We start from the raw sequence: 288,358 nt of genomic DNA on the forward strand, positions 1-288,358 counted from the left end.
CATGAAGCACTGTCAGAGCGCTTCACACGTAACGCAGTGAATAGCACCAATGCGGGAGTTGATCATTTCTGTGAACGTAACGACCAGCCTCGTAAGCTGAAATGTGCCCTTCGTATAAACGTTTTAAAATCCAAATACTCCGTCGTCTCATTTCAAACGCGCTCTTCTGCCGTTGTGACACATAACGCAAGCATCGAGCTTCGTGTGCCATCATCACTGCAGTCGCGAGAGCGCCGCTCCGCACGGGGACACGAGCCGCTGATCCTTGCGTGCACGGTTCGCGTTGCTTATCGCGACTCGACTGCACGTGCAGATCCACTCATCCCGAACGCCTGCAGGTAAAAAAAATATCCAATATAAAAAGGGGCATTTGCTTTTGATGGATGAAAATATCCCCTCCACGTGACGGGATAAATTGCCCAGTTGTCTGCAGTTGACAAAAAATGTTCCAAGGGACGTGAGGGAGGGGGGTGGGGGGGTCTTGCAGTTGGGCTGCCACGTGGCGGACTAACGAGCAGCTTCGCCCGCGCGCCGAGTCAACGCCCTGCTTGGCACGTCTCCGTGGTGGTGGTGGTGGTGGTAATGAGTGACCTCGTATGACCTCGGCATCGCACGGAATAGGCGTTGTGAAGAAGAAGAGGAAGAAAAAGAAGGGAGAAAAAAAACCTCAAGTGCAAAGCGGAGTGGAAGTATTGCAACACAGTTAACGAGCTAAACAACCCTACCGATTGTGTAGCGGTAATGTTTGTATTGTCCCCGCATTCGTTTCGTTACGCACACTTTCCCAACTAACTTTATTTCCATTATTTTTTTTTTATTACAAAAAGTGATATTAAAAAAAGAAGTGTTAGGGTGCTTAGTTCTTATTTTAGTACACGTTTAAATCGCTCAAATGTCTCATTGAGCATAATACGCCGGGCTGATCCTTAATAGCTGCTTGGCCATGTCGACGCTTGGTGGTGTATTGCCTTTAAGGTTTCTGCACACAGCACTACTATAAGCGTGCGGATGTGCAGACGTAATATACTTCGATACTTTTACCGTATTGTTTGCAACAGTAATCACCTACAACCTTATTGCAAGAGATTGCAATATAATTTTTCGTGAGCCAGCCTAGGCAGCGTTGCATCAGACAAGGTAGATTTACAAAACAAACGACGCCTGTGCAATGTATTGTTATAACAGAAGAACGTGGTTTACATTCAAAATATGGCAGAGGTGCGAGCACATAGTCCACACCCTTTCAACCGTTAATATATTCTACGATGCTTCTCCGAAATTATTAGGTTTGACAAACTTATCAAAGTTTCTCCTTAAACAAAAATAAACGTGGCAAGAGAACTACGTCCTGGTATAAATATGGGTTAAAAAAACCCAGTCGTGGCTGTCCAGAACACTTTGACCACGGGGCTTGTTTGAAAGAAAGAAAGAAAACAGCCCATCTTTTCTCCAACATCCTGGACCAATTGTGCGAATGCAGGATACGAGTTTCACAATCAGCCATTCGATACCCACTTTACGTAGCGCTCGCCCCGACCTGAGACCATGGCTTTACATGTATGCGACACTCAGCCGGTGAGAGTCGCTTGAAGCCAGGTTTTCACGTGTGTGTGATTGCACGCGCGCCCTGTGCGTGACACCGCTAACGAGGCGCAGCTGCCCGGCCGTGCCGCCCGCCCGCCCGCCGGGCTCCGGCGAGCGCCCGGCTGCCCTTACCCGAGATTAATTTCTACAAAAAACGTCACATCTGTGTGCATTTAATGAATTTCCTGGGGGGGGGAGGGGGCTGATTTATTTATCCAGCTTGCGTGTGTGTGTGTGCCTGCGTACACCTCCGGAACGGGCAGTTTTGTTTTGTCTCCTTGCAGGCTTCGCCCAGCAGTGAGCCCACAGGCGCGTGTGCCTTCACCGTCCACAGCACAGATGCCGCGTGCAGGAGCAGGAGCTGGTGGCGGCAATGCAGAGGCGTAGCGCCAAGGTAAAGGGGCGCCAAAATGAGGCTTACAACGTTACATTATAATCTTCTTGGTTCTTTCTGTAAAGTCACGTAGAATGGAAATAATAAAATAATGGAAAAAAAACTTAGTAAAATTTTAATTGAGAATTATTTTATTATGTTGTTTTATTATTTTATTATTATAATTGAGATTTATTTTATTGTTTTATTTTTATTATTTTATTATTTCCATTCTACGTGACTTTACCGAAAGAACCAAGAAGATGAATCCCTGCAATCACGAAAGCTTTAAATCGAATGTTACATTATAACTTATTGCGGCGGGCGCGGCAGCCTGAAACTACTGCACAAATCTACACCTCAACCTAAAAGTTTATATATCCCGCCACACACAGTCTACATGTCATGTAATTACATTTTGGTATGTGATTAAACGGGGGGGGGGGGGCGCCAATTTTATAGTTCGTCCCCGGTCGCCAAATATCCTCGCTACGCCTTTGCGGCAATGTCCCGCGATGTTGAGTTCCCCGTGTCACCAGTCCGCTGGGTTTCATGGTTGTTTGTTTTTGCCCACTGGCGGCGTTTATTCGAGTGAAGAAAACGCAACGTTAATCTCAACATATTTTACCGGGAAATAAATGTGCCCTACTTCAAATAAACTCCATAATCGAGTGTTTCGGGTCAGATCGCGTAAATTTAAACGTGTCGTTAAACCCGCCACCAATTAGTAAGGGTTGTCACGTAAATAAAACATGCAAATTCGTTGCTATAGTTCAGCACACCGGTGTGTTGGAGAGTAAACCCACAACATTTACAATGCAAGTACGACGTTTCGCCAATAATAACAACTAGCATCATCAGCCGACAGCCAGGGTGGTGGCGGGTTTAACGACGCATTCATATTTACGCGATCTAACAACAAAAAACATCTATTGTGGATAATATTGGTTGCGAAAGCCTAAGTCTTAAATTGAGATAAACTACTAGATTTTTATCGTCCTACAATGTATGAATGAGGGAGATATATTTTGAACTCGTCTACGCCAAGCCATATTCCCGAATTCAAAGTGTGGCCACCCAGTGAATGTGACCCCTGGCTGGTCTGCCGTGCATGACCACAGCTCGGTGACGGCACCACCTCTATCGGCTCGCTGCGTCCGTCACCTGCGGCACTCAACGTATGCTGTACGTATGTTGAATTCCTTTACTTATTTCGCACCGTACACGTAGCCAACCGTGCTGATCGGAGGTGCGGGGAAAGGACAACAAACTAAACACAAAAAGCATTTTTTAATAAATGAGCTTTCAAACTAGATTTCTTTTTTTAAATGCATAGCCCCTGTGGTTTTCTAATATCTGAAGGAAGAACGACCCAATCCGTGAATTTCCGGTGTAGATGTTCGTCGTCTAGTGGATTTGCGCACTGCAGGTAAGGAACTCGCCGCTTCTATTTCAAGTCAGATACACAAGCCGTGCTTCAATGAAAGTCCCCTTCATCCGGCCGCTTGCTTGTGCCCTGGGAGTCTCATGAAAACTGTGGTGGCTATATCGAGTTGTGTAGAGATGCGAGACATGGGGCCGCTGATTAGTAGCTGGAATGCAATGCACAAGTAATATGCAGGTCCTCTGTTTATTCAGCGTAGATTCTTCTTTGTGGATAAAGACCGACTGTCCTACTGCTCAGATGATTTAAATAGCTTAGAAATTATCGTTAGCCGCTATGTCATTGTTTACTCGTAACCCGTAAGGGAATTTAAACACCTCCAAATCGTAGCACGCTGAGGCTCAGAGATCCAAAGAAATACATATACTCTTCCATGACACGGTGGGCAGCCTCAAGCCCTCAACTATGATTTTGTTACACGCATTTAAACAAAGTTGTGTTAACTTTGTAGCGTGTGTTGCGCTTATATTAGTCCAGCACTGATCCTGGAGGGTTTGGAAGCCACGTGCTCACATACGCGGGTCCCTCGCTGCCGCACTAAGCAAGTCACAGCATGGCCTCTAGGCAATCATTTATCCGCAGCACCAAATTAGCACGTGCGCAGTCACGGATAAAATGTGTGGTTTGATTAATAAGGGAGCGTGAGTGGGGCAAACAATGTTTGCTTTATATTTTGCACAATCGGCTGAGTTAAACGTACTCCAGGTGTACACGTCAAAACGGTAGACCAAGAAACGTTGCATTCGAATGCTTCTTTGCGCATTGTCTGGCTGTCGTGCAGCTCACTCAACTGCAGCAAGGCTGTCACGTGAACACCAAGGGCCGCGAGGTGAGCGGGCTTCCTTTGGAATGCCTCGACCCATTCCACACCAACTCTTGAGGTTGCAAAACGTGCGCTGCCTGTTCTGCGAAGATCAATTGCGCTTTCGACAGAGTGCACCTTGTCGCTGGAAGATGGCTGTGATCGCTTGCAAAACGACACGCGCAGCCAACGTTCACCTCTTTCAACATGTCCGCGTGATGGCTACACCAGTCTTAAGATGGGTCCTCGTTGAGATTTTTGGGCATTTTTTTTTATTTGCACATTTTTGCGTGCAAGAGCCCCCGCGTGTCGAGCGAAAAATCGCATCCATTATGAAGGAAATAACGCTAAAAAATGTCACAGGTAGTAGAGTCGACTACTTTATGTAATGCCTACTCCAGGCACAAGAGCCCTCCCTCCATGTGGACAAGATCGAACAATCTGCACGCGAGCTCATTAATCTCTCATGGGCGGGATTAAATAGAGGCCTGCGATCCGCACACGGTGTGGCATTTGCTGGACACTCGGGAAGGCATTGAAGGGGGGCTCAATGGCGCTCACACCCAACCTCGGCTCACTGCGTGAAACAAGTACACCCCTGGCAGCACCCGGCACTTGTCCCGTTAATCCTTCAGGAGTTTAAACAACGGGATTCGTTCATCCTTTATTTACCCCCAAAAGATCTGGTTTCCAACTCTTGTGTTTTTGTTAGCGTTAGCCGCCAGAGATGGTAGTCTAAACAGAAAGGTGCTTCGAGGAACAGCACGCTGCCACGGCTGCACTGCCGGCCCCCACACCGCCCCAAACTGCACTGTGAGCCGAGCGAGCGTCCCATGGGGGGGGGGGGGGGTGTGAGATGACCCAGTGTGAGGCCAGGAGGGGTCATGAGGTTCTCGTCCCTCGGTGCCGCCCCAATGAGCCGCCTCACCGCCCGTCTGCGTCGAGTGTTTACTTAGAAAGGGGACACGCAATGGCCTCTTGTTTTACCCACCCCATCACCCGCTGAAAAGTTACGAGATATGTCGTGCTCTCTCTCTCTCTCTTTGGTTTAACATTTCACACTGTCAGGTGACTAACTTTGAACCATGCGGCACATGTATGCATCGGGTACAAATGTGATGTAGTACGGAGTTAGAATAATGGCCTTAATCTAAGTTGTCTTGTGGTCGTTGTTGTTGTTGTTTGAATTGCATCCCACTGGGATTTTTGCACACAGCGTTGGTGTACGGTGCTTTTTCTGGAATATTTTGCTGTTTTTTCCTGGATTTTCTGTTAGCACATAGTCACATAGTCCCTTTAAAATGTTTTCTTGTTCATGTTTTTGTCTTTTGTTTGTTGCGGTTGCACTCAATTCAATAGCCGAATGGCTCACAAGGCTATTCCTAATAAATGAAAACTGAAAAAAAACGAAGCATGGTTAAAATATACAAGTGGATTTAAAAATAAATATGAAATGAGTTGAGGTTTTCGTTACTGTATCAGCAATCAGCTGATCACCTCGCTCGTGTTACAAAAAGCAAAACTGAAGTCACTAAATCGACACAGAAGGGCTCACATGTGTAGAATATATACTTTAGTACACATAACTTGATTACACTTGGCGAACCAAAAAAATAATTGCACAATGTTGCGATTCTAAAGATCTGCTTACATGATTAAATTGTGAAATATAAGAACAGATCATAGGATCACTTTATTTGATCCTAACGACGAGATCATTTAAAAAAATAAAGCAAAACTGAACACAGTGATCATAAAAACCGTATGAACAAAGTGTTGTGTTTAAATGTTTAGTCCAACTGAACTCGATTAGTTCAACATTTAAGTCATATTTTCTTAAAAACAGTCATCTCAAAAATCAAACTCCACCATGAATAAAATCGCGTACTTTTACCCCATTGGAGACATGGTTATAGAATTAGCGTCACTCACTCAACCACTCAATCAGCTCTAAGACGTGGAATAAAAATCTTGCGTCTGAGTAGTGTCAGAAACAGGGGCTGCCATCGGAGTTTGTTTAGCGAGCAAACAGAAAAAAAACGCGCGCCCCTTGGCGCGTCTGTGCGGAGCCACGCACGGCACCCAGACGGCACCCGTCTGGCCCCAAGGCGCAGTGGACAACGCGCAGGTTAAGGGGTCACGGGGTCAGCTACAGATTCCTTGCTCGCCTCAGGGACCGAGCTGCAGGGCTTATCGCTTGATTTGAGCCGAGTGCTAGGCGGCACGGGGGATGGTCATGGAGTCTGAATCTCTACCTGCCGGTCTTGTGAATCCTTGAGCTTTGATCGCGAGATGCCCCATGCGTTCGTCTTGCGATCTGGCTTGACAGTCTAAATGTCGCGATGATTACGGCACAGGTAATCAACAAAACAAAAACAGCCGTGGATCAAATTCAGACCGCATGATGCCCAGTTTGGACATATCTGGAAATTCCTGCTCATTGTGATAAGACGTCGTCCTAACTTGTTGAGCGGTTTAGGGGTTACATTTACCACAGGGGATTCAACGAATACATATAGAGATTGCAGACGTATCTCAGTGTCAGAATCGTTGCCTCGACAACTTGACGTTTGAACCTTCATATAAGTAAAATCGTAATTATTTCATGTCTTTTTGGCGACTCGGTCCCACCTCGCACATGAGCGCCACGACCCAACAGAAATCAATCCTCTCGTTCTTCACCAAGCACCCGTCGTTGCCAAAATTTCCGTAGTCATAAACAAAACTTTGAAACTTTGATTAGCGAATCGTGTCGAGCTCGTCGAGAGGAATAGACTGCCGCATCGTTCGCCTTCAACAGACACAAAATGACGTCGCAACGCAGTTTATGCGAGTGCCGGGGGCTTATGGGACCCCGGGGTCCCGCCATAAGGTTAAATTATCTAGAAGAAATAAGTGGCGTTGAGATATCCAATAGCTTCGTTGCAACGTGTTTCCCACATGTGAATGTTGGGCCTGGACATCACAATACAAAGCTGCCATATGTCTTCATTTGGGACAGGATGTAAACACACCTCCGAACAAAAAGAAACATTCGGCACAAACGGCGCAGCACTACGTATTTAACCAAACTCATTTTCTCTTCTGAAACTGACAAGCCGAGAGCGAGGCAATGGCAGACCATTAAACGAATTATCGAGCTCTTTCCCGAGAGAATGATTTCCAGGCGGCGTGAGGGGTTGCGCTCGCGCACGTGCGCCTCGTTTGCCTGTGCCCTAATTACAAACCTACAGTGCCGCCCCCCTCTCCCCCTCTCTTGAGCCTCACGATGCATGAAAACGTAATAAGCAGCGATGGAAAATGAATCCTATAATCCTTCAACTCTCACTCCCCAGCCACAGCGCGTGATTTTACTTCTTTCGCACCGTACGTAGTCAACCGTGCTAATCGGAGGTGCGGGGGGGAGAGGACAGCAAACTAAACACAAAAAAATAGTTCCAAAGAAGTGAGTTTATAATCCAGATGTAAAAGTGCATGGCACCAGTAGCTTCCTAATATCGGAAGGAAGAGCGCATTCCAGACGGCCACAGAAGCGCATCTGAAAGCGCGCGATGCAGTGACCGTCCTCGTTCGACGCTGAGGCCAAACACCGCCACGCTGCCCTGAGAATGCCCCCGGTGTCTTTGTTCGCGCGTGCTCAGCAACGACAAACGGCCACAAATCATGAGACTTTGAACAGGCGAGAGAATTATGGAGAGCCATTTAGTGGTTTGATCAATTGTAAACACGAGCGGGATTATGAATTACTGCATGGACACCCGATTATGCCGCAATTGTTAAACAGCCCACGGACGCGAACAGGAGCCGTGCAAAAGAAAGGTCACTGGGGGTCACCATTGCTTGTTATTGTTCGTGCAAACAATAGCTTTGTCTTCGTGACAGGTCATTATGTTGAAATCTAGACAGCATTCACAGTATTATGAAAACTTGCGCTCGTTCTGGGGTCTGTCAGTCGTATTCGAGTGGTGTTTTTTTTTTATCCCACAGCACTGCGGAAAGATTTGTGAACAATCGGATTCTTATACTCGAGTTCACGCGCACAGACGAGGAGACAGGCAGAGACGGTGTGGGGGGGGGGAGGTCAGGGCCAGGTTCATGGGTGAAATCATGCCATGCCGCCCGCAGGGCCCAGTGCGGGGTGAGTGGGGGAGCAGCGCTCTCTCCCTGTTCCCTGAAACCGCAGTATTTTTAGACGCAGGGGTCGGGGGGGGGGCACAGGGACAAACACAAGTTCTCTTTTTTCAAACTAATTTACAACGCAGAAGTTATCGCAGTTGGAGCCGTGCGTGCCTCAATGCGTCCCCTTGCATGCGCCCCATACCCCGCGTCACCCCCACCCACCCCCGCTCGCTGCTGCACGCTTCTCCCTCTGGGAGAATTATGGGGTGCTGCCCTCAGGTTTGTACTAAGCACCCTGGCGGACCTTAATAAGTAAAGAGGAAGGGGGAAAAAACTCCGAAGTCCATGCGTTATAGCCCAGTGTGTCACCCTTCATTACCAAACCAGCTCGCTGTTGCGGTAGCTGCGACGTTGCACGCTCAGAAGCACTCCCGTGTTGGGAAGCCGAAGGCGAAAAGTGGCAACGGTTATGCAGCATCAGTTTCAAACATGATCCCTCGATTTCAAACACATGCCTTACGTAACCGTAAACTTGTATGTATACACTTTTAATGAATCACCCCTAGGTATATCTTGTAAAACAGACTTGTCTCGATCAGTTCTGAACAAGTCTTAAAGGTTACCTGCAAGCGTATACCTAGGTAGTTCATTACGTTCAAACATAACTCCTTCCAAAGAAGTCTGGCCAGCGTGTGTGAGCAAAGCAAGATGCCCTCTGGAGAAGTCATTTATTAGTGGAGGTTCTTCTACCAGCAGTGGCATCAGCAATTCATCCCAGGCAGAGGTCGCAAACGGGTTTTAATTCCTTACCCGTACCCGGCCGCACCAGGGTCGCAAATAGGTACGCGTACCCGGCCGGGTACGGGTACCCGTTCCCTACCCGTACCCTACCCGAAATGAGTGACAAATGGTTACTCACCAGTGACTCGCGGCCTACCCGTACCCATACCCGGCCGCACCAGGGTCGCAAACGGGTACCCGTACCTGGCCGGGTACGGGTAGCCGGGTATCGGGTAGGGTACGGGTATCGGGTACCCGGTTGTGACCTCTGATCCCAGGGCAGCATTCGAGCACTGGTGACCAAAGTTGTACGTCAACATGCAACAACTTAAATTGCAAATGCTATTTTGAGAGCTAAGAAAATATTAAATATTGCACAGTTTCATGGATGATTAATGCCGCTTATAACATACCAAACTGTTGCTTCAGCAGGCTTACATAATATATAGCAAGTTCATTAAACGCAAATGGGGTTTTAGGTCAACGAGGAGAACGGAAGAGACATCAATGTTTTGACCGACCTGCCTTCACCTGAATACAAACACAGCCTCGACTGCTTTCATTTCATCCCAACAGCAAATTGACAAAGCCCTGCTCGGACATGCAATCAGACTTGAGGATGATTGCATTCAGAGTTGAGTTACAGCCAAATGAGGGGACTTCGATCTCTATTTATACATTTTAAGTCATAAAAGGATTTCTTTCATCCTCCTTAAATCTGTGCTGCTTCTCAGATCAAAGTTCATTTCAAGCCATTACCATTCTGCAGACTATTTTCCATCTCGTGACAATGCACAAAGATTGCCATTCTGCGCATGCTAATGACATCAAACGCAGCTCTGAGGGACGTTTGAGCAAGAGAGCAGTAAATGGCGTCAAGCCGTCACTGCGAGTTCCAATTTTATCTCGCAAAAAGCCACGTGAACTCCACGTTTTCCGTAACCTCATATGCATCTGCAACCTATAGATTTAATGAGAACACGTTAAACTGTCATAGCTGCCCAGTGTGCAGTTTAATAAGCCGACTGAAAATGCAGCTGCAGTTCAAGTAGAGTAAATGTGAGCTGAAGCCAAATTACATCGGCCACGTGTCATCGTGTCCATCAGCTCGCTATTACATGCAATTTGATTCCAGGGGTAGATGTAGCAATAATCAGACACAATGGAAGAAAGAGGTTGCCTGTAGACGGGACCAACATGAGAAGGGGAAAAAGAAAGTTCATGAAAGTGTTCTCTTTGTCATCTCGAGAAGCATTCGCCTATTTTTTTTACATTCATGAATTTTTAACTTGTTAAAAGTCAATTCAAACTGGTGGACAAGATGGAAACTAATCTTATCACCATATGTATGTTAATCAGAGCTATGGGGTTTTCTCCACATGTAAAACCACGTATGAATGTATTTGCAAAACCCATGCAAAATTCTCCTGAAAAAGATTCCTTGGATTTCGTGAGGTTTTCCCAGGTCATATCATTATTAATGCCCCTTACTGCAATGTCAAAGTCCAGGTTTGCGTATAACACCAAGTGTTATTACAAATCACCTTTCAACTTAAAAGTAGTTTTGTAACATATAAATACAATCCCTATTAATGTTTCAACAATAACTGCATGGAAGTAACGTATCTTACTTGTTTTTAAAAGGAACAATCAGCTGTGCAGTTGTTGACATGCTGTAACGGCCAGGTACCAAGGTAGACCATTGAAGCGAGTTCAATTTTATGCCTGCGATACAGGTGGCCAATTGAAAGGGACCACCCCACACATCCATTGATGCCAATGACGACTGGGCTGAGACTCTCAAGAGTTGGACGGCTTGCACTGCTCCTCTCGCTGTCCACTGCACGACTGACGGCAAGGGTGGAAATGGTAGAAACGCACTCCAAATGTAACAAAGTCATCAAGCACATCAAAGAACAAGATTTTAAATAGCAATTATGCATGAGTGGAAAACGGTTTAGAGATGTTTAACGTGAACACAACAGTGCATTGTTGGCACCAAAACGAATACTTCTTAGTAGAATAAACTAAAAACAAGATCAAGATGCCTTCATGGCCAAGGTAGGCGAGGCCACCAACGCCTCCCCATCACTTTCTACCCTCTGCCAGATCCCGCACCTGCTGCACAATGAACACGCGACCCCCAAGATCTACCGTCACAATATCCCACCATCTGGCCTTAAGGTCATTCCTTTGGTCTTCGGACTCGTATATAACACCCAGGCATTTGAATTATTTAATTCCCCTCAAGAGAGAGGAAATGGTCAAATATCCCATTCAGGACCCGTGTGTAACAGGTCAAGAACGAAAACCATATGGGGTGTACGCAATAAACTGGCCAAGGCATTAGCATCATGACCCTCTTTCGAAGCGTTTGTGTTGGAACAATCTTTCAACAGGTTTCCAGTAATCACAGCTGACATTCTAAGTGAACCAGTGTAGTAGGAATTGTCAGTGTTCAGGCGCCCTCTGTCGTTTATGTTGAGGCATGGTAATAACATGAAAGCCATCTGCTTGCTTCACTTTGCAAGACTGTAAATACAAAATTGCATTCGGTATATCACATAAATGAATTACCGTGTTTTACGTCCAAGTTTTGAAATAACTTCAATTTATTGGTAACTTTTATTTGAAATGATATTCATTTACGGCGTATTTTATGACATCAACAGCCATGCCTTTTATACAGAGTACATGAATGTGTATTGTGGGTAGTTGTCCAATATGCTGCAATTTTTGTAAAATCCCTACAAAGGTTTGTACTGAATTGCCGTGTTTTACGTTCAGGTTTTGAAGTATCTTCAATTTCTTGGTGACTTTTATTTGAAAATATATTAATTTAAGGCTTATTTTATGGCATTAATATTGTAGATATATATCTAACATTTTGAAAGTCTCAATATACATGGGTCCAACTGAGTCGCAGACGTTCTTCTTCAGAGGCAACACATTTATTACACATGTATATACAAAAGGGGAAGCTGCCCCTTTACCAGATACAGCCTAGGGTGGTGACCACCCAGCTAACTACACCACCATACAGGAGTTATGGCTATAACGGACTGGACCCGCACTCGGGTCCCGGGCCATGTGGTGGTGACTCTTCAGACGTAGAACGTGGAGCTTCCAGCTTGCAGAACGAAGCAACCCCGGTCCCTCCCAGGGACCCACCTTTTATCCTCCCGGGTCGGGTCCGGCTCCGCCTTTGGCCCCGCCCACCTTCGTTCTAGCTCCCTCTGATCCCTCTCGAGAGCTCTCTCCGGACACGTGATCACCCCCTAGCTCCCCCCCCCCCCCACCTGGGGGCCTCCCGATGGACCCTCCGGATCACGTGCCTACGGGGTCAACCAGAGTGCCATGGCAACCCTGTCCCTGGGCTGACACTCTCCTGCTCCCCCTTGTGGGAGCCCGCACTACACGCTATGCGTGGTGCCATTGCTATCCCAGCACTCACCAAGCCCCGCTAGGGCTGGTACTACACCCACCTGCTAGAGCCGGCATCACTCTGTAACATACAAGATGCTGTCCGCGATAGAAGTACATTGCACGCCATGGCCCTCTGGGGCCGGCACCATACAGTGACATCACCAATGTCACTACACATGTTCAAGATATTTTGACCCTTTGGATTTATAAAGCACCAGTATATGACATTTCAAGGTGATGTACAGCAGTGGCAAGCGAGAATGGTGATGACTGGATAGGGATGTTCTTCTGGTAGGAACCTCCTGGTTACACCAGCCCACAGGGGATTATTGTGTCCGTCCACACCACGCACAGCGTGGGCTCCCATTGAGAGAGCGAGAGAGTGCCAGCCAGCTAGGGTTACGTTTGGGGCATGATACTCTGGCTGACCTGGGGACATGTGACCGGATGATACTGGAGGGGGGCCACCGGTGGAGGGGGCCAATGGGTGGTCACATGGTCCGGGAAGAACTCTCGAGAGCCTTCGGGCAAGGGCGGGAGAGATCGAGAAGGTGGGCGGGGCGAGAGGTGGAGCCAGCACCAGCCCGGCCCGATATAAGGGGGGCCCTGTGCGGGGCTCTGGGTTCTGACTTTTGGAGGCAGGAGATCCACGTCAAGCTGGAAGAAGCCTCCAGCCACGCGGTCCGGAACCCAGCTTGTGGTCTTGACCAGGATAGTGGAACCGTGTCTAGTTCCGCCGTAGCATGGTTAGTTGGGTGGTCACCACCCGATAGTATGTTGTGCTAATAGCCTGGAGTATGTTGTGCTAAGACAATGTCTGCGACTCGGTTGGACTCACTAAATGATTAATAATAGTAAATTGATGTGTTTTCGGGTTTTAACGAGTGTTGCTCAGCCTTTTTGATATTTCACTCGATGCGAAGGGAGCTTATTCAGGAACCGAAAACGTGTTACAACCCAAAAACACATTCTCGAGCTAAGCAGCACAACCATGAAAACGTATGCAGTAATAGACCAGCCTGTAAGTTTGATGCCCACATACATACAAATTAAAAATACACAAATGTGAGCTTGAAAAATACATATTTGACAAATTGAAGGACAACCCCAGAATGCAATATTTAATGGATTCCACAAACACAAGTAACATGCAGTTGTAAAATAAAATTAACTCATAAAATGTAAAAAATTAAGATGTCACAACAAGGTTCTGCTCCAGTCTGATCTACATATTCTGGATAAAACGTGCCACTCTTAAATTGGACTCCACAGCCATTTCACCTGGAGTTATTTAAAGTATTTAAACACTGACAGAATGAACAATTAATGGAGCAGATGCTGAGCTGAGGCGAGGAGCACATGGATCTAGGAGCAATGAAATCAGATACAAATAGACTATTGTGAAAGGTAGGCTTGAAAAAGACACTCAAAAGGGTGACAGCTCGCAGACAAGACTGGTGACAGAATAACTGAGAGGATGTGCCGAGGAAGATGACCATCAAGAGGAAGAATGAGATAAGTTAATACCGGTAGGAACCTCCTGGTTACACTTGTGCCCGCCCTCACAGTCGGGCATATTTGCGGAATACACCACGCCGCCGTTGACCCTGGCCATTGACCGAGCAACCCAACGTTCCTACCAGCTCCCTCCGCAGGAATGTATTGTGCAGGTATGTTGTGGCATCGCAGGACTAAGAGAAATCGTGGGATATGGTGGCAGTGGTGTGGAGTGATCTTCATCCAGCATCAAATAAACAATGGCTGATGATACATTCAAATTATTACTTTTATGTACAGTACATTCCAAACATATATAGTTGTATCCATTCATCTAAAATCCAATGAAATGTAAATAACATTTAAATCTACTGTACTGTATATTCAAACTCGCAGTGTGTCACATTAGTCAGGCTGTGTTAAACTTTTTCTTTGAAGCTTTTCACCTTCAACTGTTACACTTTTCTCCAATGTGTCACAATGATCCAGGTAGCTCTGTGGCACAAGTGAAAGTTTGGATAAATACTTCAATAAAATGCACAAAAAGAATCACAATTAGATACTTTTCTAAACTTCGCATAAATCTTAATAATAGACTGTATAGTACTGATGAAGACTTGATGACGCTATCATATTTTAAATTGCTACAGTTTCAGACACCTGGCTTTAAAAACACGTTTTGGAGATTTTTCACCAAGAACAATTTGCGTAGTTTCAAGTGCTTTATCGATCACAATCCTAACCATATATACTTAACGATTATTTTACAAACTCTTTGTAAGAAACTATTTGTGGAATAAAAGTGTAATTTCACTAAACCTTCCTTCCCTAGGCAATCTTATTGACTAATTGGTTTTCTTAATGTAATAGAGATGATTATTTCATAACATTGTTTTTTTAAAGATAGAATAATCTATATTTTTTGGCTTTAATTTTCTTCAAATTAAACTGCTTCACTTTTAACGATCACTTTGACACAAAGTATTCATTTGCATAATAGGATATATAAAAAAAATCATTAACAATTTCTGGTTGAAACACATGACAAACATATGTAGTATGTCACTGCGAAATTATTAAACAATTTTTCTTCAAAATCTCACAAGTATCATACTGTTATTTGCAAATTATTTATGCATGCAATTTTTATTTTACTGGTGGCTAATTGGTCATTAATATAAAACTATTATATTTCTTACTAATTCCCGTACGTACATCTATCACAATGTCATAATCACCAGTCCTAATGTCCATACCTGAATTTTCTTCACGATCCTTTTTCGCTTCATTCGACAGTCCGAAAAATTCTCCGGCAGTTCCTGTTGGGCAATGAAAGATAAATTAAAATACATCCTCAGCCACCTCTAAAATTATCAGTCTTCATGAGGCCACCCTTGTTGATTTACTACAAAATGGTACGACTCACTGGACTCCAGAAATATAATGGTTGAATAAACCCCTGACCAGAATCGACCCCTGAAAGGAATTTGACTCATAACCCCCAAAACACAACTATTCCAGTGTTTCCTCCGTTCTATGAATCTGTGCAACCGTGGGCGATGCGGAAGCTCTAACCGTGCCGTCAGCTTGCTCCAGCAGCTTCATGCACTGTTCCGTCACTGCCTTCACACGCTTCTCCAGCTTGGTCAGTGCCTGCCCCCGCAGATTCTTCTCCAGGTAACCCTGGTGCACGCACACAGGGTTCAACGAACTTCTAATTTTACATCACAATTCAGCAAAATCCTGTACAAAATGGATCAGTTTAGTCTCATTTGTGTCCTGCGTTCCATAATGCCCACAGAATGAGTTTGAATAGCTTTATATTCCATATTGAACAACCAATATAAAAGTGGTATAACCCAATTTATGGTAAATTTCAACTATGCTGTAATTCATTACACTCTGCAAAAACACACCATCGACTCCTTGTGTTAAGATAACTTAAAGCATAACATTTAAACAACAATACAAGTTTTAATAACACTTGTAATAATACTTTCCTGATTACGGTGAAAATAAAGCAGACTTTATGTTACTGTTTATTTGAATTGCACATTTAGTTACATTGCAGTAGAGTCGGGCTGGGCACATTGTATAGAACACTCACATTTTGGATGCCTTTAAGCTCCACTTGGATTTCATTCAGCCTAAATGAGAGTTGCTCTCCAGACTTTTCCATTTCTGTCAGTCGTTGCAATGCACTTTCCTCTTCGGGGCTATTCTGCACAAAAGCAGAATCTATTAAGTTAATTGGACAGAAAAACATGCAATTTAATTCCAGTGACAATTGGCTTTAAAGCATCCAAGCACATTTTTAAACATGTGTGCCACTTAAAACGTCTCTCAGATTACTGCATTTACCTTTTTCCCAATAAGCATGATCTTGCATCCATTCTTCATCCCACATGCTGAAATCATCCGATCAGGCTCTTTTAGAGTGTTCAAGGATTTCCCTTAAGAATAAAAATACAACCAGGTAATACAAATTGTTTTCCAATAATACAAAAATGTACATTTACTGTCAAAATTACAAAATAAATGTTTGCACTCCATCTGAGATATTACATCACTGTCATGTCATATGCATCACTGAGGCACCTTTGAAAATGAGCTTCTGGTTAGCCTCAGGGACAGCAGTGGCGGCGGCGACAGCCTGCGCGAGGTCGCTCAGTGTGGGCTCCTTGCCGCCCGGAGCCCCTGGGACTTGCACACTGTGCTTGGAGGAACCTATCTCATATGCAGGGGGTTCAGAGGCACCACGGAGGTACAAGGGAGAAAAATAAACATGGTTAAGTCACTCGTGGGTGTTGGACGTCAGTGGCTTCTACACCCATGGACTTGGCCTCAATGCAGTAACATTGCACTCCAGTGTCCCGATCCTTCACTCTCTCCACTGGGTCAGCTCCTTCCCTCGTGTTTCCCGAGTGTCACCCCTCACTCAGGAAAAGTGAATTGAGATGCAACTGCATTTACATGCTGTGAAAATGCTAAAGGCTGTTGATTTTGCAAGATAATGTAATAATGCCATAGGTATAGGGTCATTGCCAGAGGATATAGAAACATTTAATAAAAAGGTTTCAACTTACTGTATAATGAACTTATTTCGCACTGTACTTAGCCAACCGTGCAAATCTGATGTTCCAATAGAAGTGATGTTGCTAATATTAAACTGATCATGACCTCTTTATCATCATAATGATCTTGATTGCTCTGGTGAAATCTATAGGGGTTATCGCTGACCTAGGCCCGAGCCTTGCCAACCCAGCCCACCTATATTCGTTACTCGGAGAAAGCCACCTGAGCGTTTCATCTCTGTGAATTAAGTCACCCGACGGCCTCACGAGACGGTTCATGTGAGATCAATAATTTTCACAATTAGTTACTCAAAAAAGTCACACTGAGCGCTCTTATTCAATACGTTCCTGTATTGAAAAGGGCTGGCTAACACCAATGTCTTTTGCCATGGGAGGAAACCAATGCAGAACAAGGGTGAGAATACAAACTCCACATAAAGGCGCCTGGGTTAGAAATCGAACCCAGGACCTTCTTTCTGTGAAGCACAAGTGTTACCACTGCGTCATCTTACTGTCAGTCAGTGACAAAGCACCGCACATACTCTGGGAAATTCGAGAGGATCGTGGTGAGGTTAGTCCTCTTTTCACCTCGTATCAATTATACAACGTCTAGGGAATTCGAACGCTGGATTCTATGCAGAGCGATCACTCGTTTCTATAGCACTGCTAAGTCCATAATAAAGCTGTTTTTGTTAGATGGCGTAAATATAAATGTATCGTTAAACGCTGTCACGTAAACAATGCGTGACGATTAGTTACTACAAGCACACCGGGCTGAGTGTTGGAGAATAAACCCACAACATTTGCAATTCGAGTAAAACGTTAATTATTATCAACGAAACGTCGTACTCGAATTGTAAAAGCTGTGGGTTTTCTAACACACCGGTGTGCTTTAGTAAGTAACTAATTGGCACGTTATGTTTACGTGACAAACCTTACGAATTGGCTGTGTCGGGTGGTGGCGGGTTTAACGACACGTTCATTTTGACGCGATCCAACTCCAAAAAAAACCTCGTATTATGGACAATATTCGTCTCTAAATCCTGCATGTTAAACAGCAACACCGTATTTCATTCACAATTAATTCACAAGTGCGACGAGTAATGCACGATAAGGTCCCACCCCTCGACTGCCATCACCGTCCACCTCATCTTCAGAATCGATTTGTGTCTCGTTTTGTTGTCTTTCCTCCGCGCCTCCGATTAGCACGGTTGGCTACGTACGGTGCGAAAGAAGTTCAACATACAGCACATACAGTCTTACCCTCACCCCTTCACCCCAGCCCCCCGTCACCCACCACCCCCTCCGTCACCTTCACACCCCTCATAACCCTCACCCCGGCCCGGGTAGCCCCGCTAGGCGAGGCCGAGGTCCCGGCGGCTCTGCCTAGGCCGCGGCGGACACAGCGAGTCGTGGAATGAGAATGAAACGGAATTGAACGAGGGCGTGAATGAAGACGTCGCACGGACGTCGCGATGTCCTCGCGGAGCCACCGGGGGCCACCACAGCGCGCTCACGCACGACGACCTCGCTCACCGTGCGTGAGGGTGACGCTCAGCATCGCCATTCGCGCCGCCGGCTTCCCTTCCTTGAGTGGGGGGGGGGGGGAAGAAGCTATGACGCGGGGGGTGACGTCACGCGTAAAACCGCACGGGGTCACGTGCAGGGTCACGTGGAGGCGAGACAAGAGCGCAGCACGTGGCGGTGGCCGTCGAGAGAAACTCGAAGTCCAGCAGAGGATCGAGAATGGCGGTGGCGTCACGAGGGGGGTGCGGGCCGCACCGGGTGACACCATCAGAGGGTTTCGATTTAAAGCTTTCGTGACTGCAGGGATTCATCTTCTTGGTTCTTTCGGTAAAGTCACGTAGAAGGAAAATAATAAAAAAATAAAACATAAAATAATTCTCACGACGTTTCGTCCACAACGCAAGCAGCCGTCTTCCTTCTACGTGACTTTACCGAAAGAATCAAGAAGACCATCAGAGGGGTTGACACCAAAATGGCTGTACACTTTTTGTGCAGTGTTTCAGCAGAAATGTCTTATTATTTTTAATTAAAATATCCCTGTGGTTAATTCTAACAACAACAAAATTTTCGTAAGCCCAGCTTATATGTAGAATATACCTACAACGCTAAAACTCTATACTAATTTACTTTTTGAACCTTCTAATGCGCTCCGGTCAGAGCTGTCATTGTTACCCAACTACAGTGACGCTTCGAGTCACGTGGTTTCGTCTGCACGCGCCGCAAGCACGCGCTGTTGTTTTCGTCGTCAAATTTTCTGGTGTTTTAGCTACAATATTGTGGTAATTAGTATTTGTGAACCTATATCAATAACTTTTTTGAGAATTACGTAGTAATGAAAGGAAATATTGTAATTTAAAGATATAATTTAACATTTTCTAGTTGTTTATGTCACTACTATTTTCATTACATTCAGTGATATACGGGATTTACGATTTAGGAGTAACATTAGTACAAAAACATTACTAAGGATTCTGTATGGTCTCTATGGGCGGAGGTCCATGAGGGGTGACACCATGAGTTACCGCACTGGGTGACACCATGAGTTACCGCACTGGGTGACACCATGAGTTACCGCACTGGGTGACACCATGAGTTACCGCACTGGGTGACACCATGAGTTACCGCACTGGGTGACACCATGAGTTACCGCACTGGGTGACACCATGAGTTACCGCACTGGGTGACACCATGAGTTACCGCACTGGGTGACACCATGAGTTACCGCACTGGGTGACACCATGAGTTACCGCACTGGGTGACACCATGAGTTGCCGCACTGGGTGACACCATGAGTTACCGCACTGGGTGACACCATGAGTTACCGCACTGGGTGACACCATGAGTTACCGCACTGGGTGACACCATGAGTTGCCGCACTGGGTGACACCATGAGTTACCGCACTGGGTGACACCATGAGTTGCCGCACTGGGTGACACCATGAGTTGCCGCACTGGGTGACACCATGAGTTACCGCACTGGATGACACCATGAGTTACCGCACTGGGTGACACCATGAGTTACCGCACTGGGTGACACCATGAGTTGCCGCACTGGGTGACACCATGAGTTACCGCACTGGGTGACACCATGAGTTGCCGCACTGGGTGACACCATGAGTTGCCGCACTGGGTGACACCAACCCCTAGTGACGCCATTGTAGAATGGAATTGTTTTCTTGTCAATAATCTTCACGGTGTCACTGGCAAATAAAAAAAAACAACCTTAAAGTTCTTAGATATTCACACATGGGCTGTGTGTACCATGCTGTACAAGAAGAGTTTAAAGCTTCGTTTATATATAAAAAAAACATCACGTGCAGAGATATGCCTTCTTATTAACGCCACTGCAGTTAGGTAGTACACGGGGACAACAGTGACGTCACAAGAGGGACATACACGACTTAACTTTAAAGTGTATTTTCTCATTAACGGATTGTATTTTACCTCTACGAAACCAATACGTGTAGTCTTATTGTTGCTAAGTTTTACCAACCCATTACAGATGATGGGGCTGACCACACTTTTCCTGCATTAGTATGTTTGGCCACTCCATTTTATGTAGGAGAAACTCAGAGTATGCAGAGAAAACCACGTATGAGGCGGGGGGGGAGAACACGAGGTCATCTTGCTTCTATAATTGAAATATTTCACGTGGATAATCCCTTGAGATGGATCATCTCGTTGTGCGAGCATGTTCACGGTGTCAATTGACCACGTATATAGCAAACACAGTCATGACATAGAAAACCCAATACAAATATCTAACGTATGCTGGATGCATTGATACCATGCACGTGACACCTGAACGTCTAAATACATTGGTGTGCAGCGCCCGTTCATAGAGAATGTACGCTAACTGAAATGTTGGACAAGTGGATTTCATACTCTTTGTTTTTGTCGGTAAAGTCACGTAGGTTAAAAAAGAAAACAAATCAATTAAATCACGACGTTTCGGAGGCAACAAAAGCTTTCGTCTTCAGGTGGAACCGTCGTGATTTAATTTATGTTTTATTTTTTAACCTACGTGACTTTACCGAAAAAAAACAAAGAGTATGGATCCTTGCTGTCACGAAAACTTCAAATCTAGAATTAAGTGGATTTCAATAAAATATTTCAATAAGTTGCACTTATGCGCGCATAAAACCACCTTGAACACCCGCGCGTTTTAAACTCTGCTTCTTTGTTACTGCAAATACTAATAGCAGGGTAAACAAGTAAAGTGGACGCAAGAGTTACTACGCCAGCTATAGTTCATTTCCAGTTCATATATTCCAGGAATCAAACTTTTTAGATTAAGTGGCAGGAAGTCCCAAATTTCAAACTTGAACAATTAATGAAAGGTAAAGCCCCTGGGCCAGATGGGGGAACTGCGGGCATCACCAAAGAAGCTGGACACGTTGTTGCATCATAATTCGCAGAATTGTTCTTAACGATATATCTTCACCATGGAATAATTCCTCAATCATTTTTTATATTCGAAAAAGGTTATACAACGAACAGATCCATTAGCCTCTCATCACACTGCACAAATAGTTACCATAGATAATTGGGAACAAAATAACGGCAAGTGCATTGGCTAACCTACCACACGACGTTACCATCAACCACGTACTGTACCAGAAATCTAATTCTGGAATAGGCCAATGAAAGTCAACTGCTGTTTCGCATATGTAGAATAAGAAAGAGATTTGAGTCGAGTGTAAATTCAAGCAATCATCCAAGCCCTCAGAAACCAAGGCTAAAATGAAATATCTTTTATAAATAATACAGACCATTTGCACAATAGAACAGCTACACTGAGAATGGCTAAAGCAAGTTAAAAAATATGTATTAGATGGGAAATCAGCCAGGGAGACACGATTTTACGAAAGTAATTTACAGCAACATTGGAAGTTTTTTTCCCCACCAAAATTGGAGTGGAGAAATAAATCCATAAACATAAATGGAGACAATATTTACCATTTCAGATAGGCTGGGAACCCATGCAGAGGCTCCATCATAACATCTTTATCAACAATGTCATTGTGCTTTGACAGAATCATCTTTCTCTGTATTCTTTGGGTCTTTCGGTAAAGTTACGTAGATAGGTTCATCTACGGGACTTTACCGAAAGACCCAAAGAATATGAATTCCTGCAGTCACGAAAGCTTTAAGTCAAGATTTCACCTTTCTCTGCATGGGATATTTTTCTCGTGGAATACCTAAAAATATGCACGGACCTAGACTCGCAGTGTATATTGCACCTGGTCAGCACACAGAAACCCCCTGGCTGCGGCTTGTGCAATGTTTGCACTGCGCATATCCAGGAGGAAACACTGACAAAGCCCAACCCCCAGGTGCCAATCCTCAGCATAAATCAGGGCAGCACAAACGCGTGGCATAGAAGCGAAACGTGAGCAGACAATCACGGACTGAGTCTCAAGTCTTGCGGCCAGTGCAGGAGAACTCCACGCTGCCACAAACACAGTTCAAGGTGAGGAAAACATCGCATGAAGTCACTTCTCCCTCTGTAGTAACAGATGTATATTGCGCGTCTGTCAGACGCTAACTGACTTGTGACGATGCAGCGTTCACATTTGGAGTCCTGAGTATGGAACCACGGGACATTTCACGTCTATATCTTAGCCTCTTTATAAAGACTCACTTGTATGTTTTTGTTAGTTGTAGCATGCTTCGTGAGAGGTGGCCTGCGGCTTGAAGCGGCCTTAATCCATCAGTGGATTGAACACGGTTGATGTTGATATTTGTAGAACGGTTCCAGACATAAAACGCTGACTTGTTCCGTCATTGCTGTTGCGTGTTTTATCATGCAGTTTGCCATGCAGTGTGTTTGAAGCACTACAAATTGTCTACAATGGTTTTTCAAGATTGTCCTGTTTAACAACAGCTGGGAACCCGATCACCATTCAACATGCTGAACCTGATATTATAGAACGCTCTCCAACACGTGAACCGTGAACTGGAGATCGTAACTGGATTTTACACAAATCATGTTGTGCAGGCACACCGCGAATGCGTCTTGAAGTCGAAGAAACTTGGTGTTTTTGTAAATTTAGAATAGTTCAACTACTTAACGATGTCACTCAACCTTCCTGTTTCTCGCATTTAAATCCGGCTTTTACATTTATTAAGCCGATTTACATATTTTCGCCAATGTACTAATAACAGAATAATACCGTCAGAAAGTGCACAATTATTTCCCCCTTGAAATTAGAAACGAAATGCTGTTTTTTTTCCTTTCAAAATACAGTATATTCGTTTTAAAATGACTTCTTTAAAGATACTAAAGTTTATTTTTGTGAAAACAATAAAAACTAATGCTTGTGGTTATTTTCCACACACAAAAAAAAGTTCATTTACGTAACCCATAATGGTGTGACGCAGAAATTATTTTGGGATCTTTTTTTTACATATATAAAGGGACGCATGGGCATAAACAAAATTCCGTAATGGTCTCTGGTGGTTTTAGGTGAGCGCCTGAGTCAACTTGCAATGAAGTCACGAGTTGCCTGAGCACCCTCCCCCCCACCACCTCCACGAGAGTGATTTTTTTCTCCTTGACTTAGCAAGCGATGGTGCCCCACAGCGAACACAAAGAGCCCTCACACAAGCACGTGACCCCCCCTTGAAACACGACCTCTGCTCTAACTTTGGGCTGTCATCATCGTGCCATTAACAGTCACTAGCGGGCAGTGTGTACAGCACACCGCATTTATTGCACACGCCAAGCAGTGTTTGTTTTAAAGTGTTTTCTCAGTTAATGTCATATTCTTCGTTTCTTAACGGCGCACACTCATAAATTCACTGAACCAAACGCACCCTGCGTGCTAGGTACAGGGCAAGTGATGGAGCGCGGGCGATTGGAGAGTAACGCACGCCGGAGTGTGTTCGTGCAATCATTCTCTATCACCGCATCTCGGATTGCGGAAGTTTCCCAGCTCGCCGTGCCGTGGGACATTTGGGCCGAAAGCCACCCCAGCCCGTGGCCTCCAGGCAACCGTCTCCCTGGCACTGTGGGCAGAAACAAATCCGTGCCCGTGTTTCAAAGCACGGGCATAACAACAAGAAATAGACTCTGTGAAGAAAAAAAACACATCAACGCCGCTCCGTCGCCTTCGTCGTCCTTGATGGGACATTGATCAGGCTAATTATCTTTGCCAGTTTTCCTACAGTGCACACCGGTGTTGTAATGTTCTTTAAATAGCACTCACTGCCTTGTGATTACCATGACTAGGCGAAAACCGTAAACGGTTTACTATTTAAAGCACACGTCATTGTTGTCCGATTCATTGCGAATGTAGAATTCACAGGGAATTCCAAAATCATTCAATCAGCGGCGCTCCTGCAGCTGCTACTGGACATTGGTCACCACCACCACAAGCTATTCCACTGCGAGGAGATGACAAGATTGGCAGAATCCTGGACAAACGTAATGCTTCTGCGCTGTGTTCTTTACACTCCCTGAAATAAGGCGAGATCTTTTTGTTATACAGAATTGTCAACACATCGATTGCACGACTTGAATAGCACAGCAATGCAATGGCTATGAATCGGAGTGAACTCAAATGCGCCGATTGTTTTCGTCCATGGCTAATGGACCAAATAACGACTCGTAAGTGGTGGTTGTCGAACGTGTTTGTGCGTTTAAGGTGCAGACATCCGCTGCACTTTGAAAGTGAAGGAGATGGACAGGGTGGAGCTGAGGTCGGCGCATGATGGACATCAAGAGAAGTCACCGCCAGGGAGGTAAGCGATCTCACGCCAGCCACTCGTCAGCACAACAAGCTTTCGAAGAACACTTCTGACTGCGGTGTAACAAACAAATCGCCCGTATGGCACATGCAGGACTTAACAGCACATCCAGTGAGGTATTGCCCTCGCTATGGCTGTGGCTATCAGTTATATGCCGACTATTCTTTACTCTCTGCGCTGGCTCCCTGTCAAGGACAGAATCGATTATTCTCTTGACGTTTAAGGGGCCGTCCATAAATGACGTCACGCAACTCGGGGGGGGGGGGGGTCAGACATTTGTGACGATGGGTGACGAGGGGGGGGATTGAGAAATGTGACGTCACATCAAAATGCGCAACTTTAAAGAAATATAGACAACACGTTGTACTTAATTGAATAGACGTTTTAATAAATGTTTTCTCCAACATCAGAGTGCAGCGGCACATTAAATACGCACTACAATGACAATAGTGTAAAGCGATTTGAAGCATGTTTTATTTTTGGGGGGGAGGGGGGCAGAGCTTTGTGACGTCATATTTGAGGGGGGGGTCTGACTTTTTGTGACGTCGTGTGACGAGGGGGGGGGGTCAAAAATCGTCCAAAATCGCGTGACGTCATTTAAGGACGGCCCCTAAGGCCTTGAATGAGTTGGCTCGTAAATATCTTACCGATCTGCTGAAGATGTATACTCCGCTGTGAAAACTTAGATCTGCTCATACTGGGTCTACTCATTATTCCAAAGACCAGACTGTGTTCTATGGGAGACAGAGATTTTTGCAGCCAAGCTCCGCGATTTTGGAATTACCTTCCACGGTCGATTAGGGAATCTCAGTCTGTTACACTTTTAAAATCGCGTCAAAAAACTCACCTGTTTTTACTGCAAGCATTCTCCGTAACTTAATCCTCATGCAAAGTGCTTTGAGGTCTTGTAATAATTGCGCTATACAAAACCTAGTTTATGATTATATTACTCTAGTCTTTCAACAACGTTAAATATATAAATTGAGAAATTAAGTCGTGGGTAAATGTTAATTTAACCAGAACAGCAACAATGTAATATGGCATCCTGCTACATTTAAAAGTCCCAAAAACTCTGATTTAGGTTGATGGCCATGTGTGCCTGCTCATAATCTGATTATTGGACTTCTGACAACCGACTTCTCTACCTTCTTGGTTCTTTCGGTAAAGTCACGTACAATGGAAATAATAAAATAATAAAACATTAAATAATTCTCACGACGTTTCGGCCACACGCAAGTAGCCGTCCTCAGGTGAAGACGCTGTCTTCCCGGACAGACCTGGTCTTCACCTGAGGACGGCTACTTGCGTTGTGGCCGAAACGTCGTGAGAATTATATTATTATGTTTTAATTTTTTTATTTTATTATTTCCATTCTACGTGACTTTACCGAAAGAACCAAGAAGATGAATCCCTGCAGTCACGAAAGCTTTAAATCGAAACTTCTCTACCGTTGTGTAACAAACAAACAAAAATCTCCTACAATTATTGTTGCCTCCATTAACAGCACTAATAGGAGCTCTGAGGCAATTGCCCACAATGTGTTTTAAGTCACCTGATCTCTGGCAATTCACCAAATTATCTTGTGCAACACGTCCCTTGGGCAGTTTCATGTGCACTCGTAAGATGTGGTCGTGGTACAGGTGTGCACAATCCACGGCTTTTGTCTTTCCTCTCTCTCTGTGCAGAGTAGGGCTTGAGCAGGAATCTAGGGGATCCGCCAGACCTGTGGCTGCTGGGGCTATGCAGAGGTCCCCCACGAACACCTCCATCTCCATCAGGGTTATGATGAGGTACGATGTTTGTCTCTGTTATTTGAAGAGGTTGTGCTCACAACCGTCGTTTAATCCGATTTTACGTTTAGAAACACAATAGTCTGTATTGAAAGACCTTTGTATTATTAAGTGTTGATGTATAACGTGCTTGTCTGGAGATCAGGTTCTCAGCATAAACAGACTTTAAAAAGATAAAAAGTTAGAGAGAGAAAAAACCCAACTCATTCCTGGTTCGTTGCCAATACAATTCCACCTGTTGACAGCTCTTTTGGCTCAGCGGCTTCAGAACGTGACCTTCAAAGAACGTTAGCATTCAAGTGAAACTTTATATGGCGTACGGTCTACTGCGCGCTGCATTGATGTAACAACACTTGCGCTTTCTGCAATCATCACGTGTGGGCAAAAAAAAACCTAAGCCCCTGCGTTAACGCCGATTGTATAGAGACCCGTGCAGCTCCAGCCTGAAGGAAGCAGAGCTCGGCTGCACGTCGGACGTGGTTGACGCTGGGAAAATGGACCTGGTATCGACACTACGGCCCCCGGATGGTCATTGCAGGAAGGCAATGCACAGCAGGCAAAGCGGAAACAAGTTCGCCTGGGAGCTGGACAACCACAAGCATCAAACAAATGCACGTGAAATGCCAACTCCGGTCACTCCTCACTCTGGGGGGCAATCTCTGCGTAAATGAGGGAATTAATGGATAGCGCCGTGTGCGTATCACGTGCACATGCACAGTGCTTGTTGTCAATGCACGTGCTGGATGAGGGCCTTTCCAGGCCATGCAGGTCATGGGGTTATATGACCATACTTCATCACGCTGGTCAGTGCAGGTTGCCGAATGTAGGGTGGTGGGAGGGGGGGGGGCATAGTACAGTACAATACATTTTACTTCACTGCCCTCTGCTGCCCCCCTTGTAGGCCCGCAGCCTGCAACAACCTCTTTGGTGGTCACCCACGCCAGACCTCCATTATAACGATACTATATTGGGAATTAACTAATTAATGAGGTCGGGGGATATTTTTAAACACGTCAGATAGTTAAACGGAAACAATCCATAATCCATTGCATATAACAACCATACACGTACATGTGTTTTTTTGTCCAATGGCAGATATAACGTTTTTACACCGCAGTGAAAACATGGTGCAAACTGGAGACCGCGTGTTTATTCCCACAGGTGTGTCTGCCACCTATTCGCAGCGCATCACTGCCATTGCCTCCCCCGCTCTCCCGATCACCGGCGGAGGGTAGCAGATCCCTTCCCACGCTGGGGCTCTCCGATCCCGGCCCGGGAAGTCGGGCGCAGCTGCCCGACGTGCCGGCGTGGCTCAGGCCTCCTTCAACGCCGAAAAAAATCTTCTCACCCCTTCCCGAAATCCATTCCAAAGCTTACGCCGAAGCTAATTCATCCGCGGTTGGCATTCGGAGATTTTGCGACACACCCGAGGACTGTGTTACTCACAAGGAGAGCGCCGATGTTGTGACTCCAAGGAAGAGCTACTTTCAGGGTGACGAAGTCAACGTCAGACGTTACAGAACATTCCCGTCTTTTTCTCAGACGCATCAACCTCGTCTGTGGTCATTCGTGCCGGCCCGTGTCCAGCACACGAGGCCCACTGTCACACGAGCATTACTGCCAGGGAGAGACTTTGGTGTTTGTGTTACAGCGCACGGAAAGAACCACCCGAAGGATTTGGAACCTCGCCATGACGACGAAGGGATGAAGACGACTCCTAAACGCGCCAACGTTGAACACCGTGTGAGTGATTACAACGGGTCTAAAACTCTTGCGAATTACGTGAAAAACCGTGGTTCTCAATTGAATCAAGATATGAGGAAAACGTGCTTAAATAGCAGCGCGGTGAACGAGTTAGTGCCGATTGTACAGGCACTCCACAGCTCAAGTAAAGCCATAACTCCAGCAACAAAACACGAAGACACAGAGACATTGTCAGAACCACGCGATCCTAGCTCAAGTGAAAATGTTCAACATCGTAAACCTAATTGTTGTCTTAAGAATGACTCCGTACCTGTGGAAGATACGAGTGAAATGTGTGAAAGCCATACAACCCTGTGTTCACGAAAACAAGAGGTGGACACTGAACCTGTGAAAACAGAGTTAAACGCAGTGGTCATACTGGGAGTGGATTCGGCTGTGTCTGCAGGGATAAAAGTGGATGAGGTGAAGAAGAGAACTTACCTGTCATCGGACACTGACGATGTGAAAGCCACTGTAATGAACAGAAGTGTGTCAGTGAGGAACAGATCCCAGTGTCAGCCTGCAGCCATTCCCCCTGACTTCATAGCAAACACAGTGGACAAAAGTAAGCCTTCGAGTTACACGGCTGCTTTTTCCGGTCATCTGTTAGCAACTACAGAACGAGCAGTGCCAAAGGAACAATTATTCGTCGGCAAAAATAAGTCAAAAGAACCGACTCTGATCACGACGACGCATGTGCCCACTCCACCGCTGCGGTGCAGCTGCCAGCATTTCTGCCAGCATTGCTGCCACCCTACAGAAGAATCAGAGACAAGACAGGAGAGAGGAGCTGGTGTTACCAGTGGAGGGAATGAAGATGGAGCCAAGGTACCCCAGAAGCCAAAGTCATGTGCAGAAGTGGTTGGGAGTGAGGCGAGGCCAGGTAAGCAGGGTGGACAAAACGGAGAGGCAATTTATCCGCCTGGAATTCCGCTCATAAGAGTGTGGAAGACAGAGATTGAAGAGTCTTTGGTGAAAAATGCGGTCGATGTAAATACTTCCTCAACGAAAAATGCTCCAATGAGGAAGGGGCTCAAAAAGACGAATAGGGCAATTTCCTCGGGTGTGACAGCTGAAAAATCTCATAAAAATATACAGTCAAGCATCTGAGAACTCCAATAAAATCTCCATGCCCATCATCACCTCAACACGGACGCATCAGCCCCAACATACTCGGCATTCCAAGGGAAGGGATATCCCAGGGCACGCAGGTGACCAAAGCTCGTTCTGCAAAGAAGCGTCTTGCTCGACACTCTGCACTGAAATTAAAGCTGCACGACGACAACACGAGGGCAGCCTTGAGCTCATTGAAACCCCACATTTTTTTGGAGAAACGTGGCCCGCCCTCCATGTCTGCCGGCGACTTTGCAAAGCTGAATTACGACGACCTGTTTTCCGAGTCTGCTCGCAAAGATGTGCAGACTCCGGCCATTTGGCAAATGTTCACAGGCGCCGTGTACGTTTCACGGCGGCAGACTCAGCCTTTGCAAGGTCCTGTTCGGCACCCCCGCTCTGTGTCTGCCGGACAACCCAAGTCACCGGCGAACGCTCGCCCACGTGGCCGAAATGTTAAGTTGCACGGCAATGAGGGCCGTGTCAAGAAGCTCAAGCCCAAGTTGGGGTTTCCTTCCAGACAAAAGGGGAGCCCAGCGCGAGCCGAGCAGAATCACGCGAGATCCAAAAGTGTAGACACCAATGGGGAGAATAGAAAATCAGGAGACGAGGGGAGAGAGGGCTCGCGAGAAAAATCACTTGTTGAGCGGGAGTTGCCTGCACAGGACAAACCACAGCCACTTGGCACTCTCAAGGAGGACACTTTAGAAAGTTGTAGAAATGATTTCACTGCACTCGCCTTACAGACGTTCAAGAGGGAACCGTTAATTGAAAAGCCAGATTGGCACACATCAGGTTCGCAAAGTGTTCCGGAGGCAGCGAGCCTCAGCGATGATGCCACACAGGATCAGACTATCACTTGGATCAAGGGAAACCGGCTGGGCAAGGGGGCCTTTGGAACTGTGAGCATCTCCATCCCCGCTACCTTTCCCTTTATTCGATACGTAAAGCTACCCAGAAAACAAATGTCTGCCTAATAGTTGGAACGTTTTACCATGCTATAAAATGTATTATTAAAAAGTAAAACTGATTGGCAAACTAAAAAGCCAAAAGGCATGAGAAACTGTGAATTTAAACAGGTTTAAAACATGAAGGATTTACTTTTACACATTATTTGTATTCCAATGACATTAGATTTAAATTAAATAAAATTACAGTCCTGTTTTATAGGCGTTTTCATTGATCTCCAACAGGTGTTCCTCGGGCTGACAAACCAGGGCAAGCTGATTGCCGTTAAGGAGCTGGAGCTCAGAGATTCCCAAAGTGCGAACGGCAACCAAGGTGGACAAAAGCAGAGCGAGCTGCAGAAGCTGCAGGATGAGGTGGAGCTGCTCACCACCCTGCGTCACCCCAATGTGGTCGAGTACCTGGGCACGGAGATGGAGGGAAACCGCTTCAGCATTTTCATGGAGTTTGTGCCAGGCGGCACGGTGGCGGAGACGGTCCGGGGGTTTGGGCCCCTCGGCGAATCCGTGTGCCGTAGCTACATCGCGCAAATGACCCGCGGGCTCGCCTACCTGCACGGCCACGGCGTGATGCACGGCGACGTCAAGGGGAGCAATGCGGTGATCACGCCCGCCGGTGTCGTGAAGCTCATCGACTTTGGCTGCGCTCAGCGGGTGGCGCTGGCACTCAGCTGCCACGAAAATGGGGGCCTGCACTCCGTGCACGGCACTGCCTATTGGATGGCTCCAGAGGTGATCAACGGCACAGGCTACGCGCGCAGGGCCGACGTCTGGAGCCTGGGCTGCACGCTGCACGAGATGGCTGTGGGTCGGCCACCCTTCGCCGACATGGCTCCCATGGCTGCTTTACTCCACATTGGCATAAGGAATGGGATTATGCCTGGTCTGCCTCAAGCTTTTTCCAAGGAGGCACAAGAATTTGTGGAGCAATGCTTCATCAGGTGAAGATGCTGTGGTTCTCAGTTCCACACTCGCATTTGTGTAATGATGGTTATGAAAGTGTAGGTAACTGCAAACTCACTGGTCTAAATACTAAATCCTGAGTAACTGCTTTGTCTTCAATCAAGTATCTCAATGGAAGGAGAACCTTCTCAATTTACCTTACCATATTAAAATCCAATCTACAGTACATAAATTATGAATTCATCAGCTCGACCGAGGCTATTTTATTATTTTGAATCAAAAGTTCCATTGCGCATGCAGGAAAATGTCATGTTGAAGGACAATGTTATGTGTTCCATTTAGCGATACAATAGGCGTTAAGTGATGAGGGTAATATCTGTGGCTGTGATTTCAGGGACAAGCTGAAGAGGCCATCCTCCCAGGAGCTTTTGAGTCACCCCTTCATCTGTGAGGAGCCGTGTGCCCGGTGAAACAATGGAACGTCAATGTATCTTCGTATCGCCTGTACTCTTCACGCAGAGCATCATTGAAGACACAACAGCGTAGTCGTCGGCATAAACTCAACTGCACTGTTACTGGTAGGAACCCTCCTGGTTACACCAGCCCACAGGGGATTATTGTGTCCGTCCGTCGTGCATCAAAAAATGGGAGGGGTGGGGCTGGGTGGAGAGGGGAGGGTGGGGAGGGGCTGGGTGGGGAGGGTGGGGCTGGGTGGGGAGTGGGAGGGGTGGGGCTGGGTGGGGAGGGGCTGGTCACCCGTGGTGCCCTTATAAAACTCAACGTTTAACCTACTCACGCCGGCTTGTGCCTGCCCTGTCGGGCATATTTGCGGAATACACCACGCCAGCGTTGACCCTGGCCATTGACCAGAGCAACCCAACGTTCCTACCAGCTCCCTCCACAGGAATGTGTTTAAACACAAAGCACCTGAAACATACAAGTGTCATTACGAAGAGGACTGCTTTTGAAAAGAACAAACATTGCAATGGACAATGCAAAATTGTTTATTTTCTTGATCACGTGCAGCAAAAAAGCAGTTTTTATGCAGTTTTCAACTATACATGCCTCCGTGAATGATTAAAATGTCAAGGTTTGTTTGTGGTTGTAAAGAGTTCAGGCCATTTGAGACCTTACTTCTTAACACTTGACAAGCGATCTTACATCTAGTTTTGCAGCGGTCCGATGCACATTTTATACAGCAATTTCATCTGAATTGTCAGGAACCCAACATTAAAATGGTTCATACGCAATGCCTTCTGAGGCATCAAGCATTTTAAATTGAACATACATGTAATGTACAGCCATGTTATGCATATCATTATTTGTACTTTATTTGTTTAAGTTGGAACTAAGTAATATCTGCAAATGTATTATGATACGTGCACTGCAAGTCCTCTCAATTGAATAAAAAAGCATTTTAAAACATAGTATGTTAAGTAGTTGATTTTGAATGCCCACATTGTGTAACTATTATTATGCTTAGCCAAAGGTTTACAGTTGCCTATAAGATGACTTAATTATCATGCACAACTGACCGCCAAATCTGTCAGCCTTGCCAACTATGATTTCCACAGGACAAACCTCGTTAATTTTGTGCTGCAGGTTCTAAACTTTAGGACTTTTTGAATCGGGAAGATCCACAACTAAATAGCGTTCGTTAATTCTGCAAAATAATTCAGTGGCGGTTATGCATGCTACAAAACAAAGGCATACCTACGTTTAATACAGATTCCAAAAGGCAGCACTCTAAATTCCAAAAATGCAAGCTGAATTTGCAAACATCTTTCCTCAACAGCACAATCTGAATTGGTTTCGACTTTTATGATTGATGTGCTTACAGGGAGGAATGTGTAAATGAGCAACCCTAACCGTTTACCATCTTTTAAGTCGACCTCAGTCATGTCCAAGGGGTCACGTCCAGCAATGCACCTTAAGCTTTTGCATCATACAGTCCAGAAAATGCAAACAAACGTATGCATGTAAACGCTGACTTTGAAATTATTCTCATCACATACAACCACCCATCAATTAAATTCAAAAGTATGCTTATGCAACATTAATTAGAATATTTTAAATTATCATTTACTCCCATTTGTAGTTTTGATTATTTAAACCAGTCTAAAATCTGAAGTATTTTCAATGAGAACAAATTGTGGTGGCATGTAACGTTTTATCAATTTAAAAAGTTACGTTGTGTATGCACTCATCAAGGAGAGTTTGCTCTACCAAATATGACGTCCAAGATTGATGTACACAAAAGAAATATACGACGGCTTCAAAAACCGAGAAGACGGTGGGATTTCACGACTCATTCTTGCATGTCGAAGTAGTCGATGGTAGGTTCATCTTTCGCCACTGCTGGGACATCCGACGCCGGCTTGTCAAGGCTAAGGGCACACAACCAGAGAGGGCCAGTTATGACTCGGCAGTCTAAATTACTCGGGCCGAATGCTCTACATAGCAAAGCATTTGGCCACATTCAAGCAAATCAAGTATTACACCAATGCACACGCATTTTAAGTGATTATGCAATAAGGCAAAAGCCTGGACCTAGAAAGATTTTGAAGTAAATTACACGCACATACATAAACCCAGTAAGGTGTTAAGAGTTTTCTGTGTACACTCACCGATTTGCGTGGTGTGGTATCGGGGGAGGAGGCTTGGGTCCCAGCTCCCTCTCTATCAGGGCGCACAGGGGTGGGCTTGGGTTGCACGACTTCCCCCTACAAAAAAAAATAATTTCAATTGCATCAAATGTTTTAAGGGAAAAAGCGGAGGAAAAATGTGAGGAGTTGGAAGGGACTCTCAATGAGAGATGTGGCAGGTCGCCAAAGGTGGAAAGCATTTGAAATGAGCACCAACTGACAGTTATGAGGATTAACCGAGTTATGGTAAATCACAGTGATGAAGGTAAACTGATAGTTGACACCAGACAGAAATTGTGTGTGCAAGCTCCATATAAATGACCAAATATTCAAAATGACCAAATAGTCCTATTTTACCCATCCTTGGGATGAGTTTTTCTCCGCATCTTATGCGGGCAATGTAAACTTAACAGAGACGCGACAAGAGATCAAAACAACTGGAAAGCGGAGGTGTGGAGAGCACAGAACATGGGGGGAGCCTCGAGTGTTGTTGGCATGTGAAAAAAAGCCCAGCCATCGTACAGGGAATGAATGGTAAGAGCAAGGGCAGCAGACCTGATGGCCGTGACGACAACGTTGCGCTTGGGCTCATTGTCGTAGCTCAGACTCTCAAGCGCGTAGCTCTCGGCCAGCTCGTGAATCACGCGCCGGTGGTCACGGTTCATGGGCGGAAAGCAGTGGCTGCGACGTGCGTGTTTGCCCTGTGCACAAAAGCAACCGAGAGGCACTTAAAACACCAGGGGGGCCCGGCAGGTGACTGTTCGTTTCCTCCAGGGCCTCAATAACAAGGTTATTCAGGTCGCACTATAAAATATACACCCGTAAAAATCATGTTATGTGTTGACAATGATTTAACATGTGAAAGTAATTTATTGGATTCAGTTTTGTCGTTTTGAAAATGTATAATACACTAGCTTAATTTGACGAAAAGAAAGATAACAGTTATTCTTTAACGTCTGCAGTTGAAAATGAAAGCGAATGAAGCCGTTCTTCCCACCCACCTTGTTCGTGGCTTCTACCAGATTGCGTATTTCGTCTTCTACTCCGTGCACAAACTTCAAATCTTTCCTGTAACGCATAACATCGCTTTTACAGCCAATACATGAGAAGGAAATATGAGAATGTGGGTCACTGTTATCAGTCCATCGTATCTTTGGTTAAACCGTCACGTGAGTTCATTTTCTAACTGCCATTATTATTGCACTGCTGTCAGAGAAATGTTGGTTTTATCATGAAGCCGCCCCACCACTACCTACTACTTTTCCTCCCCTTCCCCAGGCCCCCATTACTACCCACTCGCGTTGCATCACTAAAATCAACTTTCTTTATCCCACAGTTGCCAAAGCCTCGCAGAAAAAAAGTGGCACCGTATTTAAAAACACGTCCAAAATTATTATTTCGCATGGCTGATGTAAATGCAGAGCAACAACTACAATTTAACATTCAGGTGGTTGTGCCAAACAACCGCATCAGGAGCAGCGGAGTGTATCACTGTGATGTCGTCTTCAAATTTGTGGTTCAGGCATTGCATCGTAAGATGTTGTACAGTGAGAATTGTTTTTTAACCCTTTTATCTGGCAACAAAACTGACACCTTTTTTTACAAGGAGTCATGCTTACATTGACCACAATACCTGCGGTCGGAATGCAAACAAAAAACACAACTCTGATAATGTATGCACTGTCCTTCAAATTGATTGGTCCACACCTGAGACAGCTTTTCTTAGAGCCTAGTCTCACATGGTGTGAGACTAGGCTCTAAGACACCAAAAGGCGCCTTTTGGCGTCATCTGGTCCAACACCATGTGAGACGAGGCTCTAAGAAAAGCTGTCTCAGGTGTGGACCAATCATTTTCAAGGACAGTGCAACATTATCAGAGTTGTGTTTTTTGTTTGCATTCCGACCGCAGGTATTGTGGTCAATGTAAACATGACTCCTTGTAAAAAAAGAGGTGTCAGTTTTGTTGCCAGATAAAAGGGTAAAAAAACAATTATCATATTTTGTTACTGGCAAAGGAGGTTCCAATGATGTTGTACAGTATCTTCTGGATGACCACTGTCGCACACTGAAGAGATTTTTTTATTTTAGATTTGTGATCCATGGATGTGGTAGACACTGGCATGTAGGGCATCCCAAGACGCGAGTATCCTGGAGCGCCAGGACATCAAGTCCGTGTCTGGAGGAAGGGGCGGGACCTCAAAAAGAGGGGGTGGGGCCTCAAGATAGATGGACGAAGTCTCAAGAGGGAGGTAGGGAAAAATAAACCCAAATCTTCAAATAGAGAAGTGCATCAACCATGAACTTCCTTTGATTATTTAAGGAAATTAAAGCATGGAATAACATGTCTAGCAGGGAGCAAAAATGTAATTGCCGCAGATGTGGCTGTCGGCCAACTCGTTATTAAATGCTTAGTCCACGTGTGTCAAAGTAATTTAAAACGTAAATATTTCAATGCAACCTTTCATGCTTTGTACACTTTGTTCAGCCAGCCTTACATGATTTATAAAACGTATAGATACTTTTATACATTTCTATAAGAATATAATGAGCGATTATTACTCCTGCAGGGAAGGAAAGCACACTGGTACTATTAATAAACATAGTACCTGGCCTCTTCCTTCAAGAAGTCAGAGTATTTCATGGCAACTGCTTTGTTGAAGGGGTTGGTGGATGGATCAATGTTCAGGGCCTCTGCCAGCCGTCTGGAAAACAGAACAATGAAGAGCCATGACATATGTTCGAAAATGAACCACCAATGCACGTAACGAAACGATTACACAACTATTTTTCCATGGGTTATGTGTAGGATATAATGCGCAAATAATAAATGTATTTCACCTGTTTCTCTCCAACACAGCACACTCTTCTGTACATTCCAGTCTGTCAAAAAACAAAAAAAATCACTGCAAGAAAACAAATATGTTACAAACAATGTTACGATATTTACAACACCATACTTGTGGTAAACATTTAAAAGGAGATTTTTTTTTTCTCGAAAGCGTAACTACAACACTGTTATACACCTTGCATACCATGACATACCAGTGAATTGAATAAGATGCCTCTTGGAATTTTGCATCAAACTTCCACAAAAACTTGGCATTGTTTTCTAGGTATGCAGTGGCATACAGCACAACTTGAAACTAAGAATTATAAACCACTTGTCACTTTAAAATACATATGTAACTAAAACATGAAGAATGTGTTCATTTAATGGAAGGAATCACAATTGGGTTGTTTTTCTTTAAACGCAGATACACACACGCAATGTTAACTTTGACTTATTTGACCAAGTACTGCTGGTGAGCTTTTATGAGGCCCAGTTTAGAATTAGGAAAGGAGTTGGTGGGGGTTTGCAGGGGAAGGGTAGGCAGGAAGGGGGGTAGGCAGGGGGAGGGGGTAGCACTAAGTATGGGAGTCCTTCTATTTCCAGACACTTGCAATTAAATCAAGTGAGGGAGGGCCACGTGACATAATATCCTGTTGTTGATGTGCACATCTGGTAGTGAGATGAGAGTTGTAGGGATTCTACTGCGGTGCACTCTTTCTTTAAGTCTTTAAAAGTGTGATCAACAAAACGCGCGTGTGCACCTGGACTGCTGCGCCTCCTTCTCAGTCACCAATTTGGCGAGCTCCGTGCACTCTCCCATCTGCATGTCCGAGAGCTTGCTCACCAATGCTATTGTAGCAATTCTGCGAAGGTAGAAACACCCGCAACCACAAGTTGCACATCGTACCATGTCACAAAAGGTTCATCAACAGGTTTATGAAAATGAATAAAAACACCTTGAAGCATACTCCACATTCATTTGTTTAACAGTTCTTACAATCAAATCACAGAATACATGATGAGACATGTAAAATTCCAAAAATATGATCTAATAATGCTCGTTCAGATTGACTAGGGATTGTTTTTGATGAGCGTTACCGATTTGAAAGAGAAATATCAAGCCCCAGCTGGGTGGAGAGCCTCACCGCTGGTAGGAGGAGGAGGACTGTGAGCAGGGAAGCTTCTCCTTCCTGTGACTGCAGCTGCATAGCAGTGTCACCTGCAGGAAGGCAGACACGCACATCAGCTCGCTGCAGCAGCGACCTTGCACAGGCATCTTGTATGTATGTACGTATCATGTTGAATTTCTTTCGCGCCATGCGTAGCCAGCTGTGCTAATCGGTGGTGCGGGGGAAGGACAAGAAACTAAACACAAAAAGTAATTGTAAAGAAATTAGTTATCAATTTCGATTTGACAGTGCATAGCTCCAGTGGCTTCCTACTATTGGAAGAGTATTAGACGGCCGCAGAAGCGCATTTGAAAGCGTGCGATGCAGTGACCGTCTTTGTTTAATGGCTAGCCAAAAGCCGCTGCAAGGATGACCGAGTTTGCGTGATGGTTTATGCTCCTTTACGAAATCAGCAAGGTATTGTGGTACAATTTTGGCAAGCACTTTGTGTGTAATGAGTTCGACATTATAATCTATTACTTCAGCATTTGCGCCAGTAAATTCAAGTGGGCACACTGTACCTCGGCTTTGCACGAGGTCCTGGGGCACGGCAGCCCAGGGTGGCATACGGAGCCACAAGGGTGGGCACAGCCTGACCGAGGGATCGTGCAGGGCTGACCGCACCCCAACACGGCAGAAGGCTCTCCATCCGGCTCTGCCAGGGCTCTGGGCACACACTCTCCACGGTGGCAGGCCTTGGCACACTTGTGTTGTCCGCACGGTAAAGTCTTCTGGCAGGGCAAGCCACATGAAATCTCCCGCAGGTAGCATGGGATATTACGACGTAGCTGCAGTGTCAAACAGGAAACAAAACAAAAAAAGCATCACTCCATTTGTTACTTGGTTGCGTAAAATACAGTGCTGCCATTAGTTTAAATTGATCATTAAAGGGAGGCTCAAGAAACATGGCAACAAACCTCATGCTTGCCAAGACACCACCTCTCGACCAGGTATGTGCACGGAGGACACTTGTCATCACTGTGGCATGTGTGGTACACTGAAAAGAAAAAATAAATCACAGCTACAACGCCTTGTAGTTAAAAGACTGCCACCACCTGTAATGGGTAAATAGATTTTACTCAGAGCAAGCAGTGCCTCAGTGAGCAGAACTGTAGACTCACCTGGATGATCACAATCATGCTGGCGGGAGCAAGGCTGCTTGCACTCGGGTGGTTTTGTGCCGCATGACACTGGGGGGAATAACACCTCAGCTCCGCAGTAACACATCAGCTCCTCAAAGCCTGCAAAGCACAATAAGTACATATTCTGCTGAAAAAATGTTGCAATTTTCAACACATTACACTTTGTGTTTAGTTTGTTATCCTTTGCCCGCAACTCTGATTCTCATGGTTGGCTACGTACGCTGCGAAATAAGTTCTACATACACACTTAATGTAGTGGAATAAAAAAGTTGTTGGCTTCACCAACTTTATATTCATAATAAAGAGCAGGAAAAAAAACTTCAAGTGACACGGGTGGTAAACCAAGCAAAACATAGGTAAGAGAAACCTGCACTGTAAATTACACACTACAAACACAATAAGAATGAGGTTGACAATGATAAAGCACACAAGGACCACCAGTATTGAAGAGCATCAAGATATCTTCGTTGGTGGCCACTTTGCATTATAGTTTACATGATAAGAACACTCAGTAAAGCAGAGGAGGCAATGGAATAACATGTTACGCTATCGAGGCACTGACTTGCAACAACCAATCTGAAAACTGCTTATATGTTCACTGCTGTATGATGCATGGAGACACGCACTTGTCTGCCAGCACGACTGGCAGTCGCTGCGATGGCAGGGCTCCTCGCACTTGTGCAGCTTGCACGACAGCGTGCGACCACATATCAGAGGACACGCGTGCTCGGGATCCTGCTGGGAATGGGGGGGGGGGGGCAAAGGGAACAGGGGCTTGAGGGACGGACTTGCTTAAAATTACATCACTGCAGCCCCATGCCTCCATGGGTGTTCAAGACCATAAGACTCGGCCAGGAATAAACTTCACGTTTTAGGATATGAAACAAGTGAAATTCCTGCATTGATACTTACTTGAAAGTCAATTACCAACTACAGCGACATTTGCAAAAGTGACTTGTAACTATGCTCTAAGAACTGTAGAACTTCAATTGAAATGTAAAATGGATTCTTTGTATCATTTTTAACTATTACTGTTATGTTTTTCCATGCAATATTGTTTTAGTTTGAGTTTATGTACGATTGCTTAATTTATCTACCTATAAGAGTTCCTCTGTAATTTTCCGCCATTGCCGAAACAACTTGGGCTGGACACCTGTGATAAAGTGCTTTATAGCTCATCAGGTTCTTCAAGCTTAAATTTCTCTAATTGAAGAATAACATATTTATAACCATTTCCTGATGCAATTTATTTCATATAATTTACTTAAATGTTGAATTTCACTTGACAAATACATACACACCAACGGACCCTTTCAACAGATTTTATGCATGACAGTGATTGCACTGAGCCTCTGGGTGTCACCGACGTCTGAGCTGAAGGGATTGCTTACCACGCAGCACACTTGGTTGCACTTGTGTCGGCCACACTTTCTCTTCTTGTTGCACCGCCTGTCGCAAATGAAGCTCAGCCCTTCTGCAAAACAAGTCATCAAGTCACATGCAGCTTCTTAATAAATTTTGATTTAAAGCTTTCATGACTGCAGGGATTCATATTCTTCGTTCTTTTGGTAAAGTCACGTAGAAGGTAAACAATAAAATAATAAAACATAAAAATATAAAACAATAAAATTCTCACGACGTTTCGACTGCAACACAAGCAATTATCATCACCTGATGATGATTGCTTGTGCGTTCACCACAACCAACAAAACGATTGTGGAGACGTCCTTCAAGAATATGAAGATTTTACCATGAATAAGCCTAAAAGTCTTGTTTGGAAACTTGTAGAAGCAGGACCCTAAACTATACTTGTTTTTATCCAAGTTACATTTGTGAGTTGTGACGTAGAAAATTTAATGAAGAAGCTCAAGGCCAACTGGGAAGGTAGCCAAGACAATGGCGTTAAACATGTGAACCAATTGCTTGCTTTTGTAGTGCAGTGAAATAATCTGAGCCCAAATGTGAAGCACACACTCAAGGACTGAGTTGAGGCTACAAAGAACAAGCACATTTTGTAGCCGACATCAGTAAAAACCACAGCCTCTTTGTCCGAATGTGCTTGTTCTTTGTAGCCTCAACTCGGTCCTTGAGTGTGTGGTTCACATTCGGGCTCAGATTATTTCACTGCTACACAGCTCGTTAAAAATGCGCTACAAAAACAAGCAATTGGTTCACATGTTTAACGCCATTGTCTTGGCTACCTTCCCAGTTGGCCTTGAGCTTCTTCATTCCATTTTCTACGTCACAACTCACAAATGTAACTTTGGATAAAAACAAGTCTAGTTTAGGGTCCTGCTTCTACAAGTTTCCAAACAAGACTTTTAGGCTTGTTCATGGTAAAATCTTCATATTCTTGAAGGATGTCTTCACAATCGTTTTCATGGTTGTGGTGAATGCAGCGATCCTGCGCATATTATGCAGGCACAGGCAGCAGGTGAGAGAGGACTGTCTCATCTGATTAAACCCATCACAAATGAGGTACATTCTGCTAGAGTTATCATCACACTCGTCATCCTGTATGTCGTCTTCTTGAGATTAGATATCACCATCTCCGTGGATATTGCCTACCCATTTCTGGGACATTCAATAAAAGCTACAATGCCACTCAAGAATGTGGTGGCTGCCCTCTATGCAGCAGTCTGTCCCATATGTGCTTGTGGCAGGAAACCAGAGTTGAAGGCATGCGTTCAGACAATGAACATTGCCAAAGAATATTATTACAGCAAGCAATGTTTTTGGTTACTCATCAAAGTGTATACACTATTTCCTTCAAAGTGTAAGTTTACATTGTGCTTCATCTCCATTAACAGATGTCACTGCCCATATATGACTCCTTCTGCTCTGTGATACATATTATGTCTTTTTGGTGAATAATAACTGATAATTAATTAAATTATCATTGGTTTAAAATTACTCGTTAGGTCTTTCGGTTTAAATTTCATATTAACATTAATAATAATCAATAATAATTAACCTATAAATTTTGACTTAAAACTTTCGTGACTGCAGGAATTCATATCCTTTGGTTCCTTTGGTAAAGTCACGTAGAAAAAAAAAAATAAAGTGAATACAAATAATAAAAAACAAAAACCACTGATGTAGACTGTAGCCTGGTTATTGACCTGAGTGAGCGTACTGGCAGTCTATAACGTAGACTTATTATTGGTTCTTTCAGTAATAAAAATAAAATCAAACCACGACGTTTCGATCGCAACACCAGCGGTCATCATCAGGAAAAGGGGGGTTAGCCTCTAAAGGCAAACTGTTTATAAAGTGTGTCAGCAGCATGGGCGGGGCAGCTAATGTTAATGTAGGAGAGGACAAGCAACTACACTAATCAAAGGGCCGCCAGACAATCAATTGCACCTCGCTCCACACACCCGCACTGCTGACGGTGGAGGTTGACAAGAAAAGACAAATCAAGTCATGACCCAAAGTGGTTGAGGACATCTTTCCAATGATTGCCGAGTTTATAACCATCCTCTCGGTTTAAATTGCGTCTCTGTCTCTATATATGGATGGCTTCATGAACAAATCTTTGTTGATAGCCATTAGGCTTGCAAAGTACCATCGTCTTAGAGAAATAAATTTCGTGTGAGCCAGCTGCATTAAAATAATGATCAGCCACAGCAGAAGTATTGGTCCTACCATATATGAAATCTATCTTATGCTCACGAACACGGTCCGAGATATGTCGCTTAGTTTCCCCAATGTAACTGCTGCCGCAGATACAACTTAGTTTGTAGACGGCGGGATATTGCATGTCAGGAATCTTGTCCTTCACAGATGAGATCAGATCACACATTTTATGTACTGTATTAAATCGGACCTGGATCTTGAGTTTGTTCATGATTTTGTAAATATTTTTGGCTACCCCTGCTATGTATGGCAAGATATTGCTTTTGATTGGATCCTCAGATGGCTCCTTCCTCACGGTTGGGGTGATGGCTTTGCGGATTGTGTAGTCAGAATATACATTCGCCTTGAGAGCTTCGTGTACTGTTTTAGTTCACTGGTTAGGTGTTCATGGTCGTATATACATTGAGCTCTATGGTGCAGCGTTTTGATGAGGGAATTCTTCTGGGATGGATGGTGGTGGGAATCAGGTTTTAGGTAGGCGTCAGTATGGGTTACTTTCCTGTAGACAGAATGGCTCATTGAGCCATCTGGTCTCTTATTTATTAGGACATCCAAGAAAGGTAGCATGCCATCCTTTTCTACCTCCATGGTGAATCTGATGGATGAGTGTATGGAATTGATGTTGTTGAGGAATTGTTTCAGAGCTGGTCGGCCATGTGGCCAGATGACAAACGTGTCATTCACGTACCTCTTCCACAAGGACGGGCATAGAGTGAATGCCTGGATGGCATCAGTCTCAATTTTTTTCATGAAAATATTGGCTACAACCAGAGATAAGGGAGAACCCATTGGGATGCCTTCAGTTTGTTTGTAGATTGTTCCATTCCAGGTGATGTATTGGTGAGGCAGTGTCTAATCAGGGCTGGTACATCAGCATTCAGTCCTTGTTGGACCAAATCTTCAATTATTGCAATGGTATCAGGCACAGGAACTTTGGTGAACAAAGAAACAACATGGAAACTAACGAGCAAATCATCTGGGGACAGTGAGATGTCTTTAATTGATGATACCAGGTGAGCTGAGTTAAGTACAGAAGAGGTGGTCTTACCAGTGAATGGCGTCAAGATCTCAAACAGATATCGGGCCAGTTTGTAGGTGGGTGAGCCAATGGTGGAGACGATGGGACGAAGGGGTGTACCTTCTTTATGGATTTTTGGTAAGCCATATCATCTGGGTGGTCTAGCAGCAGAAGGTTTTAAGGAAAACCGTTTGGTCTGTTCAATTAATGAAGCTGAATCAATGATGATACTCTTCGTTTTTGTAACGAGGCTGTTGATGGGATCTCTTTTAATTGTTATATAGCTACCATCATTAAGTAGGTCCTGAATTTTGTTATTGTACACGGTTTTGTCCCTGATGACCGTGGCATTGCCCTCAATGATTAATACATGCACAGTAATTTAAGCAACCAGCTCAACTGTGAAGGCAAATTAAATTGGAAAAGGGGATTTATGCTTATGTTTAAAAACTTACAAGAACTTATACATTTTTAAATGTGCAATGTGTTTACATTAGTATCCTTTGCATATTTATTTGACACCATGATACAAGTGTGTTTGTATTTTTAAGCTTAATGAGCAAACATTTTCATTTACAAACATCAGCACACCCACAGTAAAGCAAATTATAGAAGGCCGTCTTGTATTAAGAGAACAAATATTACCCATTGTCCTTTGTATGAAGTCTTTGATCCATATTAAAAGCCCATCTAAAACTTACATTAAAATATTTTAACTCAAAGCCCAAAGCGATGCTCTGAGTATAATAATTTTTAAAAGGTAAATGTAATATTAATGAACAGTAGTTTAATGCGCAAGACATCATGCGTAATTTAAATGTGTAATAAATTACATCATGCAAAAAAATATTTTAGGACTGTTTAGACCATCAATCAAATATGTATACGCCTGCCATGCAATTTTTACTTTTGCATTGTATAAAACTTATCTTATTAATTTAGCCACCAGGCAGGAGGAAAATTAACAAAATATACTCTTGGGTTGATACAACAACCTCGATTGCATAGCATGCCAGAAGTAAAATAATACATTATATCACCATTCGCAATTGCATTTAACATGGAAAAAGAGTGACCTGGACTTGATGTAGACCTTTGTAGTCTTATGTAAAGTAATTGAAAATAAGCATACAATATTATCAAGTTAGAAATAATGCAAAGTTTTTTTTCGTATTTAAATATCAAATGTTAATTTGCAATAAGATTATCAAATGAGCTTTCACTTACCACTTTCTTGAACCTCCACACAGGGTACCTCCTACAAGTAAAAAATAGTTTAACCTCGCGTAGACAACAATTTGCCTTCTATTTATGCAAATAGAACACAATATTTTAGTGAATTTGTTGCTTTTCCTGTAAAAAACTAGACATTTTAAATGATCACATATAACTGGAAATATAACTGTAAAAATAATGTGTTGAGTTTAATCTAGCACAACAATGACATATACGGTGCAAAGCTGGCTAAACTACAAGAAACAAGTCACCATACAGCAGAGTTGCTTCCCTGCTTTCGGTTATATGCAACACATTACAATCATTCTCATGAACTCAACGTAATAACGGCAGCATGAAATGCATTTTCAAGCGAATGAAAAAAATGAAAACAATCTTGCAGCCCTAAATGTAACTTTAAAATAAAAGTTAGTTCTGAACCGGGCTAATGTTGTGAACTTGCATTTGTGGAAACTGATTAAACCTTTTTGTTAGAACAAAATGACAACTCATCACCACATGTTGGAGCATGTGAACCGTGAACAAGATTCTCATAATTTCCCTATGAACAAGAAAAAAGGTATGGCCTCATAAAAGAGGTGTAAACAAATGTTTTGACAAACAGCAGGTGCCCACCTTAGTTTTGCATCCACATCGACAAACAATGGTCGACACACCTGTGCATGGTGCACAGGGCCCTTCGTGGCATATAGCCGGGCAGGTATGAACCAGATCTATGAACAACAGCAAACATCAACCACATATGAAAGGTTACTACAATTCCATACACAAAGAATGACAACAAAGTGCCAGGTGGATTGTATGTGAACAAGCAGAAGCATCACGAAATGAGGGTTCCTAGGGAGTATATCTCCTTAATACACCAACAGGTGTGCATTTTTAGAAAATCATGCAATTTACTCAGTTTTGTATTTGATAAAGTACATGAGTGACTCAAATGGGCACTCATCCTGTTAAACAGTTTGCCCTTATGTTAAAGTGGCAGGGCAAAGTGACCGGGCATTCAACCGTTGGTGAACAAAACACTCCACGGGCACAAGCACACGCACAAAGTTAGTCCTTCTCACCATCTGAGCCACACGGCAGGGGCTTCCCGCACACATTGGTGCAAGTGGGCAGGGGGTCTGTGCAGCTCTTGCGCTCTGGGCTGCCCAGGTCGAGAAGCTTCTCCAATGATGTCTGTCCACAGGGACAGCTCCCGGCCTCCCCAGGCAGCAGGGGGCAGAGCCGGCAAACGCCTGGGTGGCACAACTCCTGGCAGCAATGGTTTCCGCAAGCCAGAGATCTGTTCAGTGGAAAAGTGGAGAAAAGAGAGTAAAATTTTGTATTCGCGAATGAGTTATAAAAAAGTAGAAAAAAGAGAGATGTCAATGCCAATATTAAACAAACGGTTGTATCTGTATTTGACTTCGATGATGCATATTAACACTGCTCTAAAATCCTTTTCATTGATGTGAAAATAACAATCGACATTTGTATATGCTTTTTCCAAGAGTGTAGGACTGACCGGTTGCACGGCTTCTCGCAAGAGAACTCTTTAAGTTCTCCCCCACAGGGCACTTCTCTTTTGGTAGCTCCACAGTGACACACTGCCAGAGGTTGAGAAATAAACACATATACAGCATGGAAATATATATTTTTCAGGCTAACAGTAATTAGAAATTATATAATGGCAACAAACATGAATAACTATTCCTGCGTATAATACTATATGCACGCTTTCAGGCCCAACTTTATATTATCACAGGCTTTATACATCAATGTAGATTTTCTTTTGTTTCAACTTAATTCACATATTGGAAATAATTTTAAGTAGGCTTCCATACACTAAAATTGTGCAAGTTAAAGAGTTTAAGAATGTTATCATATTAAGTTAGCAGTCAATTATCATCTAGACCAGCAACTAGTGAAACAGGAGTAATATAAGTTATAATTACATCTTCTGCAATTATTGTTAGAAGTCAAACTGTTTCGAAAATGTGGATTTTAAAAATGTTGAATGCCTAACTATGTATATGTCACAAAAGTGGCAGTTGAGCAACAAAAATCGAATTTGAGTTTCCAATTATGTTTCAGTTAAGATTATAGCACACACCTTGTACCAGCTTAATGGGGCATGATTCACAGTTTCCTGGATGACAGATCAGAGCACAGGTGTGCTTCCCACAGTTCAGCAAGTTGTCACAAACTTCGGAACATCGCACTACGGTCGACTGACCACAACGCACAGACTGGCTGCCAGAAAACGCACACAGTAGAATTAAAACCAAACAGTAACACAGCTTGCAATGCAAATAGGATAATACAAGTCTTCAAACAAAAAACCTATCCAGTTCTAATAGAGAAATGAAATAGCAAAGGGGTAAGTGTCATACATTTAGGTGAGGAATGTTTATAATAATATTAATTTTAGATTCATTTCTTAAAAGAAAACAGAAAAAGCTTACCTGCTTCGGCCACATTCACATTTTTTGGTGAGAAAGGCAGGGCATGATGGACATGGGCCAGGATGACAAAGGCTACAGAACATGGAAACAAGCAACATGTTCAAGTCAATTATTCGGCATTCGACAAGTATAACACCACGCCAGGGTTGCATAGAAATTATTATTTGTGTAGGAACAACGCCTGCCAACCTACATGTTGCAAGGGTGAAGGCAGTCGCTGCCCTGCCTGTGTTTCGCACACATCTCTCCGCAGCTGTGAGGGATATCCGTCCGATTCCATTCAGGGTTGAGAACTTTTCCTGAATAAAACACCACTATTTACTGTATGGAAGTAGCCTTTATTGTAGAAAATTTGCACGTAAAAGAGATAACACTTTGATATACAAAAATACATGTGTACTGACCACAGAAACAGCGGTAGTTTGATGGAACCTTGTCGGTAACATTCTGACAGGCTGGGCATCGCCAACCATCGCTCCCATCTACACATGTACAGGCCACAACAAACAAAACATTTCACTAAAAAGACATGTAAACAAATTACATGGATTAAATTGTACACGAAGTGTAGATGTGAGTTTACAATTGAAGCCTTTTCCATGAGTGGTAAGAACCATGTTTGCAAGGTGACCAAGTACCTTCAACTTTGGCAGTGGGTGAACGTGCCCACTTATTGACGCAGGGTAAGTGGAAGAGATGGTAGCAGTTCTGGCAACTCCACACAGCTGAGTGGCCACGTATCCTCTCACAACACACCATACACTCGTATGTGCTGGCCATCAGCTGCTCGATTAGCAAACCTGCATGCACACGGTGTATATAACAAACTGATGCTACAGATTTTAAAAAGTCTCCTCACATCCCGAAATGGGTATGTGGTCTTAAAATATCACATGCCATAATGGAAATGCACTTTGGAAAAAACAGATATTCACAAAAAATATAAATTTAAAATCATAAAAACGTTGAAATATATTTTAAATGTTGATATAAGCATAGTAACAAAAAATAAAATCTATCCATACACACCTGTGTGGGTCTCTTTTGACTTATACACTTCAGGTCCTGGTTTTTTGGATTTCCCAGATTTTTTCTCAACATCTGATTTTTTCTGAATGCTCTCTACAGGGTAATTGCTTCTTTTATGCACTAAATCTTTACCATGCTCTCTAGAGGGTTGATTAATTTCAATTGATTCAGCTTTGTTGGCATTATCCAAAGGTTTTATGGAAGTTTCTAATTTTAAATTATTCTTTGTTTCATCAGCTCTCTTTACACCATGGGCGATGCTTTCACTTTCATCTTCAGGTTTTCTGTTGCTTCTCCAATTTGCTTCAGAGGAACCTTTACCTCCTTTAAAGTCCCTTTCATATTTCTTTTCAGATCTGTTGTAATAATTTCCTTGCTGATGTGTATTACCTTCTGTTTCATGTACTCTCTGCTCTGACTCGTACATCTTTGACTTGGTTTTCTTGGAATACTGAGGTTTTTCCTCCTTCTGTTCCAAATTAAAAACCTTGCCTACTTCGGGGCCTGACATTCCCCTGTTTACTCTAGATCTGCCGCTATACTTATCATGATATTTTGGCCTTGTTCCACTTCCTGTACCAGTATCTCCTGCAGCCTTCTCACATGAGGCACCCCGACTGTAGCTTTCACCTGCAACTTCCCCCTTGTGGTCTGTGCTGCTCTGTGCACCGACTACTGCCGTTTGGCCAGAATTATAATTTAAACTTTGGTGTTGTGTTCTGCCCGTAATGCCACCAACTTCATAATTTCCACGGGCTTTTCCCCCATCGGACAAAGGATCACCATATTGCTTTCTATTCCTGCGAGCATTTTGAGCACCCTGTTTATTTTCTGTGGGGTTCAAACTGCTTTTACTTTCTTGTTGAACGAAGGTGTCTGTATCACGGTTTGCCTCCCTTCTGGGAAACCCATCGGCAGCGTGGCCTCCTCTAGAATAGGAATCTTGTGTGCGGCCCCTGTACAGCTCTCGCCTAGGAAAGGGCCGTCGTGGACCATCAAAGTGGGGTCTGACATCAGCGTCGTTGTCACTTGGCAAAGGTTGATCCACATGACCAGATGCACTATTGATTTGACTCCCAATGTGCTTTTCAGCAACTCTTGCGTTGTCCAAATCTCCATCAAACGTGCGAGATTTGTTGTGACGAGCTGTGTCGGAATTTTTCTGAGCTCCTGCAGGAGGGGGGCATGCTCTGCTGCTGTCAGAGTACTGGATACCCCATTGCGTTGGATGTGATGGATTGAAGGCTGCCGCTTCGGGATTTAAGGATCCCATTGCCTAAAGAAAACGTATTCAATATCAATCTTCAGTAATGTACAATGTTTACACTTGCATAATGGGCCGACGTATTAAACGTATAAAGCAAACGAATACTTTTAGAACATTTGCCGATTTTAACTAGAGAGTTAACTGTATTTGCTCACCGCACAATAAGCAATTAATTTGCATAATTTACTATAATATCTAGCAAGTCAGTTACACATCTAGACATCAGCCCCAGATAATACATCAGCTGTGAACATATATTAATAGTTGATGAACAAGTTCGTGAAGTTACATTTATATGACGTGTCGTGCTGACGTTCTTACGACATACACCCGTAGCATATGCAATTCAAAATCCCTTCCACTTCCACCTATATAAGTTTATCTTAAATGTGTTGTTTATATTTCATGATTTTGTTGTTTATAAAGTGAGGGCAGGTTGTGAGCCAGGAAATCGGGCTGAGATAAGGAGTCTAGCCTACACCGGTCAGTTGAATGAAACATCATCAAGTATACATCTTGACTTAAAGCTTTCGTGACTGCAGCAATTCATATTCTTTGGGTCTTTCGGTAAAGCCACGTAGATAATACGTGACTTTAACGAAAAACCCAAAGAATAACTTCAAATATGTAACGTTTCACTTCTCACAATAACATCAAGTGTGTAACGCTTCACTTACACGACTTTAAATGACAAAGGCAATATTTATTATCCTGAGGTGCCTTATGGAACTGTAACGTAATCTCAACTTTTAGTGCAACATACCGAACATGTCGCCGGTTCCATAAACCACTCCCAAGCGTGTTCAAATAAGATACAACTGAAGGGCAATCGCCCTTTGTCCTAAAAGCCACTTGCACAACGCACCTCGGTCAACAATTTCCTTATTACACACTGCATTTACGTGGGAACCGAAGTGAAAATCTCACTTATTTTACCATGGGAGGGTATAAAGTGTCCTACTTGAAACCGATCGAGGCTCGACACGAAGGGAGCAATGTCCGAACTAAACTCAAGACACTCGGTGAAACTCCCTCGACTCTCACGGGGACGGAGAATTACACTCACGACCGTGACACATTCACACCGAGAATAAATCATCCCCCCCCCCACTCCGATGACCCCAGCCAGCCACTCCCCGATGTTACCACGCGATACTGGGAATGAGCCTCGCCGCGTTGACACGGGGCGGGGGGGGGGCGAGAGTGGAGGCCGGGTCGACGGCGGCCGCGGCCGACAATCAGGATAGAGGCCTCGGCCTCCCTCAAGCCCAGGGCATGCGCCCCGCGACGCGCTACTCACCCCCAACGCGGGCAGAACGCGACACCGGCTCGACCCCCCTGGGCGTCTACACGGCCCGCTGGGTTCCCGTGGGTCTCCCCGGGTCTCCTGTCCACACCCCCCCACCCCCCGTGAGGCAACTCCGCGCGGGGCCCCTTCTCGCCTGGACTTCCCCTCGTGTCCCCGACGGATGAACCAGCGAGCGCGATGGCGTCACCGCGTAACGCGTTGACGTCACTTCCGTGTGCGGGCGCTTTACAGCCGACGTAATGACATCACTACCGGCGTAGTGACGTCCGCGTGTCGGTGCGACGCGATTGACGTCATAGTTCAGCACCATTGGAACCTCGTTTGCGAGTGGAAAAAAATGATAATTTTTTTTTACCCTTTTATCTGGCAACGAAATTGACACCTTTTTTACGAGGAGTCTTTTGGCGTCATCTGGTCCAACACCATGTGAGACTAGGCTCTAAGGAAAGCTGTCTCGGGTGTGGACCAATCAACCTCAAGGACAGTGCATACATTATCAGAGTTATGTTTTTTGTTTGCATTATGACTGCAGGTATTGTGGTCTATGCAAACATGACTCCTCGCAAAAAGGTGTCAGTTTTGTTGCCAGATAAAAGGGTAAAAAACCAATTGTCATAGTTCAGGTTCGAAATTGGAAGATCGTGTAGGGCAGGGGTTGGGGAACATTTTTTCTGCCAAGGGATCATTTGTATATTTATAACATCATTCACGGGCCATACAAAATTATCAACTGAAAAATTAGCCCGTCATATTTGGTCAAACATTTAATTAACTCGCCCCTTATGTGATGGCTGGAACTGCTTCTCTTTGGCGAGGCGTGTGATGTTATCTGGTATTGATGAATGTTGCAACTCGCAACTACTTTTCCAGGTTTGCTCCTAGATTTATTGAATTTCGAGTCCCGCCTGCGGTTGCCTTGGCAGGGCCACACCAAATTATTTTGCGGGTATTATACGGCCCGCGGGCCGGACGTTCCCCACCCCTCGTGTAGGGTGTTGGGTTTGTTTCACGAGAATAAATCCCGTTTAGCCAGTTGTCCGGCTATTTTACAAGGGAGATCCGTGGTGCGTGAACACAGCAGCAGCAACAACAATAAATCAAGACAAAAACAACAACAATATTGCAGAGAACAAGTGCAGGGGTCCGAAAGGATTATTGCGCAACTAACGAAGTACGTAACGGTCGTGAATGAAACTCGCGAATCTAAAACAAACATGAACGTGTGTCAACAAGAGGCGCCATAAAAAGGTAGGTGCAGGTTGCAAGCAAGCATTGTATTTTTGTCAAATATGAACATTAAGAGGGGGAGTGAAGGGTAGGAACCAAGTTTTAGATGAACGCCAAATGTATTCCAGAAACGTGGAGCAGCAACGCAGGACATTTTTTGCCAAACGAAGTTTTAACAAATCGACTTTGTACACCCACGTAATAAACGAGGGTATCCACCTCATCAGACGCGAGGTTTGCTCTTCTCTGTAAGAAACCGATGAGCTGCTGCTGCAGTAGCGTTCATCAAATTAGGCACCGAAGTCCCCGTTGCAGCCGATTGGCTGGTGGAGTGGGAGTGATGATGTAATCCATAGCAACCACTGACGCGCCGTCCATGTTTGCGGAACGGATGCCATGCGCCGAGGAACTTCGCATTTTGCACCACGCATCTTCGGTGCATACGCAAATCACTGTCTGATAGGATGTTTATGTACTCAGGCCCCCATCCAAAACCTCTAGACTTGAGAATCCGGTCTAATCGTGGGTGACTGAATCCTATATTTTAAATCCAGGATTTTATTGGTGCTAACGAACAAAGGGGGGCCCATGTGGCACTTTGGTGCCACGACCGCGGAGCAACTCCGCAAACGCTGTGATCCCCTCCCGGACCCCGCACTAAACACACAACCGCACGCAGCAAACCCACGTAGTGTCCTGACGGGGGGTTGCCTGGCACATCGGGTTTTAATCTGAAGGGCCCCTAGACGGAGAGTCCCACGGTTTCCCGGTGCCAGGAGATTGGCCGACCCTCAGGACAGGTTACATTGCGGTGTCCCTAAATTGGCTTAAAATTGTATGGGCACACAGAAACTCACCGGGCTCACCGCAATGAGAACGCTCACAGCACGGGGGGGGGGGAGGGGCCAGGGGGGAAATAGTATGCGGGTGGCGCAGACGGGGAGGGGGAGGGAAAACCCTGGACCCCTCCGCGGAGGTGTATTCGGCGGAACGGCAACACCGACCAAACTGGCTGAATCCGGAAGGGGGATGGTGGGCGCATACACAAAGGGTCTAGGCGTAACGTAAAATAATGCTCCAGGTAAGGGCGGGACATCAGTTTGCTAGGCGCATGATTGTCTGCGCAGCGCGACATCCCCATGGGCCTTTGAAGTTAAGAGAATAAAGGTGGGAGCCCCGGGAACGTTCGGTCTCTTGTCTTAAACCTCCGGGCCGTCAAGACCCTCTCCCTGCCATCCTGCCTCTTCGAGCCGCTCACAGCATCCGTGTGATGCCAGCGAGTGCTGCTGCGAGATAGTGATAGGTTAAGTCTTCTCTCGTCCTTCTCCCGACGACTCTCTCAGCGTCCGTGGGATGCCGTGAGTCCAGCTTCGATGTACGTGGTAGGACATTCGAGCGACTGGGTTCGTAGGCAGAGTTAAGCTAAGCTCTTCGCGCGAAGTATTTGCGCCGGTAATACATTTTAGTTCAGAGGATCGGTGTAGTGTGACTTGTGTGTGTGGGTGGAACCTCGGCGCGGTGCTGGTAATTTGAGCGTGTGAGGCACGCGTGTATTGAAATATACACGGCCGCCGACGCTTGCGCCTGTTTACACGCGTGTGTGTGTGAAAAACGAGTGCCTGCAGTGTGCCGCGTATACACAGCGACAATAGCATTAAAAGCGAGAGGTGCGCGCATATTCATACCGCCGCTGGTCCTTTTTGTTTAGCGCTAGCCTTTGTGTGCGAGCAGATTAGGGCTTAGTCACCCGGAGGTGCGCGTGCATATTCATACAGCCCTTTGTGTAAAACGAGCGCCTGCAGGGCGCGCGTGTGCATGCAGCCAGCCGCCTTGATATTAGTGGTGTACGTGGGCGTGTGAGAACCCCCGGGCAGTGGTGAGCCAGCCACTTGGCTATGTCCCTCAGAGAGGGCGCTGGTGCAGGGGGGCCGATCACCCGATCGGCAGGGACCCGGCGAGAGGGGTCGAACGGCGTGGTGGAGGAAGGAGTGAAGGGGGAAAACGTTGCGCTCCACCTGCCCAACGAGGGCGGTGGGGCGGACGTCGGCCCCCACAGCACTCGTGCTTAGGCATCCAGGAAGCTCTGGGCGACGGCTTTGGTTATTCACACCGTATAAACTGTCAGTTCCAAGGAAGATCTTTCCCCAATTTTGGAGATCCAACTAATTGGATACTGGTTCGCTATGCAGACCTTTGGGGGGGGGGGGGGGGGGGGCTTTACACGATCTAACCCAGAGGTCGGCAACACGTATTTATGGACTGCTTTCTTTTTACAGAATTCGAAAAAAATGGCTCTTATTTTAGTTGCCGACCCCTGATCTAACCTTAATCTTCCCCCCCTTAATTGTTTTTCTTATTGGATGCAACAGGAAAATAAAAGTAACGTGGTTATGCAAAAACATATTGAAAGGTCTTCTTGGTTCTTTCGGTAAAGTCACGTAGAAGGGAAATAATAAAATAATAAAAATAAAACCTAATAAAATACAATGTATTTTTATTACTTTATTATTTCCCTTCTACGTGACTTTACCGAAAGAACCAAGAAGATGAATCCCTGCAGTCACGAAAGCTTTAAAGCGAAATCTTGAAAGGTTTTAAGCACGATTTATTCATTAACACAATTCCTTTACAACCTTGCTCTCGTATATATGGGGAAAATATATTAACTGCCAAATATTATAGGCATGATCCTTATATTTGGGTGATACTATACATAACAAAATAATATTTCGCTTCATTGGAGACTAAGTAACAAAAATAGAAAAAGCAGACAATACGTCACCTCCGATTATCACGGTTGGCTACGTATGGTGCGAAAGAAGTTCAGTTCCATATCGCATATCAAATATTTTTTACACAACCATCCGCTCCATGGCCTTCTGGGAGTGCATAATTTCAGCAACATTGATTCAAAACAAACTGGACCAGTTTTGAGCGTCTAATCAATAATCAGGCTTGCATAAATCAATGCAGGTTAACTGCCAGATGTTATCGGCAAGGTCATCTGGCTGTAACAAGATATTATAGGCAGATGTTATAACATATGGTTGTTTATCTAGAAGGAATATTTGCGAAATGATAGCTTACTCATCTGGGGTAAGAAGTACCATGGCTAACTCAATTGTACTGTATGCATAAATGTTCTCAGAAATAATGTTACATGCAAAATTGCAACAAAATAACAAAGTTTAATCACTTTGATATCAAAATCACTCCAAAATGAATTTTCAATACAATGTATTTTAAAGTGTGCTTGCATACATGTAAATACATCATTTACTGTATACTTATTACAGCGCCGCACTCCAAAAATGTATAAATATAAATACAGCTATCACCAGTGTAGTAAAATCAAGGAGCAGATAAAGATAACACATTACACAGGTCAACAGAATTTTGGGAAAAACTAAAAGTTTACTTATGACATATAAGCATAAAAACAAACTCCAAAGCCATCCATCCTACAACACCACACCAACATTTCTCACAATGCAACACCGCCGACTGGAATTGCGCATTATTTTGTACTTCAAAATAGAATTGCTGCATATGCTAAATTGTGTCATATTTCCTCTGATTTGTCAGTCATTTCCTGCCCTGCCCTCCCTTATATTTTCTGGCGTTTGCAGTGGGGAAAAAAACCTCAATACGTTCAAGAGTTATCAGTACTGTAGTAAGATCTGAGAATGTAAACCTAAAATACTGTATTGAAATGTATGACTTTAAAGTGAAACATTTCCTCTGTGCGACTTCTGCTAGCTTTACAGCCATGATGCTCAGTCAACAGCACTCGCGTTTGACACCCTTTGTGCCGTTTCATGACCAAACCTGTTACAATGTTCATTATGGCTTTGAGACGAGCCTAATAGCAGGACTGCTTCGAGATGCTCGAACTGCTTGGTAGCAAAGTCAAGGACTTTGTTTATTGTGGGACGTGGTAAAAAGGTCCAGCTTTACCTTGTGAGCGAGTTTGATCACCAGAGCACAGCCCAGCTGTTTGATGCAGGTTAGAAACCAGCATTTAAATATTGTAATAGAATGTTCATCACACAGGACCATCTTCCTTTGTCACAAATTCTATCGAGAATTTTTTGTAGAATCATTGAAACTGTGCAAATGAATGTATTGTACATACCAACAGAATATCAGCACTGCTTAATGAGCAAAACATTGTGCTTTGATGCAACTCGTGTTGTACATAAAACAAAAGCTTCAGATAAACACCAATCCCACTGCCAGTCAGAGCTTTATATAGTGAGAGTTTGTGACGAACAATACATTTCCACAATTTTAAAACAACATTTTAAACTAAATGTACCATTAATACTTGTCAGCCAGTTAAAGGTGTATTTTTTGTATTTAGTTATCATGAACTTATTTCCAAGCCTTAGACATTTTGATTTATCAAAGAGTTTAACATTTTTCTTCTTTTACATAAAAGGCAAATTTTTAAATCAACGCTTTGGCTTTTTATAAATAACAGCCAACATAACTTTACGAGTCCACTCCACTGAAGCCTTTGTATATGTAAATTGTGATTTAGGATCACATAGAGCCAAGGTTGGTCCATAAAACCTGAGACCTTCCGATGCAACTTAACCATTCATTCTTGACAATGGAGTTACATTACATGGAACCCTGTGAGTTAGAGACCACATGTCTATAAAGACCAATTTACATGACAACTATTGGTGGTCATCATAACCGCAAATGTTATGTTATTCACATCCTATATGGTCTAAGATGTAATGATAGAATGCACAATTGTCAGAACCCAGAGTGGTACAACTGTATTTTCTCACATATTGTGTGCATGTGATTACATGGATATTCACATACATATGCAGAAGTCCAAAACACTAGACATTCTGACAAGTTCCCAGAAATGTCTTTACCACATTATACAACACAATAAGGATGATCATATTTTATCATAAGCTACAATGATTGGCATTAGTGCAAGCGACATAATGTAATTGTCACAACAGTTCAAGACATCCTGTAAAATACATCACAGCACTGGAAACGTACGACTATGTTTAACTCATAATGCAAACACAGAAGCACAAAATACAATTCTTTCTACATCTCAATTACATTGCAACCACAAACCTCTGTGGTGGCCGTTTGCGTTTAGTTCCTCCAGGGTGCTCATAGAGACCGGCGGAAAGATATATATTAGCTTTCCAAATGGCCACATCGCTGTTGTCATCAGACTGCCTGTTGAATAAAGCTGTCACCACATGGTCCACATCTCCAGTTGCTTTTCATAATTTATGAATGCTGCAGCCAGCACACCATCACGCAGCAGTGCAGATAAAAGCATGTCAAGAGCGTGCAAAAACGTAGCACAGATTTTGTTTGAGAATTTTGAGAATTTTTTTTCATCCGCAATTGCACTAAAATGTATAGAGCAAGTCAAACAATTTGTAATCATATATCACCCTTAACCGTTAATTTACATATAAACATATTGGTTACAATTTCTGCACTTTTGTAAAATGAACATATTCAACCAATGTCAAATTAACGTATTAAGTGTATTTTGGTTACAACTAATTAATTTGGTAGGGAATTCATTACATTGGTTTTATAGAATCCAGTTAACTGTAAAATAAAACCACCTGTATATTCGCTTTCAAACATGAAGCATTTCCAAAAATAAAAATTGCAAGTTTTTATTTTTTAAACTTTAAACAAATCAGTCAAAATATGCACCAATGTATTTTCAGTGCTTGCATTTATCCAGTTATACTTGGAGCAATTATTTAATCGCTCAGCTATCCAAGGGCACCATTGTGAAAAGACAGATTTCAATTCTGGCATAACCTCCACCCATGGTGTTTACACTGCATTTGGAGGGCAACCCACAAACGTTTGCCAACAGCAAACACCTTACACATTTCAATACTTGGATCCCATATTTTACAAATGATAAACGCAATTACAGTTCACAATATATGTATCTTCATGAATGCTGAAACTGTGAAGGAATCAAAATGTTAGATGTACAAAATCTAACAATAATTTCCCTAAGAAAACCGTTAACACAACATGAATTCCACCAAAATAGCTACACGCGTCAGTCCATTGGTTACTAGTTTAATGATGTGTTAGTAGCAAACTGAGTTTAGGGGGTTAATTCTTGTGCACGTAAAAAGCCCCGTTTTCATTTATTTTTTTATGAATTGCAACTTCATGTAGTCATGGCTAAAAGCATCTTATCAAGTTGTCAAGACCAACGTGTATTAGTTAAGCTACTTCTGAAGTTTGCTCTAACGGCAGCAAAAACACACACACATAGCTTGTCACCAATTGCAAGTCTAGGAAAACACAAAGCCTGAAGTAATATCTATATATGCACTCGACAGCTAGACCAGCTGGTAAATAGCATTAAATGTAATGGTAAGAGAGAAGCCTAATATACTTGAATCCATCTCACTTGGTTTGAAAATATTAAGGTGACATTGTGACAACTGTAATCATAGGATACAAACTGGAAGCTTATACAAAAACATTGAACCCTTTATTTGTTTTAATGTTTTATGTTGGTGACAGTTAAACCATCCAAATTCAGCGCTGTGTGTCATTAACATGCATAAAAGAAGCAAAAAAGGACAAATAAAGGATTCCATCACACCTGTCCGTGAATGCAAAGTGGCCGTGCCCAGTAATACTGTACGCTTGCAGTTTAACAAGTGTAAACTCAGTCTTATTGCTGGTGAGGGTAACACCATCCTGTGACACCTTCCATGAAGCAAGCACTAAGCTGTGCCACAACAGTGCATTCCAACATTTTCCCAGGGCTCCCACGCATTACACCATGTAGCTTCAAATCTTGCAGATGATGGTTATGGCCTTGTAAACTTTTTTTTATAACGCTGTTTGATTCTTTCGCAGTCGAGGCTTGTTTTCGATTCAAACCTTGTACTGTTTATGAGTTCATACACGAGATCACCTGAGATCACTATAAAGTGATCAGCTCTGGAAATGAGTATTCTCAGACCAGGAATTTGTGATTTTATTTAGGGCTCCAGAATTTATATCCAGTCCCAAGTAAGAATATCCAGCATGAAATGTCTCGAAGCCCAGCTTCAGTCCTTTTTTGACAAACTGTCCATTGGTTGCTCAATTACTAACATCGCAGTTTTGGCAACAAACACATTGAAAATAAACTACTCAAAAGCCAAGCGCAACACAAGTAAAAAAAAACGTGACAAATCAGCTGTTTGCATATGCAGAGTATATGTATGGGTCACTGCTGCATGTCAGTACAGTCCTGTTGATACTTCTTCAGACCAATTTCTGCCACCACTATTCCATCTCGGAATGCACTTCAATGACAGTAACAATTTCGTCAGGGCCTGTGCTCTCGTAACCGTATTTCTACCACAAGGAGGTAAAAAAAGGCAGCAGGAGGCACCGAGCAGTCACAGAAGAGCTAAATCTCTCTCCCATTTTGTACATTACCCCTTATGTAGGTCTGTCATCTGCAGGTGTTGGGAGGCAGTAGTCATAGGTGCGGCTGTGTTAAGGCGCACGGGTGAGGCCCATCCATCAGAGGATCACACAGCAGCGGCAGAAGCGAGCACGTGGCCCAGGGGCCACCTGAGGAGGGGTGCTGGGTGCAAAGTAGGCGTGTACCTTGATTTCTGGCAAATGAGCCTGTGGGATGAAAAAGTCATGTTGGGAATGCATAAAACAAAGAAACGAGTTTTACAATTAAAAAAGACTGCGTCATCGCATGCAATCAAATGCTGGGCAGTGGTAATTTCTGTTAGTGGTCCAGTGGGTGGAAATTAGGAATTCCTTTGGTTGAATTCATCCTGAAGCAGAGTAAAGATGATTTCATATGATGGTACACATTTTACTGACCTTGGACATATAGTCCGAGCCAACTCCACATGGCTTTTAAACTGTCAGAATATAGCCAAAAGGCATATAAAGCAATTGTGTCTAAAGTAAAACATCTCCAGTTAAACATAAACCATACCTAATACTTCCATGATGTAAAATGGCAAGAAACAGGATCAGACCAACGGTCCAAGGGTTACCCACCCGCAGGCGTTTGATGCCTGCACGCGTGATCTGCTGGCAGTCATAGAGCTCTACGCGTTGCAGGCTCTGGCAGCCCTTGAGATGCTCGAGAGAGGCGTCCGTCACCAGGGGGCAATTGTCCAGCTCTAGCACGGTGAGGCGCTCGTGTGAGCATGCCCCATTTCCCAGGTGCCGGATCCCGTCGTCTGTGATCAGCTCGCAGTGAGAGAGGCTCTGCGTGTGTAAACAAGGGTATTATTATTATTATTTACTTTGGAGTGGGGCTGGTTGTTGATAACTTCGTTTTCAACTAAAGGTGCTTTCGAGACACTAACCTTTAGGGCAATGAGGTGCCTGTAGGAGGCGGTACAGAAAAGTAGAATTCTAGCAGGCTATATGTTCTGAGTGTGAGTGTTCACCCTCACGGATGCATAGATTTTATCCAGGCATCCTAGCTTTCTTCCAAATACACAAATACTCAAGGTGTTGGCTAAACATCTTGCGCAGCGCCCTTCTGAAAAAAGTCTTGGAGAATCAGTGGAACGATCTGGGATAAAGAATTGTATATCCATAATTGTTTCATTATTCCTGTATTTGTCATTACAATTTTAAACAAATGATTTTTTATAAACCTCCACTGTACCATCACAACTCATCACCAAACACAGCAATCATGTTTCAAGACCACCAAACATGGACATTTAAATTGTCTCTACACGTGTGTTGCATTACACATACCAGCACCTGCAGTCGAGGACATTGCAGGGACAGCTGGATGAGTGTAGCATCAGTTATCTAATAAATAAAGAACACATAAGTCTCTACTCACCAGCAACACACACCTCAGCAACTTCATATACAAACATACACCTTGGCCACTCAAAACACATCATCAATACTGACGGTTTTATAGCTCCCAAAAAAGAAGTGTAACATGCATACCATATTAAGACACGTAAAAACAATGGCATATGCGATAAATAATTCTACGGTCTTACCTGTCAGTTCACAAAGAACCGTACACTTCTCGTACAAGTCTATAAAGTATGAATGAGCGAGCCTAATTTTTTGTGCTTTTCGAATAAAGGAAGAACATTTTGAATTGAAGATAAACCAGCTACAGTACATGTGGAAATAATTGGTGCCTGTAGTTCCCCCGAAGCACAAGACCAAACACTAAAAAAATGTAAGTGAGAAATTAATGAGTAAGACAAATCTAAAAATGTTGTGGAATAAAAAGAAAATAAACTTTGGTAAATACAAGTTCTGGGCAATATTATTTACTCATTTGTAGTTGATGTGTAAGTCTTATGATTACAGCTCTGGAATTTTCATCGTAAAAGCTCCAACCACACTTTTAAGAGTGTATTTCCTCTGCAGTTTGGCTATTGCAATTTCCTGTGTCAACGACTGGTTACGCATTGCCTTTTCCCAAAGGTGCAGCGCATGCATGAAACAAAACCCAGCGCTATTTAAAAATGATAGTTACGAATGTGAGGCTCTATTGTTTACAACAAAGTGGCCTTGCACAGTATTACACCAAACAATAAATTGTAACTAAAACAAATGATTTCCTTCCACTGTTGCAATGATATTAAATGCCATGAAAATAAAAATAAAAATTGAAATGTAGACTGCAAATATAAGCATCATCTCATCTATCGAGTGAGTTGCCAGGTATGGTGCAACAACAGTTAAGGAACAAAAGCCACACCTGGATGCACTCTTCCAAGTCCATCTTCTCCAGGTCATGACAGTTCTGCAGGTGAAGACATTTGAAAAATACCCCCTTTAATCTCAACATAATTTCAATTGTATGTATGCCAGTCATGTAATGGCTTTACTTTGATTTTTTTTTAATATAATAAATAACAACATTCACCTTACCCTGGCAAGCATTTGAAAGCCTGTGTCAGAAAGCTGAGAGCAGCCGGCCACCTCCAGTATCCTATTGGTAATAAACACAACAGTTATTTACTTACCATTAAAAACAAATATAAAAACTATATCTTACACGTGTGGCTGCATCTGCAGTATAAGCAAATGCAGCAAAAAATATCAAATTAAGTTCACGTAACAAGTATAATGTAAATGATGTTAAACAGCGCTCTTTGTAAGAAAGAAACACTTAAGACATGCCTCATTGGCACAACCACAGCTTAGAATGCACTCAGATCCACTCCTAGTACCCGGATGTCCACACAATCTCCAAAAACAGCCAGCACAACAACATTGTGCAAAGTGAACAAACGCACCGTAGGTGGCAGCAGTTGTGGCCAAGAGCACTGAGCAAGGCGTCGGTGAGTGCGTTGCAGCCCGACACAGAGAGAGACTGCAGCTTGTGGCAGCCACGGCAAACCGTGATGACGCCATCGTCAGTCACACGCTGCACACACAGAGGCAAGGCAGTACGCTTTTAAACAGGGTCATCTACAAGTTTTGTCTCAATAAATAAATCATTTGTAAAAACAAACCAGACTACACAAAAGGGACTAATGACGGATGATTTATCTGCCACATCGTGTACTTAGAAGAGGATCGTTTTCTTCTTGTCATTGGAAACATTCTAATGTTACAGGTTGCTAAGAAATTGTTAGTTCGTTCCTTGTGAGGGTCCCAGTGGCAGCATGTTGAGTAACTCAGTCCAGACCTCCCTTTCCCTCGCGACAGACTATCTCTTCCTGGGGAATTCCCAGGCGTTCCCAGGTCAGCCGAGCGACATAGTCCCACCAGCGTGTGTCCTGGGCCGGCCCCGGGGTCTTTGCCCAGTGGGACGTGCCCGGTAGAGTTCCAGGGGGAGTCTCTCGGGGGGCATCCTTACCAGGTGCCCGAACTATCTCAACTGGCTCCTCTCGATCCGGAGGAGCAGCGGCTCGACTTTTGAGGCTCTCCTGGATTATCGAGCTCCTCACCCGATCACGGAGAGTGAGCCCTGCAACCCTGAGGAGAAACCTCATTTCTGGCCCCTTGTACCGGCGATCTCCTTATTCGGTCATTACCCAAAGCTCATGACCATAGGTGAGGATGGAAATGTAGATAGACCAGTAAATCGTGAGCTTTGTACGAGAACTCAGCTCCCGCTTCACTACTACGGAATGGTACAGCGCCCGCAACACTGCGGACGCTGTGCCGATCCGCCAGCCGATCTCCCGCTCCCACTTACCATCACTCGCGAAAGAGACCCCTGAGGTATTTAGAATCCTCCACTAGGGGCAGCTGTTCCCCCTTCACCTGGAGAGAACAATTCACCATCTCCCGGGAGTGAACCATGACCTCAGGTTTCGAGGTGTTGATCCTCATCCCAGCCACTTCACACTTGGCATCAAATAATTCAAGTGCATGCTGGAGTTCACAAACTCACGAGGCAAAGAGGACGTTATCTGCAAAAATCAGCGATTCCCCTGTACTGGATACCCTCCATACCTTGGCTGCGTCTTGATATCCTGTCCATGAAAATCACAAACAGGAGTGGAGACAAGACGCACCCTTGGCGGAGTCCAACACCAACAATGAACAACTTTGATTTAACACCAAGAATACGGACACAGCTCTCACTCCAGAAATAGAGGGACCGGATAACGCATAAAAGCGGCACCGGTACATCATACTCTCGCAGCAGAGGTAGACTGAAGAAGCATACTCCCATGACCCCTCAAATTTCTGTGAGATAGAAAAGAGCTGGTTCATTGTTCCATGACCATGACGGAATCCACATTGTTCCTCCTGTATCTGAAGCTCGGCCACGGGGCGGAGCCTCCTCTCCAGCACTGAGGAGTGTGATTCCTCTGTAATCGGAGCACACTCTATGGTGTGCTCCAATTACGACCACAGTGTGCCAATCCTTAGGTACTATACCTGCTTTCCATGCAACACTGAAGAGGCGTGTTAACCACAACACTCCTACACTGTCCAGCACTTTCAACAACTCTGAGCGAATCTCATCCACCCCAGCAGCTTTGCCATTACGAAGGCCTTTGACCACCACAGTGACTTCGGCAGCCGTGATGGATCCGACCCCCCCCAGCTATTTCCAGAGATGCCTCCTGAGAGGAGGGCATGTCCACCGGGTTGAAGAGCTCGTCAAAGTGTTCCTTTCACCTCTCGACTATCTCCTTAGTTGATATGAATGTTACGCCACTCTTACTGAACACAGCATGGGGCACGTCCCGTCAAACCCTCCTAAGCTGTCGGATGGTTTGCCAGAACATCTTTGTGGCTGTCCGGTAGTCCCTCTCCATGGCCTCTCCAAACTCCTCCCACGCCCGGGCTTTCGTTTCAGCGACTAATGCAGCTGCCGCCCTCTTGACAAGCCGTTACCTCTCAATCGAGTCGGGAGACCTTTTTCTGAGCATATCTCAGGGGAAGCCTCCTTCTTTAACTTGACAGCTTCCCTCACCACTGATGTCCACCAGCAGGTCCTAGGGTTGCCACCATGACAGGCACCAACTGCCTTCAGGCCACAGCTTTTCGCAACTGCATCCATGATCGAGGTCCTGAACATCGTACACTCGGACTCAATGTCCACGACCTCCCCTGGAATGCAGGATAAGTTTTCCCGGAGGTGGAAGTTGAAATCTTTCTGTACTGGGTCTTCCGATAGACATTCCCAGAAAACCAGCACTATTCGTTTGGGCCTTCCATGTCTATCTGGTCAGTGACCAAAGCATCGGAGCCAACTTACCACCAGGTGGTGATCATTTGAAAGCTCTGCCCCTCTCTTCACCCGAGTGTACAGAACATAGGGACTTAGGACTGATGATACAACTATAAAGTCAATCATTGACATTCTGCCCAAGGTGCTTTGGTACCACGTACACTTATGAGCACCCTTGTGTTTGAACATGGTGTCTGTTATTGACATTCTGTGACTAGCGCAGAATTCCAATAACATCTCGGGTTCAGATCAGGGGGGCCATTCCTCCCAATCACGCCTCTCCAGGTATCTCCATCATTTCCCACGTGAGCATTCAAGTCGCATAGTAAGACTATGGAGCCAGGAAGCGGCACTTTTGTCGGGCACTGCACCCACCGCAATTCATGTTACCTACAGCACTAAGATTCTGCTTTTGTAGAATGTGGTTTACAATCAATTAAGACCACCGATTTTTTTTTAAGTGACATTTGACACTGAACAGTGCAAGAATGCTGATGCATTTTTTTTTACGAATAGGACTAAGGGCTGATTAAAAAATATTTAACACTCTACGCACACTCCCAAAATGATTTATCCTTCTAGATCAGCCTTAACAAAATAACTTAAAATGTACGTTAAACTTTGTAACTTACCAATAAAATATTAATATAAAAATACTTCGTATTGCTCAAAGCATATACTAAAATATTCAGTCACATTCTAAAGCTAATTACAACATCCAACATTACTATTCATCAAAGCAAAAAATAAATGCGCTGCTTTAGATTCATTTGGTCATTGATTTTAATTTGAGCACATTTGACCCAAGATAAATCGAGCCTTTTTAAGCAATGCATAATGTACCATTTGTCCAAAAGGGTATTTAATGGCAGGAAACTATTTTATGCCAAGAGAAGTCCCCTAAAAGAAACAAAATATCATGTGAGGAAATAGGGGATGCATAATTTAGTGGCCAAGGCAGTCTAATTTCACAGCCTGTTGAAATTTTTATGCTATTAAAATAAAGGGCATGTCGCCACAGTCGATAATTAAAGATTTTCTAATTAGGTTGTCCAAGTACATGGGGATAATGACTTATTAAGGTATGTCCTCCGAGTAAAGATCAAATAACACAACATTTACATTGGGTAATATACATATTTTTTCAAGTGAAAAATCACAACTCCCTAAATTAGAAAACAAATAAAATAATTGACAGTCCAAAAATTAGGACAATGGACTTCTGACTGCAGTGTCACATATATCAATATGAAACCTACAAATACAAGTAACATATTTCTATTTCAAATTATACAAAAAATGGTAAATAGTATAAACCCTTTTTTATCTTAATTATAAAATATAATTAACAGGTAAAGACTTGAGTACATGTATTCCAATCTGTGTTAAAGCAATAGCCCAAGACATCGTTGACGTTACATCCCCCCCCCCCCCCCCCCCCCATAATTGACTGAATTTAAAATGCTTATTTAAATAACAGACAGAGATAAGTTTGCTGTGTAATAACAGTTACTCTCCAGAACAGTAGTATTTCTCTTTTAATACTTAATCGAGGCTGCCTCGGCCACGCTCAGCTGGGAGGCAGGTCGTCTGTCAGACGTGGGCATGTGACAAGCATGACATATGAAGGCCCCGGGGCGCAGTGCTGGGGAACGTGGGGAGGTGGGAACCTCACCGAGCAGTTCTGCAGGTTGAGTGTGACCAGCTCAGGGCAGTACTTGCCTATTTGCTTCAGCGATACATCATTCACCTTTGGAATACACACGACAAAAGCAAACATTGACAGATGGTGACAAAGTAGCTTAATGAGCTCACTGCAGCATACTTTATGGTACAGACCTGCGCATTGTAATTAGCCTTTGTGAACAATGTACCTCAAAATTACAATTTACAATTTGGATTTATATAGTGCCTGAACATGTCCACATTTCAATGTGCTGCAGGAAAACAGTGAGCATATATATTTTACACAGCGGGGCAATCCCTTAATGGAAAAAAAGGAGGGTCTTGAGCCTTGATTTAAACAGAGGCGGGAAGTCAACAGCACCTATTGCTGGTGGAAGGGGCAACCTCTCACCGACCGAAGACCCAATGGCAGCTCACAAAAAGCCTTTGATGCAGCAGCAGTGTGTGTGGAGGAGAGTGAGATGGGATGAGAGAGTGAAACAGTGGAGAGTCCATGGATGATTTTGAAGATGATGTGATCTTGAAACTGATCAGGGATTGGATTTGGAGACAGTGGAGGGATTCAAGTTTTGTAGATATGATCTCATTCAGGGGCAGGGGTGAGAAATCTGGCAGCGGAATTTTGGATCATGTTGAGTTTGGAAACGAGGTATCTTGGTGGAACCGTAGAGGAAAGAGTTACAATGGTTGAGTCGGGATGTAATGAAGATATGGTGGAGTCAAGAAATGGCAGATGTTGCAAAGATGGAAGGATAAAGTTCTGCAGAGTTGCGATATGTGGAAAGAGAATGAGAGCTCAGGATCAATAACAACTCCATGTTTCACACACTCTCTGTCACTGTAATATCCGTTCAGAAGATGCACGTTAAAAGAAGTGTTTATTGAGAGCAGACTTGTTTTCTGATAAAAGTCAGAAATTATGATTGACGATAAATCTGGTGAGAAATTTTCAAAGAAAAGATATATGAAGAATAGCATGGAACCAAGAATAGCATGGAACATTGTGGGAGATTTCCACATATGGAATTATACATTGAAATGTTCAATAGGTAAGAGTGGAACCAGCGCAGTGTGCTGCGTACGCCTACATAGTTATGAAAACACTCAAGGAGGATGGAGTGGTTTATATTGTCATGGAAACTAGGACAGTGATCAGCAGTTTGCAGAAGGGGTCATTCACTGCATATAACAGAGCAGTTTCAGTCAAATGGCCTGAGAATAAACCATATTAATGGGTCATGAAGACCATGAAACCAATGCTGTTTCTTATATGTTGCACAACATATAAGATAATACTTCGACAATATCCAAAGCATTTTTCAAAAGCAAGGGTGCAGACTTCAATGTTTAACTCAAGTAAGCAAATAATTGAACTGCTGCAGCAGAAAATTGGCTCACCATGTAGCAGCCTTTGAGCAGAAGCACTTTCATAGAGTGACATTCCCTGGCCAGAGCAGTAATACCATCCTCTGTCACTTGGTCACACCACGACACGTTCAAATGCTCCAGCCCTTTGCACCCATCACTGACACAAATATGTATACAAGTGTAACATTTTTTTTATGGTATTGAATGCTTTACTACAAATAATTAATCTAAAATAAATTTTAACATTGTCTGAGATATTACTTTATAGGATGATTAGGTATTGCTGCTAAATAACACAAATATCCCAAGTATAATTGAGACTCAACATACATTATCCAGTAACACTAACACCCACCACATTCAGTCCACTAAAACCTACAAATAGACATGAATATTTGAATGCCCTTTTCTCATACCAATGGACTGCATTGGAAGCCTGTGGGCAATCCCCCATGTGTAATGGCCCAAAGGCAACGCGATGGAAGATCATGGCAACTCAAAGCCACCGCAGGTCCTCCCACGGAGACTGCGCCTGAAGTCTGCAGCTATGCATGTTGGCCATTGCCTGAGAGCCTTGAGTGAGTGGTTAGTGATGGCCGTGCAGGAAGTGAGGTCCAGCTGCTTCAGCTTGGAGCAGAACTTGCCAAGGCTGGCGCACGTGCTGCACACGCAGTCAGTCAGAGTACTCAACAGGCAAGAAATGCAACTTTTCATCCCCCCCCCCACCCCAAAATAAGTAGAGCAAATGTACAGCTCACAAAATAAACGCTGACAGATTAACAAGTTTCCCCATCATGGGACCTCCTTTGCCAGGACCAAAATATGAGAATAGGTTTTCCCCCTTTTTTCTGGCAACAAACAGCTGTGTTAAGATATTAGAACACTAAACTTAAACCTTTTACAAGGAATCATGTCTGCATTAACCACAATACTTGTGGCCAGAATGCAAACAAAAAACACACTCTGAAAATAAATGCATTGTCTTTGAAACGTATTGGTCCACACCAGAGACAGCTTTCTTTTGAGCCTAGTCTCACAACGGTGTTAGACCAGAGGACGCCAAAAGGTGTGAAACTAGGCTCAAAAGAAAGTTGTCTCTGGTGTGGACCAATCAGTTTCCAAGACAATTCATATATTATCAGAGTGTGTTTTTTGTTTGCATTCTGGCCACAAGTATTGTGGTTAATGCAGACATGACTCGTTGTAAAAGGTTTCAGTTTGGTGTTTCTAATATCTTAACACCTGTTTTTGTTGCCATAAAAAAGGGGAAAACCTATTCTCAAGTTTCCCCATTTTAGAATTTGCATGTTAATCCATGCATATGCAATATCTCTCACAAGAACTAAGAATATATGAAAAATCGACATTTTTACAAATGTTTTCATTGTAATAGAATAAATAATGTACAGCTATTTGTCAATCCAGTTATAGATGTAGTTCTCTCCCCCACATCATGTCACTGACAGGGCTTGTTTAATCATACTTCATCATGCTGGTCAGTGCAGGGGGGCACCAAGAACTGGTTCAGTTATCATTCACCACTGATGTTAGCCTTGGCCAGGAATCAAATTCACACCGCCGAGTTCATTGCAGCGCGCGAACCACTCCCATCAGTTATCATTTTATCAGTAATATTTCATTTTTAGAGTTTTTTACCACAACGGAATGGGTTACTCTCATATCTCAGAATCTTGACATGAACTTATAGCTATTGATAAACTCTGATAATGTTCTCCTAACCTGTCTACCTTCTCTTCTCACACAAGTATGTAACATTGAATACTCTTACGTGACAAATATTGTTACGAATACCTAACCTTAAAAATGTTAACCTCATTGCATACATATTTGACGCAAGTTATTTGGACAATTATACAGATATTATATTGACACATTTTAAATGTCTGAGCACCTATCTGTTACATGATGCTTGGCTGAAATTGCTCATGCTACATTGTGTACATTGTATTGTGACTAAGTTAAAGAGCAGTTGAGAAATGCAACTGTGTATTTTCGCTTCTTAGCATATGTTGAATCATTACCAATATGGAAGGTGATTACTATAGCCTGGTGATAGGTAATGGGAATACGTGCTTTTTTCGGGAAGACCAGTCAACTTACTTGTCTGTAATTTTTGTGCAGCCGTTAAGACTGAGTGTTTCTATATTTCTGCAGTTCTGAGAAAATGTCCTGCAAAAGAGCACGCCAAGAAGTTAACAAATAAACAAAGAACACTTTAGACACATCACTCTGTGCAACCAAAGCGGCAGTGGCATCAAGCATCACATTTATGAAATGCAGGCAAGCAGCAGTTTAAGTATGTATGAGAGAATTACCACGGTACAACATTTAAAATGCAGACATAAATCTGCATTTTACCCTTTTGCAAAATATTACCGTAAAGCCAAAGTTAATAACTTTAAAATTAGTTAATAAATCATTGATGGTTCTAGAAATATGGCACACCGTACGGAATTCACACGCCATCAATCCAAGATGTAGCGGCAGACATTTTAGGTCAAGAAAATATAATCCCCACATCATTAATGCAGAATGGAATGAAGCTATATGATGGATGTGACAAAGTTTAACACTTTCAATATTGAATTAGCCTAGGTATCGAATGAAATTAACAGCATCAATCACGATCTCAACCTCAAAATGCATACAGTGTTTGGGAAGATGGGGAGAGGCAGTAGAAAAACACCCCAGTCAGCAGGATGAACTTTCATGGTTATAATAAGCACATGAAGCACAATGCAATAACATATAGGAACACCGCTGTTTTAAACCAACCAAACAAATGCTCGTATAATGATTCGCGGAGGATTTAGCATACCCTGCCAAGTATCACTGCTCTCAAATTGAATGCAACCTTGAAATGCTCAGTGACACAAATGTTATTTGTTTAAAAGTACTGAACACGTTGATGTCCAACAGAAATTCAATCTGATTTTTGTACATAAGCTTACCATGCCTGTTAGGGAGAGACGGCACAGTGTGGCAAATGCACATAATGGCTAAAACAAAAAAAATGGTGTCCCAAACAAGCATTGCCAAGCAAAATGGTGAAGATTTACATGGCTGGCTGCCCTGCCACACAACTGCAGGACGTGCCCATTCCAAACCATATACACTACAGTTCCACGGCAACGTCAACTCTTAACATCAGCAAGCCCACTCTTAACCTGGCACAATCACTTGGTGTGCTCCTAACATACCAGTGTCATCCAGTTAAACATCCTGCACATTTTTTCTGCTCAGAATTCTAAGACCCGATGGGGCCAAACTCAGTGCCGTACTGTAAATCACTGCTTCGGCTGAACAGAGGAGCTCTCAAGAGGTTTGCGCTGGTTCAGTCCTTAGAGAGTGATATTGTGCTTGATGGAAGAATTGAACTTAAGCTCCATCTTCAAGGGCATGCACAGACACAGTCTACAAGCTCTGGAGGAGATACAAATATAAGATTGAGATTGACTGATCCCAGTAAGAGCTGTACAACACTTCACTCCGAAGGACAATTGTTGACAAGGGTGTGCATAGCTATGCCACAATTGAAGGATTTATTTGTGTAAACATTTAGTAAATTTGCTCTCAAACTATGATCAAACAGGTGATCTTGTTTCTTTGATGTTTGCAGTTATTCCATCTGGTCTGGGAGTTTTTTATGTATTCATATGAAGGATAGTGGTTATATTCATATTCTTTGGGTCTTTCAGTAAAGTCACATAGATAGGTTCAAAGAAAATAACAAAAAAATAAAAAAAAACTACGACGCTTCGATCGCAACACAAGCGTTCGTCATCAGGAAGAAGGGGTTAGCTTCTAAAGGTCAACTGTTTATAAAGGTTTGAAATGGGCGTAGCCCAAATGTCAGCAGCTAATGTTAATGTAAGTGGTGGGCAGCAACCGTGACGGTGGTGGGTTTTCCCACCAATCAAAGGGCTGCCCAGTAAAAATGATCATGATAATGTAAGAACGTTGAGCAGCCTCCACAGCGGGCGCCCGAGGTGGCTAAGTTAATGTGAGAGATCAGCATGTTAATGGCAGATCGCAAAGCAAAAACCTCGAGCTCGGTGAGCGAGGTGGTTGTGTTAGGGTGGTTATTTTGTCAGATGTGGAACATTCTCCTTGTCTGATTTTTTGGGATTCTTTAGGAAATATGATTTTTTGCTATATTTGCATATATTTGCTTTCACATGTTATAGATTCACCTTGCTCTGTGAGAGCTACTGTTTAAAATTGACCCATCTCCAACTTTTCTCTGCTGTCACACACCCATCTTCATTTGTGTTCTTTTCTCCAAATTCTTTCCTCATTCTTGGCAAATTATTTTACAGTTCTGCATATTCTAGATTGTTTGACATTTTCATCCCTAATCATCCTGATTCTTACCTTCAACATGCTTTATATGGTTCCAGATAACTGGATGAGGCTATTTGAGGGCAAAGGTTAACTAATTGGCTTCATTCTGCAAGTGGTGCGGTGCTGCAAGTGAATGATGCACGGTCGTAGAGGATGCTTACCGAAGAGCACTGTCCCCAACGCCTAAGCACCCTCGTAAGCTCAGCTGCCTGAGAAAACCGCCGCACCTCTTGGAAATGTTCTCGACCACGCGACCCTGTCACATGTACAATAAAGACAAAGATCGCCCCATATGACTATTGGGGCAAGTGCTGTTAGCCAGCACCTAAGAAGGTGGGCATGGTACACAAGGGGGTGTGTGGCCAACACTACACACACACACAAAACACACATGGCACAGACGAAAACCAGGGTGTATGCCGCTCACAAACTTAACAGCCTCTCCTCCAGGGAAAAATCCTCATCACTGTCTGCAAGCATCACCTCGCAAAAAAATAACACACAATACAAACATTTTCTTTTTCGTTTTCATTTTGACAATTGCAGAATTATCAGGTTGGTCAGCAACCATGCCCCAGCTTGATAATGGCTTGGCAAATGCTTGCTTTTGCAATGCCTGCAAGCTCTATCTGCTCATTTAAACTTGAAGAGTATAGGAGTGCACAAGAAGAAGAAATAAACATGTTTTTTTTGTAAGACAGCATGAGTAACATGGTTTATCAACCACATCAAAGCATACAGCAGGATACCACATTGCCTATATACAGTTGATATACATGTAAATATGCATTACAAATAACCACTACAAGCACCACATTGGATTAACCAGCTGTACAGGATATACCGGACCATTATCAAGAGCGTAATCACACCTACAGGAACAAACTATTAACCCAATTTTCTGAACTCCTCAGTTCCCCTGGAAGCTGTACTGCTGGGGGTAGTCAGTCCTCCACCTCAACCCTTCACATGCCCAACTCCCCCAATAAGCCGTGCATGCAAAAAGCAGGAGCAGCCAACAGCATTTAAGCACCCTACTTTAATTACAAACAAGATGCACAAATCACATAGGAATCAACAAAGCAAAGCAACTTGTACAACAAAGAATGTTGGAATATACATTCAGATTTCCACCTGTGAACCCCTTATCCGTGCCTACCTTATTAAAGACCTTATTGGTCACCTCGTGCCCTTATAAATCTCATCGTTCATCCTACAAAGTCCCATCAAAAGGGAGAAACACAAACAAATAGACAAAAAAAATGTACCCGTATTGAAACGGCTGTCCGCTGTATGGACCTGAAAACTCAAATTCCCTGTACAAGAAAATGGGTAAACCTTATGGGTTGACAGGTATGTTACTGATCTCGAGGAAACAGAGGCTATTACAAATGTATTAAACCATGCGGCATAAAGTTGTGAAAAAATTAAGCATTCAAGTTATTTCATTTTTTATATGGATGCTGTACGGTTTTACAGCAAATATCACATGGTGAGGAAACCGTTTCCAAAGCTGCCACAAAATTTGTATCAGACAGCACTGCTGCTCACAGCCAACGCAGTTCTTATGGAAAAAACATATCTATTTAACACATTTAGCACACTGAAATGTTAACAAATTAAATTTTGATTATATGTAACCATCTCCCTAGTTTAATAGAGTTCAAAGAATTACTTATATATCTTCTCAGTTTGGTATACCTCAGCAATTTATATTAGATGCTTTTTAGCCAAGTCATGGAGAAAACGTAAGTATAACTATACATTTGTGAACGTGCACCATTAAACTGTTAACACTTTTTAGGCATGTTATTGTGACAAGATCTTTCTGATAATCTAACATGATGTCTTCTGCATCTACATATTTAAAGATTCGTTGTATAATATTGATATCACAATCCACTCAAATATTAAACAATTCTAAGTGTAAAATGCTTTACATTTGTGGATTACATACATTACATACAGTGCCTACAAAAGTTAAAAGGTGTCGGAAAATTGTCGACCTCCCCCCCCTACAAAAATATTTTTACCCCCCCCCTACAAAAATATTTTTACCCCCCCCTCGGCATATATACCTACACACCCTACATGCAACAGAGTGAGTAGTGTCTAGTGACTGTATAGTATCTGGCTCTACAGTAGTATCTACTGACTGTATAGTTATATCTGTTGACCCAACAGTAGTTTTTTGCGCATTACGACTGCTGGTATTGTGGTCTATGCAAACATGACTCCTTGTAAAAAAGGTGTCAATTTTGTTGCCAGATAAAAGGGTAAAAAACCAATTATCATATTTTTCTACTGGCAAATGAGGTTCCAATGGTGTAAATGCTTACCCCGAGCTCTCATACTCTGATGGTGCATTGTCTTTGAGTTGTGCGCCTTTTGGCGTCATCTGGTCCAACACCATGTGAGACTAGGCTCTAAGGAAAGCTCTCTCGGGTGTGGACCAATCAACTTCAAGGACAGTGCATACATTATCAGAGTTATGTTTGTTTGCATTACGACTGCAGGTATTGTGGTCTATGCAAACATGACTCCTTGTAAAAAAAGGTGTAAGTTTTGTTGCCAAATAAAAGGGTAAAAAACCAATTATCAGTACCTACTGACTCTATATAGTCGTATCTACCGACTCTGCAGCAGTATATACTGACTATAGTGGTATCTACTGACTGTACTATTATATACTGACTCTATAGTAGTATCGACCGACTCTACGGTACTATCTACCGACTCTATATTAGTATCTACTGACTCTATAGTAGTATCTACTGACTCTATAGTAGTATCTACTGACTGTATAGGAGTGTGAACTGGCTGTAGTAGTAGCTATACTAACTCTATAGCAGTGTAGTGGCGGTAGTAGTAGCTATACTAACTGTATAATAGTGTAATGAGCGACTTCCGCGATAGGTCGTGTAGAGGGTACTTCTTCTTTATTACTCACACTGGGCACAACACAGGCTAATATTTGTTAATTCTCACACCGAGTACAACACTAGATATTAACGTCTCTACTGGCTACACACAGCCCATCACTCGGCGTGGTCCCATCGCCCTCACTCGGCTACGCCGCTGCCTGGCGGCGTGATGATGACGGCGATGGAAACCCCGCACGAGATCTTCCACGTGGCCGGACGACAGAGAGAGATATCGGCGAGCAGCGACGCAGCCAGGACCCCACACGAGCCCAGAGCCCCGCATCTACTCCCCCTTATATCCCCCCAGGCGTGGCTCGGCCCCGCCTCCGGCCACGCCCTCTCGTGGAACCTTCGAGCAGGTTCCCGGAGTTTCTCGGCTAACCTCACCTTTTACCTTAACTGCAGATACACCTCCTACTCTGATTGGTTGTTACTTAACCGTGCCCGTATCCGTGATTCCCCTTCCATGCCAGCAGCTATCAAACTGTAATTACATCAGTACTAAATTCTTGAATAAAAACTTGCGTGACTGCAGGAAATCATATTATTTGGTTATTTCGGTAAAGTCACGTAGATCGAAAAATAATAGGAATAAAGTGAATAAAAAAAAAGCAAAATTTCATAAAAAACACAAAAAAACACTGTAGGCTGGTTATTAAGTTTGGTGAGTGTACTGGCAGTCTATAATGTAGACTGTAGCAACGGATATTAAGCTGGATGAGTGTACTGGCAGTCTATAATGTAGACTGTAGCCTGGTTCTTAACCTCGGTGAGTGTACTGGCAGTCTATAATGTAGACTGTAGCCTGGTTCTTAACCTCGGTGAATGTACTGGCAGTCTATAATGTAGACTGTAGCCTGGTTCTTAACCTCGGTGAGTGTACTGGCAGTCTATCACTGACAATGATGAAATTACTTGTAATGTTAAGTTTGATAACTCTTACTTCAATGTCCCTTTGGAAGTTGAAGAGATCGATCTTCTGCCAGTTGCTTCCATCAAGGGCCAGCACATTCCATGCCTATAGGGTTCAGTGCAGAGATGTGGTCACATTAATTGACAATGAACAAAACAAATACAGCCATAACTGGCACTGTACATGAGTATGGTACTATTCTACTCAAGTCAAAACTCAACAGGGAGCTTCAAATTACATTTTATTGTGACTTGGCAATCACAGCATGTACATTTTAAGTGCCAAGGCAAATACATCTGTATTCAGTGACAAAACACACTAACAGAGAAAAAATTACAGCAAAAAAATTTCACGTGGATTTTTAGAAAATGTTTCTTTGTTAAATCGTGCTAAAATGGCCAATTAGGAGTCATATTCTGGGTTATTTCGGTAAAGTCACGTAGAAGGGAGCAATCATCATCAGGTGTGAAATCCACAGAAAGACAATTTTCTTTCTGTGGATTTCACACCTGATGATGATTGCTTGTGTTGCAGTCGAAACGTCGTGAGAATTTTTATTGTTTAATATTAATATTATTTTATTATTTCCCTTCTACGTGACTTTACCGAAAGAACCAAGAATATGAATCCCTGCAGTCACGAAAGCTTTAAATCAAAATTTAAATTAGGAGTCAGTTAAGTATTTACACCGACCGAAATGAAACAACATGACAACTCAATAAGGGCTTAAAAGAAATGCAATAATGTTTAAAATAAATTCTCCCTTGAGGTTCACTGTTCGGCAGTTCAGCTTTATTTAGATCGCGTGCACAAATAAAAAAACGATGCCTTGGCTCCTAACGATCTGCCCTCGGCCATTCCTCACATGGCATGTGAGCAGAACAAGTCACACTTTGATATTCCAGTATCAGGTAATGGCTAATAAAGTACACTGTATGAATTAAATCATTATTATGCAGCAATTAATGCTAGGATGTGATCAATTACAGCCATCATGTTGACAAATGATGAATATGTAAGAGTGTTAAAGTTGCAGACTGGGAACTTACTCTGGACACCTGCGCACAGCGGCACAAGGTAACAACATCCAGGAAGGAGAATATCCTTGGGAAATAAAAACAGATGCATGCGAAAGGTTAGGGAACATTCTGCACAAAGCAACAGCACAGTAAAGTTACACTCTAGTTTGTAGTCCGGAGGCTCCCACGTGGCTCATTTACGGCACTACAGAGAACATAGGGAATCTGTTATTCATAACATACAACCACCAGGTAGGAAATATTTTCCTGTGCTTTTTTTCATTACTTTTCTAAAACTAAAATATCTCAATTAAAATCACCAATAAGCCCAATGTTCAAGGTGATGCCTATCAGAGTGCACAACTCTATAGTGGGAATTTAAGTCCTCTCACTTACCAGAACAATTTAAGTGCTAAAAATGTAAGAAAGTTAGAAGGTGGGAGTTACCAGAACCACAAATAAACTTGCATTAAGTGTTCATCTCAGTACACTTGACTGGTTATCAAATCGTTCATTCTGTCAAGATTGAGCTATTGTTCCAGTTGAATATTCTGCTCAGAGCACACATTTATTAATTTCGAAATATATTACAACAGAGGCATCTAGCTGTGACAATATTTGCAAGAATCCGACAACTAAAATCCTGCTACTATCCGGTTATATTAAAACACAACAAAATATGGTGCCATGGTCTAAATGTGCACGTTAAATGATACATGTATAAACAACAGCTTCCTCTGAAGGTGCTGTATATATCTTTAAGGAAGTTGTACCATTTCAGTGGCTCAATCCAACATAAATAGAAATATTACAAAAGGACATTGTTCTGGGCTAAATACTCTTATATAAGCGCACACCTTTGTGATGAACGCTGCACTTTCCGTCGTTTTCATGCAGGCAGCGCTGCAAACCTACGCGTTCCCTGCATGAACGACGGAGGTGCAGGGACAGACGTTCGATTACGTTGGAATAGATCTGCAGACGGCGGTCTTCTCGCACGGCCAGCTCTATGTCGCCTTATCTCGATCCCGTAATCCCAAACAGGTGAAAGTCCGCATCGAACCGAACCCCCAGCAAGGCCATCTACTTAACGACGAGAGAAAATTCACACGAAATATCGTTTTCAATGAAGTCTTCCAAATGTAAAATTATATAAGCTTTTAATGAAGAAATAAAAGTATCTAATTCAAAACATAATACAATTCAAAGAGGTTTCATTTTTTTACTTCAAAACGGAGCATCGGGTGCTTGCGTAAATGCGTCGTTCGTGTGCAATTTTTTTTGTTACTTTCCTGGCCGAAGGCCGTAAATGGTTGTGAGGGGGCGCCGGAGGCACCCCCGAACAACCCATAGTTATGTATATGGACATGCATAGCAGAATAGCACCATGAAGCAGCCAACAAAATTACCTCAATTAAAGAGTACAAATTAAGATTCTGTGTGTGATGATTGCAGTGAAAATGACGATACTACCAGTTATACTAATAATGTATAAATTAGTGATAAATATTGATTGCCATAAAAATAGCATCATCACACAATCATAATGAACATTTTCAAAACTCCTTTGGTAAATATATTACAGTCCTTCCAAATTACATTTTCTTGGAAAGTTAATTTTCATTCAGTGGACTACAATCAGATGCTATTCATCTAAACCATGACTGACTAGAATTATGCTATTACACAGCAGGACCCCAATGATTTTGAATGACCCCTTCTCAACAGTCGATTGATTATTATTTTACTTAGTAGGCTTGTTTACTCAGGAAAGCCTCACCGAATCCCATTACTATTTTTAGGAGGATCCCACCAAGTTTTTCAAGTAGCAGACGATGATTGATATGCTTTTCAATTAAGTAATTTGTGTCATTTTCCAAATTTGTAAAATTTGGACCATGACACAGCACGCAATGGCCAACTCTTCTGAATGACATCGTCAGATCTTTAACATCCACTGTGAAGCAGACGGTGCGTATTTTTAGGATTCACGTTAAATACACCCGCAGTATTAACCAGGCGAATTGTGAACCTCTGCAACAAGCAAAAAACATACTATCGCTATGTATAGGCATCGAAATATAATCATATTTGCTTTATAATTTCTCCCTAATACCTACTATAATTACCCAGGAATGTATGTCCTTAACACTCGTGACGTCACTCCACATCGACCAGCCCCCCTAATTAATATTCATGAGCAGGTGACGTCCTCCAAATGGACACCCCCCCCCCCCCAATTCCGAATAATTAGCGGCTGACGTCACTCCACATGGGGGGCCGAGGCGCCTCCTCCCCCCTCCTCAGCATCAACTCACAACCCTCACTGCAAAGGTAGATCCCTCACGTCACACGATCTCCGTAACGCTATTGAGACATCAAAGTAAAAAGGACGTCATGATGAACAAGAGATTATAACCTTAAAATAAAATAGGTCTGTGTCACCGCGCCCTTACAAATTGCACACGCATTAATGCAATGAATATTACGTCGCGGTCTGCTTTTCGCTTGCAAGTTTCAGATTTACTGCAATACACCCGTCCTTGGACGGGCAAAAGGCTAGTCATTTATAAATAAATAGATAACCCTGTATACTTATTACAGTTTTCGTTCATAGTTTGCAACATGTGTGGAGAAGCACAGCTGATCACCTGCACACTCCTGCAGTCACACGTAAGCCTTAGTATGCGAGCTAAATGACTTAGGTATACGTATAAAGAAGCACCTTGGACAAGACATGCACACTCGTGCAAAAAGTGATACATTGTAAGTGGGATGTTTGGTTAAGAGAGAGAAAAAATGCTCAGCTCTCAGCGATCTATTTAATATTATTTTGGAAACACGATGGTTAATTGTATTACTAGTTGCTGTATAAGTATACCTTAACATTGGCCAAAAAGAGACCAGTTAATTTAATGCAGAGTACTGTAGAGAAAAGTGTCACGGTCTTAACTAATGAGTTTTTACAGGAGCAAATAACATTTTTAGCTTAATATGATTTTATTAAGCAATAGGATGATTATACACTTGAAGCAGTAAATGTCAATGAAAATAGAATGCAACACACTCACAAAGAGTGCGAATAGGATTGTAGTGACATCAGGAATGTCAGGGATGTCACTGCATGGTGCCGGCCTGAGAGGGCCAGGGCACGCGATGCACTGTCATCGCATACACCCTGTGGGCGGGTGTAAGAACCATCCCTAGCGGGGCTTGGTGAGCGCTGGATAGCGCGGGAACCACGCATAGCGTGTGGTGGGGGCTCCCATGAAGGGGAGCGGGAGAGTATCAGCCCAAGGGCAGGATTGCCCCGGGCCATGGCACTCTGGTTGACCCTGCAGACACGTGATCTTGAGTGTCCATAGAGAGGCCCCCAGGTGGGGGGACTAGGGGGTGATCACGTGTCCAGGGAGAGCTCTCGAGAGGGAGCGAGAAGGCTCCAGAAGGCGGGCGGGGCCAAGGGCGGAGGGGGGATATAAGGTGGGTCCCAGAGGGGGACCGGGGTCGCTGCATTCTACAAGCTGAAGCTCCACGTCCACCAGCTGAAGCCTACATCGCAAGCTGGAAGCTATATGTCTTCGAGGCAAACACGTGGTCGCGGACCCGACCCTTCGTGGCAGTAACTCCTCTGTATAGAGTAGTTAGCTGGGTGGTCACCACCCTAGGCTGTATCTGGTGAAGGGGCAGTAACCCCTTCATGTTACGGTGTTACAAATAAATGTGTTGCCTCTAAAGGTACAACATCTGCGACTCAGTTGGACTCACTACAGGATGAATGAACAGCTTCAGCAGTCCTATTTAATAAAGTTCACACACCCACTATCCTAAATGGTTTAGGTTAACATGACTTATTACCACATTTTCAGAACAAAAAATATTAGTGCACACACAGCTGACTACAAGACTGGGCCCTCTTAAGCCAACAGTTACTAACAAATCCCTATTCCCACGCATGTCCTGAGAAGGTTGATAGATGCCGAACACGTTATCCAAGGACCTTCTGGCCCAATTGGGATTCATGTCACCAAAGCCTGTCAGTCTGATGAACTGCTTGTGTATTTCCTTTTATTCCTTCCTCCTTAATTCTGCATTCCTCAAACTTGGCTACAGATTGTACTGTCGTACCTGTGCAGCATTCCCTCAGAATTTGAATGTGGTACGTTGCCAGGTGATACTGGGAGTCAGCAGCTCATATGGGTTGCACAGCCTGTGTGAATGAAGCCAGCAATGGCTGACCCAAAAACACACCCGTGAAAACCCTTTGATTGAATCAATATTGATCATCCTTTTAACGACACATTTTTTTTACAACCATTTCAATTAAATTTACTCACTCAAGTGGCCTGTGTGAATGAAGCCAGCAATGGCTGACCCAAAAACACACCCGTGAAAACCCTTTGATTGAATCAATATTGATCATCCTTTTAACGACACATTTTTTTTACAACCATTTCAATTAAATTTACTCACTCAAGTGGTAATGTTAAAATTGCACTTTTAAAAATAAAGAAATGTAAGCCGTTCCAAAAAAATTACCCCTATGACAACAATTTTCTGCATATACAAAAAAGACTATTGGCCTTACATTCGATATCAAACTATAAAGGCTGCCTTCCAGAACGTACTGACATAATCCACAAGCTTGAGCCAACCCACCTGCTGGGCTCGATAAAGGCCCATCACATGAAAACGCCGGTTAAAATTACTTCTGGACAGAAGCAGCAGCTAATATGCATGTATTGCTCTATTGCAATAATTAAGACATTCGTTAACTGGTAACGAGCCAAGCATTAATGACTGAAGTGAAAACTAAATTCAATAGCAGCCTCTTCCGGCTGACAAAATGGGATATATCTCCTATATAGGTCAATGTTTATGAGAAACATGAGTGCTAATATAGCTTGAGAATAACATTTAAAACAATACACTTTTCCAAGAGAAATCCATTTTATGTTGGGTGTTATGTCAATGGCAAGACAATTTCAAATCCATAAAAACCAGATCGTACTAAAAGTTGAGGATGTGACAGCATTTGTATTTCAGGTAAGTCCAGTTTCGTCACATTTTAGCTGATGGGAGCGCTCCAAAGCAAGTGTGACTGAGGCTGTCCCAATAGACTATGGTCTGAACCTTAATCTTGTTTGACTGTAAAACCAGTTCAGATAATTACCTTGAAATATGCAACAGGCATATTCCAGTTCACAAGCCACTCTCATCCTCTACAAGCAGAAATAATTTTAAACATCACAAAGTACAAGTGCCCCCCTTCCGACTACAAGCTAACATCAGGACTCAAGATAAGTGAAAATACAACTTTTCATTTTCTGTTTGTTACTTTATTTCATGTTGCATTTACTACGTAGTATTTTTTAGTGTTACATGCAAATCTACAATATTTATTCTTAATTATGAGTTTAACAATGCTTCCCTTTTTGTTGAACCGTAATACATTTCATAGCACCGACCATATGGGCATTTAAATAAGTACATTATTGTTCCAACTTATTAACCTTTGACTTTTGAACGGGTCTCGGGAACAAATTAGGTTCCTAACCCGAGGACTGCCCATATAGTAAAAGGCCACTTATGAATTCCAAAGTGGAACAAGTTTCAAGCACAAATTATGGCTAAGCAGTAAACAGTATCAAACACATCATAAAGGATTACACATTTAAACATAAACTTCTCATACTGCATAGAGTTTAGTTTAAGGCACAAAGTTAACTTTTGATTCAAAACACCACCAATGAAAAAGTCTACTTTAAAATGTCCATTTATGGAGATTAAACACGGTTTTTTTAAGCCAGTGGAACACATGCAATACAAATTTTTTAACACGGGTACTGAGCCTTCTTGGAAAATCAAAAGTCTCAGCTATGTCCATATATACTCGATACTTTATATAATTCACTGCTTTCATCTTTTCCCTTTACTTGTATGCTACATAGTAATCTTCTGATGCCACGATCTTTTCAAGAGAGAATACCTTATGGACTAAGAGCATAATGTATGGCATCAAACTAATGAACAGTAAACCATTCAACATCAAAACCATATGGTCTAGTACTGTCAGGAAAGCACTCATGTTTAAAACAGCAGGCCTAATATATAACAAATTTAGCATATTTATATATTTTCATGACATGGTCTTACAGCAACTCTTCTAAGAGCACCCAACAATATGAGATTAACTAAAGGCAACACCAGAACTGCATTTTAATCTCACTTGCCGATAACCATCAGGACACAGTACACATATTAGTCTAACTGCTGACCCTGTGTGTACATCCCAGGTCTTCATATTTGCCACGCAAAACAGTCCCAACCCCCACTGGGTGTCAATGATAAAACAGGCACTCAAGGACAAACAGCGAGGGAGGTGGCCTCTGAACATCTGCTCCTGAGGGAGAAAACAGAATTTGCCAGTTCACGCCTCTAAACTTTGGCCAACCCCAGCCATCATCATACCCATGCCATGGTTGACCTGTCTATATGTTACAATTACAGCAATACACCAATACAATTGGACTGCCACACATAAAATTAATTATGCTTGCATTTTGTGAATGTTAAATCTGAGCTTTTATATCCCTGCAAAAACTGGAAATGTGACAACTAGGAGCAGAAACAGGTGCAGTTTTGTAAGGTGGGTGCGTGCAAGTCTTTTTCATCCAAAAACTCAGCACAGACTTGGGGAGCTGGGCTATACAGCGTTAATTTGCTTTCGTATATTAAAACAAAACCCAAGATGTATTGTTCTTGGTAAAAATACAGGTGTGTTGTAAATTCTACATTACCTTAAGCTAATATATTTCCCTATGATCCACAATTATTTTCCATAGAATATCTAACCACAAAAATATACACTTACCATACTATCATGGATTAATACTTTAATATATTTAGTTGTCTAACAAAAAAAGCTATTTGTAATATTCCAGCAGATAGCAGACAGTGCAAAGCTCAAGAGCGATCAATGTTACATTTTTTAGAGAACAGAATTATTGGCTACAACACAAACCAGCACGCTTGCTGTCACAGCATGGGAAAAATTCCATGTTATATTGCTAACGTGGGCTGGACACATCACAGCCCACATCTGAATGAAAGCTCTGCAAGCTTGGCATTAATAACATGCCGATAGGCCAGTCACATGATATGTTTAGCTTCTAATGGATGTGTGTTTCACATGCAAATATCCAAAATGTGCAATGCATTTCACAGATGTGGTGCATTAAATCCAAACATTAAAACCTCTAAACCATTTTCTACACTTTGCACTGAAGTGTAACGATGCAAAATGGTAGTGTTTCCAATAGTTAGCTCGAACTTGCATGGTAAGCAGAGAAGCAATTAATGTTTTTTATATTTGCAATCAAACATTTAAGGTTAATTTGATACTGAACTGTATATGCGATTTAATTTATTTGTAATGGAGTACTGTATTAAGTCATGTTTTTCATACTACATAATTCATAAAATATATACATGTCAATTGCATAGGATATAATAGACTGCACTACTGTAGAAGTATATACAGCCTGCCTATTAGACTGAGGTCTTGACCAATTCGAACCCGTTAAATCGAGGGCGGAATCTAATTTTCAGTTCAATATAAATGATTAAGGAGTGCAGTAACAATGTATGAATGTATTATTGATATTGGTACGTGGGTAGACTTGGTTATTTCATGAACAATCAAGTACTGGCACACCGGTTGAATCGGCACAAGTTCACCTTTTTAAATCCTTTATATTAAGTTCGCTTGCGTGCTTGCTTGCTTGCTTACGACCGTGCAAATCTTTCGTTCGTTTTTTAACCCACTTCCCGTGATCCAATCGAGCTGACATTTTGCACACAGACTCGTTGTGCGAGACAATTAATGTTCGTGAAAATTTTTTCCCAAAATTTTACACTGTTTAGGGAAAACAAATTAAATATTTAATTACCAATTGCTTAATACTGGCAGACAATCATCTGACCCATAGGTGGCAGCCATCTCAAGCCAGAGGACGAGAGGACTCTAGCCGCCACGCATATAAAGGATTTATAGTGAAAAACTTAGTTTTTAAATCCTTTATTCTTCTTCCTATATTGTTGCAGATTTTTTGGAAATTATGTATTCTAGGATAGAATAACTCCCCATTTTCTCTTTATTGTTCAATACAATACTTTGCTACCTGATGCGAAACTGACAGTGCAAATGCGTTTTTATGATTACGGTATAACATTTGATTAGCTAGGAAAGCCTCAATGATCTCAAACACTATTCAGGAGGGTCCGATTATGTTTTTTTTTGTTGTAAGAAAAATAAGCGACAGTGCATGTCACCAAGCTTACCTCAGCAGCAACTCCTTAGGAAGCTTTCTGTTAATAGCGGCTTCATCACCACCATTTGAAAACATCTGCTTACAAACATAAACACAAGTACATACAAATCTCAAGTCTGATTGGTTGAGTCAACAACATGCATGTACAGTATACAAAATATAACCTGTTGCTTAAATCGTTATGGTAACCCAAAATGCCAAAACACCCAACCAAAATAAACTATTATACAGGATAAAATCTACTTTCGTATGCTCAAAGCTAAAATCTCTACAATTTCCCATAATTGGAGGGGACCCAAGGACTGAGAGGGTGCAACCATGTATACCAGTTATCGCACAAACATTTAACCACTACAGAAAAAGATTTGAGCATACGAAAGAAGCCTTGGTCCTTAAGTAACTGTAATTTTGTTGAACTTGAATTTCCATTTAATAACAGGGTATTAACAAAGTATCAACATGGGCGGATGTGCCTAACTAAACACCGTCTAGTGGATATGTATACACATGGCAAAATACTTTTAAGGCTTGTGAAAAAAATAACAAACATTACGTTTGGGAAAGTAATCTTACAATAAGGCTTATATCTACTGAGTGCAGCTAAATTCCAGATTTTAAAGCAAAATCAATGCCAGTCAAGTCCATGTTTGTTATACGACAGGATTACATTGTTATTCCACCGAGATGAATACAATGTTTAGAATTGCAAAGTGTTTGTTTCTAGTGGTTATTACTGCAGCCAGTGGGATTTTAATTTGGTTACGAAATCTTTGCACTGGCACACAATGTCCCACCCATGCCTATAATGTTGGGGGGACGATGAAAAAAGTAAAATGGCCGAGGAATGTCGAGTTTGAACCAACTATACTGATGCAGACACAAAGAAATAACCAGTTAGAACCTCCAGGCTACACCGACACCTACCCAGCGACACAGCCTGCATGTGAACACCGCCTTGAAATAAAACCAACAAGATACTATTTGCAGCTACTGTAAGATGAAGGAGAAACTCTTTCCCAACAAACTTAGACACTAGTAACATATTTACCTCTAAGTGCAATGCACACAATATCTTTTTATCATTTCAAGACAAACGACTGCCAATGCCACTTCAATGTTCAAATGATGAGGGAGAAAGAGTCAAAAGGGGTCCTACACCATCAGCTGACTGATGGTGTAAGGATGCATGGAGGCACTGTGATACACCAGTCACAAGAACAAAGACAGGGCAGATGAAATAACTGAAAAGCATCACGGGCTAAGCAGTGGACAGAAACAGAGTGGAACTGGTGGTGATTGGTTTGGGAAATTAAAACATGTACGTTCGTGAGAAATGTAATGCATGTTTATGCGGTTGCAGACATGTCTGTTTATGGTTGTGCATCTACGGCTGTGCTAGAATGGAGGTGTTTATGATTGTATATTGTGACATTGGTGGTAGTGGCAGTTGCATCAACTGCATTAATAACAGTAGTGATTAAAGAGTTGAAGATGGTGTTGGTAGTTTTGACGATAGAGGTAAGAGTCGTGCCAATGCTGCTGATGGTTGTGATGATATAAGCAGCGGTAATTACGAATGTATGGGGGTGGGGTAAATGTAATAGCAGCAATGTACAAACAATGTGGTAGTCCAGGTAGTGACAGTAGTCGTAATACTTAAAGAATGTGGTAGTTGTGCCGACAACTACAGCCGTGGCAGAAACAAAAACAGCAGCATATACTAAACAGTGATGATTATGCTGACAGGGGCTGTGAAGATGGTGATGGTCTTGCTGGTGGGGGGGGGGACAGCATGAATAAGTTGCTCTGCGAGATGTGAGTACGACCCAACGCAACGAAAGTCGCTGTCCCCCACCACCTCCACCGTTTCGACCGACCCCACCAACATCATCCCCAAAAAACCCCTCGCACCAACCACTTTCACAAATCTCACGTAACCCCACGGCGGTCCAATCAACAATTACACAACCGACAGCCCACCAAATCAATACAAAGCCCACCGCCTCCCACATCCCCATCCACCACAACTCCGCCTACAAAGTCCACCATCGCACCAAATCCACCCACCCCCTCCCCAACCATTGTCCCCACCAACTCCACCAGTCTCTCCAAAATCCATCCGCTAACACCGACGTCCTCCTCGTATCGGCTCACCTCGAACCTGCTCCGTGCCACGCCGTTGCAGGCCATCCCGCAGCAGGCCGGACCCTCGTCCCCACCACGGGGCCGGAGCCGCCCGCTCAGCGCGCACAGGACGCTCACGCACATGCGGGCCCGGCAGTCGCCAAACACCGCCTCCCTCACGCACAACGCACACAATCGCACACCAAAACACCACCAACAACAACAACATAGTCGGTGTTATTATCATCGTCGTCGTCGTCGCCGCTGTTGTTGTGGCTGAATAAGGCGAGAGGCGGGGGAGAGAGTGAGCGGAGTGGTGGTGGTGGTCGTCTCTCATGACATTCGCTATTACACCTCGTCGTCGTCGTTGTTGTTGTCGTCGTGAGGGTGAACGATGATGATTCTCCTCCTCCTCTCGTTATCGTTCTCTCCTCCTCGCAGTCGTCGTTGTTGTTGTTGCAGCCGTCGTCGTCAGCTTCGGCCAAGGCCGACGCGCCCCGCCATTGGAATCCCTAGCGCAGATGCGCTCCTCCCATTGGCCCACGCGAGCGGGCATCCGGCTGGTCCAGTGGGGGGCGGTGTTGGTTAGCGCCGTGCCAATGCGCGCTACCAAATGTGAAGGCGGGGAGGAGTCGGCCACGGGCGCCCGCGCGCGCGCGCGTTCTGATTGGACGGACGAGGTTCGGAATCGCTCGGCAATATCCGTAACGGAGGGCGGCGGGGGCGGGGCTCTGGGCTCTGGGTCACCCCCCCCCCCACTCCTCTCTCCCTCCCCCCACGTTTCGTGAATGGGCATTTAAACTTGAGTCGTCGTGTCACCTGGGCGCGTCGATTCTTACGCTCGCGATCGATAGGCTGGTCCGTAAGTGTGCTTCTCGAGATCTATTAACGCGTGCGCCGTGTGTGCAGATTGTATTTTAGGAACAATGGGACGACGGAGACGGAACATACCCGGAAAGACTAAACAAAAGCAAAGGAAAAAGTAGTGATTTGAGTCACGCAAAACGAACCGCATCGTTGTGTTCTGCATCGACAGGTGCCTATTTTGAATGTAAAAAAAATGCACAATGGCCAGAAGTGTGGGTGAGGTGGTGGGGTCCTGGGACGACTGCGGGGACGTGGTTGCTGGAGGCTTATTCGAGCGCGTGGGACACCACGGCGTGTCTGAAACTATCATTATATCATGGGGCACTGTATCTGCACTGATGATGATGAGCTTAAGCGTGACATCGAATATTGGGAGGGTATCAGGGTATTATTGTAATGATGATCCCTCGTAATGGAGAATCAGAATCGTCATCTATGGTTATATTATCAGTGGGGTTGATTAGACTATTTTTACTACAGGTGTCATGTAAAGTGTCCTGGTTAATCTCTCACCGATTGTGAATTATTACAATTACTCTTGCTTACCCATGAAATCCACACAGAGTCCCAATACTTTTATTCAGGCGGGTCACGCCATGATTTTGGCAGTCGGAGGCAATGTTGCGATATGTAATCTTAATTGAGTCATTTGCTGGTAATTTTTACAATTTGACAAATGAGAAAAATGAACTGCGCATGCCGCTAGGCGGCTCGGGGAATCTTTAATTTTAATCACGGACAGTAATAATGAGGGTGTCTGCTGGATTGGAACCGTCAACCTCTGCCAGGCCATGTCACCTTAATGATGGTGAAACCGATATAAAATATAATACCGTATTGGGCGCCTCGTTAACAGGTGGTCGTGGGTTTGATCCCCACCCTGACACCTGTATATTTGGATTTTGCATGTTCTTTTTTTCTCCGGTTCCCTCCCTTTTTGCCTCCACATTTAGAAACATGCTTTCAGAGTATTGGCTGCTATACATCTCCACATGATAAGTCACTTCGTCGAACTATCATGTGGCCAGGTCGCTTCTGAAAAAGAGCGAAATAGCTCAGTGGGTCTTTCCTGATAAAATACAAATAGTTGACATATATGTAATTTGCTGGCACAAAATGTCACATTTGCAGCGCTCTTCTTAAGGCTGGTGGAAAATTCTCAAACTTTTGACATGCCAGCATAGGTCATAGGGGATATAGTTTATCAAATGAGGCTCCGTGGCTTGAAATTATGGTTTCTTGTGTTTTCCTTTTTACAAAGCAAGGTGTAAAAGTGCATAGATATGGATGTAACCAGAGTTCAATTATAATAACTAAATACAGTAACTTCTAGATTTGAAGCTTTCGTGACTGCAAGGATTCATATTCTTAGGTTTTTTTTCGGTAAAGTCACGTGACTTTACCGAAAAAACCTAAGAATACAGTAACTTCGTAGATATCTGAGAATGCCACATCGATCACATTGATGCCATGACATAAAAGGGACTGAAATGAGAGGTTCAGTGGTCATGTCGTGGGTTTTAACGTAAAAGGGTTGAGAAGTTGTGATGCAATCCTCCAAGGAAGTACTGTCACGGCGTGCCATTTTGCTTTTGTTATGGCCACCCTGTGGGCACACGAGGACGGTGATTCATCACTGGCGATGAGTGATGATTATGTAGGACGGATCGGGTTAGAGGGAGAATGAGAAATGGAAAAAAAGAGTTTAAACTTCTCACCTCTTAACATTCCACGAGAGGTTGTGAGCAAGCCAGTCAAGTAGAGTTCACAACACTTAACATTTAAAGAGAACGCCAATACTGTAGAAATCAGGTGAAATATGTGCAACACACACATTATATACTGTAATTAGAATGATATGCTGTTAAGGAAAATAAATTGCAGATCGCTAAAAATAGATTTCTAAGGGCATTCACACAGGGGAGTGTGGTTGAGATGCCCTGTGGAGAGAGTGGAAACAGAAGGCAGACAACCCTCCCACGTACTTTCCCCACCATCCATCTGCCACGTGGACGGATTCTCAGGATGATAAACAAACCAACCTTATAGCCACCCCAGCGACCAATCATCAACCACCGCCGGCCACCAGTGTTTGACACGCATGCACAAACAATGGCAATCCAGTCACAGCTGTTGGATGGTTTCGGGAGGTGTCCTTTGCCACTTTGTGTGCATACTTTGGTCATTTAGATTTATTGCCACAAACACCACGTCACACACACACGACGACGACAGGCGACTGTTTTCATTAGTTTTGGCCATGTATTAAAAAAAATTCATAACATATACATATACAGAGAGAGACAATTGCATTGCAGTTGTCAGTGGCATGAAGCCAAAGAAATTATCAAGAGCTTTTTTTCTTTAATGCAGGACAGTCCATTAAAATGAAACGATCAAATTTCTTAAATCTCAGTTACTGCTGCTTGTATATTTACAACTCCATATAGTCGTTTACAATAGAACACCGAGCTACAGCACTTAGCTGTGATGCCTGATGTTGACAAACATCAAGAAACGTGAATGTTACAGTCTGCTGGAAGAGGGAGTTATGCTTTGTATATAATGTGGAATGTTGAGTTGCTGATGATGCTACATTGTTGTTAGCTGTCATGAGTAAAACACTTAAAAACTGTAAAGAAAAATTCTGTCGTAAGCATCCCCGTTAACATTCAGCAACAGTGTTGACATTCAAAAGGACATTCCCTTGTTTTATTCTCGGATTTTTTAAAGTGATTGTTCGTTATTTTGTGTATTCTATCAGTTTTGATCCACTTATATGTATATGATACAGCTTAATAAAATCCCTTGGTCATGATGTAATAATGGCTTGCTGTGTTTCCCTACATGTTCATTGACTGTTCGTAAAGTAGAAAATATTGAGGTATTACTTTTCTCCACTGCTTCTCTTTGCAGTAATGCTGACTCAATCCTCGTGCAAGCTTATAAGAGCAGTAGCCACATGATCTAATTGTTTCACGTTCATTTAAGAAAACATATTGACTGTAATCAGCATCTTAAGTGTAAGGCACTGACCAACAAAAACCTTATTTTGTTGCACATGCCAAACGCATCATTGCCGATAACTCAAACAGTGCATTTATAATTCAAATGTCCAAAAACAATGGTTTGAAACTTCGAAACAATGCAAAATAAAAACCATATACACAGCAGTAAATACATTTCGGTATGTAAATGATAAGATACAGTACCTGGTAACATAGAAATACGGTTTACAGTACATATACTTATAAAATTTAAGTAACGTAAAAATGCTAAACTGAAAAAATATCCTACAAAACACTGTAAAACACAACAATACAGCATAATTTACTCAGTTGTGTAATCGATAGGTATCCAAGACACTGAATAGCACTGAGCCATCTCAGTTACCTATTTACAATTTTTATGCTTTCCCTGGAAATTATTCAGGGAGAAAAACACAATGTTACATAGACCTTCATGGATGACATGCGTCTTGTTATATATTTTAACTCGCTTTACTACCCGGCTTCGTCCGGAACCTGGATTATTGTCTTGGATTAATACACAGCCTACGCGGAGGGTGGGGGGGGGTGCGTGACGTCACAGGCACACCGCGTGACGCTACCGCATGCGGGTGACATCATAGATGTGACGTCACCGCTCACTTGCCGTGCAAAATATATGCATTAATGCGCCCCCGCCCCCCCCCCCAAAGTACAAAAGTCAATTTTTATACCTTTTGCATCGTGTACAGCCTGGAAACTACCCACATGCCAAATTTCAAGTTTGTTGCATGTCCGGGAAGTATGCTAAACATTTCGAAACGACACACATATTCACAAATTTCCCTTTTATATATAGATGTACAAATATGAACACATTTTTCAAGCAGTGAGAACATTTCTGACAATCCCAGCTCTCTGCATTACTGCTTGTTCACTCATGTTTAGTGTTACTTGAAACAGTTTTTCAAACACTTAAAAAATGTTACCGAAAAAAGATAACTCCTTTCAAAGAGAAACACGAGCTCCTGTATTCCAGTACAAGCTTATAAATGCATGAAACATGATGCAAAGCATCAATGCTTTTGAGTTGTCCATTTTGAAATGCACACAACAGCTAAAATTGATTGTAAAAGTCGTATTTCATGACATCTAGTTTTGCCTTGGAATTCTTTGATTTTTATTTATCCGAGAGCTCAATAAAAATCTAAAATGGAACTTCTTCCTCCGTAAAGATGGGAGGAAAAAGTGCCTCTATTTGTTGCAACTATGTGAGCCTCAGCGGGGTGTTAAATTCAACAATTGACTACGGGCTTTTGTCCCTACATTGGAACTGAGGGTAGTGCTGAACAAATGGATCAGTTCACATTATGCGTGGTTTCTGTAGTGTGCGTTGGTTCCCACGTGCTGAGTGTGATGCTCACAGCTCCGCCAACGACAGTCTCATAAAAGCTGTCCTGAAATCATATTCAATTTAGTCATCCTAATTCCCAGCATTAAGTCGTGACAAAAAGTATCGTGTTTTTTTTTCAAACGACATCATTGCAGTAATATGTTTATTTTAACGGCTCGCAAGAAAAAAATGACAAAATAATTATTGTGCATCATGCTCTGCCTGGTTATGAATGTGCTTGGCTGGAGGTGTTGGATTTTTTTCAACAATTATCTGGGCAACATTAGACGAACAGCAAAAAAGGTTTAAATTTAAAAAGTAAACACCATCCAGCATTGCATGCCACATAATTATGCGATAGGGAGGCGTAACATTTGATGACTCACTTAGGACGAACATAGTCGCAGCTGTTTTTACTTTCAATGTATCTCAAACAGTTGGCAACAATATTGAGGTTGTCGCTTGTCAGGTACAAAAAAATAAACTCGGGGTGATTCAACTGTGTTTCAATGAAAAATAGCGTTCAACTAAATAAGATCCAACGTTCGTTGTAGGTACCAAAAGCATAGAGGCAATAAACCAATATAGTGGATTGCATCACGACGTATTTTTCACTCGCATATTTTCGAATTAAATTTTAATATGCATTTGAAAATATGCATGACAAAATACTGTATTTTCAAAAAAATTATAGCGTTAATAATATTAAACTGATCGGAAATTGGAAAGCCGATTTGATGACAAAGTGAATGGTGAACATTCAATGCATATGAAAGCTCTGTAGGTGAGGCCTTCTGATTGCTCAGGATCACTGGCAGTGACATGTGCCTGCATCGCACACGTCATGGGCACGTAAGACATACATCAGCGGCCCAGCATTCTTGTGCGACACAAGCCAAATGGGTGGAAAAGTCACACTGTTTGGAATGCTGCTTTGTAACAATTCAGGTTATACTGGGGATGGCTTGTATTTACTGCAGTCAGTATACCCTGTGTTATTAAATGAGAGTGGCAGGTACTGATGGCTGCTGTTGCTTGAAGACGAAAGAAGTACGTCTTCATTGTCTCAAACAAAATCCAATGCACCAACACGTGACCATTGTGTTACTGCTTCAAGGAATGCATATGAGAATTTTCAAGTGACCGTTGTGCACCTATATACACAGAGGAAAAACTCTTATTACATGTTTACATAATTATATAGATGTTGGCCTTCAGTTAACAAGACAATCTTCATCAAGATTTGGCATTTCACTTGAAAAAAAGTTTTCAATCAAAAAATCTGCCTAAATCTATATCCCTTGTTCGTGCCTTTTAAGCATTTAAAAATAACCTTTATTCATCTCAGATGTGCTCCTCAAGTTCCAACAGTTCTTTGAATACAGATTGTTAAGGCATCAAGGTGAGGAACTTGCTTTCCTCGGCCAACGTGGACAGCATGGAGCTCATGTCCCCGATGGCCATGTTGGACATCCCTGAGGTGACTGTTGGGAGCGGTGGGGCCACCCCGGGGAGTCCAATGAGGCCCATGCCAGCGGAGACCGTGCCCACCCGCCCTGGAGGGAGAGTGATGGAGTCGCGTGGGGTCGTGAGGCGTGACGATGCCTGGGAGAGATTCTGGAGGAGACTGGGACTCAGTGGGCCCGACACCAGGCTGAAGTGGTCACCATCATCCAAGATCATGGCCTCAAAGTCTATCTGAGAAGGCAGCGAGGCCTCCAAGCTCAACATGTCCATGGATGTGCTGCTCGTCACCTGATCAGCCCCTGGTGACAACATTTTCTCTGTGGGCTTCTGTAGGCTATCCCTTTCTGTCACGTGAGGCTGCTGCTGTGGCTGCTGATGATGATGGTGTTGGTGAGGGTTACAGCTCATCGACTGGCGATGGAAGTTGCCACCTCCCTCGACATTGCTATGCTCGCTGAAATTTGCCATTCCGCCATCGTACATTTGAATCTGCCCAGTATAGTGTGTCGCTGATCCACGGGTGAGCATCACGTTGGATTGTCCAGTTGCCTGCGTCCTCATTGCTCTGCTGGAATTGGAACCAAGTGCACTGACAGGTTGTACACAGCTTCCCGAGTGCGCCAACTGTTGAAGGTTTCCATTTGATGAGAAGGGGTTCTGTCCTCCACCTGACTTTGCATAAGCAGGAGGGCGAGGGCGCATCGTGCCCTGCAGGAGTTGGGTAGAGCTGTAGTTCTGCTGACCTAGGCCCAGTGCTGGATTCTGCGACTGAGATGGGAAAGCTGCACGGCCTGGGCTCACGCCTGTGTGGGCTGGAGAGCCGTAGCCCGAGTGGCCTCCCGCTCCCATCGTCCCACCTTGCTGCGCACTGCCTCGGTTCATCATCATCGTGGCTGGATTCTGATCGCCGCAGAGGCTACCTAGTCCCTGCTGGGGCACTATGTACCCTTGCTGGGACTGGGAAACGTTCTGGCTGGTCATTCCTTTGGCTGGGGTTGCAGACACCACCTGTGCACAGGCATGCAGGCCATTCCTAATCTGTGGATGTTGCATGCAGCTGGCCTGATGGCCGGGACTTGCTTGCGTGTTGCCACATGCGTGGGGCCGCTGGACGGAGCCTGGGCTCACCACCAGACCACTTTGACACACGTGCTGTGATTGCGCCTGCGCCGGGCTTGCCTGTGCTGGGCCTGCCTGCATTACGTAGCCCTGACTTGCACTGGCCTGCAGGCGACTGGGTCGTGAGGAATTAAACTGATTTTGCTGGTGCTGGGTGCTTCCGTTCGTCAGATTCTGTTGATAGTGGTTCTGCTGAGGACCCACAGGAGCCTGGTATTGGCTGTAAACTTCGTTTTGTCGCATTAACCCAAGGTTGGGATTTGTAATTGTTCTGCGGTGGGGCACAGCAGGGTTGCCACCAGGGCTGTTGTCCATGCTGCCTGAACTGACCTCATTCCACTGGATGGGCAAATTATTTTTGTTCGAATCCGATGGCATGATATGATTGGGGCTATGATACTGCGCCTGATTGGCAGGGCTCAGTTGGCAAGAATTCATTGCTTGGTGCGACTGAGAGAACCCATTATCCGTGACCATCGCTTGCTGATGGCTGGTCGATGCATTGAGGGTATTGTGATTGGCTTGACTGTACATGTTCATGGCGCCCTGGTAGCCGTGCTGCGGATCCCCGTACCCAATGCCTCCATCCACGGGGCCCGGGCCACCCGTCAGGCCGTTCTCCTCAGCCACAATGTACTGCATCAGATCGTCCGGAAGAACCATGTCTTCTTCTGGGATGTGGCCCTCTCCCTCCATCGCCATGGCCTCCATAATAACGTTTTCGCTGATGCTGGGTGGTCGTGGCGAGTACATGCTGCGCTGCAGGCTCCCGTCAGAGCGCGTGTAGCCGCTGGCCCTGAGTCCACCGCGTCGGCGGTCCGACAGCGGCAGGTGCGGCAGTATGTTCAAGCTGTTGTATCTCTGATACTGGTGGTGCTGATGCTGCTGCTGCTGCAGGTACTGGTGCTGATATTGCTGCTCCTGAAGGCGACTCTGATACTGATGAGTGGTATTTAGTGGTTGCCCAAGCCTCTGCGGCAGCTGACTGTGGAACAGGCCTGGATGGTTGACGTTATCACCGGGTTTGCGTACCGGGTCACTCGCTCTTCTCGTTCCGATGCCCGGGATCTCGTGTGGCAGCGGAGTGCGGCTCGTGCCGTAGCCACACACCCCTCCATCACTGCACCGCCGCTGCTGTTGCTGCTGGTGCTGCCCAGAGAAGTGCTGTCCCGAGTGTGATGCGGCGCTTGACTCCCGCATGTCGCCATCGCCGTCCAACATCAGGGCCATGCGGCTCCTCAGCCCCATTCTTTCCATGTGCAAAAGCGGCGTTGGGGGCGGCCCCCCTGTGGCAACTGCATACTTGGCCTTCAGACGATACTGCTGCAGAGGTGTGAGACCTGGCAGGCCTGGCAGGCCTGGCATGTGCCCTGCACCGCCGCCACCACCACCACCGCCGCCCTGGCTGGTCTGGCTGGAGCGGCGTGAGGCGTCAGTGGAGATCGGGTCGTAGGAATCGGCCGTGCTGAGATGGCGGCGGTATCCATTTAGGTGGCAGGGTGACACACCAGATGAGCGCCGGCTGCTCAGATAGGCCGAGCTCAGGTCACTGGTAGCGCTATCCCGACGCTCGTTGAGGCGGTTCAGTGACATCAGGTCACTGGGGTAAAGCTCAGGCCCGCGGGGGTTCACTGGGATTATGGTTGGGCAGCCATTGACGTTTTGGTGACCTGTGTGTTGTGAGATTCAACAAAAAAAGCAAAAATTACAATTGCGTAAAAAATACAAGTACGAACTGAAAACGAGTAAAAGCACGTGATCCGTTTTTGTTTACATTCTGAATTCATGAAATGCTTCATTTTGTTGACATCGTAAAAAAGGAAATATGTAAAGAAACAACATATTCAATTGGTTTACATGACAAAATCTGCAATAAATCAATAAGTTCTTAAACTGACAAGTGCTTTTCTATGCGTTCAAAACTATACAGGAGTCTCCTCGGGCCACCCAGAAAGGCCTTCATGAGTGTCCCGAGGATGTTACCATTGATGGGAGGCAGCTTGACTGTCCCGGGTCCCCCTCGCGTGCCCCCTCTGGTCTCTGCAGCCCACGAGTCGGCGGCGATGACGCCGCGCAGCCGCTCCTGCTTCATGTGCTCGAGGCGGTGGGCGGTGGAGGAAGCGGCCGACGAGCGTCGAGCGTGCAGCCCCACGCCGGGCCCATCCTCCCCAGGCTCCTCGCCACCAGCCCTCCACCTCGCAGAGGCCGGTGCCCTCGCCCAGCTCTGCCTCCTCCCCCTCCGCCACTACCGCCGTCGCCGTCGCCTCTTGGGTGCTGAATGGGGAGAGCTCGCTGCTGCATGACGACTGGCTCCCTGGCGACATCTGCGAGAGATTTCAGTGGGGTCACTCGCATGAAGCAGCCGCCCTGCTTTTATTTTGTGACGATATGGCGTGCGAAACTGAATAGGTTTTTCGCAATTGCGGGGTACAGCTCTTGGATGTGTTTTTTGGTTGTTACCGTGCTTTGGTCAGCACGATATCCAACTTCCCTGAAGAAGCTTCCAGCACGTTGAGTGAGACATCATTACAACATTATACGGTAGAATCCGAGAACCAATCAGAGAGCTACACAGCAGATGTAAATTAATTCGCTAATTTTACTCTGCTGCAGGAGAGGACACAGGATGATTGTCATTTGGGGTGTTTTAAACTCCGTTCATGAATACAGAATATATTTTTACTTGAAAATAACTGTGGCCTCGGCACATAAGGTGCTGTTTAACAAATTATTATTATGATATAATAATGGTAATAACCATATTTCCACATTCATTATGTCATAAAAAATGTCTACAATGTCTGTGTTGTTATATTCGAATATGTTGTTTGAAGTTTGAAGTACTCATCTGCATGTGATCATTGTGTGGTCACAGAGCTGCTGGCACGTGACACTATCTTTAATACATCATGGGACATTCATAAAGTTAACATTTCACTGCTGCCTGTAGGGGTCAAGTGATCTGGCAGCTAGACGGGTGGCTCGGGGTACAGACAACAGAAACAGAGAAAAAGGAACGGAGGCGTTACCCAGCCTGCAGGCCGAGGCCCGGCCTCAGAGCTCCCACGGCACGAGCGGGTGGGCACACAGCTCTCCCGGGAGAGCCCAGAACCCACTCCCAAAACGACGCTTCCACGCAGCGGGGGTTATTGAGAGGAGAGAGTCGCATGGACCGCAAGGTGCACAGGAGAGTTAGTACGCATCCATCAGCAGCACGTTAGTGACAATTGCTCAGAAACCGAGCTCTGGGAATGGCAAGAGCACACAAAAAAAAATGATGTCCAGTATGCAGACAGCTCGAAATGATGAAGTCACACGGGGAATGATTACATTGAAGAGCAGAAAAAGTTAAATATGGCCACACCGCATGCAGAAAACACAATCTTCATGCACAGTTATCATGCCACACCTACATATTTGTTGCTAGCTGCCAAGTAACGCACATTGACTCGAACGAGTCCAAAACTCTGAAGGCTCTCTCACCACCGATTTCTCTGATTTGACGGATTTTATCTCCACGTCATTGCCGTTTCCCCTTCTGTCGGAGTGCGTGGAGCCGGGGCTACCCAGGCCCATCTTGCCCCCCCCGCCAGGCATGCCCCCCACACCCCCACTGCCCGGCTGGTCCCTGGCCCCCCCGCCTGACGGCCCGCGGGGGTTGGGGGTATCTCCGCCACGCTGCTTCTTGGTGACGTGCGCTTCGGGCCCATGCACCGTCTTGACGTGCTTGCGCAGGGAGCTGGGATCCGTGTAACGCTTGGTGCAGCTGGGAATCTTGCACACGTACGGTTTCTGAGTTGGTGGCGAAGGACAAGACACAAGGACACATTTTGAAGTCACTCGGTGATGCTTTGCGTACATACGTTGGCAAATAAAGTTTTATCAACTGTGAGAGGTCGATATGACAATTGCAATTAGGAGAGATGGGATTTTAAAAAGGTACAGTAGTTGAAAAATGAATGTTACATATAGTATAATGTTGCTATAATCTGAGTATATTCCCATGTAAAACGATATATATTTTAAAACACATCCTCATTTCTTAAAGTTTTTAAAATATATTTCCCTTCTTTTGCACATATTTTTGTTTGTAAGAGATATTGTCTCATCGGGCTCTTGTGTGGTAAAATAAAGGTTGTTTATATTTGAAAAAGAGGAAAGAGACAACATGGGAATAGCAGCTGAGAACAACTTTCTTTGTATGAAAGTCAATCCTCAGCTCTCCCTGGCCCCTGTTTCCCACTGTACATCTGCACTCTGACTCTCTAGGCCAAGCTATACACACTGAGCCAAATGCAGCAGTGTGCGCACCAACACACTAGCCTCCAGCAATCACCTTGGCTCAGGACTTGCCTCACTCAAATGTGGTGCAGACAGCGTAAGCAGTCCCATTCTCTTTGGCATACTTTCAAAGAAGCCAACAATCCGTAGGTGGATGTGGCACATTCTGAATTTAAAAGGCCTCAAGCCAAGTTTTCATCCCATTCCTTTGAGGCGAGATGGTAGCAGATGGGACCACTCCTCGAGGCCAGGCGTGGGTAAGGAAACTTTTTCTTGTATTTAAAAAGTATTATAATTAATGTAATCAAGCATGAATATAAATAGTATCTCCTTCACAGATCCTTCAAAGTTTATAAGCAAATATCACAGGCTGCACAATTTATCACCGTGACAGTAAAATAGGGACTATCATACTATGGGGACCTCATTTGCCAGTAAAAATATGATAATTGGTTCTTTACCCTTCTATCTGGCAACAAAACTGACACCTTTTTGCAAGGAGTCATGTTTGCATAGACCGCAATACCTGCAGTCATAATACAAACAAAAGAACATAACTCTGATAATGTGCACTGTCCTTGAAGTTGATTGGTCCACACCCGAGACAGCTTTCCTTCGAGCCTAGTCTCATATGGGTTGGACCAGATGACGCCAAAAGGCGCCTTTTGGCGTCATCTGGTCCAACCCATATGAGACTAGGCTCGAAGGAAAGCTGTCTCGGGTGTGGACCAATCAACTTCAAGGACAGTGCACATTATCAGAGTTATGTTCTTTTGTTTGTATTATGACTGCAGGTATTGCGGTCTATGCAAACATGACTCCTTGCAAAAAGGTGTCAGTTTTGTTGCCAGATAGAAGGGTAAAGAACCAATTATCAGGGACTATCATAGTCAATGCCAGACAGCACAAGCACTGGTGATGACTGTGCAAAGCATGCCATACAGTCAGAGCTTCTCTATGATTAAAATCTTGAAATACATTCCATACTTGACGTCTTTTTCGTAACTGTGCATGTTGTAAAGTCCATAAAAGGCTTTTACTGTATCCACGATGAATTGATAACACTCCCAAGAAGAATCGGAACTTTATCAGATATTTGAATGGGAGCACGGAAATTGTTCACGATGCACAAGCGATGCTGCACACTGTCCCATTATTTGCCTTATATTGAATAGTAGTGTACGAGGCCACGTTATCTCATACACATCAGGTCCAGCAAAAACGAAAACTGAGTCTGGTACAAAAACTATTTACCAGGCCCTATCTCCATGGCTGCTTCTGGTTCCTAGAGCAGCTACCTCAGCACGCCCAGCAATAGCAAACACCATGCCCTACAGGACCTAGTTGATTGAAATTTAGAAACAATACAACCATAAAAATTAAATCCATATATTCAAGAGATGGCTCCATCCACGAGGGACTTACGTCCATACGTGACGTTACAGAAACGACATTCTGTGCACCCTCTAGGGGGCGTTTGGGGGCGATCATCGAGGGATGACACTCACCTCGTTGGAGTGCGTGCGGTTCTGGTGCTTGGCACGGTCGGACGCGTTGGAGAAGGCCTTGTTACAGCCCTCGTGCTCACACACGTACGGCTTCTCGCCCGTGTGTGAGCGCAGGTGCGTCTTGAGGTTCTCCAGCCGAGAATAGGCTTTGGCGCAGCCCTCAAACTGTGCACGATATTCATGAATGCATTGATTCACAAACGTTGCTTTATGGGACATTAACACATAACCGAGGTGTGAGACAAGCCTCACCCATGAGACATTACAAGTAACAGCGGTTGTCGCCGGCGAAGTGAAGTGGACTTTCCACCACTGGCTCAGGACCAGTGATGGGGATGAGCGACCATTTATTTTCGTACGTTTTAGATTTTTTTTTTATGTTTTAGACCAATATACACAGCATACAAATCTTGCAAACGAACTGCAACACCAGTTTACATCTACGTGCATTCTTTTTACGTATAAATTATGTGTCAGAAAAAATAGATTAAAAAAATTAACCGTCATAGAAATATGCATTGTCCTGTGTCAAAATATAAGGATAGAGGGATCAGTTCAACGCACAAAGAATAAAACGTATTTGTTACTCATATCCGTAAAACACAACAAAACCGTTAGTAATTCACCTTGATCAATTAGAAGAAATATTAAATAAACACCAGTAAGCCTAAACATGGCCTTATTAACCCTGCTGGCACACGAGCCTGCTTGAGGTGGGGACGCCGCCATATAGTGCCGTCATTGTCTCATCGAGGGATATTAATTATGATGGCCTTCAGCCCACGGCCAATTTCATGATCGAGGCCAGACAGTTACAGAGCACAACCAGTGATTGTTTCCCGGCTCTGATGAACCGAATCGGCACAGGTCTCCGACCCACTGAGGCACAGTAGGTGCTCGCCGCCCTGCTGAGGCTTCCCAGCGCCACGCGTGGCGGTGCTGCACGCCGCGTAAAGCTGCTGATGGTGAAGTGAGCGGTGCGAGATCTGAGTGTATGGGTGCAGAAGGAAGGTTTGCCACCTTTGACGGTCAAAAAACCAGGACATATCTTTGGAAGGACATCTCACAATACTAAAAAATACGTGCAAATTGCTTGTTTTAGGTGGTGCGTTGTTACGCGACAGAAAATAATCATGACTTTGAATGTCCCTGGGAAGAATGAGATATTTTCCCAGGATGGCTTCCTCAAAAAGAGTGACAATCCTGAGAAAATTGGGGCAGGGGGGGCAACCCTAGCAGAGGGGCGGCCCGGGTGAGGCTACGCCCGCTGCGAGCGAACGTACCGTGCACTTGTGGGGCTTCTCTCCCGTGTGGCGCCGCATGTGCACCACCAGCATGTACTGCGCTTTGAAGGGCTTCTTCTCCCGGCTGCAGTCACGCCAGCGGCATATAAACTCCTTGCGCTCCCCGTGGATGTGCTCGTTATTGATGTGCTGCAGGCAGAGCAGAGCAGGTCGCAGGTCAGAGACGGGCAAAGAACAAAGGTACACAATGTGAAGAATAAGAAGAGCATAAAATTTTAAATTCTGGTACGAACAGAACATTTCCCGCCAATGTTTGTGGCAAACAGCGTTACTTTTTCAAAGCTATCATCAGTCATATCTTCACTGCTGGATGGAGGCCTTCCCAAGTCATTTCCATCACTCACGGTCTCGTGACACAAGAATCTATCAAGTTCGTGCACAGAAGCTGCTTTTATCACTCCATCTCCACGGTGGCCATCCTTTCAGTTGCATTTACCACCTTTGCCTGCCACTCCATCATTTAAAATATTACGTTTTTTGTGCTGTGGTATGTGAGAACTTGGATATCGTCATACATTTGCACGGAGTTAAAGGACCTTTTCAGTCAACACTTTAGAAAATTCTGGAAAATTATTTTCAGATGCGATATAATTCTTCACAGATGTATTCAAAAAACAACTTTATCATTACAATTATTTTACCTGTCACGCCACAGTGGAGTATGTGCTACGGGATGGGTTTGTGCTGGGTGAATTCCGTATTTTCGATAGGAGTTTAAATTATACATTTGCAATGAGCCGGCATTATGAGACCAAAACTGCACAAATACCCCAAGGTGCTACATCCAGGACTCACATTGCAATACCCAGTTAATTATAGAGTTATAATATCTGATCGTTAATATTTATTGTTACCGCTGTCCATTTATTCAACACAAAAATTGTATCCAGGCATCCAGGTACACAATTAAATTTTTACGTAAACTGTTACACAAATTTGAACACCAAGATAAACAGCGTTTTCAGTTGCCATAAGTCTGCAGATACTGAAAATGTGCCAAAAATAACCCTTAAAATATATTTAATATTTTATTATGACATGTATTGTACAGTTCATTCCTGGAAATGCCTCCTCTGTGGCAGGCGCATATGTCACCTTCAAATAATGATGTACGAGAAATGAGAACTGTTAAAAATTAATGTGGCTTTGTGCAAAGGTAGCCAATTGCATACATGATTCCTCAGGGATCTCGCAGTGATTTGTTATTTTAACTTTGCTCCTGAGAAAATCGCTGCATATCTTTACAATAATGTATGCACGAGTGGACAAGCAATTTAGCGCCATCCATCAGCATCCGTATCATATAACTACACATTTGTTCAAGTAAATATCATTCTAATAAACATTTTTCTCCAGTACAGTGCTGAAAGGTTGATTCGTCTTAACGTCAATCTGCAATCACCAACTGAACTTTTTGCCCAATTGAGATAATTGTTTATTAAAGACAGCACGCCAATTAATTATACGGAACCCAAAGTAAAGACATCTCCCGCCCGCTGAGCCTACACGCCATCGCATCATCGCATGTTGGCGCTTTGCGGGGTCGACGTGCCGCTGGTAATTACACCTGGATTAATGGGGTCCCAGCATCCATTTCCTCAACCCCGCACTACAGACCTAGTCACACACTCCTGAGCCACGACCCAAAATAAATCAACGCTGGGACCATTCCTCACGGAAATATGACACCCGTGTCAAGGTCCTTCTTGGCAGCATGCCCCCCCCCCCCCCCACCGGCCAGCCGAACGCAACGCCGCTAATTCTGACGCACGACCGCCGGTGGGGGTTAATACACTGCCCCACGAGTTAACAGTGTCGCGGTGGCATTTGTCAAAAAAAAGAGAGGACCGGGACAGGGGTTGGCCACCCGCCACCGCTCATTTTCCCTGCGTTAATTATCTGGGGAAAAATTAGGGGGGGGGGGGGGGGGCAGCTGCGTGAATAACGCCTGTCGCCGAGACGGATTGCCGATGCGCAGGCACAACGTTTGTTGAACACGGAGGCGCGGGATCAAACCCCGCAATGCGCCCAGAGGTGAGGGCCCACGACGCGAGGCGTCCACTCACACATCCGAAACGAGCCGACGAGCAGCGCACGACAAAACACGGCGCTGAGTGAGACTCTCGCGGTGACCACTAGATGGTGATATGGAGACTCCACGAACATTGGTGAGTTTGACTAATCCAAGACACCCAAGTCACGAACGGGTGTAAATTTGTCTATCGTACGTGAGCACTCGTGGGTGTTTGCTTGTGGTGTGCAAGTTAAATGTGGGACGGCTGAATACATTGTCTTATCACCGACTCCACATTTCACACAGCCTCCACAAGCGAACCTGGGCATGCAGCCCAGCTCAATTATTAGGTATGGATCCTGCTCAGGAAAGTAAGACGCACTTGGAAAGTGTGCCCCGTGTCAATTAAGTTAAACTAATCTAGTGGCACACACACACGCACACGCATCCTGGATTATAACAGACACCCCTCAAACTTTTGCTTTCATATACCTTGGAAAAAATGCATCTTGCGACGCGAGGAATGCGGTCTATGTTTTATTACAGGGGCACGAGATGGCTGGCTTGCGCAACTCACGTGCACGAGCTGTTCCTGGGTGTCGAACTCGCGCAAGCACTCCTCCCAGTGGCAGTTCGTCTCGTACACAGCCTCGGGCTCCTGTTTCAGCTCGTCGCGGTCAGCATCCTCCTCGAGCTGGGTCATCTGCTCCTGCTCGCGGGACCAGCGGCGCCACGTAAGTCCAACGTGAGAGACGCCGGAGAGCCACACGCTAGACGTGGGGATTCCTTCCCTGGCCCGTGCGCCGTCTCCCTACTCTGTAGGATGGATTGCTTGGTATTGTCGTCCTTCCCCCGCACCTACGATTAGCACGGTTGGCTTCGTACGGTGTGAAAGAAGTTCAACACACATACGACCGGGTTCTTCTTTTTTTTACGATCAGTGGAAACAAGAAGATGCTCGGTGTAGTCGGCACTTTGCTTCGTTCATCATTTCGTAATTTTTTTTTAACTTTGCTTTATGTAAACCCCCGCCTCTCGCTCACTCTCTCGCTCACTCTCTCGCTCTCTCGCTCTCTCTCGTTCTGCACGCAGCCCTTCTCGCAGTCCAACGGCCTCCGACGGGTAGCTCATAACATCATCCAGTGGCTCGTGGGCCAGATGCGACCGGTGAGTGTTCTTGGGCTGGCTACGCCGAGCTATGACCCTAGTGAGAGATGGTGGCTCGCCGAGACATAAAGAGATACAGATTCGTGAGATGATGAAGAGATAGAAAAGATAAACATGAGAGCTGTAGACAAGAGATAGAGATTAGCGATACAAAGTAGAGATAAACAAGACAAGAGATACAAATACGTGGTCAAATTTACAGATGTTATAATATCACGTGACATCAAAACATGTGACATGTGACGTCATGTGGCCCACCAACATTCGCTCACGTTATAATGTGGTCCACTGGAAAATATAGTCCAACAAACCTTAGTATAGATGCTTTTGGGAATGATGTTGGTTGATGAAACCTACGTGACTTTACCGAAAGCTTCAAATCAAGATTTACAAAACTGTTCCCAACTGTCAACTGAGAGAATGAGATAAATGGGAGAATGGTTTAAAAACTTCTAAAACCCCCATAAGTATAGCATGGTGAATATATGCTACGTCTTTTTTTTACATAAGTAAAAATTCATAGTTCGTACATCACAGTTGCTTTCCAATCAAAATAAGCCCTGTCTCTACTCTCTGCAACAAGAAAAGAAAATACTCAGGTCAGTGCTGTGCCTGAAAGGTGACTTACAGGCAGGCAAATTACGTTTCTTACAATAAATATTAGTTCCATTTATGAATTAAGCCAATGTCTTTAAACACTTCTGCCAACTACCATACATAGGGCACATAACCAATTTTGGAACATTTTATATCAATAAAAAGTAATTTCAATCAATTAAATACCCACTGACCATAATAACTCCATATTTTAAAAGGGAATCCTGGTAGAAATACAATGTGAACGAATACTCTGTTCACAATCTCTATCATTCGCCGTTTGCTATTAAGGGGCCTTTTCCCTTGAAAACAGCTTTTGTCTTAATTTAAATCAGTGTTAAACTAACAAACTTTGAGCTCACGATAATAAATATCTTTTTTTGTGTTTTATTTTAAAGGTCGCGTCAAGCAGCTTCACAAGTAAGATAAACGCAGCTGTCCACATTTATTCATACACAACTCCGAAGCTGTGCGCCGTTTTCCAAGACACTAATCACAGCGCTCAGAGCCTGACCCAGAGCCAAGAGTAAACAGGAAGGCTGCCAGCGCGAGTTCACTCACAAAAAACGAGGCCACAAATCAGAACCCGAGCGTGCAGCGATGTTAATTCACCGACCGAAGGGCCACGTGTTTATGTACAACAGCTGAAACGCCTCTCGTTTGTGCCGCAAGCTTGCTGGTGCAGCGCCAAGCATGATCGTTCTGCTGCGTGCTAGTTTATGATTTCCCGTGCCTTGTAAACAGCACCTGCCGCCCGTCTCGCTGCCTCACCGAGAGACAACTGAGTTGCAGCTACAGACCCGTGTCGTCTCCTCCAGACCCGTGCCATCTTCCCACAGCCATTATCAGTTGGCCTAAGAGCTCCATGAGGAGGTGGGATGCAGTCTGGACTATTGAAAACGAGATAAACACGTAATGTCAGAGGTTGTTCACGGTTGTTTGGCAAGACCGAGTTCATGGGACACACGCCTGAAGCTAAAAATGCTTCAGAGTATTGCCATTAATAAATACTACATTGTAAAAGAACACAAAACACACGCAATATACTGTACCGTGAACTCGTAACTATAGCAAGTGGAAGGCCACGCTGGAGATTCATGCTAAGCAAGGGGGCCAAAGTGGCTGAGCAAAAGTGGTTGAGGGAGAAGGAAGGAAGCAAAGAGAATGTGGAGAAAAGTATTGAAAAACTTTGAGCAACCACAGTGATCAGCCGTCCTCTGGTGCTGGATGACATGCTGCCCGCACGGTGTGTGGCAAAGGCACCAGCTTGAGAATCGGCCTCTTTAGCCACTAATGGTGCCGCATTGTGACTTACAGTCAATGAAATCCTTCAGCGCTGACACCATCGTTTTACGAGACGGACGGATGGCATGAGACACACATGTTTGGATAATGGCCATTCTTCTTTTGGCTAAGCTAGTGTGATGTGCATTATCATGTGGTCAATACAAAATTACTGTCATGGTGGGCTGCAGATGAGGTGGAGTTGTGGGCCGCTGGTAGATGAGTCTCGTGGATGCCAGTCACACACGTGCCATTTACCCACCCGACGGTCGCTCCTCTGACATTCACCTGCGTGACGAGTGCAGCCGCCATGGCCGAGACCTCGATCTTGGCCTTGGTGCGTTTGGTGTGGGCCTGCGGGTCGCCCGTGCTGCTCACAGCCGCCTCGCCGCCCGACTTACTCTGCAGGGTGGCAAGCAGGGGGGCACGGCTTCAGCTACACGTGCCATCCGTGAAAGAAACAGCCACTGTGATGAGAAATTTATCTTCACGCAGTTGACGCCTTTCACGTTCATTTCTGTCCTCCCATGCTCACACGACACCCATTTTCTTACATGAAATGGACAGACGGATGCCATTGATGAATAATTTTGATGACTATCTGCTTTCATTGAATCAGCCCTCTTGAGAGGGAGATGCAGGGCTAACACCGCTGTGTAGGCAGCAGAGCGATGGCCCCTGTACTAGCCTGGGAGCGATGGAAGGGGCAGTACCTCCAGTGGCGTCGGTCCGGCCTGATGAGCCACCGGAGCCCAAATGATGCCGCAAGGGGGTGTGCGTGGCGGAGAGAGGCGGCAGCGGTGGCGTGTGACCGAAGGACGAGCGCTGCCTGCTCAGGATCTGCTGCAAGGCCATCGGTGTGGGGGCACTCGGGAAGCCGATGGCCGGGCTGGGTTCAGATGCAACCAGGAGGGAAGGGACAGACAGCACCCACATTTTTAGATGCCACAGTGATGGATTGATTGCACGAACGCATGATGGAAAATGGACAAGTGCGGTGATGGAATGGCAGCCAAAAGAAGGGAATACGTCCCAGAGGACGACCGACCCCGGCAGACTTGGAATAGTTGGATTGTGGGAACGTGGGCACATGAGGTGATAGTGTAAGAAGGCCTCCATCCAGCAATACATAGAAAATGTTTCACGATAAGAATCAATCCACCGGCGGTTGGTGGACTACTCATGCCACGACGGTCACGGCGTTTGATGTTGCTTCACCACGCTGGTCAGTGTGGGCTTTGGGGAAGTGGGCTAGGGGGAGGGGGGTATGAGGACCAGTTCAGATATCACTTGCCACCGATGTTAGGCATGGTCGCGAATGAAAACTCGGGTCGCAGAGTTCATGGAGCAGTGCACTAACCACTGCACCACTGCCCTCTCCCCCATCATGATGTTGATCGTGATAACTTCAATTGTTTGAAAACATCAAATGCGATTAAATGCACCTGTATTGTTTATAAATCTGTATCGTTAACACATGCGTTAAGCAATGATGTTGAATCATTAGATGAACCTGAACAGCAATTTGCCACAAATACTGACTCACTGAGATTAAATAACCACACAAGATACACTCCACAATGTGTGTGTGTGTCGCTCGAATTGTATATTTCAGCACTGCTCTTTCATTTGCATACACAAAAGTAGCCTTCGCGATATGAGATTAAATTCATATGAAAATCTCACAAAAGGAAAATGTTAGACGTGCTCACTGTGAACATTAAATATTTACTCCATAAGCGTCTTAAAAACCACGTCAGAGCTGAGTGACCTTTAATACCCAACTTCAGGTTTATTCACAATAAATTATAAACGATGTGCTGCGTCCTCGCACGGGGCCCTGTCCCTGCACCTTCTCACCCCTGCCGCTCTCCGTACCGTGTTTATGCATTAATATTGGGCAGGGCACGATAACTGTTGTAAAAATGATCCAATATGAGCAAAACTTTGCTCTAAAGTTTTTGTAGCTTTTAGGGCCGTAACCCAATTAAAAAGCAGACAAATTGATAAAAGCATCTCAGTCAAAAGGACTATTTGCAAATACGCAAACACATTTTGCTTTGACAAGAACCTGCCGGCTTAAATAATCTGATGAATATGCATTTTTTTAAATTCCCAGTTTGTTAATGTCTCAGAACTCCATTTCACCTGACAGCGCTAGCCGACAGGTGCCCGTAGGAGCCGCTGGCCGCCGAGCTGCTGCGCGAGCTGCTGAGGAAGGCGAGCAGCGAGTTGGGTGATGAGCGGATCATGGCGTGCAAGTCCAGCCCCGTCTCGGACGCCGGCGAGATAGACAGTGCCCGCTTGCGGCTCAGCCGGGCGCCCCCCACGCCGGCAAACGCCCCCGGTGGACGTGGGCTCGAGTAGCGGGAGGCGGCTATAGGGGGGTGGCAAAAGAGGCATTGACCCTGGCGTCAGCCTCATCTTCAGAAATCCTCACCGTTTTTTTTCACGACAACGTCATTGACAAATCATTGAGGTGAGGACCACGCGTACGACCGAGACAGCAAGACGTGTTTGAATGCACCAGATGTAGTTTTGATAACGATGTGCTTGGGTTGGCGACATTGCCTAGCGGTAGTGTGTTTGCCACTGGTTCGACACGAGGTTCACGGGTCGATTCCGGAGGTCGCCCCTGGGTAATACTGCACGTGTATTTAACTGTAAAAAATACAACGCGCCATCTGCTTCACTGTGGGCGTTAAAGATCCCGTGACATCATTCGCAAGAGTAGGCCCTTGTATTCTGGCGTCATGGTCCGAATTTGCCAATTTTTTTAAGTTACTGGTAAACAAATGAATTGGAATTGTATGTCGCAACCTGCTGCTGGAAAAGAGTCACGAGACTCAGTTAGGCGTTTATGGGTAAACAAGCTTATAAAAAAAAGTTTGAAATTAATAATTAGAGAGGTTATTTATTATTATTTTTTTCCATCAACCAAAAATCTGTCTATTACTTCACCACGAGGTATTAATTTAAGAGACCACATGCTGATGATGAGGCTCCGTGTAGTAAAAGCCAATGCAGGATTTTCTTTTTTTTTATTAATAATCATGGAAAACATCATCCACTGCTTGAAAAGAGTATAATTTCCGCAGGGTATTAAATTTTGGCAAAACATCCCATGTATTTATTTTGTTACACACAATCTGCTGAATAAGTACATAGATGCATGCCATGTAGTATTTTGATCCTTTTTTGTGTTCGCGGTGATTAAAACGATAAACTTTCTCGGACATTGAGACACCCACAGCAGCATGAATCACACTGTCCATTCTGCTCCAGTAAATATTGTGGGTTTTCCTCTCCTCTTCCACAGACATAAATATGTAGGATTCTTAAGATTCCAAAAAGCTCAAGGATCAAAGGCAAACTAAAGCTCCCCTGCCAAGTAAAATGGAAGAAGCTGGACGTATTACAGCGAAACAAGGCAGATGGGACAAGGGGGCCTATAACTTTAACGCTGCTCTGCTTGAGTTGAGTGCAATTTGAAGCACTGGCGTTTATCCAGTTCGCATCTCATCCTGCCTTGCGTTTTGCCACAGCATTACAAGAGCTACCATTACACAAACTTTATTTTCAGAGGTTTGTGCGTGTGTTTTGTATTGTGGATATTCGACTGGAATTCACGCTTGATCGGAGGCAAGGGACAGTGAATAAGCCTTCTGGTCCTTGTCCAGCGCACGCGAGCAGCGCTGATTAAATAATATCCGACTGTTTGTACACATGCACACCGCTTGCTGACTGTGAACCACTGAACCGGGAAGAAAATTTATCTTCTGTGAAATCACCTGTGCAGTCTGCCTCATTAATAAGGCCCGCTCGCGTATTCATAAGCCGAATCAAACCCGGAGAAAAGGGGGGATTGGAGGAGGATGAAAAAAATCCACACAGCCATTTCTCAGCGCTGCCCCGTGCATGATTTACGACGGCCTCGCTGCGTGTGAGCTCCCGCACCATTAATTTTGTGTAAACCTGCCCGCCTCGGGCCCCCCAAATAAAACCCGTGTAAGCAAGGAATCACCGCAGGCCCACGTGTAAAATGAGCAGGCGCATTCTTTATTCAGATTTAGACGTATTGCCCTGTCAGGAAGGACTGCACTGCGCATTAGGACTGTAGTATTACGCCGGGCGGTAATATCCGAGGAGAAATGGTGTGCAGTCACAAGAACAGCATCCCCTTAGAGCCAACGCTGAATGAAAGCATTCCTCCAGTGACCTTAAAGCAAAAACATCGCCGAGCTTGACAGTGGAAGTAGAAGACAGACCTCCTCTAGCCAGCTGAGAGGTAAATTCATTCCGGTCGTGACGTTAAACCACGTACGGCGATGTTGTCACTGAAAGATCACTGTTCAGGAAGCGAGCGGAAGCCACTTCAACTATCCTTCCCTCGTCTGGTTCAAGAACCCAAGTATTGTATTTAGAAAAAATGATTGCAAAAAGCCATATATTATTTATGATACCATTAAAGGCATGTTTTATGTATTTGGCCTAAATATTGATGCATCAAACACAGCACTGTGCTTCGTGTTTATTATTGCTCAGGCATCAAAATGTGAAATGTTGTTTTTTAATAGGATCAAGGATTTGGTTTCAAGGCCATAAGTCCATAACTGCCATCGTCACCTCGTGCCAAAGCCAAGAGACGTTTACCAATGGCTGAGCGCCACGTTGAAGATTTCACTGTCGGCAAGCCCGCCTAGGGACTGGCCTCATGTTATCCCAAAACGCAATGACCAATGGAAAACTGACCACCGGTTCCAGCTCCACCCATGAACCAAAATCTACAAAAAAAACACCAGCTGGATCGTGGCTGTTGGAATCTGTTGTCGGCAGCAAAATAGTCTTCCAAATGCTGAGAGATTCCTTAGGGATCGAGGAAGAGGGAGGGCCACTTGGGGAAGGTGTTATAGGGGAGGGGTAGTTTGGGGGGGGGGGGGTGTGGCAGAACAGCTGGGTGGATATCCTCTACGACAAAAATACTTTGTTAACATTCACGCCGAGGTGTCGGCCAAAATCGATTCCCTGACACTTCTGCCCATCCAGCTGTCAGCGCGAGGGCCACTCTGTGCCGATGCACCAAGAGACGACATAATCTCTATATTCTCGCAGCTGTTCACTACACCTCATTGTTTAATGGACCTTTCACCAGAGGCTTGTACTTAGCTTTTTTTCCGGCCAACTCCTGTTTTACAGGCACAGACTAGAAGGAGATCTCCAACAAATGCCAATTTAGTCTATAAAATTGGACAATTTGATGAAGTTTTTTTTTCACTTGAGGCATTAGAAACTTATACAAATCTTAATAATTTATTGTTTGTCATTTCAGATATTTTTTTAAATTAAAGGTTGATGGAAATGCCTTTAAATAAATAAGTGTAAATAAGTGACAACATATCTTGTCTTGGTAGCGCATTTCGTCAAGGGGCACCAGGGAGTCGGCGTACTTTTGCATAAAACACCGCAAGCGATAACATTGATTTAGTTTATCTTTGGTCAGCTTAAAATACCAACGGAGGTGTTTTATTCAACTAATTGCTGCCGAGGCCTACTGGTGAAAACCTGGGACCTACCGTCGAGGTGGTGCATGTAGTCAAGGGGCAGGCCGGTGGGGCCCAGGGACGGGTGGGGTGGCAGCATTCCCGTTGAGTAGGCCGGACTCCCATGGCTGGCCATGAGCGCCAGGTGCTGGTAGTACTCGGCTGAGGCGGCGCCAGGTGGCGGCGTCGGGAAGGTGAAGGCCCCCCGCTCTTTCAGGGCCTCATGGGAAGCTGAATAGGCCACGAGGGAGACAGGGCAATGGGACGACGATTTGGTGAGGTTCAGGGAAAGCCACACAACTTGACTTCCTGACATCTGAACAATAACAAAGCCCGTGGTAATTAACATGGGCCAATGTTATTAAAGAGGTATGAAACTAAAAATGTGCAAATAACATAAACACTTGTGATTTTAAATTTAAATATTAAAAAAAACATCGTTATGGGTGTGTATTAAAATAACGAAGAGATAGACCACAAATGTATCTTTAACTGGATACAGATTTACCGGATACAATTCTGTTTGACAGAGGAAAGACCTTGGCCATGTTTTTGACCAGTGTGCATGAACACAATTATGATGCCTGTATTTCAAGGTATTGGAATAAAAAGCCACTTTGCCATAAACATTGTCTTCACAGCACTTTATAAAGTTTTGTTTGCAGAATTAAGAAAAATGTGCATGTTGCAGTAATGAGACAATATTAATCTTATTTCTTTAAAATACTACAGGAAGCAACAGCAAATATCAACAATCACTTGATGCGTGGCCGAAAAACCGTGGTCATTAAATGTGTATTCAAGGCATTAATGTCGTTAAAGCTGACTGCTAAACTACTGGCATGCTTTATTTATTAAAGCATTAAGGCAGTAATGAGGTGGATTTTAATCACTGAACTTCTGGTAGTCACTTTAAGTTTTTGTAATGGTAATTTAGCAAGTTATAAAATTTAACCACAAGCGTTTATGATAAATAATTCACTGTCCTGACAATTACATGAACAGGAAAACTAAACATCCTTTCCCTTGGGAAATATACATTTTTGGGTGTGTGAAAGCACATGTTGTTATGTGTTTCCCATTTACAAATGCCAACTGTAGCAGCCAATTGCGGGGCCTGCCTAGCTCATGCACTTTATTAGGGGTCTGACAATACTGGGATTTTGTTCACCACGTCAAGAACTTTGATGAAAAGAAGTAGCAATAATACTGTGACAGGAACACATGGTCGAATGGGGCTCTGTTATTTTTTTATTTGAAAACAATACAAACTAGACCTCTCGTAAATAAAACATCCTTGCCTGATGTATATGTTGGTCGACAGGATCTTTGTGCCGGTAGTCGGCCTCCTTGTTTTCCAGCGCAATATTGAGCATTCACTGCCAACACCCAAATCGGGCCAAACATCTCGGTGACCCAGCAGCACAAGCTCAACCGAGTGGCAGGACCCATACTGCAGGATGGTGGCAGCATGGCAGGGTTGCCACCAGTCCCGGTTTTCTCCAGACGTGCTCTTCCTGAAGTAGTTGTCCTGGGAATGTTGTAAGTCTTCCTGGAACATTACAAATCCTAGTGATCAGATACCTAATGATATACCACTCAAAAGAATACATTTGCCTATAGTTATTTCCTCTTCTAGTGTCATGAGATATTCTTCTTCCCATGATATGTCCTGGTTTTGTACCCAAGAGTTGGCAATCTCAGGGCGTGCACTGCTGCGTACCTTCGGCAGGGCTGAGCCCACGGGCAGCCGAGATGACCGATAGGGAGGGGCTGCTGTGCATGGAGCGCAGGTATTGCTCCACATACGGGCTGACGAACGCGTGCGCGTGTGCGTGCGCATGCGCGTGGGCCGGGCTGAACGGGGCCTCCAGCCCCGAGACTCCGTGGTGTGGGGAGAATCGCACGTCCGAGATCGCGAGCCTTGACGAGATCATCGGAGGGCTGTGGGGCAATGCAAGGCAAGACGCACAAAGAACATGGTTAACGTTGCCCTAACCTCCAACTCTATCAGCCAGCGTGGTACAAGCAAAGGCTCTCTCGAGGAGAATGTCTGATCAAACTCGGCAAAAATTTCTGACTCCCGTAGCAGTCCCTCATAAATCCCACCTCACACTGTTCCCAACACTGTCTCGCTATGGCTCCTGCTTAGGACGACTACCTTTAGAAAGATGGAGCGGCTGGCTCGAGAGCTGCAAAATGGGGTTCCGGTTCTGTTGTCTGTCAAACCTGTGCCAAATGGTTCAGAGGGAGAGGCAAAGAATCCCAACGGTGGGCGCTGGTCCCTGGTGTCCTGGGGCAGGTCACCCTCCCTCAAAAGTGCAAGGATAAAATTGCTTGCCACTCTGACCAGCAAGATCTGCCTGGATACGAGGAGAGTTGTTTATTTAAAATTGACAGGGAAGGCATAAAGAAACAAACGCTGCCTCACAAAGGCAATCGTCAGGGGACTTAATTACTCTTACACTGCAATTCAAAAATCTGGTTCAAGTGTTGTGCAGAGAACACTCTGAGCGGAGAATTATGAAAAATGTTAACAAAACATGGCGTATAAAATGTAAATGCTCTTTATGTTTACACAGATAAAAAAAAACGTGGTAGTCTTTACAGCTCCAACACGCTGGCACACTTTGACTCAGAGCAGTCTGATGGGCCTGGTGAGTGTGCACCCAGGTATTTACAGCACAGTTGGCTCCCAACACTAAACCAGAATAAGCCCCAAGACATGCGATTGTGGGCCACATTACAGCAGCATTTCTCCCCGAACACATCCCACACAGCACGCTCGTAGTTGCTCATAGCTGACGCATATAAGCATTCACTGATGGATTACTCCGGCCGTTATTAGTCCCAGGATCAATGACCTAAAGAAACCCGTCAACGTGTGACAAAACTCTTCCCGGCGCTCTCGTCTCACGTTAGCGCCACATCCTGTAAGCTCCACTGCCTCTTTTCAGATTTCCCACAATCTTGTTTTCATAACCACCGCTTAGCGGACGTCAGCCTTGGTTTGCATTTTTGTTCCCCCCACCCCCACTTTTGCCATTTCGCGCACACACAGAAAAATATCCACGGTCTCAGGCGTCAAATAATACGAGGTGACGTTTCTGGTCACGGCTAAACTTGCTTAAGGTCCCCGAGTCAAGGCGCCTTTGTGTTGCTGTGCCATTCCCGTCCCCAACCGCCGGCCGGCCAGCCCGCCCGCCCGCCCGCCCGCTAGCCCTGGTGGCATTCCCAGCACGGGGTGAGAATGCGAACTCCACCACCGCTGTGAGCGCTCGAGCCACGGGCCCCGCTGTTGTTTTGACAGTCGCAGATTAACACGCACACAACCTGCCGCCGCCTTCGCATGGCCATACAGTGCAGCGGCCAGGAGCGACCAGCAGTTGGTGGATTACAGCAAGAACATTTTCTATTTTATTGACTGTAATTTACTTTCACCAGCCAGCCCCCTGCCCCCCTTTTAACAAAGGCAATACTTCGCACGTTCAATCCAATTAACGTGAAATATTTTCCACGCGCATATCTGTAGTTATAAACAACCTCGTCGTAACTTACGTCGAGTTGACAAATTGTGGGTTAAAAAGAGAAATAGAATGAAAAAACGTACAATTCTGCTTTTGTCCAACTTGAGGCCGGAATAAAAAGTCTGCAGGAAATTCCGTTCCCCGCTGCGCATCTCAGAATCAGAATCTTTATTTATACTGGGGGGAATCTGATGAGCTATAAAGATATTTTTCACGGATGTTTAGTAGATCTGGTGGGGTGCGAGGCTGTGGCCTTTCTCCCTCTGAGGCTGAGCACTCTCTGTGGAACTGGCGTGACCTGCAGGAGGGAAGGAAAGAATTTTAGGAATGATGTGGGCAGGGCCAGATGTTAAGGAGATAAGTCCCCTTCACTGGGAGGAGATTGCTCAAATCATCAAAATTCCAAACTTTACACTGTCCAGGAAAAAAAAAACGATAACAAAATATCAAAGCAATAAAAAGCGATATGTAGTGTAAATTTACAACTTTAATTGGATGCAATTGTGTTGTATTTTTCATACTTAAAGCTTGTTGAATCATATGGCAAATAAAAATCCGAAATTCATGAACATAGATAATGATACATTTTCTTTGACTCAAAAAAAATCGCTCTCAGAAATCTGAGAGCAGAGTGACTTGTTAACTTGCATGTCCCTACCTCTGCCAGCAGCCTTCTACTTTGAATAAAGCAGCCCTCAAAATGCCCATCTTCTTATAGGGCGATGTTTCAAAGCCCTGCGGCCCAGCCAGCGGCTGCCCCCACTCTGTGGCCTCAGGCCTTCCATGGAGTCGGATAATTCAGCCCCATCCCCCACCACTCCTCACACGGGTCCTCCAGCCCCACTCCCACCGACCATGGTAATTTGAGAAAAGAGTGACGCAGAGCTCTGATCCTTCCATCCCTCGTTCCTCATCTGCCCGTGACGAGATGCTATCTGAGGAGGGTTTTACACTCAACCCCGGTTTAGTGGGATCTCCACCAACCCTCCCCCACCACAGCTCTCCCTGCCAATGTTGTGCTCTGCCACTCCCACACTCCACTCCAACAGAAACGAAAACAAAAAGAATGTTTTTGAGTCTCTGTTTCTCGTTTGAGGGGCTCAGTGAGATACTTCCACAAAAAGAAATACTCTGAGGGGAAAATATCCTCACAAAACTATACAAAGAACCATCGTTTATTGTGGTAGAAAGGTCACCAATTTAAAATGGTATTTATTTAATAAGACGTTTGTGTTGGACAATGTTTACAACAGAATAATTTCCATATTGTCCTTCACCCATTTCTCTTGTTGATTCCAGAAGGCTATCTTTTCTCTCTTTTTTTGCATTCCGGCATATAAAATGTAACACAATACCCCCACACACACACGCGCACACGTGCACGTGTGTTTCTCTCAGGAATGTAATTCTTTAACAAGGCAAGGAGAAAAAAAACAGTGCGAGGTTGTAGGTGCATGCTCATTTTAGTCCCACATGTTAATCATTTTTCTTGCCGCCACATGGCCCACATGAGTGTCTGCGTGTCTCACCGACATCAACACCCGGGCTTTGATAATTGCAACTCCATCAGCAAACGCTATTAAAACATCCATTTTTTACTGGCTGTACAAAGATGTATGGGTGTTTACCAAACACACATTAGAAGCAAAATTCAAACTCCAATATTTTCTTGTGGAAAATCGGAAAGCGTTTACCGGCATCTTGTCACCCTGCAACTTTGCACGAGGTTGAAGACTGAGTATATTAATGGCTCACTCTTCAATTTTTTCAGGAGTCTGATTTATACGTGTGGGTATACGCCATATTGATTAAGGAGCCAATGGGGTTGTGCTCACATGCTTTTAGGGGAATGTTATTGATCACCCCGTGCCCAACAGAGGCGTTAAAACCGCGGACAGCTTGTCCAAGCCAAGCAATGGGTGGCGCACGGTGGTAGGGGCTGTATGGCATGTCCGTGCACCCACTCAGCTGCATGGCAAAGGAACAGAGGGGAGGCCACCCGCCCGCGCTGTCTGCATTATCTCCTTGAAGAGCAATGGGCGCAGGTTTGGATTAGCCGAGAATGTGTTCAGATAAACTCATTGGCACACGCTTCCTTTTATGAGACACATGAAAGAAAATGATGAAAGCAAACTGACCCGGTCTTTGGAGTGGGAGTAGAGGAGCATTGTTTCGTGTGGTTGAATTTGTATTTTTTTTTGCCGTTGAGTTTTAAGAATTTTGCTTACAAAACAAGCAAGTCACTGCAGGGATGTGAAATGTTCGTTTCCATCATTTATCACTCCCCAGACATTTTGTGCATTGCAAACGTATCATTACAATTATGATGGATGGGTGCAGAAATCTGGGAATGGCTTTGAAAGCATTTGCTATATCCATGTGCAAGTCAAGGAGAGGCTCCGGTGCAGGAAAAATCCCTACTGAGCTTATCGCTCCACGAAACCGTTTAAGTCTCTTTTTCAAGACAATATTTCCTCAATACATGACCGGCATCTTTTTAAGCCGAACCTCTTCGCCGTACAATAAATCACACATGGGCAGCGATATTCTCAATCCGTAAAAAGGTGCAAGGTGTGCAGGCAACGCTAAAACCACTTTTCCCTGCTTGCGGTCCATGTGCCGCAAATGGATCGGCGGGGCCTCACGGCGGTGCGGAGGAACCGCCCTCCCGCTATCGAAGCCGGGAAGGTGACGCGCCTGGCGTCCGGACGCCCGCCATCTCTCCACCATTTGCCGAACAATGCCTCAGCCACCGAGTCATCCCCGATCACCCTGGTCTGATTCGGTTAGCGGTGCACGGGCGGCACGTGGGATGCGAGTGGAGGCTATCGGTCCGAATGAGCGCCATTAATCACGGCACGCAGGGCTGTTAGGTGTCCCTTTGTGGGGCTGCTCTGTTCCCTGTCAAACCCCGAGGCTGTGGCGGCGGTGGCGTTATCGTACCCCCCCCCCTCCTCTCGCACACCTAAACAGCCGGCGTGATGGATGGCCGCGAGCTCCTGGCCGTGCGAGGGTGTGCGTCACTCTCCAGCACATTGCATTACTGGCACCGGCGCCGGGATGTGGGGAGGATCGCTGCCTCTAATCTTCAGAAAATTTTGAGTGCTTGGAAAAAAAAAAGGTTTTAAATGTTTTTTTATTTTTGCTGAGCTTGGAAATCGGTCAAAGGAGAACGTTATGGTAACTTTCCGCCATTCTTTTAAGCATATTGCTGAAGTTTGTTTTTGTGTCCAGCCACTTTACGTCGCAGCAGGGTTACTGGAGCTGTACGGCCATCGCCTCACGTCCGATTGGCACGGTTGGCTACATACGGTGCAAAAGAAATTCAACATACAGTCCATACATCAGGGATGGGTGCTTGGACATATTTGTGGGTGGGGTAAAAATGCTTAGTTGAAATGAAATGTTTTGTAAATGTAAATTTTCAAGATATATCCACAAGCCGGATGGGCTTTGCATTTTAGGCATCATTAAAAAAATTAAACTATAAATTGTCTACAAAATTTAGACTCCACACTTGACATTGAGTCTTAAGCAATTTTGAAGCTGCAGTTGTTTTTTCATTTAGAAAAATGTATTTGAATTAAGTGCAGATTTTAAAAGTAATACTTTATCATGCATCCTACCCTAGGGTTACACTCTATTTTAAAATGTTTTTAAGGTGGGAAAGCATATTCAATTACCCGACGCATATTTATGCAAGAATACAAATAAATTGCTGCAGCTAAAAAAATAATTATCCCAAGCATGGGGTGACAAAAAATATAGCCATTTCTAGCTCTGACGCTGATTTAAAATAAACGTCGACTCGCAGCCGCTGCCACAGAAGCAGCGCTAACGGCAGCTGCACAAACCCCAGAGCATGCTCGACGTAACGAACATCATTAAATATTTGTCCACAAAGTATGCCCACTGAGCGAATGATGCACTGCGCTGTTAATAAGGAGCTTCCCCGTGTTGACAAACGTCGGCCGAACATGCCATATCAGTGACACTACTAACACCAACACATCATTGAAAAACTGCAGTCAATATGCTGTTCGTGTAAGATGCTAATATTTTGAGAAATGGCTCTATCCTTAAACGCTCGTTTATTGTTGTACATGTTTAATGAGGTAGAGTTGGTCATTCCTGCTGTAGGACAAGCGGCTGAGCTGCATCCACTGCCACCCTTACCCGCGACACCCACAGTGGCTGTGCCCTCCCGCCCCCCCTCCGCCGTCGTGGCCCTTACCCATGCAAGGGGTGGAGATGGGGCGGCTCGAAGTAGTAGCGGCCCTCGTGGTGGCGGCTGTCCAGGGGGATCGGCGGGTGGAACGCCGGGAAGAGCGGGTGAGGAGCGGCTGCACAACAACAAGAGATGGGGGGGGGGGGGTGTCAGCGCAAAAGCTTCAAGTGCGGTTGTAGTTAATTATCACCAACGAAGCCAACGGCACATCGACCGAGTCCAAGCACAATTCAAGCCAGTAAATACACTCAGGGGGTGATGAAACAAGATGCAATGCAATACAATGTGGGTTTATAACACGTCCTCTACTTGCACCCACATCTCAAGGCACTGCACAGAAACAGTAGGACGTGGACATCCATGGGGGAATGGAGGCACGCTCGTTTGTTCCTGCAGATTTGACACATTTTGGAAGGGAACGAGCACCCACACACTTGTTACCGGTTTAACGTCAGAGTTTAGGACGTGCATGCCGAGTGTGGACTTTTTTCTGATCAGGAGCGCTTCAGCCGTAGCAATACGTCGCTGGAAATGAGGCTGCGTCAATGCACGATGTAAATGGATAACAATGTTGGGTTCATGGCGAGAGTCACTGGTGATGTAGATGTAGTGACTGTGAATGTCCCTGTGTGGTGCCGGGCTTGCGAGGCCATGGCGGATAATATGTTGTCATTATGTGCAGCCCGGTTACTGGGCGTAGTACCAGCCCTAGCGGGGCTTGGGTGAGTGCTGGTTAACGCAGAGCACCACGTACAGTGTGCGGTGCGGGCTCCCGGTGAGGGAGCGAGAGAGAGTGTCAGCCAGCCAGGGTTACGTAGGGGCATGACACACTGGTTGACCTGCCGACACGTCACCGGATGATATTGGAGGGGGGCCACCGGTGGACGGGGGCCGCTGGGTGGTCACGTGGTATAAAAGAGCTCTCGGGATCCTTCGGGAAGGGGCCAGAGAGATCGAGAAGGTGGGCGGGGCGAGAGGCGGAGCGAGCCCCAGCCCGGGCCGATATAACGGGGGCCCCGTGTGGGGCTCGGGGTTCTTGACTGATGGTGAGTAAAGATCCACATCGAGTTGAAGAAGCCTCCAGCCACGCGGTCCGGGACCCAGCTCGTGGTCTGGACCAGGATAGCGGGACCGTGTCTAGTTCTGCCGTAGCGTGGTTAGATGCTACAACTGCGGCCTGCGGGGCACGTCCAATCGGGCTGCCGGGTTCCTCGACGGCGGCCCCCGAGATGTCCGCCTTCCAATGACTCTCTGCTTCCTAAGGCGAGTCGCAGCGCACCCCACACTCGGCCCCAGGGTTCACTTCACCCATCGGGGGGGTCCGATTTGCATCGGGGTCGCGTGCGGGTTCGGGGTGAGTCGGTGTATGTTCGCAACGCGCGGCCGCTCCGACCGGATCAGTGGTCTGAGCTGGCACATCGAGTGGTTGCGGCGGCCGCGGGATCGTCGGCTGTGCTTGGGTTCATTGAGGGGTTTGAAATTTGCATGCTAGTTGTCACCAGCGCGTCTTCAACCACTATTTCCGAACTCATTTACAATATTTTGCCCCCCCGATGTCGGGATGTGGAGCCGGTGGATGCTCCATGTATCACCGCCAACGGCGGATCGTTGGGGATAATCGGTCGAATAACTGTTGAGTTGCGCATTGCCGTTGTCAAATTGTCGGGCTATGTTTTGGTTTCTACGGCCCTGGCTGTTCCGTGCTTACTGGGAACTGATTTCCTTGGCAAAATGCCCCAGATGTGTATCGACCAGGGTTGTTTGGAATTGCTGTCGGGAGGGCGTATGGCATTTCTCCCATCTCCGACCCGCATGTGTTCTGCTAACGCCACGGTGCAAGCGCTTGCGTGCCGAACGGTGCGGATTCCGCCCGGCACGCAAATATTGGTGCCCCTTTGATTGCGTAAACCGCTCAATGTGCGCGCTGAGGGGGATGGTATTGTGTTGGGTCCCTCAATTAAGCTTAGTCGGGGGATGTCACTCATAGTGGCTCAGACGCTGGTGTCCTGGGACCAGGAACCTTTCATACAAGTCCTTAATGCCGGGTCGGACACGACGGTCATTCAGGAGGGTTCCGTGATTGCGCATGCGTCTCCGGCCTGTCCGGAGAAGGATGTCGTGGGGAATGTCGGGGTCGGCGTTCAGGCTCACGGACCTCGGGAGGTAGATGAGTGCTGGATGGATGGATGGACTGTGCTCTGAATGTGGCGATTTATTCGTGGGACAAATGGGGAAGCTGAGAGCGGTCCTGTGGAAATTTTCCGACATTTTTAATAAAAGTAAATTTGATATCGGTCACATGTCCCTTTTGAGCCACCATATTGACATGGGAAATGCCGCCCCGATTAGGCAGAATCCTTACCGCCTGAGCCCGGCGAAAAGGAACATGTTCGGGCGGCGGTTGATGAGATGTTGGCCGCAGATATCATCTCGCCATCCACCAGCCCATGGGGTGCTCCGATCATACTTGTTAAAAAGCACGACGGCAGTTTGCGGTTTTGTGTTGATTTCCGCAAGCTTAACAAGGTTTCCATTGCGGATGCCTCGTATGGACGATTCGTTGGATGCTTTGGTGGGCGCGTGGTTCTTTTCCACCCTTAACCTTCTGTCGGGCTTTTGGCAGCTGCCGCTTGACGAGGTTTCAAGGCCCAAGACAGCTTATAGAACACCGCAAGGGTTGTTTGAGTTTAACCGGCTTCCGATGGGGCTCCACTCCGCGCCGGCCACCTTTCAGCATCTAATGGAGTTGGTTTTAGCGGGCCTCCAGTGGGATTCATGCCTAATATATTTGGACTACGTCATTGTTTTCGGTCGCACGTTTGATGAGCATTTGGATTGCCTGTGGGGTGTTTTCGTTAAGATGCGTGCAGCCGACCTGAAATTCAAGCCCCAGAAATGTCACCTACTCCAAAAATCGGTTCGATACTTGGGCCATATAGATAGCGAATCGGGCATCGCAACAGACCCGGAGAAAACTGCTTGCGTTGGGACGTGGCCGACCCCCACCTTGGCCAGCGAAGTACGCAGTTTTATCAGCTTTGCCATTCGTTTTGGACACGGACGCCAGTAATACCGGCATTAGTGCGGTGTTATCCCAGGTTGTCAATGGTGTGGAGCACGTGGTCGCGTATGGTAGCAGGGTGCTGTCTCCTGCCGAGCAGCGGTACTGCGTAACGCGCCGGGAACTATTGGCCATAGTGGTTTTTGCGCAACAATATCGGCCATACTTGTACGGGAGACATTTTGAGGTGCGCTCCGATCACACGGCGCTCCAGTAGACACTGTGTGTGGATCAGCCCTCAGGTCAATTGTCATGCTGGCTTGAAATCGTGCAGGATTTTTCATTCCAAGTTATTTATCGTAAGGGTTCTCGCCATACGAACGCCGACGCCCTATCGCGATTGCCCGTGGGCGGAGAGTGTGCTTGTTTTTCGGGTTCTGGTCGTTGTCGACCGGCCGGGTCGACCTCCCCCTCCCCTCTCGTTGCGTCCGCTGCGGACACGATGGGTGGAACGGGCGACGTCCCTACCGCATGGGATGCGGTTATCGGGTTGGAATACGAGGTGTGGGGACGCCTGCAGGCGCAGGATGCGTTTCTCCTTAAGTTGCGCCGGCGTGTCAGGGAGACCGCCGGTAGCATGGCTCAGCGAAGTGTCACCTCGTTTGACCTGCGGGGCGGGCTGCTCATGTATTGGGATGGAGGATTGCACCGTTATGCTATTGTTGTCCCTACTGCCCTGTGTGGCGAGGTTGTATGGGCTGTACATAAACGATTGTTGCATCTCGGAGTGCAAAAGACGCTGGCCGCTCTTAAATTGGATTTTTATTCACCGGCCATGGCCTCCGACTTCGAGGATCTGCTGAAGGGCTGCGTACAGTGTGCCCGGCGGAAGCCGCCAGCAAGATCTTGTTGCCCTCCGCTGCAATCCATCCAGGTGTCGCGTATTAACGAAATTGTTGCCTTCGATATTCTCGGGCCGTTTCCTACTTCCGCGCGTGGAAATAGGTACTTGCTCGTGGGCGTTGAGTATTTCTCACGCTGGACTATGGCCTGGCCGCTCCCGAATCAATCGGCTGTGACTCTTACTGAGGCATTCCTCAATGGCTATGTTCTGGATAAGGGTGCCCCTGAGCACCTCTTGACGGATCAAGGTAAAACATTTTCATCCAAGCTGCTGCGTGAGGTTTGCGATTTGCTGGGGACAAAACAGGTACGCACGTCACCGTACCACCCGCACACAGATGGAATGGTCCAATGCCTACACTCTGACCTCCATGTTGAGTCACTTGGTCAGCGAGTCACAGGTCGATTGGGACTTGCATATTCCTATGGATCTCGCCGCTTATAGGATGACCCCTCATACGTCCACTGGCTACTCTTCCTTCTTTTGGATGTATGGGAAGGACTATGATCATCCCATCGATGTGCAGTTACAAGCTAAGCCCGCCGCGAAAGTGTCCAAAATTTCTGATTCGGTTCGTTTCACTCTTGCCAAACTTTCCGAGCCGTGGGAACCTGCCAATGCTAACTCCCGGGCCAGACAGTTGGCCAACGATCGGCTCAAGGGAGCCCGTGTTACCCTGTGCAATTAGTCGCCAGAGGACAGGGCCTGGTTGCATTGTCCGCAGGTGCCGGTGGGCACATCTCCCAAATTGCTGCTGCAACTATGGGGAACCCAGCTCGTGGTCCGGACCGGAATAGCGGGACCATGTCTAGTTTTGCCTTAGCGTGGTTAGATTGGTGTTCAACAACCGACCGTAGGTTACGTTATGTTGTGTTGAGTTGATGTAATAAATAGTGTAGCTCCCAAGACAACGTCTGCGACTCAGTTGGACTCACTACATAGATAACGTATTGTACCAGATGAGAACCCATTGAGCAATAGTTATCTTTGTTTCCATGGAGACTTGGCATAAATATAAATACCTACAGGGTACAAAAATGTGGTAGAAACATATAATGAGCAAAAAGCTTTGAAAAATGTGCATTTATATACTGTACACATCTAAATACAACATACAACGGAAAAAGTGGTATTTATGGCTATTTATTTATTCATTTTATTGAGTGGAAAGATAAATATATCTGCACCAAATGACAATTTTCAAGCCCTCTGCCAATCTTGAATTTTTTTCTCAAACACTGTAATGTTTAAAATCAAGACTGCTGCTTAAATCGCTTGTAAAAAAATATTAACTTAGAACGATTAGTTTCTCACGTTGCTTAAATGTAAAAGGTTCAGGTAACCAGCTTTTATGCCGAGCCATATATAACTCGTACACTTTTTCCATAGAAATATGGAATTGTCGCCACTTAAACCGGGCTATCAACTGATATTAACCACTGCTCCATGATCACTCAAGTGGCGACACACTTTTTTTTACAGTCAATAGAAACTAGCTGTTTCTTAGCATCTAACTTTCCTCCTTCAAATATTACATTTAGCCACTTCTTGTGATACGCTAAGGATCCCGTAAACTGGTTGAGATCTACATTTGTTCTCTCTGGCTCCTCATGGCGTTTCACTGTTCCTCCGTTAATGTTCCTGCTGCTACCCGGCCGTGTTGAGACATCATTGGCATGTGTGAATCTCATACCCAAAGCTGCCCCATTTAGAGCCAAGCTACCCGACCAGCGACACGGAGCTACGTGGGTCTCTAAGCTGAACAGCACTCAGGTGCTCACGGAGAGGATTAAGGTACAAAATGGCGATGGGGGAAATTATTTGATCCATTACTGGTTTCTTCCCTCTAATAACTGCCATCTGTGTCAAACACATCCGTTAGCAGAATGCTGCGGTGGAGACGCACAAAGAAAACAAATCCTTCAGCCAGAGCATAAGACGTCAAGCTGCTTTAACAAAATTCAAGCATTCCTCAATTCCCGTGCGGCAGGGTGGAGTGCATCTGCAGGGCGCCCGGCACCCAACGACAGCAGGAGTGATGTTTCCTAATGGTGGAGGACTACTCTCCCGCGTGTGTAGAACACGTGTGTGCTGCTGCCACCGACGCCGCCACCGCCGCGCTTTCAAAGGTTGCCGTCATTAGTGGGCGCCTGCAAATTCGTCACTCAGACCCCACCATACTGCACCGAAAAAAAATAGTTTCCATGCTTTCACTCCAGACTCCATAACTGGGTGCTTATTCCATTTTCTTCCTCCCCCCCCCCACCCCCACTAAGGTTTTGTTCAGCTGGATTTGGAGTTTTAACACACTTGAAAAAGAATGCAGTCCAAGTTGCGTGATTGACTATGCCTTCTTCTTGGTTCTTTCGGTAAAGTCACGTAGAAGGGAAATAATAAAAAAATAATAATAAAACATCATAAAATAAAAATTCTCACGACGTTTCGGCCACACCGCAAGCAGCCGTCCTCAGGTGAAGAAACAGAGCTGTCGGAAAGACAGCGTCCCCATGAACACCGCCAAGCTTGGCAGCGTATATTTAAGCTGGGTCGGGGGAAGGAGAGCGCCTTGACAAAGGAGTTTACATATCAACACCGGAATTTTTTATTTTATTATGTTTTATTTGTATTATTTTATTATTTCCCTTCTACGTGACTTTACCGAAAGAACCAAGAAGATGAATCCCTGCAGTCACGAAAGCTTTAAATCGAAATTTGACTATGCCTTGTTTAAGGTCAAAACTGACACTGTGCATTATGAACCTCTTGTCAACGATGCCCTCCATGGCTTTGCTCAACCCATGATCACATAAGGGATTAGGACGGAGCTTGCACGCAGAAAACGTTGCCGACCTCAGTGCTAACACGAGTGTGGCGTAAACACGTGCACACGCGCACGCGTTAACGTGCCCGATCGGACTTGGTGACAGCCCACACGTTCCCACGAAAGGTCTCCAAACAGGAAGGCGTAGATTACAAATATTAACTTCTGTCCAGATAATCAACCCCCTCCTACTAGATTGCCCCCGTACGCCAACCCTCTCCACACGCACGCAAACACGCGTGCGTGCATACATGCGCACACAAACGCACCCCAAGAACAAATCCATCAGTGGCACAAGCCAAACAGAGGCAGGGGAATTGCTTCCTCTCGAACGGCTGTGCTGAGGGGCAGGGTGGGAGGCCTGCAGGGTGGGGGGGCCGGCAGGGGCTGCCATGCGGCTGGTGGCGGCTTCTGCGGCAGGAAACCGGGCCTCACGCAGACGGGAAATGCCAGCACGGAAAGCCTCCTCCTCCTCCACCGCCACGACCGCAGCCTCCACCGGCACACGGAGTGAGCCAATGCTCAGCCCTCAGCTTCTGCAGGAGGGGTGTGCGCTGAGAGTAAATGTGCAGCGGTTGAGGGGGGAGGGAGGGAGGGGGGGGCAGTGGGGGTTGTACTTCTATTAAACGAACGGGACTGCCAGCAAGATGCTCGTAACGCTGCCCAGATTAACCGGAGCCGTGCGGTTTCGGACGCTCTGAAAGCAAATGGCAAAGTCAAATTGAACATTTGCTCAATATTAAGTCAAAGCTCTAAAAAGAATATCAAATGTTAATTTAAAATAACTTTTGCATCTGTTTCGGTGAATTAGTTACTTCGAGGGTGGAATGTATTATTATTAAAAACCATGCGCATCCAAGGCCAGCACTCATGGTCCCGCAGCAGAAGGTTCCAATAAAGCCAAAGCCACAACAAAGTAAATGGGTTTTTTTTGGCTGCGCTAAACAAGGTAAGGCTATACGGTCACAGAACGCGAGTCACCATAATTACCTCTAATAACCGGGCCAGACGGGGAGCTTTTTGTTATTGGGGAAAGGGCCGGAGAGGTATTCTTTACAACAGGCGGTACAAGATTAGACGATTAGCCTTGCATTCCCATGCCACTAACGAGGCAGCACCAGGCAAAAAGGTCAGATGTCATTACTACAGTTTCGCGGGAAAGGGGACCGGCCAGGAAGGGGCGAAGAACGAGCGGGCCTCAGACGCAACCTCCCGTGGTCGGGCATAAAAGTGCACGCCGCGCTACCGCAGGGAACCACAACAGATGCCTGCTGGGCAGCCCTCACAGAGAGCAGGACGGGATTAATAATTATGTGGCCGGCATGAGAGCGGCTTGGCGGTTTTCGCGGCCGGCTGGTTCGGGAGAGATCACGAACAACGACAACACAGGAGACGAACAACAACAACAGGAGACGACGAGGCTGACGTGTGAGCTGCTTGCTTGTGGATGGCGAATGACCCATGACACTTCTCCATATTAAAAAAAAAAGGAAAACCTTTGTGTCATGGCACAGCGAAGTGAGCAATTAGTCACTCGGGAAAACAGAGGCTGTACGCACCTCGGTGGAGGTGCTAGACTGCTCAAAGAATGGCTTAGTTGAATAAATAGGCGATTAACTATATTGATTAAAATACGAAGACTGTAATTAGTATTGAGATGTGGCATTGCAGCGACTCGTGTTTTCATTCCTCCCGGTATGGAAGTGACGCACCACCCACAGTCGCTGTTTCTGGCCACTTTGAGGTTAGGTTGGTGAGCCATGCAGTGATAAAATCATCACGAGCACCAGATACCCACATGGGGTACAATAGAGTGCCTCTGGGTGTGGGAGTAAATCAAGTAGGATTCTAACAAGCAATCTGTGTGAAGTTTGGGTGTTATCCTCTTCTGTGCGTGTGTTTTCTCCGGGTATTCCTGTTTCCTCCCACATACAAAATACTCGACAACAAAAGGAAGAGAGAAATTTGCAAAGTAGGACCTTCCTGAAAGTTCATGCTGAGACTCACCATGGCTTTGCTGGGTGAACATTCCTGCATAATTTTACAAAGTTCATAAACGTATACAGAGTATAGCTGCAACTCTTATAATAGCTGCCAAAAAAGGTTAGTACCTTTTCGCTTTGTAACAGATTAAGTGTGACAATAAAAGCTCAAGACGCAGCCCAACGTGGCTAACCACACATTAAATTTCTACTGTCTGCGTTGGGATTTGTATTTATTGGTTTCACACACTCAACTCTTATTCATCATCATCTGCCATGGTCGAGCCACTGCTGGATGAAGGCCTCAGGCCATCTCTCAATGTCCATTTTTTTCTCCATTATAAACGCTTGAACGTTTGTGGAACCGACGAGTTATATATGTGCGCTGAATGTAACAAATATATCTATATACTAGCGGTAAGTACACACACATGGACTTACACACAGACATCGACCCACACACATAGAAACACATGGACTTAGACGCACACACACACACATATGGTTAAACCCAGGATGGATCGTTAGCAGGCCAGCCTAAATGTTTCTAACCGGCGAAGATGTTCCATTAGGGGGGTGCATGTTTCGCAAGCGTAGAGAAGGGAGGAATTACCGTTCTATACATATAGAATATTACACCGGTCAGTTTTACCATGCGATTGCTTTCACTGAGCAATGTGATGTTAACACGGCTCTCATTATCCGTATGAAATGTTTATCACAACAGTGCGATGTTGGAGGCCACCGTACCGGGATGCCGGCAGCCCTGAGCCATAACTCTCAGGTAACGGAGCCCGACGTTCGAAGTTCTTCCTCGCGTACCGCTCGCTCGGTTACCAAGCAGACGGCACTGGCTATTTCACAGCAGATGAGGTTTACCTAACACAGTCTTTTATATATGGTCTATATTGTACCTATTCTGCGCATATATAAATGATCATGAACTGTATACGGACATGTGGGGACCTCTACATTATTTGTAGAATATAATATTAAGAGAGTGACTGAGTGGTGGTGCAGTGGTGAGCGCATTATGCTATGAACCTGATGACCCGAATTTCATTCTATTCAAAACCAACATCACTGGTGAGTGATATATGATCCTGCCCTGGATCCCATCTCGGTCAACTCAGTCTTAAATGAGGACCTAGTGCAGTGTGTAAACATCAGCATTGGGAAGGTGTTGGCCTAATCACCCCCTTGTGTCCTATTCTGGGTACCAGGACTTGCCCTAAACAGTCAGAATGTCTATACAGAGGATCTTTGTCTTTGTTATTAACAAGCAGCAGTTGTTTAATAACACTGAAATCTATGAACTGAAACATGCAACTCCCTCCTTTTCCTGCTCTGAAGAAAATGCACTGGCCAAAATGTGAGCGAACTACTGTAGATGTCTGCAGAAGTTTTCACGACGACTTTGGGGAGGTGTTTCCAGTCTGTGCTTGCACACCACCACTGCAAACACGGAACCTTAAATTCACTTTCAACATGAACTGAAATTTAGACAAGAAGGATACCTATCATTTCTTTCATAAAGCAAAAAAAAATGATAAATATCAAACCATAAAACTTCATAGCAAAGACTTTGGGCTTAGTTTTTAGCAAAGTGGCACAATCGTGCACCTGGGACAGACTGTACTCCTGAGGCAACCTCACACGGCATGGAACGTGGGGGCCTTGGCTCAGAATGTTGGTGCTGGGCAGCAGACCCTCGACTACAACCACGCAACTAGCTGGCCACGGTGAGCTTGCATCTCTGACAAGGTGGTACCAGCGAGGCCAGTGGTTGGCATCGAACATCGTCGTCGCTCAGCGCCTGGGCCCCCCTGACCAATGGACTTCAGAGCAGTTGCACCGCCTGCACGCTCAATAGTTAAACCACTGAGTGAGACCCTGACCCAGAACAGAGCCAGAAGCTTCCATCATAAAAACAGAACTATGCTCGCATCCGTTTGGTGCAGCTTGCAAAGTTGACTTTGGAAAGTTCCCATCACTGCAGTCTCCCTCCGAGGCGAACGACGTTTTAACATCGGTGCACGTGTGCGTGCGCGTGTGTGCATATGTGTGGGTGTGGGCACGTGCCCTGGCGCTTTGCTATGAAAGAAAATTATTTATCGCGCTGCTCTGTGCAAACACTTACATAGTAAAACTGACCAGTTCGATATTTTAAATATTTACCGTACATGTATAACCCGTCAGTTCCACAAACACTCGCGTTTATAATGGAGGGAAAAAATTGAATCAGTTGCCTAAGGGGAAAATTGGACAGAGTACAGCACTGAGCTAATCCCCTGGCGACTTGGTTCTCAAGTCAGCTGTTTTCTTAATTGAATAACAAAACGTCTGGAAGATCCATATACATGCCGTGCCATACACGCCACAAGTTCCTGCAAGATATTTCATTGAGTTTTATTACTCATTGGTAAAAAAAAAATCCATTATTGCCCTTAAACGGGACCACCCACGGAATAAAGGACTGTTGCCAAATGCATTAAAACGGTGACGCCGCAGCGCCCGGCACAGGGTGGGGGGAGGCACACGGCAGCCCCTCGGCCCTGTGTCTCGAGCAGTGCCTCGTGTCCAGGGCTTTCTCAGAGTCGGCCGTGTGGAGTGAAGCAACCCGCTTTCCTCACCGCCTCATGCACATCTCAATTCAGCGCAGCGCCCCCAAAAGGGGACGGGGGTTGGTGCCTGCCAAGGAGATGGCACAACAAGTATGACTCTGATCTTGTGCGTGCGGAGGTTGTGTGCACTCCTCACGCTCGTTACATATCCTTTGGCCTGTCCAGTTTCCTCTCACATGGACAAAAACACACACACACAGGATACAAGGGCATTGGCTCAACCACGTGACAAGCTGGACCTGGCTTGCCAGGTAATATTTTCAATAAAAGATAGCTTTAAAATAAAATTAAAGCAAGTGGCTGCTCCATGCGTATTCTTAGGTTTTTTCGGTAAAGTCACGTAGGTAAAAAATTAAAATTAAAATTCATAAAAGTAAAATAAAAAATAAAATTAAAATCACGACATTTCGGAGGCAACACAAGCTTCCATGCGTGCATGTAGAATGTGCGGAGTGGTCGCATAGAACCTGCGCTCCATCCTTAATGTTCCCACCTGAGAAAACTCCTGAGTCGGCAGTTTCTTTTCAGCTGCTTACTGGGTGTGAGGGTTCTGCGCCTGTGAGTGTCTCACAAAGGGCTTCGTCACACGGATTTGATTGCGTACATTGCGCTGTCCTGCCACACCGTTCTGGCTTCGTGTTAATCACCTACCAACCTGGATGTAATCACCAACTCACGCCGATTTATGTTTGAGTGTAAAGTCACGCATGTCAGGAAACGTTGAAACTGATCGTTTGTGGAGATCGGACTTCAGCATCAGCCTGATGTCATCTGTGAAATAGTGGACATCTGTTAAAAAGAGCATTATAGCTCATCGGATTCCTCCAGTTTAAATAAATATTTGGATTCTAAACTATCCCCTTGTCAGTGCAGGTCACATTGGAATAGAGGAAATATGTTGTGAGTCTCAATTTGGTTCATTTCAACTTCTGATTAAATAAAGGATACAACATAAACTACATTTTGGTGCCCCCTTCTCAATCGCCATTGCCAAAATTGCAATCATGTTACATTCAGATTGCATCATACAGCACTGTTTGCTGACAGCAATGATGGCAAAATAATTTGAGCTAAGTTAATTGTCCCACAAATTCTGCATTAGACCCTTTTGCTACTGCACTAACCAAGGTTCCTTTCTTGGACTCGTATACAAATCAATTCTGCTCACCACTACACGATTCAATCCAGTCCATGTGATGACATTGGATGTTAAACCTGCCTCATAGTCAGTTAGTGCTTCTGTAAACATTTAAATTCAAGCAACCGCTGACATTTGCAGCATGGAAAACCGAGAACATTAGATGCGTGTAAAGCAGCTAAACGTATTCTCGCACACTTCCACCCCGACGGTGTCCTGGCCTTACCCCAGCTCACATTGATATAGCGTGGATCTTTCAGATGCACTGCATCTGAACGATCCATGTCGCCTCTTAGGCCAGAAGACGTCACAGTTTAAGGACAGCGAGAGCCATGGTGAAGCTAGCATGCCGAGACGCAGGAACAGGAGATGTCGCGGGTCACAGGAACACGAGGAAACGCTGGTGCACACACCGGCTGCCCTGACCTCACAGCCCCTTGTTCGCTAAACAAGTGAAAAGCACTCAGTCACTTTCTCCTCTGGTCCGATCAAATGAAACCAAAATATGTTAACAATTTTTGGAATTTCTTTTTTTGGCAAACCGCTATAAAACAAGCGTGTCTGGAGACTGCCCGTCACCTTTATGGGGTGTTTTGTCGTCGACGAGTATAAGCTGTCCCATAAAGTTTTTAGCGGACTCTCTCTCTCTCTTTGTCCACACTGTAGGACCTGCCCAGACTCCAGCAGCGTCCCACCAGACATCGCAACATCACGTCGCGAGCGCCCCGAGGTATCGACCACCATTGACGAGCTGTGGCAGCGTGGACGCTGAACTCTCATGGTCACAGTTAAATCTGGGCCCAAGGAGGCGGCATCAACGAATTGAGCTGAAGGAGGAGTGGTGCTGCCTTAACCACAACTTCCCCGACGCTCCTCCGCTACTCAAACAGACGCAGTCGTTTATGAGAACATTTCTCTATCAATTCTCAATCATTTACAGATTGCAATAAATCCCCTTTATATGGTTAATGCATTTGGCAGTGCTTTATAGAAATCTATAAAGTTATATTAAAAAAAATTCTCCCGGATCATAAAAAGGATACATTGCTGATGAGTCAGTAGGAAAAGTGATTAGATTTCGCTGACATTTCCGTTTGAAACACGTAAAGTAACATTTGCTGTACACGCGTCACTTTCAAAGAAGATTGGGGTTATACATCACACGTCCCGATATTAAATCCATCCTTTAAGAAATGCGTCTAAATGCGGGCCACCGCGCACCTGCACCGCACAGGTTTAAAGAATGAGAACAACAACAAAAGTGCGACTTACTGGGTCTCGCATGACATGCGGCTTGCGCGCATCAAGCCTCACTCGCTCGCGCCAACAGATCCCATCACGGGTGAAACGGAGGTAAATCCGGCAGGAGGACGGCGCGCTGGTGGCATCCGCGATTCACCGGGCGATCTGGGAATTCGCGGCGGTGGCACGCGGCGCGGACGGTCGCACCGGCACGGGAGTGCCGGCGTTGCCGTCCGAATAGAGCGCCGCCGCTACTCCGAGCCACACCACCGTGGGGCTTGGGTAGCCCCCGCCCCTGCCCCACATGTTTTCCACTTGGCTGCCGATTGCCTGCCCTTTTTCGACGTGGGTGTTCTCATTTAGGCTTTGCCTCACCCAACCCATCGCATCCCCCCCGCCCCTGCAGAGAAAAAAAATACCCCAACCCAAAAAACCCCACCACCTCCTCCCCGAGCCTCCGTCCAAACTTCCCCTTAGCCCCTGGCTCCGATCAGCCCAGCACAGCTTCTCTCCGCGTCCATCCCAGGGTGAGAAGGGAAACTGTTTGTCCCCTTCGTCTACAAGGCACGGCGGACCCTGTGCCGCCTAGCGCAGCGCCACAAAAGTCCGCACCTCGTCACATCGGCCCCTCTCTGCGACGGTGGCATATGCCACCGTCCACTCTCCTTGCAGACCTCTGTCGTTTAATCCTGCTCGGCGAACACTATTGAGGGCTGGGGGCTTAGAGGTGCTCAGGCTTGATCCCCTTAACTTTTCATATGCATAGCCAACGATTCATTTGCAGTGCTTAAAAACACAGGTTTCTTTCATGTATTTATTCCTACGTTCTTTGGGACTTAAAATTGAAATAACTAGCTCATTGCTTTTGCCATCAGGAGATGTTTCTAGTTACATTGACAGCTAGTGATAAGAATCCTTTATTGTATGCAGGAAAGCCTCGCTGGGCTTCAAATTATTTTTCCTGGAGTGTCCTGCATTGTGAAATTTGGCCGCATATTTAATGAGTGTTTGTGACATATAGGAAGATATTAAAAGTGCTCAGAATGATAAGAAATGTTCGTCAAACTTACGTAAGTAGCGAATTCTGCATTGTGATCAGCATAAAGTTTCGGTCATTATATTTGAAAACCGTTTAAGTAAAAGTGAAGAAAAAAAGCCTCAACTTGCCAAGTTACACAGAGCGTTCACTGATTTGACAGCACTATTGCAGTTAAACCAGGTGCTCTTTGTCAGTTCATTGGATCTGACCAAACCTGACATTGAAACCCACCATCAGGGCACTTGCGTGGAGGAATGCACTCCCACACAAAATACGCCCAGTGCTCGGGGGTCAGGGTTCACGACCACATGTGCCGGAGTGACGTCTTTTCAATTACGCGACATTCCTGGAGTGAGGACACAGCTTTCATCACCACAGTGACTTCCTGCGTCGAGCTGCAGGTGAGGAGTTTCCATCGATCATAATGAAGGTGCAAGCGTGGGAGACTCATCACGTGCAGCATGCTAACTCTCGCGATCTGCGGTTGCGCGCAACGGTGCAGGTGTGCTCGCAGCGTGACTTGGCCAAAACGTTTATTAGAAACATCGTAGGGCGGTTAAGTGCGAAGGACGTTAAGCCTCACCGCCGCTGACGTGTTCTGCCGAGAAGCCAAGGCATTCACGATCTTCCCTGGACCCAGAATGGAAGGGTCTTCGTATAGCTGCAACATTTGAATGTATTTTTGGAGTCATTATAAAAACAACAAAAATCCGATTTGTTCTTTACAAAGGGTTCCATTTGTACGTATGTATGTTGAACTTCTTTCGCACCATACGTAGCCGACCATTCTAATTGGAAGTGCGGGGGAAGGACAACAAACTAAACATCTGAGAATGTTTGCGTGACCAAAGAAGCCAGAAGTGACTCTGAAAGAATTCCCGCTGTAGCATCCACAAGATAAAACATGAATATATGATATGACGTCACAGCAAAGACAAACTCTGCTGTACACCCGACTCTACGTGCCATTTACATTCACCCCATCTCACCGCCACTGCCTCCGTCCCATTGCTGGGTGCCATCTCTCGATTTTCACGCCCCGTGCCCCGCTCTCGGCCTGCGCGAGCCTCCACATCACAAAGCGGGCGATTGTCTCTCCTGCTCGAGTTCTCGCGCGCGGTCAAACGAAGGCTCGCTAAACAATAACAAACAGAGCGTGACCCCACCGAGTCCCCCTGACCACCTCCCAAACCCCGCCCCCAACTGCGGCTGGACTGGCGTGGCGCGGGTGTGCCTCGCCCCAAATCCTCAGGTACCGGCGCGAGCCACTCACCGTACGGCGAGTCGATGCAGCCGTTCCTCGGGTCCAGCGGGTATCCAGGCGGGCGGAACCCGCCGAGGGATGCCCCCGGGCAGTGCAGGGTGTGGCAGGATGCAGAAGCCTTCTTGGCGGCAGCGGTGGACGAGGTGGACGAAGACGAGGCAGAGGATGATGGCACGGGCCCCTCCTCGGTGGTGGATGTGCTGGGCTCCTCGGGGATTTGACTCAGGGCTGGCTTGCTGATGCTGACGCCGCCACCGCCAGCTGTGCCGGCAGTGCTCAGGAGGTGCAGCGCGTCGCGGCGCTCTCGTACGTAGCCGGCTCCAGGGCTCTCTTCCTCTGCAAGGAAACACGGGGAAGTACAGTCCTGACTCGAGGTGTCTTCAATTAGCCTAAAATATTTCACGTTTAGAACAAAGATGGTTTCTTTGTCTCTTATTTGTGATTCTACCATCAGGATTTCCTCTAATTTTTCTTTTGCTTTCTTTGTACGTTTGTGAAATCATAGCAGAATGTTAGGGTACACACCACTGGGACATGACAAATGCAGGCAGCCTTGCCCGGGCAGAGTCCTCTATTTGGTACCTGTGCCGAGTTGCGTAAAGAAAGTCCACCCCTCTACCGACAGACACTCTGTAGGAGATGTCAAGGTGACAAGGAAGATGAGCAGACTCACTCGGCGGGTTGCCAGGTGAGAGAGGACGTTTATGGCCCCCACCATAGCATTTATTTAACAGTCAAAATGTGCTCCGTGTCAATCTGATGGCTCTGCAATTTTGCGCTGATGGCAATTGCTTTATTCGTAGGTAAACGGCCAAGCCGACTCGGTGATTCAACCGTTGTCACTGAACACAATTCGTCACAGAAAGCACTCATTGCGGGCCATCAAACTCCAGGCCTGCTCTCAATAAACACCTGTACCTACGCTGCCAAAGCTGGCATGACCAACACTGCCGACGCATCCTTGCAAAGCCAGGGCTAGCCTCCGTGCCGCTCTTGATTATTGCTCGCGCACGTTATACTGTAAATGTACGACAGACGGGACGAGACGTTCGGTGGGAAGCAAGACGGTCTTCTTTATCTGCTGCTTTGTGACGAGCGAGTCGGGTCCAAACGCTGAACTCGCGCAGCGCTTGTGAATGCTGCGTCTCTGCGATGAATGGGCCGAAGCCAATCAACATGCCTGTGGCTTCAGGCTCCCAAGCCCCATTCAGGCCTTTCAGGCCAGCATAGCTAGCTGCCCTAACGAGTGCTTTTGTTGAAAGCAGCATGTGTCAAACCGGATGCCCTCAATTTGACGACATTCTTAATTGCGGAATATCCCTCAGCAGTTTCACTTTGAAGATGCTCGCACATCAATGTTCATCGATGCAACGATGGATCGAGAAATTTTTAAACGCGGGGGGGGGGGGGGTGCAAGAAGCGGGGTGGGAGCGGTGTGACGACAACATGGTTGTAAAATTGGAACAAACGCAAAAGGAGAGACTGAGAAATGAAAGGCCCCAGAACTCTACACTGGCGTCATTAATTCAATTTCAAAGCACAGTCGGCGACAGGATGAGAAGTCCAGTTAAAACGGATTGCGAAGGCTGGTATGCTTAACCCCTACATTCCATAGTGCAGGATCCAGGCAACTGATAAAATGGCATGTATTTATTTATTAATATCCCCCCCCCACCCCCCCAATAAAAAAAAAACAGAGCGCTCTGTACAGCAGAACCCCCCACTTGATCCGCAAGCAATTTTCTATGGCCCACTCTCCGAGGCCCCCTGCAGGTGCCAGCTGACGAACCCCCCCCCCCTCCTCCAACACCGCCCACGCCTCCCGCTTGTCTCTTGGTGTTCCTGCTGCTGCTGCTCAAAGCAGCCACGCAGCAAACCCCATCCCGGGCCTCAGCAGAGCAACGATGATGGACCAGCGCTCCCACGGGGCACAGTCCCCACGCACGGTGAGACGGGGACAGACTTGCCACGTGGCCACACGTGTGTCGTCTCCTCGCACGTGCGTTAGGGGTCCAAAAAACTGCCGTGGAGGCGACAGCGAGCTCTCCACAAGAGGATGTTTGACAGTGATTTGGCATTTTACAAGGACGCAGCATCTTTATTTGGTCAGCGTTGTTCTAATTCACGGGAAATAAATCCACTCGTAGCCGGAGACTTGCAAATAACTTCAAGTGAGAAGAAATCGTGCACACTCACCAGACGAACGTTTCTGCACAACGTCACGTGCATCGTAGCAAGCGTGTGCGTGAAGGCAGTGAAATAGATGGAACTTTGCGACAATAGGCGCAAATGCGTTTGAATGTTAACCTCCGTTGTAGTGTTTGGCTCAAACTCGTGACAGCGCATGCCCAGAAACACTGTCCGTGGCAGCGTGACTGATCAGACCCCCACAGAGACCTGCTCTACCCTCCCAAAGTGCCTTTCAGCTGAACAATTCCCACATTTCCAAACGGAGTCCCCCCCCCCACCTCTCCCCTTGCCCAGGCCCCGATTAGCATTCCTCGCCATTGTCGCAGTCCTGATCCCTCCTTCTGCAGACCCGCACTCTTTATTGGAGCAGAGAGGTCGGGTGGCTAATCATTAAAACAACCCCGCTCCTTCGTGGGCTGCTTTAGATTCATTCCTCGGTCCCACAGAAACACGGGAGTGTGAGAGGGGGCGAGTGTGAGAGGGGGGTTAGAGCGAGAGGGCCTCGACGAGAAGGGGGGGAGGGAGGGGTGGAGCAGCCGGCTCGGAAGGATGGTCTATTATCCCCGTTTACGTGAGACAAATCACTTTACAAACACCGCGCGGGAGAGGGTCAATAAGCGAACTCAATGGGCAAGGCAAACTTTACAAGAGGCGCGCAAACTCTCGCGTTCGCACCAGACACACACCGCCGTGCGTGTCGGTTCGGTTTTTTTGTTGGCGAAAAAGTGCCACCAAACGAGAGATCTTGCCGAAGCTGTGGCAGAGAGCTCAGATTTACGCTGGAGCTGCTTGAACCGCAGAGCTCCATCCACTCTCCGCCGTTACTGGGGATTCCCCCCCCCCTTCTCCTCCTCCTTTTCTCCCTTTGGTCCCTCCGTTGCTGCCTACTTTATTGTTGCATCGACCTTTATTCTGAGCTCCCTCCCATTCCTTCGCCCCGCGCCTCCACGCCGAGGTTCCCTGGCTCCACGCGGCGCTGTCACAATAGCCCTGGGCTGTGCTCTGAATAGAGCGGCTCATGCATGAGGAAACCTCTTTCTGGGCCGAGCGCGATAGGATTCTGGCAAAAATGTCTTTTCAGCACTTGTAGAATGCTTTTATAGATGCCACCAAAATGAATTGCCACATCCCCCCCCCCCATTCTTTCCCTATTCCCAATCCTTCAGTCCACAAGCTCCAACCTCAAAGTCCAAGAGAGATCATCAGCAAACGAACACCATGCAAACGCCTACAAATGGCACCTTGATTGCAATCGGTGGACTCCTTGTACAACACCAATGTTGATTTGTTCTACACTTGCTGATGCTTCCTCTAAATTTGGAAACTCGGATTTTTTGGTAAAGACCAAAATAATATAATACATAAGACAAATAATGCAACAACTATCACAAAAGTTGCTGATTCCGCTCAGTAAAAGGAAACATCTGAACCGACTGTGTTTCACGAACTGCCCGAGGAGTACCCGGGAAATCCATACAAATTGTGTAACATTTCTAATTAAGTAATCTATTGATTTGCAAACCAAAAAAAAAATCTCAACTTAACAATTTTGAAAAAAACCCATCTACAACTGTAACGTAGCCAACCGTGCTCATCGGAGGAACACATGCTATTTGCATGTTTATGATGATGCTGACAATCACAATAGCTAATGCTTTATTTACATTCAACTGAAGCTATACCCGAGCTCTCTCTTGTATGCCCTCCAAATAGCCCACAGTGCAAGCTATACCCCCTATATTGATTAACGAGACAATATAACCCTGATACTTACCTGCCTATCTCGGCTCCTAATTCAATCCTAGATCGATCACAAGTTCAGCTTCACCTTTTCCAAGATCCTATGAGAACTCACCACTGCCTGCCTCTGCTATCCCATTTCAGTATCTGTCCTTTCACATGCCCCGTGTAGCTCCAGCAACCAAGGCCTCTCGTAAAAACCCTGGGTCATCTTCTGTTTAATGGGACGTTGCTCCTTCTCTATAGTGACCGTTATCTCAAACTCCCCTCCTCTGATAATCTATACAGCTGAGACCATTCCCAACAACTTCCTTATCCCCTCTGCCTACGGCTGCCCGTGTTTATCTGTGCAGCGTCTTATTTCCCTCTTCGCCTTATAACCCTCGACTCCTTTCTGAAAATAACCGAAAATGAGGTGCTTCTCTTCTTCCCTTTGTTCCCTAGACACACACGCCACCCCCCCCCCCCCTATTAGAACAGCGTCTGGAGATGCAGTGGCATTTATGCACGACATAAATCTAAGCTGGAGTGTATAATCAGTGTACAAATCTGAAACGACCACGGCTTTTTTTTTTATTTGACCTACAATATGAACTTTTCTCCACAGCCAAAAACGAGAGCAAAACAAGTACAAATGCACAACAGCATTTACTCACAACAAGCACGAGGTAATGGCTCGTCGAGCTTATATTTCATGCGGAATACCTCGAGAGGCATCCACACCACACACACACACACGAGGCGGACAAGCGGGCTAAGTGTGTATGAGCGAGCGAGTGCGTGTTTGCGAGTAAGTGTCGCGCGTGAGTAAGTGAGTGTGAAGTGGTTGCTCCAAGCATTTGCCCCGGAAACCAGCGCTTCTCGACGCATGGCCCTGTTTGATCAAGCGTCGCACGCAACGGCTTCAGACATCTCCACAAAGCTGCAACGAGCCACTCGGGCACCCTCCAACGCAGCAGCGGCAGCAGCGGCCGCCTGCGTGAGAGCGGTGCCTGGTGACAGGTGACGCCGAGTGCAGGCGGTGCCAGCAGTGGTGGCAGCGATTACGAGGCATTGCGAACTGCTGATGAGCGTGGAGGGATGCGATTCCGAGGACGCTGTAAGTGGCAGATCAGCGCGCGCGCGCACGTGCAAAAACAAAGATCCCCTGTTTAGCCTCGGCAGTCTGTTGGGGCAAGTTCTGTTAGCGAGCACCTTTGAAGACCGACACGGCACACGAGGGAGGTGGGTGGGCAACACCACGCCCGGCCGCCTTTGTCTCCCCAGTGGTGATGTTTACACATCCGCACCAGGTAATCATTTGAGGCTGAGTCGACCTAAGGGAGGCCCATGACCGGTTCAGATAATCGTCAGTGGTCCTGGTCGTGAGCGAGAATCAAACTCGTGTGGCCGCGTTCGTGGCGCAGTGCACGGATATTCGCGAGGACACGGTGGAATAAATGCGCAGCAACGTACAACTGACAAGACGGCATACAAATACGGGTAGGCAAGGGAAATAGTGGTTCATTGTCATGCATATGTACAGACAAAGACACAAAGAACACTTTCCTAAATGTATGCGATGCATCCACATTTGCACGTATAAATACACAAGCACAAAAACGCGCGCGCACGCACAAATCAACGCGCACGCATTAGTTTGCGAGTGTATTATTTGTGATGTGTAACTGCTAAAGTATCAATTGTCCTCGTGCACGCCCAAACACAAACGCGCACCTGCAAAAAAAAGGGAACAAGCCCGCCTGACATCCAACGGTCTGCAACTCGGTGGTTTTACAATCCACCGACAGAAGCACCCCGAATACTCGAATTTAGATTTAACGAGCAATTTAATCCGCGGCCCATTTGGAGGCGACTCGAAAGGCGGTTGGGGCTGCGTTTGTTTTGCTGTCAGCGCCAGAGGAGTGCTGACCTCACCCCGCGCACACAGCGTGTGCTTGTGTCGTGCGCCCATTCGACCCCTCACAATGGAATACATTTGCAAGCACTGGAAACTGTGAACTCAAGTGCCGAGTTGTGTTTTAGCAATGAGCGAACCCCACTGGGAAACTGTGGTTTATACACTTCTTCAAGGCAGCATCGGCCCCCACGGTTGCTACTTTTGTTCAAGACCGTTTGCAAAATAGAGCAGGCTCACTTTGATTTAATCACGGGGTTTTTTATTTTTATTTAAACCACCTCGTTTTAAGCGAATTAAATGAAGCGTGCGATTCGGAGCACTGAATGAGTAAAGACGCGGCTCTTGCGACTAATAAAAAATAAAACAGTAAAAAAAAAATGCTGTGGTTGTCCCACCTGATGACGGAAGCTTGTGTTGCCTCCGAAACGTCGTGATATAGTTATTTTTTAATTTTATTTTCACCTACGTGACTACCGAAAGAACCAAAGAGACCATACGATTTTGGCAAATGCGCCGCCAAGAGCAGCTTCGGCAATATTCAATCGTGCTTTTAACTTGTCAACGAAAAGCGATGCGTCCCGACGGGCGTCAAGAGGCGCGAACAGCCGACGCGAAAAACATCGCTCCCTGGGCAGAAGAAGCCCCCCTTTTGCTCTGCTGTGCCGATAATGGAACTGCCTCGCTTGATTCAAACACGTCGGCGAAATCACCAATTCTGGTCTTCAGGCCTTCAGATGCCGAGCGCACGTGGGCATCTTAGAACTTCACCACACGCCTTGTAGGCACGAGTCTTCGAGCCGCACTCAACCAATGGGCATGCCGATTCGATGTACTCGTGTCCGATATGGCTCTTGTTCGCAATTGCACTCAATAGCAAACACAAAAGTGAGGGGACGCGGCGGGCCGCCCTGACAGTGGAGGCGTTGTGGTGTCGGGGAAGGGAAAAAACTAAACTAAACCCCCCACTTCCCCAACGCATTTTACACTCGCTTGGTTAAAGTCCGATGTGCAAGCCGCCTTTGCCCATTTCAAACCGTGCGCTCTAATCCTGGCTGCAGGGCCGGCTCTGCGAGGATGCTGCTCGCGAGCGCACGGGGATTTCACGGCGCGGGTTGAGATACCGAGGGGGTGGTTGACCACAGATATAATCCCCTCCCCTCTCTCTTACCCTCTCCTCAAATTCTCTCTCGCTCGTTATCTCCTTCTCTCGTTCGCCATCCCTCTCAATTAATCTCGCAGGGGGTGGGGGGTAACGTAATAATGAGTGATTACGTTTATGAATAATCGTACCTAATTTGGTCTAGAAGTTGGATGTGGGTACCAAACATTGCCAACTTGCGCATGGATGTTCAAGTCGTTCTGTGAATGTTCAACTCTGGGGTAAACTTTACACTTATCGATGTCATCACACACGATACGTAGTTGCTGGGAACATCCCTCCGGTGTTTTGTTCAATGAACATCAAATACGTTCTGATTCCAATCCAGTAATTCTTCATTTTAAGTAACTTGGTGTGACATCATCACCAGAATCGTCCTGAATAAGAGTATTGATGACTCGGAGAGGATTTTGTGTATCAACGTTATAAAGTTGGCATAAACTACTTTTGTTAAGTACCGTCGCTCCAATCGAATGCTGCGTCTCTCTCTGATAGTTGTGAATATAGTTGAGCATGTATTCCCAGGTGGCATTGCGAATTAAATTAAAGCTTCTGAACGTTCTCCAATATAAATGACCGGGATTTGATTCCGTGAGAGCAAACGCTCGTGCCAAGATTGCGCCGATCACTGGCGGAGCTAGTGGGGGGGGGGGGGGGGGGGAGGGGGATGCACGTGACCCCCCCAATGATCCGATCGAAATCCCTCATTTCGATCGGATCATTGGGGTTTATTAGTAATAAATCGGCATTTTGCGACCCCCACTGCCACTGTGTAGCATATTATTATGTGTCAGGGACTCTAAGAGATTATAGGACAATAGTCTTAGTCCATCATTGGCAATAAGTAACGGCAAAGCAGTTATAAGTGACTAACAGAATTGTGCGCAGTTGCGTACACACAGCACACGACTTCCCTGAAGGCATTCACCTTCAGCGAGCGCGATGCCGATCACACAACGCGGTTCGAATTCGACCCTCGATCGATGGCTGCGCCATCGCCGCACACGCGTCGAATAAAAGCGAGGGACAAGTCCTTACTTACTAATAACTCCTCTATCATTTTTCATTGCTGGAGGTGTTGCCCCCCCTAAATGAAAATCCTGGCTCCGCCATTGGCACCGATAGCCGCAGTCCCGGGGAGCGAGCACCACTCAGCCACTCCTCGTTCTCACACTCGAATCCGATCTACGGGCCGGCGGGCGCGCACGGGGAGGGTCAGCTCGGCCCTATTTGTTTTGGGCTTAGCTCTGCAATGGCCAGTTCCTTAAAATCACCCATCCGCAGCAGCATGTGTATCGAGTCCAACTTGTTTATTTATGCTTTTCAAGGGTAAATAACAAAAAATAACTTTGGATCGTTAGGCAATTTGCCTACTTTTAATGCCACTCAGCAGGGCACCCACAAGTGAAACCCGGAGGAGTAATGAGAACCAAATAATCAAATGAATTAACACAAACGTTTGGGTTTTAGTTGAAACACATGCTCAAGCTTTTCGCGCGCTCGCTCCGTGAAAGTCGAATGGTAACGCGCGAGGCATCGAAGTGATTGCTGACCCCCGTGACCTCCCCTTTCCTCCCCCCTCTGCCCTCCCACTGCCCTTCACTGCCTTCAAACCTGACACAGCCCCGCACCATCACACAGCAGCAGCGGCAGCAGCAGCATCCGGGTAGGATTTTACTCGGCTCCTTCGTGCCGGTGTCTCAGGTGACACCCTCGAGTAAAGAATGCTAACAACAGCTGCCTCAAATCCATGGCGGCGGCGGGGAGATAACGGCGATTTGGACTTGCACAAGAGGAGCTGTGTTACTGCTGCCTTGCACGCAGGCACCCACCACCCCCTACGCTTCGTATGTTTGCTGTGCGCAGAAGAAAAAAAAAACAGGGTTTTTTTTCCATCCGAGCCTTATTCTCTAAGAGACATGCGAAAGTAATTACAGGCACATTAACTGTGTGTTTTAAAACCCCATCCTCACAGGTCTCTCTTACGAAAGAGGCTTCATTATCAATGCACTCTCAACTGGATTTTTGTTGACGACTTACCACATACTTGCCTCGTACCTACATACAGTAGCACCTACCTATCTCGTGCCTACCTACATCACTTAAAAACGAGGTGGTCCTCGCTGGATACTGATGTGATTTGATAAATATGTTGAGGCTCCAGGAGACTTCTTAACGTTGGTTACATTAACAGTTACATGCTGAGCGTTACTTTAAATCAGTTACCACCGCTTGCAGGAAACAGAGCTTCCTCACAGTTGAACAGAGTAGGAAACAATTCAAAGGCCACGTTCATTTGTGAATCACGGTCCCCGGGTAAACAGACCCGTGCCTCATACAAGGGTGTTGCAGTTTTGACTTCATCACCGATCAAACGTGGGCCTGGCCGATGTTTGTTAACCACAGTATCTGCTGACAATCGCACGTGCAGGGGTGACGACCCTCAGACCCGGTGCCATTGCGAGCTCAGTGGCGGGTGAAAGTTGCTGGCAGACGGCGTGGAGAGGCAGGTGAGTGCACAGACTCCACTGTTACAAGCGCGACGACGGACAACAACTGTAGTTTCTCTCTGCGCCCGGCTAACGGCACAAAAGAACATGACACCAGAATGTGTGACGGCACGTTTGGGACGGCTCTTTGGTATGCGGCGGTCGCCACTCACGAGCCGCTGGGAGGACAGATGCTGCCCACCTTCTGCTTATGGTAAACAGCTTCCTCCACTCACGGCGTGGTCTCAGGCTCGCACGACGGTGATTCTTCTTATTCCACTCGATTTGGTGGAAACACCCTGCGCCCCCAAGAAACGTGGGCTCAGTAGCTGAAATCTGCCTTTCCATATCACAAACACGTATTCAGAAAGAATGTACCTGCAGTGCGACGTATTCTCAAAAAATAAACACCAAGGTAGGGTTTCAAAACATTCCATTGCACTCTTTTGCTGCAGAATCCAGACATTGCGCTAAATCACAACGTGGGGTAAAATCCGCCAGTGGAAGCCATGAAACCGTTTGCACCGTGCACAACAAATGCTGATGCACTTGCTAATTAAACGTGTGGGTGCTCTGTTTTCATTTACTTTACGTGACCGTAAAACCAAAACTGTCATAGGGTGGCACTCGATCTTGGCATCATCACATGCAGCAGCAAGAGCTCAAGTGGAGCTCGGTCGGTTGGCGAGCCGAGACATTCCTCAGCCGAGCGAAGGGCCGCGGGGGTGGAAGGCGATGGCCTGCTGGGCGTCAAGGCTACTTCTGCCGAGCCCTCCGGCATCAGAGACTCCACGCTGCGCCCTGTCGTCAGCTGCTGCTGCTGATCACATTATCTCTCACCCACCTGAAACCACAACCCCCCGCTTTCTGGAATACGCTCGCTAGCCTCCTTTCAACTCCTTTAGCTGCGGCACTATGATTGTTGGATTAACGTCAACACCGCCAATCAAATTTGGTTTTTTTCAAATGTAATAAAGATGGTTCTTAATGTGTAGTTTCATTTTCATTAAATAGACATACAGAAGTACATTTCCATATGTCCATGAATATTTTTATCAGTCATTTTACAATAACTATTATTTTTGCCCATTCATAGTCAATGTGTTAATCCGAAGGCTCTTAATGTCATCAACTCCACAGAGCTGTGATTATAATTATTAGTAGGGGGGTCTGCGATACGCAGAACGTCTACAATAGTGAAATGTAAACTATAAACTAAAATATTTTTTATTTTACCAGGTAAGGCCCGCTGAGCTATATAGCTCTTTTGCAGAAGCAATCTGGCCACAAATGATAGCTCAACGAAGTGAATTATTACGTGGAAATGTACAGCAGCCAAATAATATAAACGCACATTGGTTCTAAATGGAGGGAAAAACCAGTACCTAGATAAACATCCATGCGACCATGGGGAAAGAGACACACAAACTCCAAATATACAACAGGCGTCATGGTCGGTGTGGAACCCATGGCGTCCTTGCATACCAGGTGAGGTAGTTAACATCTTCTAGCCACCGTGGAGCGAAGGAGGGTGAACATGGGTGGGCCAAAGGGACGTTTGGTGGTGCAAGTGCCATCCCAGCACCGCCTTAGCTCTCGCCCCGCTGGTGCTGACAATATATTAAGGGGTGCCTATAAACTGAGTGCATGTGGCATTGAACAAGCGGTGTCCATATGAGTTGTTATATTGAAAAGAAATTCTAATTTCAAAATAACCCATGAGCGAATACGTAGACGAGAAAAACTAAAATATGATGCTCACATTCATCTGCCGTGGGGCCGTGTTATGACATCCCTCCCTGTTGGCTGTAAGAGGCAAAGGGCCCTTTAGTGCCGGGGACAATGAAAGCTCACCTATGTCCTCAGCTTAGTGGCCCACTGTCATCGGCTCCCATGTAATCACCACATGCCAAATTCCTTTTAAGAGGGAACCGGTCTGGTCGGTGGAATGATGTGGGCCACGTCAAGGTCTGTCTGCTTTTTCCCTTGTCCATCTCCACCCCATCTGCACGGTAAACTCGCTCCACAGGCCTCGGTGCCACCGAATGCGGTTGGGACGGGACGAATATTGAGATGTACATCGCTCGACCGTACCCACTTATTATATAATTGGAAAGAGGTTAATGAAAAATGTGTAGATGAATATGGCCGCAAGTTTGCAAGACGTTAAACAAACCCATTAGATGAGAGCTCAGATAAGCGGCCTGAAGCCAACAGCTGAGCCTGAGAGGAATTAAAAAGCCATCAGTGCTAAAACGCAAAAGTCCCGCAGTTTCCCGTGGAGACTTCTCGCTTTGAACGCAGACCTCTGTTGATGTTTCCTTTTCATCTGGCACTGGTGGCTGTGGGACATGGGTTTTTCTGGCCACTGGCTCGCTAGGGGCTGCATCAGTCTTCACTTACGGTGCGTTTGCCATATCACATTACCCCTCGCCGGAACTGTCAACAGCCCCACACGGCACAATCCCAGGACTCGGCTCCGCGCTCGATGCTGGCGTGAGGGCTCGCTCTGTTCTCCTGCGCGTTCCCACTGAAGTGTTTTTGGAAGCCTTCCCAGATTGTCAAAGGCAAGATAAAAGCTCCTGCAAGGTTTGTATTGTTGGAATGTGTTGTTGTTGCTGGTGTCATTTTCGAATAATGCATAACAAAAATAAAACTCTTATATATATGTTTATATGAATAAAAAAAGGTTGGTAACAAGACTCATAGTTGAAAAAAATATTCTATCACATATTCACTGAACTTTGGGTGGATCGGGCTGCATGCACATTCCCATAAATATGCAGGTCTCAGCAGGGTTTAAGAATCACTTTGCCTCTTGCGTGCAGATCACAGCACCTGTTCAAATTCACCAGAGCTGCCCCTTTTTGATCTCCATTATCCATAGCCAAGGCCCTAAGCCAGCGGCTACAGACGATGCTTCTGAAGTTTAGTTCCCGAGACTGGGCCATCACGGCGCATCGCGGTGCTGCCAATGACTGGCGAGCCGGCTGGTCAGAAGACACTGGACACCGGACACCTGCTGAATGGCTCAGTGGCAAAACAAACAAATAATCACACACCAGCGAGGAGCCAGACCAGGTTCCTACCAGGAAGGCACAACACCTTTGAGTGTGTGAGGGTGGAACCGATATTTTTTTTAACGTTCGAATCAAGTGTTTTCGTTAAAACACTACTTTCGTTCATACTCATCTCCCACAACTACCTCCAGAACTTCATGTTCACTTCAAGCCACTATCTCAAAGCTGACACAAAGGACTGTACTGTCTCGGTCCCTGAGTGCGGTTGTAATTTAGTTAAATACCTTGAGAGCCCCCGTCTAAATCTAGTGGGGGTTACGCTCGGCTTTGGCACGAGGGCGCAGGATGTTGCCAAGTCTGGGGGGTGGCACATCCAAGGCCCCTGCAGGCAGATGGAGCCAAGGCTGCGCAGATGGACCCTTGGGGACTCGCAACGCATCTTCAGGACACACAGCTCTCTCCGCCAGGTGCGCAAGGCTCTGCGCGGCTCCGCGCGGCTCCACTCACAGGACGGAAGAAGGGGGAGGGGGGGGGACAGCTACCCTCGCTACGTCAGGCGAGAGGGAAGTCATCCCAGCAAGCGCTGGACCAAGCTGCTTCGCCATCATCGCTGTGCCTACACTTCCTTGGGCAGCCCCGGAGCAGGAGCTTTTTGAGAAAATGTGTGGCCAATTCTCGTGACAATAACATACGGTCCTGCCTCTAGCCCGGCTGCACAAAGCGTTCCACCACACACCAATCTTATTGTTTGTGACCAGATGCTTTAAACATGCCTCTAACTTTAACAAACTCAACCCTGTAGCCAAAATAAAATTGATATATATTAAAAACGCCAGATGTGTATAATTATTTTCTATTACTGGAAACATTTGTGTTCCAGAACGTCTACAGTTTATTCTTTATTTTTGTTCAGTCCTTTTAAAGCCAAGTTTACAAACCATAAGACTGAATCTCTGGCAAGCGGACTGCAATATCTGTTTGAAGAAAGGAATTCTTCAAGTCAATTTTATATAATCAGCAGAGAGATAATCATATATGGGTCTTTATCCGAGTATGAAGAAACTACTAAATATATTATTTCCAACCGACAATGTGTCCCTTCCAGAGAAAAGATCATAAAGCTCCAGAGACAGTTTCCATAGTACAAACTTCCCGACCGCTTGTATCTCTGCCAAGCCTCTCTTACCCTTAGCACTCAGGAAGCACGGGCCATGACCACCACCTTGGCAGACGGACATATCGACAAACAGATGGACGGACACATGGATGGGTTGCTGGGTAGCTGGATGGATGGGTGGACAAACAGGCAGACAGACAAGCAGGCCGAGAGTCGTACGGGTGGACACGTAGGCAGAAAGGACCCGAGCTAAATGAGCTAAATGCGTGTGCCCATGGGCAGTGAGACTGTGGCAGGAGACACTGATCTCCCACCACTCGCGAGGGAAGCTTTTGATTTTGTTTAGAACTCAGGAAACACTCTGCTCTTCCGGTGGGAGAACGAAAAAGGATAGCCAAGTGAGACGTGGAGGGTGCATCCAAGCGAAAAATGGTAGTGTTTTGAAAAATAAGAGGGCTCAAAAGAGACGCCCGGTGACAGGGCTTGTTAGGTGACAAATAGGCTCTGGCCTCAGTCACGTGGGGTGTGTTTATTTCACCATCTTTTGATTTCAGTTGACATTTTGTTTTCAACTTGGTTTAAATTTTATTTGTACTAATACTGCAAAACCCAAAAAGAATATATACTACGTTTAAAAAGTAAAATATTTAAATGACGGCATAAGGGGATAAAACATTTTCATACTACAGCAGAAAACTGTAATAGAAACAACTTCCGTGTCAGAATATTTGTCAAATGTATTCTATTTATTCTTTGGTTCTTTCGGTAAAGTCACGTAGAAAGAAAATAAATTAAATAATAGAATACGACGTTTCGATTGCAACACAAGCAATCGTCATCAGGTAGAAAACAAACCTAGTGAACTTAGAAATACAATACAATACAACACAGAGAGTCGGCTAACACAACAGTCAGCACCTTACCTGGTTGATTAGGTTCTTCAAAAGATTGCTAAATTTGAGAGAGAGACAAAACAATTAGCTAAGTTTGTTTTCTCAAACTGCGTATTTCTCTCTAAAATTTACTAGGCTTTCATAGGTCCATTCACGCTTTTTCTCCCCCGGCCGCTTTGGGGTGGATTTCCACACAACTCTCTCTAAAATTGATCATGCTTGTTGGGTCTTTCTCTTCCCTGGCCGCAGCGAGGTGGATTTCCACACAGCTCTCTCATTGACATGCTCATTTCTCTGCTCCAACAGACCCACCTCTCTCTCTGCCCCACCCCCCTCTCTCTCTCTATTTGAGGCGTTGGGTCTCTGTGTGTCTATGTTGTGTGTCTTTCTCTGTGCATCTCTGTGTTGTCTCTCTCTGCTTGTGTGTCTGTCTGTGTGTCCCCGTGTCTGTGTTTTGTCTCTCTCTGAAATTTAGCTATCTTTGGAAGAATGTAATCAACTAGTTAAGGTGCTGACTGTTGTATTAGCCGACTCTCTATGTTGGATTGCATTGTATTTTTAAGTTCACTAGGTTTGTTTTATACCTGATGACGATTGCTTGTGTTGCAATCGAAACGTCGTATTCTATTATTGAATTTATTTTCTTTCTACGGGACTTTACCGAAAGAACCAAAAAGTAATTCCTGCAGTCACGAAAGCTTCAAATCAAGTTTGTATTCCATTTAGTTTTACTCATGACACAACAGAGATTAATCCTGAGGTAATACGAACCCCTTCAAATGGAAAACAAATACATTGTAATAACATTTCACAATTATACTCTCGTTAAACCAAAAGCACGACAAATTATGTGAGCAGCATATTAACAGTAACGAAAAACCAACAATAATGGTAATAATTCAGAATTATCATCACTGGCGATATACTCTTACCAATGATGTGCTGGTGAAAACTTATTTTCCATCAATTAGTGGCATAGAAGCCACTACACCCCCTATATTTAGTGGAAACTACCTTTCTGCTCGTAATATCATCCTTACTTTTCGATTTGCCGTGATTAGAAGCAATGGATAAACAACGGGGTTGATTTGTCTTCGTCATCATTAGCCACCGTATAGCCACTGCTGGATGAAGGCCTCCTCCCCATGCCGTCGCCATTCCTGGGGGCTCAGTGTTGTTGCCACCATCCATCCCACGGCTTGCACATGGACCCATCTTCTTGCTCCACCTCAGCGTGGGCACGTTCTCTCCTTTGGCTACCACTCCGTCAACAGTCTCGTCGATCGGCTATCCCCCCCCCCCCCCCCCCATCTCGCGATGTGTCCTGCCCAAGCCCATTTTTATTTACTGCCAACATAGCGACTTTCGTTTGCGGTTGTTGCCCGATCCATGCATGGCTTTTTGTTTTGCTATTTTGTCTCATCCGACGTATTGCCTTACCGCACCCGAGTGCGAGATGTTGTCGCATGTGAGCAGCAAGCCCTGTCGTGTGCGATGGGGGGTGGTGGTTTGAGGGAGCTGATCCACCGCAGCCCCTAACCCTCTCACCATTTCTTGTTGAAGGCTCAATTCCCCGTGGAACTTCTTAAGAGTCACGTAAAAGGAAGAAAAAAAGTGTCCAATTAAACGATTGGCAAGCCAGCCTTTTCTAACACAAGGGGCGAGTGCTTGAGCAGCGTGCACGACAGACACGAGCAGATCATGCCGTTTGCCTCATTCAGTTTTGCGTTCAACATTGACTGCGTTACATTTTGACTTAAAACTTTCGTGACTGCAGGAATTCAATTCTTTGATTCTTTCGGTAAAGTCACGTAGATATAAAATAAAAAAATTAAGACCGCTTGTGTTGCGATCGAAACGTCGTGGGTTTTTTTGCTTTTTATTTTATTTTTTAAAAATGTTATTTTTATTTTCTATCTACGTGACTTCACCGAAAGTTGACTGCAGTTGTTGCGTTGTGCCCCCCTCCACCCCACCCCCCTCTAACCGAGTGCGCACTGCGGTGCCTACCGCTGTTGAGTCGCGCCGCGTGGGCCCCACTCGCCGCCCCCATGGCGGGGTCGTGACCTCGCGACCCGCTGGGGCTCGGCCCGCCGCGCCTCACCTTGCGACGTGGTGGTGCTCGACGCGGCAACTCGCTCGGGGGCCGCGTCCGACGTCGATCTCGAGCGCCCCCCGGGCCCCCCGGAGCTGCCCTGCTGGTCGCTCAGCACGCCCGGGTGTCTCCATGGTTACCGGCATCACTCGGGCACCCCTGGGGGGGGGGGGGGGGGGCAAAGGAAGCCACCTTGTCTGGCATGGAGCGGTTCCGAGACATCATCACCCAGCATGACTTGAAACGTTCGTGACTGCAGGGATTCATATTCTTTGGTTCTTTCGGTAACGTCACGTAGATAGAAAAATGATAATAAAAAATAAAGTGAAATAAAAACGAACTTAATAACCAGGCTAAAGTCCACATTATCGATTGCCAGTACACTAACTCCGATTAAGAACCAGGCTACAGTCTACATTAGTGTGGGTTTTTTTCACTTTATTTTTTATTATTATTTTTCTATCTACGTGACTTTACCGAAACAACCAAAGAATATCACCCAGCATCTCGCTTACTCGTCCTCCATTACTGATCTTCTCAAAGAGTCGCCTCCTCGTCGCCCACCTCCTCCACTATCGACCTCCTCCACCGTTCAACTCATATGGCTCACTTAACCTCCTCCAGAAGTTACTCGCCTCCCCGTGAACTCACCTCCTCTGCTGACAGTCAACTCATAAAGGACTCGCTCACCTCCCCAATAGCTTACTCACCTCCTCCATCATTTATGAGCACTTTTTGTAAAACTTTTTCCATGATCTTCAGCGATCACTACCAAATTGTTCAAAAATTTTGAACCACCGTTGAAATTTTTTTTCTGAATCTAAAACTCATCGTAAAAAAATGACTTCCAGAACAAAAATGACATAGGGCAAAAAAACACGCGAATTATGTTACGAACATTATAATCGTTCCTTTCCCATTCATTACACCAACACACTCGGCACTGTTGATTCTGTTGTCCCGTGAGACAACGACTGGACGGCACTTTCCGCGTCTCTGGTCCACGAGTTGCTTGTGTGAGAGATATTGCGTGTGTGTGTGTGTCGTGTAGCGCGCTACGAACCCGGCGATCCGAGTTCAATTCCCACTCATGGCCAACACCAGTGATCATTAATTAACTGAACCGGTCCTGGGCCTCCCCTAGGTCGACTCAGCATCAAATGAGTACCTGGTGCGGTGTGTTAACATCGCCACTGGACAAAGGCGGCCAGGCGTGGTGTTGGCCACCCACCCGTTCATGTGCCGTGCCGGCCTTCATAGGTGCTCGCTAACAGCAATTGCCCCAACAGCCTGTTAAGGCTACACGGGGGACCTTTATCTTTGACGTTGGAGCTTATTGCGTGTGTGCGGCAGGAGGCCCGAATTCACTCACAATGCCATCCACGTCTCTGCACCTCCCTCCCTCCCTCCTATCCTCCCCCAACCCTTCCCACTGTTTGCGCCCAAGTTGGGCCATTATGTCCCGTGCTTTGTCCCGCCAGGGTGAGTACACACGTGCATCGCGCCAGTAATCCTCCTGCGTGCATTGTTACAGGCCAAATAAACTACGGACCTTTCTGCGAGGCTGCAAAAACCCTCACCTAAAGTCTTAAATTAGCTGTGCCTTTGGCTTGTTTACAAAAGGCACTGAATCTGCCCGGAGGCTTAAAATGCATCAAATTGCCCACGGAATTGTGTCATCGTGAGAGATAAAACACAGTTTGGCTATTGGTTAAAATGGAACTGAACTCTTTAGGAAGACCCAGTGTTTTCCCCAATTGAATGGAAAAAAAACCTCCTTTATCATCGATAAAATGAGCAGTAGCCAATATTTTAGGCGATTACCCTATTTTTAGAGCATAGGAGGGCAGAACAACATTTGACGTTTGAACTATTCCTGTCCTTGCTCCCCCACCTTATTTTTACCAACCATTGTTGACCATTGTATGACTAATATGGCATGGGGGAGAGCAATCAAGCAGCAGTGGTAAGACACAGGGGATGCATTATGTATTTATTTACATCATAGTTTATGATAATGAGAGACTGGTAGCTTTCATCAGAATGTTTGATAAGTAGTCGGTCATGTAAGGCGCTTGTTTTACAGTGAGAGTGGAGCTCACGGTGAGCACATTCACACCACGTGTTGCCTCATCACCCAAACGGACCTACCTCTCCACAATCATTCCCACTCTGTAAAAAGATCAACAGAATTGCATTGCAAAGAAATATATCCCCTCCACTCACCTCCTGATTAAAAACAAAGAAACCCCCACCACCATCACCTGATAAATAATGCCACATCACCATATCTGGGAACAGATATAAATACGTGTAAATCGCAACCATACTACATATGTGCCTTTTAAGTGCAGCATTAAGAGCAACGACGGACCGAGTGGTCGACGCGCACGGCTGGGGAATGCGAAGCCGCCGGTAATATAATTGGCCGTAGTTTTGCAAACTCACTGCAGATGCCCCCCACACGCGACGCGAGCCAGGCCCGACGTGTAGCGGCTCTACGGCGGCTCCGCCGGCCGGGAAGGGAAGAGCTGAGGCAGCCGCCCAGAGAGGCCCCGGATCGCCGTGTCAGAGGTCGCACCCGCCGAGGTCACGGACCCACGGGAGCTGGGCTCGGGGGCAAAGCTGCGATTTTCGCCTTTCATCGTGTATAAAGCGTTCGTGCAAAAGGGGCCAGCGTTCATCGCAAGGAGGAATATTGCTACTGCACGGCGGCCCGATTTCAATGGTCCCTTGAGCGGTAACGAATTGAGGATCTTCCACAAAGTGAGGTTTATTACCAAGGCCTCGTGCGCCTACAAAAAGTTCCCTGCCGGGGGCAACTCGAAGTGACCATGAAAGAAAGATGAAACGTTTAGAACATTTTCTGATTGTCTTCATGCTTCTGTATATCTATCAGCTGAAATGTGCATCTGTCTGCCACCCAGGCACGCTCCTTGTCATAATCAAAAGAGTGTGCCGCTGTTAGGCGAGCTTGTTGCATTTTAACCGATGTTTAAATTAACGACATCTAATTTGTAATGTCCTTGAAGACACTTTCTCTACATAATTCATGCTGTAAGTCCTGCCCACGCTAATTGCCTTGAAAGCAGCTTGAAGTTTTGGGAGTTCACATCAAGAAAAGAAAACTGTTTTGATGATATTGGTGAGACCAGGCCGCTGGAGATTACATTGGCAGGACACTAGTAATAAAGAGATCCCAATTGTTTATACTCTAAAAGTATTATGACTTCAAAATAAGGCATCATATCAGAAAGCCGACCCAATGCTTTTTCTTTTCATCCAAGGTTTTGGCCGTGTGACCAAACCATTAGTCAAGTGCACACTTACCGCCCTTAACAAACGTACAAGCATTGGCGTCATTCCTGCATTGCAGCAGTGTACACGCACATTTCCTGTCCATAAATCTGTTATTAAGTTGTACAGCATTAATCATGCAAACATTGCCTGCTGAAAAACCAGACGCGTCTGCTCCAGCTGATTCGAAGTCTCCCAAATGAATCTCCCACAGGCTGAACTTTGCGAGGAGGGAAAAGTGCCAAATCGACCCCAGGACCTCCTGATCACAAACCTTCAGTTGCTGTCACAGCTTCGGTCCCAACGCGTTGCATCATCATCATCATCACCGTCATCAATGTATTTTATGACGTGCAATTTGCGTAACGTCTTTTAAGCAGAAATTACACCTCATCCAGATAAATATCTTTGCGCAGGTAAACTCACGGAAAGTGCTGCTCTGTAAAGACTTGAATTGTACATTCATGAAGCTATACAGGCAACGTGTTTGCATGCAGTGAAATAGGCATGATAGCGACAAACTGCGATGCTATTTTACATCTGCTCCAATTTTACGAGACCAAAGCTATTACCACTTTATGATTGTCGTGTGCCAACTCAGTTTGAACGAGATCAGGATATGTTATCTCACAGTTATCGATGTTCGAATTATCTGATGCAAGATATTTGCTGTGCGTATGTAGCTGCACGAATGAATTGCTGTTGGCGGCGTGAGACCACGGGGGATGGCGACGGCTTGGGGGGAGGCATTCGTCCAGCAGTGGATAGATAATGGCGAGCGATGATGTTACAGTCATTATTACAAGCCCTCGTGGCTGTGTTGCCCACGTGAACCCACCGAGTTGGCAGTGCTTACTCTCCTCGCTACCTCTACACGGCTCATTCCTCAGAGGCTCGCGTGAATTCATCAGCGACATCGGCACTCGACAGCATTGCTCACGGAACACTGCCTGGCCTATTCCGCGTAATAAGCCTGTCATGACTCCTGACCCCCCAAAAATGCCTTTGACCCTATTTTTAGGGATATTTCCACAAAGCATGGCACTGTTTTGTGGCATTCATTAGATGTTGTTATATGGCCTGCAGCCTGCCGATGTTTCAAGGTTTCTTTTTTTATAAAACGAAATCAACTTTTTCGAGCATTATTCTGCTACGATTACAACACGTGTCGGCAGCGATGTGTCCATTACTTCTGCGCACCTTGTCGCCATTTTATCGTGAAGCTCCCAGAAGATTTGTTTGTGGGTTGTGTCACGTGTTGTTTGGCACAATGTCCGACGGTGTCACTAAGCTCCAAGCACGTGGAACGAAACATCAGATATCATGTCAAACAACACACAATACAAACCGAAACACACATCTGAACGCGAGAATGTGTATATCTAACACCTACACGGCCAGCAATGTGGGCCCTAAGCCCCCATGGGCCATAAAATGGTCAGGTTTTCACAACAGATTACCATGCCCTGATCTTACCCTGGAGGCATAAAAGTCTTCTTGCTAATAGCCAGCCAAGGCCTTGTGAGAGGGAGCCTTTGATTAGAAAAGTCGGCGTGCTATGCATCGGACAGAATGATGAGGTGGGCTCCTTTTTAAGTTCACATTTTTGTTTTCACATTGGTTGAATTTTTCCCATCACGGTCAACTTAAAAACATCGCCACCCTGTGCAGTTGAATTCAGCGGGCATCTACGTGATCAGGTGAGCTTGCACAGACTCGAAAATATCGTGTTGCCAATGAAATCTTGGGTACAAACAAATGATTAATAAAAATGCTCCAATGCCTGAAAGATGGACAACCACCGTGGACAAGCGCCATCTCCTGCAGAGCGGCCGGCATGTGGCTCTCACTCAGCACCCTCAGCCTCACCCTCCTTACTGCCCAACCCCCACAACCCGGTCTCTCGGCAGTGACTTAACGGAAACATTGGGTGAGGTAACTCTAGGCCTGAATGGAGGCTTAGAGAAAATAATCACAGATTTACACGGCACTTAAGCTCACAATAGCGTTGTGGAGACTGGCATGCGGAGGCCCTTGTGGTGCTTATTTTTTAATATTTTGGCTTTGCCAGACTTTCTTTCATTAAAACAAATCGTCGGAGAGACATCGACCTGTTTCCAAATGCGGTCAAGCTAATCTGGCCGTCTGCCATTGTGACACCATACATCACCACATTGTCATACAATCTTTGCAAAAACAACAATATCGGATTGTAAAGCGGCTCTACAACAAGTACGTTCTGATACGTGCCTCTCCCTTCGTATTGTTAATGCAAGAGGAATGGCTTTCATATAAAATCAAAGCTTCGCAGAAAACACGTTACGACACTTGAACTACTGGAGATTTCTGAGCGGGTTAAAGAAGATGCCTTATCCTCAGAGCCGGCCATGGGATTTCAGCACTAAGGACTCAGCTGCTGGGATCTAGGGGGAGCTGCCCTCAATTCTGCATTGGGTCAGGTCTGTGGACCCTGCAGGGCACTCCGCACCTGGCACCAAATCCCAAAGCCCCGCCTGTCATCATTACCAAATTGGGGCCTAAAAGTTTGGCTAAAATGTGCCTTTAAGTAAACCACTTGCAGGCCCTTAAAACGTGCAAGCTGCACATTTCCATGCGTGAACACGAGCTGGTGTGCGCACACGGCCACTGTCGTTTGCCCTCGTGTGGACTCCGCAGATGCGTCCCCTCACCGTCCCAGCAACACTGTGCAGCGCAGCGTTCGCAACGGTTAAAGTCGCCCACGCTCGGCGCTGTTTATGCCATTCTTCACTTGATCATCACACCGGCCAGACCCCTCCCTGTGATGAATAGCCATGTTCCGTAGATCCGGGAGTTGAATTATTGTACACTGGCAGGCCCTCAGTCTAGCTGCATGACACCATGCATTCAGGCAACTTGGGAACTCCCCTTTCCTATCTCCTCCGACTGCAGAGCACCCAGCTACACTCTGCACCACGAGCGAGCAGCATTTCACGTGCCTATGGTAATTTCCTGTCGGCAGGATCCCCGAAAGGGCCTTCGCACCCCCATCCCAACGCTAGCATGCCTCGCACGCACAGAGGAGGAGGCGGCACTGGTGCACGGCGCCGCTGCACGCAGACAAGAAACGCACACCTCCTTTGATGTGCTGTTGCACGCGCAAGCAAATTGTCAGGCGGTCCCTTTGAAAAGGGGGAAAAAATCCCTTAGAATGCGCACGTGCGATCCATGAAATGAAGCGCGTGTCTGGTTGTGCCACAAAGTTCCGCGTTACAACGCAACGTCAATAAAATTGGGCACCAACTCCACACCAGCAGCTAAAGCTAACAAAATAAAATAAACATCAATAACGCCTATTTAAAGCTTTCGTGACTGCAGGGATTCATCTTCTTGGTTCTATCGGTAAAGTCACGTAGAAGGGAAATAATAAAAGAATAAAAATAAAACATAATAAAATACAATTCTCACGACGCTTCGGCCACAACGCAAGCAGCCGTCCTCAGGTGACGAACAGGTCTGTCGGAAAGACAGCGTCTGAATGAACACCACCAAGCTTGGCAGCGTATATTTATGTATTTTTTATATTGTATTATTTCCCTTCTACGTGGCTTCAATAACGTCGTTTGGTCCATCCAGGAATGCTGCTGCACTGAGTGTGGAAACGCTCAGTGCGAGTGTGCTGCTTGGGGTGTTTGGTCAATTCCTTGTTGAGTGTTAAAATAATGACTCAATTTGGAGGGGAAAGAAAACCAGTGTGAACCTTTAATTTCCTTAAATAAGAGTACATGTTTCTTAAACATTGCTCAGTGGTCGAAAGAGTGGTTGTTTTGGCGAATCAGACCAACGCCGGCCATGTTTCAGCAAATTTGCCGTGCACCACATCATGGAAAAGGGGCATCTGCTGTGCCCTGCACATTACGCAGCGTAGCCATGGAAACAGCACTGGCGGACAGGACATACTTCACTTTAAGACATTAACCATGGGAATGTTTGTACTGTACATTAAAACTGTACCCCGTCATATCTCATTATGAAGATACGGTTCATAAAGTGAGCTCAAAACTGGAGGCTTGTTTTACAACGCCACCAAAGTTTTAGTGGTGAAAATAGCCCACCATTGACTTGTAATGGGAAAAATATGCAACATGGTAACGTTTCAGGTCTTGCTTTACAAGGCAGTTTTGAGAAAATGAATGGCTATTTTCAGGCTGTGCTTCTCCACCACTACCATTGCAGTGGTGTTTTTTTTTAATGTCATAGAGCAGTGTTTTTCTGCTTAACTCAAAGTAGAATCATTTTCACTGACACAAAAAAGCGTCCCACATTATTTTTCTGAGGCCCTTGAATTAACAAGCATCCTGCGATCCACGTTACCTCCCGAGGCCAAATAAGTCACGACAGAATCACGGAGTTGTTGAGTGGCCCAATGCAGCTTGGTCGTAATCTAACACGTTCCATAAAAGTGGCCCAAAACACGAATCCTACAGGGTTGAATATCAACTTACAAGTACCGCTTGAAACAACATGAAGAGTTACAGACCGAAAACTACGGAGCACAACAAACAGCACGAGCTCCAAAAAGTAATTTTCTTAAATTAAGGAACGTGCCCTCCACAAACCTACGTCATCGCTGCTCAGAAATTACGGTCAATTGACGGTAAACAAGAACACATGGGGTTTACAAATTATAGCGGCAAAAGGAAAATATAAAGAGCCCCAATTCTCAACGGTGAAACGTTGACCGATTCCCACTCTTATTTCCAAGTCTCCATTTTAATTCCCCCAAGTATCTTTGCAAGAATCTGAGGAATGCAAGCGAGTTCAGTCGGCAACGGCGCGGCGTCCATGAACTTTACGGATGAAAACCAAATCTTTGCCCTTCGCAAACGATTTGGTATTAAACACAATCGTGTTCTCGACGAGTATTAACAAAAGAAAAGCAAAAATAAATACACGCGATAAAAACATAAGCGTAGCAGTTTGATGGCGTGCATCTCTGGCATCCGTGGCTCCACCTTTAATGCGAGACAGCTGTGCCTGCAATAGCAGCCATGTGAGGTCACTTCCTGCACAGCGGTTCACTCTGTGGATCACCAGGCTGGGCCGTGTTGTGGGATATTGGGCAGGGAGGGAGGGAGTGAGTAAAAACCACAGTGTACAGTAGTAGTCTAAGTGAACTCGTAACTTTACAGGAATGCCCCTACGTTTGGCCCACCAAATAAATGCAAATCACGGAGGCGAATGTCAGGTCACACATCTCACCGAAAGGATTGGTGGTGACCATCTCAGTACAACTCTCACAGTACAGATGAGAGAACAATAAACACGGTTTTTAAATACCGTAGATCGACAGTCTTCATCTCCATCAGGAAAGTGCCCAGGTTGGAACGGTCTGAGGTCTTCCCAGTTAGATATCTACAACGCTGTGGGGCTCCCCATATTCAGTCCATTGAATCACATGCTACATGCAGTGTACACAGCTTTGAACCTCCAAGATTGTTGTATTGCCAAAGCCTGAGTTACAGTAAATTAACAAACAAGGTCTGGCACCAGACAATTGCAAAAAACAACAGCTCTAGATCCATTTCATCACTGAATTCAGATGGAAATATTATTGCCAAAGCTTCACAGTCATTCTAATCACTACAGCTACAGCAACATCCCAACTTTTCCTTCCTGCTCCCATACACGAATATTTCGCACTGTCCTTAAATAGTCCCCACACCCACACTGCCAATTTTCCCGTAATTTACTCAAAAATGACCTCTCACCTCTACATGGCAATGCTAGCTTGAATTACGCCCGTGGGTAACTTGAAGCATTGGGTGGTGAATTCCAGTTAAGATGTTAGCCGGCACGAGATGGTCTCCCTTGCTCGATGCGCCGAGCCCGGCACGGCACAGAGGTGGTGTCTCCCGGCGACCCACGATCTACTCTCTGGGAGACGGAGCTCCGAGCTCCTCCAAGGGAGAGACGGAGCTCCGAGCTCGAGGTGAGGGGAAAGGCTCACGGTAACAGCATGCGACACGGAGCAAAAATCCTAATGACATTAAGCTGAAATAACAAGTTGCGTTTGCGGCGAAGTGTTTGTATAACTTCATAAAATGTTTACACTGTGTCGGATCAGTCATGCTCTCGTCTCGTATCGGCCAGGGTTCAAGAAGGAACTCGGAATGTTTTTTTTTCATCATAACCTATTTTTGTGGTCCACCATGGCTTTCCTTTTCTCCGCTAATCACTCCATCAACACGCCGGTGGATATGAAAGCACGGCTAGGAGGCAATTACAGAAAGCCTCCCTTTTAAGCCAGTGGATGATGTAGATGCGCTTGTCAGCGGAGATATCGGATGGGCACACGATGTTGAGAGACGGTACTTTTGCAGCCATAAAGGAAGAGTCTGTTCTTTGTTAGCCGACGTAGTGCGAGCGAAGCAGACTGAAAAAAAGCACGATTTTTGTGAAGTAAATTTTAAATGAACCCATTTTCCACTCAAAATCGTGTCGGTCATGTTGCAAGAAAACGCAAAGCCACGGTGTGTACATGTGATGTTGTGTTAAGTGATGTTACAGAACATCACAAAACAGTCATTGAAGAGATACGCTACACCAATACAAAATCAACACTCACCACTTTAAGAACATAAGTCCAGCACATGAGTTTAAACAATGTCGAGTTGCCTATAAGCATGTGGTGTTAAATGTTGGAGAATCTGTGATATAACATTTCACGCATCATACGGCATAATTATATAACATTCCTGCAAAGGATTTTCCTTGTTCAGAACGTCACACGTAATGATTTTGGCTGAATTTTCCTTCCTTGCACCTCCGATTAGCACGGTTGGCTGTGTACAGTGCTAAAAAAGTTCAACATATACATACGAACCTCATACATTCCGTGCTATTATGCGTGTGTGTATATATATTATTTTGCACCCCTTTGTAAATCCGATGCTCCACATTGCGTTTCAAATCATGGGGGTTGTTTGGCCAAACTTTATCATGCTGGTCAGTGCCGGTTTGTCAAGGGGAGCCCAGAATTGGTTCGGATATCCAGTGGCCGCTGACGTTGGCCGGCAGCCGGGCATCATACTCACGTCGCTGGGTTCATGGTGCACTGCGCCAATCGGATTGCGAACTCACATGCCATTGTTGTGAATTTAACATTTTGGCGATGGTCAGGGAGCGATGGAGACGACGATTGTACAACGTACAAGCGTCATTCATTACACGTTGTGCAGTCATCAGAACGGCTGCTCGGATTGCGGCGCACCGAAGCCAACGCGTCGAAACTGCGCGGCGAAGGCGTCTCGCGTTATTTATGGGCGGCTCTGTTTGTTTAAGTGACAGAACATCTGCTCACGGAGAAGGTCTACGCGAGGACTGGCTCCCCTGAGAGCGTTTCCGAACTACGGAAACTGTTTATTTAAGTTCCGATATTTATTTAGACTTTTTTCTCTCTCTGACCGTAGACACACACGCGCGCACATTACATCGCTATTGAATTACAGCGGTTTGCCCGAATGCTGCGGCTGTATCGTGCAGGGTGACGACTCCACGTGTGATTTAATCACAAGGTGAGACGCGGCTTCGTGGCAATTGTAGCGGTGGGATTTGCACAGAGACGGCTTTGGGAGACTTTGCGAATCGTGTCCACAGCCACGGACCCAGTGGCACCGACAAACACGCACGGCCACTGCTGCCGGCGTCTGTCCACAGACACCTCCTCCCGTTTTTCCGTCCGGAGGACACGGAGACCAGAACGGAAATCTCAGAGCTGAGACAACAAAGCAATTATCTCAAAATGACTCCTATAACGGTCACTCGCACTCCACGCAAAAATGCCTTTGATGAACGCACTTTACACAAAACCCGAACCATAAAACATACCCATAACGCTAACCGCAGTCCTAACCATAACTCTAACCCTAAATCCATGCCTTAAGCTATCCCAACCACTAACTCTTATATTAATCTGAATCCAATTAAAACAGTTATTTCGTGGGGTTTCTTCAAGCGCTATTAAAACGTATAATATTATACGAGAGTCGCTTGAAACGACTAAAAAAATCTCTCCTATGCACGTTGGACTTCTTTCGCACCGTACGTAGCCAAGCGCGAGGAATCGGAGGTGCGGAGAAGATCCCCGGAAGGAACCCGTCAAGCACGAACGCGCAGTGCCGCAGAGCCCTAATGTAACCCCGGCCTCACGGCGTAGAGGCGAGAGAGAGAGAGATAGAGAGAGAAGTTTCTAGGGGGGTGGTGGTGGTTGAGGGATGTCCCGGTGGATGAACACCGAGCGCGTGATCGCCAAACGCGCGTGGTCAACCAACCCGTCGACTTAAACATCGCGCGCGCGCGCAAGAGCGCGGGCTGCGTTTTTGTGAACGTGGCACCTTCTTGACGCCTGCCCCACTCGCGAGGAGTCGTTGTTCGCTAGGCCGGGTCCATTGTGCCCGTTTATCGCACTTCCATTGAGGCAGCGTTCGTCATCATTCGCTCGTCGCTGTACGAAAGAGGCTTTACACAAACACACGCGCGCGCGCAGTGATACGCATCTCAACAACTTTAAATACACCACCCCCCCCCGCCACCGCCGCCCACCTCCACAGCTATTAAACCAATCGGCCCGCAATTATTGGAGTAAATTGCCACTAATTCTGTTTACCCATTTCGTTGAAATCGGCCTTCTCTGTTGTAAGCTCTCTTTGAGCATTCGTCGGCAAGGGATGTCGCGTGCGTGTCCTGGGCAACGCGCCGCGGCTGCTTGGGATGCTATCAATAAACGGTCAGGGAATTTGAGACAGTGCTGTCCTGGATGTATGTACTGTATGTTGGACTTCTTGTGCACCGTACCTAGCCAACCGTGCTATTCGGGCGTGCGGGGAAAGGACGACACGATTAAACGCGTCTCCGTGCGAGTCGGTGATTGACCTGCAGTTGTGTGGAACACGTGCCACAAATAATCCACGCCACGTGTTCCCCCATTGAGGGCCACGACGATGTTCGCGTTTGTCCCAGGAGTAACAATAGCGCGGTATTCATCTCGAGAGTAGCTCGTATCTTACTGAAACTAAATTAACTCTACTTGCAGTAATGTTCGGGAATTACTAAGTTAACTCGTAAGTGTAGCGGTGTTTGGGAATGCACGAGCAACGCAGGTAATGATTTTAAACACGCACGCATGCCACTGCATACAAAGATCCGCCCCAAAAGCCTTAACAGATTCTTGGGGCAAGTGTTGCGAGCGAACACCTATGAAGGCCAACACGGCACACGAGGGAGTGTGTGACCAGCAGCACGCCCGGCCACCTTTGTGCGATCGTTTACACACCGCACCACGCAGTGATTTGAGGCTGAGTCGACCTAGGGGAGGCCCATGACCGTTTTAGATAATCATCACTGGGTGTTGGCCGTGAGCGGGAATCGAACTCGGGTCGCCGGGTTTGTAGCGCAGCGTAGCGCTGACCGCTGCGGCCAGGAGTCGAGGTTTGTCAGAATCGGCCACACCGCCCCAAGCCGCTCTGATGAAACGCGAACACATGGAAGGGGGGGGGGCTGCTCCGCTCCGTATGACTTGGCGTTGGTGAACCCAGGGAGGGACATCACTCTTCTCGCCCTAAGAATGTGAAAGTTCCACCACACGCTCAGCCAATTATGTCCACCACCACGTATATCACCAACGCCAAGCCTTCTTGTTTTTTTTCACCAAACCTAGTTTCATTCTGGCAGTGGATTTTTTTGTGCGTGCAACGTGTTTATCCAACGCTATCAATTGATTACACGATACGCGTACGTGTTGGGCGAGTTTAATGCGACCGAACTGCACGTGGAGGAGGAGGACGATGGGTTTTCCGAGGTTATCGGTTGGAGCATCTATAAGTAAATGTTCATGCTGCAGCGATACCACAGTATACAGTGCGTTATATTTTCACGAATCGCAACTCAATACCGTCAATAATGGTAATAATACCCTTGTTTTATATATAAAAAAGCCTTGCTGTCTTAACATTTTAGTTTTTTTTCCTCGGAGGGTTTCGCATTATTTCAAGCATTGTTGTACCAATTACATAAATGAGTGTAATGTGGGAGCAAACCGGAATACCCAAAGAGAATACACACACACACACATAAAATGGTCAAACCTCCGTACACATGGATTACATTCTCAATGTTTGTACTTTATGCGCGCATCAGCGTGGCAAGTTTGCTATAATTCTCTTTGGTTCTTTCGGTAAAGTCACGTAGGTATAAAATTAATAGATCACGACGTTTCGATCGCAACACAAGCAACCGTCATCAGGTCACGTAGAGAGAAAATTAATAGATCACGACGTTTGGGTCGCAGGAGAACTGCTGCGTCAGCAGTTCTCCTGCGACCCAAACGTCGTGATCTATTAATTTTCTCTCTACGTGACGTTACCGAAAGAACCAAAGAGTATGTGTATTCCCTGTTAATGTTTCATTCGACTGAGAAAAATAAAATTGCCCATTCGGCAATAAACACTGCAACATTCGAATGCCAAATATATAACACTGGTCAACACACTTTTTCTGGCATAAGGTATTCCAACGGTTTCTAAGGTAAGTTTGGGGTGCTGATTCCAAATCTGGCATCAGTTTTTGTCTATCACATCAGGTTTTTGAGATATCAAATATTGCATTTTCAATAAAAACTGCAGAAGAAAAATATGAAATAAATGTGGATATCTACATAAAATGATATTATAAACACACTATCCTAAAAATACAGCACCATATTTTAACACTAAAGCAGTCACTGGCTCGCAACAACTTGCAATCATAAGTGACAGAGTTAATTTCGGGTAAAATCAATGAAAATGGGGTATGCCGATAGCATAAAATGAGATGTGATAAAGCAAATCTGAGATCAGATTTGGAATCAGCACCCTGAAATTAGTCTAAAACAGCTGCAAAAGTCCAGGCCAGAAAAAAATGTTTTTTTTTGTTGACCAGTGTAATAGACGACTTTTTGGAACACGGCCCCTTCTTCGTCGTACCCGGAAAAAGAAAAGCCATTCCAGAAAAATCGTCTATTATCTACGTTTTCCTTATATGGCCACAGTGTCTTTGACGAATCTGCCGAGTTGGTGCGTTGTGTTCGTGCACCGCTGCCAACGCAGCAGCAGCAGCATCACCAAAACTATTTTGGAAAATTGGAATAAAAAGTTCCGTCTAATACAAACACCACTACTAAACACCAGTTACATCTCACTATACCACTGCGATCCGGACAGGTGCGACACGTCGGGGATTTCTGTGAAGCAGCCGCTACATCTTGAAGTACCCAGCATACTGGGAGACGTGATTGTTTCCCCCATCGCGTATGTGTGATGCGCACAGCAGAGGTCTCAGCGCTTGCACTCAGAGTCGAACTCTCAAAACCGCACTACGCGGACCTCAGTTCGTAATGATCAAAGGCAGCCAACACGCTTTGCTCTGCGTAAAAACCCGCTCACGTCGCACTTGCATGAACACCGCAAGGTACAGCAGGCGTAATTGTCTGGGAACGGACGAATTTTCATCGACAATTGTGATTAGCCTCGTGTCTTTTTTTTCTCACCGTTTCAAACGACATCGTTTGATTTAGAACTTCGATTCGAGCTCTCAAACAATGAAAGCATGGCCCGTGCCACGCGTTCGTTTTTTGCGCGTGTGTGTGCGGGGCTGTGTTCGTGTCCCGGGAAATCGTGGAGCCATCATCATCATCATCGCTATCATCATACGCGCCAACCTGGCGTGGTGAGGTGCAGTCTCCACAGAAGGCCACCTTCACCACGCCACACTTCCCCAGCAACCCGCGGGAGACACGGGGTCGCTGCGCGGCGCACAAAGTTTCCCTGGAGCGCGCGGGACTTGAGTGTTGCGAGTCACTGACTCCGCGCGAGGAATCACTCGACTCGCGAGAAGAAGAAGAAAAAACACCGCGGAGGAGAAACGCGCGACTCGAGGAGTCTGGCTGCTGTCTCCTCCACTCTCTGCTGGGAAAGCCCCATTGTCGTAGGGACGCGGAGCCCAGGACTTTTTTTAAAACGCCGAGTGACCCCGGCGGATTTGCGTCGGCTTTGTTGTCGGCAAAACCAACAATCCGCTTTTAAACAGCGGTCCGGTGCGCGCGCGCGCGTGCATGTGGGTGCATGTGGTTGTGCGCGTGCATGTGGGTACATGTGATTGTGCGCGTGTGACCGTGCGGGTAAACAGCGCGCATGAGCGACCACACACCCCGGGGAGGAGTGAGCCGGGACCCCGTACCTGGCGCCAGGGGAGAGGAGGAGGCCGCGGCGGCAGCGGGAGGCTCCGAGAAGCACGGCGACCCTCGAGCGGCGATCCAAGCCGCCCGAGAAGGAACGCAGAAGATGAGGATGGTGCAGGGAGGGCTGCCGTGAAGGGGGGGGGGAGGCTGCTGCCTGATCGGGCTTGGCTGGGCGGGTGCACGAGGAGGAGGAGGAGGAGGGAGGGAGGCGGGGAACGGCGGCTCCTTCGCCAACTCGGTGCAGCTCTTCGCGCCGCGCTACTCCATGGCGGAGCGCGGGTAGCCCACGTGGGTGCAGCGGAAGAGGGGACTCATATTAACTCGCGCCGCTTGTAAACTTCTCACTTCTCAAACTTGACAGCCCCCCCCGCCCCTCGGCTCGTCGCGCAGCTCGTTGGCCGCTCCTCTCACTCCCTCCGCTCTCTCCTCCACCTCTTCCTCCCACCGCCACCCCCCCCGAACACCCCTTCCTCCCTCCCCGCTGCCAGCTCGCGTATCCGTCCGGCTCATGCCTTGCGGATCACTGCGAGACGTGAACACCCCTAGCAACTCCGCTCCACCCCAACCGACCCCTACGCGTCTTCATGCCTCCCCCTCCACACACCTCCACACTCGTTGTAGAACCTTGTCCCCCCCCCCCCTCCTGTTTTATTGCGCGACTTCTTTGTAGAACTGTGAGCCCCGTGCGTTACTGTGGCAGGATGGAGTCTGGAGTGTAGTCTCGTTTTTCGCCACGGCGCGAGTTGGGGAACAAACTTGTAACAGATGTTGCCGAGTCGTCGCCCGGGCGGCCCCTCCCGAGGGGGGCTCGCTCGCTGGAGGAGCGAGCGAGGCAGACGCACGGAGGGGCTGCTCAGTGCGAGTCGTGGAATCTCGCGTGCCGCGTGATCGGGAGGCGAGCAGAGAGGCTCAACCGAGTGGAGTCGCCGCGGGCACCCACGCGGTGCGACGATTATCGTCCACATTAGCGCGTTGTTATTTTATTGGTAATTTTTTGAGAGCAGGCTTCACCGAAATCGGTGCCCAGAGTACATCGCCTCCTTCTCCCGATTACGCCCCGTCCCCACGTGCGAGCGTTTAAACAACGACTGCACATCGCAGCGTGCACGTGAGCCGGGCAGCCGCTCCATGGCAAACAAACAAACAAAACGATGCTCGCGTGTTAGATGTGGTGTGTCCATGTTCCTCCAGCGCCGCCGTCATTGGCTACTGCAGATGCGGCGAGTGCGTGTGTGCGTGCGTGCGTGCGGGGAGCAGCGTTGGTGCATCTGCCAGTGATCTCAGTCAACCTACGGTATCTGGGGGTCAGTCTGTTCCACGACCTCCTGCCAGCGGGCCTTCGACACTTTACGTTGCCTCAAAGTGCACCGAGCATGACACGAGCGCCGCGGGGACGACAGAGCCACGTAGTGATTGAAAACGAATTTCTTGAGAAGTGCTTTTTGTGTTTAGTTTTGTTGTCCTTCCCCCGCACCTCCGATTAGCACGGTTGGCTACGTACGGTGCGAAAGAAGTGCAACATACACATTGGTGAAAGGCGGTTGTTGTTGTTGTGTTGCGTGCGTGATTCCCCTCCGTGGTTCCGTGGTTAACTCAATTTAAGTTGGAAAGGATTACCAGCCTATGAGGGTAATCTGCAGCTGACTTGCGTCTGCCTGTCCCCTTCGCTCAGTGGTGAACGGCGGCTGTTGTCGCGAGTGTGTGTGCGTGAGTGCCTTTGTGTGGACAATTGACACCCGATATACCAGCGCGGGCAGAGCCGAGGGCGGGAGATTTTCCTTCGGGCTGAGTGAGGTGCACCAATGCCGCTGTGATTTGTAGGTCCAACATGTGGGCCACGCTCTCTTCTGCCCCGCCAGACGCCAATCTCGTCCAGTTCTCGTCGTTATTCCGCGCCGCAAATGAAATCGCGCCAATAAAGAAAGGAAATATGTAGCGACGCCCTTAACGAGTGCACCCACGCGCGCGTGCCAGCGTGTGCGCAAACGTCGCTGGCACGCGCGTGAACGACGCCGGCGTGAGTGGTCCGTGCCACGCGCGCGTGCGTAACTTCCGCGCGCGATGGTGGTGGGGGGCTTCCCGCGCGTGTAGAGCGGTGATGGTGGTAGCGGCGGTCAGCGCTACGAACCTGGTCACTCGAGTTCGATTCCAGCTCACGGCCAACACCGGTGGCGATTATCTGAACCGCTCCCGGGCCTCTCCTAGGTCGACTCGGTCTCAAAAGAGTACCGGATGCTATGCGTAAAAACATCGCCACTGGGGAGGCAAAGGCGGTCGGGCGTGGTGTTGGCCACCCACCCACCTCGTGTACCGCGCCGGCCTTTATAGGTGCTCGCTCGCAGCATTTGCCCCAACAGTATGTTAAGGTTACACGGGGGATCTTTGTCTTTGGATGTGGTGGCGTCGCTAGAGCCTCAGCACACTTCACAGGGTTCTCGACTAAAAATAAATTCGCCCAGCCACTCAAATGTTACTCTTTTGTTCTTTCGGTAAAGTTACGTAGGCAGAAAAATAATAAAATTAAATAAAACAAAAATAATCCAGCAGTTCCACAACCTCCTGCCAGCAGATCCACTGCTGGATTATTTTTTTACGCCTGAGGACGACCGCTTGTGTTGCGATCGAAACGTCGTGATCTATTATTTTTAATTTTATTTTATTATTTTTCTACCTACGTGACTTTACCGAAATAACCAAAGAGTATGTGTATTCCTGCAGTCACGACAATTTCAAATCAAGACTCAAATGTTCGTCCATCAAACGCGATACACATTGAAGAATCACATTTGTTGGTGGCGTTATAATAAAGGCAGATTTTTGTATTTGGTGACATCACTACCAAAATAATGGACACAAGTCGAAAATAATTTCTTGCACAAATTTGTAGATGCGCGGTGCTCATCTCCAGTTTACGATCCTTGAGCCGGTGATGGGAAATTGCACATTCACTCCAAAATAAAAACATCTTTAACTTCCCCATAACGTGGGAGTCATTGCATCGTTCCCAGAGGGGCGATGGGCCAAGTTAAACTCCCGAGCAGGATTTTTAATTGCAACCTTCCGATTGTGAGCCACTCGCTCTACTGCTCAGCCACCTGGGGTGAATACCAGACGCTCGACGGATACCTGTGATACGCCTCAACATGATTCATACAATTTCCTGCAAAGGCAATTGAACGCGTTTATTTCGAGTGGTGTGTGGAATGTTACCTACCCTACGGGATATGAAAGATGTTTCATCAAATAAATCATTGATGATGACGATGGTGATGAATTTATTATTCTTTCGTATGGCTCATGTAGACGCAGAGCAACAACTCCAATTTCACATTCAGGTGGTCAAGCCAAACAACTGCGTCATGAGCAGCGGGGCGCTGTAATGTCTCCTTCGTATGTGGACGGGCAATTGAACCTTATGATGGGACCACGGGGTCCCGAATAAACGGAAGTTAAAATCGTAAATGTTATTTTTTATTTTGGCGACTCCGTCTCACCGCACAACATAAACGCCGTGACCCGCCTGGCGTGGATCATTGTTGTCATGTCACGTCCAAATGCAGCTGAGGACGAATGTTCAGAAGATCTAAACAAGCGAATGCACTCCATGCTCGGTATCTCGGCCTCGCTGTGCGCTGCGTTGCACCCAGAACCGGCCCTAGACCTTTGGGGGCCCTAAGCAAAATTTGGTTGGAGGTCCTTTTAATGTATGATTTTTTTCACCCACTAGCTAACAGTGACTCTAGGGGGCCCTCTGCTGGCCACGGGGCCCTTTGCAATTGCAAGGGTCGCTTAGTGGCTGGGCCGGCTCTGGTTGCCCTGCTAGTCGAGTAGATAACCTTGCATTCAATAAACCCTCGGAGCCAGGATGAACGTCCAACTCCAATCGTCATGTATTGATTGTAACAAGGTAAAACTGGTGATAAAACACAGATACAGCATCTGTTATAATCCGGAAACACCAACACAATGAACACCACAGCATCAGAACACTGTCTTAGATAACAATAGATCCTGGACGGACCAGGCCCCTACATTACCACTGAACAGCTAGACAAGATCACAAGCCGGTGCGTTGCATACAGGCACATCGTGTATTCATCCCACTGCACCCCAAATGTACAGCATTACACATAACACTAAACTGTGGATGAGATACTTCGTCATCTTTACTCTCAGGATCGCAACATAGGCACAAGTCTGACTCAACCTACTAAATCACAAGTAACATCCACAATAAGGAAAGTCGCAGGCTTCGTTACTAACTAGACCTCGTATTTACAACAGCATTGCCAATATTATAGGAATATAAACAACTTACAGACAGTGCTTCTTAAGCTCCCACAATGGACAAGTGCGGCTGTGGTCTCACTGAGAGGCGATGCGTGCCGCCATCTTGAATTATGAGTAAGATGGCCGAAGCCCGCGTGGTTCACAGTAAATCTAACATCGTCACTTCCTGGTCACGTGACCAAAATTAGCATAAAAAAACAGGAACTTCCTGTGAACGTATGCTCCACATCTGCCGTGAGGCAAGACACTCGGGTATGGGCAGGATCATACGTCTTATCAAAAGCTGCTCAAACTGCCTACAAGACTTAAGTCCTTTATTTGTCATAACATGATCGTTTGTGACCTACCAATGTCTGCGGCCAGGATCAATCGATTACAATCCTATTACCTGCAGATATTTAACAGATGAGATGCGTTGCACCGTGAATTCCTCCTGTTTGATAATACTTCTCTTGTCCGTATGCATCTGTGCAGATTGTTTTTTTTTAGGTTATCCGCATTCATACCGCTCATATCAATGTGGATAAGAGGAGCGGAGACCCACTACTCCGTAGAGTAACATTGGTATAAACGCTTGTTATAATATGAAAAGCGCATTGAAAACGCGTACTATTTTATGTACTGTTTACAAAGTGTGTTCACAAATCCACACTGAGAAACGCTGATGATTGACAGAGGGGTGTAAATTATGTTTTAGATAGTGTCCAGAGCAAGATTTTTTATCCCCAAATTTTCTTGCTGTGGATTCACACCTGATGATGATTTCTTGTGTTGCAGTCGAAACGTCGTAAGAATTTTTATTGTTTAATATATAAATTATTTTATTATTTCCCTTCTACGTGACTTTACCGAAAGAACCAAGAATTTGAATCCCTGCAGTCACGAAAGCTTTAAATCGAAATTTAAATAGAGGTACTGCAGGTAAGTAGTTTTCAGTTTTAAAGGCATAGTTTAACAAGACAACACTTTCCACCATCATTATAATATGTGTATGCGAAACACGAATTATGCACGCAGCACACGTGGGTTTATGTGTGCAGCAAATCACAAAGTGTAAAGAGTTGGAATGGTCATAATAAGGCATCACTGATAGTGACATCTGAGGAAAAAACGCGACTTGAGTAGTTTTGCCCAGTCCGCGGCTGATGACTCATTCACAGCTCTTTGTTGACTGCTATGTTGCGACACCCTCAAATTGTACAAGCACAGCCCTTTTGTCAATCCACTGCTGGATAAGGACGCACACTCGATGTTGAGTGGCTCTGGTCCACATCAAGACACCATGAGGCATTTGGCTATCGAGGCCACGTCCTTCCTGAAGAGACTCGGTGATATCAAAATACGCCCCACGGTTTCCTTGTTTGATACAACAATGACATGTAAAAACTGTCAGTGGATAGAATAAACTTTATTTTAATAACTTATGATTACTCAAGTGATGTTTTTGTTCGTGTTATGCTTTTACTACATTATTGCTGCACTGGTTTTTTTGTTTCTTGCTTTTGTTATTTTTGGCGACTCGGGTCCCTCTTGCAAATGAGACTCGTATATCCTGGTCTCTTGAGGTGTCGCCTGGGTTAAACAAAGTAAACTTGAATTTGAACATAAAACAAAATCTGAAAATGTATTTCACCCCATTACCTTTACATCCCATGGCATTACAGTCCATCACTGGTAGCTTACACCCCAGCATGGCACCAAAAAAAAGACTTGAGGCCAGTGCCACTCGCGTTTAACCATTCCCAGCTCTCGACACGAATCGACCGCACCTCGTACGCACGTGTGCATATGAAACATCACGTGGCACAGCATATGCGGGTGACATAGGCTGATGTGCCCGTCAAATTGTGGTTAAGGTCGTTGATTCCCACCACCATCCAGCCGAGAAGAATTCCCTCATCAAAACACTGCACCATCGGGCCCATTGCATCACCGACCAGCACCGCCTATCCAGTGAACTTGAGCACGACCGCCAAGCCCTCAAGATGAATGGATATTCGGATCGCACAATACGCAAAGCTGTATCCCCAACAATAGGGAGGGAACCATTTGAGGACCCAATCAAAACCATCACCTTCATATGATGTGGGTGCTATGAAGATGAGTAATTTCCCTAAATGTCGCTTATATAACTAGCCTTTTGCCCGTCCAAGAACGGGTGTATTACTGTAAATCTGAAACTTGCAAGCGAAGAGCAGACTGCGACGTGATATTAATTGCATACATTCGTGTGCAATTTGTAAGGCCGCAGTGACACAGACTAATTTCATTTAAAGGTTATCGTCCCTCGTTCATCATGACGTCCTTTTTACTTTGATGTCTCAACAGCGTTACGGAGATCGCGTGACGTGAGGGTTCTGCCTTTGTAGTGAGGGTTGTAAGTGGGGTGTCCATTTGGAAGACGTCACCTCTTCATGATTATTAATGAGGGGGGCTGTTCGATGTGGAGTGACGTCACCTGCTCATGATTATTAATGAGGGGAGGGGTTCTCCTTGCTGAGTGATGTCCCCGCTCATGATTATTCGTGAGGGGCGGGTCCATGTGGAGGACGTAACCTATTCTTTGGATCTTTTGGTAAAGTCACGTAGAAAAGTGACTTACGTGACTTTACCGAAAGACCCAAAGAATATGAATTTCTGCAGTCACGAAAGCTTTAAGTCAGGACGTAACCTGTTCATAATTATTAATGAGGGGAGCTGGTCGACGTGGAGTGACGTCACGAGCGTTACACACTGACATTCTTGGGTAAATATATTTAGTAAATAATAAGCCAAGAATGTGTGTCCCGTGCGTGACGTCACTCCACATGAGGCCCCCCCCCCCCCCGCTTGACGTCACTCTACATGAGGCCCACCCCCCCTCATTAATATTCATGAGCGGGTGGATTCACTCCATATGCTGCACCCCCCCACAATAACCATTAACGGGTGACGTCACTTTACATGGGGCAACCCCCCCCCCCCCTCATTAATAATCATGAGATGAACAATTTAGCTATTGAATATTTCAGATTTACTGCAATCTACACCCATCCTTGGATGGGCAAAAAAGATAGTATTATTAATTTAATTCACTTTTTCAATAAAGAAACGTCAAATTTAAAGCGAATTTGCGTAACAATATTTATTTCCGCTCGACCTTCTTCTGCGGGAGTGTAAAAATCCACCCACTCATGATTATTAATGACGGGGGTGGGCCTCGTGTGGAGTGACGTCATGCAGGGGTTGGGGCTCGTGTGGAGTAACGTCACGCACGGGACACACATTCTTGGCTCATTTTATTAGTAACTAGCATTTTGCCCGTCCTAGAACAGATTGCAAAGAGTGAAGAAAGTAGACTGCTGATACTGTCAGAAGTAAGTTTTCAATTAAAGAAGACCAAACATAAGCATTGTAGTTACAAAAAAATGTACCAGAGTATTATTGTATCTTGTGTAAATTTAATGGCAGTAAATCTTGCATAAAACGATGTAATCAAACATAACTGCATTTCACTGTTGTACTGTATTAACGTGATTGTTGCACAAAACTACGTCGTTAAACGCCTCACTTCATGTCACCGTAGCACTGTATTTAACTCACCTTCAATTAAATCTTGACTTAAAGCTTTCGTGACTGCATGAATTAATATTCTTGGGTCTTTCGGTAGATAGGTTCAAAGAAAATAACAAAAAACTACCACGTTTCAATCGCAACACAAGCAGTCGTCTTCAATTAGCTTCAAAATCACTGCTCTGAAACTTTATTTTCTTCTGCTTTCGCTCGCTGGGGTTGTAATAAATTTGAATTCGAAATGTATATATTTTATCATAATTTAGAAGCAAAAATTTGACTTACCTTTTGTTTCACAAGTGCTGAAAAAATAAAGACACCACAAACAAATCTTGACTTAAAGCTTTCGTGACTGCAGGAATTCATATTCTTTGGGTCTTTTGGTCAAGTCACATAGATAGATTCAAAGAAAATAACAAAAAATAACAAAAATCTATGACGTTTCGATCGCAACACAAGCGTTCGTCATCAGGAAGAGGGGGTTAGCTTCTTAAGGTAAACTGTTTATAAAGGTTTGAAATGGGCGTAGCCCAAATGTCAGCAGCTAATGTTAATGTAATGCGAGCAAGGAAAGGGTGGGCGCTGCCTCCGCACCACTCACGCGGGCTGGAGTATTAGGGGAGGTGGAACCTGGTCGTCGGGGTGAGTGGGGGCGGAGTCAGGGTCACGTGAGGAGGAGGAGGAGTCAGGGTCACGTGAGGAGGAGGATATAGGGTGAGAACCGGAAGGGGATCGGGAGTCGAGAGAGAGTGAAGATAGGAGAAGCCACGCGTGGTGCTGGCAAAGGAGTGGCATGAATTGCCACGTGGTCGGAGTCACGGCACCGTCGGCCAGCGGTGTACGTGGAGCAGCGGAGTGGCTGCAGAGTGTGCGGGAGCACACGGAGCAGCAGAGTGGCTGCAGAGTGTGCGGGAGCACACGGAGCAGCGGGGTGGCTGCAGAGTGTGCGGGGCACACGGAGCAGCGGAGTGGCTGCAGAGTGTGCGGAGTCACACGGAGCAGCGGGGTGGCTGCAGAGTGTGCGGAGTCACACGGAGCAGCGGGGTGGCTGCATAGTGTGCGGAGTCACACGGAGCAGTGGGGTGGCTGCAGAGTGTGCGGGGCACACGGAGCAGCGGAGTGGCTGCAGAGTGTGCGGAGTCACACGGAGCAGCGGGGTGGCTGCAGAGTGTGCGGGGCACACGGGCAGCGGTGTGGCTGAAGAGAGAGCGGAGGACTCGAACGGCGTGCGGGGGGGCACGCGACGGAAGAGGTGCGGGTCCGACCGGGGACATCGCGGGGTGCGAGACAAGAACCCAATAAAGGACAGACGGAGACCAACATCGCCTAAGAGTCCTTTATTACATTAATGTAAGTGGTGGGCAGCGACCGCGACGGTGGTGGGTTTTCCCAACAATCAAAGAGCTGCCCAGTAAAAATTATCATGATAATGTAAGATCGTTGAGAGGCCTCTGCGGCGGGCGCCCTGAGGTGGCTTGTTAATGAGAGAGATTAGCATGTTAATGGAAGATCGCAAAGAAAAAACCTCAAGCTCGGTGAACGAGGTGGCTGTGTTAAGAGTAAGAAATTGTACCTGTTAATGTAAAATCAGAGAGCCGAAAATAACAACTAACATCGAAAGGTGGTAGGATAGAAACATCACAGCTAGTTATGACTTAAATTGGTTGATAACGTCCTTCCAATGATTTCTCCGTTTATACCCATCTTCTCGATTGAAATTGTGTCTGTGTCTATATACAGAGTGTTTGAAACAGATGGACCCGATTTGAAATCGCTATATCTCTGCAACCACGAACCACCCATGAATGAAACTTTTACCACTTGAAAGGGCGGGGCATAGATTTTGGGACGAATTCAACTGTCATCTCGATGTTGTCCGTACAGCAGGTGGAGGGCACATAGAGTATTTATAAAATTGTTAGTAAAACTTGATAACTCATCAAACCGTTTGTAACTTTTTGTGTAATTGTAACATGTTGCCATCGTGAAATATACTGCTTTGAAATTGGGTCCATCTTTTTGAAACACCCTGTATATGGATAGCTTCATGAACAAATCTTTGTTGATAGCCAGTGGGTTTGCAAAGTACCTTCGTCTTAGAGAAATACATTTTGTGTGAGCCCACCACATTAAAACAATGATCAGCCACAGCCGAGGTATTGGTCCTACCGTGTTTCAGATCTGCCTTTTGTTCACTGAACACGGTCCGAGACATGTCGCTTAGTTTCCCCAATGTAACTACTGCCGCAGACACAGCTTAGTTTGTAGACGCCGGGACCACATCCTTCACAGATGGGATCAGATCACACATTTTATGTACTGTGTTAAATCGAACCTGGATCTTGTGTTTGCTCATGATTTTGGAAATATTTTTGGTGACCCCTGCTATGTATGGCAAGGTGATGCTTTTGATTTGGTCCTCAGATGGTTCTTTCCCAACGGTTGGGGTGATAGCTTTACAGATTGTGTAGTCTGAATATCCATTCATCTTGAAAGCTTGGTGTACGTGTTCCAGCTCACTGGCTAGGTGATGATGGTCGGAAATACATCGAGCTCTATGGTGTAGAGTTTTGATGAAGGAATTCTGGGAAGGATGATGGTGGGAATCAAGTTTCAGATATGCATCCGTATGGGTTGCTTTCCTGTAGACAGTCTCATTGAGCTATCTGGCCTCCTTTCGATTAAAACATCTACACCATATATATAGACACAGACACAATTTCAATCGAGAAGATGGGTATAAACTGAGCAATCATTGGAAAAACGTTATGAACCAGTTTAAGTCATAACTAGCTGTGATGTTCCCATCCTACCACCTTCTGATGTTAGTTGTTACTTTCGGCTCTCTGATTTTACATGAACAGGCTGCATTTCTCATTCTAACACAGCCACCTCGCTCACCGAGTTGGAGGTTTTTGCTTTGCGATCTCACATTAATATAGCCACCTCAGGGCGCTCGCTGTGGAGGCCTCTCAACGTTCTTACATTATCATGATCATTTTTGCTGGGCAGACCTTTGATTGGTGGGAAAACCCACCACCGTCACGGTTGCTGCCCACCACTTACATTAACATTGGCTGCTGACATTTGGGCTACGCCCATTTCAAACCTTTATAAACAGTTGACTTTTAGAAGCTAACCCCCTCTTCCTGATGACGAACGCTTGTGTTGCGATCGTAATGTCGTAATTTTGTTATTTTTAGTTATTTTCTTTGAACCTATCTACGTGACTTTACCTGAAAGATCCAAAGAATACACCACACTTTGTTGCTGCGTAGAAATATTTATTGGATTCACTTTTTCAATAAAGAAACATCAAATTTAAAGCGAATTTGCGTAAGATTTCTTTCCACTCGACCTTCTGCGGGAGTGTAAAAATACTGATTATTAATTATAGGAGGGACCTCTTTTGCAGTGACGTCACACACGGATGTAGCAGTGTGCTGCGTATATTAATTTTTCATCGTCACTTTCTGTAAAGAAACGTCATATTTGAAGTGACTTTGCGTAATAAATTATTTAATTCAGCTCGACCTTCCTCTGCGTTAGTGTAAATATCCACCCACTCATGAATATTAATGAGGGGGGGTGGGCCTCATGTAGAGTGACGTCACGCGGGGGAGGTGGGCCTCGTGGAGTGACGTCATGCGTGGGACAAACACATTTTTGGCTTATTATAGTAGTCATTTTTACGGCCAAGGTGTTATTGACGAATGTGTTGTGTTTTTCGCAAATGAAAATACAACTCTTGCATTCATCTCTATGATATGTCCTAGACGCTAGCTACAACACCAGTATCCATCGCTATCGTGATCTATACACGTGTACACACAGTGAAACCCTAACACGTGTACACATACATAGACGTGTACACACAGTAACACTCTTTGTGACGTATTAAGTTCAGCATACGGCGCCTGAGTACGTACACTGTCAAATGAAATGCACATAACTAATTTGAGTATAAATACTAAACGAACGAGCAAACTCTTGTTTGTACGCTTCAACAGTGACACTTGAACAGACAAAACACGTTGAACAGTCTTCGACACACTACGAGCGTACAGCACATGGGGAAACCACATGGTAACCACGGGGTAACTGCTGCGTAACCTGCACCCACAACAAAGGGAGCCCCCCGCTCCCCCGCCTTGAAGTTATTCGTGCACAGGAACTCACGAGTGATACGGATACAGGCTGGGCCACATGAGTCATGAGAGGTTGCGGGGTGGAGTGTGAGAGTGGGAGCAGGGGTGGAGAGTCAGGGTGGAGTGGGTGCATTGATGAGAGTCGGGGTGGAGTGGGAGCAGGGGTGGAGAGTCGGGATGTAGGGGGAGTGAGTGAAGAGGTAGAGAGTTGAAGAGAAGTGGGTGAGTGAGTGCAGGGGTGGAGAGTCGGGGTGGGATGTTCAGGGGTGGAGAGTCGGGACATAGGAGGTATCGGATGGTGTTATGGAGAGCTGGGTTTGGGAATCAGGTTCGAGGTAGAGTGCTGCAAGGTGGGGCGTGCTGGGTGCAGAGTTGGCAGGGAGGTCGAGTTCTAGGGTAGAGGGTAGAACTAGCATCAACATTCTAGGTGTAAAGGGTTGAACTTGCAGCAGAGTCCTCGGGTAAAGGGTGACGCTGCTGAGACAGTGACCGGTCAGAGTGGAGACTCAAAGAGCCGTGGCCTCGTTGCTGCTTTTGGAGCCGGGCCCTCGGAGGCCATGCACTCGGCCGCTCGCACTGGACAGCTGATTGCGGATGTAGCGCGACACGAGTCGCTGCGGCCGCTCCTGGTAGTCGGAGAGCACGGCGTGGGGACTGCTGATCTGGTCCCCTTCCAGGCGGTCCAGCAGCGTGACGCACACCACGGCAGCTGCGGACACCGCACAGCACGCAGAGGATCACCACACCGCACACCACGAACCACCGCACACCATGCACCGCACACTGCGAAACACACGACGCACACCACGGCAGCTGCGGACACCGCACAGCACGCAGAGGATCACCACACTGCACACCACGAACCACCGCACACCACGCACCGCACACTGCGAAACACATGACGCACACCACGCACGTATATGAGACAATAGAAACAATACACAGCAATAGAGACGACTGCAGGCCGTTACCAACGAGACAGAAAAGTGCGGACGCGAAGAACGGAAGGGGCAGCAGCATTTAGGAGGCGTCACCGATGAGACTGACACAATTGAACCTGGCCGTCCGTCGACAACACTTGACCGTACTTGCAACGCGACAAGAGCACACACTGGACGGCACAAAAGGAGGCAGTTACAGACGAGCCATTCATACAAACGACACGGTGCAGAGAGGAGAAAACAACACGTGGATTCTTGAACGGAATTTCGACTCCAAAATCGTGGCTATTCCCGGAGCGGCAGTCTGTGTGTGGGGGGGGGGGATGTGGCACGCGGTATGGCTTCTAAAAGTCGAATAATTCCCGCTCCAGTGCCGGGTGGCTACCTCCCTCTAGCGGCTGCTAACTCGAAGGGGCTCCCTTCCCCCCCACTGCTTCCCGGCGGGGACCTCTGCCGAGTGAGGGGGTGGTAGCGTCACCCGCCGGGTGAACGGTGGTACTGCAACTCGTGCGCTTTAATCTTGAGCCATGAAATCGCGAATCTGTCGGTCATTGGCGAGCAAAGCTGATCGTGACAGAAGCAGAAGAAAACTGCGCAGGCCGGAAAACGAAACGTTTTTAAACAACGCACATAAATGTTAGATTAATACGAGTAGGCTTTCGGGACCAATATTATCCATAACAGAGGTTTTTTGGGGAGTTAGATCGCATAAATACAAATGTGTCGTTAAACCCGCTGCCACCTGACACAGCGAATTAGTAAGGTTTGTCACGTAAACTAATTCATCACTTGAAGATTGCTTGAAGGATTGTCAGTCAGTGTCCACTAACAGAGAACTGTTCGTAAACCAGCTCTTTTCAAAATTGGCAGCGTTCTCAGCACGACAAAGTAAGGTTTGTGCTCCAATTACAATAAAAAATATGAATTTTTCCTCCTCCTCTGAATAAGGGCTCGTTGGCCAAAACGTTAACTTCCTGCATATGTTTCAGCGATAAAGCCACGCGAATCTTGATGGTGGCAAAATATTTTTTTGGTTTGTAATTGAGTAGCAACACAGGATATTCGGCTTGCTCGTGGTCAGTGGGACACCACCGTGGCACCACGAACGCTTGGCGCACGCTTGGCGCACACATGCGTAGCTACGATGCCAGGTCACGAAGAGTTCAATGTTGTTGTTTTTTACAAAGGTTTCGGGTGACGTGTCTGAGCATCACCGTAATTGTGTGCAAGGGTCGTGCAATCACCTGATATTACCTTCTAATCTATTCATGATCATTATGATCGTCATCACTTCCAAGGCAAAGGACGATAACGAATTCTGCTTGAAGTAATACCGAGACCCTGATGCATCAAGGCTTTTTCTACCCAATGTTTTTCAGAACGTTGATGACAACGGTTTTCTAAATGCCCTTGTTTTTAGTTGGTACATATTGCTATTGTTACAACCAATTCATATTAATTATTTTCGAAAAAAACTCTCAACACAGTTACAGAAGGATGATCCTGCTTGGGACATTTAACCTTTTAAAAATAACGTGAAAGGAAATCTTAATTTCTGTAGAAACCCGATGCATGTGGGGAGAACACTGAAACGTATAATCTATAAATGGTCGGGTGTACGGTTACAGTCGGATGTACCCATTCTGGGGTTCTCAACCCAGATGTGCTGTGCCGTTTTGTAATTGAAGACCCTGCCATAGGCGTGTTTACATGGTGATGTGCAGCGTTGCCAACCCGTGAAAGCGAAAAGTAGGCAAACGGACATTGAGGAATCGGTAGATGTCACTCGATAGACTTTCCAGCATCCTCGAAAACATCTCTGGACAAATGACAAATTAAACAAACGTCGTACTCTAATACACGATCCTCAACACACACCCGGAATCGCTCTTAAATCTGCATAATTTCCTCATCCCAGAAAGTCTCCGAGATTTGTCAAAACTAGTCGCTTTAACAAACCCCCAAAACGTCTCTGGATCGAGCCGACGGCATCGGCACCACTGGGCCACGCGAGGGCTTCACCGCGGATGCTGCAGAGCTTGCACATGGCGGCGAAGATGGACGACTCCATCTCGATGTTTCGCACGCCGGCCGAATAGGCGCGCTTCAGATACTCGAGCTTCTGCGCCGACGTGTAGCAGCACAGTGCCCCATCCAGTCGACCCTGACCTACGTACGCAAAGAGGTCAAAGCACGAGGTCACAGAGAGGTCACAAGCATAGGGAGGTCACCAGCGGTGAATCGGCAATAGGATAAACCTGGGATTTGTAAGGGACCAACATGAACCAAATAAAAAAACAAAGAGATGACTCAAAACTCAGACGAGCGTTGGGCCGCACATGCGCTCATTGGCAGTCCTGTGCCCGTGTTGGAATTCCACGGCTTCCACAGCAGAGACCGGGACAACCAAAACTGACGTCCCGCTGAGCGATGCTTACTAGGAGGTACTTAACTTAATTAACCCTGGAATGATGATGGTGGAGATCAGTTGGTCCAGACAAAGACTTCATTCACCTTGTGATCTCGAGACAGGGAGCAACGGTCCTCTTCTGAGCAACGTGCCAGCTACTGCCAAATAAGGGCCACCCAAATGTCTCACCGACCCACCCCTCTCTCGACTACCTTGCAGCTATCGTGTGTGCAGGCAGTGTAACTGCACCAGGGCCACATGGCACCGGGCTACGAAGAGAGCGGGTTTGGTGGGGGGGGGGGGGGTAGAAATTAAACAGGGGTCCCATTTAATTCCTCACACCAGAGCCCATGCCAACGCCGCTGCGCCACTGGGGTCCCCGTCGCCAGCATGCCCACTGCCGCGCAGGTGTCGCTCACGCCTGCGTGGCGTTGCTGCTCACCCTCATAGAAGTCGTTTGTGCACATGGTGTCGCCCACGATGGTGGGGAACTCGTCGGCGAAGTCCTTGGCGCACTGCAGCAGCTCGTGCGCCAGCTCGGCGTCCAGCTCGGAGTCACGCGTCACCACCTCGCCCAGCACCACCTGGCGGAACTCGGGGCGGAACTGCTCGTCCACGGCGGTGCGCGACACCACCACGGAGCCTGGCTCCAGCCCTGCGCGGTCAGGAGATCGAGGATCGAAATGGGAAACTTACATGACCTTCCGACCCCTCCCTCCCCAGCCCCCCGTGCGTCACGGTCAGCGTGCGACATCAACCGGTGACAGCCGTCAACTCGATGGAAGTGTGGCGGTCAAGAGTCATCCAGCGTCTGGATATCCTCTCGTGTTGGACGCTATCCACAAATAAGAGTCTTGTGTATGCAGCGCACGGCTTTAATCACCAGCGGTGCATCATGCCAGCCGTGTATGTTGGAGTACTGTCGTACAAGAATGCCATATACAATTGGAATGTATTAATTGAATGTAAATTTAAATGAACAAATAACGTTTTTTCAAATGAGAAAATTAATCAAATGAAGCAGGACAGTCGTATGAAATTTTGAGATTCTGGAAGACGGAACGTGCCCTCTGTGGTCGAATATTTTTAAGCACCGGACGTGTCTCCTGTTGAAATTCGCCGCATGTTCAGCAAGCCTGAGGTTTGAATGATGCATAGAAAGGTCCAGATTAGCCAATCAGAGGACAGGGATTGGAGTATTCACGTGGCTAATGCCTTGACGTTTTTGTCCTCACGTGCACTGTTAATCACGCTCGACTGCAAGGAGCTCCAGTATGCATGGAGAACTTCTTTCCCACTCTACGTTGCGAACCATGATAATTGTGATTTTCACGACTGTGAGTCCATGCTGATATACAGTCCTCCTGTCAATCCGCTGCTGCATGAGGGTCTCTCCGCACCATGAGGGTCGTGGGGGGTTCTTTGACCATATTTCACTCTGTCGACTGTCTGAAGTGGACAATTGTAAGTCTTGAACGCAAAATCGTATTCTTATCAGGCCCCACGCTGCAGTCTCTTATTCACTCTATCCCTCTGGCCTTTCTATATATGTGCTATGCAGAAGGGTCATTGCCCGAAACGTCGTCTGTGATATGTTTCCCTTTAAGCCCCCACATACACACAATAACGAATGTGTTGATCATTTGTGCTCGTGCACCACAGCTGAATTTAGTGTCACCGCCGAACAATTGGTTTAATTTCTCGAGCGGAAGGCGAGCCAGTGCTGCTGAGTGCCAGGCCACATTGGCGTTGAGACGGAGTGAGGGGTGCGCGTCGCACCGATGCCGCCGGACGTGCCGATGCGGAAGATTCGCACGTTGCGGCTCTTGGCGTGGAACAGCAGCTTGATGAGCTCGTGCAGCATGATGCCGATAGATGGAACGCCCATGCCGTGCTGTGGCGACAGTGGTGGGGGTGGTGGCGGTAAGTGGAAGGGGGGGGGGGGTGAAGGCAAACGGCACCGCAACATTCTCTACAACTTGGCAGTGAGCCTCCGTGGAGGAGTGTGCATTGGGGATACATCCAAGGTGAGCGAGACATTTGTACGGGTAACGTGTTCTGAGCACGTCCCCTCATGTAGCAACACAGGTAATGACAGGTATTTCAACGCAGACCTTAGAGTGTCGAATTGGGTCAGCAGGTACCAGCTAAACAATGGGAGAAGTGTCTGTCTCTGAGTCCCTTGGCCCAAGATACAATCGAGAATCCAAAAGCGTCACGCTGCCAACGGTATGCCGTTGCATCTAGACATCCCATTTGAGTCTATCAACTGGACATGGCTTACAACGCGACTCGTGAAATATTAGTAGACTGTCTTCGGCCGTCCGAAATTGAGTATGAGGGTGACGCATTTGAGGACTGCGTTCGTGCGGAGTGGCGCTGGTGCCGGAGAGAGGGAGGTGCCACTCACGCTCACGGACAGCACGGGCCCCACTTTGTACATGCAGTATCGGTCCGTGGCCTCGCACAGGTTGGTGGGCCCATCTCCCTGGTCCGGCAGCTCCAACTCCTTGGCGATGTAACGCGCGAAGGCCAGCATCCGCCACGCGCTGCCACCCACGCACACAAACTGACACGTGCGCGCACATACACATGATTCACACACGGCAGACGCAGGCACAAAGACAAAAACGAAGATCCCCCCCGTATAGCCTTAACAGACTTTTGGGGCAAGAGCATTTAACGAGCACCTTTAAAGGGTGGGTGGCCAGCACCACGCCTTTGTCTCCCCACTGGCGATGCTTACACACAGCACCAGGTAATCATTTGAGGCTGAGTCGACCTAACGGAGGCCCAGAACCAGTTCAGATAATCGTCACTGGTGTTTGGTGGCCATGAGCGGGAATCGAACTCGGGTTCTGCCGCTCTTCCTACGATACTGTGAGGGTCATATCCTCATATCCCAGGGGAACAACATTACTACGCTGTGTGGTGTGTGCGCGTCAGTCAGTCACTCCACCTTGAGGTCCCCAAACATGGCCGGGAGGTCGTGGGATTTGGTGGCCAGGCCGAAGTGGTAGAGGACGTCATCCTGCAATGAGGCCAGGTGAGGGTTTATCACCTTGACGAGGCCACTGAGTACGAGAGGGGGGAGGGGGGTGAGAGGGCAGACCAGAAACAGGGTGATGGAGATTATCAAGTGAGGTGACAGGACGAGCGACAATCTCTCCCCTCCCTGGAGAGGCAAGCCAACACAGGTGTTCCACTTGTAGAGGTGTGCAATTCAACGATTTACCACCTGGCACTCGCTAAGTGGGTCTCTTTATGGCATCAACGGCTATTTATTTAACAGGCGTCAGCGGTACAATTCCACATTCATGCACAGCAACAGTAATATTTGAAGCATAGAAGCACTGATGTAAATTGAGCAATTGCGTCATTAAACAGCCAGCACGTAACCTCAAAAAACCAGGTTGGGCGGTGCTCATTGCAAGAGACGGGACAACCACACAGTGGTATGACATCAATCATTGTCATTATCATTGGCCATGATCAATCCACCGCTGGATGAAGGCATTCCTTTCCCAAGCCGTCGCCATCCATAACATATCTGGGATGCAACAATTCGTCTCGAATCTGCGTATGAGCTGATCCATCTCCGTGGTGGGTGTGCCCGCCGGGTGTGTTCACTCGATGTGCTGCCACTCCATCATTAGTCTCGACCACTGTCCACGATGCCTTCCGCCACGGTGGCGAGATGTTAACTACCTCGCCTGTAATACAGGAGGTCGTGGGTTCGGTCCCGAACCTGACGCGTGTATATTTAGACCATGACGCCTGTGTATTTGGCGTTTGTACGTTCTCCCCGTGGTCGCGTATATTTTTTCTCCAGGTCTCCACGTTTAAAATCAACTTGCGTATTTGGCTGCTATACATTCTTACGTGATAAGCGACTTCGTTGAGCTATCATTTGTGACCTGGTTGCTTCTGAAAAAGAGCTACATAGCCCAGTGGGCCTTACCTGGTAAAATAAGGAATAGTTGAGTATTTGCTTTTCCAAGCAGCACACTCTGCCGAAACTCACATACTTTCCTTAACAGTAATAATTGCATGATGCATACGTTTCCATGAGTAACAATGTGGAACATGTGAACTATAAAGAATGCGCACGTACTGCATCTTACATTAGAGAGAAGACAATAAGCCATTAAACTATCGCGACAAACAGCTCCCGACACACGCGAGGTCAAGGGTCAAGGGCTCGCGCGGTGACATGAGCCAAGCTGGGTTGGTCGGTACCACTTGGGGAGGCAAATTCTACCGGTCCACCATGGGCAGAAGAAAACCCATGGTATATACCAGGGGTCGGCAACCAAAATAACAAGAAGAGCCATTTCTTTCCAATTCGGTACAAAATTCAGTATTTCAAGAGCCGCAATGCATCTGAGTACATACGTACTCATCGTCAAGAAGCAGCCCGTAAAGAGCCGCATGCGGCTCCGGAGCCGTAGGTTGCCGACCCCTGGTATATACCAAACTATTCGAGTTACAGCCACACTTAACTTTTAGTTTCATACTCCGTGGATGTTTACTATCGCATTTGTCGCTCTTCCAAAACGATACACTCGATATCGAACATACCAAGATACCCTTCCTTAAAAGCAGCATTTCTAGTACTCTACTGTGGTGACGGTGCTATGATATGTATTTGTAAATTTAGAGATGATCGAATTAGTATTTGCCACTCTACGTGGTACCAATTAGTCGTTTTTGTGTGAGCTGCTCAAGAACTGTCCATCACGCTCTTAACTCAACACAAAGTGCTCGCCACAAATGAACCACAACACCTTTCTGATCTTGTCAAGGATCATAAACCATCACGCAAACTCCGGTCATCCTCGCAGCAGCTTTTGGCTGACCATAGATAAAAGACGGCCACTGCATCGCGCGCTTTCAAATGCACTTCTGCACGCCGTCTGGAACACTCTTCATGCCGATATTAGGAAGCCACTGGAGCTATGTACTTTAAAACATCTACATGGAAAACTAATTTATTTAGAACTGCTTTTTGTGTATAGTTTGTTGTCCTTCTCCCGTACCTTCTATTGGCCCGGTTGGCTACGTACAGTGCGAAAGAAGTTCAACGTGATTTACGCAATTTCCAGGGAGGCATGATATGGCTTCTTGCATTCAGCCGCGGTCCCTTCGTTTCACAACCAACCCCAACCCATCCCCAACCACCACCGCCGCCGCCGCCCTCTTCATCCTCTCCGTCTCACACGCAAAGCCAGCAGCATCCGCAGGAGCTCAGTAAGTGAAGGGAGTGGGGTCAGCGTGACCCAGAATGCTTTCTATGCGCTACATTCATTAGAGGGCTGCGTGTGGGAGGCGAAGAGGTGGGGGAGGATGTCGGAGCAGAGGGCGGGTCCGGGCAGAGGGGTCTGAGCAGGGTGTTGGCGTCCCTGTCAATGTTGTTTGAGTGACTCATGCAGCCAGCTATGGCTGCAGGGTTTGGTGGTACATGTTGTTCATGTCGTTTATTGTGAAATTTCTGTCACAGTTCCTATGATCATTGTACATTGCTTATGGCTTTATTTTGGTGATTTAGAAAAGTTTTTTGGTTTGGCCATGTCTGTTTGTTGTAGTACGGAGTTAGAATGATGGCTTTAATCTAAGTTGTCTTGTGGTTGTTGTTTGACTTGCATCCCACTGGGATTTTTGCACAGCGTTGGTGTACGGTGCTTTTTTTCTGGAAGACTTTCAGTTTTTTCCTGGATTTTCTGTTTGCGCATAGTCACTTTAAGATGTTTTCTTGTTCATGTTTTAGTTTTTTGCTTGTTGCGGTTGTGCCCGATTCAAGAGTCGAATGGCTCACAGGGCTATACCAAATAAATGAAACTGAAACTGAATACGTTCGAGGAGTGGTTATGGGCGAACAACATTTTTTGACAGAGATTATGGGATGAACGAGCCTTGTTGGGAGCGGTTTCCGATGGAGTTGTTAACAATGGTTCACGATGTCAGCTTTTTCCACTCTTGTGTTGGATGTTGTAGGCAGTTATACTCAACCCGCCTTGTGTGGCAAATACTAATATAAAATAAAGCAATACAATTATTAGTTAATTACGAATAACTGAACCTGAGAGCCTGAGTCAGATTCACGACCAACATCAGTGGCGAGTGCCGTCTAAACACTGCCCTGTTACCAGCCCGTACTGACCAGCGTAGTGAAGTATGGCCAAACAGCCCCCACGGCCAACAACGTGTCGAGACCTTCAAGTTGCAGCGCAGGGACAAAGGGAGTTCTGTAAGGTATTCTTACACTCCGGAATCACTTTTTCTTTATTTACTTATCCAGGAAAGCCACACTGAGTTGTAGGACTCGTTTCAAATGAGGGTCGTGCATTGGGTTTTTTTATTAGTTGTTTTCAATCAATTAATAAAGAGAGTGTTATACGCAGTTGGAGGAAGCCGGAGCACCCGGAGAGGAAATCCACGGGAACAACACTTTATCCCCCGTACAGACGGAAACCAATGGCGATTAGTCCACTTCATGCACTGCCCTCTCCTGGCGAGCCAGGTTATAGCACCTTCCTCGACGCCAACGGGGAAGGGAGTTTCACAACATCTGTGCTATCCGCCAACCCCTCGCTGCCTCCAACAGTGCTGGATTACAGGCCAGCTGCATATAGTCACTACCACCTGTACTTTCAAGGGCATGTGAAGTCACAAATTAACCGTAGTCGTTCAGTGTGATAGGAACGCGTGCTGTATAAACCAAGCACACTCCCTTCCGTGCAGCACCCAGCGAGCGAAGTTCACACACACGGTACGACCCGGCTCAGAATTCCACTGCTCAGCAGTTCTGTTTCCCCACAAGGTGACTGGAAACTGTCGTAACAATGTGTATGTAACTGATAAAAAAAAGTGTTTTTTCTTATGATTAACTAGCTTTACTACCCGGCTTCGCCCGGGACTTGGATTCTTGTCTTGGATTAATACACGACCCACGTGTAGGGTGGGGGGGGATGCGTGACGTCAGCAGGCACACTGCGTGACGCTGCCGCATGCGGGTGACATCACATATGTGACGTCACCGCTCACTTGCCGTGCAAAATATATCCATTATTGAGCCCCCCCCCCCCCCCAAAATACAAAAATATATTTTATACTTTTTGCATCGTGTACAGTCTGGAAGCTACCCACATGCCAAATTTCAAGTTTGTTGCATGTCTGGAAGTATGCTAAACATTTCGAACAGACACTCATTCACACATTTTCATTCTTTATATCTATAGATGACCCCTTATACATCCGCTGTTAAGTGCTCCTCTCCTCTCTGCACGCCGAGTCAGCCACAGGGTCGTTTGGTAAACCACGCCGGTCTGTGCGGGGTTCGTCAAGAGATGGATGGCGTGGATGAGGCGGGCAAGGGGGTTGGGATTGTTCAGATGACGACCACGGATGTCAGCAATGGTCGGTTACCGACCTAAGATGACCGTGTTCATGGTGCAAGGCCATAAGACGTACTTATCTCCATGGCATTAGGCTGGTTGGCTGCCCTTTGAAGTCACGTGAATCTGTTCTGCCCGCATTCGCAAAGCACGCGTGTTTCCATTCCTGACATATTTGGCACAATAATCGTATCATCGTCTTACTGTACTCCACAGCACACGGCAAAAAAATGACACATACTCTTTGGTTCTTTGGGTTGAGTCACGTAGGTAGACAAAATAATCGATCGCGACGTTTCGATCGCAACGCAAGCGAGTGAGACAAACACAGCAGTTCTCACCTGAAGACGGTCGCACGCGTTGCGATCGAAACGTCGTGCTCTTTTATTTTGTCTACCCACGTGACTTTACCGAAGGAACCAAAGAGTATGGATTCCTGCAGTCACGAAAGCTTCAAATCTAGGGGGAAATTAGCTCAGGCGACGTGACCGTACATGTAGTTGGCCTACAACATGCGTGATTAAAATCCACACGTGTCACCCTGCCCAAATCCGTGTGAATTTGCATTGTGATGTGTGACGGGTCGTCATTGTCGCACTCGCCTCGATGCTTTCGGGGTCCCTCACAGCAACCCGCACCGTCCAACGCGGTGAACTTCACAGCCAAAACAACCCCCACGACCCGCACGCCGTGGCCGATCCATGCCCTCATCCAGCGGTGGGCCGATAACGAGATGTGCGTGTTCATATCGCAAGGACGTATCGGGGGTGTGTGTGTGTGGGGGAGTGTCACCGTGGGTTACAGGGGAATGTGCACTGCTCCCTCCTGAACCGCGTGTGGCTCTGCTCAATGCGGGCGAACGCGATAACAGCATTGTGTGAGTGTGCCGTGATGGGGGTAAAACACACGCAGCACAATCATTATTACGATCACTACCACCAATAATTAGCACCACCTGGGATTACGTGCAGGATCACTACCAGCACCAATCATTACCACCATAACCAAGCATTACCACCACCATCACTACCACCATCACGAACACACCTGCACCAATCATGATATCACTACCACCAATCATTACCACCACCATCCATTGCCATCACCAATCATTACCACCATCACCAATCGTTCCCACCACCATCACTACCACCAACAATTATTACCACAACCAATCATTGCCAGCATCACCACTACTATCACCAATCATTACCACCATCATCATCATACCACCACCAATCATAATCACTACCATCAAAAACATCACCACCGTCACGAATCATTACCACCACCACAACCACTATCACCAATCATTACCACCACCACGATCACCAATCATTACCACCACCACAACCACTATCACCAATCATTACCACCATCACGATCACCAATCATTACCACCACCACAACCACTATCACCAATCATTACCACCACCACAACCACGATCACCAATCATTACCACCACCACGATCACCAATCATTACCACCACCACAACCACTATCACCAATCATTACCACCACCGCAACCACTATCACCAATCATTACCACCACCACAACCACGATCACCAATCATTACCACAACCACTATCACCAATCATTACCACCACCACAACCACGATCACCAATCATTACCACAACCACGATCACCAATCATTACCACCACCACAACCACTATCATCAATCATTACCACCACCACCACAACCACTATCACCAATCATTACCACCACAACCACTATCACCAATCACCAATCATTACCACCACCGCAACCACTATCACCAATCATTACCACCACAACCACTAATTATTACCACCACCACAACCATTATCACCAACCATTACCACCACAACCACTAATTATTACCACCACCACAACTACTAGCACCAATCATTACCACCACCACAACCACTATCACCAATCATTACCACCACCACAACCACTATCACCATTCATTACCACCACCACAACCACTAATTATTACCACCACCACAACCACTATCACCAATCATGACCACCACTATCACCAATCATTACCACCACCACAACCACTAATTATTACCACCACCACAATCACTATCACCAATCATTACCACCACCACTATCACCAATCATTACCACCACCACAACCAGTAATTAATACCACCACCACAACCACTATCACCAATCATTACCACCACCACTATCACCAATCATTACCACCACCACAACCACTATCACCAATCACCACCACCACCAACAACAATCACCGTGACGCACTGTCGGGGCTAACAGCCACAAACCACGCGCATCACTCGCAGCCTCCGTCCAGCACAGCAGCCGGTACAGTGGAGACATGCCCACCGACTGTCACGATCACAACAGCAGACAAACACATCCCGGTCACCATCACGACAGCCGACAACATCCACCGACATTCATCAAATTCAACCGGCACATCGAACACACCACCGTAACAGCCGAATCGGCGCAACGTTCCGTCTCCACCACAACAACAGCTGACGACAATCCAGTCACCGTCGACAACAGCCGGTCACAACACCGCTGTCCATAACACGAAGCTTTGTCACTCACTCGCCGGTTCGTCCCGGGGCAGACATGTCTCGGCTGGCAGAGGTGTCGGTCGCGACTCGTCTGTCCGTGCGTCCGTTGCGCTCCCTCCCGGTAACCGGCGAACCCCCGGTGAGCAGTGGACTCGCTTCCCTCCCCTCGCCACCCCCCTCCCCTCCCCGTGTGTGCCCTTTAATTTCCCATCGCGTGTTTCCTCCACCAGCACCACCCCCCCACCACACATGCGTCGTCCCGCCCCCGGTGGGTCCCACGCCGTGTCCCGCTAAGGGGAAAGGGACGAGGCTCACACGCGCGACGCGGATGAATGGGCGAATGCTTTCTCCTGCGCTAAGCAGCGCGGGATGTCTTCCCTGTGCCCGTGGAAAGGAAAGAAACGCACGGTGCTTATCGCAGCCTCTTTGATCAAATTTCGTTGAGAAAGCAACTCTTTGATGCGTTGTCGGACCGAACCACACAAATGATCCTTATGGAGGGGGGGGGAGGGGGTACCCCGGGGTAGCAAATAATACTAAATGGTCGAGGCAATTAAATATTTTATTTTTGGGGCACTATTTTTTCCAGGGGTGTACTTAACTCTGCGACTGGGGTACCAATCAAGGCCGTAATTATAATATGTATTGGGGGACACACCCCCCCCCCAATATTCAAATATGCTCAGAATGCCCCCCCCCCCCAATATATTGCTATAAAATAGATTTATGTTTGTATGCTTGTGGTTATGGATGTACTTTATGAATCCCTAATCTCTGCCATTACATACAATGAAACAAAATGTAAAAAAGATAAAACAGAGCAATGTAATACAATACACTATTAGACATTAAAAAGTCCATCCTATGTGTTAGTGAATTTTTTTTTATATTTTCGGCAGGAATTGGCAGGAAATTCGTTTTCAAATTTAGATATGTTTCTGGGGGGGGGGGGGAATCCCACACCCCTTGGAAGATTTGGTCAACCTCAATGTTGATTCCATGGCTACGGCCTTGGTACCAATCAATCCGGAATCGGTGCTACACTCCGTGATGTTGAAACGCAGCGAGGACGATTGCGCTGAAACCCTGAACGCTCGCACGCACCACAGTGCATCGTGTGTACAGCTCGTCGAGAAGAGTCGATAGCCGCATCGCCGACCATCAACAGACTAAACATGACTGCATCACGAACATTAAGCGTCATGCCCAACAGCACCGCGGTACAACCCCACAACATACGAGAGATCAACAGCCCCTGGCGTGGAAACCTCCGCATGATAGGGGGAGGGGGGGGGGGAAGAGGTCATGATCCGGAAAATTAAGAAATAAAGCAGATCAAGACTCGTATGCTTTAGTAAAATCGATTGCACAAAATCGATTTCATATCGTGAATGGAAAAACGGGCGTTGAAAGCGCGGCCCACCACTGCGGCTCACAACGAATTGCGTTACAAGGCGCGCAGGTGAATAACTTGCGGTGGCCTGCATAGTTTACATTGTGAACCTGCACGGTCATCGACAGCGAAGCGTTTTGGCCGGGGGATGTGCATGTATAATTCACAGCCTATAATGAATGGAAGTCTCCGGCAATAGATGGACGTAAATAGAGGAATGGCCGTGTCGCTCTTTGCACGAATTAATATTCAATTCTCAAGCTCACCATACTGTACCTGCATCAACTAACAAAAGAATAGATTTTGTTTTCCATTCGTACGTTGTATTTTGTACAAGGGGTAACGTCACCGCTTCAACCGCTGGTGGCCGCTGCAATTAGCACAGCGTTAACACGTCGAGACGATTCATGTTGGATGGATATAGTCAAAACCTCCCGCGAAGGATGGAAGCTGCGTGCGGGCTAAACCCAAGACGGCCAGTCACGTAATCTCGCCACGCCAGCGCCTTTGAACCAAGGCCGTAATTATAATATATTATTGCTATGCTATGTAAATAAAAACAACAATTTGCTAAGCCTTGGCCACAATATCTGGACTTGTCTTCATGTAAATCAATGCATATATTTTGTTTATATGATTGTGGTTATGGCTGTATTTTATTAATCCCTAATCTCTGCCGTTACATACAATGAAACAAGCAATGGTAAAAAAGTAAAAACAAAGCAATGTAATACAATACACTATTAGACATTATTGTAAAAAATCAATAAAAAGTCCATCCCATGTCTTAGTGAATTTTTTATATTTTAGGCAGGAAATTAGTTTTCAAATTTAGATCATTTTCTAGGTTTGGACTACCCCAGACACCCTGGAATATTTGGTCCCCCCCAATGTTGACTCCATGGCTACGGCCTTGCTGTGAACTAGGGCTGAACAATTTTGGGAAAATATCTAATTGCGATTTTTCTGACATTGCGATTAAATTTGTTTAAGTCAAGCTTCGGATCAATATTCACTGTGTAATAGACTTAAAACATGTGATGGGGCATTACCACATGATACCATAAAAATATGAACTGCTCTATATATTCTAATCGAGGATGAGAACTTAAAATATATTAATTGCTTCCAACATGTATTTATTAAGTGTTTTAATAAATACACGACGACGCTGACGGGCGTGGTGCATGAGACAGCGCATGGCAATGTTTTAATTTCCCGTACGTCCGTGTGTTTCATCTGTGGTGCAATCGACACGCGGCTTCTCAGGAAATGAGTCTTAATATACGAGCAATGGGGTTACACATATATGGGCGTCTAGTTTCAACAACACACAGACATCATGCACTGTTTTTTTCCTAAAAAACTGGACAACAATACAAAGATATGATAATTGGTTCTTTACCCTTCTATCTGGCAACAAAACTGACACCTTTTTGCAAGGAGTCATGTTTGCATAGACCGCAATACCTGCAGTCATAATACAAACAAAAGAACATAACTCTGATAATGTGCACTGTCCTTGAAGTTGATTGGTCCACACCCGAGACAGCTTTCCTTCGAGCCTAGTCTCATATGGGTTGGACCAGATGACGCCAAAAGGCGCACAACTCAAGGACAATGCACCATCAGAGTATGAGAGCTCGGGGCAAGCATCTACACTATGGGGACCTCATTTGCCAGTAAAAATATGATAATTTGTCAGTTGCCAGTAAAAATATGATTATCATATTTTTACTGGCAAATGAGGTCCCCATAGTGTAGATGCTTGCCCCGAGCTCTCATACTCTGATGGTGCATTGTCCTTGAGTTGTGCGCCTTTTGGCGTCATCTGGTCCAACCCATATGAGACTAGGCTCGAAGGAAAGCTGTCTCGGGTGTGGACCAATCAACTTCAAGGACAGTGCACATTATCAGAGTTATGTTCTTTTGTTTGTATTATGACTGCAGGTATTGCGGTCTATGCAAACATGACTCCTTGCAAAAAGGTGTCAGTTTTGTTGCCAGATAGAAGGGTAAAGAACCAATTATCATATTTTTACTGGCAAATGAGGTCCCCATAGAATACAAAGATACCCCGTGTAGCCTTAACAGACTGTTGGGGCAAGTCCTGTGAGCAAGTAGCACCACCGATGAAGGCCGGCACGGCACATGAGGCCAGCACCACGCCCGGCCGCCTTTGTCTCCCCAGTGGCGATGTTTACATATCGCATCGGGTACTCATTTTAGGCTGCATCGACCTAGGGGATACCCATGGCCGTGAGCGGGAATTGAACTCGGGTCGCGGGGTTCGTAGCGCAGTGCGCTACCCGCTACACTACAAAGGAGGGATACAGGCACAACATTAGAATAGCAGCAGCAGTAGCAGCAACAGGAGCCCCAAGAATAAACCCTAAGAATGTTTGCACTTACCAGGCAGTCAACACGTTATGCAAAATCCTTATGACGTGAAAAAAGGTACAATTGCATAGGGAAGGAACGGTGACGCAGTGGCTAGCACGCTGCACCATAAAACCCCATGACCTGAGTTTGAATCCTGGTCGCGGTCAACATCCCTTGCGAGTGACATCTGAACAGGTCCTGCCCTGCACCCCTCCACCACCAACTCGCACTGACCAGCATGGTGGAGTATGCTCAAATGACCCTGTTTTCACGGCATGTGCAAGCCGTCATCAAGCAGTAGATTTACAAACTGGCAGTAAATATAACATTGGATGGGTTACTGCACCATATCATTTATGCAACAGATAAAGGATGTTGCCAAATTTAATATCAAAAAACGAAATGTTAATTTTCGTTCAGGAAAAAAAATGAATTCCCTACCACATTAGTTCTAATCTGACGATGTAGGTTGGACGAATGTCCGTGTTTTGCCCCATGGCAGGTATGGGGGTGTTGATTACACAGGAATTTCCTGATATGGTGTTGAGTTGGTCATGTGACCAGGAAGTTACGATTTGACATTCTCTAAGCCATGAGGCAGGGTGTCAGCCATTACTCAGAGTACAAAATGGAGGCACAAATAGCGTCTCAGTGAAGACCGGTGCATCTGTTCATTGTGGGATTTTAAGAAGCATTGTCTGTAAATTATTGTATGTTCTTATAATACTGGGAATGCTGTTATAATGTTAGGATTGCCATTATAATGCTGTAAATGCATTTATAATGCTGTTAAATTGTTATGATAAATATGAGGCCGAGTTAACAACGAAGCCTACCACTTGCATTATTGTTAATGTTACTTGTAATTTAATAAGTCGAGTCAGACTTGCACCCATGTAACTTTAATGCGATCTAGAGAGCAAGGATGAAGAAGTATCTCATCCACAGTTCAGTGTTATGTGCAGCGCTGGACATTTAGGCTGCAGTATGGTGATTACACGAAGTGACCTTATTCAACAAAGTAGCTTATTCTCTTGTATAGCTATTCAGTGCTAATGTAGGTGCCTGGTCCATCCAGGACCTATTGTGGAGTTTCATGTTATCTAAGACAATGTGATGATACTCCTTGTGTTAATCCATTGTATCGATATTGCAAGTATTAATAGATGCTGTATTTTGCGCTGTTTTTCCATCAGTTTTACCTCGATCTATTTCATTAAATACGTTTGGAGTCGGATGCTCACCCTGGCTCTGAAGGTTTATTGATTGCGAGGTTAACTACTTGGATCGTGGTGCAACGCAGCACACAGCAAGGCCGAGACAGTACGCCTCAGATGTCCTATTCATCCAAATAGTTGATACATCTTGTAGTGTAGCAGCGCTGACTGGCGACCAGAAGTAGCAATTATTGGTGTGCCCACCCAAGGGGAAGATCTGGGGCAAGGGTCATCCAAGGGATCCATCAAGCTCCCAGGAACCAGCTGCGATGATTCCAGAAGGGGGGCGGGGCCAGTCCCCGCTGGAAGGATAAAAGTGGGCGCGAGAGAGGGAGCTCAGGGCTGTCATGGGAGTCAGGGTCGTCCTCGTCGTCGCCACTGCTAGATGGTTAGCCAGCTATCTGGTCAGTTAGTGTCATCGTCGCTAGGCAGTCAGTGTTGTTACGTGCTAGCGAGTGGAACAGTGCGAGTTACGAGTAATAAATAAGGTGCCTCTACAGTTTGTCTCCGGAGTTGTACATTACACATACAATGATGCATCAATTCATTGACAAGTCGATATTTCAGCTCACAATACATGTCGAATCGTGCGAGGACGAATCGATTTTCGTACTGTAATGAATGTATTTAAAGTTACGTTACATATTGCGTCGAACTAGGAACCATATATTCAAGAGATCATTGCCATTAACATCTGGAAGTTCACGAGCATTGATTTCAGCAATCTTGACCGGTGAGACTTGCCACCGGACCAGTTTGCTTGTCCTGAATCAATGCTGCTGAAATTAACTCCCAGAAGGCCGTGGGACCAATGGGTTGTGTAAATATCTGTATTTGTTATGTAGATACGTCTGTGGAGAGACATTGTCTGCCCATCTATTGTTACGTATATTCTCCACCACGATGGGGGTCGACACACCTACTGACTCCGGAGCCGCATGCGGCTCTTTAAGAACTGCTTCGTGACATTATTCACATGCATTGCGGCTCTTCAAAAATTGTTTTAATCAAATTCCCCAAAAATAGCACTTCGTTATTTTGGTTGCCGACCACTGAGTTAGGTCATGCGATTGGTTCACTTGATTCGTACATTCACCACAGTGGAAACACAAGATCGAAAAACGCAGTCGGCAAGTCAAGCCGTTTCACGCGCACAATTTACCATCCACACACGTTCCACTTACCTACCACCAGCCACTGACAGTAAAAAAGAAAGCACTAATTATAAGATGACATTTGGAGGGTGTGTGTTTTATTGCTGTGATCAGGAACGGGCGGTTTTATTCCTGAGCGCTCCCACCCACTTCGCTTCTCGCGTTTCATCACAAACTCAACGGGACAAGGGGATCGCGGCGTTCCCAGCAAGACGACTCCCTCGCGTGGGACCTATTGTCTTCACAAAGTAACGAGGCGGTGGGGTACCAGTCGGCCAGAAACATGAAACCCAACGGCGCATACAAACACAAACGAGCGTACGGGAAACAAGCGACCTACAAGAAGCATCGCGTGTTGTCGGATTTACTCTCTGCACACTACAGTGACACTGGAACACAGATCAAGGCACATACAGGCATTCACTTTGGTACATGGATATAGTTATTTGAGATCGCAGTCAACACACAAACCCGCGTTGTACGTTTGGTTACGTAAAAACACCAACGTGCGGTGTGTTTTATGTAACGCAAAATAATAATTACAATGTAATTCGACCAAAGTTCATCTTTAGCCAAACGAGGAAAGATGCTCTGGCAGGATGAGGCGCCAATCTTCCAGGGCCGACGCCGTCATTCGTGAATCACTCTCACTGCGAAGCTCTGCTGCGCTGCCGTGTACCCAGGTAAAATGCAACTGGAAAATCAAGAAATACAGGCGGCGACTCATCCCCCCCCTACCCCACCTCTGCTCACGCCAGAGTGAAACGCGACCACAAGCAGCACGCGTCAACAATGCCATCATCTGTATACAAAACAAACACACGAGTTGAAGTCGAGGCCAGACGGTATGAATCTATGGTACACTTGCCCAACGCGGTTGGTCTTGCAGCAGTTCCATTTACTTCTCATTGCCAATAAAACAGTCCTCACAAAGCCAGTCGATGGCAGCACCGCTTAACCAACGCTGCTTCAGTGTTTACACAATTAAAAATCAGATGACAATATGTATTACGCGTCAATTAGACCAGGGTTAATTGCTCAACGATTTAGAATGTTTTAAACCGAGACGTTTTTTGTACATTTAAAAACAATGTTTTCACAAACGAGCCTGCAAGCTGCATTATCAAAAGGGCATCACGTGTGCAAGTAAAACTGAAGCCCAGGAAAAAAAAATTGTATTGACTCGAAATACACCTGCAGACGTTCAAGCTAGAAAAGCAATGTTTCACTGGGTCACTGCCGATTGACCTCGATCTTATCCCACGACGCCACCGCTGACAGCAAGCATCCCCACAAGTCGCCTACCATCTTCCCCCTTTACTTTTTACAAAAGTACACAACTTTGGGAGGACATGTATCAATCTGTTCATCTGTACATCACCTGCACTGTGATGGAGTATTTTCTATGCAAATAATACAGATTTTCCGCTAAAAGTTCAGTGGCGCCTGTTGATAATTGCTCCTTATCGTTAAACCTGAGTTAAAAGAAGAGGGGGAATTACAACCGAAAGAGTTGACGCGAGTTGTGAAATTCTACGTTAAGCGATTGAACGTGAATTATGGCATTAGAGTCTGAATGAATGAAATGCACTCTGCTCCCAAGTTCACTTTAGGTCATGGCTGTCACTTAAGGCAAACCACTGTGCATTGTGGGAATTTACCAATTCAGCTCATCCGAGTGTCGAGTACCAAACTAGGCCTATGCCACATCCCAATTTGTGTGAGTCCCCCCCCCCTCCCCTATTAAACTATACACTTACAAATAACAGTGCAAATGTTTATCTTGTTCATAATATGTACTTTGTATAAATGTTTACTTGATATTTAGTCAGTTGAAAGTTTGCCTCTTCAAAAATAAGCAAATTACACAAAAATGTACAGTTCAGAGAAATTTCTTTTTGGCAGTAAGACAGTCTATTTGTCACCATAGAAACTTCACTTCAGAGCGTATAAAACCTGAGACAGTGTTAGAGAAGCACTACATGGCAGTATGTACACCAAATACAGCAACAAGTACAATCTGAAGGATCTGCTGTAGTGGAAAAACCTCAAAATGTGTTTATACAATGCAGTGTCAGAACCCGTTGGAATGTCAGAGGCAGCCTCTGTTGCTACTTCCTTTTGCTTCCACGCCATAGTTGTGTCGTCAAGAGCACGGAGATAACAATGATGAATCCCTTCCCATCAGCTGCCTTTCATCAGCGCTCATTAAATATCTTTGTTTTTTTTCTTTTCGCCCACGAGGCATTCTTTCATTCTGTACAAGGAGGTTGTAATCATCCCTGGTCAGGGTCCACAGAAGCATCGGCCGTGGTCACGACAAGCTTCTCAATACGATTCACTTGAGGATCACGTGATAGCAGTCACCACTTTCATCTGCAAAGGTAAACCACAACCAACTTTAAAGGTAAACATTTCTCAGCTCAAGCTGGCATTAAGTGATGATATCCACAAGTGGCTCTGAGGCCGTGGTGGAAATTAAACTTTCTATCGCAGCGATCAAGTTATCCATTGGACATTGAATATGGAGGAAAGCTGGGGTGAGTCAATCCCCAACGAGGATTTGAACTTTGATCTTATGACCAAGTCAAGCGCTCTGCTAAAAATGTATATCATTGCTCCATACGAGGGTATTTACAAGTATATTTTGCAATGTTATGCGCATCTGTCTAACCAGCAGCTCCCATTTCCTCCTGAATGCAGTTTTTTTCATGGATATTCCATCTCCATCTCCTTTAAGACTCTGCTATCTTCTGTCAGAATACTGATATCCTACTCGTGAAAAGCCTTACACTGTGGCATCTCCTAGGTCTGCAACAAAAGTTTTAGAACATCCAGAATGTGACTCACGTGTAATGTAAATCAAGTGCTATCAATACAACGGTACTGAATCACAAAACGTAAAGACATCGCACGAACAATGCTTGAGTGTTTATAAAGAGGACTCGACCAGGCCACTGTCTTAGGAGGAAAACCAGTTAATTACCTTTTGCCATGTTGATGACAAAGCAGGCCTCATCTTGGAAGTTCTGGATCATCTAGTGTTCAAAAAGCAACGAGTTAAATTATGTACATCACCGAAAGGTTATTATTTACAACTGCACTGGGAGCTGGTGCCACGCTGTAGCACTCTAAGCCCTGTAAAAGGTAAAAAAAGAATGGAGCCTCGGAATCATTAACAACACCATTGCCTGGAGCGAGATTTAAAATTTAATTACAATGGGGTTCCTCGTGAACTTTTAATCCAGTGCACACGCCCATTACATGCTCCAGTGTGCACTGCACAGCTCTCCCAAAAGTGTTTTTTGTAACTAAGTAGCACTCTCAATTAAGCAACCTCCTAAAGGCACGTTTATTCGCTGAACTTTCCTCCTCTCCACGATCCATTATTCTGCTGGAAAAGCTTAATGCTCCCGAAACACCCTGCTGAGCACGTGTGGCAGGGCGGCCAGGATTCCGTGGTTGAACATTTTTTGGCCCAAAATGTCCAATTGCCGTGACCAAATCACCTGGAATGTACCCAATCGTGTCAGGTCTCTGAAGCCAAGTAGGTTTGAGTCTAGTTAGTGCTTGGATGAGGGGTAACCAGGCTTGTATCGGCTGCAGGGATACGTGGTGGGCAGTAGAAGGCAGTACTGCAAAAGCCATTGTTGTGCTGTACTTCTATGCTCCCATTTCTGCTTCCCAACTTCACCAACCCGTAATGACCACTGTGGTGAAGCATGGTCAAGATAACCCCCACATCCCACACGCAGCAGTGGATTGATGTGTACAAGTGTAGTGGATTGATGTGTACAGCACATTGGGACTCAAGATGAATAATTTATTAAAAATAATTGTAATCGCATCTGTTGTCAAGAGATCACTCAAAGGGGTGGTACAATATACAAACACATGAGAGGTGCTATACTATACTCCTCCAGCCCCCTTACATCAATGGTTGTGAATCATGGTCGCGGTTTAACTCAAGAAAATGTTTTAGTTACATTACAGCGAATGCAAGTGGACTCAAGTGACCATCGGGAAACTTGGTTTCTTAGACATGCAATTCGATGCACTTATTGCGATTTTAAGAATCAATATTTACATTGATGCATCACTTGTACACCACACACACACACTTTACACCGTTGGCACGGTGTTACTGCGGTCGGCACCTGGTCGCACAGCAGGACGTGGATCCCGGTGGGGCCCTGCCGGTACACACTGCTGATCTGTTGGGGCAGGATGCTGAACAGTGTAGCGATCTTTTCCGTCAGCTCCAGTGTGTTCATATCCTCCAGGTATATGGCATGGTACACTGCAACACGACACACAAACCAAGCCCCTTTAACAGGCTCATTCAATGAGCTCTTCACAACGGGACAGCCCCTGATCGAATGCATCTCTCTCGCAGATAGAGTTAAGTTGTGTGCTCGGTCGACTTTGAAATTTGACAATCGTTGAAAAAATGTAACTCTACCTTGCTGCGGCTCTTGGCAGAGGTAGATGGTCAGCCGTGGCCGTACAGATCTGGGTGCGTGGGGAGAAAGGAAACACGAGTAATTTAGTCAAGTTATGCCTTCCGAGGCCCACACACCCAATAACTGCAATTAATACAAAACGGTGACACAGGTGTCACCCCTACTTGGCTTTGAGCGCGTTGTGCAGGCGAATGCCATCTGCTGGGCCGCAGATCTGGATGAGGTCGTCTCGTGACAGCTTCAGAAGGTCAGTGCCTGGGGAAATTCAAGCAGTAAATTAAATCCACTCGGTACGTAATGATTCCTCCGTGATTCGCAGAATCGTCAAGATTCAGGGTCAGTCTGAATTCAAGAATACATTTTTCTAGAAATATATCACTTGCAAATAATATGCCTATACTTTGCATATATGAAAATATTACTGATGCTAACCAGTATGATTTGATGTAGGCATTGTGAGAGTAAGCAATATTTTTTATGAATCAAGGAAATGTGGCATGCATATTGAAGAAACAGCACAATACAATATAGACTTTTAAATGAGTGAAACACTATCAACAAACTCTGTTTCACCAAGTGCTTCCAATGAATACGCAAAAAACGTACTTACAGGAGGATACAATTTTATTTTATTTATCGTGATCAAGAAAGACAAACATTGCCAAAAGCTATACAATGTGTGAGCAGCTTTAAAGCCCGAGCGGTTTCTCAAGACCTTTTTGCATATGCTATTGATTTGAATCTCCCCACTTGGGTTTGCATGTGGCTGTGAGAGTTCTCACGGGCACTACCTGCAAAGTTGTTGAAGAGTCTTGAGAACTGAGAGAAGCGGTTCCTGTGCAGCCACTGCTGGGTCTCTTGGATCGAAGCCCCCGGGGGCAGCTGCTGTGAGCGTGATGCACGTGGACACAAGCAGAGATAGCGATGCACAGCGAGCTCCCAATACCTCACCCCCGGGCATATCGCCCAGTTGACAAACACAACACGAGTTACAATTAAGGACACAAAAATCACGTGCTTTTTAACAGAGGTATATATTTCATTTAACCAAGTAAGCGCGAATTGAGAGATATCTGCAAGAACGAAAATAAATAAAGCACAATGCCAAAGTGGTCAAGTGAGAAATAAAAACAGAGAAAGATTATTTCTCTGTAGCTCTCCCGTGATATTTCTCACCTGATGACGATTGCTTGTGTTGCAATCGAAACATCGTGATATTGTTATTATTTTAAATTATTTGATCTATCTACGTGGCTTTACCGAAAGACCCAAAGAATATAAAGATTATCCAGTGGCATTGGGGACGTAACGATTTATCAAATACAGAGAATCGATAAATCGCTCAGAAGGAGGGTCACGATTTGATATATCAATTAACTATATTCTTGGTTCTTTCAGTAAAGTCACGTATAAGGGAAATAATAAAATAATGAAAATTAAATAAAATACTGACGACGTTTCGGCCACAACACAAGCAGCCGTCCTCAGGTGAAGAACAGAGCTGTCGGAAAGACAGCATCCCAATGAACGGCTGCTTGTGTTGTGGCCGAAACGTCGTGAGAATTTTAATTTATTATGTTTTATTTTTATTATTTTATTATTTCCCTTCTACGTGACTTTACCGAAAGAACCAAGAATATGAATCCCTGCAGTCACGAAAGCTTTAAATCGAAATTCAATCAATTAAATTTAACACTGTGGTGAATGCAGCAGCCTCTCACTGTTGCTGGGATTACAAACACCACACACTAAATGGAAAAAAGAACATCCATTCTTACATATTCCATTCAATGCGTATACATCATAAACTAAATTATTAATATTCACCCCTTAATAGGAAACAGAACAAAGTTAATGAGGAAATATATGTTCCTCCACAATACAATTTTAAATTAGGTTCATAGGAAGGGTTTCGCAGTATCCGTGTGTCGATGGCAACAGCTGTGTATTAAGCTGTGTAGGATGATCATCGCAAAGAAATTAATGCGTAAGAGGGCTACCTCTCCAGTGGGGGCTGGAAGGTTTTCACTCGGATGTGTGGGTGATGATGAACAATTTCCAGACCTAGAAAATAGACAGTGCAACTCTGTGAGCGACCATGATAACACGCTATCAAAAAACACGCCCGGTAAATAATGTGGAAAATTAGTGTTATCATGTGAATTTCATAGTTTAACCAGGAAACCAGACATTTATGAAACTGCTTCAATTAGGAACAGCTGGTTAGGAAGGGGTTGGTAAGGCTGCTCCAATTTCAACAAATTTAAGAATGCCAATTCACATCCTGAATATTTTGGAAAAAATAACTTTTTACTTTAACACACTGTTGTGTCTTACAAAGTAATACCAGACAGAATAAAAAAGATGCAAATGTACTCTATATAATTAAGAGTCTAAATACAACCACATTCTAAATAAATAAAACATTCAATCTCTTTAACCATTTAAATAAACATACCCTGGTGGGCTACAAATAAAAAATATTTTTAGACTACCTTACTCGCCTTAAGGATGTCACAAATGTAACAAAGTCATATTGCATGGCTATGATCATCACACAAAGGGATTCTGCAGTCAACCTCGTATATCATGTCATAATTTTAATCAATAAACAATGGCCTTTACATCCAATCAGTGCAATCTGTCAACCATTCCATTCGACCATACATAACAAGAAGGTGGTGAAACACCTTTGCTTTATTAAAATGTGGCCAATTGATAAGTTTGCCATGCATATTCAAACTGACTGTCTTGAGCTGGCTGCGAGTAACATTCCCAGCGAGGAAGCACTCTGCGGGCAATACAAACGCAAAAACACATCGCACTTGTGTCGAGGTGGAATTGTCACCCAGCAATTAGCATGAATGACGCTATATAAAATACAATTTATTTTCATTATGAAGTTGGAAAGAGCTGCTCGCCATTGCGTTTTTCCCATCATGAACAGTCGTGCTAGATTACAGCACACTAATCCGGGTCCTCAGGGAAACAGGTTTACCAAGCAGAGTTGACAACTGATGTGGCCTGTTACAGCTCAAGGCAATATGATACACTTGCTGCTGCTGCTGCTGCTGCTGCGCTGCCTGGTGTTGTCATTGGGGTGGCCGTGAGACAAATGATGCCGACTGACTGTCTGAGTGTCCGCGGATAATGTTTGTTTGCACTTCGTGCACTGCGCGAGTTGCATGCGTTGCACGAAAAGCACTCACGTCTCCGACATGGTGAAGTTAGGCTGGGTGGTGGACCCCAACCCTGGTGTGGGCGAGGGGCTCTTGCTCAAGTAAGAATTGTCAGGCCACGGAGAACACTGTCGAAGTAAAGAATGCAAATATATATCGATAAACAAAACTTATAAAATTACTTTAAAACAGAGATTGCAATAGAGTATAAAATGTACGTTGTAGTAGAGAACACCTGCAACTTAAAACCACCCATTCATTGAGCCTGTTTACAGACGACCCAACTGTGCGGAACAACAACAATCCTGGTACCCCCATATTCCCAACCCTGCCAAAGTATTCAATCACCATTGATCAAGAATATTTGCCTAAACAGCGGTTTTAGAAAACAGAGAACAGAATGCTCTGCTGTGAGGTGTCCCCAGGTGATCGGTTTCCATACATTCTATCACGACGCTGTGCAGCACCCCATTCACTTCCTAGCGTCGGGGTGACTACCACCCAGCAGTTACGGCACAGCAAGTACCTCGGTCAGGATGGTGGTCTCGTATGATGGTTGGTATTTCTCTTTTTCCAGCACCGTTCTCTTTTCCATCTTGTCGCGGTCCGTTTTCTGCTTGCGGTCAGCGCCCTTGGGCTAAGGTGGCAGCATGGGGGCATGTATGTAGAATTTAACCCCATCGTGGTCACATTGCTTAAGGAAAACATCAAAACCTCTCCCCTGCTTCATTCAGCAACTGACCCCTTTTATTGAAAATCCTCCTAACCAACCTTTATTTAGTGGGAGATTGCTCCCTCTCTCCTATGCTCTTCTCCAAGAAATCCGTATTGTTCAATCTCGGCCCTAGTTTCAGCCCATGCTCAATATCGCCTGCATCTCATCTCACTGTAACTACCTCTTTATCTCGATTAAATAAATAACAGCGTCATTTCACCCAGGATGTCCATGTCGCAATGTTTCATATAGCATCCTAAGATGGAGTTGTATTTCAATGGTATGTACATCCAAATTGTCTTGTGAAGAATGACCTTTCTCACATCATCCAAATGACATGGTCCCTATTCATCACCACTCATTGCACACTACCGACACTTTAGTTGAAAATCTGTACTATTTAATCAAATAAATAGGCGGACAAATTGTGCCCAAAGAGCCGATGGCAGAGCACACACTTATCAGATTGTACTTGCACACGAGACTGAATCGGTCATGCTTGACATTTGTGCAAGCTTTCCACATTAGTGCGTGATGCAGACAGACTTCCCCTTTCTCCTCCCCACGTGTGTGTTTGCTTGCCAGTAAAATGTAAACATTGGCAAGCTCTTAGCCTGGGCAAGGCAAAAGCATGCTTTAGCTTCATGTGCATAGTTGTATTGGAAGTACTTCATTGCACAGGGTGGAGGAAACAAAAACCAAAAGGTTTTGACTCTTCTTAACAGATTATTAAATACCTTCCCTTGGGGGCTTGAATCCAAAACTTATTGAGTCGTGACAATGAAAGGCCATGCCATTTTCAAACAAGTGCAGAAAAGCTTACCGCTTTTCGTGCTGTAAAATTAACGAGGCAATTAATTTAATTTTAGTGCACTTGAAGGTGGTCCCGGCAGCATTCTTTGTTGCGCGTTTCCCATTTGGAAAGCAACACTATGTAGAAAATGTGAAATGCGATTGGGATTGTATTGACATTAATTTCAACCGCATTATCCAAATCCAAAGCTGTGCCATTTATTCTCTTTATCAGTGCCAAGCAGAAATTATCAGTGGTGAAACATATGGTCTGTGCCAGGAAGTCACCCAAATATGGGAGTGGCAGGCAATGTGGCAGGAAGTTCCAAGGACGAAAAAGCATGAGGATTTGGCTTCTCGGGACTAAACTAGCATTTCTCTGGACGTGGTTTGTGTGAGAGGTTGTGATCAATAATGTGGGCTTCGCTCCAGGCTGACCCACATTGCAAACCCGTGTGTTTGCACGCTGCCTCTCCGTACTTGATGGCTATAGAAAAGCTTCAGGTCTGTATAGCTACTGCTCCAGTGACTTGGGAAGTTGGGTTGGATCACAGAGATCAAGCCATCATACGTATAAACCATCCCTCTTGCATGTGACCAATTGGTGCAGAATTTGAGTGTTATCCCCTCTTTTGCCCAGGCTTTCTAGAAAACCTCCCGATTTCATCGCACGTATATTTAACAATAATATTCGCCCAACATTCCAAGAGAGCCTTCCTTAGTAGAGACTTGCAGACTCAGAGCAGTGCTTCAGCAGTCATATAAAAAAATAATTCAGAATATCAATTGTTTTGTTGATCACATCGCTTGGCCTTTCCCCCCAACTTGCATTTCTAATTGCCATTCAAATGCGCCCATCTCGTTAGTGCAGGCAACGGGGAGAGTGCAGCTGTTAACCTTACCTTAAACACCTTGACCTGGCAGCTGGCCGAGTGTAGGTGCTCCGTGTATTCCCCGCCCTCGTTCTGCTTGAAGGTGTCGATCTGCACGCGGAACGGGACGCCCTTCTCTCCCCCATGCTTGCGAGGTGTGAACTCCGTGCTGATGCAGTGCACCTGAAGAGGGTGGCATAGCACGACAGGCAAGCATTACCCTTCGTCTCGCCAGATGGGGCGCAACCTGAAATAAAGTTTACGCTGCGAGCCTAAATAATAACGGCTTCAAATCAACCCTCGCCAAATGCAACACAAAATATATACAAAGCCCGGCTCCGAACACCAACTCATCATGTCAATTACCACTCCTTTCTTAATCCACTGCTGGATGAAGGCCTCCCTACGCTGTGTGGATCGTGGGGGTTGTTCGACCATACTTCACCACCTTGATCAGTGTGGGTTGGAGAAGGTGAGGAGTATAGAGATTAGAACACTGAAGTACAGTACAACTAACGTTTCTCCTGCACTGCCCTTTAATTACCCTGGAATTAATCAGTCTCAAGATTTTTTATGGAGGGTCTTGCATTAGGATGCTTGACCAATTCCATTCATGAGAGACCGTTTTCATTTTGGTTGTTCGATGAAAGTCTCAACTTATTTATGGGAGTTTTTTAAGACCATAACCCCCGCCAGTCAGGATATCTGGGCTTCTTAGGGAAACTGTAAAATCTCAGATCCGCGAGCCAACGCAAGCAGTTCAGGGCTGCCACAGGGGCCTGGTAGTCCAGTTTGGGGGGATGCTGTCAGCAGAGCGGTACTCATCGTTACTGTTGGAGAAAAAAAAAATCCTCGGGAGGACTGCACTGGTAAAGTACTCCGTGAGACAATAAAGCAATTCAGGCAATTACAACCTAAACGAAACACGAAAAAACAGCCTTTACCCCCGACAAATATTGTCCCGATAGCAACAACAGGAAATCAGGAGGACTCCGTCTCATTGCTGCAACTGGAAGTGCTAGCAACAACCAGCAGCAGCCTACGGTGGGTGCAGTACCTGGATGAAGACGGAGGAACGCTTGGTCGGGTCCCACAGGAACTCCACCGTGTTCAGGTGCGTGGGGTTCGCCCGGGGATCCACGATCCCCACCGACAGTGGAATGTCTGTAACGCACCGCAAGCAATCGACATCCCACAAGCCTCATTACATGCGGGGAAACACTGATGTTTTACCTCTATTGTAAACACACTGAATATAGAAACTCTTTTCAGAATGATTCTAATGCAGCTGGCTGGTCTCCATAGTATTTTATTATTGTATGCAATAACTACAATTATGTTTCTTTTGTCTTTAAATTGATCTACAGCCTTCCTTGTAGGATACTTGATTTTGAAATGGGGTTTTCGTTGTTTTAAATGATTTATGATTAAAGTCAGGCATCTCTAAAAAATGTGCTACAGAATTTAAAACAAAATTACATTCATATATATATAAACATTCGAGCGGGTAAAATAATAACACCAGTCAACTTTAAATTTAACAGACCATTGTTAATTCACAAATTTTCTGTGTATTTGTTTGCTGTTCCGACGAGCGTTGCCCATTAACGTATGATGTGCGTCACACTAATGGATAACCAAAATGTCTCATTCAATGTTGTAGCCGTATGCTGCAAATATGGAAAATTATAATCTATTTATACTTCCACAATTTTAAACACTAATGTGGTGCTCATGCACTCTGAATAAAACAGGAAATTGCATCCTGCCAAACATCCATGGCAAATGACGTCAAGTCATTTTTCTTGCAGTACAATCTGCTCTCTATCTTAAGCTTAAATAAAAAAGTGCCAAAGCACAATCACAACAATAAAATCGTCGCTTCGTAAAAATCGCATGGCAAGATCTCTGCGACATAATTTCATGTTGCCCGGTATCAAAACACGCGCAAATAGACCCCTCCTTACGACGCACGTGCACTGCAGCTGACCTTTACAGCTGCTCAAGTTTTTTCTTGAACGAATGCCAAATGGAGGCACAGTGTGTACCCGTATGCGTGCGAGCGAGCATTCGGCACAGAGTCAATGTGTTTATAAGAAGAAAATTGCCCCAGTCGACCGCGGTACACCCCAACACAAGGTAAGCACCAGTTTTAATGAGAAATTCTCTCAAGCCATCTCTCAGCAACTTACATATCTTACCAAAACTTTTCAGTCAAGCTACAATCTTTCAAGCAATCATTTTAATTAATGTTAGGCATAGCATTTTCCATATTAAAACACAAATATTGTTTTCACAGAGCCAGTGTATCTTGCCTCTTTGAACCTCATTATGGATGTCTGCCAGTATATCCACTACACACGGATGACAAAAATTGAGAAAAGTCGTTGATGTTTTGACCGACAGGCCTCCTGGACGTTGTCCATCAAGTTGAGCACGCAGCATTTTGCACCACGTTATTCACAATTAAGTTGCTATTGTTTATTACGTGCACGCTACACACTGCACACACACCGATGTCAAGGATGCGGTCTCCCGGGCGGTTCCATCGCCATCCCTCCAGCTGTTGGTGCTCCGTGTACTGCAGCCGCCGGTCGTGGAACACAACGCGTACGATGCTCTGTCGGCACAAAGACGACACCACGTATCAACGGCGAGAAAACAGCGTTCAGCTGGGACTGAGTGAAGTCCATTCAAAGCCAACAATTAAAATCGACCACATTTTTATGGTCGATTACACATGCCCCATTAAAAATGGCAGCAGTCCCAGCAGTCCCAACAACCTACACCCCAGCATGACGCGACTGATACCGATGTAAAACCCCCTCTGTTACCTCCTGCCCAGCGTCAGATGCAAAAAGAGAGGGGAGACCTTTTATTAGTCAAACTCTTTTCGTATTATATGACGAGTATTCTATGACCAATCGTATGACAGTACTTTCGTGTTCTACAATTAGTCAAGTAATCAGACCGATAATTGCTAGAATAGATTACTAAGGCAATCGGACAGCCCAGCTCTAAAACAGTGGTTCAAAACAGCATGTGGGTTGAAATCCAATTAGAATTGTTGTAATTGTGTTTTAGTGGTTGTTTTTTATAGCTTATATTTTAGCTTATCTACTTCCATTGATTTTATACCTGATGTATTTTTGTCACGAAGTAATAGATTTACAGGAAATGATAGATTTTCAAATACATTTTGTGGGCTAAGCATCAAGACCTGTGCTGTGCACTGGGTATGATGATAATTGATGCATTGCAAAATCCAAGCATGATGCAATAAACGTGTTTGCATTGGGGTTTCTGCAAGTTATAAAAACTGTAGGGTTGCTATGCCAATATGGGAAACAGTCCATGGAGCCCAGAGCAGGCACTTCAATTGGCGATACCACATGTAGTAGCATAAATGTAGTAGCTCGAATTACTTTATGAAGCCAATATCAGTGAATTATCTGATTCCAATCTGAAAGAAGTTGGTTATGAAATGATAATTATCTGTTAGGAGACGTATAATGAAATCAGTACGACTAGAGTTTTGCCACCTAAGGTGGTACCAACATCCGTTTTGGCCCATAGACTAAAGGAAACTACACAGCACTTTGCAGGAACAGGTCAGCTTGCACAGAGACCTTTACAGATCCGTGCCAACTATTCAAGTGCAATCTACTGCAATCAAAAGAATGCAGTGCCTGACAACAGCTGAGACCAGAGCTGATTTATTTACACTCACCTTGACGTACTTTCCGCTGACCTCTAGCAGTTCTCCGACCTTTCTAGTGTCCAACATGCGGATTTCGTACGGTTGTCCTGAGTGTAGAAAAAAGTTGACAACATTGACACATGCTTCAGCAGACACGAACGAGAATGCCGCGCTTGCATTTGTCACAGTATGCTTCCTTACGGTGCTCATGTCAACCCACCCCATGTCACAGGTCCAGTAAGATAACATGAGTTTTAGCTGAATATGAAATCGGGAATGCCTAACTGGAAACGTTTGAACATCTCCTAAAATTTTTTTTTTTTAGTCTGTCCCTACGACTATGACAGACAGCCAATACAACGGGTGCACACATTACATAACGTCAGATATGCCTACGGAGTTGATTTTTCTGCCAAAACATCATGTTCTTTTAACGATGGGGGCCCAATTTTTTTTTTCAGCCAGAACATTTTCAAGGAACATTCAATCGATGGTGAAGGAGTTTAGCGATTCCTACGAAGGGCCCACAGACATGAACACAAGCAGATACATAATCATTTTATAAACTTTAATTTAGCCTCCAATTCATAATAACGACCAGGCCATGCCGGCGGTGTTGTGGTGGTAGTATTTATCGAGCACCGGTTTGGAATTGCAACCAAATTAGTTTTACATCACAAATTATGCTGCTTTTCCCATGAAGTTTCTCATAGGCATCTCTTTGAAAAGAAGAGCGTCTCAATGAATTCTCACCTGCTCATAAATAAATCACCAACAATATCGCCATTTAGTAATCATTAATGGAATTTAAATACAAAGTGCAAGATAAGGCGGACATTTTATAAGCATGGAAAGAAGCAATGAACATCATGCCAAACAACACGTGGCACAACCCAAAATCACATCGGAGATCCACACGGCACAACTGAGAAAATCTAAGCAACAGAATTTCCTGGTATTTTAATGGTATGGGCCTGACAATGGTAGTTTATGAATTATGCAACAAATACGTACACCGAAAAACTTATCTTATAGGATTTGATATTCGACACACTATTACTCGTTCTTAGATGTGAATTAAATTTATTTTAACCTTGGCTTATACCAGTTGAGCTCTCTTGTGGGCCCGGTGGCACGGTGCGCATACAGGTGGAATCTCTCACCTTGGTTCAGGTAGGTGAGAGTCTCATCGTGAAGCTTGATAGCGGGCGACGTGGCGGTGCACATGACATACTGGAATGGTGGCAGCTTCGACTCTGGCTCGCTAGGCAGATGCGAGTCCTCCTGCTTGAAGATGGGCAGCGCCAGCACATCGCTGCACATCACAAGCACGCCGGAAGTTTATTTCCACATCCAGACGCCGCCAGACCAAGATATATAACGTTCCTGAGTGATGGAGACGTGCCCTGCACAGCGAGGCTGTCAAATTTCTTTCAGCCGATAAATTGAATGTTTGTTGCCGTTTTTACAAAAATTGCATAGAAACAACTGTCCATGCTCCATTGGAACCTAATTTGCCAAAATCAAAAATATGATAATTGTTTTTTTACCCTTTTATCTGGCAACAAAACTGACACCTTTTTTTTTTACAAGGACGCCTTTTGGCGTCATCTGGTCCAACACCATGTGAGACTAGGCTCTAAGGAAAGCTGTCTCGGGTGTGGACCAATCAACTTCAAGGACAGTGCATACATTATCAGAGTTGTGTTTTTTGTTTGCATTACGACTGCAGGTATTGTGGTCTATGCAAACATGACTCCTTGTAAAAAAGGTGTCAGTTTTGTTGCCAGATAAAAGGGTAAAAAAACAATTATCAACTGTCCATGCTGTAGGCCAGTAAATATGAACTAAGCCCCCCCCCCCCCTGACCAAGCATGAACACTTTGCAAAACAACTGCAGAGCTTATAAGTGTGGGAGGTAGAATTTACTTTTCAAATAAACATCAGCTGCTGTTTATTGGGTACAGCAGTGGAAACCCAAGACGGCTGTGGCATAAAACAGTGTTTAAAATGGACACACCAAAATGCCAGGCCGTTAGCAGCGCAAGGAGGGATCAGGTACACAGCACAGCAAGATGACAGCACGCAGATGAACTAGCATCAAAGACAGAAGCTCTTGGCGGGTTCACCGATCCATAAAATCGGGTGAAAGCCACAACATGACAACTGGCTCAATTAATCATCAGCGTTTGGCAACTTTGAAGGATATTAAATAGGAAAACGCACCTTAAACGGAGAACGGTCCAGATAAAACACGCAATTGTTTGTTACGAAATTTAAAGTGGGATTTTATCCAACATTTAACAACAACTCACATTCGTTAATAACACTGCCTAGAAGGCAAAGACATTGCAATAGTTGGTATTTCGGGCAATGGACCTTCTTCATAGCACACAGGTCAGAAGGAGCATTGATACGATTTGGAGACGACACTATATGCCATGGGGATCTGATAAAATATGTAACAGCCATTGCATCCACTCGCCACGAAAGCCGAACGAAATCCGGAATAACTGACACAGCAAGTACTCAAAACTGAGGCTTAATCCGAGTTAATATGCACCAATATTGGTTGAGATCTGACCACGAGTGCACACTCTTTGGTAGGTGCCAGATGTACACATTATCAGCAGTACCACAGAAACCACAACCACGAATACAACCAGTCACCAACATACCACGCAAGCACAACCAGCCATCACCATCCACCTTGCCACGCAACAACCATCAACAACATCCAGCCACCACCCTCCCACCTTGCCACGCAACAACCATCAACAACATCCAGCCACCACCCTCCACCTTGGCACGCAACAACCACCGCCATGCAAATCAATACCACCGACGGCATAACCAAGGGAGGCACAACACAAAACACCCCAGGAACGAGCCCGATGACGATCCTCTCAAAACAAGTCTCCAGGACAGAGCCAAGCATCAAGAACTGCCCCTCATTCCCCCAGGGGGAGTCTAGGGGAGTTACAAAGTGTCATGTGCGTGTCCCTGGCGGTGTCGTCCTGTGCGTCAAGTTGTGCCCCCCCCCCCCCCCCAAAAGACTTTCCTGTCGTGTGTGTCTGGTTGGTTTTTAGTGGCACCTCTGGTACGAAGTGCATCATCTGTGTGTCAATGGGAGCTTCTGGCTCTGGTGTCATCCGTCTCTCTCTCTCTCATTGTCTCTGGCGCCTGGTTGTCTCCCTGTGCGTGTCCACCAGCGGTGATCCATGCGTACCTCCGATTGTGTCTCTGTGCTTGTTCATATGGTTTATGACTGGCGTATCCACGTGCGTCTCTGCTTGTGTCGAGGTGTGTTGAGGTGTTGCCAGGTGGCGGCGTCCCTGCGATGAGTGGTTTGTGTCTCCGTATCTCGGGTCGTGTCCCCCCCCCCCTTCACCGTCCCCACCTCATGCTGTAGGCGTCCAGGTCGAGGTGTTGTCCGATGCCAGACAGACTCGCCTCGAAGTCGTGAGACAGCGACAACTCAAACGTCTCCCCCGGCACCGGGGGCAGACGCAGAGCCCACAGCGCCATGGCCGGGCTTGTCTCCTCCTTCACCCTCACCAGCCTTCCTCACCCCCTCACCTGTCTTCTCCTTCACCCTCAGCAGCCCCCCCCCTCACCTGCCTGCCTCACCCTCACCAGGCCCCCCGTCACCCTCACCCGCCCCCCCCCTCACCCTCACGTGTCTCCTCCTTCACCCTCACCAGCCTCACCCTCACCTGCCTCACCCCTCACCAGCCTGCCCCCCTCACCTGTCTCCTCCTTCACCCTCACCCTCACCTGCCCCCCCCTTCACCCTCACCTGCCCCCCCCTTCACCCTCACCTGCCCCCCCCCTCACCCTCCTCCCTCACCAGCCTCCTTCACCCTCACCAGCCTGCCCCCCCCCCTCACCCTCCTGCCCCCCCCCACCAGCCTGCCCCCTCTCCACTGCGCCCTCACTCGTCGACCCCTCCCCCGTGTGCCTTCCTCACCTATCAGCCTCCTCCTTTACCTGCCAGTCGTCCTTCATCACCTGCCAGTCGCCCTTCATCACCTGTGTGCCCTCATCTACAAAGCACGACTCCTCTCCTCTTCCTCACCGGTCTCCCCTCTCAAATATTTCCCGGAGTAACCGGACTTTAGTTGCAAGCGGGCGAGGTGTGTGAATGTAGTACAGTGGGTACAGTGTGTACAGTGCAGTGTGTACAGTATGTACAGTGTGTACAGTGCAGTGAGCGCCTCACGCCCGCGTTACCACTCGTGGACACGTGTTCCTCCACTCCACTCCACAGGCGCTCACACTCAACACACTTTGTGTGCCACGACACAGTTGTGTGTAATGCGAGCGGTGACTGTGTAATTACTGCCTAGCGCGTGAATGTAAAGAACTACGTGGGTACACGTGTTGGTGATGCGGTAGTTTAAAAACACGTGTTCGAGACGAGTGTGTAATAAGTATATGAACTAAGCAGTGTCGATGTTTCCGTAGATGTATCGAGTGTATGAGAGGAACATGTGTGTGGTTGTATAGCAGAGAGAGTGTGTGTGTGTGTGTCTATAGGAGAGCGTGTGTGTGTCTATGTCGGCGTACGCGTGTTGCGCTTTAAAGTGCCGAGTCGTCGCAGCAAGCGAACAGCTGAGCCCTGCCTGGCCCCGCCCCCCTGCCTGTCTGGCCCCGCCCACGAGGAAATGACGTCAGCAACTATGCCGTCACCGCGGGGGCCCGGGGGGTGGGGGGGGGGGAAACTCTCATGCTCAAAACGGGTAAAGGGGCAGCCCTGCAACGGCTTCGCTCACTGCCAATGCTCGTGTGGAAGGGCCTCGCACGAGTGTGGTGGGGGTCTCTTTTGGGCAGTGGTTCGTAACCTGGGATTTACGCACCCTCTGGGGGGTGCGAGGCATGGCCAGATTTGTTTAGAAGGTAAATAATCGAAACACAAATTAAGCACGGGCACGAAAGTACGACTACTTCGTTCCATGAAACCTATGCCGAGTGTAACGCATTGCTGGCATTCGCTCTTCGTTGGTGAGGAGGGCTTATTGGAAAAAAATGGCAGGCAGAACTAGTTGGGGGAAGGTGTTCGTATAGATGTGAAAGTGCACTTTGAATGTCTTGTGTACACACTGATCTACTCCGAATTCATTATACTCACTACACATGCATACTATAATATCTAACCAATATACAATACGAGACAATCCCCCCCTGCATATGGGTGCGAGCTTGAACACATTCCTGCGGAGGGAGCTGGTAGGAACGTCGGGTTGCTCGGTCAATGGCCAGGGTCAACGGCGGCGTGGTGTATTCCGCAAATATGGCCGACTGAGGGTGGGCACAAGCCGGCTTGAGTAGGTTAAACGTTGAGTTTTATAAGGGCACCACGGGGTGACCAGCCCCTCCCCACCCAGCCCCACCCCTCCCACCCTCCACCCCCCCAACCTCCCCACCCAGCCCCTCCCCACCCAGCCCCTCTCAGCCGCTCCCCACCCTCCCCACCCAGCCCCACCCCTCCCATTTTTGGATACGGACACAATAATCCCCTGTGGGCTGGTGTAACCAGGAGGTTCCTACCAGTAAAACGATCATTCCAAATATAAGCCTCATCCACAACCAGGTCTAATGAATAGTTTTGAGATGGGTCCCATTTGAGACGAGTCCCGTTTGACTTGTTGGAACCCAATTCCCTGAGGCATTGTTGTATTAGCCCCTGGGTGAAAGCTACGGTACCCAGAGTGAAAGCATGCCATGCAGAACACTAAATCATTCTACAGGGTGTTTGAAAAAGATGGACCCAATTTCAAATCAGTATATTTCACGATGGCAACATGTTACAATTACACAAAAAGTTACCAACGGTTTTAGTAACCATTTTATAAATGCTCTAGGTGCCCTCCACCTGCTGTACGGACAACATCGAGACGATAATTGAATTCGTCCCAAACGCCTCTCTTCTCACCTTTTCCTCTGAGGTGCGTGGTCACCCTGTGCTCTTCCCCTTACATAAACAGCCTGCTTCCTCAAATTGTCGGTACCAACGACGAATGCTCTTTGACATTGGCGGATCAATGCCAAAACGCCGTTCAAACGCACGCTGTACCGCAATTACGGATTCAGTCTTGCTGAACTGCAGAACGCAAAACGCCTTGTGTAGCGGGGTCACCATCTTGCAAATGACTAAGGCTAGGGGCTGTTTGTGCGCTGGGAGAGGAATTTAGTGGTAATAATTAGAAAATCTATGCCCCGCCCTCTCTATGCCCCGCCCTTTCAAGTGGTAAGAGTTTCATTCATGGGCGGTTCGTGGTTGCAGAGATATAGCGATTTCAAATCGGGTCCATCCTTTTCAAACACCCTGTATTTTGTCACCATTTAGTTTTTAACTATGCCAATCACCTTGAGTGAAGCTGCGCTATAAATATAATAAGATAAGCTATTAATTCACGCCAGCCTATTGGTGGTATGTACATGCACAGACATATATGTTGTCAATCCATGCCGTTCGTGGGTAGTTGGACGTTATTTAACCATACTTCACCAAGTTGGTCCATGGGTGGTATGGCAGAGAGTAATGATAAGTTACTGTTTATGTTACAGAGTCTCATGACTCGTTTCAAGAAGGGTTCTACTTTGTTCTACCTTTCCCCCACACGTCAAGTAGTAATAAGTGATATGTCGGTACAGATGGGTCACAAACTCGCGGATACTTTCAGAAACCTATACCTGTTCTCAGGAGGCAAAACAAAACCATTTCCGACGGAGATCGTCATCTGAAATCATTATCAAAACATTGACTTTTTCAGGTCACCTGGCCTCCTTCAGGAAACATCGCGTTGGACAATAAAAAAAAGAGCGAGAGCCCCCCTCCCCCTGCAGTGATCTGCGTTGAGCACCAATACGTCGATGCATTTGTCCATGTTGTGCGCATGGCCGATTACACGGCCACTCAAGTGCACGGGGCAGAGTAGGGGGCGATTTCGGGACACGTGGCGCCGGCTGCGGGAAGGTATTTTATACAACAGCAGCAGCAGCATGTGCTGCGGGACCACGTGCTGTGGGGCCGCTCGCTATGGCTTGATTGGGATTAAGAGCGGGCAAAACTGTCCCTACACGCAATCATGCACGCACGTTCATGTAATGCACAGCTTGGGCTACCACCTAACTTACAGGAACGAACTTAATGTAAAGGGGTCGGATATAAATATCGTGAGTTCATATGAATTGTGATGCATGGGGGGGGCAGAGGTGGCAACTCACCCAGAGGCGGAAAACTGAAGTTCACGCAAACGACCGGCTACCGGAGAAGATCTCGGTGACGTTCTACATTCTACTTCACGTCGTCGCGCCGTATCAACTATTCACGGTACGCCAGTTAAAGGCTTAGCAGAGGTAAGGGCTGCATCAACTCTATATGGGACGGGTGGGCGATTACAGTTGGCCACGGCCCTGGAGTAGCATAGACGCACGTTCAATACAATGCACACATGGCACATGTACAGACACTGGTGCACACAGTCCCGCGCGCACTGCCTCTCCATTATAAAAAAAAACATAAACTAAACACATTCACCATTAACACGGAGTTAAAAATACGCATACATTAAACACATACAAACTGGCGTTTCTGGCAATGACCCTTCCTCACAGCACAACAAAAGTATCTCCTTTACGCATAACAAGTGACATTGCAGAGCATACACACACACAAAAAAAACGACGACGAACACGCTTACCGCAGGTAGCTGTTGGGTGCGGGCGCGTACTGGTGATGGTGGTGAGGGTGGTAATGCTCCGGTTGGGCGTGCCAAAACAGCATCTTCGCTTGCAGGGACCGTTCGGACGGGCAGTCGCTGGAGGAGGGAGGGAGGGAGATGCAGGCAGCAGCAAGAGAGAGAGAGAGCACGCGGCCGGATTTAGGACACGGCTGACCGCGCGGATGGATGCGGCTGCACCTCGCCTCTTTATTCCCCCCGGGAGTTCACGCGGGGCTCTGACGTGGCCCGCGTCACGCACGGGGAGGGTCGAACGGGGCCGCGCACGGCCACGCAGCGACCGGTGCAGTGCCGAGCCTACTGCAGTTCCGCGAATGAAAGTCGAGAATTAAGTAATATTTTAAACAAACTTTTTTTTTAAACACGCTTTTATTAAACGTACTAGTAATGGCAGAAGTCCACGACTCCAGGAAGTGGCCCCGAAGCTTGCCATAACGTAAGAGACCGTGGCCAATTACAGCCAACGTGAGTTGAGCGTGGATGAATTAGACCCAAGCCGAAACATAACATATAAAAAAAGAATGTATTTTTTTTTATGATACAATGTAGTATTGTCATCAGTATACCAAGTTTGCAATCGATACCACATTGGGAAGTCGGTTAAAATTTAGTTACAAGATTTGAGGATACGACAACAACGACAGAGTGAGTTAAAGGGATGTGTAAAAAAGGGAATCTTTCTAATCAGAATCTTGATTTATCCTGGAGAAATCCGATGAGCTATGATGATCTATGAGAAATCCGACGCGCTGACAGAAAGGGTCTGTCCTTAAAACCAAACCGTGCGTAAATCCCAGATATATATTATTTGCGGTGACAACCCATTGTGGTCCGTGTAAAAGCAAACCACATGCAGTGTAATTGATTAAATGTAGATTGCACTCCCACGTGGGCGTCCTTGAAAGATGTGCAAGCAGCGGATCGCGCAATAGGGAGAGCCCCCGATTGATTATTTTGTTGGTGAATATTCAATTTCGATCGATTTTTGGAGAAGCGCCGATGTCTCCATTGTCGACGATGGGATAAAAATGACAGGCGAAGTGTTTCAGTCGTTTTACAAATATGTGAATCGATGTTTAACCTGCCGGTGCTTAATCTGACACAACTGCTATGAATTCCCATCAAGCCGCTCAATTCTACACCAAATCGACCACCGGGTGAGTTGTATGGATGCAACGCGTATGGTTACACCTGTGTAAACAGTGTTCTATCGCAAATTAAGGTACAGTACACGGTGTGTCGGCCCACCATTCTGCACGTCTGTATGTCTATGGAATTTAATTATGTAGTTCACACTTCTAGATTTGAAGTTTTCGTGACTGCAAGGATCCATACTCTTTGGTTCTTTCGGTAAAGTCACGTCGGTGAAAATAAAAAAGAAGTACATAAGTGAAAACTCAATTAAATCGCTGTGGTGGTCCCCCCACCTGGTGAAGGACGCTTGTATTGCGCCTGAAACGTCGTGATTTAATGTAGTTGTTTTCGCTTTTTTATTTTATTATTTTCACCTACGTGAGGTATTAGTGACGAGACGTGGGCGCATTGCGCAGAAGTATCCAGACATCTACAGGAAATATAACGGCACGCATTTTGCAGTCCTGTTATGTCACGAATCAGAATCTTTATTTACCCTGGAGAATTCCGATTAGCTATGCAGCTCTTTTTCTCAGATGTCCACGAGGGCTGATGATATCAGTGAAGATGAGTGAGCAGAGCGAGTCTGTCATCTTTAAACGGACTTTAACACGCATTGAACGTATCGTATCGTGGTAACACTAAAATGAAATCGCGAAAGCTACGTATCATACATGCATTGAACGTAACGTATCATATTGTACTCACCAAGATTCGTACGCTGCTGCGTTTGCATGCCGCGCGAAATGTTACGTATTTTACACTTTTGTCGTATCGCCAAGGTAAGATCGAAATATCGTAAGTCGGACCCATCGTAACTCGGGGACTATCTGTACACGTGCGCCGCAAAAATTCACGGCTGTCAAACGGCCAGCAGATGCCTTTCCCCGACGGTCATGAAATCGTAACTATCCGTACAACATTTGTGAACTGTTATTTAAACACAAGTCATCACGCGACGGCTATGTTGTGAAAAAACATTCGTATTAAAAGACACGCGCAACAACAACAATGTGCGCGCACTAATTTATATGACAACATCCGGAGGTCAGTGTTACCGTCACACAAAAACCAGAGTGCGATCAAGTAATTGCTTAAGTATTATTGCGACGTTAAAAATGTTCGTTCAATCGACCGAACGGCAAATAAAGATCAACTGCAGCAACATCACGACGCGATACTTTTACGCAAGCGCGCATCTTATCATCAAAGAGGTCGTGCATCGAAATAGTAACACACACTTAAGCCGAGATTTCGCATGTAAAAAAAACGAGAGCGCTGTGTTTTTGTTGATGTTCTGTACAGTTTAATAAAGGTGCTAAATAAAGGCATTAAATACATAAGAGATAATAACGAAATGAAAACGTACTGAACCCGCCGCATGCACGGGTAAGGTTCACGTGCTGGGGAATCCCGTCTCCCCCCAACCTCAAGGCCCTCAACGTCACCCGAAAGGTAACATCTGAAGTCAACCGCGTCCCAGCTCTTACAAAACAACACTTACCATTTACCGGCCCGGATTCAGACTGTGTGTAATTAACGCGCTACTTATCATTCGACAGTTGTACGAACACACTCTTCTCACGCACTCGGATGAAATAACTTTACAGTGATTTAGGCTCTTTCATTTATACTGAAAATCATCCTGGACTCTAAAGAGACCATAGAGTTACACTTTGGCCACGTATAGTAGTTAGTTTATAACGTATAATACTCAATTTGCGGTGAGCAATCTACTGCACAATAACTTATCTGTTTACCACGCGTAGAAATGAACAAGCTCGCCCACCCCTCTCGCCCCCTGCGGAGCTCCGACTCGGGCGACCTGCCCACGGCATTGTTATACCACGTATCGGTGACAGCCACATTTGAAATAAAATTATTTTGACAAAAGTCGCAAAATTTCTCTATTCCATTACTCCCCCAGGGTGTAACCATAAAAGCGCTCACGAACTACCAAGAAATATTTTTTCGTAAAAAAAAAACCCCAACAAACTTAAAATCCATACTTGTACACATCCTTGAATCCGACGTCTGCGGGAGCTTGGCCCTTACAGTCGAAGCGCTCAAAGTCTGCACTCATGACGCCGTCGCCTCTAAGCGGATCATACTGCCCGGCCACTGCCTCCTATTTATACGTCTGATGCGAGACCATCCACCCGGCCCTTCTTTCGCACGTGGCGGCACTTTTTTTTACCTATTTTTATTTTATTTTCGGCTAATAGCGCGTGTAGTTGGGCGGAACCAGCCAGCGTGCGACCCGGCTCTTTGCGAGGCGGCCGTGGCATGCGGTTGCCCAACACCTGATCACAGGGGACTCAGGCTTAAGGGGACTCAGGCTTAAGGAACCCCCTCCCCCCCGTGCCTGTCTCGACCGTGCCTTTGCCACGCTATAGAGACAGTTAAAACAGCACCGAAGAGAAGACATGCCAAGCAAAGCATCAATCTCCAAGCTGGCTCCTCTTGCCGTAAGCTGAAGTTTGAGTTAGTATTTATTGGATGCACTTTTAAAACTTTTAAATTGATGTATTTTTGTTGTGAGCCAGGCCAGTGGTAAACGGCCCACGTGACAATTGGGTTCGAGCATTGTTAACTCTTGCAGACTCTGTTATGTCCGTTAAAGTTTATTGTTTAAAATGGATGCATGTCTGAATTAAATCCATCAAGTAGTTACAACATTTTCAACAAAGCGCAATGAAACATTGGTGAAAAAAAGAGTGATGTGAATGTTCGTTAAATATTTCACGATGTTTTACCTATGTAAGCAAAGTATGTAGTGGCGGGCGGGTTATGTTAAATGTCATTACCTAATACCGCATATACATTGTGCCTTAACATTATTCTACTACACTGTGCTGCACTCGCCCATAAAAATGAATCATTATGCAGTGAATACGCCATTTCTGGGCCCTAGGTGATTATTAAACCAACACACACCAAGTGTACAGCAATAATTGGAGTCAGGAGCAGGCCAGCATCATAACCACTTGCATATCCAGCACAATGCTTCAACTTGTACAAAAGTTCGGGTAAAAACGTCGATAACAGTGTTAAAATGATCGGTGTGGTGCATGCATGAGGCGGCAAATCCAAGCCAGTGTTTACACCCGTCGGCAAGCCCAGAAGGCCGTTGGACGGTGCAGGTAACAGCGCGCACATTACGAGGCCAGCAACGGTGAACACATGTACCTTATGTGGAGTGGCATGGAGTGTGAAAACACCAGCAAACGAGTTACACAACTGAAATGCAGCAGCCTGATGAAAACGGCCTACTGGAGACGTGGCATTGACTCGGAAGCATACCGCATTTAAAAAATAGACGATTGCACTCAAACATCTGGTGCACAAAATACCATTCCGTGGTTTGGCCTCAACATTAATATCTTAGAGCACGAAAAAATATCCTAACAGGCAGCATCAGGCAGCGGCTGCTCATTTAATCCCCCTTTCCCATTACAATCCACAGCAATGGGCACTAAAACTGATACAGCAGTGCACACGTTCGGACAACACGGGCTCCCTCTTCTATTTCATCAGGACAGCTCATTCCGGAGTCTTTGCCATTTCGCCACTGCTGCGGCTCTGTCGCTCATCGGCAGCAACCTGGAGACGCCTCGCGCTGGCCGGCCAACGCTCAGCACTGGCCGAGGGTGTCCCCGCTGCTGCCGGCACTGCCTGTCTGCGCACGCTTGATGTACAAGTTCAGCAGTTTCATCTGAAAGGCAGAACAGGTCAGAGCAATTGCAGGGAGTGAGCTGTACCTCTGTACCAGGCACACAGGTCGATGAAACACTGAAGAGTTATAGAGGGTGATTGAGATGAGGATGAGGCGTTCACGCTTCTGACATTCTGCCGCTCAGTGCACATGTCCAGGTTGTACCCGCTCAAGGATTTGGGTGCTGTAGATGCACTCATATCCACCGATGGCCGAAACGGTGAAAATGTCGCATTCCTATCGTAAGAAAAAGTCCATTGATCTCCACCATTGGTTGATAGTCAACTTCTCTTAATCATAACATTATGCAAATTTTGGTCATGGCCAGATGTATGCATGTTGAACTTCTTTCGTACCGTATGTAGCCAACCATAGTAATCGGAGGTGTGGGGGAAGGACAACGAAACTAAACACAAAAAGCAGTTATAATACAGATAAATACACGTTCGTAAGCTTTCCTAATGGATGGACATGTACAGCCCTTCTGTAAATCCAATGGTGGTTGAGGGCCCCTCCACTTCTGTGAATTGCGCAAAAAATGTTTGACTACTTTTCATGTTTGCATTGCAAATAAATTGAAAAGTGTCAATAAAATAAATGGCGTAATAGAATATATACAATGTAAGCAGCGATGATATTGCACAAGGCGAATGTCCTCTGATGTAGAGCACGCAGGCCAGTAAATATCAATGATTGTGACGTTTCGGAATATTTTTAATGTTTTATATAAACGTGTATGGAGGTGTGAATTTAATGAATGTTTTTCAAGTGTACGTTTCTTCACATTAAATTAAATGTTGTTATCCAAACTTACAACTTCATACTTCAGAGGAGTCTCTTATTTCTAATGCATTGGCAACCATGGGTTCATGGACTGGGCTGCCAAGGGACATCATGGACCAGCCACAGCTGCCATTTCTACTACTGGTCACATGTAGCACATTCTGTGGTGCAAAGTCACTCATGTGAAAGTAAACTGCATCAAACACCGAACATAACTACACTAGTGCGAGCACTGAGAAAATGCAATAGTTCAACTGAGTCATAAAATCACAGCAACAGAGGATGCCAGCTCGCCAAATCGGGCGAACCCCCGAAAGATTCCACTTTACATGTTAAACATCTAATTTAACAATAGTACTTCAATGGTTGTTATCGGCATTGCATCATGAAATGAAGAAATTCCATCGGGAGTTCTTGCAAAAGAAGTGCACCACTACCTGTTAGACAATGGTTTCTAGAAAGTGGCTTCACAGAACTACTTCTGAGACCCCTTCAATTGCTTCCAATTCATTATCACTAAATTAACACCAAACAATTGCAATTTAGCTGGCAGAAACTTCTGTTCCACCAACACTTTAACCAGGTCCCTCATATTGGCTACCTTTACGTGTTGTATGCGCATTAATAAAAAGGGATGTACGTATCAATACAAAAGAGCTAGGTGGCACGGGGGGGGGGGGGGGGGGGGGGGGGTGCCCATACAATATGGAATCGGAGAGAGCACCTTGCTGCCTGTGAGCTGCGCAAGGTGCGGCTTGAGGTCATCCCCAATGACAGAGTGCACGGCCACCAGGCAGAACACGCTCGCCTTGCGCACGCTGCTCTCCGTGTTGTCGTATCCCTGCATGCAGATGCACGCACGCACGTAAGCCCGCCACACCGGCACGCAAATTACTCGAGGATGCGGAGGAAACACGATTGCTAACAAAACCATCAACCGTCACAACCGACCGTACGTAGTTGTTCTCGAGCAGCACGATAAACGAATTGCACCGATTAATGCAGTGTTCACGACGGCATGCCCGTGGCCGCCGCACACCATCCAGATCGCATGCCGTGAATAAGAGATTAACGTGACAAGTTCACTTCATAGGAAATCAGTGGGCAGCGAATTAGCATTGTGGTGTCGATAGAATCAGAATCTTTATTTATGCTGGAGAAATCCAATCAGCTATGAAGCTCCTTTTCACAGATGCCCAGTAAGGGCGGGTCAGAAAGTTACAACAAACAATACAAAAACAGATAGGAGTACGAAGTATATTGACAGTAAGCAAATCACGACAAATAAAAAGAACAAATAGATAAAGTATACAAGTTCAAATTGCATAAGTACACCAATTCCAAAGCTTGAGCAAGGCAGTAAAACAACTGCAAAAAAAATTCCAGACCACACCAAGACAACACACAGTCCCCGAATAAAATTGCACATTGAAATTGAATTATCGATATATATGGGTAAGGATGGAAGTCACAAATAACGTTTACAAATGCAGTTGTATCCAGCACTAATCTTCTGCTTCAGGAGATTTATTGAAGGAAAATTGACCATGTTAATGGAAGAAACAACGGCGAAGACTTTGTCAGCTATCAAGCATCCGCGTACTTCAATTACACTCGATCTTCGCAACCATTCTAATACTGAAACATTGACAGGGTAGGGAAAGGCAGTCCCCCAGAGTATCTCTGTGACTAATTGGGAATGGTATTCCACATTTTGTACTTCTGCACAAACTATAGCCCACATACAAAGGTGGAAAGGTAACATCAAAAAATAATATCCAATCTTGTTTCATTCTAAAACTATAAGACGTGAAAAAACAATTCCACATATTTGAGCAACATAACCTTTCTAACCATCACAATTCAAGCTGATCATGACTCTTACAGTTAGTACTGACAATGGTGCTGCGCGGCTTAGCATTGCTTCCACGCAAACAAACTCCAGCCAAAGCGTTCACTCGTTGAAATTCTTGAACGATGACGTACGTTCATGAGATGTGGCCTGTAGACGCGATGCTACGATGCCAATGGTCGTACCTGCAGCAGGCCCGGGATGACTGCGGGCACCAGCGGAAGCAGGTCCCCGTGCGAAATGCGCTCCACCACCCGCGTGAGCATCTTTATGGCCGCCAGGTTCGTGGGGTAGGTGGCCGTCTGCACGATGGGACACAGGACCTGCAGGCACTGCTCAGGCTGGATCGATGTTGCCAAGGCCATGGCCGTCTCCTCTGCCGCACGCACCACCTACACGGGGGAGTCAGGGTGGTGATGTCCGTGCGTTAACGCTGAAGTATGACGGTGAGGGCAAGTGGAGAGTATGAGCCACTTTGCTGCATATATTGGGCATAAAAGAGGGCTTGCAGCCACCTCTACACTATCGTTAACTGTTTTCCACATATGGTACAGTCAAATAGGTCTCAATTCTAGATTTGAAGCTTTCGTAAGTGCATTCATATTCTTAGGTTTTTTCGGTAAAGTCACGTAGGTAAAAAATTAGAATTAATAAAAGTAAAATAAAAATAAAATAATTATTTTATTTTATTTAACTTTTATTAATTTAAATAATTGTATTTTATTTTACTTTCATTAATTTAAATTTTTTACCTACGTGACTTTACCGAAAAAACCTAAGAATACAAATAGGTCTCATTGTGAATTGGCTCCACTGCATTGGCCTCACTCGAGCAATTATAAAAAGGATAAAATAAATGAAGACGTAAAAGCTGCATTTGTATGCCAAGCATATTTGAATAATGAATGCTGTGGAGTGTAATACGACTTTTATTTACTGTTACAAGATAAATAATATGAACTTTGGTGAAAATATGTATCTTTGCCTTACTCCATTTCTGTTAAGTTTATTGTAACTTTCTTCATGGTAATAGTCCAAAAAAAATAGAGTAACTTTAAAAATGGCGTAATAATATCACATTTGGCACTCTGCCTTCGGCAATAATAAAGTACAGTAAAACCTTGGATTGCGAGCATAATTCGTTCCGGAAACGTTTGTAATCCAAAGCACTCGTATATCAGTTGTGATCACGTGACGCTCGTTTATCAAAGTAATATTTATTTAAAAAATTTGCTCGTCTTGCAAAACACTCACAGACCAAGTTACTACTTGCAATCCAAGGTTTTACTGTAGTACTAATTTATTTATAGTTTGGTCTTTTATATTTGTCACTTTCCACTGCCAATGCGGTTATTTAAGTTTAACTTTATAATTAAAAGTATAATTTTTACATCATGATTGTGAATATTGTATAAACATTTACCTGATATAAACACAATTAAAATTGCCAGAGAATGATACCACACAAAGAATGTCATTCTCTCCATTTAGGATCAACTTATTTTAGCAGCAGAATAATTGCTTTATTTTTTCCTTGACTCACAGTAGGTTTAACAACCACGATAACATTGTGTAATATCACCGCAAGTTACAATTTCCGTTGTAAATACACACTGTGGTCTGAAATATAACCTGCATTAATTACAAACAAATATCACGTGTACTTAGTCTTATTAATTAGTCACAAACCCATTGCCATCAAGACTGATGGGGGGGGGGGTGCTATTTTTAAATGACAGAACTGAAAAGCTATGAATTTAAAGCTCCTTATCTATGTCACAAACTAATTTAAAAATAATTTGTTCCCACATATCTGGCTAAAACACGAGCATCTGCTGTTCTGCTGAAACTACGTTGGTCATATTTGCACAAAACACAGCAGGCTTGCTTTCTGGTACCACCCTGTTCCATCAACCCCAGTCTGAAAAAATCTTGAGCTGCTCATCTTTATGATCTAACATACATTTCTACCATAACAAACAACCAGTGCCTTCTTTGTCCACTTCTATCCAGGCTGGCCTTGCATCGAACCAGCCAAAACCCAAATCGATGTCTTCTGAGTAACAGCAGATTACAGATATCTGGACGTCAAGGGGCATTCGCAAAATACCTTCACAATCTCCTGATGTCAGAGGTGTTCTTAGCTCGTTAATGTTGGCTTCTTTTTATATTAAAAATAAACTAACAAAAAAAACAATCTAACACCTGTTTACCACTTATTTGCCACCTGTTAATTGGTCAACTAATTCGTCGCAGTACAGAACACAATGGGGCCACTTTTGAGATAACATACAACTGATGGTTTTAGGGATAGACCATGTAATTATTCAGGAACAAGCCAGGCAGCATGCCATGGCGTGAGCGACTGCCTTGCTTTGGAATTTCTGACACGTGCGCAAAGTGGTCCGGTTTGTTACCCAGTGTGCACGGACATACTAACCTTCCAGCTGACAGTCTCACCTGGCAAAAGCGATATGCTCTAGCATGCCGAGATTCCCTTCAATGAAGACACGCTTGCAAACTCCATTGCTAACAGTGTCCCAACCCTAACCAACACTGTCAGTGTAATGACATTGAATTGCAGAGGAGCTGTTAACCCTTTACATGTGCCTTACCATAATTCAGCAGTGATAAATATGCTTCTGTTACCCATGTGGAGCACCTAAACTGCATAACCCAGGGGAAATATAAGTGTGGGCCAGGGCCTAGTGCAAATTGCAAACTAATATAATTGTCTTACTCACATTTCTACTGTTGCTCAATATGCAGTTTTTACTGAAAAAGTATAACCATGGAATAGCTTGAAAGCAATCGGTAAACATTTATCTTTCACTTCCATTCCACATATCCATACAGAATATATCTTAATCATGCACCTCTTAGTTTTTGCTCATCCTTATCCTGCCACCTTCCTGCTTGGTCTTTAATTTGCCATCATTGTATTGACATACCTTGCATACAGATCATGATGCAAGGCCGTTCACATCTACGTGAAAACAATGCTCCGATGGCAGTTGCATGCTGGCAAAGACCCCCTGCCCCTTGTGTAAACACGCAAACACAGTCCCGTGGCCGGTATTTGGTGCAATGTATTGCAAACCGAAGAAAGCTTCATGCATTTTATTGAACCCTTTCACCTACAACGGTGGCTCCTCTTGCAAAGAGTGGAGCCAGGCGGGATTAAAAGTGTAATCACCATAACACTGAAGAAGCCACATACGACTGAATGGAGCTGGGGTGCATGAGGATATTCAGCAAATCCAGAATAAAATTTTTTAGTAAAGATCAAGCCAAAATAATTTTCTTGTAAATATCAAGCCTAAATATATATTTTTTATTAAAACAATTAAAAGTAACTGAATGTAAGATCTTTTTTTTAAAGGACATGTAAATAAACTAAGGAAGTGGGGAGAAATCGAATGAATAGAGTTAAAGAGAAAATAAATAAAGTTAGGGGGACAGACCGCTTCCCTGAATGTAAGTGTAAAATTAAGTCACGGCAACTTAGGGTGCGCATTTGATTCTACAGACCAAGACCCATCGTCTGAGCGGGGTATACACGTACACAGTATTTTGAATGTAAACAAAGTATGCACAAGTCCAACACTCTACACAGGTAAAGAAAATAAAACGAAAGGTGCAAAGGCCCAAGCTGACTGCTGCCTCTCCTGCTACTACCGTGAGCCCGCGTGTGAGACAGGCAGGGAGATAGATGAACCAGCCGTCAGGTGACACACATTGGCTTTTTGAGCCTCTGTCTTTGGCACCAGCTGCGATTAAGTGGCAAAATGCACATTCTGCTGTCTGCCAACTGCTCACAACGCATCTTCATTTCCTGACACTTGCCACTCTCTAAATATTTATCTTATTAATAGAACAGGAATTGACACGATAACCACCAATGGAAATTATCCACAGGAAATAGCTAAAGTGCACTGGTTGTAATATAAAACATGGGAGCATAAAAAAACATGGGCACTGACAAAGCAAATGGAACAAAAGCTGAATAATACACAAAGAAGTATGGAGAGGTGCATGACTGGAACTTCATGGAGACAAATAGCAACACATGAATCGGGAAACAAACATAAAACAGAGACAATATACCGATTCTTAAGAAAAGTAAGTGAGTGGGCTTATATAGTAAACATCACGAGAAGGGATAATGGCCAATAGGTGAGACGAGATTGGCGATGAAATAACAAAGCAGGGAACACCGCCCAGAGGATGACCACACCGCAGTAGTAGAGCGATGAGATCAGCTCATGTGCAGGAGTGAGATGGAATACACGGCATCCCAGAACGATGAAGGATGACAATGGTGTGGTGGGTAGGCCTTAATCTAGTAATGATAATAACATGGCTGACAATTTATTTATATGGGAGAAGCTACCATAGGGCTGAAGAGTGTCATCCAATGTAATGTACACTTACATGTTTTTACCCGCTCTAAGAAAGATTCTAGATTTGAAGCTTTCGTGACTGCAAGGATTCACACTCTTTGTTTTTTTCGGTAAAGTCACGTAGGTTAAAAGAAAACCGTCACAGCAATTTTGCTGTGACGGTTTCACCTGAAGACGGAAGCTTGTGCTGCCTCCGAAACGTCGTGATTTAATTAATTTTTTTTCTTTTAACCTACGCGACTTTACCGAAAAACCAAAGAGTATGTCTAAGAAAGATGTCACAAAACTACTAGTTGACTTCAGCAAGACGCTCTGACCCATCACACTGAGGTGCCCCTTTGACACATGATGTGAGCGTCACATGGCCGATATGTGTTCTGGACAGTTCATGTGTGATGCTGCCCCCCCCCCCCCCCCCCTTGTTGGCGGAAAGGTGGGATCGCCTGAAAGGACACAGGGCTGCTTTCAAGCGACGCTTGTGTGCAGTGGACATAGGAGCCAAAAGGAATGCTCAGAATCTGGCACCAGGAGGTGAACAGGTTAGAACAAAGTAATAAGCGCTTTAAAAATAGGAAAAAAAAATATTCAGCCAAGACAGAGCAACATTTTTCAACAACTTATCAGGCCATCTTCATGTCAAATTATGTAAATCGATATTGTAGCAACAAGAACAATGTTTACAAAACTTTGCATTAGGTCATACACAACACTCGCTCGTGTACACTCATATGGGTGGAGGTGCACGGTGTCAGTTCGGATTTCTTGTTTAAGAAAGCGTCAATCTCCATATTATTAGAATGACACTGATCGTTATCGATGGCAACACTGAAGGTTATTTTATATTGTGCACGTGTCAATGCAGTGTAAAGAGCACACACAAAGTTTCAATAATTAAAGGAGCTAAATTAATTAATTTTAACTGTTTTACTTGTTGAAACATTTAATTCAGTATATAGAAACCAAAACCAACTGTCATCAGGAGCGAATTGCATCTATAAAGAGCTTGGGCCTATAACTTTTTGCTATTTTTAGGAAGATTTTCTTAAAAGTCTCTATAAAAGTGATCTAAAAGTTCAATATAGCCTACGTTATGCCAGAAAGAAATCCATCAACTGTATTCAGGTGATTTATTCGACTAATATCGTGCAGCAATCCCTAAAATTATATTCACCCACCATGCTCCACAGTTCAAGATAAAAGCTCCGTTAATATAGCGGATTGCTAAACTTAGTTTGGTGTGATGTCAGTCAGCAAGTGCGCGTGGTTTCTTGTGGGGAACGATAGTATAGCGGTTAACATGCTCATGGCCAACACCAGTGACTTTTATCTGAACCGGTCCTGGCCACCCACTTGCCCCAACAGTCTGTTAAGGCTATACGGGGGATCTTTGTCATTGTGGTTTCTGGACCTTTTTACAACGTCTCCTTGAATTGCTCATGGGGACAAAATTGACCAGATTCTCCCTTTATAAGCCAATGACAGATGTGGAAACCAAACCCCACACACTGGAACTTTCGATAATGGCTTTGCCTGAAAAATACCCTAAGTGTGGCTGGGTCATCTTTGTATTGAGTATCGTGATAGCACAGTCAGAATGAGCCTCTCAACCAAATGTCACTCTAAATCGACATGAATCTCGCAACCATACAAACTGCGACCTTACTCCAGGGCTGCACGTCGCAGGTGTAGGTTTGGGCTTGGACTCAGGCACTCGAAATTGGCTTCAATGTTATAATTAGCGCAGATAGCTATATAAGAGAAACCTACTTACTGCACTGCCTTCCCTAGAGCCCTCATTGCCCTGTAGGTGGGTGTCTAAAGCCGGCTGGATCTATGCATGATTCACCAACCCCTCCTCAAAATCAATGTAATATAGGCAAAGGCAGCAGCACACCTGGTGAACGTTAAACGATGAAAACACCGCTCAAAGCAAAAGACGCACCTCCTTGTGAGGGTCTTTGTGCGCCTCCAGGCTTCTGATGATGGTCAGCTCGGCATAGTTCTTGAACGGGTCGGGCCGATTGCGCACGATTTCCCGCAACACACGGAGAGCCAGCGTCCGCACCGTGTACTGCGCTCGCAGAGTGAGAACAGCATGCGGTGAGTCGCACGGGCACACACCACAGCCGATGTGTCAACGTAATGGCTCCATGCTCCATCACTATAATTGCTTTCATCAGCAGATTTAATATGTACAATTCACAAATAAAGCACCTATTGAATGCAAAAATAGTGAATGCAAATGGATAAAATATTGCATGGAAAATGTCCAACTTTTTCACACCTTGTCATATCGCTCCTTGCCATATTCAACTTTGAAAAAGTTTTAATATATCATTAAAGCACCCCTAATTATGGTGTTTCATGTTACGCTTCATTAAAGTATAATGAAAATTCGACTGATCTTAAACCATAACCACTGCTTGCCATTTATCTATGAATTCCACAAATTAGGATACAGATTTGTCATTTCACACCTTAAATGACATGGCAATAATTACAATGTTTAATTTTATATCGCATTACTCGTACAAACTGCGTCTCACAATTGCTGAGGAACCACAGACAAACTGGAAGGCAGCCAGGCAGTGAGCCAGCACCAACAATTGTCAAAGCTGTGGATAAATCAAGACGTTTTCAGCCAATTCATGAGCGATTATACGTGGGAAAAAGCTACAGGTGTTCTATAGACTATTATATTATAAGCAGTTTTACTGCCATAGGAATATTCTCTGCATACAAATTTAGTTAATGCCAATTTTGTTTTACACATAGCGTCTGTGATTATGCAAAAAGATGCACCATGCAATTGAGAGCACTGATACGTTTTGTTTGCAAACATCCAAAAGAAATAACATTTGGAGTTGCACCCGAAAATAAATGTGATTAAAGTAATTTTAAAGTTGTACTTTTACTGAAAACACACAGCCTCTGAACCGAATCCATACAGCCTCTGAACCTCATCCCGAGGTCAGTCCAATTCAGGACACAACGTTCAATGGGTGATGCAAGACTACCTGCATACGGACACACGTCGGAGCTCGCGCTTCCTCGAGAGTCCGATCGCAGAGATCACACGCGAGCACTATTATCCCCCGCCCCCGCTTTACTCAGTACCCATGTAGAATGCAGGCTGCATGCAGTTTGAATTGTCGGAGTGTTTAAGGTGACGGAAGCGAGGTGGTGTGGTGCAATGTGTCCTCACGTCCGCGTCCTTGAGCGTGTCCAGCAACGTGACAAGTATGGCCTTGAAGCTCTCGTCGCGGGTGCCCAGCGCGTCTTCCCGTGCCAACTTCAGCAGCTCCAGCAGTGCCGTGCGGCGCTCCTCCCCGCGGCTGCCGTCCACATCCGCCGCTAGCTCCCGTAGGATGTCCGAAACCATGGCACACTGTTCCGACATGTCACCTACGCCGGCAAGATCGTGGGAAACCGTCATGGCTTGGGAATCAGGGCTTACTGGCATGCACTGAGCACAGGTCCAAAGCCCCCAAAACGTCAAGTTGCTAGCAACAAACAACACAATTAAAGTTGCAATGGTGTAGATAAAGAGTTTACCCGTTTCTTAAGCATGGTTATAAGCGCTTGGGGAAAAAAATATGATGAGGGGGAATTCCAAAGCCAAGCAGTTTGAAGGATGAAGCAGAAAGACAGGTGTTTTTTTACCTGCACCATGTTCCAACTTCAAGTTAATTTTATTTAACCAAATGAGAGCTCAAGAAACTGGGATGGTCTCAATTACAAGAGGAGGAATATGGGGCATGAGTCTGCGAGTAGGGGGGCGATGTTATTTGAACACTATATGAATGAGACAAAACAGTGTTGTAGACACAAAAGCAAGGTTTATGGGGAATAATAATAGCCATTTTCTATGCCTTTGAGGCATAAGCAATTAGAAAATAACACTTACTACCCAGAAACAAAAATTGTGTTACATAGTGTTATATTTTGAATCATAATTGCCTGCCTTGGCCTAGGAAAGCCTCATGCATCTTCGTTAATTATTTGCAATTGTGAAGACATTGTACCTTCGTCAAATACGAGTAATAATATTTGTCATGAATACGAGTTTGAAATTAAACTTCGCTTTCTTAAACACACTGATATTTGCAAAGCCAGTTTTTTTGAGTGAGACGATGTCAAGATGACACAATGTTGTTAGTGATATACCTTGACATTCCAGCGCCGGCTCCATTAGCCAAGGTGAGTCTCAATGACAACATAAACACGTGACAAAGAAAATTATCCTCACAATTTCTAACCCAAACCCAGCTTAAACTGCTCCACAATTGGAATGTGTGTTTACTTAAGACTCACCCTGTGTGTCTGTGCATGTGTAGCTCATCTTTTGTGCAACAGGCTACTTGAAATCAATAAATACTGTTATGTTTTTGTCAGTGCTTGACGTGGTACACAAACAAAGTGTTCTATTCTGGCTACAACCAACTGAACAGGCACCGCATTTATTTACAACAAAGCCAGAGGATTGTTTTAGACACAAAAAAATTGTGAACAGTTTAATTTTACTCCATCATATTAAAACATTATTTTAAGGTGTGTTTGACTTGTATGGTGAACTGATAATGCACTCAACCCTCGAGCTACAAAGACACATAAGCAATAAATAAAAAAGACAAAAACTGGTATTGTATATTTAAAAGTTACCACAAATGTTTTGAGACCTCTCCAGATAAAGAACTACTGTGAATGCAAGTACATTTTTTTTATTGGTCCACTGAACTGGGATCCATGTTATGCCTGATGAATATTCCTAAATGGTTCCAGGACGATGGAAGTGCCCACAGGAATGCTGATCAAAATACGTGTGGTCCATTGAGGCTGTTCTAGCCAGCCCCACACAATCGCTGGACGTGTATTTTCACAACATAGATGTAAAGTGCCTTCATGTGGGCTGCTGAAGGGCAGGGTTCGCGGGTGTTGATCGTAGGTGGGTTAAGTGGGTGTGGCTCAGGAATCATTGTACCTATAAGGTCGTGCCCAATCTGACACGCTGCATCTAGAGTTATTTTGGTCCTGAACTGGATTCGGCCAAGCCCTGTTAGAATGATGAAAGGGCATTGTCCTGGCTTTAGCTAGATGAGGATGGAATTGGACAGATATTACAAGAACAAGCAATGGTCATGGAAAGGTACAGAGGGTTGGCCGACACGTTCACAGCTGTGATGGAAAACTACAAAAAAAACTTGAAAATCGGTTGAGTGTTTGCTATTTTGTTTAAGTTGAAATATCTTATTCTTAGGTTTTTTCGGTAAAGTCACGTAGGTAAAACATCAAAATTAATAAAAAAATAAAATAAAACAAAAATCACGACATAGTAGTAGGTTTTTACCCTTTAAACTGGTACAAAACTGACACCTTTATACAAGGCATCATGTTTGCAATAACTGCAACACAAGCAGTCAAAATGCTAACAAAAAGAAACAACTCTGATAATGGTAATGATATGCACTGTCCTTGAAGCTGATTGGTCCACACCCGAGACAGCTTTCCTTAGAGCCTAGTCTCCATTGGAAAGGAAAGCTGTCTCGGGTGTGGACCAATCAGCTTCAAGGACAGTGCATACATATCATTACCATTATCAGAGTTGTTTCTTTTTCTTTGCATTTTGACTGCTTGTGTTGCAGTTATTGCAAACATGATGCCTTGTATAAAGGTGTCAGTTTTGTACCAGTTTAAAGGGTAAAAACCTACTACTATATTTTGCCACTGGTAAAAGAGGTCTCATAGTGAAAAATCACGACGTTTCGGAGGCAACACAAGTCTCCGTCATCAGGTGGGACCGTCACAGCCGGAGACTTGTGTTGCCTCCGAAACGTCGTGATTTTTGTTTTATTTTATTTTTGATTAATTTTGATGTTTTACCTACGTGACTTTACCGAAAAAACCTAAGAACATGAATCCTTGCAGTCACGAAAGCTTCAAATCTAGAATTGAAATATCTTGTTAAATTACTCTTTGGTTCTTTCGGTAAAGTCACGTAGAAAAATAAATCTAATAATAATAGAATACGACGTTTCGGTTGCAACACAAGCAACCATCATCGGGTAAGAATGAATGATAAAACACAGACAGGGAAACAACACAGGCAGACACATGCAGAGAGAGACACACACACAAAGACACACCGAGCGTGACACACACCAAGGAAACACAGACACAGAAACAAGATAGGCAGACAACATGCAGAGAGAGACACACACACAAAGATATGTCTGTCTGCCTATGTTGTTGCCGTGTCTGTGTTTTATCTTGGTGTGTGTCTCGCTCAGTGTGTCTTTGTGTGTCTCTCTCTGCATGTGTCTGCCTGTGTCGTTTCCGTGTCTGTGTTTTATCATTCATTCTTACCTAATGATGGTTGCTTGTGTAGCAACGGAAACGTCGTATTCTATTAGTATTTGATTTTCTACGTGACTTTACCAAAAAAACCAAAGAGTAATTCCCGCAGTCACGAAAGCTTTGAATCTATTGTTACATTATTTATTTTATTTAAGTATGACCCCTGAAATGTCTTCCTTCTCATTTGAAATTAGTTTTTTCCTGGGATATATTTTTTTTTGCTGTAGAGATCTTCATAAACTTCCTGCACTTATTTTTGTGATGAGGTATCTATCACACAATATGGTGTCATCTTATTCTTTGGGTCTTTTGGTAAAGTTACGTAGATAGGTTCAAAGAAAATAACAAAAAACTACGACGTTTCGATCGCAACACAAGCGGTTGTCATCAGGACCCTTTCCTCCTGATGACGACCGCTTGTGTTGCGATTGAAACGTCGTAGTTTTTTGTTATTTTCTTTGAACCTATCTACGTGACTTTACCGAAAGACCCAAAGAATATTAATTGCTGCAGTCAAAAGATATGGTGTCATCTTGCTCTGTAAAGGCTATTAGTGATTTACCAATAAATAACTTTCTTTATACATACTTTAAAATCAGATCCACCTGACTTGATATAACGCCTAAGATAATACATCAAATTGATAAAAAAAAAATTACCATTACTAGGATGAGCCAAGAATGTATGTTTGTGTAACGAGCGTGACGTCACTCCACATGCCGCACCCCCCCCCCCCCCCCCCCGTCATTAATATTCACGAGTGGGTGGATTTTTACACTCATGCAGATTTCTTTATTGAAAGTGAATCTAATAAATGTCTACGCTGGATGTAATTACCAGCGAAACGTCGTACTCAAAACTGTAAATGTTGTGGATTCACTCTTTAACACACCAGTGGGCTAAAGTAGTGAACCATTTGTCTTTTGTCAACGTGACACTTTTTTGCCGATTGGCCGTGTCGGGTGGTGGAGGGTTACGACACATTTATAAATAACGCGATCTAACCCAAAAACGTTTATTATGAATATTAGTCGCGAAAGCCTACGTGTTAAACTAGATTTGGTGTCTTTATTTATTTATTCAGCACTTGAGACAAAAGGTAAGTCTAATTTATGCTTCTACATTATGGTAAAATATAAATTTCTCGGTGATTTTCCAGATATTGTATTGATTTACAATAAATTTCAACCCCAGTGACCAAAAGCAGAAGAGATTAAAGTTTCAGAGCAGTGAATTTAAACAAATTGAAGGTCATATTCTTGGTTCTTTCGGTCAAGTCACGTAGAAGGGAAACAATAAAATAATAAAAATATAAAACAATAAAATTATCACGACGTTTCGATTGCCACACAAGCAATCATCATCAGGTGTGAAAACCACAGCAAGAACATTTTCTTGCTGTGGTTTTCACAATAAACTTTTCTTGCTGTGGAGAATTTTATTGTTTTATATTTTTCTTATTTTATTGTTTCCCTTCTATGTGACTTAACCGAAAGAACCAAGAATATGAATCCCTGCAGTCATGAAAGCTTTAAATCAAAATTGAAGGTCAGTTATATACAGTGCTACAGTGACATGAAGTGAGGCGTTTTATGACGTAGTTTTGTGCAATAATCACTGCCATTAATAGTGCTACAGTGAAATGCAGTGAAGTGTTTGATGACATACTTTCGTGCAAGATTCACTGCCATTAAATTTACACAAGATAAAATGATACTCTGCAAAATTTTTTCGTAAATATTACAGCTTCCGTCCTAGGACGAGGTAAACACGCGAGTAATATAAATAACCAACAAGGAAGGCAGCCATGCAGCACACAGCTTGAGGCATGTCAATTTCTACTCTTTAGGATCTATCATTAATTCCCTTGGTTAGTTTGAGCATTTACGCTGAATTATGATACTTTAAACAGTCTGGTGTGACTTAAGCAACTTCCTGTGACTCACCTAAGTAAAATGAGTGGCAACGGCCAGTGGGGAGCGTTATCGGAACTGGTTCAGGCCTTCACCTTCACCAACCTACACCAACTGGCGTGGTGAAGTATGATCAATAATCTCCAAAATAGAAACGGCATTGGAAGGCCTCATCCAGCAGTGGATTGAGCTTGATTGAGAAAATAGAATAACCTCCGTATAGCCTGAAATCTCGTCAATGATGGTTTACGCGAGTAAACCGTGCCAAATTAGACCATATTTTTGTCAGATTGAGGTTTTTGCTTTAAAGACACACTGCAATTGGGAGGATGACTGGAGAGGCATGTTGCGATCGTGTCTGGATCAGGTATTATTTCAAGCAACATTCCAACACGCTCAATAACAAGTAAACCCGTAAAAACAAAGTTTTTCACTATAAATCCTTTATATGCGTGGCGGCTAGAGTCCTCTCGTCCTCTGGCTTGAGATGGCTGCCACCTATGGGTCAGATGATTGTCTGCCACCATTAAGCAATTGGTAATTAAATATTTAATTTGTTTTCCCTAAACAGTGTAATATTTTTGAAAAAAATTTTCACGAACATTAATTGTCTCGCACAACGAGTCTGTGTGCAAAACGTCAGCTCGATTGGATCACGGGAAGTGGGTTAAAACACGACCGAAAGATTTGCACGGTCGTAAGCAAGCAAGCACGCAAGCAAGCAAGCAAGCAAGCGAACTTAATATAAAGGATTTAAAAAAAAATAGAAACCCCTCAGACCATTAATCATTGCATGCAACTGTATGCGAGGCTGTACCCTAACCCTACGACTTGAAAAACCAGACAGACACCTTTTTATTTATGGATTAGATTTTTTGGGGATTTTCACATGTTCCTGTGGATTGCCTCCTGTGACACTGGTATTCTACCTGTATACATTGATCTGATATTAATTTCCACAATCACCCAATTATGGTAAGCAAAACAGGAAAAAACTATTTACACAACTTCAAATATTTGTACTTCCAGAGTAAATGATACGTAACTTATTATTTTATACTGCTGTGGTAATAAAAGCGCATTTCAACACTGACATTAATAAGGTAATGTTAAATTAAAACATAACATCATGTTATTCTCTTCATGTAATCTCAATGAAGCCACTCCATATTGTAAATGTGTTTATTCATATTTTATTTAAGCCTTAGGTTTCGAAACCTTGATTGACAATTTCTACTCCATTAAATGCCTCTTAAATAACTATAAAGGTCAGGCATTATGGTATTTATTATTATACACAGAGGAGGAATGGTTTTGTACTGTAGCTATTAAATTTGATTCTTGAATGAGCCATATATTTCTTGATAATTGATTTTTTACCCTTTTATCTGGCAACAAAACTGACACCTTTTTTACAAGGATTCATGTTTGCATTGACCACAATACTAGGCTCTAAGAAAAGCTGTCTCTGGTGTGGACCAATCAATTTCAAGGACAGTGGATACATTATCAGAGTTGTGCTTCTTTGTTTGCATTCTGACCGCAGGTATTGTGGTCAATGCAAACATGACTCCTTGTAAAAAAGGTGTCAGTTTTGTTGGCAGATAAAAGGGTAAAAAACAATTATCATATTTTGCTACTGGCAAAGGAGGTTCCAATGGTGGCATATATTTCTTATTTTATACTATTTTATGCAGTGCACGAACCTGCTGTATAAAAATAATTAGTATCTACAATCGCCCCAAAAAGTGTACGAAATAAGCATAATAGAAATGCACGCTAGGAATCACAGAAAAGAGAGAGAGAAGAAACACTTGGAGGAAGGAACAAATGCAAATCACAGACACTCATCGGCTGGCACAATAAGTGGGATTGGGCAGGACTAAGCGTGAGAAGGCATCATGGCTGATTGACGCTGATGGTGGTGGGAGCCCAAGAAGACCGACAACCATTGTGGAGATGGAGTGACGAGATGAGTTTGTGAGCAGGAGTTGGATTGTGGCATGGCGGGACCATGGAGGATTACGACGGTTTGGTGAGGCTTTCATCCAACAGTGGGTAGACATTGGCTGATGATGATGAAGGTGAATTATGTTTGTGTTAAACTTGGTTCTATTGTCTCATGCTGTAAATTTAATTAACGCAGAAATGACCATACACACACATGCATCTTTTAAATATGATGACCACCTCCATGATACCTATACAACTTTAAAAGTGTATTCCCCAGCAGGTGTATTATCTAGCCAGGTAGAGCTAAGGCGGGTAACGACACACGGCAAGGTGATTAAAATAAGTACCACTTTATGGCTACTCAACAGTAGTTTTGTTCAATGCAGATATCAGCCCCAGCAATAGAAATGTATAATTGCCTCTTATTACTCAGTAATGTCATTGGATTTGATTATCACCCCACACTTGAGCAGGAAAACACCTGTACTTTTATTTCAGTTTCAATGATAATTAACTGGTACTGGTAGGAACCTCCTGGTTACACCATCCCACAGGGGACTATTGTGTCTGTCCGTCCGTCGTGCAGGGAGGGGCTGGGTGGGGAGGGAGGGGCTGGGTGGGGAGGGGCTGGTTGGGGAGGGTGGGGCTGGGTGGGGGGTGGGAGGGGTGGGGCTGGGTGGGGGGTGGGAGGGGTGGGGCTGGGTGGGGGAGGGGCTGGTCACCCCGTGGTACCCTTATAAAACTCAACGTTTAACCTACTCATGCCGGCTTGTGCCCGCCCTCAGTCGGGCATATTTGCGGAATACACCACGCCACCATTGACCCTGGCCATTGACCGAGCAACCCAACGTTCCAACCAGCTCCCTCCGCAGGAATGTGTTTAAAAAAGATACGAAAACATCAAAATGCAACAACAAGTAAACTGGATAATCAAAAAAGCTACTTTTGGAGGAAAAGCTAAACTTATTTACGGGTTGCTGAACAGGGAAATATTGATGACAACATTTTCCATTGATACAGTGGTCTTCATACAGAGCAGCATCCCGGAGCGCTTTCAGTGCCGCTGCACGTACCGTGACGAAGCTGCCCAGCCTCGTCCTCGTGCACCGAGCCGATGGCGATGAGCGTGTCGGCGTAGTGCAGCGGGTTGTAGTCGCGCACGGGCCGCGAGCTGGAGCCCGCCGGGCGTGGGGCCAGCGTGTTGAGCAGCGACGACGTCTTATTGTCGAGCACCGTGCGGCCGGCCGGACCGTCGACAGAGTCCGCCGAGCTGGGCCCACGCACGTCCGTCAGCGAGGCCGCGATGCCGCTGTCGCGCGATGCCTGTCGGGGGGGAATGGGAAGAGCGCACTCACGCACGTGTCTATCCACGGAGCCGCCGCACTTGTGCTAAACGCAGGCTATAAAATGGCCAGCAGACGTCAATATGGCGAGTGTTTTGCAGACCCGTTGAATGGATTTGGCAATGGTTACGCCTTATATGTGCGATCTATTTGTAAGTACATAAGCTTCCTTCTACACGAACAAATACACGTGAAGGAAATGGCCAAATAGCTCAAAAGCAGGACCCTCCTGAAAGTTAAAATGCAGTGAGGCTTTCCTAACAAAAAAACAAGGGAATCTTAGAAATGATCTTATTCAAGAAAATGTGGTGTAATACAAATGTTTAACCAAATTATAAGATCTAGGATCATGTGCAAGCAGCATAACTCCTTTCTCAAAACGTATGGCAGAGTGAATGTATATAGCACCATTGTCTTGTAATAAATTTCTAGTGGTGCCGTCGATGTGGAATAGTCTAAGATATTGGAGACATCCTAACCACAACAGCTTTTACAATGTCACGAATACTACTTTCAGCAAGGACTGTCGAACTTCATCACATTCAGTATCAACACATCTTTCCTACATTACAAATACACACACCAGTCTTCGGCAGAACTGTATATTTTGGGAACATGCGTGTGTCAGTTTGTCATGATATATATGTCTTAGCTGTACTTCAAAGTTATTTTTCTGCCAGGATGGGACTATTTAAAGCAGAATTAAAGGGAGACACATAAGGGCGATTTGGCTCCTGGCAAAGTGGTAGGGTGCTCGGGATTGGTGATACGTTAGGAGCTTCGTCTTTGGATTGCAAGGCAATTTGTTGCCTAACAATCCAAAGAGAGATGATGTCTTGGCAAATGTAAGTGCAAAATTCCGTGACGATACAATGCTTGCCTCTGTAGTCCTGGGGTGACGCAACCATTATTGTATTGATATTGTGTCGCTAGAATTCGTTACTGCGGTATGTGCCTACGGATTCTTAACTTCAAACAGATGTTAAAACATTTCCAGCAAACAAGGCAAATGTCCGTAAAGGAGCCTCAGCCAGAATATATATAATTTAATTCTTCAAATTGCAGTCGACAATATTCATCTAACAGCAGAACTTCTATGCCAATACAAAACACATGCAAGAATGGTCCAGCACAGACCAGCCTCTTGTGTTGGCAAGATAAACATGGGGACAACATTCCTCACGAGTTTTGGCAACAAACTAGGGGGAAAAAACCCCAACACTAGAAACTATTAAAATGTATGTCTATCAACGGTTGTTTTAAACAAATAAAAATGCCCCAGAAATTTCCATAATTTGTACTTTCCTTTGGCTGTCACCAACATCAATTCCATACAATGTTCTGCTGAAAAATAATATTTCAGCCAATTTTTTTATCCATTTGTATAATAATTTAATTTAATAAAGTGGAAACTCATTGTTTACTTATAGTATAGGTCATAGTCTAAGTGTGCGTGTATTTACACACTATATTAAAACTACATCTTTGTCGGATGTCACTGTCAGTGATTATTCTGCTCCCTCGGCAATTGCAGTTGATAACCAGACCTCTGGGATCATCTTACTGAATAAGGGTTATCATCTTATTGATACATAGTTGACTTTCCCAATGTTCTTCTTGTTACTCTCACAAAATAAGAATCTTATACCTAATTCTATTCTATCTTGTGTAATCTAATATGTTCAGGAGCTAAATGCCAATGTCGACGTCAGCTAGCCATGAGAGGGCTTCAGGACAGAGTTCGTGTAGTTTTGCTATTCCTTCGTCACCTAATTATAACCTATAAACAATATAGAATGTGACTACAACCACAAATTGTGGTGTGCACCCACAGAGCAGGTATTATTAATCTCCGTTGATAAATATTGTTTTGACAGATCCTCCACCTACTCTTGACGCTGCCCGTTGATAACAGCCATTCTCCTTAATTATGGGGTTAAGAAAGTGGTGCAGGGCCTGGAAAGGGTATGGGGATTTGAAAGATTATGGGAGATGGGGATAAAATGGAAGACAGGGAAGCTATGGGAAATGTGTAGGATATGGGAAATGGGGTGGGCTGCTCACTGTGTCACTCTCCTTGCGGGGTGGCTCGGTTAGGTCCTCCTGGCTACGGAAGCTCAGGTTCTGTATGGCCTCCGATACGCCGCGCAGGGAGCTGTAGATGTCCTCTGCATTCAGGTTTTCCGTGTCGTAGTCCAGCAGGCTATCCCGCCGGCAATGTGTTTTTGCAAATGCACGCACACCGCAAGGTGCACGCAACGGTTAGTGCGCACACGAGCAGGAAGGGAAATATGCATGAGACATGGATCGTGACACACAAACACGCAAGTGCACACTCGCACGCATGCAGACGTACTCCAAGTACAAGCAACAGTCTAACCGACTGGAACCTATGGTGTCCGTTTATTTACTTTTTTGGCACAGACATTACAAGTCAACAGCAATAGTTTCTGTTTGGTTCCTCGGGCAGGCTTTGGGCCAAACTATTGCAGTAATTTAATTAAAATTGTTTAGCTAGAAAAGGCTAATTGAGTCTCATGAATCGTTTTCAGATGGGGCCTGCCAAATTTTCACAATAGGGGGGCAATGGTTGCTATGTATATTCCAACTGAGTAATTTGCAGGCAATTTTTTATATCTGGAAATTTTGGACCATGACGCCGGCACACAATGGCCTACTCTTGTGAATGATGTAACGGGATCTTTGACGTCCACGCGCAAGCAGACGGTACGCATTTTTAAGGTTAACAAGCGGCAAACGTGCTACTGCTAGGCCATGTCACCGCCCCAGTTGGCTTTACTGGTGTACACCAGAGCTACAAAGTGTTTATATAATATAGTAACAAAAATGCACACCTATAAATGAGTTCATATTTAATTTGTTTAGATATCAGAACATTTGAAATTGTTTTGTGTCATTGTTATTCATGCCACACCAACTTGCATGCTCCAATAAAGGCAATACAAAGACTAAACTATGGAAATCCGAGGAGGAAAAAATCCATTCGTAATAGATATTTGTCCAACAGAAAATGATCATTTATATCATGAAAAAACTCACCAATTACTGCAAACATATATAATAATTGTTTGATATTGCATTTCTCTAATCAGTTGTTCTTTAACTCCAGTCCTAAAGTCCCTCTTAATGTTCTGGAGTTCCCTGCTTATCAATCAACAGGTGTTTGCAGTAAATTACTACCAAAGTAATGTTTAAAAGGAGATTGTTGGTAAACAAAGAAAAATAGTGTGGCAGCGTGACAACTGGAGTTTGAGAACTGCTGATTGCAACACAGATTTTGCACAAACCACGAACTGGCACGAATACGACACTGAATTTTCTGTCGCCAAAAGCCATGAAAGTGAACGTCACAAACGGCAGTATTTGTGACAAGTAATGCTGCACAAATACTTTTTTTTCCAGTGTTCCAACATGCGCTCATGCCACTGCAGATGAGGCGAGTGGTGAACAAAAAGCACCCTTCCTTGCCCCACTGATACTCGAGCACTCCGTGGCTGCACTGTGTTTGCCATGCAACCCAGAGGAGGGGACCCAGGGAGCCCGGAGCAGCAGCAGCCGCAGCAGAGTCAGTAGGAGCAGTCGGAGCAGCAGCTTAGAAGAAGCCAGGGATAGACTGTGCTATTACCTGGGTGAATATTTACGCCAGATGCCTTTGGGAGCATAGGCAGAGAGTGGGGACAGAGGCTGGGGGCGGAAAGTAGGGAGGGCTAGGGACCGAGGGGATAGGTCAGCACCCAAGCCCCACGCACGACTTGCCAAGCGATTGGGGGTAAAGGTTCATTTGTTAAGGTAGGTTTTAAAGGACGTGGAATGAATGGGAAAGGGAAAGAAGAAAGCCACACACAAACATAATGTGATTTGTAACTGGTATAATTAATATGATTACGTAAAATAAGTTATACTTAACACACTTGCATCACATGAAGACAGATGCCAAATGTCAGCTAAATTGCTTGTCGATACAAACGTATCTCAATTTTGACATTGGCACATCATCAGAAAATGTCTCAGTCACACAATAGTGGAAAACAGAATGCATACACAATGTGATTAACAAACAGATTCTCTATCTAACAGACCACAGTGCCTTTTTGAGAATCTCACCTGGGGGAGAGGGCCCCCTGAGAGGTCATGGTAGGGGAGGTGAGTGGGCTGACCCGACCCAGCGAGGCACGTGGTGTCCCACGGGTCACCGTGCTGCTAGGAGAGCTCTGCAAACACAACAGTGGCACACGCACATAAGTGGGTGTACAAACAACTATCATGTATGGGGTGCAATCCTAACATAGCTTCTAGGTTGTTTCAAGCTGGACTTTACAATCTCACAAACATTTCCACTACCAATTTCTCCCTTTGGACACTGCCTTGAGAAGGAAAGTATACTTTGACAGCACCTTAGTATAATTACGGTGCAGCGCAAGGGAAAACGGGCGTGTGGCTGGTGAACGGGCGTACTGTGCCGGCATTGCTGGTGTTGCGCAGGTGGTTGTGGAGAAGCTTGGTGGCTCCCTCTTGGAAGGTCTTGGGCAGCGCCCCCAGCAGCATGGTGAACTCGGGAGTGTTGAGCTCAAACAGCGCAATCAGCACGGCCTGTGCCGCCTGCAGGCAAACGACCGCATCAACGCAATATCAGCATCACTTCGCAAAGGGCGGCAGGGACCCGCTCGTGGGGGTGTGTGTGAGTGGTGGCGTAGCGGTTAGCGCGCTGCACTACGAACCCGGCAATCAGGGTTCAATTCCCGCTCATGGTAAATATCAGTGACGATTATCTGAGTACCTGGTGCGGTGTGTAAACATGGCCGCCGGGCGTGGTGTTGGTCACCCGCCCCCTCGTGGGCCGTGCCGTCTTTCATAGGTGCTCGCTAACAGCACTTGCCCCAATAGCCTGCTAATGCTATACGGGGAATCTTCGTATACACTAATGGTCAAAACTATGTTTTGCTCATCAAACATATGCATACTTGTCACCTTTCATTTTAGACCGATGCAGCTAATGACACTTACTTAGTAAAACCAACAAACTAAAATTGTAAAATGACAATGGTGACTGAACGTACACACCGTAGATTGCCAATGGCATATGTTGATGGCCTAAGGTGCAGATGAACACTAATTAGCAATGTCACTGATGTTACACGGAGCTTACCACTGAAGTTAAACAAGGAATATTGATTGCAAAAACAACATCAACAGAGAGGTTTTGTCAGCTGAAGCCAAAACCTTTCTTGTTGTCGGGTGCTGCAAAATATATGAGGGGAGGGTGAGAGAGAGTCTTAATTGAGTGCCCAGAAGCCCCAGAGCTTTGAAGCCTCCTGCTGCATAGGACAGTGCCATGAGAGAGCCTTAGCGAACACAACCAGAAGCCCGCAGCAACCCATGCCGCAAACCGCATCAGCCAGGACCCACCATCTGCAGCCCAACACAGTGCCGTCCCTGTCCATTCGTCCGACCGACCGCGCCAGCACTTTATGGACAAAGCACCCGTCCTTTTTTACTGCCTCAGGTTATGGAGGATGTGGCACGGCAAAATGTTAAGAAAATGCCCGTGCCACACAACACGCACCGCGGTGAATCGCCAAACTCAACCGACCCATCACACCAGCCAGGGCTTGATCTCTACTGTGCATTGTTCATGTCTTTATTTGTCCAATGGGCCTTCATTTTAAATGGATATTAAGTTTAACTACACCGAAACTGTAACTCCTCGATACTGCATCCAGCACATGTTTTCCTCAGCAGTAACTAGTCGTTGCCGAGATGACTTGTGTGCTGTTAGCTGTGTGGTCCTGCAGCTATAGCTACTTGTACATTTTAGTGTAATGCATTGTGGAAAATGTGTGCAAGGTAGGAAACCGACACACGTGCTGATTAACATTCCAGTCCGTAACCATAACTTCTTTAGATGGCTGGCTTACCTAAATCGCTACTTCTAGATATTTGATTATCTGTTACATTATTAAAATTATAATGGGTGACCAAGCAGCAGCTAGAATCCCCATTTGGAAATAAAAGTCACTCAGTTACACCATCTCATTCAATAAAAATCGAGTTCAAGATCAAGCTCTGGCAAAGGGTACACAAAATGTCCGTTGCAGAACAAGACGGTCACAGTTAAGGGGCATTCCGAGTGATGCCGCACGGTTGCCCTGTGGTCTACCTTTTTACAGGGCCCATCTGTGGATCCTTCCAAAGAACAAGATCTGTACAAGGTTTCATCGGCATACAAACCAGGGGCGGTCTGATGGTGGGGTTGGGAAGGTACAGGGAAAAAACGTTTCATTTGATGGAGAGACTGAAATGTATAGTTTATAAAATCTTGGAAAGCCACAATGGCTGTGTCTTTTAAATTAACACAAGCATGTATTGAAGTTCTCTCAGATGGGCAGATGTGCTGAAAGTGTGACAGAAAAATGTACGCAGTGCCAAGGACTCGCACACCACATATCCCAACGTCAACTGTTGTAAAATCTACGTGTGTGACCATTTCCACAACTAATGTGTAACGCTCCATTTCCTTGCTGTGGGCCATTATGTGAGTGGTTATGTTTGGGCTAAATATTAAATAGTAGTCATGGACTACATAGGGAACACACTGCACTTGGAACACACGTCCACACATCAGTAGAGTTTGCGCTACATTTCATTGCACCCTATACTGCTGTGAATACACTTATGTTGACACATCAGGATGACGGTAGATTAAGTGATCACATTCTAGCAAAAGGAAAACATGTGAAAGTAAGTTTTAGATTTAAAATGTTTGAAGCTTCTTAAATGTTTCCAGTTTGTGTCTCCAAAATAAAATCTACGCACTACTTCCAGCAAGACAAAGTGCACATTCGATTGGTAACATATCCACTCAACAACCGAGGATTTCTATTAAAGCCCCCAATAGCCTCCAACGAGTCTGAGGTCACTCATTCTTTGGAACTCCCTTTCTTCCAGCCATCTGTGCTGTCGACTCCGCCTCTGTTCCAAGTCCAGGCTCAAGACCTTTTTTTTTTACCCCTATGACCAACTACCCCTCTCTACAACATAGGTATGTCTACTGTTTTATACGGCAATGAAATGTACTTAAATTTAAACATTATATATGAATGCAAGTTATAACGTATTTTAATATTGTATTGCTCTTATAAATGGTTAAGGTTCAATAATGGACAAACATCACCATTTGACGAATAATTTGTAGACTTGTCCACTGCGTGAGTTTACATATAAAGCAAAAGAAATGCCTAAAGGCACAACCGTAAGCTTGCCGATTCCCAAACACACGTTCTTCTGTGGTATCATTTAGCGGTAGTAAAACAAAGTCACATTCAAGGTCAAATAGCTTGAAGTCACTGTGACCTGAATGCAAACATATCTGAATTATGCTTGTGGTTAATTATTAAGACACATTCACACAAACGCTCCACTTATTTCCCTAGGCTAAGCCTGCATGCATGTTAATATTTCAAAGTACATATACTGAAAGCCTACGTGTTAAACTAAAATTATAAAGTTAAAATGTTTCACTATGAAACTGTAAATGACTGCATGCGTTAACACATAGCGCAATGTTAGAAGAACGGTAACAAAAATTAAAAGACTTTGAGTAGGCTCAAATGTCCTCTATGCACAACACCTAAACACATGTGCCAACCCACGCCAACCAAAGAAACCACAGCAACAACGGTTTATAATTAACTTAAACTGCAATCGTGCCACAAAACTACATCGGATATGCACTTACATTTCTAAGAATGCATATAGAAAAAATCCTCAATTTGCTATGTTTGGACAACAGTATTTGAACCCAATTTCCCCTGTGCTACCAGTGAATGCTGACACCACGCTCAAGTGTAAATCACTATTGATGCACCTTTGTAAACATGTATACACGCGCTGTGCATATACAAAATAAAAACATGCATTACTTGAGGTAAAACATTTTACTCAAGACCAGTTCGAAGCTGCTACGAACTGGGAAAGGGTGCCCTCTCCTGGAAGCCAGCATGCAAGCAGCTGAGAGTGTAACGTGGTTGTATTTTATTTAGCGCGTGGGTTTGCGCAGAGCCTTTTTTACATTTGCATAATATCAGTGGCCTGCGACCACGGCTAGGCAATGTGCATCATTGTATGTCTTGCGCCACAGCGCACAGCTATTGTATATTACAGCGATGTTGTTCCATGCATCTATTTACAAACCGACGATACGTGTTCAGATCTACCGGTTTAAAAATTGTGAAAATAGGCTTTACTCTGTCTGACAATAATACAAGTGTTGAGATGTTCAAACATGTTTGTATAAGTTAGGTATAGGTTCAAACGTGTTTGAACATAGGAACACCTTGTATTATTGCCGAAAAGGGTAAAGCCTATTCTATTTTCATGTGAGACGCTGTAAACTAATATGAAGTTTTAGTACAAAATGTGGACATCAACAACGTTAGCCCAACAAATGTCGCCTTTCCTTAATGCGATCAAACCCACTGTGGTCCATGTTTCTGTATTTATCCATCATCGGGTGGTTTAATGAGTCACACGGATTCATAATTGTTTTTTGGGTTAGAATGCTTAAGTGTAAATCCATGTGGTGCCAAATACTGTTTAAATAATTATACATTAAATAAATATATGCAACTGAATGCAGTCGACTGGGGCGAATGCGGAAGGTGCATCATGGAGGGATAAGGATCGGAAATACATAACAGCAGTGGCATTTATTTTCAATGAGGAAAGAGGCCAAGAAAACAAGTTTCTTATAATAGAAAAGCAGTTTCTTTGTGGCGGCCGATGCAATACCCCCATGTGATACCTAGAGGGACACAATGCTCACAGTCCCTCAGGTGATGATGAGAACCTCCTCACACTGGCTATCAGATACAGTGGTTCCCCCCCCTCTCCCTGCGGCTTTTACCTTCCTGACGTCAGAGCTTTTGGGCTCGCTGGTCCAGGTGATGATGCGTGAGACGGCCAGACGGGTCTCGCTGGAGTTGACAAAGTCGGCCGGGTCCATCTGCAGGGCCAGACTTTCGATGTACTTCAGCACGGCGACCTTCACCTGAGGGAGACGTGGTACATTAGTCACACCCATTAAATGGTTGCCGTGCCACATCACGACCAGCTCTCCCGACAAAGCAAGCAGTTTTGATCGGGGAAAGCTGGTCGTGAAGTGACACGGTGTGTCACACGGCGTGAAGTGACATGACAAAGCAAGTAGTTTTGTAAATGCAAATCAACAGATCTCTCACCTTGAGGTTTGGTGTCTGCGTCTGGTCCACGATGAACCTCATCAGGATGTTGAACTGCTGATCAAACTGGAATGAGTCCCTATACATAGTAGAGAAGAAATGTTCTTACTCATTTGTTTCTGCAAGTACCTTGCGAGTGGAAAATACATTTGTAGTGACTGTGAATGTCACTGTGTGGTGCCGGGCTTGCGAGGCCACAGCGGATAATATGTTGTCATTATGTGCAGCCTGGTTACTGGGCGTAGTAGCAGCCCGAGCGGGGCTTGGGTGAGCGCTGGTCAGCGCAGAGGCACCACGTACAGTGTGCGGTGCGGGCTCCCGGTGAGGGAGCGAGAGGGAGCATCAGCCAGCCAGGGTTACATTGGGGCGTGATACGCTGGTTGACCTGCCGACACGTGACCGGATGATATTGGAAGGGGGCCACCGGTGGACGGGGGCCGCTGGGTGGTAACGTGGTCTAAAAGAGCTCTCGGGAGCCTTCGGGAAAGAGCTCGAGAGATCTAGAAGGTGGGCGAGGCGAGAGGCGGAGCCAGCCCCAGCCCGGGGCCGATATAACGGGGCCCCGTGAGGGACTCGGGATTCTTCGGGTTGTTGGTGAAGAAGATCCACGTCAGGTTCAAGAAGCCTCTAGCCACGCGGTCCGGGACCCAGCCCGTGGTCCGGACTGGGATAGCGGGACCGTGTCTAGTTCTGCCGTAGCGTGGTTAGGTGGGCGTTCAACACCCGAGTGTAGGTTACGTTATGTTGTGTTGAGTTGATGTAATAAATAGTGTTGCTCCCAAGACAACGTCTGCGACTCAGTTGGACTCACTTCACATTGCTTCGCAATTATGCAGTACACAAATGTCCGTGATATCTAAGATACTGACAGGTGGCAGATTTAATTCACAGCCACTTATCAATCCACTGCTAGATGTTTCTCAACGTCGTGTAGGTCATTCGAGATGATTCATTATACTTCACCACGCTGGTCAGTATTGATAGGAATTCAATCATTAGTAGCTCATATACATCGTAACTACCAGTGTTGGCCAGCACTGATGTCTCAAGGTGCCAGATAAACATCAAGTCCATACTGTGACTACCGCAAATTAAAAGAGGTTGGATACATAGGTCCCTTACCATCACCTAATCCTCCTCTGGTAAACCTGAGCTCTCAATTTACACCACCCAAGGCAAGGGCAGCAGTGGCAGAGAGTGCACAGCTTCCGGTGGAGCCAGAATGTGCCATTACCTTGTCACGTCGAGGCAGCGTTGCACTTTGGTCTGTACGGAGCCCAATAGATCGGCACCCATCTTCTTGAGGAGCTGGGTCAGCAGCAGGTAGAGCCAGTCATGCAGCTCGTCGCGGTACAACACCAGGAAGTCCACCAGTGTCTCCAGGAACATGCTGAACACCTGTCGCACGTGCATACCCGCACATGGGCACACACGGGCACAGCGGACAGATCAGGGGAAAATACGAAATGCAGCTGAGTTTAAGTGCACACACAAAGACCTAAATATATTGATTAAAGCTCTGTATATTAGTATGCGGGAAATTATAAAATTATTACTTAGAAAACAAGTGTGACTGCAGAAGAATTCGGTAAAGTCACGTAGGTAGAGAATAATACAAAGACAAGGCCAGCCATATAGTTTAAAATATCTTGTACTTCTAAATACATGCTAGCACAGACTTAAACCTCGAGGTTCATATATATCACGACGTTTCGATCGCAACACAAGCGATCGTCCTCAGGCGAAAAAAATAATCCAGCAGTAGAACTGCTGAACCAGGAAGAACACAGCGAGAGAGCTGCTACAACAAGGGGTTATATATGTTGGCCACGGGCGAGCAAGCGGGGTCTGAGCTGGAAAGGAGTCCATCCCCGCACGCAAGCACAACAGTTGTGTTAATCTCCCGTGTGTTCAGCAGTCTACTTTTGGATTATTTTTTCCACCTGAGGACGATCGCTTGTGTTGCGATCGAAATGTCGTGATGTATATTATTTTTATACCTACGTGACTTTACCGAAAGAACCAAAGAGTATGGATTCCTGCAGTCACGAAAGCTTCAAATCAAGATTTACAAATGTACTTTAAAAAGTTGAGAGCTGAAAACTTCCAATTGAAACTACTGCTGATGAACAAAACATTTTTTCCACCACTGCATATTGATCAGTCCCTCCAGAAAAACGCGGAGTTTTTTGGTGATTGTTGCGGGCAAAAATCGTTGATTATGTGGCACGTTTTCTTAAAAAATGCGATGGAATATGCGGGATATTTATGCAATTTTATGCGATTAAATTGCGGGAACTTGCAAAAATTGCGGGAACTTGCAAAAACTGCGGTTTGATGAAAAAGAGAAAAAAAAGTGATTCCCCCAACACCCTATTCACTAGGCTACTACTTTAATGTAAAGAGTCATTTCTTATTACTTCCTATGATAAGCAAGCATACTACATCACAGAAAGTGCTGGGAATATTTAAGTTCTCATCTTGTTTTATTTCAGACCTTAACAAACAGATGGCTCAAACTTACAAAACATTGAGTCGAACAAGTTCTGTAGCTTTACAAAATGACTATGCTACAACTTCTGTAAAAATGAATAAATAAAATATTAATAAATAAAATGTGTGCTTCCTGTTTTACAGAGGTAGCTATACAAAACAGACATCTTCTGTTAAAATAAGTGTTTTCAGTGCACAGTAACGTAAGCAATACAGTAACAGTACAGTCTTACAGTAATGTAAATTTACATACTACTAACAAAAAAGTGCAATCTTACAACTGTAAAGTTGCATAAACTCTTCATCATGGTTTCATTGGCATCGCGGGGTTTGCAGCTTTTCAATGATGTCGCGTAATGAGTGACGTCACTTCATAACGTTCCCATGGCAACAGGGGAAATGGCTGCGCTTGTGTGAAGTAAACGCAACATTTTTCAACTTTCTGCTAAGATATATGTGACTTTTTGCAACGAAAATGCGGGGATTATGAAATCATGCAAGCCCGCATATTTTGCGTGCGGAAATCTGCAATTTATGCGGCGAAAGTGCGGCGTATTTGAAAAAACGCGCCCCCCGCATAAATATGCGGACTTTGGCTGATTTTGCGTGGAATCTTGCGATCGCATAATCGCGTTTTTCTGGAGGGACTGATTGATGTTCCGTTTGTTTTTCCAACAATACACCGTTACTCCCAACAGAAGAAATCACCGGACAGAAGAATTAGGCATGGGTTAGTGTCTCACGCAGAAACGGAGCATGTTAATAATGGTGAGCATGAGTGTGTTAGTGTCGTGCAGGGAAGTGCACAACACTTACTCTCTATTCCGTCCCAGCACAAGAACGCAGGGTGCAAATCAATGTGAAAAAAAAAAATGAAGACAATGTCAGTGTCGTACAGTTGTGAATAACACAAGTCTGGGCACCACAAGGCAGGCTCGGACATGCCCTGCATATGCGGTTAGGTCACCCACATCAAACCACAAAGCATAGTTGTGAGTAGATCACACAACACACTTGATGATAATGATAAGGTTCATCCACTCAAACTCCACAACTTATTGTTTTTTTCGATATATTATTGTAATTTTTTTGTTACTTCCAGAATTTTATTTCCAAACAGTTTTAATTTGAGTTATTAAAAAAAAAAGACAAAAAATCCAGCATATTACATTGAGATGTTTACACAAGACACAACAGGCATCGCTCATTGATCAACACACTGATTAATCACCTCATGCATTAATTGGTACAATGTGATTAATGCATCCCTGCCAGTAAAGTGGTGATGTCAAATTACCTTGCTGGGAGGGTCAGCGAACATCCTCGTGAAAATCTCGCAGAGTCTCTTCAGCTCCACGCGACTGTTAAGTAGATCAAAGGCACAAACCAGGATGAACCAAACAGTTGCTGGTACAGGACACATTCGACCATCTCCGTCATGAATAAAACACTGCTTTACAACTTTAACATGGACTGCAATTGTACAACGCAGGTGTTTTATTCACGACAGCATCTGTTTGTACGTTGCTGCTTATCTGCAATGGAATTTGATGCTGCTGGCACTCTCCATCCGTGAGTCCCATGCAATGAGATGCGCCTGCAATTGTCCTCTGCTCAGTGGCTTTGGTGCAGAGGGGAGGGGGGGCCTGCACCTGAGCGTGCGCTGTGACTTGAAGAGAGCCTGCAGACCGATGAGGCCCTCCTTGCGCTCGGTCCAGTTGGCGCTGGCGCAGCGGTTGAGCAGCTCCGCCACGTCCTCCATCTGGCGCAGGTAGAGCGACGTGGAGCCGTTGCGCGAGCCGTACGAGCGCTCTGAGCACGCGCTCGATGCGTCGCTGTTGGCGTCGTCGTCCGAGTACATGGAGCCGTATGGCTCGTACCTCCGTCGCGGCTTGTTCTATGACGGCAAGGGAAGTGGAAGGGGGGGAGCAGGAGAAAGAGAGGACGATGAGCACACGCGTGATAAGAACGCCAGAACACTGAAAATTCACAGTGCACGTTCGCGGAAAGCCGTCAAGGAACATGGCAGTCCAAATGTAAAGAAGGCTGATTGTTTAAGGCTTGTATTTACTTAATTTGGCTTGACTATGAAATCCAATGTTGTAGTGCGTATGGAAAAAAAATTGCACGTGTGGACTGCCGTACTGATGCCACAACTCGTGCCGATTTCCGTGAGATGCGAGAATGACTGTCAAATTTACAAGTGTATATTTACAGCATTTATTTATATATAACACAAGGAACAGCTGTTTGGAAAGGCTGACCTTTTAATAAAAACAAAAAGATACCACCTTAACATGCTGTCGTGAACATAATTTTTATACAGGAGAGCCAAGGAAAGAAGGCCGCGCTGTTATCGACATTCAATAGCAGAAAATAGAAATTATTCAGATGTTTTACTGCACTAAAAAATATTCACTCTTTAAACACAAATGCACATGTGAAACAGACACATAGACCCCAAAGTGCTCGTGTAATTAAAGTGGAAACTCGGCAAAATCAAGAGCACTTTGAAACACAAGCTATAACATCAGTCAATGCCAAGTGAAGAATGCAAACCCGACATGGAGTACCTTGCTCCTAGGATCTCCAAGCAGCTGCGTGTAGCAGGGTGGTTATGGGGCAAGAGGTTAAACTCGATGTTATTACATGTAACCCAAAGCACCAGTTGTGCAACAGCACAGACGATCCATCTTACTTGCGAGTAGAACAGCGGGTGTTAGCGTTAGCAGGGGCAGTACAGGAAATTAATACAGGTGGCACAAAGTAAATGAAGAAAGGAAAGTGGTGAAGATAGAAGAACAGAAAAACAGAGCGGGAAAAGGAAAGCAAATGTGAGAGGCAAGAGAGAGAGCAAAGAGAGGTACAGAACAGATAGAGGTTCGAAGAAATGCGTAGTCGCGTCGTACCAGTGCGTCCGCTACGGCTGCTTCGATGTCATTTCCCAGCAGCCGCCCAGAGTGGCTCAACGAAAACCGGTCTGTTAGGGGGACACCACAAGAGGCACGCAGTGAGATCCAAGTCGTTCAACAAACCAACGGCACAGCCACAGCCTTGTATTTGTTCAGGAACCATTCACTGGTTGGCCACTGCCGCTCAACAGGAGAGTTACATTTACTGGTTAGAAATATGCCAAGAATTAATCATCAGCTGTGCTCTTTGTTTGAGAAAAAAACGATGCCTCTCATCACGAGTATTCATTAGGAAATGTGATTTTTATTGGAAATAAAATACATCAATTGCATTATCTGCCCTCTCCGAAAGTAACAGAATAATGGGGTTAACCAAGACATGACAATGTGGGTGCATTTAATGTTATAACAAAGCCCCAAGCTGTCAAGAACCAGGAGGAGCCAGTGTCCCCTTGACTTATGATATTACCAATAGGTTCCAAGGAAAGATCATCAGATTGAATACCATAAGCATAATGTAGGCAAATCCTTAACTAATACAGAACACACCACAAGCAGAAATGCACTAAATGCAAATTGCCAAAATGGATCCAATTAACCTGTCAAAAATTACAATTTTAATTAAGATGCTTCCTTTAAATATAATACTATAAGCAACTCTTAATTAAATTAGTAATATTTGGTTAATGGTTACAGATCCAGATTTGGCAGGAAAACCACAGAGCTATTGCTCAAGAGTTTTGGCAGTGCTGTGGCTGCAGAGAAGCGACACGTGGCCATGTTAAACAAATTAAAAAACACCCCATGCGCTCTGTTAAAACAGGTCACGCTGCCGGGCCATGCAGCACACACACCATCTCTCATCACACACGATTCACTGTTACACGAGAAAAATGCACAGGCCTTTCACAAAACACAACACAGGGACACAAAACGTGGCAGTCACTGGCCAGACACTAGGGTTCCGAAGGCAACGGTGCACCTATGTTACAAACGAGTGCAACAAAAACACGATGTAGTTAAAGCAAAAAGAGGGAGGGGGGAAAGAAACATTCATGCCCATTCAAGGACTGAAAAAAAACATCATCACTAGAAATATATTTTAATCGGATGGAAGAAAAAAAAAAGATCCTCCGCGAGTTACGATGCGCATGCTGGTGGCACGTGTTCACCTGCGGGCACGAGCGGCTCGGAGGAGGAGAGTGCGCTGGTAGAGCGGGAGTGGTGGCGAGAGGCTGCCATACGGCACGGGGGGAGGGATGGGGTTTACACGCCCCGGCCAACATCGTCAGAACTGGGGTGCGGGACGTACAACCACCTTTGGCTATTTATTTATTTGAACTATGACTGCTGTCTGCTATTAAGACATTCAATCTATCAGGATACTAAATTCAGCAAGATGGCTGCCTGCTGAGATATTAATATTTTCTTTAACATAGTATATCACTTTTTTAGGTGAAAATTTGAATTAATTTGTCACTTTTCTTTTCGATACTTAAGCTTATTAGCATGGTATTACATAGGTTTATTATGAAGTTATATTCTCTATCCATAGACCAATAACTCATAATTATTGATTATATGATTCTGCATGAGCTTTCAGATTTTTTTTTCTAAAGCAGATTTTCAAGTAAATTTTAAAGGTTTATTGATTGTGGTAAAGTCAAAGTCACAACATGTAGTACTACATGTTGCGACTATAGACAGAGTATAGCTCAATAAAGGATCTTCCAAGCATGATTTTACTTGATGATATTGTGAGCAACAGGCCGACCTTATGGGTTTTTCATCTGAAAGCAGCATAGTACACAACCTCCGTTGCGATCAACATGCATGGTAAATGAGAGATACATGAGCACAAACACAAGACAACATATAAGACATAACTGGATGACCACAGACGCAGCTTTGCTCCATTGCACGTACAGCTGGATAACAATAGCTTCCAAAGCCAAGACCTTGTCAATTGACCCCACAGCACAACAGCAAGCCCAGGGACCCCAGGGTCTGGGAGGCAGAAGGAGAATTCCAGGGCTTGGGATCTTCAGCCAAAAATGAGCATGTACTCCAGAAAAAATGTAGGCAGCCTTTGTAAATAATAGCAGGGAAAGTTTGCAAAGCAAAGCTCAATACAAATGATAAACATTTTACAATAAAAGTACAGTAAAGGTGTTCTACCTCTGAGAAAAGTGAAGTTCCACTAAAGCAATTGCGGTAGTAAGCTTGACACATTAAAAAAAAGGAATAACTGCAAAATGACCCAGCAGAAAAAGAATCGAGGCATATGTCCTGCCGAGATGCTTCAGTGGCAATTTGCGTGCAGCATTCGCAAAGGCCACGTGCGGGAAAGCGCCGTCGGCACGCAGCGGTCATGCTATTACGTGCGTCTCACCAAGGGAAGGGAAGCCCCGCACCGGACTCGTGTCCCTGCTGTTGTCCCGGCTGCAGCCCTGACTGACGCTAGGCCGGGGAATTCTGCTGCTGCCACTCCTTGCTAGTGACGGGCGCATGAGGGGGCCGGCGGGGTGGGGGATAGGCCGCACGCGAGCAGGAGGAGGATGTGCGGGTGGGGCAGCAGGCACACATAAGCTGATGTCTCTAATCCTTTAGCTACTGGGATAGGTCTGTGGTGCCTTGAGTTGCAACTTGGCAAGGAAGGAAAAATCAGACTGACGGTTTTAAAAAGGTGACCTGACTAATTAATCGCGAACAATGGCATTAATAACACCTCACAACATAAATGAAGACGAATAAACAATCTCTTATTTTAATGTGTACTCCTTTTAATATAGAATGTTACATATTATAAGTGAGAAACTTCTCCCTCAATTGTCAACGATGAGTTAAAATTGACAGGTTAAATTGCAGTGAGCAAATAGTAAACATGTTTCACTTTAATGAGAATGTAAATTAAAATTAAAATAGGACGAAGGTAAGTAGGGCATGAAACACTGGATGTGACCTCACGGATAACAGAAAAAAATGTCAGTGGAGTGCACACATGTGACATGCCATTTGATGTATTAAAGATTAACATAATGTAATTTTAGCCTCAACTTTGAATTGGAAAATGTGCTTGAGTGACTTGCTAAATAAAGCGAAGCGATTTCTTGCTTCACGGTGACTGCAAGGTAACATTTTTGATATTACCTGAGTGAACAATAGTGTTATCTTCTCACTTTGAGACTGACAAGAGAGATGATGAGACATGGTGAAGGTCACTGTTCTTGCTACAATTTTTGGAGCCTGTGGAGTTGAACATCATGATGCTCAACATCGTTGCCGTGAGTGTTGAAAGCAGTGAGGTTTCTACCCCCCCCCCCACCCAAGGACGTTTCTCAGCAAAGGTTTAAGACACTTTAACGTGCGATCCGTAAGAGGAAGATCAAATAGAGCCATAATAAACAACATGGATGCAAAAATGAACAGAAATTACATATATATTCTACGGGTGAAAACCGAAAGCTAAATCCTTAAGTGTTTATCTTTACCACGTAAAAAATGAGATGGAAAGACACAAAATGTAAAAGACAAGAAATACACTTTAAAAGCAGCTGCGTTGAACTACACAGCTGGAGCTTGTTTAAATAAGCACTGCTTTGCACAACTGACAACACCAATTTAAACATCCACGATTTATTTGGAAGTCAGAGGGAGGCTCGGCGAAGGCTCACACACTCACTGCAAACAAAGCGGCCGTGCGTTGCGCGCACGCGTGTGCCCGAGTGCGTACCCAGCGACAGACGGCTGGGGCTCGTTTCGCGGCTGCAGCCCTGGCTGCGTGGGATGCGGCTGTGCTTGGCCGGCGAAGACGTGGCGGCCGGTAGAGGGACGCGCTGCACCACGCCCGATAAACTGGAGCCCGGCGCCACACTCAGCATCTTGCCTGGGGAACCCGACCTACTGCCCGCTACGTGCGCAAACAACCGCGAGCAAGCAGAAATGCACATATACATAAAAATGACTGCAACACTCAAATACCATAATGTAAGACAAACATTAACTCTTATATTTACACTATCAATCGTGTTGTTTGTTCCTGGCCTCTTGGTGTTTTTGGACCTTTGGGCCTTTGCTCAGCAACCATGATGAAGATAAACACCCTGGATGCAAAATTTAACAACAGTAAAAAAATATATATCCCTCTTTTGGATTAAGAAGATTCTAACTCCACTCTACAATTTCCAAGTAATATAGGCAAGGGTCAATTGAGATTAAACATTTTAGCTGATGATCACAATCAAACCTTCGGAGGTGATTAACTGAGAGGTTTTTAATTATGTCAACTAATTAAGATTTACAGATACAGTAGACTCAATTACCCACACTAATGATCTTTATACCAAAAACACTAATATCAGTATAAATTATGTTTCAGTTAAAAAATTTTAGTATGTTAATGAACAATAATTTGTAGGAAAAAATCGATCGATCGATGCGCTGCCTCAGTGATAACACTTTCCTGCTTCAGTGCAGAAGACTCAACCCACTTAAGTGGAAAGCAGAGCCACGCCAATCAACATCAAACTCCACCCACTGTTGTAAAGATATGCAACTAATGTACCATAAAGGTGACCATGTGGATTTCGGAATAACTGGAGCACATATTTGCTCGGTTTAAACACTTGACTTGTAATAAACATTTCCAAGAAAAAGGATGTATAACTGTTTTGAAATCATTAATTTGGGTTTAAGGGAAAACCCACGAGTTATTAATTTGTCAAAATCTCAGGTGCGCAGTTAATCCACAAATTGGATAAACCGCACGAGGATAATAGAGAGTCTACTGTAATTAAGTAACTACCATTCTGCTGTGTGACAATAATCTTTGGTGTATAAAAAGCCATAGTTTGTAGAAACAATTTTTACGTTACAAATTGAGGTCAAAATAATGTGCGGCATCATCATGCTGTAAGCAAAGATCCCACTGCAACGTTGAAGAAGAATGGAAGGAGACAGCCGCCATCATCTCTCCGCAGGACATGCTGGCAAGGAATGGAGCGTCCAATAGGAATGGAAAGTGATGTGCACTGAGCGCCCCCTGTATTCAGATTTAAGTACAACTCGAACAGCCTATGACTCACAAGAGGAGGGTCATGATAAGCATATGACATTTTGAGGCAGTTGTTATTGCTTCAAGTTCTGTGGAACTCATTTTAGATTATATGGGGCGACTAAGCAAATATGATTTTGGCAGAAGGGATGACTTGTCGAGTGGGATTGTGACCAAATGTTCAAATTTCTCTTACCACCACCAGGATTGGCGGATTTGGATCCTGAGAGAGCAATCAGGTTGGGGGGGGGGGGGAGCATGTCAAAGGGATAGGAACATACAGTTAGCGGCAGACACTGCGCAAACACACCATGCAGTCTCAGAATCACTGCGGTTTAGTGCAGACACGGTTACCACAGTTCGGACTGCTACGGCGGGCAGGTGCCCTGCAGGGCTATGTGTTTGTTAGTTTTCTTCAAGAACATTTCAATAAACTTTTCCAGGAAAAAAAAGTACTTCACGTAGGTTCACAGGCTATCACCAACAAACACATGCTTTGCAAGAAGAATTCATATAAATTCCATGGATTTGAATGTTATATTTATACCACACTAAGATCACTACAGGCAGCAGGGAAAGTCAGTCAGATAAAAGGCCACTATCAGTTTGTCAGGCGTAAACGCACGCACAAACGAATGCAACAACAGGCGAGGTGGGCTGCAACTGAGGGGCCCGGCGGTAGGTGGAAGCCGCATCACTCACGCTGCGATTGGGAGATCTTGGTGCGCGTGCGGCCGCGGGAGTCGGCGGGCGACGAGGCCGTGGTGCTGTGGGTGCTGTGGGTGCTGCCTGCGCTGGGGCGGCGCGAGCGCACGCGTCCTGCCGTGCGTGCCACGAGACATCCAGTGAGACACAATCCGAAAGTACAAAAAACGCTCGCATGTTCAAGTGCGAAACACAGCAAGCTGTGTCTGTTTTTTTAAAAATTAGGGCTGCGAAAGGAAAATGCTTAACACACTTAATAGACAAGCATCGTGATGCCACAACGCTTCAAAAAGAATGACCACTTCCAAAGATAAAAATGCAAACAGAAATGGAACGCCCTTGTAGCAATTTTTTTTATATTTATATAGAATGGCAGAAAATAGTAAGTCTTACAAAAAAAATCCCTCAAAAGCAACCCCAACAGAACCAGGCACATGGCAACCAAGCACCAACACCAACTGTTTCCAAGGGGATAAGCACGAGCAGCTGCCCATGTGCAAAGTCACCACTGGCAAGTGGTGCATACTGGCAATGGTTGTTGTCTCCATGTGGAGCAACTAAAAAAGACTGGGGAGCCTGGCATGGCCTCTCTGCAATGCGTGACCGATTCTCAAGGGAGTAGCTCGTGCTTAACCCTGCACTGGGGCTCCATGCACAGCATACCCTCTAGCAACTCAGCAACACCAAAGCAGCCTCCTGTTCTATCCTTACCGTACGCATAGTCAGCGTAGGCTACGTCTGGGAATAAAACAGTAACGGGCACATGTCATGATGCTAACCGCATGCTGCACATCACAAACACGGTCTTAGCGGTGATTAGAGCACAACCTTCCACAAAAAACACAAATGTACATCAACACATATCAAAGCCAAAATAATATTTTGCATCAAAATTGTGCCTCTAAATGTGGCAACACCTTTAAAACTGGAAGTATTAAAAACGATAGGTTTGCCCAAAATAATGTCAACAGTATAAACCAACCTGGCTCCCCCCCCTCCCCCCGCCACCAAATTTCCCAAAACAACCATGAAAATGACATGGTAATGCTGGCATGCAATATTGAGAGGATATGAGAATGAATAAATGCCAATAGAGACACAATGGATGGAAATGGTTGACTATACTTTGTAAAAAGCAAGGGCCACAAACATTAAACGACCAATACAGCACCAGGGCAAAGAACAACTATTCATTTACAGCTTACCCCCAGGATTGTCTGGTGTGCCGTTTGCTATGGGAGCAGGCAAAGGGCAAGGAGATGGTGTTAATTTACAGACCAGAGAGCAAGGAGCCAGCCAATCTGAGTTGGGCTACTAAAATTATTAAAAAAGTAATCTCTCATTTTGTCAGGGATACTGGAAATATAAAGAAAGTATTCTATTCTATGGGTCTTTCGGTAAAGCCACGTAGATAAAAAAATAAATAAAAATATCACAACGTTTCGATCGCAACACGAGCAATCGTCTTCAGGTAAGAAACGTCGTGATATTTTTATTATTTTTCTATCTACGTGGCTTTACCGAAAGGCCCATAGATTATGTATTCCTGCAGTCACGAAAGCTTTAAGTCAAGAAAGTATTCTCTCATTTTGTAAACATTCATGTATGAGAGTTAAATACCTTGTGATCTTTAGTGTTAATGGTGAGAAATAAAGCCTGTTTTAGTGCAAGCGGTTGGAATGCTCTCCATGAAAACATTTGTTTAAAAAAATTGCAGAATCAAAATTAAAACATTTACACAATAAGTGTTGTTCAAAAAGTTATCAGAGGGTTTAGAATTTTGTTTATTGGATTAACTGGGCACTGCTGCTGGCCTCTGGACTCAGTCCAGGGCAAGGACTTCCACCCCAGCAGCAGATAACGAATAGACACTAATACAAACTTGGTGTCACTCCGTGAAAGCTGCGAATAAGTCACCAACAGCGCAGTGCGATTGCTACTTTGAACAGGGTTCAGGGGCTTCAAGTGGCGCCCCCTCCTTTTTCCTCTAAACTTCCTGATTGCAAAGCTGTCTGCCAGTCCACACGACAAAACGAATTCAGCAGTGTGCCTGTAAGGGCTTTTGCGAGATGTACCGAGTGATGCGTAGGATCCCGGTGGTAGGGCGGCTGCCGCACCAAATCTGGGCTGTGCGGCGCTGCGGGACGCCAGGCCGGGCGGCGCGCCCGAGGAGGAGGGGGGAGTGGCGCGTGACTTTGCGCTGGCGGCCGCGTTGACATCGATGTCGCTGCGGGAGCGAGTCAGTGAGCCAGTAGCCGGGACCCCCGTCAAGGACTTGGAGGAGACAGACACTGCACACACAGCGAGCGTGGCCGCGCCACGTCACAGAACGTTAATCACGCACTACTGCAGGCTGCGGTACCACGCACAGCAGCAGCAAGTGCAGGAAAGGTAGACTCGTTAAGTATCCACAGAACTTCCTGGCAATTTTTTAAGTATCAAATGGTGGTCACTGCTGTGCATATGAAAGCAGTGTTGTTGCTTTTAACAAGCTGTGTTAATGGATTCCAAGAAATGTAACCCAATGTAATTCAAAAAGGGGTGATGCAAAGGCATGGGGTGGAGCGGTGGTGCAGTGGATAGTACTCTACTACATATTCACTTGAGTTCACAGCTCCCTAACCTGAATGATAAAAGTATGAGCAAAATATCCTCAAAACCAACAAGGCATGGGGAGGCCTTTATCCAGCACTTAAATGACAAAGGGCCGTAAAATATATTTGATAATGGGCATCCTCATGAAAACATTGGCTTGACGCAAGAAATGGACAGGTGGTTTCACTTCTTAACACTTTTTCCTAGAGCCTGAAAATTTTTCTAATATACATTGAACCTGACTCTTCAGAAATATAAATCTACATATAAAACTACATACTCATGATTATAAAAAAAAAATGCTTCCTTCAGTCGTATGTAAAACATTAAAAAGTCAGTGTGTGCCACGTTACCTCTGCCTGCTGCGTTTGCTGAGGGGCTGCTCATTAGGCGTTTGGCAGATGCTGGCCTACTGCAAGACAATCACATTTTGACATTTACAAGTAGGAATCATTGATTTTTTTACACACATTTAACACCACCATAAATATTTTGCAATACTTTGCACTGCATTCCAGGGGTCACCCAACTCCACGAACAAGCAGAAGCATTAACTCTTTGTGAACACTCTGCTGTAGTACCACGTCAGTGCTGTGGGATGCCAACAAAGTGGCATGCAGGTGCGTGCTCAAGGGCCGGCACACACACGAGCATGTGAGACCCATGACAGAGAATGCGTACAGATTGCACACGTGTGGCTTGGCCGGCTGGGTGTGTTTACTTGAGGCTCTCCTGGGAGGAGGAGGTGGAGTGGTCTGAGCGTGGCAGAGAGCCCACGCTGGAGGAGCCTCGAAGCTGGCTCTGAAGGGCTTTCTGGTAACTTGGCTCCAGAGCTGCAAACAGGGTCTCTGCCTCGGCCGGGAAATTGCCTCGCAAGCCCCAGTATGCTCTGCGGGAATTATGGGATGGCAAAAAGAGAGAGAAAAATAAGTTTAACCAGGGGTGGAGATAACAAGGGAGGGGAGGAGGCAAGGAAGGAAAGGGAGATGTTAGCGATGAACACACTATTTGGCTGACGATTAAAATGTGTAGACTTTTTCTCAAGTAAGAAATGCAATATAATATAATTAAATATACTTTTTAGTAAAATGAATGTAATAAATGCACAATGACTTTATTTATTTGCCATTAAAATGGAATAAGGTAAACGTTTATACCACAATCCAATGTTGATTTGTAGGGAATACAGTAATGCACACTCACTTTCTTGCCTCCATACGAGCATCTGAGTCGGCATCGTGGATTCCCTTCTTGATCGTATCCACTAACAAGCCGATATGTCTGTAAAAAACACCGAGCACGTTAAGGCGTCAAAAGCACCATCCACAAAGTATTTACTTAATGGCAGTGTAATCGGCGAATAAGTAGTTTGTGCCAAGTGAATATGGGGTCGGATTCCTACATTCACTTCTGCATTTTATCCGAGCTTGGCAAATATTATCAGCCACTGGTTTTCCAATGTCTTGTTGTAAGTGATATCAATAGAAGCGCCTACGTAGTGGCTAAACACCAATAGGTGCTATGCAATGGCCATTTTCACACAACATAAAGAACTTCTGTGGACTTAGGAAAAATAAATAACTGGGATCACTGGCAGTAAAGAATGTTTAGATTCTACTGTAGGGCCACAAATAAAGAACAAAATAAGTAGACAATACGTCTCCTTCACACATCTGTCCCTCCACATATTTTGTACACATGCCATCAGCGACGAGGCCTCCTGTGAGTGCATAACTTCAGCAGCATTGGTTGAATATAAGCAAACTGTGGACCAGTTTTAACATAGTGTCATCAGCAGAGCCAGATTCGACTGAATCAAAGCGGTCTTGTTTAACACGCCAATGTTAGATACCTCACATTATTTTGACACTACAACCAATGTAATGCATACATATCACAGATGTAAAAGACTATCTACCACTACCTTCCGCCTGGGGAAATTCTAAATAAAAACATTAAACCAGTGTAAAATAACTTTCAGGAGATATTTATTCTTTACATTATAGAGTATGTGTTTTAACCAGAATAGAGTATAACAGACATGACAATGAAGAAAGCATTAATTATGAACAGTTTCCATGTTACTGTTCATATAGCGGGGCATGCGCCAGCCTGTGTCAATGCTTACTTCTCCAAGGTGTTCTGCTGCCACTCGTGTAACATCAAATCCAAGAACTCGAAGCAGCGTCTACAGACACACAAACAGAAACACTCATTTAGCCTCATAGACTATAAGGCCAGTAATTGGCTGTTATGAAGCACCCATTAAAGCTGCATGGCACAGGAGGGACGAGCATGGCAGGAACTATGACTAGCCACGGTGCCGATGTTCACACACTGCATTGAGTACTAATTAAGGGTCGAGTCAAGCTAGGAGAGGTCCAAGCAAAGTTGGGATATTAATTACTACTAGTGTGTGCATGGCTACTAATTAAATAGTGATTATCAGCAATATAGCAAAGTGGATGAACCATGACCCTATGACTCTCCACACACCCAGACTTATTGACTACCACTTTAAGAGGCACAGAAAAACTCAGTGTAAAGTACTGCAGAAAATGGTCAACTGCTGCTACTGCTCCTAGTGACTGATGTGAGCTCTGCAGTTGTAGGTGCAGCGCTGTCATATAGATGACGAGCTTTACTACCCGGCTTTGCCCGGAACTTGAATTCACCACGCCCGGCCACCTTTGTCCCCCCAGTGGCGATGTTTACACAGCACACCAGTTACTCGTTTGAGGCAGAGTCGACCTAGGGAAGGCCCAGAACCGGTTCAAACAATCGTCACCGGTGGTGGCCGTGAGCGGGAATTAAACTCGGGTCGCCGGGTTCGTAGCGCAGTGCGCTAACCACTACACTACAATGCGTTACGCTTCCACATGCGCGGGTCACATGACAGATGTGTGATGTCACAGCTCACTTGCCGTGCAAAAAAGAATATAGATGCATTATTGAGCTTCCCCCCCCCCCCCCCAAAAAAAAAAAAACACAAAAGTGTATTTTTATAATTTTTGCATGGTGTACAGTCTGGAAAGTACCCACATGGCAAATTTCCAGTTTGTTGCATGTCGGCAAGTACACTAAACATTTTCAACAGACACACATATTCACAACTTTGCCTTTTATATATATGGAGATATACTGTCTATAATCTTTATACCTCTACAGTTGCAAAGAACATACCTTCGTACTGCAACAGATTTCGATGTGCAGTTATTTGTAAGGAGTGGAATTAGACGCGGCGCATGTGTATTCTGCAAAAGGAAAACAAGTTCTTAAAAAAGCATCAAATCACAAGACAGGTGACTCTGCGAGGTGCAGCATTCGGTTTGTACAGCATGCACAGCTGTCAATCCATAGACACCTCCGATTAGCTTGGTTTGCTAAAGTTCAACATACACACAAACACCAGCAGCTTTTCACACGGCATAATTTACTCCAGCTACAGCTCACATAATACACGACCAATTGCAATGCAAACATAGAAAAACTAATATTTTTACAACACATACCATCCATACTCTTTGGTTCTTTCGGGTAAAGTCATGTAGGTGAAAAAATTAAATTAAAATAAATAAATTAAATCACGACGTTTCGATTGCAACACAAGCAATCATCATCAGGCGTGACAACCACAGCAATAAAAACATTTTATACTGAAGTGGGAGTGATGCCGGAGTTAAGGGGTTTATTTTTCACCTACGTGACTTTATCGAAAGAACCAAAGAGTATGGATCCCTGCAGTCACGAAAACTTCAAATCCAGAATGAACATTCCATCCAGTAGCAAGCAAGCCATTAAAAGACACAGTAAGCTCCAGGTATGTGCATCCGATGGAACCAGCACATCCAGATACATGGCACTTGGCTCGCCAAACGACAGAATGGAGCATACAAAAACATGTAGCCATGCCACCCACGCAGCGCCAACGCTCAATCGCTCACCCGGATGATGATGCGGATGGCGACAACTCCGGAAGTGGCCATGATCTTGGCACTGTTGGCCACCAGGTTTAAGAGTGTAGGAAGGGTGCTTTCCGCAGTATGGTCAAACTTGTTCTTCAGCACCAAGGCCAGGTGGCTAATGGGGGTAACGGAGACACGGTGTCAGCAATCGCTACTGTGCCTTTGGACTATTATCAGAGCAAGAGCTTCTGTGTGAGTGGAACTCACTCGGCAGGGTGATCGCAGGAGTCACAGCACCTACCTAAGCGTGATGCAGGCCTCCCGCACAACCTGGGACCGCAAATCCTTGGCCGACAGCTTCAAGGCGGCGTCCAGCAGACGGAGGTGCTGAAAGAAGCAGTCGTATTCCGTGGCACCGGCAATCACCAGTGATCGCAGCTTCTTGAGCTGTGTTAAACACACACACACACAGTGCATATTGACAAAAAGGATGTGTTCGTGGTCAAACTCTACACAGGTCTGGTGTGTGCAAGATCAAGCCCCAATTGCTTTTGTCTAAAGTCCCCTATGCAATTTTCAGTAAGGAGCAGATTATATTAAAATACATAAGTAAACGCATTCACGAAAACAAAAAGAAATGCATGCTATAAAAAGAGGTATAGATATTTTTCTATGACAAATCTTATAAAAACGGAGGAAGCCATTTACTTAAAAAAAACATTTCCATTGTATTCTTGATTCACAACTCACAGCGGTGACACGATGCTCCCAATCATGCTTGTCATCTGCCAAGACCTCCCGAACCTTGGCGAGGCTTTCCTCTAGGTCTCGGGTCGAGAAAATCTGGAAGAAAAAAACAACATCCCCGGGGGAATTACCATTATGACGAGTGGCATATCTGTTACCGCATCTGGCAAAGGCAAAACACCTCAACAATGTTGATTAGCTCTTTCTCAAAAACAGTTGGCAAACAATAACCGTCTGCAGGAATGACAAGAGCTCATTAATTAGTGGTGGCTGGGGGGTAACCTCTGACCTGTGCGGGAGTGACATCCTCTATGCATCGAGTAAAATCTTCCTCGTCCACAGCGCCAGCTCCGGCTGTGGCTTTTGGAAGGAAAAAAAGATGACATTAATTAGATGTTTATTGTTATAACACTGCAGACATCCAAAAACCTTTGTGAGCAGTGCAGCAAATTACATTAGCAGCAGCAGCATTTGTCAATGCAAAGAGAAAATAATCACCAAGCACTAATGTTCCTGTCATTTGAATGCAAATTTCATGCTAAGAGGACATTTCCCTGGTTATTAACATTCAAGCACATGCAGCTGAGAAAGGCTTAAGATAATGAGATAGAAAACCTAGATTAATCTGCATGAGTGGCATTCCATGGCAATGTGTACAATTCCAGGAAAAGAATGCATTTAGTATTATCGTGATTGTAAAACATAGTTTTTTTTATCGAGTGGAAAGCCGGCATATGATGTACACGTGCACAAGCATTTTATGGACAAGTTAAAAAAATATCTTAATAATATACCCAGTGTACCAAATAAAGGATTACATGAAGCTGTGTGAGGCAACCATGCAAGTCATTATAATAAGGCAACCCTCTAACGCAATATACAATGGCCCTGAGGGATGACCTTTCTCTCTCCTCCAGTGAACCGATCTGGCAGCACATGCCCTCACACAGGTCACGTGCATGTGTACGGCTGCTCACCAGGTGGGTGGACCACCAAGGGCAAGCGTTTGGCGAGGTGTAAAGTGAAGACTTGTCCTAAACATCAACTGAAAGCCAAGGCTAATTTTTCTCCAGGCACATTTTTAGGTCATGGAGAAGATATGGGTGCACAGGAGTAACGTTTATGCACCATTCCCCAGAGAAATTGGGCACCAATCAACTGCCAATTACTGATGCATATTACATTACAACTCATCAACAAACCATTAAGAGCGCTGTAATAACTTGACATTGTACAGCATTCATTAGCCTTATAATCCTACGCCAATTTACGTCCAGGACTTAATTTCTTGAGGACGAGAGCAATCGACGACAGTCTGTAGAATCGAGTGAGGAGGCGCAACCCCAATGCGAGGAGCGGCAGGGCCACACACGGTGCTGCAGGCCCCCCCCGTAGGTATGAGCGAGGCAGGCACCTACCAGCAGAGGTGGGCCGGACCACAGCGGTGGGCAGCGTGGGTCGCCGGGACGGGGCCGCGCTGGCACTGGCGCCGGCCGTGTTTGTTGGGACCCTCTTCGCCGTGGGCACACGGAACGAGGTCTGCGCCTGGGCCGAGCTCGGCTTGTTGCCATCGAGGCAGTCGTCCTCTTCAAATCCCTTCTCTGCACACGCGCACGAATGTACCAAGGCTTCGTTCACTGGCAATGAACACGCTGGCTCTACCTCCAGTGTATGCTGCCAAAGCTTATAGTTTGTTCAACGTTTTAAATATAGGACGTTAAAACTGCCTTCGCCGTACGGTGTCGATATAAAATTACCTTTGTTTTGTAACGGGATAAGGTACGTCGTTTGCTTATTTATATATACACAATGCTTACCGTTACAAGTTATTGCAGTTATATGTAACCGCCGGTTAAAGGCAACTAGTGAACAATTAAAATATTGAATCAAAATATGTAAATCTACCCATATTTTCATGAGAATTATAAAAATACGCCATAGCAACACTGAGGTCCATCATACAGTATCACGGTATTACCAACGCAAGTAAAGCTACAGTTTATCAAACTAAAAATGCACTTAAAACACCATGACGAATTTCAGACACAAATTAAAGTCCAGTAAATGTTTGAGAGAACATACTTGGATTCATCCACAACGAATTGAAAGCCCAAGTGCATACACAGGCAGCAATGGCACAGCATTCACACATAATACAAAGCTGCAAAGAAATAAACACAATAATGAAAGGAAACTGCATCCAAAGACTTAATAGTCAGTGAATTTTGATACGATCAAAGACATGTCCTTGGATTAATTAAATATGTGCTGCTCAGCGGTTAATACTTAATTGAAGGGAAGGAAACTGTACACCCCTATTGAACTGATAATCAATGAAAGTCACATTGGAAAGTGCTGGTTATCAAAATTGTTTCCCTATTACAGCTACCTTAAATATATGTAAAATAAAACATATTCTGGCATCAGGGCGTGTGCATGTTCCATTACGCTAATACAATACAGCTGCTACGGCAATGCTGCTTTTTCAGGCCTGCAGGTAAAGGCAGCGGGCATGTCATCAACACACTGCATTCAGTCTCAGGAGCATAGCGGTCAATCACCGCCGGTCGCTTTCAAGCCCTGAAATTAACGCTCTCTGCAGAAAGCGTGAGCCATAACCAGATAGCATCGAAGATGCAAAAAAAATTACACTTCACAGTTATAACCCGGTGCATTAACATCACCCACAAAAATACTTTACGTCACGATGAACGTGCACCCAGTGCGTGCGGTCCAAACTCACGGAAGCAGAGCCTTTCGCAGATGGACCTTCGCATTTTTCATGCAGACGCCCACGGCCCGGCTGCTCATGCCTCACTCAAAGCGTCGATGGCGCCCAACGACCGTCTCGCTATGAGCGAGCAATTTGCACTCAACACAAGCGTGCACTCACTCGTCCATTGTTTAGCTACAGTGACCCCTGACACGGACGGCGGGGATGCGTACTGCACACGCGTACACGTACGCGCATGGCTGACCGAACGCAGCCTCTTTTTTTTCTGCCGAGGAGGAATTCGCCTCCGCGTTGCCGAGGCAACTGCGAACCCTGCTGCTCGGCCTGAAATTGGTCGCTTTCTCGCCTCGAGCCGATGATGTCATCCGCTTGGGGTGCGTCAGGCCTATGCTATTCATGACCGACAAAGCCATTGTCATCTTAGCCATCGCATACGTCTCCCATGCCTCGACCCAAATGACAATAAAGCTGCCATCAACTGAGGATGGCATGCACTCGGGGAACTTTGACCAGCCAGGGTAATTCAATTGCTCATTTCAACAAAGCAATCAGCAGCAATTGGGGTTTTTAACAATCCCAAGTGACTGTAGTTCCAGATGATTCATTCTAATGATGAGAAAATGCAACGGTGATCCTCTATTCGCACTTTAATGTCCAAGACTACGCAAACATATAAAGGATGAGCACTGTTTAATTTACCAAATGTAATTTCTCTATCGGTTACAGTTTAAGAGATGAAACGATTTCATATCATCAAGATCAGGTGCACCTATTTAGTAAATAAATTCAGTATGACCAAAATGTTACGATGAATTCACGTCCTGAAACAAGCTCCATTATTCACACTTTAATGCTAAACCACACACGATATCTTTCATTAGAGGTTGCCTGGCCAAAGAACAGAACTTCCAAGAGCCGAGCTCATTAATGGGCCCGATTGAGAGTGACGTTATTTAATTAGTGCTAGGCACAGTTTCTCTGCTGCCCTTAAAAATACGACAATCATTTCCTTGTGCTTAACAGTTCGAAAGAGGCGGAATAATTCACGCGGAACCCATCACACACACACACCACGCCACATGGTGTCACTCAAGATGAAATGTCACGCTGTAATTGTCGAGAGACTGCTGCCTGAGATTGCCATTCATCTCTACGCGATAGTGTGTGGCATTTTCAAAATAAAATATAAAATTTCAGAAATACACAATATGCACTATTGCCCAATGATCGGCGGAACAACTGCCAATCAACGTCTCCATAAACGCAGAGCATTTTTGCATTATCCAAATGCCTTGAGCAATAAGGTTTTTATTACTGCACGACAAATTCTACCACCAACACACTTCATTAGCTATTTACAAAATTAATCAAATAACTTGATGAAGTCGGTTATGTAAAGTATACTGATAAAATAAACGAATGGTTTTAATACTATCAACTGAAATAAATTAGTGCCACACTATAATGCTCTATTATATAAGTCATTTTACAAATGTAATATATGGCATCAGCAACCTTTCATACCTATTATGAACAGGACAACACATTTGTCAATAAAACATTCGTTTTTGTCTGCACATTTCAACAATTGCACCAGTGCTTCTTAATCACATTCGACTGCAACTGATCTACATTAAATAAATCCACGCATCCTTGGCCTGCGCACAGCATCCGACACGATTCTCCTTTTGGTCTTATCACTCGGCAGGCAACGGGTAAACGTTTGTCCTCGTGCCACTGATAGGCTGTCTTCAATAGTTAAGTCCACGTAAAAAAATACTGTGGTCAAAAGCTAAATATTTTGCTTTCTAAATGTGTATGCATGCCTCTCAAGTGGGTTGGAAAAACACTGCCAATCAACCTAAACGTTGATCTTATTTAAAAAAACGTTTTGCATTTTAAACTTAGTCTTACAAAAATATATAATTTCACCTAAACACAATTGCCAGCACTTGGCAGGTGTTGGTAAAGACTATGAGCACAGTGGCATCAACTAAACGAATCAAGTTTAAAAAAGCACATAAGAACACATTCATGCTTGAGTACACGCCATGTATAGCAGAGCAGGAAAGCCACATACCTTGTTCTGCTCGAGAGCAACCCTTACTGCTGGGCTCAAGCTTTGCCAACTGCGAAAGCTATGAATGCTGACCCACTTCTGATTCCCAGTAAAACCCAAGGTCAGTAGATAATATACAGCGACGTACACAAGCTAGTGGCAGCCCCTGACCAGGAGAAACCATGTCTGAACCAGCCTGGCCTGGCAAGGCCAGAGCCAGCACTCACCACACGACACACACACATACACACTTGTTTACTGGAAAATATATTCAAGGGCAAATAACAAAGAACCATCAACGGATTTCTGAGTCTAGATACACCCTGCTTAATGCGCACAAGGCCCTGCTAGAACAAAATTTGCTGGTGACTACACTTGCGACAGGGTATAACTGGTCAAAATACTCAGTAACAACGGTCTCAACATTAACGACGAGCTTAGACAAAACCACTCAAGGTATCAGTGAGTCCAAGCCGGATGGACCGTGACGTTGTTAGACATGAGATATTTCGACAGAAGGAAAAGGCGTGCTTAGTCTCTGAGGCCATTTGTGTACGAGATACCTGCTAAGGGACGAGGATGTTATTTTAATGCTGGTTTCCTTATTTCCAGTTAAGGGGATTTCTCTCATGTCCTGGAAAGCGTACAGCACATATGCTCCCCAGCACTTGTACTAAGATTATTAAAAGTGGGTCATCATGTTTTAAAAAGATAACAGGGACCAAATATGTAGCGGAAGCAAAGTGTGTTTAAATCCTCGCATCAAACTTGCATCAAGACCTCGTGGGTTGATGCCTTATCGTTGTAAACATATCAAATGAGCGCGTTCAACATCAATTACATGCCCCGCATGCAAAATTCAGACCTTTAACTGCATGCAGATGCTGCAGGTTCATATTCACACTCGATAATGGACTTAGAAGACACTTGCCATTGATCCGAGCATCAGATGGTACGATGTTTATGGTGCACTTTACCGAGCATTAGGGCATGTTTTGGGAAAGAGTGACCACTCCCAGGAGACGCAATGAAGTCATCACCCATCTGTCCCAAGTATCACTTACCCGACATATCTGAGAATGCAACCCCTGCGACCTCCCCACACCGATCATGATCTGCTCACTCACCTCTCCAGAGAAATGTGCCCATTGGATCCCTAGAAATTAGTGCATGTGCCAAATACATGAAAGTGCAATTACCTTGTCTGCATCTGCCACTAAATAGTAGCAATGACTTGAAATAAAGTCCATTCTGAGTTCTTTCAAAATATAATTGGCTAAGCTGGTCCAGTATCATGGTCCATATTTGCCTATTTTGAAAAATCACCAGCAAGTTACTAATTTGAGATGGCACAGTAGCATCACACCCTCCTGTGATACTACTACACTCTGCCTGTGAAACACAGTACCTTTGTGAAAGCCTTACACTATAAAAAGCCTCACATTATAAGAATGGTACAAATACAAAATGTACTCGATTTATTGATGCACTCAACAATGACAAAATATAGTTTAAACCTGTAGCAATGATGTACAAATAAATAATGCTCCCCTTTATTAATAGGAATACGTTTGGGAAAATATTTTGGAACTAGGCCTGATCGGGCATTGAAATACAGTGGATTCACGCGATTATCATCATTGACATCAGCAATTCTTCATGAAGGAGTATTGGGCTTATGGAGGAATGCGACGGATTAGACCTGAACTGGACTGGAATCGATTGTGTCGACAAACGGAGGGTTCGAACACAACTTATATTTCCGTAAAGACACCAAAAAGCCTGTAATGAACTGATAGGTTCAGCATCAACAAACAGTTTTTTTCCCTCCTACCTACATTTTCATTTAAGTCATGTTTACATAACGATTGTACTCCAATGTTTATATAACCACTATGTAGTACATCTCATGTGGAATGCGACCAAGTGTTACAGCTAAAGCTCAATGTAAAGACAATGACAGTCAGCTTAAATTTTTTAAATTTCTTTTAGAAAAGATTTAACTTAGATTTACTTTCATTGTTTACGTAAAATATGTTTATTTAAGTGAAACATGCGAAGTAATACAACGAAAAAGACAAGCATACATTGATCATTCCGCGTTTAAATGCCATAAGAGAAGATTAAAAAGCCCAAGTGATTTGCTGGTCAGTGGTATAAATTCCATATGGTGGGAATAAGTAAATCCATAAAACAATGACTGCTGACTTTCCAATGAAGCGGTACTCATTTTATATCAACCCTGGAGGGATGATGGGCTGAGTCAACTTCCGAATAGGATTTTAATTGCATATTTTTGATTGCGAGCTGCTCGCTTACCTGCTGAATCCCCTGGCCGAATGCAAAGATATTCAATATCATACAAAACAGCACAAAACCATTCTGTATTAAATCCATTTAGAATGGTATCATCCTGAATGGAGTTCATGCAATAGACCAAACTCACTTGTAGCACGCCTGCTGAAGGCACAAGAAGCACGCACGAAAGAAACGGGGTGATGGAGATGCATCACTGCGCCTGGGGCATAATGCTCTTAGGATAAAGTGGGCGACGCTACGGCAGGCTTGGCTTCTCTTAGTAATGCCAGCGTCGAGCGTGGCTAGCCGTCATGTCCCTGCCACAGCACTCATGCAAACATGCCGCAATGCTGTACTCTATGGCATATTTTGACTTTGACATCAGAAATGTAAACAGCAGCAGTGCATGACACACAATCACAACGTTAATTGTCTGGGGCGGAGGGGTTAGAAGAGGGAAAGTGTTTAATGCAATTCCGTTGTAGCGTAAAGACACCACCATTTAATTTCGATGGGCATTAAATCAGATGTGAATCGTAATGCACTGAATGGCTCCAGGCGATATAATACAATACTGCAACATGCAATAACATTTCTTTTAACAAAGATCTTTGATTTTACTTAACCTAAAAATGCCAAAAGCCAACGCATTAAAAAGCACAAAAATAAAATAAACCCAGAACCAATATGGCTGAAACCTCCAAAGCCACTGCAGGGAAGTACATTAAAACCCTCGTTGTGAATGTGAGTCAGAAGCCACTATTCAGCTATTAAACCGAGATAAGCAGCTTACAGATGAAGCACTGGGGCAATCCAAGACTCAAAAGGCAGATGTACATTGCGATGGAGGATTTAGAGCTCACGTTCCATGACGGCTGACTGAGGCCATGAGCCCTGAAGTGCAACCCAACATCGCGTGTAGGATGTGATTAACGTTTGGCTGCAATAGTGCAAAGGCATTTAACATGGCCGGGCCGGCCTTGATGCCCCAAGGAGAGACTTCACCGAAAAGTCAGCGGCGGCACACAAATGAACCATGACAGCGGTGCGTTCACAGCGCCTGGGCAACAGGGAGCCCCAACCAACAGAGGCATGCCATTGTGGGGGAGGGGCAGAGGGAGAAAGATATGGGGTGACAGGGCAAGTCATATGTGGTGAACTTTGCAGCCAAAATGAGCTCAATATTGAGCTGCACTCCCCATTGCATGTTAAAGCACAATGGGCAAAAAAACAATTTTTTGAGCAAAATGAGCAGATGAGCATTGATGAGATCCTGATGATCACAGCAAGAGGGAAAGAGTCGAAGGGAATATGAATATTCATAGGATTCCTAATTCCACCGGCCCCTGCACACATCATTGTGCCGTCAATACCCTAAGTGGATGGTTTGTTAAAGCTACAAAATCCTGCTATGGACTGCTATCAGTGAAAACATATGCATAAAGTTTTAGTTTCCTTTATTCTGACATTTGAAACACAAATAAAATGCCGTTCACCCTTTCTTGAATTTTTGCACCGAGAGATTCGATGTTACACCGACATACTTTGTCAAGACACTCATAAAAAAACAGATTACCATATTCGAAAATGCTTATTCATACCCTTGTGCAGATCACCGAGCGTAGCATAACATAACAGTAATGCCAAATAACAAATCTCAAACCATTTGGACTGTGACGATTTCTGGTTGTTTTCAACCATTACAAACACTAGGCTATTGTGCAGAAATCTCCGGGCAATCGAGCAGCTTGTGTTTTTTCTTCTCAGCATGACATGCTCATTCTGGATAGCAACCAATTCCAACACAATATAACTGATGAGCCAACACGAATAATATTTTTAAACTGATCAATAAAGAATGTCTTACCATGATCAATCGCCATTGTGGAAGCGCTGATGAAGAGATGGTGCTTTGACAATAACGGTGGCAACACCGGTAGCACCAGGAGAGATGAGCATGAAACAGAGCCGCCTACTGCTGCTTCCTCTGTGCCCTAGGCTACCGCAGCCTGGGCACATCCATCCAACAAATCCAATCCCTCAACCCCATTCTGCCAGCCTTTCAGAATAAGAGTCTCCCCACCAACATCCCTCCCCCGGCCGCCCTGTGGCCCCCTCTCCTGTCCTGCCGCAGCATGTAGTGCCGCATGCAAACCCAGCTCACCGCGGTGAATCTGTTTATCATTTTTATTGGGTGTCATTTCCTTTCAAGAAATGCAAGCCAGGTTTAGCTGAGCTGCAGGGCAGACAATTCATGCAGAGTAGCACTGATTGATCAGAATCAATGTGAAAAAAAAGATAAAAACTTGGTTTTATAAGAATGTGAGTTTACAAAGTGAATTCGTATTTTTTTAAACTTAATTTTTCAAAAATGTTTATTTAAGCTTTACATATATTCCAGACTTCTAATGCAAACGAGACATGTCTCATAGACTTAAAAGTTATAAATATCCAACTGACTCATCCAGTTGATATGTTTAAAAATAAATTTACAACATTTCTGACGTTTTAGTTTTATACTTGTGGTTCATTATTTTCCACAATTTTGAGGCTTCCATGTCAAGAATAACTTCTACAAACCTTATATATCACCAGCAATAAAGCATTGATGCACATACTTAACCTAATTAAGTTGAGTGGATAATATTAATGTCTTGAAAGTTTACAGACAGATGAGAGGGGTCTGGTCATCACCCACATTTTTTTTTATAAACTATACTAAGCTGTTGCAACTAACAAAAATTTAGCTCACGCTAGATACTGGACGATAGAGGGAATTAAGTACAGCCCTATTGAAGACTACTTGACATACAAGAGTTCAGCTAGAGCTATTGAAATACAATGCAAGGACTACACCACAGTGGGAAAGCAGAATTCGCCAAAGTGCATTTTGCTAATCCTCGGCCCACAATCTGAAAGCGAAAATACAAAAACTCTCAAAGCAAAGCGCATGCGGGCTCCCTACAACAAATAGTGAATATATTCCTTCATTTGGGAAATGGAACAGCTGGTGCAAAACTGTAACATGAACAGATTTTCTATTAATTAAAGCGAGTTCGAGCAGGATACAATTGGCTAAAGCTGTAGATTTGGTGCATAAATCAAGGTGCATTGAACATGTAATCATAACCTCTTAAATTTAGTAGCACTATAGAATTTCTGAAATGCATGTGTACTGGGGAAGTACACGCTTTAAATTACACTGAGAAACAGGAAAAGGAACACATTATTTGGAGAGCATGCACAAGTTCGAGTCATTTTGACTGTTAAGTAAATGGATTGGGCAGGACACGTCCCGAGAAGGGATGATGATAGGTGGTTGAAACTATGGAGTGGCAGCCAAAGGATGGGACAAGCTGAGAGTAGATCCACCATGAAAACGGATGAAAGAAATCAGCTTGAAGATGGATATTTGCTTTACAAGATTGTGTGGGGAGTCCATCATCCAGCAGGGTAGAAATCATGGCTGATGATGATGAGTACAGATTGCAACTATTCTAATTAGACTTGGGTTAGCCAATCTAAGGCTGTTATCAATAGAGCCAAATAAATGTTTAAACAAGCAGTGTTCACCTTTGTTGGCAGATCCAGTGTTGGAAATTCACACTTATGGCACAAACAAGTATATTCTAAGGAAAATCACTGTAATCTCTAACAAAGAATGCTCATAGTATTGGCTTCAGGATCTGATTAAAAGACATCTGTTATATGCAGGCCATATCCTAAGATGGCCAGTTGAAGATATGCCAAAGATGATTCTGTTTGTAGGACAATGTGGAATATTGCATGGGACTCTGGGAGAGACACTGAAGATCATGAAAGATGAAAAGCATCTGTCATGGGCATCAACCCTCAGTTATGAGTGTGACACGAGAATGATCGACTGAATTCACCGTTTACAGCGATCATGCTAAATTATGTTCCCGATTACAGTAAAACCTTGGATTGCGAGCATAATTCGTTCTGGAAACGTGTTTGTAATCTAAAGCACTCGTATATCAGTTGTGATCACGTGACGCTCGGCAGACAAAGCGTATACACGTACTACTCGTATTGCAAGACCTCGCTCATTTATCAAATTAATATTTATAAAAAATGTTTGCTCGTCTTGCAAAACACTCGCAGACCAAGTTACTCGCAATCGAAGGTTTTACTGTATATTGATTCTATTTGTATAAAAGTTACACTGTAACTGTCAATAACTGCACAATGATTAATATTTTCATTAAGGTGTCGACTGTTTGTTCAAGCCAGAGTGGAAAACCTCGCACACATCGTCAACACCAATGAAGCTCAATGCTTATAGCAGACCACCGTAGACGGTATAATGTAATTTCACCACGCATCTCAACACGAGCTGCTTGGTTCATGTACACGCATGGAGTGTGTGCCATATAAAACGAAAGTAGGCCGTGTGACGTCATGAACTCTGGACTGTCAGAATGACTTTGTCACATTGGGCACAGTTTGTAAAAAAAAGTGCAGCACATTTTGACACTTCACCCTGCCATCTCTTTGCTTTGAAATGAGTATGGTATTTAAAGAAACAGTTAATTCAAAAGGAAATCTCTATATATATGAAAGGGATATTTGTGAATATGTGTGTCTGTTCGAAATGTTTAGAGTACTTTCCGACATGCAACAAATTTGAAATTTGGCATATGGGTAGTTTCCAGACTGTACACAATGCAAAAAGTATAAAAAATTACTTTTGTATTTTGGGGGGGGGGGCGCAATAATGCATATGTTTTGCACGGCAAGTGAGCGGTCAAGTAACATCTGTGATGTCACCCGCATGCGGCAGCGTTACGCAGTGTGCCTGCTGACGTCACGCATCCCCCAACCCTCCGCGTAGGCCGTGAATTAATCAAAGACAAGAATCCAAGTCTAGGGCGAAGCCGGGTAATAAAGCTAATAATATACAATTTGTCAAGGGCAGACCTCATAGAAGAGGCGTTATTAAAAATCATACTTTCATAAAATGCCACACTGCACTTGCTAAATGTCACTGCCATGCATATTCATGAGGCCTGCTTGAGGACACAACGGGTGCAACTTGCAGGCTGCATAGGCTATTTTGAAATTAGCCGTCAAAATTCTCCCCAACCACACACGAGGCGCCATGTGCAACAAACGACCACAGTGCCATACAGCAGCTGAATGAAGCTAATGTTTATAAATCTTTACATTTTCCAATACAATGGACATATAAATTAAATAAAAAAATATAATTATAACAACGTAAGGCGAAACTATGCTCTTTTACAAATGCTGTGAGGATCTGTCAACCAATTAAACATTCATAGACAATTACAAGTGCCTGATTTTTTTAAGAACGAGCCTAGGGGGGGGGGGGGGGGGCACAAGACAGCTGTGGGGGGAGGGCAGAGGAAGACCGAATGTGCTCACCTGCCGTGGCTGTAGCAATCATGTTGCCAGACTTCTGCACCTCATCGAATTTGTCAAACAATGCAGCTAACCTGCAACGAACATACACAATAACAAAAACGACAATATGAATGGGTCGTCCGAATGAACGCTGCACAAGATCAAGGTAAACACACAACGGTTGCTCGGCTCGTGCAGCCTACGCAGAGAGCTGCAGCGATGACACGAGAAAAGATTTCCTCATGAATAAAACATAAGCCTGCGCGACGCAACGCCCCCACCCCTTCCCTCGACTGTGCCCCTTCCCACAGCCCCTGGCTCACGCAGTCCTCCTTCCACTTGGAATGCCGGTCACAAGCACACGCGCGCACACATGCGCCAGCACACCTGTGACACAGCCCGGACGCCTCGTCATTTTGTCACGTATTTTTTTCCCTGCGAAGCCACTATTATTTCGGCAACAGCTCCGTTCGCGGGGTCGACAATGGTGAATGCACGTTAGTGCGAAGTAATTACAAAACCTCTCTAGCTGTCATGCGAATTTACAACTGTACTCTTACCGACAACACAGGAGGCATTCAGGACACACAAAGGGCATATAGAAACATTGGCATCGTAACACCATGTTCTAAAAGCTTCAGCATCACTATGCATGGAACCCACAATTCTCGAGAGCTCCAAGATAAAAATAGATTTTAATTATAATCATATTCCGATAGGATGCCACCATTTTAAGTGGCTACCACACTGCGTCCTGTGACGCAGATAAACACATTAAGCAAGCACAATGAAAGCAGCATTTGGCCAGTAAACTGGTTCCAATTTTTCACTGCTGTGCTGTGCTATTGTGTTGCTTCCTACTATAAGGTTTGTCCTGCCACTAATGAGCTCCTGCGGCACTGCGTGGAAGAAGCTGTTCATGTGATGCCAAGTCCTGTGAGTCCAACTGCTGTGTAAGAATGTGCTGCGATGAGAAAAGCAACCTCAAGTACCCTGCCTTTTGCTTTGTCAGGATTTAACATTTCACTTGATTCTGAGCTATAATACAACTGGACGGGCCCCTCGTCCAAGTGAAAATTAATTGGTAAAGATTACTTACTTCCAATTAGCATCAAATGACATAGACAACATTACAAAAGCACAGTTTTACACAAAGAAAACACTAAATCTATTTGTTGGTGTGCAAGCAAGGCGTCTCATAGCATCTGTTTTTAGTCTCCTGTTTAGAGGAAATATTTTGTGGACAAGTGTATACACAGCAAATAAAATACCCTCCTGGGGATAATTCATGCAACACTTACTATTCTACAGCCATGCATTATGGATAGGTGAGGGACCAGAAGGGCTGACCACAAACCAATAACATGGGAATGTTAAATCACTGCCAATGTAACTGTGGATTCAATGAAGACACTATTCATTATGTAGTTAAAATAATTTTGCAACACTTTGGAAACAACTTCACTATTTTTCAGATTAGTTATCAAAACAGAGCTTTACTTTCAGTGTATACAAAGCAATTGGTACAATAGTCTCTATCAAGCAACCCAAAACAGGATATTGCCTTTGGCTTTCAGCAACATGGCCATTTAAATAAAGTTAACCACAATATACGAAATACTTTCAAATCCATCAATTCTAAGCCGAACTATGTTATAATTTCAAGGGCACTTGGCTGAATACAAGTATCTGGATTCATGCAGAATAAAAAAAAAACTCCGTCGAGAACAAGTTAGAATTTTCAAAAGAATAACCGATTCCCTGTTTTGCCCATGCAGTTTCCACCCATGAGCAAAGATGGCTATTGGAAGCATGTGATATCGCATGCTCCTTTCATGAGCGTACATACGCTCCACTTGCAAACAGGGTGGAAAGAAATCATATTTTAAGTGGGCTGAATGAACATGACTGTGTAATCTACTGTATGCCGCTGGCATAGGCAAATGCTGGTTGTTCATCAAACTGGCCACAGTTAATCATATGTGGGGCGTTGCCTGTGCCTGGAATTGAGGACAAACTTTTACAAATGCTGCATTGGTCAGCTCTTACTAGAACCAGATACAGTGTGAAATCTCTGGGCAGCAACCTTCCAGATAGCAAGGTCAGAAGACAATGTATAGCAAATGCAGGTTATATGCATAAATACCATTACAATTACATATAAAAAATATATATACTGGATACAGATTATTATGGTTATGTATATTAAAGACAGGGTACATGCGAATAATATGAACAATTATAGTAAAACACTTATCAGTAGTGATAGTTAAATACATGTTTCCAGATGTTTTGACAATGAATACCCAAAACAAACCAGGCAGGTGAAGGTCAGTGTTTCCTGTGACCTATTACAAAATTACAGCAAGTCCTACCCTGTTCATGTCAGCCCCATGTACGCTCATGCCACAAGTATACACACACACAATGAGCGGTACGAAGCAGCCAGACACCGGGGATGGCAGGCCCCATGCTGGATTTTTTCCAGCCAGAATGGAGTGTACCAGTCATCCAGAGTGTCAGCTGTGTTGAATGTATGCAAACAATATTCAAAACAGAAATTAACACTGTATGTAACACAGGTCAAATCAACCAAATTAACCAAAAACTAAACAGGATTTCTCGAGGCTTCGAGAAACCTTTGCGTAAGCA

The 288,358-nt window shown here is 45.2% G+C and overlaps 9 protein-coding genes across 49 annotated transcripts in view; 2 read left to right on the plus strand and 7 right to left on the minus strand.

The window, feature by feature from the left end:
* Window positions 1-13,636: 13,636 nt before the first annotated feature.
* BAG1 (BAG cochaperone 1) lies at window positions 13,637-18,694 on the minus strand. Its single transcript, XM_061555463.1, has 7 exons — window positions 18,636-18,694; window positions 16,624-16,752; window positions 16,387-16,478; window positions 16,133-16,246; window positions 15,601-15,708; window positions 15,282-15,344; window positions 13,637-14,520 (listed from the first exon to the last, which is right to left on the minus strand). Exons 1-7 carry the CDS (start codon window positions 18,664-18,666, stop codon window positions 14,431-14,433), a joined length of 627 nt encoding a protein of 208 aa, XP_061411447.1. The 5' UTR covers window positions 18,667-18,694; the 3' UTR covers window positions 13,637-14,430.
* A 3,769-nt stretch (window positions 18,695-22,463) lies between these two features.
* Window positions 22,464-29,528, plus strand: LOC133345059 (uncharacterized). 3 transcript variants are annotated; one of them, XM_061555464.1, is made up of 6 exons: window positions 22,464-22,599; window positions 24,428-24,555; window positions 24,776-24,872; window positions 26,564-26,668; window positions 27,093-27,279; window positions 27,830-29,528. In XM_061555464.1, exons 3-6 carry the CDS (start codon window positions 24,811-24,813, stop codon window positions 29,519-29,521), a joined length of 2,046 nt encoding a protein of 681 aa, XP_061411448.1. In that variant the 5' UTR covers window positions 22,464-22,599; window positions 24,428-24,555; window positions 24,776-24,810; the 3' UTR covers window positions 29,522-29,528. The 3 variants fall into 3 exon arrangements, with proteins under 3 accessions (XP_061411448.1, XP_061411449.1, XP_061411450.1); XM_061555465.1 differs by lacking the exon at window positions 24,428-24,555 and having other exon boundaries at window positions 22,519-22,599; XM_061555466.1 differs by lacking the exons at window positions 22,464-22,599; window positions 24,428-24,555 and having other exon boundaries at window positions 24,800-24,872; window positions 26,569-26,668.
* A 228-nt stretch (window positions 29,529-29,756) lies between these two features.
* Window positions 29,757-32,038, plus strand: MAP3K19 (mitogen-activated protein kinase kinase kinase 19). Its single transcript, XM_061555467.1, has 3 exons — window positions 29,757-30,426; window positions 30,718-31,430; window positions 31,787-32,038. Exons 1-3 carry the CDS (start codon window positions 29,761-29,763, stop codon window positions 31,860-31,862), a joined length of 1,455 nt encoding a protein of 484 aa, XP_061411451.1. The 5' UTR covers window positions 29,757-29,760; the 3' UTR covers window positions 31,863-32,038.
* Window positions 32,039-32,380: 342 nt separating this feature from the next.
* Window positions 32,381-51,269, minus strand: NFX1 (nuclear transcription factor, X-box binding 1). Of its 2 annotated transcripts, none has more exons than XM_061555469.1 (24): window positions 51,115-51,269; window positions 48,548-49,823; window positions 48,157-48,318; window positions 47,923-48,000; window positions 47,712-47,817; window positions 47,519-47,590; window positions 47,167-47,306; window positions 46,579-46,660; window positions 46,139-46,356; window positions 45,687-45,784; window positions 45,063-45,093; window positions 40,570-40,652; window positions 39,805-39,913; window positions 39,158-39,277; window positions 38,954-39,033; window positions 38,558-38,824; window positions 38,013-38,086; window positions 37,629-37,730; window positions 36,876-36,917; window positions 36,644-36,739; window positions 35,039-35,105; window positions 34,593-34,738; window positions 34,020-34,115; window positions 32,381-33,779 (listed from the first exon to the last, which is right to left on the minus strand). In XM_061555469.1, exons 2-24 carry the CDS (start codon window positions 49,818-49,820, stop codon window positions 33,701-33,703), a joined length of 3,621 nt encoding a protein of 1,206 aa, XP_061411453.1. In that variant the 5' UTR covers window positions 49,821-49,823; window positions 51,115-51,269; the 3' UTR covers window positions 32,381-33,700. The 2 variants fall into 2 exon arrangements, with proteins under 2 accessions (XP_061411453.1, XP_061411452.1); XM_061555468.1 differs by having other exon boundaries at window positions 39,805-39,916.
* Window positions 51,270-55,570: 4,301 nt separating this feature from the next.
* LOC133345063 (F-box/LRR-repeat protein 20-like) lies at window positions 55,571-88,283 on the minus strand. 2 transcript variants are annotated; one of them, XM_061555471.1, is made up of 16 exons: window positions 88,125-88,283; window positions 87,801-87,941; window positions 85,657-85,721; window positions 77,347-77,401; window positions 76,328-76,402; window positions 72,622-72,716; window positions 70,217-70,285; window positions 68,661-68,756; window positions 68,126-68,252; window positions 66,717-66,791; window positions 62,643-62,773; window positions 62,275-62,335; window positions 62,102-62,146; window positions 61,126-61,182; window positions 60,409-60,621; window positions 55,571-60,015 (listed from the first exon to the last, which is right to left on the minus strand). In XM_061555471.1, exons 2-16 carry the CDS (start codon window positions 87,912-87,914, stop codon window positions 59,908-59,910), a joined length of 1,386 nt encoding a protein of 461 aa, XP_061411455.1. In that variant the 5' UTR covers window positions 87,915-87,941; window positions 88,125-88,283; the 3' UTR covers window positions 55,571-59,907. The 2 variants fall into 2 exon arrangements, with proteins under 2 accessions (XP_061411455.1, XP_061411456.1); XM_061555472.1 differs by having other exon boundaries at window positions 87,801-87,953.
* A 2,533-nt stretch (window positions 88,284-90,816) lies between these two features.
* On the minus strand, window positions 90,817-153,817 carry LOC133345064 (zinc finger protein GLI4-like). The gene is given in 16 exon segments (XM_061555473.1): window positions 90,817-97,273; window positions 97,587-97,788; window positions 97,790-97,927; window positions 99,087-99,395; window positions 101,393-101,557; window positions 102,676-102,825; window positions 105,288-105,419; window positions 108,047-108,162; window positions 108,475-108,647; window positions 109,907-110,135; window positions 113,332-113,529; window positions 115,022-115,242; window positions 121,060-121,168; window positions 137,078-137,404; window positions 153,681-153,762; window positions 153,764-153,817. Coding segments are annotated over 16 exon segments (5,472 nt in total). The 3' UTR covers window positions 90,817-94,406.
* A 26,500-nt stretch (window positions 153,818-180,317) lies between these two features.
* On the minus strand, window positions 180,318-194,661 carry LOC133345065 (uridine phosphorylase 1-like). Its single transcript, XM_061555474.1, has 7 exons — window positions 194,530-194,661; window positions 187,522-187,636; window positions 186,973-187,131; window positions 186,342-186,456; window positions 185,005-185,217; window positions 184,175-184,321; window positions 180,318-181,920 (listed from the first exon to the last, which is right to left on the minus strand). Exons 1-7 carry the CDS (start codon window positions 194,553-194,555, stop codon window positions 181,718-181,720), a joined length of 978 nt encoding a protein of 325 aa, XP_061411458.1. The 5' UTR covers window positions 194,556-194,661; the 3' UTR covers window positions 180,318-181,717.
* Window positions 194,662-200,720: 6,059 nt separating this feature from the next.
* On the minus strand, window positions 200,721-225,411 carry LOC133345069 (transcription factor CP2-like). Of its 3 annotated transcripts, none has more exons than XM_061555515.1 (16): window positions 225,254-225,411; window positions 222,072-222,188; window positions 215,529-215,680; window positions 214,396-214,472; window positions 213,180-213,285; window positions 211,723-211,829; window positions 210,696-210,848; window positions 208,813-208,923; window positions 208,317-208,414; window positions 207,108-207,171; window positions 205,899-205,989; window positions 205,272-205,362; window positions 205,107-205,156; window positions 204,802-204,944; window positions 203,631-203,682; window positions 200,721-203,020 (listed from the first exon to the last, which is right to left on the minus strand). In XM_061555515.1, exons 1-16 carry the CDS (start codon window positions 225,325-225,327, stop codon window positions 202,983-202,985), a joined length of 1,524 nt encoding a protein of 507 aa, XP_061411499.1. In that variant the 5' UTR covers window positions 225,328-225,411; the 3' UTR covers window positions 200,721-202,982. The 3 variants fall into 3 exon arrangements, with proteins under 3 accessions (XP_061411499.1, XP_061411498.1, XP_061411501.1); XM_061555514.1 differs by having other exon boundaries at window positions 205,899-205,992; XM_061555517.1 differs by lacking the exons at window positions 222,072-222,188; window positions 225,254-225,411 and adding an exon at window positions 217,766-217,942 and having other exon boundaries at window positions 205,899-205,992.
* The window catches only part of CLASP1 (cytoplasmic linker associated protein 1), a 78,442-nt gene continuing 15,305 nt past the window's right edge, over window positions 225,222-288,358 (minus strand). For 2 of the 35 annotated variants that reach the window (XM_061555475.1, XM_061555476.1), the window contains exons 8-44: window positions 285,728-285,798; window positions 274,646-274,828; window positions 273,517-273,587; window positions 273,231-273,323; window positions 272,782-272,927; window positions 272,520-272,655; window positions 271,759-271,829; window positions 270,704-270,763; window positions 269,779-269,856; window positions 269,297-269,464; window positions 268,929-268,987; window positions 268,056-268,271; window positions 267,186-267,212; window positions 266,692-266,718; window positions 265,978-266,094; window positions 265,472-265,498; window positions 263,956-264,132; window positions 262,615-262,716; window positions 261,395-261,457; window positions 260,220-260,290; window positions 259,884-259,907; window positions 258,963-259,207; window positions 258,608-258,671; window positions 256,052-256,215; window positions 254,818-254,896; window positions 254,484-254,627; window positions 251,739-251,819; window positions 250,037-250,180; window positions 249,686-249,792; window positions 249,207-249,332; window positions 247,625-247,763; window positions 245,291-245,540; window positions 237,203-237,402; window positions 235,940-236,068; window positions 229,780-229,986; window positions 228,467-228,583; window positions 225,222-226,959 (exon numbers count right to left, since the gene is read on the minus strand). In XM_061555475.1, the coding sequence (XP_061411459.1) occupies window positions 226,879-226,959; window positions 228,467-228,583; window positions 229,780-229,986; window positions 235,940-236,068; window positions 237,203-237,402; window positions 245,291-245,540; window positions 247,625-247,763; window positions 249,207-249,332; window positions 249,686-249,792; window positions 250,037-250,180; window positions 251,739-251,819; window positions 254,484-254,627; window positions 254,818-254,896; window positions 256,052-256,215; window positions 258,608-258,671; window positions 258,963-259,207; window positions 259,884-259,907; window positions 260,220-260,290; window positions 261,395-261,457; window positions 262,615-262,716; window positions 263,956-264,132; window positions 265,472-265,498; window positions 265,978-266,094; window positions 266,692-266,718; window positions 267,186-267,212; window positions 268,056-268,271; window positions 268,929-268,987; window positions 269,297-269,464; window positions 269,779-269,856; window positions 270,704-270,763; window positions 271,759-271,829; window positions 272,520-272,655; window positions 272,782-272,927; window positions 273,231-273,323; window positions 273,517-273,587; window positions 274,646-274,828; window positions 285,728-285,798 (4,264 nt within the window). In that variant the 3' untranslated portion in view covers window positions 225,222-226,878. Of the gene's footprint in view, window positions 226,960-228,466; window positions 228,584-229,779; window positions 229,987-235,939; window positions 236,069-237,202; window positions 237,403-245,290; window positions 245,541-247,624; window positions 247,764-249,206; window positions 249,333-249,685; window positions 249,793-250,036; window positions 250,181-251,738; window positions 251,820-254,483; window positions 254,628-254,817; window positions 254,897-256,051; window positions 256,216-258,607; window positions 258,672-258,962; window positions 259,208-259,883; window positions 259,908-260,219; window positions 260,291-261,394; window positions 261,458-262,614; window positions 262,717-263,955; window positions 264,133-265,471; window positions 265,499-265,977; window positions 266,095-266,691; window positions 266,719-267,185; window positions 267,213-268,055; window positions 268,272-268,928; window positions 268,988-269,296; window positions 269,465-269,778; window positions 269,857-270,703; window positions 270,764-271,758; window positions 271,830-272,519; window positions 272,656-272,781; window positions 272,928-273,230; window positions 273,324-273,516; window positions 273,588-274,645; window positions 274,829-275,970; window positions 276,274-282,185; window positions 282,339-285,727; window positions 285,799-288,358 lie in introns of those variants that run through there. The other 33 variants (XM_061555477.1, XM_061555502.1, XM_061555500.1 and 30 more) reach the window with 33 other exon arrangements.

The sequence above is a fragment of the Lethenteron reissneri genome, chromosome 21, assembly GCF_015708825.2.
Source record: "Lethenteron reissneri isolate LAM-NWPU_2019-01 chromosome 21, ASM1570882v1, whole genome shotgun sequence".
Classification (NCBI taxonomy): Eukaryota; Metazoa; Chordata; class Hyperoartia; order Petromyzontiformes; family Petromyzontidae; genus Lethenteron; species Lethenteron reissneri.

Excerpts from the sequence above, each read along its gene's own strand:
- NFX1 (XM_061555468.1), bottom strand. The coding sequence starts at position 49,820 with ATGGGATCCTTAAATCCCGAAGCGGCAGCCTTCAATCCATCACATCCA. Across the intron at positions 48,001-48,156 it reads ACCCACTGCCAAAGTTGAAG|ATGGGAGCGATGGTTGGCGA; the intron begins GTACTTGGTCAC and ends GTACATGTGTAG. Across the intron at positions 45,785-46,138 it reads CCTGCCGTGTGGCTCAGATG|ATCTGGTTCATACCTGCCCG; the intron begins GTGAGAAGGACT and ends TGTTGTTCATAG.
- MAP3K19 (XM_061555467.1), top strand. The coding sequence starts at position 29,761 with ATGTCTGCCGGCGACTTTGCAAAGCTGAATTACGACGACCTGTTTTCC. Across the intron at positions 30,427-30,717 it reads GCAAGGGGGCCTTTGGAACT|GTGTTCCTCGGGCTGACAAA; the intron begins GTGAGCATCTCC and ends GATCTCCAACAG. Across the intron at positions 31,431-31,786 it reads GTGGAGCAATGCTTCATCAG|GGACAAGCTGAAGAGGCCAT; the intron begins GTGAAGATGCTG and ends CTGTGATTTCAG.
- LOC133345059 (XM_061555464.1), top strand. The coding sequence starts at position 24,811 with ATGGACAGGGTGGAGCTGAGGTCGGCGCATGATGGACATCAAGAGAAG. Across the intron at positions 24,873-26,563 it reads GAGAAGTCACCGCCAGGGAG|AGTAGGGCTTGAGCAGGAAT; the intron begins GTAAGCGATCTC and ends CTCTCTGTGCAG. Across the intron at positions 27,280-27,829 it reads ACCACAAGCATCAAACAAAT|GTGTGTCTGCCACCTATTCG; the intron begins GCACGTGAAATG and ends TTATTCCCACAG.
- LOC133345065 (XM_061555474.1), bottom strand. The coding sequence starts at position 194,555 with ATGTCTGCCCCGGGACGAACCGGCGA. Across the intron at positions 187,132-187,521 it reads CCATGTTTGGGGACCTCAAG|TTTGTGTGCGTGGGTGGCAG; the intron begins GTGGAGTGACTG and ends CGCACGTGTCAG. Across the intron at positions 186,457-186,972 it reads GGCCCGTGCTGTCCGTGAGC|CACGGCATGGGCGTTCCATC; the intron begins GTGAGTGGCACC and ends CTGTCGCCACAG.
- BAG1 (XM_061555463.1), bottom strand. The coding sequence starts at position 18,666 with ATGGCGATGCTGAGCGTCACCCTCACGCACG. Across the intron at positions 16,753-18,635 it reads GAGCGTCACCCTCACGCACG|GTTCCTCCAAGCACAGTGTG; the intron begins GTGAGCGAGGTC and ends CATATGAGATAG. Across the intron at positions 14,521-15,281 it reads GGATCGTGAAGAAAATTCAG|AGCTACCTGGATCATTGTGA; the intron begins GTATGGACATTA and ends CTTGTGCCACAG.
- LOC133345063 (XM_061555471.1), bottom strand. The coding sequence starts at position 87,914 with ATGTGCGTGAGCGTCCTGTGCGCGCTGAGCGGGCGGCTCCGGCCCCGT. Across the intron at positions 70,286-72,621 it reads GTTGGGGACAGTGCTCTTCG|GACATTTTCTCAGAACTGCA; the intron begins GTAAGCATCCTC and ends GCTCTTTTGCAG. Across the intron at positions 61,183-62,101 it reads ACTTGGAAGAGTGCATCCAG|ATAACTGATGCTACACTCAT; the intron begins GTGTGGCTTTTG and ends TTTATTTATTAG.
- LOC133345069 (XM_061555514.1), bottom strand. The coding sequence starts at position 225,327 with ATGAGTGCAGACTTTGAGCGCTTCGACTGTAAGGGCCAAGCTCCCGCA. Across the intron at positions 207,172-208,316 it reads AACTTCACCATGTCGGAGAC|GTCTGGAAATTGTTCATCAT; the intron begins GTGAGTGCTTTT and ends TCTATTTTCTAG. Across the intron at positions 204,945-205,106 it reads CTGCCAAGAGCCGCAGCAAG|TGTACCATGCCATATACCTG; the intron begins GTAGAGTTACAT and ends GTCGTGTTGCAG.